At 42.3% G+C, this 288,358-nt stretch overlaps 1 protein-coding gene across 1 annotated transcript; it reads right to left on the reverse strand.

Annotated features, from left to right (window-relative positions):
• Nucleotides 1-55,146: 55,146 nt before the first annotated feature.
• LOC118387543 (BMP/retinoic acid-inducible neural-specific protein 1) lies at nucleotides 55,147-223,907 on the reverse strand. The gene is made up of 8 exons (XM_035776005.2): nucleotides 223,442-223,907; nucleotides 187,790-188,057; nucleotides 148,535-148,725; nucleotides 144,085-144,254; nucleotides 128,540-128,645; nucleotides 76,892-77,128; nucleotides 70,329-70,551; nucleotides 55,147-58,492 (listed from the first exon to the last, which is right to left on the reverse strand). Exons 2-8 carry the CDS (start codon nucleotides 188,005-188,007, stop codon nucleotides 57,352-57,354), a joined length of 2,286 nt encoding a protein of 761 aa, XP_035631898.1. The 5' UTR covers nucleotides 188,008-188,057; nucleotides 223,442-223,907; the 3' UTR covers nucleotides 55,147-57,351.
• Nucleotides 223,908-288,358: the final 64,451 nt, after the last annotated feature.

A 288,358-nucleotide genomic window follows, 5' to 3' on the forward strand; every position in this document is an offset into this window, starting at 1 on the left:
AACCAACTACACCAACAAAAATGATGAAAGACAATTTAAAACAGCTTTAATCAAAAGGGGAGTTTGATTAACATAACCCCATGCTGTATGTTAAAACAAATTGCTTTGCTGCACCATTATTGTCTGTGGGTTTACGTAACCAATGTGCAGGTTGGTCATATGCTATTGAAGATTTACTTGCTCTCAAAAGAATTGTACCCCGAACACAATGAGTAACTCACAAGGATCTTACTATTACTTTAGAACTAATATAAAGTACTGTGTAGAGTAGACGGTTCCTCATGTAAAGCGTTCTATAAAAGTAAAGTAATTAGAGCTGACAGTAAAGTGGGTTGAGTGAGGGTTGACCATTCCCTTCATGTACTATAACAGGGATGAAAAGGAAAGATGGGCCAGTTTTTTGGGAACCACAGTCAACTTGTGTGTTCCAGACCAAGACACATGCACACACTTACAGTACGCACAAGCACACGCACACCTTCTGTAAACACCCACGCACTTGGCATCTCCAACCAACTATCACACCTCCACAAGACACCTTCGCCTTCATTCCCTGACACACTCTCTGGTGTGAATGTGTTGAAAGCTCTTGTTTTTCTTTGATGAAGAACTGTGTACATTCATTCTTTGGATGATTTTCTGTTTTTGAATTAGTTTGTCTTTAATGATGATTTTTATAATGTATTGCCATCCCATAAGAAACAAAACTACTGCGACAATTCGATAGCAACCACATCAACTGACATAATGCAGTGGAATTAATAAGGAATAATGTTGACATGAAACAATTGTTTGCTTTACATAAAATGTGCTGAAATTGTCGGGCTGTGGTACAGAGACGCTGGAAATCATATTATGCATAGCTCACAAAGGCAGAAGAGTAAAGTCATTTCACTGAAAAGCAAAACAAATATACTATCATTCCTCCAGAGACGAGAGGCCTAATGCAAAGTTCTGGTGGAAGTAGATGAAAGAGTGAGCGGATAAAAGAGTCCTGGCATTTAAACTTTGACTGGATATGGCACAATCAATGGAGTGTGAGAAAATCAGTCTCTTGGTCTGTAAAACCCTCTTTCATCTCAACTATCAGACCTGAGATGATACATACATAATATGCCATAGCAGTGAACACAGTGGGTTGACTGTCTACATTTTACTTACAGCACAGTATGTGTACTGGAGCCTCTTTGTTTTGTTCCATAATGAGCTGGGCTATACATATGTGGGATATATTTTTATTTATTTTATTTCACCTTTATTTAACCAGGTAGGCCAGTTGAGAACAAGTTCTCATTTACAACTGCAACCTGGCCAAAATAAAGCATAGCAGTGTGAACAGACAACACGGAGTTACACATGGAGTAAACAATTAACAAGTCAATAACACAGTAGAAAAAAAATAGTCTATATACATTGTGTGCAAAAGCCATGAGGAGGTAGGCGAATAATTACAATTTTGCAGATTAACACTGGAGTGATAAATGATCAGATGGTCATGTACAGGTAGAGATACTGGTGTGCAAAAGAGCAGAAAAGTAAATAAATATAAACAGTATGGGGATGAGGTAGGTAAATTGGGTGGGCTATTTACCGATAGACTATGTACAGCTGCAGCGATCGGTTAACTGCTCAGATAGCAGATGTTTGAAGTTGGTGAGGGAGATAAAAGTCTCCAACTTCAGCGATTTTTGCAATTCGTTCCAGTCACAGGCAGCAGAGAACTGGAACGAAAGGCGGCCAAATGAGGTGTTGGCTTTAGGGATGATCAGTGAGATACACCTGCTGGAGTGCGTGCTACGGCTGGGTGTTGCCATCGTGACCAGTGAACTGAGATAAGGCGGAGCTTTACCTTGCATGGACTTGTAGATGACCTGGAGCCAGTGGGTCTGGCGACGAATATGTAGTGAGGGCCAGCCGACTAGAGCATACAGGTCACAGTGGTGGGTGGTATAAGGTGCTTTAGTAACAAAACGGATGGCACTGTGATAAACTGCATCCAGTTTGCTGAGTAGGGTATCGGAAGCTATTTTGTAGATGACATCGCCGAAGTCGAGGATCGGTAGGATAGTCAGTTTTACTAGGGTAAGTTTGGCGACGTGAGTGAATGAGGCTTTGTTGCGGAATAGAAAGCCGACTCTAGATTTGATTTTAGAATGGAGATGTTTGATATGAGTCTGGTAGGAGAGTTTACAGTCTAGCCAGACACCTAGGTACTTACAGATGTCCACATATTCTAGGTCGGAACCATCCAGGGAGGTGATGCTAGTCGGGCGTGCGGGTGCAGGCTGCGAACGGTTGAAAAGCATGCATTTGGTTTTACTAGCGTTTGAGAGCAGTTGGAGGCCACGGAAGGAGTGTTGTATGGCGTTGAAGCTCGTTTGGAGGTTAGATAGCACAGTGTCCAAGAAACACTACCGTTCAAACGTTTGGGGTCACTTAGAAATGTCCTTGTTTTTGAAAGAAAAGCTACTTTTTTTGTCCATTAAAATTACATAAAATTGTTCAGAAATACACTATAGACATTGTTAATGTTGTAAATGACTATTGTAGCTTGAAACGACAGATTTTATTTGGAATATCTACATAGGCGTAAAGAGGCCCATTATCAGCAACCATCACTCCTGTGTTCCAATGGCACGGTGTTAGCTAATCCAAGTTTAGCATTTTAAAAGGCTAATTGATCATTAGAAAACCCTTTTGCAATTATGTTAGCACAGCTGAAAATGGTTGTGCTGTGGAGTGATAAATAATAATAATAATAATATATGCCATTTAGCAGACGCTTTTATCCAAAGCGGTCCCGGGAATCGAACCCACTACCCTGGCGTTACAAGCACCATGCTCTACCAACTGAGCTACAGAAGGACCACAAATAAATAAATAAATTAAATTAAGATTCCACATCTGTATGTGTACGTCTCGTGCATGTCTTGCATCTTCCGGCGCCGACTGAGATGGCCGCCTCGCTTCGCGTTCCTAGGAAACTATGCAGCTTTTTGTTTTTTTACGTATTATTTCTTACATTAGTACCCCAGGTCATCTTAGGTTTCATTACATACAGTCGAGAAGAACTACTGAATATAAGATCAGCGTCAACTCACCATCAGTACGACCAAGAATATGTTTTCCGCGACGGATCCTGTGTTCTGCCTTACAAACAGGACAACGGAATGGATCGCTTGCAGCGACCCAAGGAAACGACTACGAAAAGAGGGAAACGCGGCGGTGTTCTGGTCAGACTCCGAAAAAGGGCACATCGCGCACCACTTCCCAGTATTCTTCTTGCCAATGTCCAGTCTCTCGACAACAAGGTTGATGAAATCCGAGCAAGGGTGGCATTCAGAGGACATCAGAGACTGTAACGTTCTTTGCTTTACGGAAACATGGCTTACTGGGAAGACGCTATCCAGGGCGGTGCAGCCAACGGGTTTCTCCACGCATCGCGCGGACAGAAACAAACATCTCTCTGGTAAGAAGAGTGGCGGGGGCGTATGCCTCATGACTAACGGGACATGGTGTGATGAAGGAAACATACAGGAACTCAAATCCTTCTGTTCACCTGATTTAGAATTCCTCACAATCAAATGTAGACCGCATTATCTTCCAAGAGAATTCTCTTCGATTATAATCACAGCCGTATATATCCCCCAAGCAGACACATCGATGGCTCTGAACGAACTTTATTTAACTCTTTGCAAACTGGAAAACATTTATCCGGAGGCTGCATTCATTGTAGCTGGGGATTTTAACAAAGCCAATCTGAAAACAAGACTCCCTAAATTTTATCAGCATATCGATTGCGCAACCAGGGGTGGTAAAACCTTGGATCATTGTTACTCTAACTTCCGCGACGCATATAAGGCCCTGCCCCGCCCCCTTTCGGAAAAGCTGACCACGACTCCATTTTGCTGATCCCTGCCTACAGGCAGAAATTAAAACAAGAGGCTCCCACGCTGAGGTCTGTCCAACGCTGGTCAGACCAAGCTGACTCTACACTCCAAGACTGCTTCCATCACGTGGACTGGGACATGTTTCGTATTGCGTCAGATGGGAATATTGACGAATACGCTGATTCGGTGTGCGAGTTCATTAGAACGTGCGTCGAAGATGTCGTTCCCATAGCAACGATAAAAACATTCCCTAACCAGAAACCGTGGATTGATGGCAGCATTCGCGTGAAACTGAAAGCGCGAACCACTGCTTTTAATCAGGGCAAGGTGTCTGGCAACATGACTGAATATAAACAGTGCAGCTATTCCCTCCGCAAGGCTATTAAACAAGCTAAGCGTCAGTACAGGGACAAAGTGGAATCTCAATTCAACGGCTCAGACACAAGAGGCATGTGGCAGGGTCTACAGTCAATCACGGACTACAAGATGAAATCCAGCCCAGTCACGGACCAGGATGTCTTGCTCCCAGGCAGACTAAATAACTTTTTTGCCCGCTTTGAGGACAATACAGTGCCACTGACACGGCCTGCAACGGAAACATGCGGTCTCTCCTTCACTGCAGCCGAGGTGAGTAAGACATTTAAACGTGTTAACCCTCGCAAGGCTGCAGGCCCAGACGGCATCCCCAGCCGCGCCCTCAGAGCATGCGCAGACCAGCTGGCCGGTGTGTTTACGGACATATTCAATCAATCCCTATACCAGTCTGCTGTTCCCACATGCTTCAAGAGGGCCACCATTGTTCCTGTTCCCAAGAAAGCTAAGGTAACTGAGCTAAACGACTACCGCCCGTAGCACTCACTTCCGTCATCATGAAGTGCTTTGAGAGACTAGTCAAGGACCATATCACCTCCACCCTACCTGACACCCTAGACCCACTCCAATTTGCTTACCGCCCAAATAGGTCCACAGACGATGCAATCTCAACCACACTGCACACTGCCCTAACCCACCTGGACAAGAGGAATACCTATGTGAGAATGCTGTTCATCGACTACAGCTCGGCATTCAACACCATAGTACCCTCCAAGCTCGTCATCAAGCTCGAGACCCTGGGTCTCGACCCACCGCCCTGTGCAACTGGGTACTGGACTTCCTGACGGGCCGCCCCCAGGTGGTGAGGGTAGGCAACAACATCTCCTCCCCGCTGATCCTCAACACGGGGGCCCCACAAGGGTGCGTTCTGAGCCCTCTCCTGTACTCCCTGTTCACCCACGACTGCGTGGCCACGCACGCCTCCAACTCAATCATCAAGTTTGCGGACGACACAACAGTGGTAGGCTTGATTACCAACAACGACGAGACGGCCTACAGGGAGGAGGTGAGGGCCCTCGGAGTGTGGTGTCAGGAAAATAACCTCACACTCAACGTCAACAAAACTAAGGAGATGATTGTGGACTTCAGGAAACAGCAGAGGGAACACCCCCTATCCACATCGATGGAACAGTAGTGGAGAGGGTAGCTAGTTTAAGTTCCTCGGCATACACATCACAGACAAACTGAATTGGTCCACTCACACTGACAGCGTCGTGAAGAAGGCGCAGCAGCGCCTATTCAACCTCAGGAGGCTGAAGAAATTCGGCTTGTCACCAAAAGCACTCACAAACTTCTACAGATGCACAATCGAGCATCCTGGCGGGCTGTATCACCGCCTGGTACGGCAACTGCTCCGCCCTCAACCGTAAGGCTCTCAGAGGGTAGTGAGGACTGCACAACGCATCACCGGGGGCAAACTACCTGCCCTCCAGGACACCTACACCACCCGTTGTTACAGGAAGGCCATAAAGATCATCAAGGACATCAACCACCCGAACCACTGCCTGTTCACCCCGCTATCATCCAGAAGGCGAGGTCAGTACAGGTGCATCAAAGCTGGGACCGAGAGACTGAAAAACAGCTTCTATCTCAAGGCCATCAGACTGTTAAACAGCCACCACTAACAGTGAGTGGCTGCTGCCAACACACTGTCATTGACACTGACCCAACTCCAGCCATTTTAATAATGGGAATTGATGGGAATTATGTAAATATATCACTAGCCACTTTAAACAATGCTACCTTATATAATGTTACTTACCCTACATTATTCATCTCATATGCATATGTATATACTGTACTCTACATCATCGACTGCATCCTTATGTAACACATGTATCACTAGCCACTTTAACTATGCCACTTTGTTTACTTTGTCTACACACTCATCTCATATGTATATACTGTACTCGATACCATCTACTGTATGCTGCTCTGTACCATCACTCATTCATATATCCTTATGTACATGTTCCTTATCCCCTTACACTGTGTATAAGACAGTAGTTTTGGAATTGTTAGTTAGATTACTTGTTGGTTATCACTGCATTGTCGGAACTAGAAGCACAAGCATTTCGCTACACTCGCATTTAACATCTGCTAACCATGTGTATGTGACAAATAAAATTTGATTTGATTTGATTTGATTTTGTTTTGTTTTCCAAAATTAAAAAGGCCCCAAACTGTCAGATTAAAACATTCAGAGTACATCTAGAGAAATGTAAATGATTTATGTTTTTAATGATGCTCTAATATGAATTTCGATCTTGCTGCAATGGATAATTGTACCATGAATGTGCTGTGACTCTTTTGCTGACATGACAAAATCACAGTATAGGAAAGAACTGTATTAAGATGCTGTGATTGAAATCTATTTCAATGAAAACTAATAAAACACCAGGGATAATTTAAAATTAATTAATCTCATGCATGATCCCTCTTCACTGGTGAGATCCCATCTTTTACTTTACAATACTTTTGAATAAGGAAATTGACTTTCCCCTCACCAAGAATACTTGTTGAATTAACAGAAGAGAAGAAATTCCTCAGTATGGCACATTGATCACATGTAATGTAATATTTATCCTTAAAAGAGTATCCTAAATGCCAAGAACCAGCTGGATAGGCTGGTAACGACTGTAATTAGAGACCAAAACCAGATAAAACCATGTAAAGGGTCTTTCTCAATTTTGCTGTGTTTGAAAAGAGATGGAAAATTGCTGAGGCAGTCTTTGCTTTGAAGGTTGGCTTTGAAGATGATATCTTTGGCTTTGCCTTCAATCACTGAATCATTATGGACCTTTCACAAGATGCATTAACTTCATAGACCGCAGATGTACGCTGCTCTCCTTCAAAGAGAATGGGATTAACAGATAACTATGAGTTACCTTTTTCTTCGAACATTTGTTTGGCACAGGTAGCTAGATAATGTGTTGGTTGAGGATTGCCGTACATACAGCGGCGATCGACGTCACCGGCTTTCTAGCCATCGCCGCTCCATTTTTCATATGTCTATTTGTTTTGTCTTGTTTCCATACATACCTGGTTTTCATTATCTAATCACACTGCATGTATTTTGTCCTCTGTTCCCCTCCATGTCTTGTGTGTAATTGTTTATTGTTATGTGGGTATGTTCATGCGCTAGACTTTTGTACATGTTCCGTGTTTTGTGCACTTTGATGTCATTTTGTGGAACAAAAGTGCGCCTGTTAACTCTACTCTGCTCTCCTGCACCTGACTTTGCCTCCCGTACACATCTGTAACATAAAGTTACATTGAAATGTAGTAGTAACATTTCTGATAGATGTTTTGGCATTCAAAATCTGCACAGTAAAAATGTTTCTCTGTTAAATAAGTACTGTAGCCCTACTCTTAATCGCGAGTGCATATCATTGAAAGCATGCTGTAATAGTACACAGAAAACATATTTGAAAATAAACGATTAAAGTTGCCTATTTTATGAAGGTCTTGCATGAACACTTGAAAGCCATGTCTGAGCTATCTATCAGAATTCGGACTGTTAATTTTGTTTTGGACCCTAGTAATAATTTGACATTTCTGAGCTACACCCTCTCCAGGTCTGACACCCCTTCTTTGTTACCTTTCATTTCAAAGCCTCCTGAATCCAGTCCATTGACATAGCTTAGGGATTTAGGAAAGGATTAGCTTGAGGGAAGAGTGCAAGGAACTCTCTGCTTAACATTGAAATGGGAGCCATGTTAGAAATGGCTTTGGGGCTCTGCTGCAAAGCCCCTTTTCCTCAATTAGATTGATTCTGGGGCCTCAGACTCGCCTCTGCTTAAAAACCATTTGTTTCAAATAGATTTTGAATGTCCAAGGCAGTGGAACAAGGTGTGATGGATGTGTGGTCATGCAGACCCTCATCCCCCCCAAGCCTAGTGGGAGATGTGGACATAGGGAGACATACAACCATGAATTTCTACCCAGTAAAAGAAGTCTGTTACCAGGAGAAACCAGATAGGACACAATAAATCCTAGACTTAAGTGTTTTTGACACTATTAGGCTGATTTATTTTGTGAGACTCCACAGTGTCCTCCGTGCTCCTTTCTGTGTGTGGCAGTCAGAGGATTTGTCTGCTGGATGTCAGGCCGTTTAGTTATTACCAAGTGGGGGACTCATATTGCCCTCCACAATGCCTGTAAATATGACAGAAAAATAGGTTTGGACAGTGTTCAGATAGGACAGTGAAAATTCCTTGATCAAGACTCCTAGATGAGTGCAGCAAGTTTCCTGGATGGGTGCAGCAAGTTTCCTGGATGGGTGCAGCAAGTTTCCTGGATGGGTGCAGCAAGTTTCCTGGATGGGTGCAGCAAGTTTCCTGGACGGGTGCAGCATAATTTCTCGATGAGTGCAGCTAGTCTGCTCCTGGAATTTCACATGATTACTGATGCTGCTGTGATGTAGAGTGTTGTGGCTGTATCACCAGATGCTATTGTTTGACTGAGGTATGTATAACTGACTTAATAATGAAGTCAATCTAATTCCAATAATATAATACATGATTAGATCAAAGTTGAAAGACTAGATTGGTGATTGTTTGAGTCATATGATGAATATCCATCATCACCGTTTGGTGTCATTCCCCTGTGTTTCAGATGCCATTTCACAGGCCTCTTTCCTCAAAGAGTTATTTCAAGCTGCCACTGTTCAGTGCCGGAACAAACTGGTGGCTGGATGAGCTCACAAAGCCCTGAACAACTTTGAGTGGATTACATATCTATGACCCTCTGCCCCCCAGGCTATGCTCCACATCCCCACCATATTGGCCCCCCTACTTCCTGTTTTAGACAGGTGCACCCTGAGAGCTCTCTCTGCTGATGTAGGTTGTTTCTACTGCTGCCAACGAAACAGATTGGGTTGTTCTTGGCCCTGACCAATTGGACGAGAGCCCCTGACTTCACACCATTATTGGACTGCTGGCTTCCTGTTTTCAAACCAAAGCCGATTTACCCAACTCATTTTTCTGTCTGGGTGATTTGTTCAAAATGTATTATCTCGGCAATCAGTTTCCTGCACGTCTGGTGGTGTTTTTCAATATTTTTCAGGAGTACCACTTCTGTATCTCTCTTTGTCTCTGATTCTACTGCTAGTATTACAATTACCACTGTGAAAATGACCACTGCGATGGTAGTTGTGTCCTCTATGCTAATAAAATCCCTGTCATTTGCATGAAGAAAAATAAAGAAATGCGGGGGGCGCGGATCAGGGTGCCTTGTGTGATAATTCGTCGGCAAGTGGGTAACCCGCCTTTACCCTCCGTTCTATTGGCCAATGTGCAATCACTGGAAAATAAACTGGATGAGCTCCATTCGAGACTATCCTACCAACGGGACCTTAAAAACGGTAATATCTTGTGTTTCACCGGGTCGTAGCTGAAGGACGACATGGATAATATACAGTTGGCTGGGTTTTCCGTGCATCGGCAAGACAGAACAGCTACGTCTGGTAAAATGAGGGGTGGGGTGTATGTCTATTTGTCAATAACAGCTGGTGTGTGATGTCTAATATTAAGGTAGTCTCAAGGTATTGCTCGCCTGAGGTAGAGTACCTCATGATAAGCTGTAGACCACACTATCTACCAAGAGAGTTTTAATCTATATTCTTCGTAGCTGTCTATTTACCACCACAAACCGATGCTAGCACTAAGACCGCACTGAAAGAGCTGTATAAGGCCATAAGCAAACAAGAAAACGCTCACCCAGAAGCAGCACTCCTAGTGGCCGGGGACATTAATGCAGGGAAACTTAAATCTGTTTTACCTCATTCTATCAGTGTGTCACATGTGCAACCAGAGGATGTGGCAGGGCTGGCAAACTAATACGGACTACAAAGGGAAACACATCCGCAAGCTGCCCAGTGACGCAAGCATACCACACGGGCTAAAAGGCTTTTGAAGCATGCATGAGAGCACCAGCTGATCCAGACGACTGTGTGATCACACTCTCCGTAGCCAATGTGAGCAAGACCTTTAAATAGACCTCTTAAAACTGCATTGCTGGTTAAGGGCTTGTAAGTAAGCATTTCACGGTAGGGTCTACACCTGTTGTATTCGCCACATGTGACAAATAAATTGATATTTTATTTGATTTAACAGACTTTATACTCTCACACACACACACACACACACACACACACACACACACACACACACACACACACACACACACACACACACACACACACACACACACACACACACACACACACACACACACACACACACACACACACGCAAGAACACACACAGACACTTACACATACACACAAACATACACCCCCACACTTCTGATATACGGAGCACAGCAAATACATTTCAGATCCATCACTAGCAGACAACACACCATACCACCCAGCCCTGAATGAATCCCTTTCCCTTGTGGTCAACTCCCAGACTGAAAGAAATGCACTCAAATCCCTAGTTTCTGTCTGATAAATGCCAAGCCTTATTCTACAGAGTGTCTGAGTGATGTGTGTCAGTATAGCATTAGACACCTGTAGATAACAACAATTCCATGTCTGGGCTAGATGAGAAATTATACCATAATGGGGGGAAAATGGGATTATAGACAGATTCCTTTAAAGATTCAGCTATTAAGTCTGGTGTTTGACTGGTAAATACATCATAACATGTTCCTAAATGTACAACATTTCATAAACCTTCCACTTTGGTTGGAATATGTAATATAGTTATAGTCATACTGATTTCCTTACACTGTAGTTGTGCTGAAATCAATGTACATTTCAGTGATATTGAGTCAACCAACATTTTGTTGTAAGATATGATGAGGAGAAAATAGTATCAGTGGTGACTCCTTGTACATTATTCTGCGATGATAATAATCTACTAATGATGCACAATAAGGACAAGTGAATTAGCAGGAACAAAGCTACAGTACCATATAGTTGTTGAATTATAGCCCATTAGTTTCACAGTAAACCTTATTCAATAAAACAATTTCACTTACTACAGATGTTAGGGAATCTTAAATGACATTTTCAGGAATGTTTTGCACTGTACAAAGCAACTACTGGGAAGTATTGAGGAAATCACCTGTACAGGTTTGAGTCTGAACTGCAAACCTAAGCAAGGTGTTTGACATCCCAGCACTGAAGGAAAATTGAGGAGTCTTCCTGCCACGTTAAGTAATGTAAGAAAGTGGATTATTGTCCAAGCACTAGAGGAGAAAATCCCATTTACTCCCATATCTGTTTATAGATCATGGCAGCTGAGGAGATAGGGGGAGATTCACTTTGATGTCAAAGTCAAACTGAGTATGGTCAATTTAAAAAGAGAATCATGCGTTTTAATGCAAAATAGTCACACTAGAGATGATTAGAAACAATTACCCTTACAAAGGCTTACTTTGCCCTTTTGAAAGGAACAGCTGCTCATGTACCCTATTCAAACAAAACCGTTTTGCATTTTCTGGGATTAGACTGATCAATTTTTAAGACTGGATTTTCTGAGAAAGCATTTTTACAAACATTTTGATTGAATTTTGCTCCATAAACTGTGAATAACTGTATTGATTAAATTAATTATAATGTGCACTTGACCAATTAGCATTTCAAGAACACTCGAGTGTTTATGCCAAAGTACAATGGACATATTATTTGACATACATTATTCTACTCCCTCTTGAGCTTTGTCATTCCATGCAAAAGTGACTACTTTAGACCGTATGGTCATCAAAGTATTACAAAGTTATATTCATTAATAAGTGATCAATTTTGCATTACAACCTCACACATTTTCATGTGGGCCATTTTGTAAAAAACTAAAGTTGAGGAGAACAAAAGCAAGGTAGTCATGTATTTATCTGACTGCTGCCTATGCTTTTCACAATCCAGTCGCTATTCTGATGCTGTTTCTTCAGCATGATTACTACCTATTGACATCGTTTAGTCCTTATACTTTACTGATGCTGGCTGAAATCAATCAAAGGGTCACTCAATACTACCCAGCAGAAGAGCATGTGACCTTTAATAGAAATGGTCCATCTACAAGGGTGACCTCTCATTTCTTCTGTCTGTCTCTCTCTCTGGTCTATATATTCACTGTCACGGTGATGAGGTCAACATATGGAATAGGTTTAAATCATGTTTAAATCATGTCTGTATGAATATGCTTTACTCCTACAAGCACACATGTTTTACACACCCAGTGTTCCCCATGCCTGACTTACATAATGCCTTTGAAAGGGATAATCTGTCTTTTGATGACATCATCAACTTTTAATTCCATCACATCAATTATTTGATGATCACTGATAAGAAATCTCTTACTTTTATGTTTTCACGCTATCCCATGCCATAGAATATTACTACTCAGCTGGGATGGGAATAGCCAACTCAATGCTCTCCATATTCATATTATTTCTCTGTCTTGCATCCAAATGCTCTCTGCCAGGTGCAATAAATCGATGCTCAAGAGAGAGGAATACAATTAGGATGACAAATAGGGCTGCTGGGCTTGGTGAGTACCAGACAAACCACTACCCTACGACCTAAGACTCTCTGGATATGGAACATGTTACCCGCAGATATGACGTCAGCAGAATGAATGGCATCAACAGAATACAAACTGCTGCAAGTGAACATGCAATAATGCAAAAATTGCTGATCTCGTTGGGTCTCTTTCAGTCTTGCAATATCACGTGAACAGTAAGCAGATACATAAATGCGAATGACTGAATAAATAAATAAATGGAAGTCAAATTACAGTAAGGGAGAAAACAACATCAATGCAGTTCTGTGTGTGTTGCCTAAAGGGAAATCAGCAGGGTGTGATACGAATGCCGGGGGGGTTACAGGCTTCAATATCCATGTATATTACCTACCACCGTTGTGCCCTTGAGCAAGTGCTCCAGGGTTGCTGGTCTGTTGCAGCCCCTTGCTCCCAGCCTGTGATGTGTGTGTTGTATGCTAGGTTGGGTACTGTCAGAGCAAAAAATGCAGAATATCGACGCAAATGGACCAATAAAGCAAGTATTGTGTTGCAATGGCTCAATTTTTTCACCTTCCATCCTTACTTCTGGATATGTTTGTGCGGAGCTGAATTTGTAATGTAATCCCATCTGTACAAGGAGGACAAGAAGAAGAAGAAGCAACAATTAAAACAGGTCATTAATTAAAGGTAATTAAAGCTAAATGACTTTGTGATCCTCCTACTAGTCATCATTTTCAAGTAATCATTTCTTGCATTTCTCCCTCATTAAATACCCATCTTCATTTCAAAACACCATAAATTCACACTGACAGTGGTAAAGTGGCCCTTTTGGCCCTGAGTCTGATCTTCATGCACTGACAGGTGGGTTTGCCTTCATAAGAACAATCAGATGCCAAGTCACCAGATTTTACTCCCCCGCATGAACCATTATGGCCATATGGATGATCCTTGGGCTGGAGCTGCCAAAAGGAGGCTCTCTGTCAGTTGCTTCCTCCTCACCACTGTTGGCCGCTGTCACTTCACTGCCACATGCACGGTGTGGTTTTTAAATAGCAAATTAATTAATCCACTCTTCGTGCGTATTTACTGTGCTATATTTGAGTTGCGATATAACGTGTAAACTCAGAGTAGAGGATTCCACAATGAGTTGTGAAGCTGAATTGGCTGTGACCCAGGGTTTGACCACAGAGGAATGGGCTGTGTTTGGGTATGTCTGTTCAGTTCATGAAAACAAGATGGAAAGTACTTATATCACAAAGAAGAGCAGATGTGATTTGGTCTATTGAATGGCTCAATGCTTCACTGTCACTGTCCATAGTATTTGTACATTGAAGTTATCTTTCAAACTTACACAGATAAAATTTTGTAGTAATTAACATAGATATTGGAAACCACATCACCTTTGTTACTGTGATGTTTACTTCAAAGACAATTCAAATAATCCACAAAATAACTCCTCCATGTGATCTTTCCATGTTATTGCCACACGACGTAGTATTTCAGATGATAATGAAGAATAATCAACAGATCTTAACCCTAAAATATTCACATTACTGAATGTAATGATGCATCTGCTGCATAGTTGATTAACCAAATGAGATAATATAGTGTGAAGGATATTTCTCAATATTACTCAGCCCTGATTTTTATTTTCAACATGTCTACATTATGGTCAAACAGAGCCATTCATTGGTAATTCATTGTAATCCATTCTTTAGGACATGTTATATTATACCCTCAAGGATGCATTATTTGGCCATTCGGCTCTAACCTTGCAATACACTTGTGCATTTATGGATATGCATCATTAAGTACTCCTGTTGAAGTGGATGAAGAGATTGTTTGTACATACCATGCTTATTAGCTGCCTTGTTTGGCAACATAGATTCATTTTTAATCTCCATTACCATCATTTTGCATGTGCATGCTTGGTATGCCCTCCATGATATGAACGATTTGTTTGGGTGGAACATTTACTTATGACTTTGTCCTGTAATTTGTCTGAACCCTCACCGGGATATTAATTGGTTAATTTTACAGAAACACAGGATCCAGCCAAAGCCTCAGGCCTGAGGGTCATGAGTTGCATCTATAATGATAATTTAATACTCATATACTTACAAGCTCTGCCTGTACAGATGGCCAGTATTTGGTGCCTCAAAACAAAAACAAGTAACTTGCTTTATGTAGAATATCCATTATCAATGTTATTGATGTTCTGTGATTGAATTGAGAAAATTATTATTGCATTCCGTTTGGAAAGATTTGAGGCAACAGATTTCACAGAAAAGCTCCAGCAGTCATCAAATACTGTTTTAATAACACTTATCCTACAGATTGGGGTCCTTTTGTAGTTTATTCAATTCTTAAAATGTTTAATGACTTTGTCAAATCAACTTGTTCCTAATAAATCAAACTCATTGTTTAGTGTTTCTGTATCAATATGGAATTCAAATTGAAGTTCTTTGGTGACATTTTGACCCCAGACAAACACATTTACATTACATTTAAGTCATTTAGCAGACGCTCTTATCCAGAGCGACTTACAAATTGGTGCATTCACCTTATGACATCCAGTGGAACAGCCACTTTACAATAGTGCATCTAAATCTTTTAAGGGGGGTGAGAAGGATTACTTTATCCTATCCTAGGTATTCCTTAAAGAGGTGGGGTTTCAGGTGTCTCCGGAAGGTGGTGATTGACTCCAACTAATTAATCCAACTAAACACAACTAATTCTGCCTATAGTACATTGATAAATATGACCTTTCAAATTATCCATACCACCAGAGGGTGGATGGGAACCTGTATAAGTGATTTTAACCAGATAGACAGATCATCTGCACAGATATAGCTCCCCATGTATTTTCCTAAGATTTAATTTTTCTAGACCACATAACATATGACTGTATACAAAACCAAAATTACCATGTTTTTGTTCATTTAAAAATATTCCAATGGTATGTATACAAAGTCTGCCAATTGTATAAATACTTAATATAACTGCAATACTTAACTCAGATACACTCTGAGTCTACAAAGAGAGTTGTATTGGTATGTATTCTCAGAAAGGTAGCTATTCTAGGGCAGATCTAAAAAAGTTTTATTTGAATCCAGATTTCTCTGGAGACATATTATTAAGTTACACATACATTAAATGTTGGGTTGGATCAGTGATTTTGACCAGAAAGCCAGATCACGTAAAGCAGGGCTCTCCAACCCTGTTCCTGGAGAGCTACTCTCCTGTAGATGTTCACTTCAACACCAGTTGTAACTAACCTGATTCTGTTTATCAACCAGCTAAATTAATATAATCAGGTGTGCTAGATTAGGGTTGGAGTGAAAACCAACAGGATGGTAGCTCTCCAGGAACAGGGTTAGAGAGCCCTGACCTAAAGAGACAGAGCACCTTACAGTATGTACTTATATGGTTGCAACTGGTTATAACTAGGTATGACTGTACACACAATCAAAATGACCTTACATATATGCTTCATTTCTGTCAAAACAGCTCATAAAAGTCTGTCAGTAGGATGCATACTTGGTTGAACTGTAATACAGAAACCAGATGCCCTCTGAATGTACATGTAGTGCTGTAAATATATATGTGTATTCTTATAACATCCTCCAATACTCCATGCTTGGGTTGCTATAATATTTGATTAGTATATTTGATGACTTTGAGGATTTGGGTGTTCTTTTTGAAGCATCCTGCCCAAGGCCCTACCACTCCCATTGTTTCACTGGCAGCGATGTTAATGCTGGCTTTTGGGTAAGTATATGGTCATTGTCTCTCATGATCAATGGATGAATCACTTTCTAGTAATACAATTAATTATGATTAAAATATACCACATAAATATAAATATCACGTTTCAGGAGAAGACCCAGATGCAGACAGTGTTGAAGTAACAAAAGTTAGAACAGGGGGCAGGAAAAACAACAGGTCAAGGGCAGGCAGAGGTCAGTAAGCCAGATCAGAGTCCATAAGGTACAGAACGGCAGGCAGTCTTGAGGTCAGGGAAGGCAGAGGTCAATAATTCAGGGTGGTGTGACAAGGTACAGAACAGCAGGCAGACTCAGAGTCAGGGCAGACAGAAAAGGTCAAAACTGGGAAAACTAGAAAAAGACAGGAGCAAGGGGAAAAACGCTGGTAGGCTTGATGAACAAAACGAGCTGGCAACAGACAAACAGAGAACACAGGTATAAATACACTGAGGATAATGGGAAAATGGGCGACACCTGGAGGGGGGTGGAGACAAGCACAAAGACAGGTGAAACAGATCAGGGTGTGACAATGACAAAATAAAATAAAACATCTCAAAATTCTATAAACAAAATGATACTACAATAAAATGATGGTAAATCAGCTTTCTATTTTTCATGTGGATTGCACTTTGGAGAAAAAAAGCATTATTTAAGAGAACATTTCTATTTTTATTTGACAGAAGGCGCTAATTTACTGCAACTTTGCTGAAATAACAGTCTGTTTTTTTCAGATAACTATATTTACATGTCTAATGATGTTTTGCTAAGAATGAAGTTGATATTTAAGTGATAATGCCTGAGCAGCCAGTGTTTGGAGGATATATTGGCACATATGTTGTTAAGCCCGAGACGAAGTCAAGTGCGTCAAACCGTGTCAATATATCCTCCAAACACTGGCTTCTCTTGCATTATCACTTAAATATCCACTTCATTCTTAGCAAAACATCACGAGTTCGAGGGCATTATTGACATAATTCCAATTAAAGCTTTATTTTGATGAATTTATTCATACTATTTCATCCTTCCATAGTTGCTACCCATTTCATCCTTCCATAGGGTTGCTACCCAAGCCGGCTGCTCGTTCCTTCTATCGGTTCAGTTGTCGGAGACGCGACCCAGTTTTTAAGTCTTCCAGTTGTTTCGTTCTAAATGTTCTATTGTTATACTGGCTGGCAAAGTTCTTATCCATTGCTTGCTAGCTAGCCAACTACGGCTAACTTACAATCACGTCAAGCAGTGCAGCCAGAATAACAGCAAAATAGCCACATTTGCGTTTGTTTAAGCTGTTTTCTAGTGGCTTTTATTTGGATACATTCATAAGAATGAGCTAATGATGCGTGATTTCACCTGAAAATATGCTATCTCGTCAGGCCACTGTTGTTCAGAAGAGCTAGCCAACAACACATTGAACACAATCACTTTAAACTGAAGCTGGAAAGACTGCAAACTAGCTGCATTTCATTAGTTTGAACTGTTTTCTATTGACATTTATTTGTTTATATCCATATTCATTAATATGGGACAGCTGGAGATTGAATTTCAATATTGAAACAATGTTGCAAATATCAGAGAGACAGATAGCAAGGTTTATACAAATCTCCGTTATTGAAAACCTGTTGCTAGACTAAAAGAAAATGGGAGATAATGTTTAGATGCTTTTTACAGTGGAGATCAAGTTTATAAATTGTCTGGCTGGGCTGATGAGACAGTGGATTGCGCAGTGAGATGGAACAGAGTAAAAAGGCATTTCAACGTCATAGCTTTAGCCGGTGGTAAATTGTGGAATAGACACCGGCTGGAATGCAGTTCTAACTAATCTGCATCCAGGATTAGACCCACACATTGTGTAATTTGCAATTATTGACCCCAAATGACCCCAGTTTGTATCCAGGGTATGTAAAATATGTTGGTGGTATAAGAGTTAAGTGCATGTTATACCCAATAATATTGATTTTCTCATACCCTGAAATTTGATCCACATTTCTTGGATACATTAATTTACCATTCATAGCTTTTTGGGATGGCAATCCATTGACCGAAGTTGACTACACTGAGTACAATAGTATTAAATGGAGGATGCATTGTGTAATTGATATACAGTATGGAAATGATGTCTATCTCCGATAAGCTACCCATGAAAGGGCTGAAAATAGCCCATATTAATATACTGTATGTAGACTTAGAAATAAGGTTAACGAAATCAATAACTTGCTAACATAAAATAACATTCATATATTAGCCATTTCTGAGACTCATTTAGATAATTCCTTTGAAGATACAGCAGTAGCAATACAAGGATATAACTTGTCAAATGTTATTGAAGTGTTGTGGTTGCAGGTTCACCTGGCAAATCTAAAGCCTTTTCTTTTTGGGTGCTAACAGTCAGTATTAAACTAGTATGTGTGAAATGCTTGATCGTGTACAGTATGTGAATTAAACAGAGAGGTGTACTTTCTTGGGGACCTGAATATTGACTGGTTTTCATCAAGCTGTGTACTCAAGAGGAAGCTTCTCACAGTGCCTGTAATCTGGTTCAGGTTATTAATCAACCTACCAGGGTGTTTACAAACACCACAGGTACAAGATAATCGACATGTATCAATCACATGTTTACCTATACTGTATAACATTGTTTTAAAGCTGTATCTGTACCCATTGGATGCAGTGATCACAATATAGTGGCTATATCCAGGAAAGCCAAAATTCCAAAAGCTGGGCCTAAAATAGTGTATAAGAGATCATACAAAAGATTTTGTTGTAACACTTATGTGGATGATATAAAACATATTTGCTCTTCTGATGTGATAACTAAGGAGCATCCAGATGCTGCACTTGGTGAATTTATGAAATTGCTTCTTCCAATTATTGAACATGCAGCTGTTACGAAACTGACTATTAGAACTGTTAAAGCTTAATGGATTGATGAGGATTTGAAAAACTATCATTGAAAGAGATGGGGCAAAAGGAGCGGATAATACATTTGGCTGCACATCTGACTGGCTGACTTACTGCAAATTGACAAATGATGTGACTAAACTCAAAAAAAGAAGATGAAACTGTATTATGAAGCCAAGATCAATGATTTTTAGAATGATGGAAAACAACTTTTGGGTACTTTAAATGAAACTATGGGCAAAAAGACAAATTCAATTTGATCTTTCATCGAATCAGATGGCTTATTCATCACAAAACCATTTGATGTTGCCAATTATTTTAGTTATTACTTCATTGGCAAGGTGGGCGAAATTTAGGCAGGAAATGCCAACAACAAACAGTGAGCCATCGTACTCATGTATAAAAAAAACTAATCATGAAAGAAAAGCAATGTAAGCTTTAATGTTGTAAAGTTAGCGTGGGAGAGATCAAAAAAGTATTGTATATTGATCAATAATGGCAAACATCCCGGCATTGGCGACTTAGTTGGAAAGCTACTGAGGATGGTGGCTGAATCCATATCCACTCCAATCTGTCATATCTTTAATCTGAGCCTAGAGGAAAGTCTTTGTCTTCAGGTCTGGAGGGAACCCAAAGTCATTTCGCTACCCAAGAGTTGAAAAGTGGGCTTTGTTGCTTCTAACAGCAGATCTATCAGCTTGCTGCTAACTGTTGGAAAAAATTGTGTTTCACAAAATACAATGCTATTTCTCTGTAAACAAATTAGCAACTGACTTGAGAAGGGCACTCAATATGTACACATACCATTCAAAGGTTTGGGGTCACTTAGAAATGCCCTTGTTTTTGAAAGAAAAGCAAAACATTTTCCCATTAAAAATACATCAAATTGATCAGAAATACAGTGTAGACATTGTTAATGCCGTAGATGGCTATTGTAGCTGGAAATGGCAGATTTTTCTATGGTATATCTACATAGGCGTACAGAGGCCCATTATCAGCAACCATCACATCTGTGTTCCAATGACACGTTGTGTTAACTAATCCAAGTTTATCATTTTAAAAGGATAATTGATCATTAGAAAACCATTTTGCAATTATGTTAGTACAGCTGAAAACTGTTGTGCTCATTAAAGAAGCTATGAAACTGGCCTTCTAAGACTAGTTGAATATCTGGACTATCAGCATTTGTGGGTTTGATTACAGGCCAGAAATAAAGAACTTTCTTCTGAAAGTCGTCAGTCTATTCTTGTTCTGAGAAAGGAAGGCTATTCCATGCGAGAAATTGCCAAGAATCTGAAGATCTCATACAACGCTGTGTACTACTCCCTTCACAGCACAGCGCAAAAGGGCTCTAACCGGAATAAAAAGAGGAGTGGGAGGCCCGGTGCACAATTGAGCAAGAGGACAAGTTCATTAGAGTGTTTAGTTTGAGAAAAAGACGCCTCACAAGTCCTCAACTGGCACCCTACATTAAATAGTACCCGCAAAACACTAGTCTCAACATCAACAGTGAAGAGGAGACTCCGGGATGCTGGCCTTCTAGGTAGAGTTACAAAGAAAAAGCCATTTCTCAGACTGGTCAATAAAAATAAAAGATTAAGATGGGCAAAAGAATACAGACGAGGAAGATTGGAAAAAAGTGTTATGGACAGACAAATCTAAGTTTGAGGTGTTTGGACCACAAAGAAGAACATCCCTTGTTGATGTCACCTGTGAAATCCACTTCAACCAGTGTAAATGGGCAAGACAAAAGATTTAAGTGACTTTGAACAGGGAATGGTAGTAGGAGCCATGTGCACTGGTTTGAGTGTGTAAAGAACTGCAACGCTGCTGGATTTTCAAGCTCAACAGTTTCCTGAGTGTTTGAAGAATGGACATCCAGCCAACTTGACACAACTGTGGGAAGCATTGGAGTCAACATAGGCCAGCATCCCTATGGAATGCTTTCGTCTCCTTGTAGAGTCCATACCTCGACGAATTAAGCCTGTTCTGAGGGTGTTCCTAGTGGTTTGTGAACTCATTGTATAACACCATATACTTCCAAATGATATTACTGACATTCGTTTGCACTGTTGTGCGTTTAGAAATGAGGTTATCCATATAGCATAATTATTTGCCACAATACCTTAATAAGCAATTGGCACGTCATTATACCGTCTTGCACTTATGCCACACGTCTCCTTCCATTGCATTTATCCCATGCTGCATATGACTGAACATATGACAGGTAGCAGAATAATGCTAACAGAAGTGGCTCATTAAACTGGGATATTGTCCTCACTACAATGAGTTTTGTCCAAACAGATGGGCTAGGTGAACTGGACTGGCCAGGAAGGTCACTGACCACTGGTGTTGAACAAATGTGTACCCCTCCATGCACAGATCAGCTATTTTGTTCACCATAGAGGTTGGGCTTGATATATGTACCTCTCTGTGCCTTGGGCAGCAGTCTGATAGGGTACATGATTCCACTGTAGATGGTTATGTTACTTTCAGTTAAAAGTTATCCGGTGCAGAGTGTGATATAATATTTGATCCATTTATTTAGTATTTTATATGTAATTTTCCCCCTTAAAATACTGGCTAAAATACTTATGGCAACAACCTATCAAAACCTTTCATAGTTCTCCAGCCACAATTTGCGGAGATGGCATTAACGGTAAACACTGCATATTTCGGCTATATCGGACATTACCTTTACTCTAAATTTTCTACAAAGCACAAATGGATTGAAACTGATCGCCTTTTAAAGGTAATGTTTCCACTTACGCGGAGACCACTTTCACCGTAAGCTCTGCATATGTCGGAAGTGACCTTTAAATGTCAATCATGCTGTTAGGTGGATCAGAATGAATCCGAGCCAACGTATTCAAGTTCCACTGGAAATCTTTATTTTGTCATTTTCAGTTGGCAATGTCCATCGTTCCAATCCAAAACCAAAAACAGTAAATAAAAGTAATGACTATTGTGTCCAGGAGGATGAACTGTGGTTTTCCTCCATTGTGTGAGGTTAGCCAGAATATCTTCTGCTCAATTTATATTGCGCTGGACATGTTGTAATCTATGTGCAGATAGCGAGGCAATGCAGGAATATCTATTGCCACAGATATGATGACTTTGGAAAACCGTGTGTAGTTTTTCAGCAGAGGAACTGTTTAATGACATTTTTTATATGGCAGGGTGACAATTGGAAGACAGGGGGGGAAAATGCCTCAAGGACAAAGGCATTATGCATGCTTGGCTGTGTGATGGCTTCAGATAGGAACTTTTGGATATCTTTTATTGCTATTATTTTTGCTCGTGTCCTTGGGTTATTCATGGTGCCCTGGACAGAAGAATAAGCACATTATGGGAACAGACAATACGTTTACCTTGCAAGGCTTTCCAGAATGACCATGGCTACTAATGTGATGATGCAAACACTTGACTTGAACCCCCCCCCCCCTACTATACAGTAATAACACTGTTGCAATCTGGCTCAGTTGGTAACGTCAGGATAATGGGTTTGATTCCCGAGACCACCCAAGCATAAAATGTATGTGACTATAAGTCGCTTTGGATCAATGCGTATGATGAGTGTTGTGTATATGATGCCCTGCCAGCTAGTAAGCATATGAGCACTGATGTAACACTGATTCATGCTATAAACTGTTATCTATGTCAGCTGTGCATACCACTAGCCAAACCACGCATGACTGTGTAAAGTAAGTTGCTAGGTTAAAACATCAACCTGATTGAAGACAACTATAAAGTAATTATATAACCCAATGAAGTTAGTATTTCAGACTACATTTGGAAATAATAAAGTAGGTAGTGTGACACTACTTGACATGACTGACATGACACCACTGTAGCCAATACAGCATGGCCTTCTACACTATGTGCTAGTGTCAGGACTCCCCAGTTATTTCCCTCCAAAGCCCCATTCATAGCTGGAGTCAGATCACTCTCGATGACAGTAATGGTCCTTTAAAAGGCTGGCAGAGGAGAATTCCCTTCGCTGTCTGACAATGTAGAACAGCACAGGCAGGCAGCATGCCCCAATCCTTCAAGCTTCACCATCCCTCCCTCTCTCTGGATCCATCGACACTACACGAGTACCGTGTGGGCTGCGAGTGTGTTCAGATTCCTAAAGATGATTTGCTCCAAAATTCAGAGAACTTGTACAGTCTGGTTGTATTAAGACTCCCCCTCAAGACACGTAGTGGGAGGTTGGGACATTTTTACCCCCTTCTTTGCTCTGTTGAGGCCTCTGAGATTGGCAGTTCTCTCGATGGAGAAAACGTGCCAAGGAGGATTAAACGACAGGCCACAAAACCCCCATTCACCACCAGGTGGCTCATTTAAATCAGTGGAATTAATCCACTCCATCGTTTGGCTCATTCAAGGCATCTAAGGCTGGTTATATGTGCTTTACTGTTTGACGCTCTGGTGCAGACTAAAAAGGTTGAACAATTTTGGTCATAAATTGCATTAAAAGTATGCTACATTATGACGATGGACAGACAGTAAGCAAAGCCTTTACGGACAATACACTTAGGCACGACTCAAATCTTCACAGTGCATTAATCATGAAGTCAAGATTACGTACTGGAGACTCCAGTGAATTCTAGTTGGAATTCTACTGTAAACAAGTGTCACATCTTTTACTCCACATTCACGGCTTCTGTTTAGGAACATACTGAACTTGCTTCGATATTTAATAAACACAATACTAAGCACAGGGCTTTTTGTAGGCACAAACAAAGCAACAAATGAGTTACCTTGAGTATTGTAAGGCTGATAAAGTGGACTTAATTGGTGCTGGTCCTTCTGGGTCCAGGCTCAGTCAAACGGGTTGACCTCGACCCCAAAGGTCTGGCTGCACTCCCCGCCATGTTCACCCAGTAGCCCCATACATCACCAGCAACAGACTGGAAATTAATGCGGCTGAGATCCAGAGCGTGCCAATGTCCTTGGCCAGACTCATCAGAAATGTGCAATTAAGAGTAAGGTCTCCACTAAATAGCAGGGAGCATAGTATGTCTGTCATGTGGATCAGTAAATCAACACAAAATCATTCGTTTTTTATTTTTGTATTTTATGGCAAGATTTTCTCTAAAAGATGGTGACACATATTATATACAGTATAATAGCAAACATGACAGATCCTATATCCCTCAAAACAGAAACTACTTCAATTACCAAGTTAATTTAACTTTTCCAAAAGGACAGTGAATAGTGTGAGGGGGGGGTCTGGAGACCGCTTTGAACAAACTGTTTTGCTATTACATTTTAAGCTAACATGACTCAGGATATGACCTCGATGCAGATACAGGAGACGGAAGGTTCAATGCACAGAGTCGTTTATTCATCCACAGGAGGCAGGCAAAGGGAAGGTCGAGGACAGGCAGAGGTTCGCAACCAAGTTTGACAGGTACAGGGCGGCAGGCAGTCTCAGGGTCAGAGCAGGCAGAAGTTCGTAACCAGATCAGTCAGATAGGTACAGGACGGCAGGCAGGCAGGCTCGGGGGCAAGGCAAAAAAGGTTGGAACTGGGAAGACTGGAAAACAGGAACTAGAGAAATAGGAGTACGGAACAACACACTGGTAGGCTTGACAAGACAAGACAAACTGGCAACAGACAAACAGAAATCGCAGGTATAAATGCACAAGGGATAATGGGGAGAATGAGAGACACCTGGAGGGGGGTGGAGACAAGCACAAGACAGGTGAAACAGGTCAGGGTGTGACAGTAAGCTATCATAACAGTAGCTAAATATGAGGTTTGCCCTTGACCGTGGCCTCCTACTGAGGGTCTAAGCAAGGGCCCACTAGCATACTAAAGACAAGCTTGTAATTCCTTGCTTGAGTGAAAGTCATCATTAGATTTCATTATGCCATCAAGTTCTTTAGTTTTTAAATATGGCTAGCTTGTTGACTAGATAGGTCATCATGCAATACATTACACCTAACATTCTGATTTAATTAAGTGCTGAAGCAGTTTGACCTCACTTTTTTGGGCCCATCCTTCAAGCAACCACTTCCCATGTTGGCACCATTCTGTAGGTAAGGCAGCAAAGGTTACCTAAGGGGCTCATGGAAGAATGGTAAATAAGTCCACAGGTAAGTCTGTGCTTACAAAACAAAGTTGCACCAAATAACAGACATTCTGTTCAATCCTGTGTTGGTTGCTGAATCAATCGTTAAGTGCTCCAGGTACCAGAAATGAATTGAGGAGTGTTACTAGTCAGTAATTGCTTGTATGCCTTCTGCATTGATCATTTCATACATATCCTTCATGAAAACAATCCTTGGAAAGTTACTGACTTATCTCCAGCCTTGAGATTATAGCAACTCCACTGATCAGGGAGATAGATTATAACTACAAGTACATCATCAGATGAATGTTATTCGGGGGAGCGAGGAGAGAACATTTGGAAATACTGTATTGGAAGGCAGTAGACCAAAAGCGATGGATATGTTTACGATACACAACTGAACCCTATTTCGCCATGACCCATGATTCTTCATTTGCCATTCTGAGACAGAGCGGGAGAAGAGCAGGCTACACTCCAGCATGCAGTAACCTTGATGAGACCCTTCATTACTTCGTACTGTCTGACGACCTGACAGAGGCACTCGGCACCAGATGGAGAGGAGGGATGCGGCACCACTCCCACTCCCTCATCTTTTAGAGCGGCCAGGAGAACTGGGCTGGGGGGCGTGGGGCATTTTGGACCGGGAGAATATCCAGGCGGCTCTGCAAAGCTGTCCTTGTGAAGGTGCTTTGACAGCAGGCGTCCTCGGCCCTGCAACTGACCTTGCCATGCCATTTACCGTGTCCTGCACTCGTGAGGTAATGGGCCTTTGGCCCGACCTCTGCAGACCCCTGCCATACCTCTGTAACCCCCCAGGATAGGAACACCAGCAGCCACCATCATCAAGTGAGAACGCCAGAGCAGAGTGTAAAAGTTCCATGACCTGGAAGAGATACCCAGGTCATGTGCAGGGAACTCTTGGCCGTGTCAGTACTCAATGCTACCTGATTTTAGGTGTTATCTGGAGTTATCTAGAGAGTGATTCTGACTTCCTGATATATTTTTACTTCAAGTTGAGCAGTGTAGTTCTCATCTCTTACATAGATTAATTCCTTAGAAACTACATACAAAATAACATGTGCTAATACCCAGGGATTGTACATGAGGCAATTTAGCATACTCACTGTCTGTCATTGATTGTGAGTGGATCAGGGTGTGCTTTGATTGTTCATATTTTTCAGTAGCATATCATATAATATGATTCAACTAAAAACAAGATGTCTGACAGACTTGATGATATGAGGCCTACACAGTGTCAAATGTGGTGTTACTATCAGGAACCTTTAAACACATTGGCAGTTGGCGCAGCTCGGGTTGCCGGCCCCTTTGTCTTCCTGGCAGGCTTTGATGAAAGCCTCTTGGGTGAATCGCTCTTACTTAAAGAAGTGCACACAGCTGTTAGGATTTTGATCAAAACAGATTGAGAGGGGTTGAGATGGAGGGAAAGGAAGAAATATAAAGAGAGAGGTAAAGAGGGGGGCAGAGAGAGATACAAAAATAGAAGGGGGTATAAGGAATTATAATTTTCTCACCTTCAAGTGAAGTTGGAAAATCACCCATATTTAACATAGCTATTTAAAAACCCCACATTGCCAGGAACTAAGCTCTCATGATACAAGTTCTTGTGAGAAATGTTACACATTGATGGGCTGATTCAAAGTTGTAAGGGGTGTGACTAAAATTAAATGGTCAGGGATTTCAAAAGATCTGTGACTAGCATCACTTTCTCATCAGCACGCACGGACAAACAACTCATGAAACAGTTTTTTGGTTGTATATAATTTATCACAATCTGGAGTCATCTGTCTTATCATGAAAGTCTCAACATAAGACAGCGATGGTCATCTTCTTCTGTTTATGAACTATGACCCCTGAGTCTATTATGATTCAGAAAGACAGCATGACGTTATTCTTAAGCACTCAAGAAACTACCGTCTCCATGACATCTTAATCTAAACATTCATTATTGTCTGATAATGAATGTTTAGACTAAGTGACACACAATGATTCATGTTGGTTGTGTTTTACTTTGCTAGGTCAAGACATTGTAAGTTCATTGACTGTTGTTTATGATAAACTGTCATGAACGGTTAAGGTACTATATATTGAAAATTATTAATCTGTCATGAACGGTTAAGATACTATATAATGAAAAGTATTAATCTGTCATGAACAGTTAAGGTACTATATAATGAAAAGTATTAATCTGTCATGAACAGTTAAGGTACTATATAATGAAAAGTATTAATCTGTCATTAACGGTTAACATACTATATAATGAAAAGTATTAATCTTATAGTTTCTATTGTTTGAATTGCAACCACATAGTTGCATCATTGACGTCTAAAGGCATCATCAACAAGCAGCCGGATTCTGACAAGAAAATTATATTTAGTGATGATTGGTACAATATCCAAACCTCATGATTTTCTGTCGGAGAGGAATAACGGCAGCTGACAATTTTTTTAAATAATGTTGTTCATCCAACGTGAAAAATGTAATTTAACCGAAAACCAATTGTTTTCATATCGTGGTCTAATTAGCTGCCCTACAATTGAGCAATTTGCTTTGGCTTCGTATCGACCGCAGTCACATATTCAACAAGGCCAAAGGTAAACCCATTGATTAGTGTCACATGAACTCTGCACCCAACAATAAAGTTGGCCTGGTGCCCCATTATTTATTCAATTATATTATCCATTTGGGAACCATTTAATAATTTCTGAAAATGTTCCTGGGCCATGAGGGTTAATTGGGCGTTTGGCTCTCGAGAAAAACCCATGAACACCCAGGAGGGGCACGTCCCTAAAAACAGCTCTGAGTTTGTCTCAGTGAAAGTAGCCTAGTGACCCTCCCTTGGAGTGCACCTGGTTTCCTGATGTCCCTGTTCTCCTGACCGACCTCACCCATGCTGCATGGTGCAGACAGATGGAGAGGGTGTTGTTGGGTTTATTGTGGCTCCCTGTGTCCACTCAGAGCCCTCATCCACAGACAAGGCTGGTTCCCCTGGAGGATGGAAGAGGGGGGTTATGCTGTCAGCTGGAGAAGGTGTGGCACACTTACTGTATTTTGGTTGCTGTGGTTGTAGTAGATTGTGTGTGTGTGTGTGTGTGTGTGTGTGTGTGTGTGTGTGTGTGTGTGTGTGTGTGTGTGTGTGTGTGTGTGTGTGTGTGTGTGTGTGTGTGTGTGTGTGTGTGTGTGTGTGTTCGTGCGTGCGTGCGTGCGTGCGTGCGTGCGTGTGTGTGTGTGTGAGTGAGTGAGTGTGTGCACCCTATGTGCGTGTGTATGTTTCTGCGTCCCCCTGACAGAGACAGATGGAGTGAGCCACCATATTTACCAGAGGAAGCAGTTTATAGAACGTTGTCAGGGGGAAATAGGCAGAGTTACTGAAATACAGGCCTGAAGTCACAGCAATCAATCTCTACAGTGCCAGCCTGGATCAGACAACAGGGAGAGCTAGTTTTTTAGTGTTCACAGAACATCAAATATGAATGTGTTACGTCTCTATGGCACACTATTTTGGTGGTCTCTTAGAAAGGCAAGGGCAAGCTGTTTGCTCTCTTCGATCCATATGTCTTTGCAAAGATGAAAGGTTAGTCTGTGGCCGTCAATATGTAAATACTTTGTTCCATTCTGTCAATCGGCCCACATAAAAAAATACTACAGTTTACTGAAGTGATAATGCCAGAGAAGCCGGTGTTTGGAGGATATATTGGCACGGGTGTAAACTGTATATCCTCCAAACACCGGCTTCAAGAGCACTGTCACTTTTATACAATGGGTTACCAACATATTCAAATAATGAAAATATTCTTACTATTTCATCCTTCCATGAGATATCGTCCCGACATAAATCTAGGGTTGCTACCCAAGCCGGCTGGTCATTCGTTCTATCAGTTTGGTTGCCAGAGATCCGTCCCAGTCATTAAGTCTTTGTGTTCTAAATCTTTGGACGTGACCCAGTCGTTTGTTCTAAATTTTCTGTTTCCACGATAGCTGGCAAAGTTCTTATCCCTTGCTTACTAGCTAGCCAAATTTGGCTAACACATTCACGTCAAACACTGCAGAATAACAGCAAAGTAGCTGCATTTCCAAGTTGTTTCATGTTCCAGTGTCCAGAAGAGATAGTCAACTACACAACTAACACAATCAATTCAAACTGAAGCTGGAATGACAGCAAACTAGCTGCATTTCGTGTTTTTCTATTGACATTTCGTTATATATATCTATAAAATTATGTTGATTCATGATTTCGACTGACTGGTAAAGCTGCCAGCCTGTCTGTATTGTCCCAACTCCCAACATGTTCATTACCATAGGACAGCTGAAGATCGAATTTCAATTTTAAAACAATGTCGCAAATGTTGTAGAGAGACAGCAAAGTTATCACAAATCTTTGCTTTTGCAAACTCTAAAAGAATGGGAGATAATGTGTAGATGTGTAGATCTAATATATAAACTGCCTGGCTTAGCTGATGAGACAGCGGATTGCGCATTCAGATGGACGAGAGAAAGTAAATAGGCATTTCAACGTCATAGATTTAGTCGGTGATAATTTGTGGATTGAAACCGGCTGGAATTAAGTTTTAACCAATCAGCATCCAGGATTAGACCCTCTCGTTGTATAATATAGAATACTGTAGTACTAAATATAGAATTCTGTAGTAAACCGTAGTCAACTGTAGTATACTGTAGAATCCTATACTCAAACTAGTGTCCATCAATCTTGTCGTGCTTGCTATAGACTTTTGTAGTATTATGTAGAATAATATACTACACTGTGGTATCCCATCGATTTGTAATGCTTACTATTGAATTTTATAGTATACTGGAGAATGATATACTACACACTGTAGTATCCCTTGATCGTTTAGTGCTTACTATAATATTTTGTAGTATACTATAGAATGCTACATTACATACAATACTTACTAAATAGCCTTTTCACATTTGAAGTCTGATTTTCAAGCACTGCACCTCTGTCTATCTTTCTTTGTACTCTCTTAAGTATTATTTGATCACATTGACCTCATCTCCACAGCAGAATAACGGCATTTCATAGTGGACATATTGTAACTCTTCGGCTCCAAATAAATATATAAATACATGAATGAAGACAGTTGCACATAGAGAATACGAACGAGCGGCAACACAATTATTCCTGGCCGCTGTGATTTATGAAGCTTCCTTGCTGAGGTGAAGATACATTTTTAAAGGTGACTGGCTGCTTGTGAATTCACAGGTGTCGATGAATACATTTGGTCGACGGGAAGCCCATTAATTCCCCACATGGGATGTGTTAAACATATGGGGAAGTTAGTTAATAGGGAGTTGGTTATTGGGTTGAATCGAGAGGATAAAGTTCCCCTTGTGATCTTTGAACGGGGTGTCTTGTACATCTACACTGAACAAAAATATAAACGCAACATGCAACAATTTCAAAGATTTTACTGAGTCACAGTTCATATAAGAAAATCAGATAAATGAAATAAATTCATTAGGCCCTAAGCTATGGATTTCAGATGACTGAGGGGGTGTGTTTGGATCATAATAGTTCATTGGTGATGTGGACACCAAGGAACGTGAAACTCTCGACCCGCTCCACTACAGCCCCGTTGATGTTAATGGGGGCTTGTTCGGCCCGCCTTTTCATGTAGTCCACGATCAGCTCCTTTGTCTTTCTCAAATTGAGGGAGAGGTTGTTGTCCTGGCACCACACTGCCAGTTCTCTGACCTCCTCCCTATAGGCTGTCTCATCATTGTCGGTGATCAGGCCTACCACTGTTGTGTCATTAACAAACTTAATGATGGTGTTTGAGTTGTGTTTGCCCACACAGTCGTGGGTGAACAGGGAGTACAGGAAGGGACTAAGTACACACCAATGAGGGGCCCCAGTATAGTGGCAGACGCGTTGTTACCTACCCGTAACACCTGGGGGCGGCCCGTCAGGAAGTCCAGGATCCAGTTGCAGAGGGAGGTGTTTAGTCCCAGGGTCCTTTAGCATAGTGATAAGCTTTGTGGGCACTATGATGTTGAACGCTGAGCTTTAGTAAATTAACAGCATTCTCACATAGGTGTTCCTTTAGTCCAGGTGGGAAAGGGCAGTGTGGAGTGTGATTGAGATTGTGTCATCTGTGGATCTGTTGGGGCGGTACGTGAATTGGAGTGGGTCTAGGGTATCCGGGAGGATGCTGTTGATGTGAGCCGTGACCAGCCTTTTAAAGCACTTCATGGCTATATAGCCTTTGTGCAAGTTATTGCTACTTAATAATGAAATACTTATCCTCATCTCTTGCATCAATACTGCCTAGTCAGTCCATTCAGCTAGTGAGAGCAGGCTGGTCAGTGTGACAGCTGCATGGGTCAAGGCATAGTCAGTAAGTATGAACTTTTGGCACTGCAGCAAAAGAAAATGGAGGACTCCATGTAGTGGCTCATTCCCTCTATTTGTGATTACATTTTTGGGTGTTCTGACTTGTGTGAAAATATCTAATCTAAACCTGTGACAGCATTATCTGTTGACTGCAAATACTTTCCATTTCTCAGTTAGACTCACCCATAAACATGCATTGATTATCAATGCAGTCACAGTCGCAGCTGTGAACGTGTTCAGTAAGGAATTGTAAAAAATGTGCTCTTCCTGTTTAGTCACTATCTTACAAGTGTATCTTCCCCCACCAAACACCTCTCTTGCCACCTGACAATCACACTTAATCTACCTCATACTGTGTCGTATTGTCAAAGAGCTATTGTGGATACCACAATGCAGGTTCGATTCAACTGAGCCAATAGACTCTCAGGAATAAGCCCATGATGGAGATGAAAGAGCCACTATTGGAAAGAATGATTTGGGAGGGCGGTAGGTACCTTTCCAGAGTGACCTCTGAAGTGGTTGCAGAATAATCCTATTAGACAAGGTCAGTGCGATGCGCTCCAATTACTTTCTGTCACAGCAGCGCCTTCCAGCTTTTTAGATGTCACAGGTGACTTGGGACAGGGCACAGACAGAGTGCATGATGTACACCAAATACACAAAGAACAAGATCCAAAGGATGTTTCTCACACATCAAAGGTTAGCTATGTTTGGGGTGGTTCTCTATGGCTCCTTGAGTTACAAGGGAATTGTTTGAACTCATCCTCAGATCAGGCACTGTGTGAACTGTATTATCATGAAATGTGCGCAAATCTGTATTCAATACCTGTCACTGTAAACTTCACATTTCTAAAGCATATCAAACTACACCACAAATGGGATGATTAGAATCTCACATGGTGCCGGAGGAGATGGCCGCCGTTTTACGGTCTCCTAACCAATTGTGCTATTATGTGGGGGTTTTTCGCAATATTTGTAAATGATTTTGTACACAATGCTTCTGCAACCGTATCTTACGGCAGAAAAGAGCTTCTGGATATCAGGACAGCGATCACTCACCTTGGATTAGACAAAGATTTCTTCAACAACAACAACAGCAAGCAGGACTCACACAATATTCTTCAAACAACCCACAGGGCAGACATTCCAATTATTCGCAAGAGGAAGCGACGCAGAGGACGAAGAGCCAGATGCCTCGTCCGGACCCACAGAAGACAACTAGGAAAGCTGCCGTTACTGTCAATATTACTTGCCAACGTGCAATCATTGGACAATAAACTAGATGAGGTAAGATCACGAATATCCTACCAAAGGGACTTTTAAAACTGTAATATCCTATGCTTCACGGAATCGTGGCTGAATGAGGACATGGATATTCAGCTAGCGGGATACATGCTGCACCGGCAGGTTAGAACAGCACACTCCGGTAAGACTGGGGGGGGGTCTGTGCATATTTGTAAACAACAGCTGGTGCACGAAATCTAAGGAAGTCTCTAGATTTTGCTGGCTGTTTATTTACCACCACAGACAGATGCTGGCACTAAGACCACACTCAGTCAGCTGTATAAGGAAATATGCAAACAGGAAACCACTCACCCAGAGGCGGCGCTCCTAGTGGCTGGAGATTTTAATGCAGGGAAACTTAAATCAGTTCTACCAAATCTCTACCAACATGTTAAATGTGCAACCAGAGGGGGAAAAATCTAGATCACCTGTACTCCACACACAGAGACGCGTACAAAGCTCTTCCTCGCCCTCCATTTGGTAAATACGACCCCAAATCTATCTGCATGATTCCAGCTTACAAGCAAAAATTAAAGCAGGAAGCACCAGTGACTCGGTCTATGAAAAATGGTCAGATGAGGCAGATGCTGAACTACAGGACTGCTTTGCTATCACATACTGGAACATGTTTCGGGATTCTTCCGATGACATTGAGGAATACACCACATCATTCACTGGCTTTATCAATGAGTTTATTGAGGACGTCGTCCCCACAGTGACTGTACGTACATACCCCAACCAGAAGCCATGGATTACAGGCAACATTCACGCAACATTTACACATTCACACTGCCACTTTCAAGGTGCGGGACTTACAACCCGGAAGCTTACAATAAATGCTGCTATGCACTGCGCCAAACCATCAAACAGGCAAAGCGTCAATACAGGGTTAAGATTGAATCATAATACACGGTCTCCGACCCTCGTCGGATGTGGCAGGGCTTGCAAACTATTACAGACTACAAAGGGAAGCACAGCCGCGAGCTGCCCAGTGACACGAGCCTACCAGATGAGCTAAATCACTTCTATGCTCGCTTCGAGGCAAACAACAATGAGGCATGCACGAGAGCATTAGCTTACCAGGACGTGTGCTCCGGGCATGTGCTGACCAACTGGCAGGTGTCTTCACTGACATTTTCAACATGTTCCTGATTGAGTCTGTAATACCAACATGCTTCAAGCAGACCACCATAGTAACTGTATCCAAGAACACGAAGGCAACCTGCCTAAATGACTACAGACCCGTAGCATTCACGTCCGTAGCCATGAAGTGCTTTGAAAGGCTGGTAATGGCTCACATCAACACCATTATCCCAGAAACCCTAGACCCACTCCAATTTGCACACTGCCCAAACAGATTCACAGATGACGCAATCTCTATTGCACTCCACACTGCCGTTTCCCACCTGGACAAAAGGAATACCTATGTGAGAATGCTGTTCATTGACTACAGCTCAGCGTTCAACACCATAGTACCCTCAAAGCTCATCACCAAGCTAAGGATCCTGGGACTAAACACCTCCCTCTGCAACTGGATCCTAGACTTCCTGACAGGCGGCCCCCAGGTGGTGAGGGTAGGTAGCAACACACCTGCCACGCTGGTCCTCAACACTTGATCTCCCCAGGGGTGCGTGCTCCGTCCCTTCCTGTACTCCCTATTCACCCACGACTGCATGGCCAGGCATGACTCCAACACCATCATTAAGTTTGCTGATGACACAACAGTGATACGCCTGATCACCGACAACAACGAGAGAGCCTATAGGGAGGAGGTCAGAGACCTGGCCGGGTGGTGCCAGAATAAGAACCTATTCCTCAATGTAACCAAGACTAAGGAGATGATTGTGGACTACAGGAAAAGGAGCACCGAATTCGTCCCCATTCGTATCGACGAGGCTGTAGTAGAGCAGGTTGAGATCTTCAAATACCTTGGTGTCCACATCAAAAACAAACTAGATTGATCAAACACACCAAGCCAGTCGTGAAGAGGGCACGACAAAGCCTATTCCCACTCAGGAAACTAAAAAGATTTGGCATGGGTCCTGATATGCTCGGCCTTCGACCTCAAGGGACTTCATAGGGTAGTGCGTTAGGCCCAGTACATCACTGGGGCAAAGCTGCCTGCCATCCAGGACCTCTACACCAGGTGGTGACAGAGGAAGGCCCTAAAAATTGTCAAAAACCCCAGCCACCCCAGTCATAGACTGTTCTCTCTACTACCGCATGGCAAGCGGTACCGGAGTGCCAAGTCCAGTACAAAAGGGCTACTCAACAATGCCATAAGACTCCTGAACAGGTAACCAATGTTTACCCAGACTTTTTGCATTGTGTGCCTCCCCAACCCCTCTTTTACACTATTGCTACTCTCTGTTTATCTTATATGCTTAGTCACTTTAAATAAACATTCATGTACATACAACCTAAATTGGCCAGACCATCATATATGCACAAGTCACTTTAACGATACCTACATGTACATACTACCTCAATAAGCCTGACTAACAGGTGTCTGTATATAGCCTTGCTACTCTTTTTTCAAATGTCTTTCTACTTTTGTTTTATTTCTTTACTTACCTACACACACACACACACACACATACTTTTTTTCTGGCACCATTGGTTAGGGCCTGTAAGTAAGCATTTCACTGTAAGGTTTACACCTGTTGTATTCGGCGCACGGGACAAATAAACGTTGATTTGATTTAGAACTACAGTTGTTATGGTCAGAAACAAATTGTGAGTAAGCATTCAAATCACGGAACAGAACATTTGCCAAGGAACTTTGGCTCTGCATGTACAGTGCATGTACCTATTCAGGACACTGTCCCATGGAGAATTCACATGACAATGCTTGCATTTGTAACTTCTGATGCCATGGAACAGGATTAGTGGATTTAAGCTCATTGAAGCTATTTCCCCAGAGCGGTCAGGAGTCAAACGGCATCTAATCAGCCGTTCCTTAATCCTACGAATCCTTTGCATCAAAACAATGCCGCTACAGTGACCAATGAGCCTTTAATGCCTCCCACTGAGCATTCAATGCTGGCACATATGATATCTGGTTTACATAACTGTTAAACAAGAACAAAACAATGCATAGGGCAGGAATTATTGTGTCCTTTTTCAGGTAAAAGACATCATCCTGTCCATACATTTGAGGCAAGATGAACATGACAATGTTATGGTGTCTCAGTGACATTATTTGACCTAATCTCATTGCCCAATCATCTCTATGACATCTCTATGTGGATCCCTTGTTTGAGTTGTGTTGAAGTAATTACTCTTGACTACATTCACTTCACATGGTGTGCTCAGAGTACAGTTCGTTTTTCAGTTTTGCTTAATTAACAAAGTCCCGTGTTCCTGTTCTTCCCCCCCCCCAATGGACAGACACTAACTAATGCAATAAATAGGAACCTATCTTAATTGAAGCTGTGTCTGAGCAAATTCAGGGCTTTATAGGAATCTGGTCCATTTTGCTGATCCTAACATTAGGTTTTTTAGGTTTTGGCCAGAGACTAAACCATATTGGAGATGAACTAAAATGTTGAAAGAAATGTTTTTGATGTCCCATTTGCAGGACAATTATATCTCAACAGAGCGCACTTACCCTACTTTACTGTTTTAGTTATTTTCATGTCCCTCCGCAACCCTTTTGAGAACCACATTTTCATCAACAACCCCCCCCTCCCCCACTCAATGTGTTAGAGTAAGATTTTTGTGGATTTTGGAGATGTAATTCATTTCAAATACTGTGTTTGTTAGCTAGAGAAGGACAACAAAAGACGGAGAAAAAGCCTGTGTACCTCAGATGGAGTCCACACATGAAGCTTATTACATGGCATATACTGTACATTACTATGTATCACATCAGTGTATTCGCATGACTTTGATGGCAGAGCAATGTTTGAAATGCGTTGGCGGAACGTGGGAGGAGTAAGGACAATAGTGCTGTGTCTGAAGTACTGTCGCAGTGTAAAGTCAATTAGTAGTAATTACTACACCGCTGAATGATCCTCTGCCAAGGAACACCTAAAATGCCAATACAGGAAAGATCCACACTATTGATCCTATTCTGAGAGAACCGAGGAGCACCTAAAGGTGGAACTGAATTAGCATATGTTGATGTTGTCCTTTTTGTGTTGCGGGTTTTTCAATGTGTTTGATAATTGTGTTTTTGGAGCATTTTGCAAACACTTGCTAATCAAAGTGTTTTGCCAGAGTAAAGTATCTAAAATCAGCATTTCTTTCCGATAGTAGCAAATTATTTCAGGGTCCTTACACCTGAAGATAAAGTATCTCTCTTGTAAAATAGAGCTGTAATCTCAATGAGACCAACCTGGTAAAATAAAGGTAAAATACATGTCTTTCATGTCCTGTTTGATATCATCATTGTATATCAAACACTCAGATCTTCACTTAATAGCCCAGTTTTGGCAGAATAGAATGATGCAGCAACATGCAATATAGAGGTAACTGCCAAAGTAAAGGAAACATCAACATGAAATGTCTTAATAGAGCATTGGGCCACCATGAGCCAGAACAGCTCCAATGTACATTGGCATAGATTCTACAAGTGTCTGGAACTCTATTGGAAGGATGAGACTTTGAATTTAATTTCATTGGGGCTAAAGACATATACAACAATATGTACAATATTGTATGTGCAAATATGTACAATGTGTTCCCAGAAAATAGCACTTAAAAGTACTATTTGAAAAAAAAACTAATTCCAAAGTGGTCCTCGATGGTAAAAACATTCTTCCATGACAAATTCCATCAATTGGTGTTTTATTGATGTTGGTGGAAAACGCTATCTCAGGCGGTGCTCCAGAGTCTCCCATAAGTGTTCAATTTGGTTAAGATCTGGTGACTGAGACTGTCATGGCATATCATTTACATGGTTTTCATGCGCATCAAACCATTAAGTGATCACTCATGCCCTGTGGATGGAAGCGTTGTCATTTTAAGGGGGCATAGACATGGTAGCCAAAATAATTGCCTGCCTAGCATTTTTATAAGCATGATGATTGGATGTTGTTGCTTAATTAACTTAGGAACCACACCTGTGTGGAAGCACCTTTCAATACAATAAAAAGCTTTTTTCCATCTACGTAACATTGCAAAAATCAGAAACTTTCTGTCCAAAAATGATGCAGAAAAATTAATCCATGCTTTTGTCACTTCTAGGTTAGACTACTGCAATGCTCTATTTTCCGGCTACCCGGATAAAGCACTAAATAAACTTCAGTTAGTGCTAAATACGGCTGCTAGAATCCTGACTAGAACCAAAAAATTTGATCATATTACTCCAGTGCTAGCCTCTCTACACTGGCTTCCTGTCAAAGCAAGGGCTGATTTCAAGGTTTTACTGCTAACCTACAAAGCATTACATGGGCTTGCTCCTACCTACCTCTCTGATTTGGTCCTGCCGTACATACCTACACGTACGCTACGGTCACAAGACGCAGGCCTCCTAATTGTCCCTAGAATTTCTAAGCAAACAGCTGGAGGCAGGGCTTTCTCCTATAGAGCTCCATTTTTATGGAACGGTCTGCCTACCCATGTCAGAGACGCAAACTCGGTCTCAACCTTTAAGTCTTTACTGAAGACTCATCTCTTCAGTGGGTCATATGATTGAGTGTAGTCTGGCCCAGGAGTGGGAAGGTGAACGGAAAGGCTCTGGAGCAACGAACCGCCCTTGCTGTCTCTGCCTGGCCGGTTCCCCTCTTTCCACTGGGATTCTCTGCCTCTAACCCTGTTACGGGGCTGAGTCACTGGCTTGCTGGGGCTCTCTCGTGCCGTCCTGGGGGGGTGCGTCACCTGGAGTGGGTTGATTCACTGTTGTGGTCGGCCTGTCTGGGTTGCCCCCCTTGGGTTGTACCGTGGCGGAGATCTTTGTGGGCTATACTCGGCCTTGTCTCAGGATGGTAAGTTGGTGGTTGAAGATATCCCTCTAGTGGTGTGGGGGCTGTGCTTTGGCAAAGTGGGTGGGGTTATATCCTTCCTGTTTGGCCCTGTCCGGGGTGTCCTCGGATGGGGCCACAGTGTCTCCTGACCCCTCCTGTCTCAGCCTCCAGTATTTATGCTGCAGTAGTTTATGTGTCGGGGGGCTAGGGTCAGTTTGTTATATCTGGAGTACTTCTCCTGTCCTATTCGGTGTCCTGTGTGAATCTAAGTGTGCGTTCTCTAATTCTCTCCTTCTCTCTTTCTTTCTCTCTCTCGGAGGACCTGAGCCCTAGGACCATGCCCCAGGACTACCTGACATGATGACTCCTTGCTGTCCCCAGTCCACCTGGCCATGCTGCTGCTCAGTTTCAACTGGCCTGGGCCCTAGGACCATGTCCCAGGACTACCTGACATGAGGACTCCTTGCTGTCCCCAGTCCACCTGGCCATGCTCCTGCTCAGTTTCAACTGTTCTGCCTTACTATTCATTCAACCATGCTGGACCTGAGCCCTAGGACAGTGCCCCAGGACTACCTGACATGATGGCTCCTTGCTGTCCCCATTCCACCTGACTGCTGCTGCTCAGTTTCAACTGTTCTGCCTTATTATTATTCGACCATGCTGGTCATTTATGAACATTTGAACATCTTGGTCATGTTCTGTTATAATCTCTACCCGGCACAGCCAGAAGAGGACTGGCCACCCCACATAGCCCGGTTCCTCTCTAGGTTTCTTCCTAGGTTTTGGCCTTTCTAGGGAGTTTTCCTAGCCACCGTGCTTTTACACTTTGGGGTTTTAGGCTGGGTTTCTGTACAGCACTTTGAGATATCAGCTGATGTACGAAGGGCTATATAAATAAATTTGATTTGATTTGATTTGAATACACTTTGTATCCCTCATTTACTCAAGTGTTTACATTATTTTGGAAGTTACCTGTATATTCTACTTGAAATGCAGATTGCATGTGAAGGAATTGCATAATAGGGTTTGTGAAGACACATATGGGAGGGAGTCTCCAGACCCATCAGTGGCCAGCTGTGTTGGTGCTGTGATTCTGATCACGTTCTAGTTGGGCTGGTTGATCACTCAAAAGCAACACCACAATGTTGTCTTTGAGAAATGGGTCTCCGGTTACAGTAATAACTCTATTTGTCATGATTGACGATGCCCAAGGATGACGGAAATTCCAGTCTCTATTGTTTTCTGTAGCCTCCTGGTATATTCTCACACAATTTCCGAGCAAAGACACAGTTATTTATGAAGAGTTATGCCCTTTAATGAATGTGGTGTCTTTGAGAAAATGTTGTAGTTATTTTTATTAACTTGCCTCAGCTCATCATAAGTTGTATAAATCAAAAGCAGACAGCCGCGAGGCAGATTGTGTATGGTTGGGTTTCTCTTCAGGGGCTATGAGGTGCATAGGGTAGGGTGATTAATATCCTGAAAAGATCATTGAAAGGTGCATTACTTTGCCCAAGGGATTGGTTGGGCATGTGGTTGAATTACAGAAAATAGCACATTCTTAAATTGCAGACAGCTAGCCATCAGCAGTTATCTATTGATGTACTTCCCCAGCTAATAACTCTGGCTGAACTGCCTAGGCATTTGAAAGCCTAAAATGAAATGAGGGACAATGGGAGAAAATTAAAGTTACAACACATTTGATGGACAGTTTTGTTGGTTTGTTTGTTTGTTTGTGGAGGATATGAGTGTAAATATTAATAAATATCAGGCATGTGCGCAATTTCTATCTAGTTTGAAATAATACAATGTTTGTCGTGCAAAATTGAGTACACTTCTCATATTCGACATGCAGATGAATAAAAATATCCTATCAGTTCAGCTAGGAAAGAACACATTTTGAGCTAGGAAAGAACACATTTTTGTCAGATGAGCCCTTGATTATGTGATTCAAAGAGGCCACATGGTTTCTATTTGGACTCAATGCCGTTTAAGATAAGGGAAGACAATAAAAAAAAAAAAGAGCATTGCCTTATTTCTATTAAAGCATATTTGATAACTGTCATTCATATTCCATTCACCCAAATCAATTTAACATCGATAGGTTTCGACTACTGTCACGATATTAGCTAGCATCATGATCAACATAGCCTCTAGAACTAACGCTTTACAGTAGTAACCCCGCTACAATCATGCAGTGCAGTGTATAGTCAGCAAATCTAACTAGCTCTCCCTCGCACGCTTTCTCTTGCTTATCCTTCAATTTTGAAGGAACTCATTTTTCAAAACTGTTCATCTATTATCTTTCTCTCTCTTTGAGTCAACTACTCACCACATGTCATGCACTGCAGTGCTGGCTAACTGTAGCTTGTGCTTTCAGCACTAGATTCATTCTCTGATCCTTTGATTGGGTGGACAACATGTCTGTTCATGCTGCAAGAGCTCTGATAGGTTGGAGGACATCCTCTGGAAGTTGGAAGTGGGTGAGTACCATGAGCCTCTTAGGTTTTGTATTGAAATCAGTGTACCCAGAGGAGGACTGAAACTAGATGTCCTCCATGCTACCCCACAGAGTGCTGTTGAGGCTACTGTAGACCTTCATTGCAAAACAGTGTGTTTTAATAACTTATTTGGTGACGTGAATATAATAGTATGGTTTCATCAAAAAGGATAACTTTTATTTGCATTTTACAGAAATTCACTGAGAAGGATGGTGCTCTTTTCCCAAACCAACTCAATTGGGTCAGGTGATTGTGGAGTCCAGGTCATCTGATGCAGTGCTCCACCACTCTCCTTCTTGGTCAAATAGCCCTTACACAGCCTGGAGGTGTGTTCTGGGTCATTGTCCTGTTGAAATGCAAATGATAGTCCCTCTAAGCGTAAACCAGATGGGATGACATATCGCCGCAGAACGCTGTGGTAGCCAAGCTGGTTAAGTGTGCCTTGAATTTTAAATAAATCACTGACAGTTTCACCAGCAAAGCACCCCCACACCATCACACCTCCTCCTCCATGCTTCACAGTGGGAACCATACATGCAGAGATCATCCATTCACCTACTCTGCGTCTCACAAAGAAACAGTGGTTGGAACAAAAAATCTCAAATTTGGACCAAAAGACAGATTTCCACCAGTCTAATGTCCATTGTTTGTGTTTCTTGGCCCAAACAGGTCTCTTCCTATTATTAGGGTCCTTTAGTAGTGGTTTCTTTGCAGAAATTCAACCATGAAGTCCTGATTCACGCAGTCTCCTCTGAACAGTTGATGTTGAGATGTGTCTGTTACTTGAACTCTGTGAAGCATTTATTTGGGCTGCAATATGAGGTGCAGGTAATTGCCGATTTCTGAGGATGGTAACTCTAATGAACTTATCCTATGCAGCAGAGGTAACTTTGGGTGTTCCTTTCCTGTGGTGGTCCTCATGAGAGCCAGGTTCATCATAGCGCTTGATGGTTTTTGCGACAGCACTTCAAGAAACGTTTAAAGTTCTTGAAATGTTCCGGATTGACTGACCTTCATGTCTTAAAGTAATGATGGACTGTCGTTTCTCTTTGCTTATTTGAGCTGTTCTTGCCATAATATGGACTTGGTCTTTTACCAAATAGTGTTATCTTCTGTATACCACCCCTACCTTGTCACAACATAACTGATTGGCTCAAATGCATTAAGAAGGATAGAAATTCTGTAACGGTTTTCTTGAGGTGAAGGAGAGGCGGACCAAAATGCAGCGTGGTGGTTATTCATGGTTCTTTAATATAGATGAATAAATGAATACATGAATAAACTAACAAAACAAGAAATGTGAAAAAAACAAAACAGCCCTATCTGGTGCAAACACAGAGACAGGAACAATCACCCACAAAACCCAACACCAAACAGGCTACCTAAATATGGTTCCCAATCAGAGACAATGACTAACACCTGCCTCTGATTGAGAACCATATCAGGCCAAACATAGAAATAGACAAACTAGATATGTAACATAGAATGCCCACTCAGATCACACCCTGACCAAACAAAACATAGAACCATACAAAGCAAACTATGGTCAGGGTGTGACAAATTCCACAAATGTACAATTAAGAAGGCACACCTGTAAATTTAAATGCATTCCAGGTGACTACCTCATGAAGCTGATTGAGAGAATGCCAATAGTGTGAAAAGATGTCATCAAGGCAAAGGGTGGCTACTTTGAATAATCTCCAATCTAAAATATATTTTGATTTGTTAAACACTTTTTTGGTTACTACATTATTCCATATGTATTATTTCATAGTTTTGATGTCTTCACTATTATTCTACCTTGCAGAAACTAGTAAAATGACTGAGTAGGTGCATCCAAACTTTGTTCTGGTACTGTATATATCCACTTCAATCAGTGTAAATTAACCCTCCTGTTGTCTTCGTTTCATGTTCATTTATTCTGTGTTCCCGGTCAAAAATGACCACCCCATTATAGCTGATTATAAATCCATTATAATCCATATATTATCACCTACTGTTGTGTTAGATCTTTTTATCAACTTAAGTTATTGTGAACATTACAAGTTTTGAACATCTATTTGCATTTATGGCTTGTAGGCCTCATTGACCTTAGCTCATACAACTCGTTTTTGAGTAAAATAAAGTATAATGTATGGATTATTTTGACTATAACAAATACTCAGATGAAACACATTGTGCTATTTATCACAGACTACTTTGTGTCAAAGTTTAACAAGGACTCTCTCTCCTCGTTACCATTGTCATGATCAAAGATATGATCAAGAGCCTCACATACAGTATATTGTTTGGTCATTGTGCTGCCACAGAATTAATTTTGAGCAAGGCCTCAAAAAAGTTTTATGTACCAGAGCTGTGAGAAAAGTTCTACATATTATTGAAACATTGCTGCGATTGCTTGTGAAAATGCCAACAGGTCTGCTTCCCGTGGGGGAAAGGTTCTATTGGGGAAAGGCTCCCGTGGAGGTGCCATGGAAGCCAAGAAGGGGTGTGTGTGTGTGTGTGTGTGTGTGTGTGTGTGTGTGTGTGTGTGTGTGTGTGTGTGTGTGTGTGTGTGTGTGTGTGTGTGTGTGTGTGTGTGTGTGTGTGTGTGTGTGTGTGTGTGTGTGTGTGTGTGTGTGTGTGTGTGTGCTCAAACACACATGCATGTGGGGTTCTGGGAAAGGAAGTGTGTCCATCTGATGATTGGGCATGTGCCTGACATCAATTTTACACATTGTAGTCTCACCTATTCATTTATTTTTTTATTTTTGACTGGGAACACCACAGGTGTACAAAAGTTAAATAAAACACCCAAAATGTAATGAAAATGATCCAAATGTATTTTGTGTGTCCTGATGCCCTGTGTGGAAGTCATGGAACCTTATGACAATCAGATTAAATTAACAACATTTTTCAGACAGAAAACCTGTAAATCGGTCCAATTTGACCGGAAACCAGCAGGAGGGTTAAGGGGAGGAGACTAACTAACATAAGGATTTTCAAGCTTTGAGACAACTGAGACATGGATTGTGTATGTGTGCCATTCAGAGGGTGAATGGGGCAAAACTAAATATTTAAGTGCCTTTGAACGCGGTATTGTAGTAGGTGCCAGGCTCACCGGTTTGGGTCAAGAACTGCAATGCTGCTGAGTTTTTCATGCTCAACAGTTTCCCATGTGTCTAAAGAATGGTCCACCACCCAAAGGACATCCAGCCAACTTGACACAACTGTGGGAAGCATTAGAGTCAACACGGGCCCACATCCCTGAAACCCTCATGAATTGAGGCTATTCTGAGGACAAAAGGGGGGGATGCAACTCAATATTAGGAAGGTTTTCGTTATGTTTTTGTACAGTCAGTGTAGAACCCTTCAACAGAACACAATGCATGTGTTTTCACAATTAAAGAATGCAAAACCTTCTTTAGAAATCTCAGGGCACTCTCCTCTAGATGTTTATGCATCCATGGATGCATAATCATCTGTATTTTTAGCTACTAAAAAAAACTGGCTGCAAAGCAAATGCACTTAGAGTTCATTGTCACTTTATGTTATCTGCCTATTCTTTCCAACAGCTTTCTACTGAAAGCTCAGAGCATCTTTAAGCACAAACCTCTGTGTTTTTTTGTCATTCGCAGCTGTCTGCGAGATGCTGGAATAGCAACAGCCTCAAGGCGTTCACGGCTGCGTCTTAACTGTCTGGAGAGCTACCTGCCAGCTTGGTTTTAATTCCTTGCAAGGTGAGAGTGTACTCTAACAAGTGTGTTTATTCCTGTCAGCTGTTTGTCTGCCCGGAGGAAACACAAAGCTAACAGTTTGCCACAAATGTGCTTTCCATTCATATGCCTGTAACGTATTGTATTCCTCCTGATCCGTTTAACTATGGATTTTTACCCTCTGTGTCTCATTCCTCTTGTTGCTTTGTTTCTGTCTTTGTTTGCATTACCTTTGTCTCAGAAGCGTTGAGAAGACAAACTCTCTCTATTTCATTCTCTGACACTAAAAAGGGGGAGGGGGTTGCCTGATTTGTAAATGGGGTCAAGAGAGAGAAACGCTTAAATAAAATACATAAAATCATGCTTGGTTCATAGAACCGGGGTTACGTCAGTAAACTCCAGTAGGCGCTAGATGTGGTTGTAATAAACTTGTCTGTTTCCTTCCTACAACTGTGACTCTTCTTATGAATCTTATCTTGAATCTTATGAACCGTTTAAGCTACAAAATATTTTGGCCCCATCACTGAAAGATACGGAATACATATGTGTCTTTGTTTTCCTCTACAATGCCCACAATGCATGCAGGACTCATTAGAGCAGAGTGGACAAGAGCAGAAACTAAATCAGACCGGAGGGAAAAGAACATCATCAAGAATAAGGTTCTTCTCTACACAGAAGATCATTCAAAATTAATGTCCGATGATTTTCTGAACTTCTCAATACCTTTCTGATATATTTTAGTCACTTCAAACAAGTTCCTTTAGATTGAAAAGCACTGTCAGACTGATTTGTAATCGACTGTCATAGTACCAATTAAAAAAGTAAACATTGGGAACCCATGATGTAGGGTATGCATTCCTGCTTATGTAAGAATAAGGCTGATAGGATGGTTCTATTATAAAGCAATAAAATACTTCCACACCATGTTATGTTGCACTTATATAGCCATACGTTGGCATTGACATGTAAATGGACTAAATATGAAAAAATTGACAATATAATGTATATTCACTATGTCCAGGTGTTTAGACTATATATATCTGAGGATAATAAGGGTATTTGGTAAGGGTACCATTGATATTGTTGTATTTGGTAAGGGTACCGTTTATATCGTAGCGCTCTGAACCTAAAAGTTAGTGACCTCGTCAAGAGTTTCGGACCTGTTACGACTCCCGCCGAAGTTGGTCCCTCTCCTTGTTCAGGTGGCGTTCGGCGGTCGAAGTCACTGGCCTTCTGGCCATCACTGATCCTCTTTTCATTTTTCTTTGGTTTTGTCTTGTCTTCCATCACACCTGGTTCCAATCCCATCAACTACATTTTGTGTATTTAACCCTCTGTTCCTCCTCATGTCCTTGTCGGTGATTGTTTGTTGTAAGTGCTTGTCTTCCATCACACCTGTTTCCAATCCCAGGTGTGATGTAAGTGCTTGTGCACGTCTGTCCTGGTGTGCGTTGGGTTATGTTACCCATTTATTTTATTATTCTGTTTTCCGGTGGGTTTTGTTAATCAATATGAACAATTATTTCTCTCCTGCGTCTGACTTCTCTGCCGCCAGTTCGCACCCCTCACAGGACCTCTTGGCATAACGATTAAGGTGTTGGCATGACAGTGGGTCTGAGTCCCAGTCAGCGCTATAATATAGTTTGTTTGAAGCCAGCCAGAATAAGAGTGAGGGCCAACACGTCATTACATTAACTAAGCATTACTTTCCCCAAAGTATTTAAACAAGTAAATTGCCTATTACTGAGGGTGGAATCCTCCCTATCAATCGCTTCCGCATCTTAGCCATTCGCTTACGATACATTAAACCCAAATCAGTGTGATTTATTAGAATGCTGTAAGTCTGATCATTACTGCACACCCTCTACCATCTCCCTTCCCAGTACTTTGGCAGGGTGGGTCGGGTGTGGGCTGTGTGGTGAGAACGCTGAAACACAAAGACCCACTTGCCTCATGCATTAATCAGCATTTGGTGTGTAGCACAGTCCTGCGGTGACGCCCGTTATGAGGTTTCAAACAGCTTATTAACCACACAGAGATGATAACCATAGGTACCATTTGTGTGTAGAAAGGGCACAGGGCAGTGGAGATGTGACCTTGAAGTACAGATGCAGTCAAATATATTGGCACCCTTGCACAATCAAGTGCAAAGGAGAATAATGATCTGTTTTTTCTTTTAAAAACTGTTTGAATAGCTATTTTAACCCTGTAGGCACCTTCAACTTACCACAGTTGAGATAAATTACATAGTAAACGAGAATCATTGCCTCCAACCAAATTAATTAGAATTGTGAACAATATTTAGTACAATTTTTAAATGTTTTTATTTCAGTTAATATGTTTTTCTTTTCTTTGTCCTGTCTAGTTCTAAATCAAACAAATACATGTGTAAACACCAAAAGTTTTTTTCAATTTCAACTTATTTTAGAAGAAATAGTGTCATGCATGTAAGCTTTTGTGTAGAAATGGGAAAGCAAAAGCTGTTCTGTCGGCTATTCCTAATTTATAGGATTGTACCTGCCAATATTTATAGCTGTATTCGTAAGCTTCTCTGGTAGGCCTCTCTCATCTTGTCCTTGATTTGCAAGCTTGACAATTTGGTGGAGATAGAATTAGTGACGAAGAAATGTTTTCTGTGAACAACAACAATAAACTCAAGAGCTACTCAATGTGGTCGTAAATTGATGGATGAAACCAGCAGGGTTTCTTGTTTTATGCAAACAGAGTGCAGAGGTAAGCAGGATTGGTATGAAAAGTGCTTACTGACTAACAGTAAAAGTGCTTTATGTAAAATCACTCAAATCCACAGAGACATGAAACTGCTTGACTAGAGACAGTTTGGATCTAGTGCAATCAGGGTACATCAGGTACAATTCCACCATTGTGAATTTATATTTGAATCCTTTGTTCAATGTTTTATTGCAATTGAGTTTAATTGTGTAAAAGCTTCCCTGCTTCTTAAAAATTGTTCCCCTCTGTTCTTTATCTTAAACAGGGATGATGCATTAGAGCTGGCTTCAGTGAAACTCTATTGCAGAAGCTTCACAGGCACTTGTAGAAATGACTCATGGCCATCAAATACAACATTATCTCTTGAAAAGATTATGCTCTTTTTCTCATTTGAGCTCTTAATATATTCTCAAGTCTTACTCATACACTACATGACTAAAAGTATGTGGACACCTGCTCGTTGAACATTTCCTTCCAGAATCATGGGCATTAATATGGAGTTGGTCTCCCCTTTGCTGTTATAACAGCATCCACTCTTCTGGGAAGGCTTTCCATTAGATGTAGGAACATTGCTGCGGGGACTTAGTAAGTGAGCATTAGTAAGGTCGGGCACTGATGTTGGGTGATTAGGCCTGGCTCGCATTCCAATTCATCCCAAAGTTGGTCGATGGGGTTGAGGTCAGGGCTTTGTGGAGGCCAATTAAGTTCTTCCAAACCGATCTCGACAAACCATTTCTGTATGGACCATGCTTTATGCATGGGGACATTGTCATGCTGGAACAGGAAAGGGCCTTCCCCAAACTGTTGCCACAAAGTTAGTAGCACAGACTTGTCAAGAATGTCATTGTATGTTGTAGCGTTAAGATCCTCACTGGAACTAAGGGGCCTAGCCCGAACCCTTAAAAACAGCCCCAGACCATTATTCCTCCTCCACCAACTTTACAGTTGGCACCATGCATTCTGGCAGGTAGCATTCTGGCAGTTAGCATTCTCCTGGCATCCGCCAAACCCAGATTAGTCCATCAGAATGCCAGATGGGGAACCGTGATTCATCACTCCAGAGAAAGCGTTTCCCCTACTCTAGAGTGAAATGGTGGTGAGCTTTACACCACTCCGGCCGATGGTTGGCATTGAACATGGTAATCTTAGGCTTATGTGTGTCTGCTCAGCCAAGGAAACCCATTTCATGAAGCACCTGACGAACAGTTCTTGTGCTGGCGTTGCTTCCAGAGACCATTTGGAACTAGGTAGTGATTATTGCAACCGAGGACAACAGTTTTACGCACTACGCGCTTCAGCTCTCGGCAGTCCCGTTTTGTGAGCTTGTGTGGCCAACCACTTCGTGGCTGAGCCGTTGTTGCTCCTAGACGTTTCCACTTCACAATAACAACACTTACAGTTGACTGGGACAGGTCTTGCAGGGAAGAAATTTGACGAACTGACTTGTTGGAAAGGTGGCATCCTATGACGGTCCCACGTTGAAAGTTACTGAGCTCTTCAGTAAGGCCATTCTACTGCAAATGTTTGCTGATTGAGATTGCATGGCTTTGTGCTTGATTTTTATACACCTGTCCACAATGTGTGTCTGAAATCTCTATAAACACTCATTTGAAGGGGTCTCCACATACCGTTGTATGCCAGGGCCTTTAAGTGCATATTTGGAGGAAATTTGGATAATCTGACAAGAATAAACCTTGTGACATTGTTCACAGCCCATACAGCGTCAACTCCTCTGGTACTTTGCTAAAATGGGACAAGTTGTCACCAGGGCATCACATTCGTCCAGTGATCCAGGGTTCTGCGACAGCTGTCAGCCCGTGGCGTGAGAGTACCATGGTAGTCATCAGGAAAAGCATATTGACAGACACAGAGGACATGACCATTTTGTTCTGCTCCGGTGCTGGTGTAAGCACCCATTTTGGCCATGGGAGGGCTGCAAAGATATATGAACAGTAAGACATTTTAGAGTTTCTCACAGTCCCCTGCAATTAATGTATGGGTGACGTGTGTGTGGTTTGTACTGTAGAGATGACTCATAAGCTGATTTGATAAATGCTGTACAAGCACAAATACTGACCGCTACCTACGGTGAGGTGAGTGACTGAAGAGCTGGCGGTTTTCCAACCTTTAGGATACATACCAAAGGGAAATGTAATGTTTAGGAGAGGCATTTCACAAAACAGTGATAAGGATTATTGTACTGTACAGCATATCTCACTGGAACATACACTGCTCAAAAAAATAAAGGGAACACAATGTAACTCCAAGTCAATCACACTTCTGTGAAATCAAAAGAATATGTACATACAGATATATGAATGAGTGATGGTACAGAGCGGCATAGGCAAGATGCAGTAGATGGTATCGAGTACAGTATATACATATGGGATGAGTATGTAAACAAAGTGGCATAGTTTAAAGTGGCTAGTGATACATGTATTACATAAAGATGCAGTAGATCATATAGAGTACAGTATATACGTATACATATGAGATGAATAATGTAGGGTATGTAAATATTATATTAAGTAGCATTGTTTAAAGTGGCTAGTGAAACATGTATTACATAAAGATGCAGTAGATTATATAGAGTACAGTATATACGTATACATATGAGATGAATAATGTAGGGTATGTAAATAGTATATTAAGTAGCATTGTTTAAAGTGGCTAGTGATATATTTTACATCAATTCCCATCAATTCCCATTATTAAAGTGGCTGGAGTTGAGTCAGTGTGTTGGCAGCAGCCACTCAATGTTAGTTAGTTTAACAGTCTCATGGCCTTGAGATAGAAGCTGTCCCAGCTTTGATGCACCTGTACTGACCCCGCCTTCTTGTGTTGTCCTTGATGATCTTTATGGTCTTCCTGTGACATCGGGTGGTGTAGGTGTCCTGGAGGGCAGGTAGTTTGCCCCCGGTGATGCGTTGTGCAGACCTCACTACCCTCTGGAGAGCCTTACGGTTGTGGGAGGAGCAGTTGCCGTACCAGGCGGTGATACAGCCCGACAGGATGCTCTCGATTGTGCATCTGTAGAAGTTTGTGAGTGCTTTTGGTGACAAGCCAAATTTCTTCAGCCTCCTGAGGTTGAAGAGGCGCTGCTGCGCCTTCTTCACGATGCTGTCTGTGTGGGTGGACCAATTCAGTTTGTCTGTGATGTGTACGCCGAGGAACTTAAAACTTACTACCCTCTCCACTACTGTCCCATCGATGTGGATAGGGGGGTGTTCCCTCAAGTCCACAATCATCTCCTTAGTTTTGTTGACGTTGAGTGTGTGGTTATCTTCCTGACACCACACTCCGAGGGCCCTCACCTCCTCCCTGTAGGCCGTCTCGTCGTTGTTGGTCATCAAGCCTACCACTGTTGTGTCATCCGCAAACTTGATGATTGAGTTGGGTTGGATTGAGTTGTGGGTGAACAGGGAGTACAGGAGAGGGCTCAGAATGCACCCTTGTGGAGCCCTGGTGTTGAGGATCAGCGGGGTGGCGATGTTGTTACCTACCCTCACCACCTGGGGGGCGGCCCGTCAGGAAGTCCAGTACCCAGTTGCACAGGGTGGGGTCGAGATCCAGGGTCTCGAGCTTGATGACGAGTTTGAAGGGCACTATGGTGTTAAATGCTGAGCTGTAGTCGATGAACAGCATCCTCACATAGGTATTCCTCTTGTCCAGATGGGTTAGGGCAGTGTGCAGTGTGGTTGAGATTGCATCGTCTGTGGACCTATTTGGGCGGTAAGCAAATTGGAGTGGGTCTAGGGTGTCAGGTAGGGTGGAGGTGATATGGTCCTTGACGAGTCTCTCAAAGCACTTCATGATGACGGAAGTGAGTGCTACAGGGCGGTAGTCGTTTAGCTAAGTTACCATAGCTTTCTTGGGAACAGGAACAATGGTGGCCCTCTTGAAGCATGTGGGAACAGCAGACTGGGATAAGGATTGATTGAATATGTCCGTAAACACACCAGCCAGCTGGTCTGCGCATGCTCTGAGGGCGCGGCTGGGGATGCCGTCTGGGCCTGCAGCCTTGCGAGGGTTAACACGTTTAAATGTTTTACTCACCTCGGCTGCAGTGAAGGAGAGTCCGCATGTTTTGGTTGTGGGCCGTGTCAGTGGCACTGCATTGTTCTCAAAGCGGGCAAAAAAGTTATTTAGTCTGCCTTGGAGCAAGACATCCTGGTCCGTGACTGGGCTGGTTTTCTTTTTGTAATCCGTGATTGACTGTAGACCCTGCCACATACCTCTTGTGTCTGAGCCATTGAATTGCGATTCTACTTTGTCTCTATACTAACGCTTAGCTTGTTTGATTGCCTTGCGGAGGGAAAAGCTACACTGTTTGTATTCGGTCATGTTTCCGGTCACCTTGCCCTGATTAAAAGCAGTGGTTCAAGCTTTCAGTTTCACGCGAATGCTGCCATCAATCCACGGTTTCTGGTTTGGGAATGTTTTAATCGTTGCTATCGGAACGACATCTTCAACGCACGTTCTAATGAACTCGCTCACCGAATCAGCGTATTCGTCAATGTTGTTGTTTGACGCAATACAAAACATATCCCAGTCCACGTGATGGAAGCAGTCTTGGAGCGTGGAATCAGATTGGTCGGACCAGCGTTGAACAGACCTCAGCGCGGGAGCTTCTTGTTTTAGCTTCTGTCTGTAGGCAGGGACAAAATGGAGTCGTGGTCAGCTTTTCCGAAAGGAGGGCGGGGGAGGGCTTTATATGCGTCGCGGAAGTTAGAATAGCAATGATCCAAGGTTTTACCATCCCTGGTTGCGCAATCGATATGCTGATACAATTTAGGGAGTCTTGTTTTCAGATTAGCCTTGTTAAAATCCCCAGCTACAATGAATGCAGCCTCAGGATATGTGGATTCCAGTTTGCAAAGAGTAAAATAAAGTTTGTTCAGAGCCATCGATGCGTCTGCTTGTGGGGCAATATATACGGCTGTGATTATAATCAAAGAGAATTCCCTTGGTAGATAATGCGGTCGATATTTAATTGTGAGGAATTATAAATCAGGTGAACAGAAGGACTTGAGTTCCTATATGTTGTTCTGACCAAACCACGTCTCGTTAACCATAAAGCATACGCCCCCGCCCCTCTTCTTACCAGAAAGATGTTCTGTCGGCGCGATGCGTGGAGAAACCAGCTGGCTGCACCTCAGACCACTCCGATAGCATCTCTCGAGTGAGCCATGTTTCAGTGAAGCAAAGAACGTTACAGTCTCTGATGTCCCTCTGGAATGCTACTCTTGCTTGGAGTTCATCAACCTTGTTGTCAAGAGACTGGACATTGGCGAGAAGTATGCTAGGGAGTGATGTGCGATGTGCCCGTCTCCGGAGTCTGACCAGAAGACCGCTTCGCTTCCCTCTTTTACGAAGTCGTTTTTTTGGGTCGCCGGCTGGGATCCATTCCGTTGTCCTCGGTGAAAGGCAGAACACAGGATCCGCATCGCGAAAGTCATATTCTTGGTCGTACTGATGGTGAGTTGACGCTGCTCTTATATTCAGTAGTTCTTCTCGACTGTATGTAATGAAACCTAAGATGACCTGGGGTACCAATGTAAGAAATAACACATAAAAAAAACAAAAAACTGCATAGTTTCCTAGGAACGCGAAGTGAGGCGGCCATCTCTGTCGGCGCCGGAAGTTAATCCTGCTGCTGTGTCTGTCAGCGTAGTGTCCAGAGCATGGAGGTGCTACCAGGAGACAGGCCAGTACATCAGGAGACGTGGAGGAGGCCGTAGCAGGGCAACAACCCAGCAGCAGGACCGCTACCTCCGCATTTGTGCAAGGAGGAGCAGGAGGAGCACTGCCAGAGCCCTGTAAAATGACCTCCAGCAGGCCACAAATGTGCATGTGTCTGCTCAAACCGTCCGAAACACACTCCATGAGGGTGGTATGAGGGCCCGACGTCCACAGGTGGGGGTTGTGCTTACAGCCCAACACTGTGCAGGAAGTTTGGCATTTGCCAGAGAACACCAAGATTGGCAAATTCGCCACTGGCGCCCTGTGCTCTTCACAGATGAAAGCAGCTTCACACTGAGCACATGTGACAGACGTGAAAGAGTCTGGAGACGCCGTGGAGAACGTTCTGCTGCCTGCAACATCCTCCAGCATGACCGGTTTGGCGGTGGGTCAGTCATGGTGTGGGGTGGCATTTCTTTGGGGGGCCTCCATGTGCTCGCCAGAGGTAGCCTGACTGCCATTAGGTACCGAGATGAGCTCCTCAGACCCCTTGTGAGGCCATATGCTGGTGCGGTTGGCCCTGGGTTCCTCCTAATGCAAGACAATGCTAGACCTCATGTGGCTGGAGTGTGTCAGCAGTTCCTGCAAGAGGAAGGCATTGATGCTGTGGACTGGCCCACCCGTTCCCCAGACCTGAATCCAATTGAGCACATCTGGGACATCATGTCTCGCTCCATCCATCAACGCCACGTTGCACTACAGACTGTCCAGGATTTGGCGGATGCTTTATTCCAGGTCTGGGAGGAGATCCCTCAGGAGACCATCCGCCACCTTATAAGGAGCATGCTCAGGCATTGTAGGGAGGTCACACAGGCATGTGGAGGCCACACACACTACTGAGCCTCATTTTGACTTGTTTTAAGGACATTACATCAAAGTTGGATCAGCCTGTAGTGTGGTTTTCCACTTTTATTTTGAGTGTGACTCCAAATCCAGACGTCCATGGGTTGATACATTTGATTTCCATTGATAATTTGTGTGTGATTTTATTGTCAGCACTTTCAACTATGTAAATATTTAATTCATTCAGATCTAGGATGTGTTATTTTAGTGTTCCCTTTATTTTTTTGAGCAGTGTATTTTAGTAATCATCCACTGATCCCATCAAAATGTAACCTTCAAACGCTAAATTACAGTTACATCACAACAAGCAGTACAACAAGGGTTTAATGTGGTGCTGTGTGGGTGTTGTTGTGAGAACTAAACAGGACGTTTTGAATAAAGAAATAAATGCTAATCCACCCTGCTGCTGTTGTCTCTCAGTTTAAATGAACATTTACTTTTTAGGGTTGGTCTGGGCCTCATTGAAAGCAAAACGCATGGCATTTTTCTATGTAAACAAAGCAATGTCCAATGACAGAAATTACAACCTTGACTATATCCCATCTATTGTGACTACTGTCTAGTGTTGCGGTAAAGACAAACATTGCTCTTCTTATTAAATATAGCCTTTTAATGAGAAATAGATTATTATATGAAACATTCATTTGAAATAAGCTGATATAATGATTTCAACATAACAGCAAAAATTACATATGCAAGGTATTAGGAGCTGTATCTTCAAATGTATCCATGGAACATTGCAGTGATGTTATGCTGATAGAGCTAATGTGTGCTTGTTTCATGTATGCAGTGGTCAAAACTAACTAATTTCATATTGTATATTTCATATACTTTGATCAAAACAGTCAAAAATTACCATCCCTCTCTGAGATTCATAATGAAGTACATAACTTGAGAATGGAGTGTAATTGTAATTTGTGCAAGGTACACCAACAGTAATTGTGGTTATTCTCAGTAATAATGGCCTCTTTTGTTCTCTTGAAATTACTATAATTCATGTTGTCTTTGATGTTATAACTATTACAACACAACGTTTCTATTTACAGGTATAATGTACATAGGAGAGACAGTGTCAGGAAATTGAGACTTCAATCTCTTACTGATGGTTAATTTTCCCACATGCACAAACCAGCCGGCCTTTAGGTAGAAAACATGTATCTCAGGATGAGATGAGCAACAGATCTGCATTGATGTGGTCTGAGTTGCTAAATTCCTTTGAATGTCTATCTTGTATTTTAATGTTCGTACTGTAACTAAACTAAGAGCAATTTCCCTCCTCTAAGTATTTGAAAGGGATAGGTAACAGGCACTTAATAATAATATAGGTAGTGTTCTTTGATACTTCTGAGATAGTATGACGTTTGACATTATGTTAAATTCTGTAGCTATATATAGCTATAAACATATTTCATGCCGGTGCTTTCAATAAAGTATGACTAGAAATATTAAACAACCTTGTTTCTGAGGGTTAAAATCTGTTTTGCATGGTCATTAGAAAGTTAAGATCCAACGTGGCATTAAGAAAATAAAGATTAAAATCAACAGAAGTATTTGAAGCTTTTATATTTCTCATCTGTTTCTCATCTGGGTTCACTCTATTTAACAGAAATCCAATGACCTTACAATGTCATCCCATAATTCCACAGAATATACTCTCTTTGTCCACTGTGCTGTCCTCCATTTTAAATTAATTGGGGGTGGGGATAACAACTACATAAAAAACACAAATAGGACATTTTTCATGTTTTTAAAAAATGTATGGGGTGCTTTTCCATGTCTTATGTGTACTCAGGGAAATGTATGGCTTTTATGGTGTCTGTTGCAGATGTACGTGAATGATCCATGTGCCGTAAAGCTTGACACATCAGCAGTCACAAGGTGTACATTTTGCAAAGCTGTACGAAGTAGCATTGATTGTTCATCTTCAGACCACAATATATACTCAGGCACCAGAAGAAACCACCTCATGGGAAATGCAGGTAGAATTTCAAACATGGGAGGTAAGTGCCTAAAGACAAGTTTTTAGCTTTGTCTGGATTCACTCGCTCTCAAATGACACATTCAATTAACGAACATCAATAAGCATCAGGCGAAATAAAGGTATACACATACAGTATATAAACAGCTGGCTTCCGTTATTTGACATGAAATGACTATCCGCTGCCTTATACCTTACTACACAAAGAACGGTATGCAGACTTGTCATGGATTATCCATTTTTCAAAGAGAATATATAGCTAACGCTTACAGCTTACAGTTTGCTAGGTTATTTAACCCTTAAAATGTATAAATGCCTTCATACTGTATTAAACTGTCATGTTACATATTTGTAATATTTTGTTTGTTGATAAAGCATATTCACTGAAATAAAATGATGATATCTGGTCTGCCCTAATGTAACTAAAAATGTTTAACTTAGTAAAGAATGGCAGTTTCAGATATAACCTTTGTTCCCTTAGAGTAAAATAAAGGCCTCTTTGTCACCAGAAGATGGATACATGTTTTTCTTATTCTCTTTTTATGCTATTTTAGGAAATGAGAGACATGCTGGGACAAATATGGTACAGTCTTTAAAGTGGTTTCTATGAATCTTCTTCTTTATCCAACTAAAAGGCTTCATCAATGTTTTGGATTTCTCTTTAACAATTACACTTACAAAGTTGTTAATAGTACATCAAAAGGCAGAACAAAAAGGTCCAACAAGAAAAAAAAGAGATAAGTAAATAAAAAGGAATATTCCCAAACAGTTATATTTTTAGTATCTGTTTGATCTTCTTTTTGTTTGTTTGTTTACTGTATCTCAGCAGAGTTTGGTAGTCAGGTGATCTGATTGTTTCAGTATCTCTGTGTTGTACATGTCCAAGGCATGGTTGACCCGGATCATCTCGCTGTTGTTCAGCTTGAGCCTGTGCTTCAGCATACATGAAAACAGGTCCAGCTGGGGTTTCCCGGGCGCCACTGGAGGGGCCAGGCGGTTAATCCGCTCCCTAATGTCCAGTAGCAAGAGCATGACAGAGGAGGAGGAGTAAAACTGAGTCCCCTGTGTGTACGACTGGTTCACCTGCTGCACGGCGCTACGGAGCAGGTCAGCGTTGAAGCGCAAGCTGTAGCCAAACACCTGGATGTCAGAGATCTTGATGTAGATCTGGCGCTTGTTAGGATCGGACAAGTCGACGGGACCGTGGCCCGTATCGTTGCGCAGCCCGGTGGGCACCTTGGCTCGGCTTCGTAGGTAGATGTGTACTGTCTCAAAGAACGTCTTCCACCGGTTGCCTAGCAGCAGGGTCCAGTTGAAGCACTGGGAGTTCCCCAGCCTTGTTTTCTCCCAGCGCGGGTAGCCGTGCTCGCCAAAGGGCATGCTCCAACCCTCCGAGTGGCTGCCGCTGAACGGGTTAACGTAAACAAAGAACATGGGGTCAATGCTGCTGTTGCGCATCTGGCAGATCTTCATGGACAGTCCGTTGATCATGTGGAGGTAGTCCATCCGGTTCTTGTTGCTCTTCAGGGTCAGGGACATGCGCTTGCGCCACCGTGGGTCGAAGAATGTCTCCAGGCGGATCTCGTTGCTTATGAAGGTGGTGTGGATGTAGAGACGCGAGTCCATCTTCTGGAGCAAGTACTTGAGCTCCAGGTCCTGGAAGTCCAGGTCGGTCTCGAAGCTGATGAACTGCTCGCTGCGCTCAGAGTCCACATTCTGGGGCTCACAGCGACCTCTGTACAGCTTGTAGCCCTTATTGCAGGAGCCGCACTGCGAGATGTTGGCCAGGCTGCACATGGCACAGCTGTTGTTGCCCCCGATGATACATGGGATGGGTCTCTGGCATAGGGTGACACCCGTGTGGCACACGCACGTCCTCTGGCTCTCCAGGAAGGTCCCCCAGAAACCATTCTCATTGCAGTAGAGGAAGGACTGGACCCTGTTTAGCCACTGCATCACAGACCTGGAGAATGGATAGAGAGAAAGATAATGGAAGTAAGTGAAAAGAAAGAAAGAAAGAAAGAAAGAAAGAAAGAAAGAAAGAAAGAAAGAAAGAAAGAAAGAAAGAAAGAAAGAAAGAAAGAGAGAGAGAAAAGAAAGGAGCAGAAGAAGAAAGGAGGAGAAGAAGAAACAGAGTGTCAGAGCCAGAGTGACCGACAGGGAAAATACAACAATGGGAGGGGAGATACAGGGATAAAACAAATGCACCATTATTAATGACTGTTTAGCAAGCACAAACTCGGTGTTAAAGTCTGAGGATTAAATTCCACTGTCACTGCCACAGCCTGGTACTGTTTGTATAGGTGTAGTCATTGGAGGGGATAATGTATTCATCAAAGACGGAGTTCCTTTATTTCCTTCATGTGGGATGGCAGCATTATTTCCTATGCAAAACGCGTCTCTTATTCTCCCTCAGGCATCCCTTTCTGTCAACTTGACAGTACTGAAACGCTCTACTGGGAGACTGTGAGATGAGGGTGAATCCAGAATCCTGATTTCTAGGAGAGGATTGAGAGGATGAGCTAAAGGTTAGCCTGATATGCTAATGAACCGGCATGGTAACAACGACGGATGACCTGGTGCTTGAAAGGCCAGGGAGCCCCAAGCCATCCCAAAATGAACCATGGGTAGGGCATGGGAAGGGGAGAGAGGAAACACTCTTCAGACTCAAACTACTTTTTCACCTCTGGGATGTGAAATAGGTTGAAGGATATGAGGATTTGAGGATTAATGTACAATTATAATGAGACATATTCCAAAAGGTGAAAACTGCTTTAGCTGTATGGATACATGATTGGAAAGTTTTACTTTGAGTTAGCACTGATTCTGAACAAATTAAGTTCAGATCTGAGAAAATATATTTGAATCCATTTAACATTTTCATCTTTGCAGTGTCTTTACTAAGCAATTATTGCATCAACCTGAATCCATTACTTTGTGAACACTGATTAAACTGACAAAAAGCAGATGTACTTATAAGGCAGTCTTCATAATGTCTGCACATATTTTCAGTCCTACCCAGATAAAAGTCCCTATCTCTTTGTGTTCCCCTTAACTGAGGAGTATCCAAGGATAAGAGTAACATTATGAAATAACAAAGACAAGACTGAATGCATGTCCCGCAACATTGACCCTACTATGCACTTTGAGAAAATAATGCTATTGTTGACGGCCACAAATTCATCCCGCTCTTATCTCTACAGGACATAAAGACAAAGCCAATGGCCATTGTGTTGGACTGTAAAATAGGTTCCAGTGTTCATGTAAGAGCATCTTGAATCTTGAGAGGAATCTTGAATGTTTCACAGAGGAGATTGATAAATGTACCATGACTAAACAAACAAAGTTGACAGACAAAACTTATAGACAGGTTTTCAATTATGTTTGTAGCAAGGATAAACTGTACAGAACACCATTTTGACAAACTTGTCTCAAAAGCTTCAGAAAACACAATACACTAAGAAAAAAAGGTTATATTGAGATACTAAAAGGGTTATTCGACTGTCCCCATAGGAGAACCCTTTGAAGAACCATTTTTGGTTGAGTTTTGTGTGTGTGTGGTCGGTGCCGTTTAAGAATACGGAGGAGGTTTTTTGGGGGGGAGCATGGCCTTTTTTCTATTACAGCATATTGGACGACTCTCATTCATATTCCATTCACCCAGCTCAATGTAACATCGATATGTTTCTGCTACTACACGATTCTCACATTTTCCCTATACCCATCATGAGGTTGCTACAACTTAGGCTACGAATTAAAGTTTACAATGTAGGTGAATAGGTCGAGAGAAAATTTGAGAAATCAAAGTGACCGACAGTGACACATTCAATACCACATTGTACACTCCTGCCTGCATCTACTAGCTGATCTAGGGTGTATTCATTAGTCCAGTTGCAAACAAGAGTTTCTATTGGACTAATTTGTATATCCTTGTTTCATTCCATTTAATTTCCTTTAAGAAATGTTTTTCAACAGAATTTGTCGTAATGAATACACCCTGATAGCCCACACACAGTTCACTTTCATAGCAGCCACAAACAAACAGCATGATCACTTTTCTCGTTGAATGATTCCTTCTCGCATCTACGCGCTGTCCTCCTCTCACCTTTTCCCTTCGCTTGTGAAGTTCAGTGCACAACACAACAGCTGTCTTTGACCAGGCGAAAAAACCTTTCCAAGCCAAGCCTTCATATCATAACCACTAAATGCTATACACATCCTACATTGTTGTCACCACATTAGCTAACTCAGAGTCAACATAGCTACTAGATACAATTTTGCAGTATAGTGTACAGCCAGTTACACCGTCAGGCCCCAGTGACAATAAATTAAAACAACCAAAAGATAAAAAAAATACAATTAAAATAAATTAAAATAAAGCAGAGCCCTCACTGCTGCTCGATCATCCTATTTTTCCAACTTAATTGAGGAAAAACAGAACAATCCTAAATTAATTTTTGATACTGTCTCACAGAAAACTAAAAAGCAGCATTCCCCAAGTGAGGATGGCTTTCACTTCAGCAGTAATAAATTCATGAACATCTTTGAGGAAAAGATCATGATCATTAGAAAGCAAATTAGGGACTCCTCTTTAAATCTGCATATTCCTCCAAAGCTCAGTTGTCCTGAGTCTGCACAACTCTGACAGGACCTAGATTCAAGAGAGACACTCAAGTGTTTTAGCACTTAATCACTTGACACATTGATGAAAATAATCATGGCCTCTAAACCTTCAAGCTGCATACTGGACCCTATTCCAACTAAACTACTGAAGGAGCTGCTTCCTGTGCTTGGCCCTCCTATGTTGAACATAATAAACGGCTCTCTATCCACCGGGTGTGTACCAAACTCACTAAAAGTGGCAGTAATAAAGCCTCTCTTGAAAGAGCCAAACCTTGACTCACAAAATATAAAAAACTATCGGCCTATATCGAATTAGAAAAAGATGTTGCGCAGCAACTCACTGCTTTCCTGTAGACAAACAATGTATACGAAATGCTTCAGTCTGGTTTTAGACACCATCATAGCACTGAGACTGCACTTGTGAAGGTGGTAAATGACATTTTAATGGCATCAGACCAAGGCTCTGCATCTGTCCTTGTGCTCCTAGACCTTAGTGCTGCTTTTGATACCATCGATCACCACATTCTTTTGGAGAGATTGGAAACCCAAATTGGTCTTCACGGACAAGTTCTGGCCTGGTTTATCTGTCGAAAAGATATCCGTTTGTCTCTGTGAATGATTTGACCTCTGACAAATCAACTGTAAATTTCGGTGTTCCTCAAGGTTCCATTTTAGGACCACTATTGTTTTCACTATATATTTTACCTCTTGGGGATGTCATTCGAAAACATAATGTTAACTTTCACTGCTATGCGGATGACACACAGCTGAACATTTCAATGAAACATGGTGAAGCCCCAACATTGCCCTCGCTAGAAGCCTGTGTTTCAGACATAAGGAAGTGGATGGCTGCAAACTTTCTACTTTTAAACTCGGACAAAACAGAGATGCTAGTTCTAGGTCCCAAGAAACAAAGAGATCTTCTGTTGAATTTGTCAATTAATCTTGATGGTTGTACAATCGTCTCAAATAAAACTGTGAAGGACCTCGGCATTACTCTGGACCCTGATCTCTCTTTTGACAAACATATCGAGACTGTTTCAAGGACAGCTTTTTTCCATCTACGTAACATTGCAAAAATCAGAAACATTCTGTCCAAAAATGATGCAGAAAAATGTATCCATGCTTTTGTTACTTCTAGGTTAGACTACTGCAATGCTCTACTTTCCGTCTACCCAGATAAAGCACTAAGTAAACTTCAGTTAGTGCTAAATACGGCTGTTAGAATCCTGACTAGAACAAATAAAGGTGATCATATTACTCCAGTGCTAGCCTCCCTACACTGGCTTCCCGTTAAGGCAAGGGCTGATTTCAAGGTTTTACTGCTAACCTACAAAGCATTAAATGGGCTTGCTCCTACCTATCTCTCTGATTTGGTCCTGCCGTACATACCTACACGTATGCTATGGTCACAAGACGCAGGCCTCCTAATTACATTTACATTTAAGTCATTTAGCAGACGCTCTTATCCAGAGCGACTTACAAATTGGTGCATACACCTTATGACAACCAGTGGAACAGCCACTTGCATCTAAATCTTGTTGGGGGGAGAAGGGGGTGAGAAGGATTACTTACCCTTACTTACCCTATCCTAGGTATTCCTTGAAGAGGTGGGGTTTCAGGTGTCTCCGGAAGGTGGTGATTGACTCCGCTGTCCTGGCGTCGTGAGGGAGTTTGTTCCACCATTGGGGGCCAGAGCAGCGAACAGTTTTGACTGGGCTGAGCGGGAACTGTACTTCCTCAGTGGTAGGGAGGCGAGCAGGCCAGAGGTGGATGAACGCAGTGCCCTTGTTTGGGTGTAGGGCCTGATCAGAGCCTGGAGGTACTGAGGTGCCGTTCCCTCACAGCTCCGTAGGCGAGCACCATGGTCTTGTAGCGGATGCGAGCTTCAACTGGAAGCCAGTGGAGAGAGCGGAGGAGCGGGGTGACGTGAGAGAACTTGGGAAGGTTGAACACCAGACGGGCTGCGGCGTTCTGGATGAGTTGTAGGGGTTTAATGGCACAGGCAGGGAGCCCAGCCAACAGCGAGTTGCAGTAATCAAGACGGGGAGATGACAAGTGCCTGGATTAGGACCTGCGCCGCTTCCTGTGTGAGGCAGGGTCGTACTCTGCGGATGTTGTAGAGCATGAACCTACAGGAACGGGACACCGCCTTGATGTTAGTTGAGAACGTCAGGGTGTTGTCCAGGATCACGCCAAGGTTCTTAGCGCTCTGGGAGGAGGACACAATGGAGTTGTCAACCGTGATGGCGAGATCATTATTGTCCCTAGAATTTCTAAGCAAACAGCTGGAGGCAGGGCTTTCTCCTATAGAGCTCCATTTTTATGGAATGGTCTGCCTACCCATGTGAGAGACGCAGACTAGGTTTCAACCTTTAAGTCTTTACTGATGACTCATCTCTTTAGTGGTTCCTATGATTGAGTGTAGACTGGCCCAGGAGTGTGAAGGTGAATGGAAAGGCTCTGGAGCAACGAACCGCCCTTGCTGTTCCCCTCTCTCCACTGGGATTCTCTGTCTCTAACCCTATTACAGGGGCTGAGTCACTGGCTTACTGGTGCTCTTTCATGCCGTCCCTAGGAGGGGTGCATCACTTGAGTAGGTTGAGTCACTGACGAGGGTCAGTTTGTTATATCTGGAGTACGTCTCGGCTGGAGTGATGTAAAGCTCACCGCCATTGGACTCTGGAGCAGTGGAAACTCGTTCTCTGGAGTGATGAATCAAGCTTCACCATCTTGCAATCTGATGAACGAATCTGGGTTTGGCGGATCTCAGGAGAACGCTACCTGCTCAATTTAAGTATGCTTTCTCTCTTTCTTTCTCTCTCTCGGAGGACCTGAGCCCTAGGACCATGCCTCAGGACTACCTGGCATGATGACTCCTTGCTGTCCCCAGTCCACCTGGTCGTGCTGCTGCTCCAGTTTCAACTGTTCTGCCTGTGGCTATGGAACCCTGACCCGTTCACCGGATTTGCTACCTGTCCCAGACCTGCTGTTTTCAACTCTCTAGAGACATCATGAGCGGTAGAGATGCTCTTAATAATGATCGGCTATAAAAAGCCAACTGACATTTACTCCTGAGGTGCTGACTTGCTGCAACCTCGACAACTACTGTGATTAGTATTATTTGACCATACTGGTCATTTATGAACATTTTAACATCTTGGCCATGTTCTGTTATAATCTCCACCTGGCACAGCCAGAAGAGGACTGGCCACCCCTCATAGCCTGGTTCCTATCTACGTTTCTTCCTAGGTTTCTGACTTTTTCCTAGCCACTGTGCTTCTACACCTGCATTGCTTGCTGTTTGGGGTTTTAGGCTGGGTTTCTGTACAGCACTTTGAGATATCAGCTGATGTAAGAAGGGCTATGTAAATACATTTGATTTGATTTGTTTACCTTGACATGGAAAAGTTCCAGTTTTGGATAGCCTTAGCCAGCTAGCTAACTTACCATCCCTCTCTGTTTGAGGCAGGTGTTTGAGTAGGCTAAACTAGCTAGCTGCATTCACTAGTTAAGTAGGTGAAAGTGAAACAAATGCAACAAAATACATCTCTCTCTCTTGCTTCTCCTTTATTTTTGAAGAAATTAATTTGTTCAAAACTGTTCAATTATTGTCTTTCTCTCTCTTTGAGTCAACTACTAACCACATTTCATGTACTGCAGTGCTAGCTAACTGTAGCTTATGCTTTCAGTACTAGATTCATTCTCTGATACTTTGATTGGGTGGACAACATGTCAGTTCATGCTGCAATAGCTCTGATAGGTTGGAAAACATCCTGCGGAACTCGTCATAATTACTGTGTAATTATATGGAAGGGGGCGAGAACCATGAGCCTCATAGGTTTTGTATAGAAATCAATATACCCAGAGGAGGACGGAAACTAGCTGTCCTCTGGCTACACCATTGTGCTACTCTACAGAGTGCTGTTGAGTCTACTGCAGACCTTCATTGCAAAACAGTTTGTTTTAATCAATTATTTGGTGATGTGAATATATTAGTATATTATATAGTATATTTTTATGTTAAAAAGTTTACTTTTGAATGTTTCACTATTTTTATTTTTATGAAATTCACTGGGAGGATGATCCTCCCCTTCCTCCTCTGAGAAGCCTCCACTGTCTGAAAAATGGGGGTAAAATATGTTCCATCAAATAACTGCTTTCCACAATATGCAGTTTGAGCGCATCATGCTGGTAGTTGTATTTTTCCTTATTCATTTCCCTCCAAAACAAGTGACTGGGTTGAGTTTTCCACAGGGGATGAGTTGGAAATTAGTGGGAATGAATGCTGTTTGTTTTGCGAATCACAGCACAATCTCAGTGTTTGTAACGGGGCATCAGACAGCTCACAAGTCCCCTTCTGTGTAGGGGAATGAGTGAAGAAGAAAGAGAGAAGGATAAAATGAGAGAAATACAAGAGAGAGGGAGGCACAGCATACAGAGAGAAAGAGAGATACAGAGAAGGATATATATTTGACGATACTGATGATTTAATGACATAATTTTCCTATTGGTGCATTACATTGGAGGACAAAAATAGCCTGTGATTTCATTACTGATAGAAGTTCTTATGTAAGGGAGTTATTATGTACCAGACATGCACTACATATGCAAAAGTATATGGACACCCCTTCAAATGAGCGGATTTAGCTTTCTGGTTTCTAGTTATGTGTTGCCGAGCAGCCGCACACAGGCCTAAAATCACCATGCGCAATGCCAAGCGTCGGCTGGAGTGATGTAAAGCTCACCGCCATTGGACTCTGTAGCAGTGGAAACGCGTTCTCTGGAGTGATGAATCAAGCTTCACCATCTTGCAATCTGATGAACGAATCTGGGTTTGGCGGATCTCAGGAGAACGCTACCTGCTCAAATTCATAGTGCCAACTGTACATTTTGGAGGAGGAGGAATAATGGTCTGGGGCTGTTTTTCATGGTTCGGGCTAGGCCACTTAGTTCCTATGAGGGGAAATCTTAACGCTACAGCATACAATGACATTCTAGACGATTTTGTGGAAAGCCCTTTCCTGTTTCAGCATAACAACGCCCCCATGCACAAAGTGAGGTCCATACAGAAATGGTTTGTCAAGATTGGTGTGGAAGAACTTGACTGGCCTGCACAGAGCCCTGACCTCACCCCATCGAATACCTTTGGGATGAATTGGAACACCAACTGTGAGCCAGGCCTAATCGCCCAACATCAGTGTCCGACCTCACTTATGTTCTTGTGGCTGAATGGAAGCAAGTCCCTTCAGCAATGTTCCAACATCTAGTGGAAAGCCTTCCCAGAAGAGTGGAGGCTGTTGTAAGAGCATAGGAGGACCAACTCCATATTAATGCCCATGATTTTGGAAGTAGATTTTCTACGAGCAGGTGTCCACATTCTTTTGGTCATGTAGTGTATCTTAACATCCATAACCCTGTCAAAGTCGGTAAACATGCTAAAGTCTGTCTAAGGATAATTACTTTGATACATAGATACAGTTGCTGATTATTTGGTCGGGAGTTATGCTATTTGATATTACCGTTAAAAACATATTGTTTTTACCTCGTAACACATCTCATGTTTTTCTAATGTGAGCTCATTCCACCTCCAGGCTAACAGCTCCAGGCTGATGAGGTACAGTGTGGCTCAGTTGGTAGAAACTGCCGCTTATGGTACCAGCATTGTGGGTTTGATTCCCACAGTGGCCCAGTATGGAAATGCATGCACTCAATATTGTAAGTTGCTTTTGATAAGAGCTTCTGCTGAATGACTTAAATGACAAATGACTGCAATTAGACCTAGCCATCACTGAGGGACAGAGACTTATCTGAGGCCTTTCATATGTGGAGACGGACGCCACGCTTTGGTTGCTCATTTAATTACAGTCGGTTCTTTGATAGAATAACACATTTATCTTAGAGATATGGCGTATGTGTCCATGAAATGGCAACCAGGCTTAAATAAGCAAACACCATCCTTCACTGTAGCTCAAGCTTAAGCCTATGAAAATATGACTTACGCACATGGTTCATGGTTGTGTAGTCATTTGTTTATGCAGAGGGCCAGGAGTATTTCTTGACCATGAGATCTGACCAGGAAAAATGTAGTGGCTCACAGTAAAACACAAAATCTCATGATCCTAGTTCTGCAGTACATCCAGTACCACAGCATGCTAAAATGAAACCGACGATGAAGCTCTACTCTGTGCTGCTTTGAATATTCCACTCATTATCCCTGCAAAAACACCATCAATGTTTAAAAGGGTACGGTCCAGCTATGCGTGTAGATTGCCTGTGGATTGTGTAACAGTGAGATTTAAAACCTCTACAGGATCGGTGTCCCCTCCACAGGACGGTTGAGCTAACATAGGCTAATAAGAAGTAACAATAACATTTCCCAGGATATAGACATATCTGATTTGGGCAGAAAGCTTAAATTCTTGTTAATTTAACTTCACTGTCCAAATTACAGTAGCTATTACAGTGAACGAATACCATGTTATTCTTTGAGGAGAGTGCACAGTTATGAACTTGAAAATGTATTAATAAACCAGTTAGGCACATTTGGGCAGTCTTTATACAACATTTCGAATAGAAATGCAATGGTTCATTGGATTAGTCTAAAGCTTTGCACATACATTGTTGCCATCTAGTGGCCAAAATCTAAATTCCGCGTAGATTCCTAAGTCATATATTGGCCTTTCTCTTGCATTTCAAAGATGCATTTTTTTTCCTTTACATTATCTTTTACCAGTTGTAATGTGCTATATTCCCCTACATTAATTTCACATTTCCACAAATGTCAAAGTGTCCTTTCAAATGCTATCAAAAATATGCATATCCTTGCTTCAGGTCCTGAGCTACAGGCAGTTAGATTTGGGTATGTCATTTTAGGCGAATATTTTAAAAAGGGTCAGATCCTTAAGATTATCAATTAGACTATAGGGAGCAGACAGAGGTCAAGCCACAACAATCAAAAGTCCTCCCTGGGTTTCCCCCTGCAGGTCTGGAGCCAAGTAGCCTTCCACAGTAGGGTCACACTGTGGAGAAACCTCCTCCAAACCTGGAGAGACTGGACTAATATTGTTAATATTGTTACTGCAGTTGTCCAAGGCTCTCCACTACCGGAGTTCGAGGGGGACTACAGCAGCCTTGCTCCCTATTATTATAGACTTGTGTCCCGTCAGCGGGCAGTAGATCAGTAGAAGGGCTTGCTTGGTTGTAACAGGCAGTCTTTTCTCTCTCCAACTCGGCTCTTCAGGGCAAAGGCCATGCCACCAGAGAGGCTGGGCCCTCAGTTCAATTCTGAGCAGCAGGACAACAAGGTCTACTGCTGCCTCTACCAGTACTGGATGTACTGGTGCTGGTGTGGATTTGTGTGCTTTTTAAATAGAGTTGCATTGCACTATATTGCATACAGATTTAGATGAAATTCAGAACAAGATTTCACCTTAACTTATCCTAAAAGCTGTGGGAGTGCACAGCCTACCTGCTAATATGTGTGCTTGAATATAAAAACAAATTGTTAAACCAGTTATTTATGTATATGAACTAAGCCCAACAGCAAGGGACTAATTCATCATATCAGCCCTGTGTATTGTATGTCTCCAGAGAAAACATGATACAAACAGTAGTATCACTATGTCTAGTTTATGCTGTATTGGTGGTATCAAAGAGAAACATGGATGTGGCTACTGGTCTGAAGGAAATTATGCCTATTGACACAGTGCATCTCTTACTTCCACGGATGCATGCGCACACGCAAACATACACGCACAGGCACACAATCATTCACTCACACACACATACATGCACACACCGACACACAATAATTCACAGGCACGCACGCACACACACACACACACACACACACACACACACACACACACACACACACACACACACACACACACACACACACACACACACACACACACACACACACACACACACACACACACACACACACACACACACACACACACACACACACACAGTACAGAAACAAATAAACAAACAGTTTCTCTTCACAGTGCCATCAGGCATCCTTGATGTGTGCTCTGCCGAGCACGGAGTATGTACTGCTTTGATAAACCCTTCGAACAAACCCTTTGCCAAAGCATGCATCCGAGCGTGGGTGTGTTCCTTCTACCTGAGTGACAGTTGACAGCTGCTTGTTCCTTAACCACAAAAACATACATTTTGTGGATTTTCTCTTTCTATTTGTATATTGACATTCATCCAAGCTCACATTTTGGGATATTTTAACGTCAAGCATTTAGTGTGTTATTTCAGCCCATGTTGTCTGGTATATTTTGGGGTTGTCACGACTCCTACCAAAGATGGATCCCCTTTTCGTTCGGGTGGCGCTCGGCGGTCGTCGTCACCGGCCTACTAGCTGCCACTGACCTTTCCCTCCCCCTCCTTGTCTGTTTATTAGTTACGCCTGTTGTTAATTAGGTTTATTAGTTGGGCTTTATTAGCCAGCCGGCCCGCCTGCTGGGTGTGCGGGATTGTTTTATGTGTACTCATTATATACGCCTGTAAGTCACAGTTGTTTGTGTACGTGTGTTTTTTTTTGGGACTGTTTAGTTCCACTGTGTTTTTGGGGCATTTGTTTTGAGTGGCGTCTGCTTTCACCTGGTTGGTGAAAAAAGTAGTAGCGCTACTCTGAACTCTCTGTCTCCTGCGTCTGACTCCTTCCTCCACTACACCCCAGGCATTATAGGGGTGGAATGAATGACTCCATTTCAGACAGCATAGCACAGTGCCATGTCTGCAGCAACACGTGCTGTCTGTAGTCACAGTAGGTGATGGCACATTGTGCACTGACCTGTCCAGAGATCTCCCACCGTTAGATAATCTTTCATCCTAAATAGTGAAATACTAGGTAGGACTGGGGTTCATTGGGTGTTTACATGATTTTATGGACAGAAAACTATAGCAGCCAGCAAATTCAAAGTCAAAATGCATCACATACAGTATTCACATACAGTACTTCAACAGGCAGCACTGAAATAAAATACTGAAACTCCTCTACCTCTACCTATGTTGCAGTGTATCTCTGACTATATGTGAAAACACCCTTGAGTGGTACCGTGTTCCACAACATCAGCATCAAAATGCTATATTATCCAAAACAATGCAGCATTATAAGGGTTACATAATGCCTTTTTACTGCTTCTGAGACCCACCTCTCCCTAGGCATCTGGTGGTTGGGGTTGTGGTGGCAGCGGATGCTGAGGCCAAAGAGCTTGCGGGCAGTGCGCTGGATCTTGAGCCTCTGGGTCTCCAGGGAGCTCTGGAGCAGGCGGTAGCGGGCCTGCAGGTCCCAGTCACTGCCCCAGAGGAGGTGGACACTGCTGACCGGCAGGAAGTGGGTGGAGGGCAGCCTCTTCAGGAACGACTTAAACTCGTCTGGAGGAGGGAGAGAGAGGGAGGGTGAGTGAGAGAGAGATATTGAGGGAAACAAACAAAGACTGTCTGTTGTCAGTGCAACTTTGGGTCAGTCATCTTTTCTTACAGTTCTCATGGGTTTCAACTGAAGCTTAAGTGGAAACATGATGCATTACATGCCTTGAATTAAGCTCTCAAAATACCATTGGCATTTATCATGTTGATAACATCTGCTCAAACTAAAATACTCTCGATGAATATGAATCCACCGTTTTCTACCCTTGTTTTAAAAATGTCTAGGCACTTCATCTTAGAAATCTCTTCAGTGAATTCATTGCAGCCAATGAATGACCTTGAGCGACTCAAACTCATTTTGTGTGTCCTCTATAATATATAAATATATATATATATATATATATATATATATATATATATATATGTATAGCTGTCAGGTTTTATTTGGCTCCTTTTATTACTTGTTAATAATATATAAGTACGAACCCTGTCAGGTGGATCCTGAGCGATTCCCTTTGGGAGTAACCAGCCTTCTCTGTACTTCACTATTCTGACTTGATCAGTAGGGGATGAGACAGGGGATGCTTGGTGATGTGACTGAGTGTTTGGCCAGAAATAACTGTCAGCAATGTGGGTCATTTGCTAGGCATTTGGAATATGGTGGTTTGTTGATAGGGTTTCTCCAACTGAAACAATGCAGATAGCGTTTTGATTGTAACTGTTTTATAATGATGACATCTGTTTTGAAGGGCACATGTTCAATTTTGCAAGCTGTATCAACAGAAGTTATCGTTTCAACCTGTGCTGATTGCATAGTGTGTGGCTTCCCTATCTGACTGAATGACAATATCCTCACACCCATTTAGCCTGTGGCGTGCTTAGTGAAACCTGGCTGAGGTGGTAGAGAGAATTGACTGTTTACGATTAACTCCTGGAGACTTTTTCTAAAACAGAAGATGTTCCAATGGGCCCTTGAATTATTCATCCCCACTTTATTGCAGATTGGCTTCAAGAAGTTATCGTAGAAGGTGTAGAAGGTGACTCGCGTAAAATGCAGACACACCCGATAAAAACCAGCTGACAGTATGAATTTAGAGCTTACTGTTAGTGGAAATACCATTATACCACTGTTTTCTGTGGATATTAGATGCTGTAAAGACCTGCTTCTGTTCTACTGAATGACAGATCGGCCATTAATGCCTAGCTGAGGTCTATATGCAAACGTACAGTCATAACTGGCCTCTCCAGAGACGGAAACCAGTGACGGAAGCCAAGAAAGGAGCTAAATCATGGGATATCCTCATAATTTGCATCCCTCTTTATTGCTTTCTTAGGCCTAGATTCAATCAGATCAAGCCTTAACCGGCCATAGCATACACCTGCATAGCAGATGTTTTGGCGGTGTCAGAGGGGGAACTGTGTTGGAGCTGTCAAATCGGTGAGCAGCTGCTCTTGCGATCACTACCAAGAAGCCAAGCCCGCCCCACTCGTGTTAGAAGTTCAGCGAGAGAAAGTGTTAGGCAAAAATTTTACCTTTTTTTCTGCTTTTACTTTAGGAATAACCACCTAAATGAGGAACTCAATTTAACCTTGCGTAATACCCTAGATGCAGTCGCAGTCCTAAAAACAAAAAAACATTTGTCATAAGAAACTAGCTCCCTGGTACACAGAAAATACCCGAGCTCTGAAGCAAGCTTCTAGAAAATTGGAACTGAAATGCTGCCACACCAAACTGGAAGTCTTCCGACCAGCTTGGAAAGACAGTACCGTGCAGTATCAAAGAACCCTCTATCATCCTATTTTTCCAAATGAATTGAGAAAAATAAGAACAATCCAAAATGTATTTTTGATACTATCGCAAAGCTAAATAAAGAAAACAGCATTCCCCAAGAGAGGATGGCTTTCACTTCAGCAGTGATAAATTCATGAACTTCTTTGACGAAAAGATCATCATCATTAGAAAGCAAGTGACACTCCTCTTTAAATCTGCGTACTCCTCCAAGGCTCAGTTGCCCTGAGTCTGCACAACTCTGCCAGGACTTAGGATCAAGGGAGACACTCAAGTTTTTTAATAATAAACCCAGCACAAAAAGAAATGTCCTCTCACTGTTAACTGTGTTAATTTTCAACTAACTTATAATTTGTAAATATTTGTATGAACATAACAAGATTCAACAACTGAGACAAAAACTGAACATGTTCCACAGACATGTGACTAACATAAATTAAATTATGTGTCCCTGAACAAAGGGGGGGAGTCAAAATCAAAAGTAACAGTCAGTATCTGGTGTGGCCACCAGCTGCATTAAGGACTCCAGTGCATCTCCTCCTCAAGGACAGCATCTGATTTGCCAGTTCTTGTTGTGAGATGTTACCCCACTCTTCCACCAAGGCACCTGCGAGTTCCTGGACATTTCTGGGGGGAATGGCCCTTACCCTCACCCTCCGATCCAATAGGTCCCAGACGTGCTCAATGGGATTGAGATCCGGGCTCTTCGCTGGCCATGGCAGAACACTGACATACCTGTCTTGCAGGAAATCAGGCACAGAATGACCAGTATGGCTGGTGGAATTGTCATGCTGGAGGGTCATGTCAGAATGAGCCTGCAGAAAGGGTACCACATGAGGGAGGAGGATGTCTTCCCTGTAACGCACAGCATTGAGATTGCCTGCCATGACAACAAGCTCAGTCTGATGATGCTGTGACACACAGCCCCAGACCATAATGGACCCTCAACCTCCAAATCAATCCCACTCCAGAGTACAGGCCTCGGTGTAATACCCATTCCTTTGACAATAAACGTTAATCCGACCATCACCCCGGGTGAGACAAAATCGTGACTCGTCAGTGAAGAACACTTTTTGCCAGTCCTGTCTGGTCCAGCGACGGTGGGTTTGTGCCCATAGGTGACGTTGTTGCTGGGGATGTCTGGTGAGGACCTGCCTTACAACAGGCCTACAAGGCCTCAGTCCTGCCTCTCTCAGCCTATTGCGAACAGTCTGATCACTGATGGAGGGATTGTGCGTTCCCGGTGTAACTCGGGCAGTTGTTGTTGCCATCCTGTACCTGTCCCGCAGGTGTGATGTTCGGATGTACCGATCCTGTGCAGGTGTTGTTACATGTGGTCTGCCACTGCGAGGACAATCAGCTGTCCGTCCTGTCTCCCTGTAACTCTGTCTTAGGCGTCTCACAGTACAGACATTGCAATTTATTGCCCTGGCCACATCTGCAGTCCTCATGCCTTCTTGCAGCATGCCTAAGGCACCTTCACGCAGAGGAGCAGGGACCCTCAGCATCTTTCTTTTGGTGTTTTTCAGAGTCAGTAGAAAGGCCTCTTTAGTGTCCTAAGTTTTCATAACTGTGACCTTAACTGCCTACAGTCTGTAAGCTGTTAGCGTCTTAACGACCGTTCCACAGGTGCATGTTCATTAATTGTTTATGGTTCATTGAACAAGCATGGGAAACAGTGTTTAAACCCTTTGCAATGAAGATTTGTGAAGTTATTTGAATTATTACGCATTATCTTTGAAAGACAGGGTCCTGAAAAAGGGATGTTTCTTCTTTTTTGCTGAATTTATATCTCTTGACACATTTATGAAAATAATCATGGCCTCTAAACCTTCAAGCCGCATACTGGACCGTACTCCTCTGAAAAATCAACTGTAAATTCCGGTGTTCCTCAAAGCTCCGTTTTAGGACCACTATTGTTTTCACTATATATTTTACCTCTTGAAGATGTCATTCAGAAACATAATGTTAACTTTCACTGCTATGCGGACAACACACAGCTGTACATTTCGATCAAACATGGTGAAGCCCCAAAATTAGCCTGCCTGGAAGCCTGTATGTCACACCCTGACCATAGTTTGCTTTGTATGTTTCTATGTTTTGTTTGGTCAGGGTGTGATCTGAGTGGGCATTCTATGTTGTGTGTCTAGTTTGTCTGTTTCTGTGTTTGGCCTGATATGGTTCTCAATCAGAGGCAGGTGTTAGTCATTGTCTCTGATTGGGAACCATATTTAGGTAGCCTGTTTGGTGTTGGGTTTTGTGGGTGATTGTTCCTGTCTCTGTGTTTGCATCAGATAGGGCTGTTTTGGTTTTTCACATTTCTTGGTTTTGTTAGTCTATTAATGTATAGTTTCTTTATTAAAGAACCATGAATAATAACCACACTGTGTTTTGTTCCGCCTCTCCTTCGACACAAGAAAACCGTTACACTGTATTTCAGACATAAGGAAGTGGATGGCGGAAAATGTTCTACTTATTAAAGTCGGGCAAAATAGAGATGCTAGTTCTTGGTCCCAAGAAACAAAGGGATATTCTGTTGAATCTGACAATTAATCTTGATGGTTGTACAGTCGTCTCAAATAAATTGTGGACCTTGGCGTTACTCTGGATCATGATCTCTCTGTTGATGAACATATCAAGACTGTTTCAAGGAGAACTTTTTTTCATCTACCTATCTAGAAATCAGAAACTTTCTGTCCAAAAGTGTGGGAGAAAAATGAATCCATGCTTTTGTCACTTCTAGGTTAGACTACTGCAACGAACCACCCTGGGATTCTCTACCTCAAACCCTATTACAGGGACTGAGTCACTGGCTTATTGGTGATTATTGGTGCTCTTCCATGCCATGCCTACGAAGCATTGATTAGGTTGAGTCACTGATGTGAGCTTCCTTTCCGGGATGGCGCCCCCCTTGGTTTCGTGCCGTGGGGGAGATCTTCGTGGGCATGGCATGAGTGCGTCACTTGAGTAGGTTGAGTCACTGATGTGAGCTTCCTTTCCGGGTTGGCGCCCCCCTTGGTTTCGTGCCGTCGGGGAGATCTTCGTGGGCTATACTCGGCCTTGTCTCAGGATAGTAAGTTGGTGGTTGAAGATATCCCTCTAGTGGTGTGGGAGCAGTGCTTTTGCAAAGTGGGTGGGGTTAAGCTCTCTGGGATATGTGGAACGGTCGCCAACAGCCTGTGAAAGTGCAGGGCGCCAAATTCAAAACGACAAAAATGTCATAATTAAAATTCCTCAAGCATGCAAGTATTTTACACTATTTTAAAGATACAATTCTCGTTAATCCAGCCACAGTGTCTGATTTAAAAAATGCTTTACATCAAAAGCACCACAAATGATTATGTTAGGTCACCACCAAATCACAGAAAAAAACATTTTTTCCAGCCAAAGAGAGGAGTCACAAAAAGCACAAATAGAGGTAAAATTAATCAATAACCTTTGATGATCTTCATCAGATGACACTCATAAGACTCGTGTTACACAATACATGTATGTTTTGCTCGATAAAGTGCATATTTATATAAAAAAATCTAATTTTACATTGGCGCATTACGTTCAGTAGTTCTAAAACATGCGGTGATTGTGCAGAGAGCCACATCAATTCAGAGAAATACTCATCATAAATGTTGATGAAAATACAAGTGTTATACATGGAATTAGAGATATACTTCTCCCTAATGCAACCACTGTGTCAGATTTTAAAAAATCTTTACGGAAGAAGCAAACCATGCAATAATCTGAGTACAGCGTTCAGACAACAAAGCAGCCAAAAAAGATATCCGCCATATTGTCTAGTCAACATTAGTAAGAAATTGAATTATAAATAATCACTTACCTTTGATGATCTTCATCAGAAGGCACTCCCAGGAATCCCAGTTCCACAATAAATGTTTGATTTGTTCGAAAAGTTAATCATTCATGTCCAAATAGCTTATTTTGTTAATCCAAACGCACGTTCAGGACATTTACTCCTGAGGTGCTGACCTGTTGCACCCTCTACAACCACTGTGATTATTATTATTTGACCCTACTGGTCATCTATGAACATTTGAACATATTGGTCATGTTCTGTTATAATCTCCACCAGGCACAGCCAGAAGAGGACTGGCCACCACTCATAGCCTTGTTCCTCTCTAGGTTTCTTCCTAGGTTCCGGACTTTCTAGGAAGTTTTTCCTAACCACTGTGCTTCTACACCTGCATTGCTTGCTGTTTGGGGTTTTAGGCTGGGTTTCTGTACAGCACTTTGTGACATCAGCTGATGTAAGAAGGGCTTTATGAATAAAGTTGATTTAAATTTCATTGAATATAGTTTTTAATTAATTTATTTTTATTTAAACTTTATTTAACTTTATAGTTTAAGGGGGTAAAATAACAAAATAATTAAGCATAATGTTAATTAATGTGTTACAGGTACTCAACAGCAACTTCGATTACCACACCCCTATTGTTTGTGGACGAAGACACATGGCCGAACAAAATTATAGTAGATTGTACAGTAGACTAACAAGACTTACAGTAATCTAGAATTTGCTATCAAATATCATTCCCTGCTTACCTGAGTTCTCAAAGTCCTTGTAGGAGGTTGCCCATGACTCCGCCTGTCCCAGCAGGGTGTTCTCCATGATCTGGATGTCGGTGATGGGACAGTTGCATTGTGGGTACTCGTCAGAACACATGCAGATACACTGGCTATTCCGGCAGACGTACTCCCCCTCCCCGTTACACATGATGTAGCTCAGAGCTGACTGGACAAACTTCTCCTGGAGGTACTCTGGAAAGATGACCTGGAGACCTGGAACACAAAGGGAAATGGTTCATAAGAAACATGTCTAAAACACAGTTATGCTGTTTTGAAAAGGGAGGTTAGTATGAAATTGCATTTGAACTGAAAGTTTAACCTGTACATCTGTGTCAGTGTGGGAATGTTGAGATACAGGTTCAAAATCTATATTCAGTAGCAGTCAAAAGATTGGACACTGTGCTGCCATCCTGTTAGAAGATAACAGATTATTTTATTACAATGGTTAAATTGGATTTTCATTGTGTTCAATGGTGTTATTTGCCCCCTAGTGGCGCTTTCTGGTACTTAGAAAGTCAACGCAAACGGGAAGTTCAGAATTTGTTTTGCACGCATAGAAGCAGCTACAAACAACGCTACGGTGCAGGTCTTTCAATGTAGTTATTTCTTGTCACGCTTCAGCCTTGGAAAAATATTTGTTTGTAAGTTCGATTCAAGCATTTAGCTAATGATGATAATCTTGTTATTGATAGTTTCTTACATATCAATGTTGGTTGCATTTACTCACAAATTGCAATGCCTTTTGTGTATGTCGTTAGCTGTATTACTTTGCTCATGCGTCATGCAAACGAATTGTAAAATATACAATACTGTAGTTTTGTTACTGTTTTTAGTGTAATATGCTTTGTTATTCTACATAGATGGTTATACATTATTAGAGTAATGAAAGGAGCAATTACCATATGGTTAACAATTAGCTATATGGTTTGGCATCATGCCAGATGCATGGTACCTTAGCGCGTGCTTTGTATTCATGCAACTTCAAATGTTTAATGTACATCTACAGTATGTCGGTGTGAATTGAACACTAAAGTATATTCTTTTCTGTATTTTGCAGTTTCACAACATAAACGTTTCAATATATTCATTCAAGAAAAGTCACGCCTTGGGAGTTTTATTGAAGACTTAGTTGTTAGCTATCTGTCTAGTTTTGCATGGGAACGCAACTCAAGGGCAGAATAGACACACCTACTCATTCAAGGGTCTTTCTTTATTTGAACTTTTCTACATTGTAGAATAATAGTGAAGACATAAAAGCTAGGAAATAACACATATAGAATCACGTAGTAACCAAAAAAAGTGTTAAATAAATCAAAATATATTTGAGATTTGAGATTCTTCAAAGTAGCCACCCGTTGCCTTGATGACAACTTTGCACAGTCTTGCCATTCTCTCAACCAGCTTCAGAAGGAAAGATTTTCCAACAGTTTTGAAGGAGTTCCCACGTATGCTGAGCACTTGTTGGCTGCTTTTCCTTCACTCTATGGTCCAACTCATCCCAAACCATCTTAATTGGGTTGAGGTCTGATGATTGTGGAGGCCAGGTCATCTGAAGAAGCACTCCATCGCTCTCCTTCTTGGTCAAACAGCCAATACACATCCTGGAGGTTTGTTGGGTCATTGTCCTGTTGAAAACAAATGATAGCACAAACCAGGTGGGATGATGTATCGCTGCAGAATGCTGCGGTAGCCATGCTGGTTAAGTCTGCCTTTAATTATAAATCAATCACAGACAGTGTCACCAGCAAAGCACCACCACACCATCACACCCCCTACTCCATGCTTCACGGTGGGAACCACACAAATCAAATCAAAGTTTATTTGTCACGTGCGCCGAATACAACAGGTTACAGTGAAACCTTACAGTGAAATGCTTACTTACAGGCTCTAACCAGTAGTGCAAAAAAGGTATTCGGTGAACAATAGGTAAGTATAGAAAAACAAACAACAGAAAAAAGACAGTGAAAAATAACAGTAGCGAGGCTATATACAGTTGCGAGGCTATAAAAGTATTGAGGCTACATACAGATACCGGTTAGTCAGGCTGATTGAGGTAGTATGTACATGTAGATATGGTTAAAGTGACTATGCATATATGATAAACAGAGAGTAGCAGTAGCGTAAAAGAGGGGTTGGGGGGGGCACACAATGCAAATAGTCAGGGTAGCCATTTGTTTACCTGTTAAGGAGTCTTATGGCTTGGGGGTAAAAACTGTTTGTCCTAGACTTGGCACTCCGGTACCGCTTGCCATGCGGTAGTAGAGAGAAGTCTAAGACTGGAGCGGCTGGGATTTTTGACAATTTTTAGGGCTTTTCTCTGACACTGCCTGGTGTAGAGGTCCTGGATGGCAGGCAGCTTTGCCCCAGTGATGTACTGGTCCGTACGCACTACCCTCTGTAGTGCCTTGCGGTCGGAGGCAGAGCAATTGCTGTACCAGGCAGTGATGTAGCCAGTGCTCTCGATGTTGCAGCTGTAGAACCTTTTGAGAATCTGAGGACCCATGCCAAATATTTTTAGTTTCCTGACGGGGAATAGGCTTTGTTGTGCTCTCTTCACGACTGTCTTGGTGTGTTTGAACCATTCTAGTTTGTTGGTGATGTGGACACCAAGGAACTTGACGCTCTCAACCTGCTCCACTAGAGCCCCGTCGATGAGAATGGGGGCGTGCTCGGTCCTCCTCTTCCTGTCGTCCACAATCATCTCCTTAGTCTTGGTTATGTTGAGGGATAGGTTTTTATTCTGGCACCACCCGGCCAGGTCTCTGACCTCCTCCCTATATATAGGCTGTCTCATCGTTATCGGTGACCAGACCTACCACCGTTGTGTCGTCTGCAAACTTAATGATGGTGTTGGAGTCGTGCCTGGCCGGGGAGATCACATGTGGAGATCATCCGTTCACATACTCTTTGTTTTACGAAGACACAACAAATTTGGACTCATCAGACCAAAGGACAGATTTCCACTGGTCTAATGTCCCAAGCAAGTCTCTTCTTCTTGTTGGTGTCCTTTAGTAGTGGTGTCTTGGCAACAATTCAACCATGAAGGCCTGATTCACGCAGTCTCCTCTGAACAGTTGATGTTGAGATGTGTCTGTTACTTGAACTCTGTGAAGCATTTATTTGGGCTGCAAAATGAGGGGCAGTTAATTGCCGCTTTCAGAGGCTGGTAACTAATGAACGTATCCTCTGCAGCAGAGGTAACTCTGGGTCTTCCTTTCCTGCGAAGGTCCTCAAGAGAGCCAGTTTCATCATAGCACTTGATGGTTTTTGCGAAACTTTTAAAGTTCTTGAAATGTTCTTTAAATAATGGACTGTCGTTTCTCTTTGCTTATTTGAGCTGTTCTTGCCATAATATGTTTCAGGAAACTGGGTGTATGTCGCGGGTCACTACTTCACAGGAGAACCGCTTGAACCTTAACTTTTTTTTCCTCATCAAAATGTTGTTATTTTTGGCAGAAATGCCTTCTTGAACTTTCATGTACCTTATCATACTTTTTTGTGTATCTATACCTTTAAACCAATACAGTATGCCTCAATGTCACTGATGGGGTTTTCAGGCTGCAGTTTGTCTTGACAGATTCTGTACATGAACGCATATTGATGAAGTTGGTTTAAAAGTTTGCCCTTGTTTGACTTTGAGCTGACTTTCTCTGGAGGGCTATTCATGATGTGACAAAATGGAACAGTGATTGATGCCTGCTGTCCTGTTGTGTCTTGGTTTATTTAACACAGCAGTCATGTATTACTTGCTCCTTGTGTGTGTGTGTGTGTGTGTGTGTGTGTGTGTGTGTGTGTGTGTGTGTGTGTGTGTGTGTGTGTGTGTGTGTGTGTGTGTGTGTGTGTGTGTGTGTGTGTGTGTGTGTGTGTGTGTGTGTGTGTGTGTGTGTGTGTGTGTGTGTGTGTAAACAGTTTGGCAACACACTGAAAGGATAATTGCCTCTCTTATGTTAGCAGTGACCTAGCCTTGGTAATCTGGAGATGGTTGGACGGAAAGTACCTCTTCACACAGAAAATACAAGCCAATGTAACTTTTTCTTCCTCAAATAAAACTGCATCTTGTCAAGGTAATATATTCGCTTCCGGGTTGGAGCGAGCGGTCGCATCCGCACTTCGGTCCGCAGGTAGTATAACTTTTCATTACATTTCATTACATTTCATTATAGTACAACGGTTTGATTTGTCTAATCTTAGCAATTTCTTCTTAGCTAGCTACATAGCCGTCTTTGTATCAAAGATAATTGCGTAATTATCGTATTTCGTCGTCCTAACGTAGTCTACACTGCTATCTGCCCAGCAGCTAGCCAGCTAGCAAACGTCCACCGTCTACCGAATAGCAGCACTGTAGAAACTATTACACTCAACTGAACGACTTGATTAGTGTAGTGTTAGCTAGCTACATAGTTGTCTTTGCTGTCTTCGTTTCCAAGATAATTGTGTAGTTTAGAGTGTGTAGTCTTAGAGTGATTATCTTAATTTACCGAGGTTAGCCAGCCAGCTATTTGTCGTCCTTAACGTAGGAGACACTGCTAGCTAGCCAACGTCTACCGAATAGAACTTCCGCACTCAACAACCCGGTCGCATTCCGCTTCGCTCCACAGGTAGTATCACATTTTCATTTCATTTCATTACAGCACAACGGTTTGATTTGTTTGATCGTAGCTAGCTACATAGCTAGCTACATAGCCGCCTTTGTATCAAAGATAATTGTGTAGTCTAGAGCGATTTTCTAGGTTAGCTAGCCAGCTATTGTCGTTCTTTTAACGCAACGTAACGTAATCAACACTGCTAGCTAGCCAGCTAGCCCCCGAATATCAGCACTGTAGAAACTATTACACTCAACGGAACGACTTGATTAGTGTAGTGTCAACAACGCAGCCACTGCCAGCTAGCCGACAAAGTCAACAACGCAGCCACTGCCAGCTACTTAAGAACTTAAGGATAGGAATGATGATGGTGTCTAAGAATCGTTGACAGACATGTTCTCCACTTGGTTCTGGAGCTGGTCTCCACCTTCAGCAGTACTGTATCATTTTAATCATTTTAGTCAATAAGATTCTTGCTACGTAAGCTTAACTTTCTGAACATTCGAGACGTGTAGTCCACTTGTCATTCCAATCTCCTTGCATTAGCGTAGCCTCTTCTGTAGCCTGTCAACTATGTGTCTGTCTATCCCTGTTCTCTCCTCTCTGCACAGACCATACAAACGCTCCTCACCGCGTGGCCGCGGCCACCTAATCTGGTGGTCCCAGCGCGCACGACCCACGTGGAGTTCCAGGTCTCCGGTAGCCTCTGGAACTGCCGATCTGCGGCCAACAAGGCAGAGTTCATCTCAGCCTATGCCTCCCTCCAGTCCCTCGACTTCTTGGCACTGACGGAAACATGGATCACCACAGATAACACTGCTACTCCTACTGCTCTCTCTTCGTCCGCCCACGTGTTCTCGCACACCCCGAGAGCTTCTGGTCAGCGGGGTGGTGGCACCGGGATCCTCATCTCTCCCAAGTGGTCATTCTCTCTTTCTCCCCTTACCCATCTGTCTATCGCCTCCTTTGAATTCCATGCTGTCACAGTTACCAGCCCTTTCAAGCTTAACATCCTTATCATTTATCGCCCTCCAGGTCCCCTCAGAGAGTTCATCAATGAGCTTGATGCCTTGATAAGCTCCTTTCCTGAGGACGGCTCACCTCTCACAGTTCTGGGCGACTTTAACCTCCCCACGTCTACCTTTGACTCATTCCTCTCTGCCTCCTTCTTTCCACTCCTCTCCTCTTTTGACCTCACCCTCTCACCTTCCCCCCCTACTCACAAGGCAGGCAATACGCTCGACCTCATCTTTACTAGATGCTGTTCTTCCACTAACCTCATTGCAACTCCCCTCCAAATCTCCGACCACTACCTTGTATCCTTTTCCCTCTCGCTCTCATCCAACACTTCCCACACTGCCCCTACTCGGATGGTATCGCGCCGTCCCAACCTTCGCTCTCTCTCCCCCGCTACTCTCTCCTCTTCCATCCTATCATCTCTTCCCTCTGCTCAAACCTTCTCCAACCTATCTCCTGATTCTGCCTCCTCAACCCTCCTCTCCTCCCTTTCTGCATCCTTTGACTCTCTATGTCCCCTATCCTCCAGGCCGGCTCGGTCCTCCCCTCCCGCTCCGTGGCTCGACGACTCATTGCGAGCTCACAGAACAGGGCTCCGGGCAGCCGAGCGGAAATGGAGGAAAACTCGCCTCCCTGCGGACCTGGCATCCTTTCATTCCCTCCTCTCTACATTTTCCTCCTCTGTCTCTGCTGCTAAAGCCACTTTCTACCACTCTAAATTCCAAGCATCTGCCTCTAACCCTAGGAAGCTCTTTGTCACCTTCTCCTCCCTCCTGAATCCTCCTCCCCCTCCCCCCTCCTCCCTCTCTGCAGATGACTTCGTCAACCATTTTGAAAAGAAGGTCGACGACATCCGATCCTCGTTTGCTAAGTCAAACGACACCGCTGGTTCTGCTCACACTGCCCTACCCTGTGCTCTGACCTCTTTCTCCCCTCTCTCTCCAGATGAAATCTCGCGTCTTGTGACGGCCGGCCGCCCAACAACCTGCCCGCTTGACCCTATCCCCTCCTCTCTTCTCCAGACCATTTCCGGAGACCTTATCCCTTACCTCGCCTCGCTCATCAACTCATCCCTGACCGATGGCTACGTCCCTTCCGTCTTCAAGAGAGCGAGAGTTGCACCCCTTCTGAAAAAACCTACACTCGATCCCTCCGATGTCAACAACTACAGACCAGTATCCCTTCTTTCTTTTCTCTCCAAAACTCTTGAACGTGCCGTCCTTGGCCAGCTCTCCCGCTATCTCTCTCAGAATGACCTTCTTGATCCAAATCAGTCAGGTTTCAAGACTAGTCATTCAACTGAGACTGCTCTTCTCTGTATCACAGAGGCGCTCCGCACTGCTAAAGCTAACTCTCTCTCCTCTGCTCTCATCCTTCTAGACCTATCGCCTGCCTTCGATACTGTGAACCATCAGATCCTCCTCTCCACCCTCTCCGAGTTGGGCATCTCCGGCGCGGCCCACGCTTGGATTGCGTCCTACCTGACAGGTCGCTCCTTCCAGGTGGCGTGGCGAGAATCTGTCTCCTCACCACGTGCTCTCACCACTGGTGTCCCCCAGGGCTCTGTTCTAGGCCCTCTCCTATTCTCGCTATACACCAAGTCACTTGGCTCTGTCATAACCTCACATGGTCTCTCCTATCATTGCTATGCAGACGACACACAATTAATCTTCTCCTTTCCCCCTTCTGATGACCAGGTTTCGAATCGCATCTCTGCATGTCTGGCAGACATATCAGTGTGGATGACGGATCACCACCTCAAGCTGAACCTCGGCAAGACGGAGCTGCTCTTCCTCCCGGGGAAGGACTGCCCGTTCCATGATCTCGCCATCACGGTTGACAACTCCATTGTGTCCTCCTCCCAGAGCGCTAAGAACCTTGGCGTGATCCTGGACAACACCCTGTCGTTCTCAACTAACATCAAGGCGGTGGCCCGTTCCTGTAGGTTCATGCTCTACAACATCCGTAGAGTACCAACCTCCCTCACACAGGAAGCGGCGCAGGTCCTAATCCAGGCACTTGTCATCTCCCGTCTGGATTACTGCAACTCGCTGTTGGCTGGGCTCCCTGCCTGTGCCATTAAACCCCTACAACTCATCCAGAACGCCGCAGCCCGTCTGGTGTTCAACCTTCCCAAGTTCTCTCACGTCACCCCGCTCCTCCGCTCTCTCCACTGGCTTCCAGTTGAAGCTCGCATCCACTACAAGACCATGGTGCTTGCCTACGGAGCTGTGAGGGGAACGGCACCTCAGTACCTCCAGGCTCTGATCAGGCCCTACACCCAAACAAGGGCACTGCGTTCATCCACCTCTGGCCTGCTCGCCTCCCTACCACTGAGGAAGTACAGTTCCCGCTCAGCCCAGTCAAAACTGTTCGCTGCTCTGGCCCCCCAATGGTGGAACAAACTCCCTCACGACGCCAGGACAGCGGAGTCAATCACCACCTTCCGGAGACACCTGAAACCCCACCTCTTTAAGGAATACCTAGGATAGGATAAAGTAATCCTTCTCACCCCCTCCCCCCTTAAAAGATTTAGATGCACTATTGTAAAGTGGCTGTTCCACTGGATGTCATAAGGTGAATGCACCAATTTGTAAGTCGCTCTGGATAAGAGCGTCTGATAAATGACTTAAATGTAAATGTAAATAGCTTTTACTTTAGTGAAAACAGCACCTCTGAAAAAAAAATTGATGTTAATGTGCTATTGAGTGATTGAACTAATTATGTTTCCATACTTGGATTATACTTCACCTTGAGAGCTTCAAGTTCCTTGGTGTCCACATCACCAGCAAACTATCACGGTCCACACACTAAGAAAGTCTTGAAGAGGGCAGGACAAAGTCTATTCTCCATCAGGAGACTGAAAAGATTTGGCATGGGTTCTCAGATCCTCAAAATGTTCTACAGCTGCTCCATCGAAAGCATCCTGACTGGTTGCATCACTGCATGGATGGCAACTGCTCGGTCTCCGGCCGCAAGGCACTACAGACGGTAGTGCGTACAGCCCAGTACATCACTGGGGCCAATCTTCCTGCCATCCAGGACCTCTATACCAGGAAGGCCCTAAAAATTGTCTAAGACTCCAGCCATCCTAGTCATAGACTGTTATCTCTTCTAATGCACGGCAAGCGATACCGGAGTGCCAAGTCCAAAAGGCTTGTTAACAGCTTCTACCCCCAAGCCATAAGACTCCTGAACAGCAAATCAAAGGGCTACCCAGACCCCTCTTTTACGCTGCTGCTACTCTCTGTATATTATCTATGCATTGTCACTTTAACTCTACCTACATGTACATATTACCTCAATTACCTTGACTAACCGGTGCCCCCGCACATTGACTCTGTACAGGTACCCCGTGTATATAGCCTCGCTATTAGTATTTTACTGCTGCTGTTGAATTATTTGTTACTTTTATCAATTTTTTTACATAGCACTTTTTCTCTTAAAGCTTCTTAAAGCATTGTTGGTTAAGGGCATGTAAGTAAACATTTCACTGTACGGTCTAAACCTGTCGTATTCGGCGCATGTGACAAATAACATGTTTTTGTGCGACCTGCGGTAACGCGGTATTGTCCGAGATGGCATAGCAGTTCAGACGTCTTTTGTCCTCGTCTTGTCGTGTCCTGTATATATATATATATATATATATATATATATATATATATATATATATATATATATATATATATATATATATATATATATTTACAACTTTTTTCACATACATTTTATTTTTATTATCCATCAATCATCTTCAAAACACTCTCCTGCAACCCGCCTCACCAATTTATATTTAGAAATAAGTATTATTTACCTCAAATCTGCAATCCTCCAAGAAGCTAGCCAGAAGCTAGCCAGAAACTCCAAGAAGCTAGCCAGAAACTAGCCAGAAGCTTGCCAGGAGCTAGCCAGAAGCTAGCCAGGAGCTAGCCAGAAGCTAGCCCAGAAGCTAATCCAGAAGCTAATCAGAAGCTAGTTCAGAAGCTAGTTAGCTTCTTTACTGGCAAATCGTTAGTATTCAGCTAACCACGGTTTGTGGTCATCAGCTATCCTTTAGCTCAAAAATCTATCGGCAGTTTTGTACGGCGCAGCGCGGCTCGGAACGGAACATACCGGACCAATTTTTCTCTCCATGTCCCTGGATTTCAACTGCTCTCTGGACATTCATACCCGGATCTCACAGCTAGCTAGCTGCTATCCGTGTGACTATCTGCTTTCACCGATTCCGGAGCAAACATCAATTACTCCGGAGCTAGCCAGCTCCGTCAATCACTCCTGAGCTCCGTCAATCACTCCTGGGCTGCAGTCACCTATCCGGACCCGTTTTACTGCCTATGCGGAGCCCCACCGGGCCTTCACAACTGGACTGCCGACGTTATCTACCCGAAGGAGATCCGGCTGGCTCCTCCGTCGCGACGTTACCTGAACGCCCATCTGCGGCCTGCTAAACGTTAGCTGTCTTACCGGCTGCTCTCAGAATAGACAATCGGACAATTTATTTATCTTTATTATTATTATTATGTTTCTTCTTGGGCCTCTATAACTATATCTATTGTTTTTATTTTTATTTTGTTGTGTGATTTGGATTAATCCCCTCTACCACACGGAACCCCACCAATCTACTGACGGAACGCAAGAGCTGGCTAACAACAGACCTCCATCCTATGCTAGCTTGCTACCGATGGCCTGGCTAGCTGTCTAAATCGCCGTGACCCCCAACCAACCTCTCCACTCACTGGACCCTTTTGATCACTCGACTAAGGATGCCTCTCCTTAATGTCAATATGTCTTGTCCATTGCTGTTCTGGTTAGTGTTTATTGGCTTATTTCACTGTAGAGCCTCTAGTCCTGCTCACTATACCTTATCCAACTTATTAGTTCCACCACCCACACATGCAATGACATCTCCTGGTTTCAATGATGTCTCTAGAGACAATATCTCTCTCTTCATCACTCAATACCTAGGTTTACCTCCACTGTATTCACATCCTACCATACCTTTGTCTGTACATTATACCTTGATGCTATTTTATCGCCCCCAGAAACCTCCTTTTACTCTCTGTTCCAGACGTTCCAGACGACCAATTCTTATTGCTTTTAGCCGCACCCTTATTCTTCTCCTCCTATGTTCCTCTGGCGATGTAGAGGTGAATCCAGGCCCTGCAGTACCTAGCTCCACTCCTATTCCCCAGGCGCTCTCTTTTGATGAATTCTGTAACCGTAATAGCCTTGGTTTCATGCATGTTAACATTAGAAGCCTCCTCCCTAAGTTTGTTCTATTCACTGCTTTAGCACACTCTGCCAACCCAGATGTTCTAGCTGTGTTTGAATTAATGGCTTAGGAAGACCACCAAAAATTCAGAAATTTTAATTCCAAACTACAACATTTTCAGACAAGATAGAACTGGCAAAGGGGGCGGTGTTGCAATCTACTGCAAATATCGCCTGCAGAGTTCTGTCCTACCATCCAGGTCTGTACCCAAACAATTTGAACTTCTACTTTTAAAAATCCACCTCTCTAAAAACAAGTCTCTCACCGTTGCCGCCTGCTATAGACCACCCTCTGCCCCCAGCTGTGCTCTGGACACCATATGTGAACTGATTGCCCCCCATCTATCTTCAGAGCTCATGCTGCTAGGCGACCTAAACTGGAACATGCTTAACACCCCAGCCATCCTACAATCTAAACTTGATGCCCCCAATCTCACACAAATTATCAATGAACCTACCAGGTACCCCCCCAAAGCCTTAAACACGGGCACCCTCATATATATCATCCGAACCAACTTCCCCTCTAAATACACCTCTGCTGTCTTCAACCAAGATCTCAGCGATCACTGCCTCATTGCCTGCATCCGTAATGGGTCAGCGGTCAAACGACCTCCACTCATCACTGTAAAACGCTCCCTGAAACACTTCAGCGAGCAGGCCTTTCTAATCGACCTGGCCGGGGTATCCTGGAAGGATATTGATCTCATCCCGTCAGTAGAGGATGCCTGGATATTTTTTAAAAATGGCTTCCTAACCATCTTAAATAAACATGCCCCATTCAAAAAATGTTGAACCAGGAACAGCTATAGCCCTTGGTTCTCCCCAGACCTGACTGCCCTTAACCAACACAAAAACATCCTATGGCGTTCTGCATTAGCATCGAACAGCCCCCGTGATATGCAACTGTTCAGGGAAGCTCGAAACCGTTATACACAGGCAGTTAGAAAAGCCAAGGCTAGCTTTTTCAAGCAGAAATTTGCTTCCTGCAACACTAACTCAAAAAAGTTCTGGGACACTGTAAAGTCCATGGAGAATAAGAACACCTCCTCCCAGCTGCCCACTGCACTGAAGATAGAAAACACTGTCACCACTGATAAATCTACCATAATTGAGAATTTCAATAAGCATTTTTCTACGGCTGGCCATGCTTTCCAACAGCACTGCACCCCCAACAGCAACTCGCCCAAGCCTTCCCCATTTCTCCTTCTCCCAAATCCATTCAGCTGATGTTCTGAAAGAGCTGAAAAATCTGGACCCCTACAAATCAGCCGGGTTAGACAATCTGGACAATTTCTTTCTAAAATTATCTGCCGAAATTGTTGCCACCCCTATTACTAGCCTGTTCAACCTCTCTTTCGTGTCGTCTGAGATTCCCAAAGATTGGAAAGCAGCTGCGGTCATCCCCCTCTTCAAAGGGGGGGACACTCTTGACCCAAACTGCTACAGACCTATATCTATCCTACTATGCCTTTCTAAGGTCTTCGAAAGCCAAGTCAACAAACAGATTACCGACCATTTCGAATCTCACCATACCTTCTCTGCTATGCAATCTGGTTTCAGAGCTGGTCATGGGTGCACCTCAGCCACTCTCAAGGTCCTAAACGATATCTTAACCGCCATCGATAAGAAACATTACTGTGCAGCCGTATTCATTGATCTGGCCAAGGCTTTCGACTCTGTCAATCACCACATCCTCGTCGGCAGACTCGACAGCCTTGGTTTCTCAAATGATTGCCTCGCCTGGTTCACCAACTACTTCTCTGATAGAGTTCAGTGTGTCAAATCGGAGGGTCTGCTGTCCGGACCTCTGGCAGTCTCTATGGGGTGCCACAGGGTTCAATTCTTGGACCGACTCTCTTCTCTGTATACATCAATGAGGTCGCTCTTGCTGCTGGTGAGTCTCTGATCCACCTCTACGCAGACGACACCATTCTGTATACTTCCGGCCCTTCTTTGGACACTGTGTTAACAACCCTCCAGGCAAGCTTCAATGCCATACAACTCTCCTTCCGTGGCCTCCAATTGCTCTTAAATACAAGTAAAACTAAATGCATGCTCTTCAACCGATCGCTACCTGCACCTACCCACCTGTCCAACATCACTACTCTGGACGGCTCTGACTTAGAATACGTGGACAACTACAAATACTTAGGTGTCTGGTTAGACTGTAAACCCTCCTTCCAGACCCATATCAAACATCTCCAATCCAAAGTTAAATCTAGAATTGGCTTCCTATTTCGCAACAAAGCATCCTTCACTCATGCTGCCAAACATACCCTTGTAAAACTGACCATCCTACCAATCCTCGACTTTGGCGATGTCATTTACAAAATAGCCTCCAATACCCTACTCACCAAATTGGATGCAGTCTATCACAGTGCAATCCGTTTTGTCACCAAAGCCCCATATACTACCCACCATTGCGACCTGTACGCTCTCGTTGACTGGCCCTCGCTTCATACTCGTCGCCAAACCCACTGGCTCCATGTCATCTACAAGACCCTGCTAGGTAAAGTCCCCCCTTATCTCAGCTCGCTGGTCACCATAGCATCTCCCACCTGTAGCACACGCTCCAGCAGGTATATCTCTCTAGTCACCCCCAAAACCAATTCTTTCTTTGGCCGCCTCTCCTTCCAGTTCTCTGCTGCCAATGACTGGAACGAACTACAAAAATCTCTGAAACTGGAAACACGTATCTCCCTCACTAGCTTTAAGCACCAACTGTCAGAGCATCTTACAGATTACTGCACCTGTACATAGCCCATCTATAATTTAGCCCAAACAACTACCTCTTTCCCAACTGTATTTAATTAATTTATTTATTTTGCTCCTTTGCACCCCATTATTTTTATTTCTACTTTGCACATTCTTCCATTGCAAAACTACCATTCCAGTGTTTTACTTGCTATATTGTATTTACTTTGCCACCATGGCCTTTTTTGCCTTTACCTCCCTTCTCACCTCATTTGCTCACATTGTATATAGACTTGTTTATACTTTATTATTGACTGCATGTTTGTTTTACTCCATGTGTAACTCTGTGTCGTTGTATCTGTCGAACTGCTTTGCTTTATCTTGGCCAGGTCTCAATTGTAAATGAGAACTTGTTCTCAACTTGCCTACCTGGTTAAATAAAGGTGAAATAAAAAAATAAAAACAATAAAAAACGGCTGCAAATCTGTGTACGCGACCAATAAACTTTGATTTGATTGATATACTTGCGTTTTATCCAAATATGAAAACTGGGCTTTATAATCAGCAAAAAGACACGGTATGAAAAAAAATGCTAATATGTTTTTTATTTTGCTCAGTGCAGCCATCTATTTTTATACATTCTTGTATCTAACAAAATCTTAACAGCAAATAAACAGTTGGAGAATCAATATGAGTATGCCGTTCATTAAATCCACTAAATAAAAGCTCAACTGAAAACTGGTGGGTGGCTTCAAAGTAAATGAAGCTTCGTTCAAAATACATTAAGCTTAATCACACAGTGCCATTTATCAAAGTTCATCATTTGCTAATAAAAATATTGTAAAGAATTAAACCTACCTGTGGTTAGCTTTCCTTATAATACAAAGTAATACCTTTACTTTCGTGTAACTTGACAAATAAATGAAACCATGTCCATCTATAGGTAAGGTTAAAACAGTACAATGCAACCTTCCTCTATGAGAGAAAAGAAAGATCGATAAATGCACACCGTAGTTTTATTGAGTGCAACGTTTCGACCCGAGGTCTATGTCAGTAGGGTATAGGCATACACAGATTTCTATGAGTTCATGTTGTATCTTGCTACTCCGCTCTGTGTCTCAGTATTCTCACGACATTTAATCCCACCGTGTAACTTTGCTTTGTATTCACTCTGTGACAGAATACTCCATTCACAACTGTCGTCCTCATCAGTCCCAGTGCCGAACAGGGGTGGATGAGAAAGGAAGAGAGGGATGGATGGATGGATCATATCTGACCACAAAGAGTTGGATTGCAAAGGGCTCTTTTACCATCAGGCCTGTCTGCGGCCCCCGGAGCCAATATTCATTTAGCTTGATGTATTCCTGGGCTCTAAAATTTAATGTGATTTGTGGGGGAATCCAGATGGCGAGTTCACGGATCGACGCCGCTCGCTGACAGAGGCAGTGCCAGCGGCCGAGTGCAAAATAACACAGAGTTTTTCAACCCCCTTATTCTCCCTCCTAGCACCAGGGCCACTCATTCTCCCCTTTAGATATTACAGAATCACTGCCCAGACCGCAGGACTCACACAGACACTGCTCAGCCAGTCAGAGGACTCTCTCTCCTTCTGCCTCTCTTCATTATTTTCTCTGTCTCTCTCTCTGACTCACTCTCACTGCCTCATTCTCTCTAGCAAACCACCCTCTCTGTCCCACATCCATTTTTCTCTCTCTCTGCAAACTTCTTATTCCCCATCTCTCACTCTTATTCAGTCATAATCGCCCCATCTTATGGTCTCCTCTACCACAAATCAAAATGAAAACAATCTGTGTAATAAAATGAGTCTATAAAAATGTCTTGCACTTTAGGTAAAACAACTTATTTTTATGCTAAAATGATGCCACCCTGAAACACTTAGTCTCCTTCCAGTGTAATAGCTAAATGAGTCCTGGATATTGTTTTGGTAGCACAGCAAACCATCAGAAGCCAGAGAGGCAGCACATCAAGGAGTTTAACTAAAGATTTACTTAATAAAATGGAGGCAAATATCAGAATTATTTTGCCACTGTTTGATAACCTCTAACTTCATGCTCCGTCAGTGCACATAATTCACAGTAAGCCCTCTGACTCACTCTGCCACTAAATAAATAGGACCTTGAATACCAGCTAATCTGATTGCATCATAGGCTAAGGTATTTCCCTCACGTATAACATACATACACTGTGGCAGGACTCAGGCTTCCATGAATGCTAAAAAGTGGCCCATGAATGCAGAAAAGTGTCCTGTGTGAGTGTGACTTTGCTGTCTCGCTCTTTCTCCCAGAGTTTTTGGTATGTTGATGGATGAGCTAGTGCGGGCGGCGGCCAAGCGTTCACGACTCCTCGCTAACACTCGCCGCTCGTTGTGATGCCCCGCTTCGCCTCATAAGATACAGTTTCATCAAAGATTAATAGACCATTGTGTAGCCACAAATTCACAAAATAATCATTATTTAATCCACTGGTGCAATAAAGTGCATTACATTGAATGGGGCATTAAATTACCCCCGGCTCATTTTAGTACCGCATAAAACATGAAAACCCCTAAACTGGAAATCCACCTCTTTTTACTCATCGTAGGCTCGCCCATGTCCCTTGTAATAAAAGGGGCCGCATGGTTGTGTTAAGACCGTAACTGTTAATCTTCTGCTTTGTGCTCCAGCTTTGTTCAGATCAACCTATGACTCCTCTACAGTGTAGCTAATGTTGCTAGTCATCTCCATTTTTTCATATACAGTTTTTTACGTTCTGTCTAGCTTAGTGTGTCTGTTCAAACTATGCCTTGACAGAAAACTGTATTGATTGTAAAAATCCAAATTCTTAAAATGCAGCTTTTTATGGCTCTGGCTGTGCCTTACTTAGAATTGGTTTTATGTCTGTTCTGGGCAAATTATCCACAGTGTTGTCAAACAGGACTGCTGGTGCAGTAGATTATTTTGTAGGAGACCGACAAGCTCATTTAAAAATTAATAAATAGGAATAATGTTCTACATATTGCCCTTGATATCTCCCAACACTTAAATTTAATCACTGGTTTCATTTTGAGAAAATCACACAAATGCATGATGTATTACCTACCTCATCTCTCAAGTAGACAACTGGATTTCATAACATTTTTATGAATACTGGAACACATTATGCAAATACCTAGACTAGTAAAAAGAAATAGAGCACTTCCGGAGCGTATCTGGAGAAATGCATCAATACAACTGTAGTTTACGTTGAATGCACCCCACAATAATGGTTGGGTTGCATGTAGTAACAGGATAATATTCAGTGAAGCAACAACATCGCTCTATATACTGTACAAGTATATACAGAGGAACCTAATAATTATTCTGTTTCCTCAAAGAATAATGAGAGGCTATCGTAATTTCTGTAAAAACAGGAAATTACATATATAAATTGCCCTGGCATTCAGGCCGACTACCGCCTTCTCATAAAAGGCAAGGCAGAAATTGCACGTTGCAGCATTTGGTTGATTGAACCAGGTGGGGAGTACAAGATGAGCTGTCCATGGTGTTGAAATATTGCCAATGGTGCTGAACACTGGACACAGAGACACAGAGAGATGGGTCAGGGCAATACTAAACCGGTGATAACTTGTTTTCTTCTACAGTTCCAACACAGCATCACAACCACAGCGGAGACAATAATGTTATTGATTTATTAACAGTAGAACTTTTACACAATTTTGTAATAGCAGTGCCTGCAGACAGTTGCAAAAATATAGTGCTTTTTGTATTGCTGTTAGCAAATTAATGTCCTTACACAATCTGTAACTATCTGATAGTAATCTCTCAGAGCTCTAGTCATTAACTGTGCAAAGATATGTTTTCACACAGTGAAATTGGAAATGTTTGTTTTTTGTACACTCTTAGAAAAAAGGGTTCCAAAAGGGCTCTGTGGTTGTCCCAATAGGAGAACACTTTTTGGATCCAGGTAGAACCCTATTTGGATCCAGGTAGAACCCTTTTTGGTTGCATGTAGAACCTTCTGTAAAAATAGTTCTACATGGAACCCAAAATGGTTCTACCAGGATCCAAAAAGGGTTCTACCTGGAACCTAAAAGGCTTCTAGAAAGCTCCTTTATTTCTAAGACTGTATTGTGAGAGAGCACAAGCTGCTCAGTCACGTGCACCAGTATAATTTAACACCTTCAGCCATGTGTTCCTGTGCACAGAAGCGCTAGCAGGAACTCGGCTGGTGGGATCTTCCGCTGATATCACACACACACTTTATGGGTTTAGCCACAAAGCACATGTTCGACATGAATCCTGGAGGGGCCTAGACAGAAAGGTGTGACACTGATTTGTGCAAGCTTTAACATTTCCATCTTGGCTGAAAACAGATACAACTACTTGCTATATAAAATCCAATGTCACATGGAAGAAGGGCGATTGAAAGAGAAAGATTTTGATCAAAATTATTAGTATACACTATACTATATATATATATATATATATATATATATATATATATATATATATATGAGAGAGAGAGAGAAATATATATATATATATATACAGTATATATATATATATATATATATATATATATATATATATATATATATATATATATATATATATATATATATATATAGTTGAAGTCGCAAGTTTGCATACTCCTTAGCCAAATACATTTAAACTCAGTTTTTCACAATTCCTGACATTTAATCATAGTAAAAATTCCCTGTTTTAGGTCAGTTGGGATCACCACTTTATTTTAAGAATGTGAAATGTCAGAATAATAGAAGTGAAATTATTTATTTAATTGTTTATTTATTTTATCACAATGCCAGTGGGTCAGAAGTTTACATATACTCAATTAGTATTTGATAGCATTGCCTTTAAATTGTTTAACTTGGGTCAAACGTTTCAGGTAGCCTTCCACAACCTTCCCACAATAAGTCGGGTGAATTTTGGCCCATTTCTAAAAAATCCAGACTACAGTTTGCAAATGCACATGGGGACAAAGATCGTACTTTCTGGAGTTATGTCATTTGGTCTGATGAAACAAAATTCTAACTGTTTTGCCATAATGACCATTGTTATGTTTGGAGGAAAAAGGGCGAAGCTTGCAAGCCGAAGAACACCATCCCAACCATGAAGCATGGGGGTGGCAGCGTCATGTTGTGGGGGTGCTTTGCTGCAGGAGGGAATGGTGCACTTCACAAAATACATGGCATCATGAGGCAGGACAATTATGTGGATATATTGAAGCAACATTTCAAGACATCAGTCAGGAAGTTAAAGCTTGATCGCAAATGGGTCTTCCAAATGGACATGACCCCAAGCATACTTCCAAAGTTGTGGAAAAATGGGTTAAGGACATCAAAGTCAAGGTAGCCATCACAAAGCCCTGACCTCAATAATATAGTAGATGTGTGGGCAGAAATGAAAAAGCGTGTGCGAGCAAGGAGGCCTACAATCCTGACTCAGTTACACCTGCTCTGTCAGGAGGAATGAGCCAATATTCACCCAACTTATTGTGGGAAGGTTGTGGAAGAAAAGTTTGACCCAAGTTAAACAAATTAAAGGCAATGCTACCAAATACTAATTGAGTGTATGTAAACTTGTGAACCACTGGGAATGTGATGAAAGAAATAAACGATGAAATAAATTATCCTCACTTCTATTATTCAGACATTTCACATTCTTAAAGTGGTGATCCTAACTGACATAAGACAGGGAATTTTTACTCGGATTAAATGTCAGGAATTGTGAAAAACTGATTTTAAATGTATTTGCCTTAGGTGTATGTAAACTACTGACTTCAACTGTATATATATAACTCTCTCTCTACTTTATATATATATAAAGTATGTAAACACCACTTCAAATGAGTGGATTTGGCTATTCCAGCCACACCCGTTGCTGACAGGTGTATAAAATCGAGCACACAGCAATGCAATCTCCATAGACAAACATTGGCAGTACAATGGCCTTACTGAAGAACTCAGTGACTTTCAACATGGCACCATCATGGATGCCACCTTTCCACCATGTCAGTTTGTCAAATTTCTGCACTGCTTGAGCTGCTCCAGTCAACTGTAAGTATTGTTATTGTGAAGTGGAAACGTCTAGGAGCAACAACGGCTCAGCCGCAAAGGGGTAGGCCACACAAGCTCACAGAATGTGACTGCCAAATGCTGAAGCACGTAGCACGTAAAAATTGTCTGTCCTCGGATGCAAGAATCCCTACCGAGTTCCAAACTGCCTCTGGAAGCAATGTCAGCACAAATCTGTTCGCCTGGAGCTTCATGAAATGGGTTTCCTTTGCCAAACAGCCTCACACGAGCTTAAGACCACCATGCGCAATGCCATAGGTCGACTGGAGTGGTGTAAAGCTCGTCATCTTTGGACTTTGGAGCAGTGGAAACGTGTTCTCTGGAGTGATGAATCACACTTCACCATCTGGCAGTCCGTCAGATAAATCTGGGTTTGGCGGATGCCAGGAGGACACTATCTACCACAATACATAGCGTCCACTGTAAAGTTTGGTGGATGATGAATACTGTTCTGGGGTTGTTTTCATGGTTCAGGCTAGGCCCCTTAGTTCCAGTGAAGGGAAATATTAATGCTACAGCATACAATGACATTCTAGACGATTCTGTGCTTCCAACTTTGTGGAAACAGTTTAGGGAAAGCACTTTCCTGATTCAGCATGACAATGCCCCGTGCACAAAGCGACGTCTATACAGAAATGTTTTGTCGAGATCGGTTGAAGAACTTGACTGGCCTGCATAGAGCGCCGACCTCAACCCCATTGAATACCTTTAAGATGAATTGGAACTACGACTGCGAGCTTGGCCTAATCGCCCAACATCAGTGCCTAACCTTACTAATGCTCTTGCTGCTGAATGGAAGCAATCCCTCACAGTAATGTTCCAACATCTAGTAGAAAGCCTTCCAAGAAGAGTGGAGGCTGATAAAGCAGCAAAGGCGGGACCAACTAAATGTCCATGATTTTGGAATGAGATATTTGACGAGCAGGTGTTAAGTGTATTAACCTCCTGCTTCTTTCATTCAGGTAATTTATGCACTTTTTCTTATTATACACATAAACGATGCAGTTGCCAAAACCAACATACTATTTAAAATCCAAACATAAATACATGGCAGGGTTTCAAAGCTCAAATCAATACACAATCTAGAGCTATGTTGAGGCTGCTTGTGCTGCAGAAAGACATAAACATCAACCCTTTTTAGAGGCACTTAAAACTCCATGGAGGACAAAGTGGCCATAAAAAGGTGAGGCCTAGGTAATATTAAGCTGTCAAAAATGAGAACCCTTAAATCTGAAAAACTAAATCCCAATCGATGGGAGACCAGAATGTGTGAGTCCACGGCTGGGAGGAGAAAGGAGCAGTTAGAATGGCAGCCCAACTGATCCATGGGTCCTGCTGCCTGCTGACACAGATGGGCCTAAAGCTGCCTAAGAGAAAAGAAATAGCTGATTTATGGTCCTGCCGGCCCAAGTGGAAACTCACTCTTGAATGACCACCTCCAATTGAGAGTTGACCAAGAGGTCAGTGTGGAGAGATTTCATCAGGTAGCAGGGCTCTATGGGGCTCCATGGCGGTGTAGATATGTGGAATAAAGGGAGCAGCTATCCATCTTCAAAATTATCCAATATTATTGGTTATCTGGGCCGAGCAAGTGTACTTTTATAAAGAAAATAATTCCTCAGGTCAAGATGCATCTGCAATAATAAGAGGCAGCTCAATATGGTGCAGTATTAACCATCAGTATGATGGACTGCATCCTCTCAAAATTGTATTACGATATTATCAGTTGCACGATTGTCTTATTATCTTGTGTGTGTGTACATGTGTGTGCATGTGTGGAAATATATAGATAAAAGAGATACAGAAAGGGAGAAAAGAGAAAGAAGGGCCGAGAGATTAAAGAGAAAAGGCGAAAAGGAGAGAATGTGTGCATGTGTGTATTTCGATGCCTATCACATGCACAGGTCCAACATTTATTCCTTTTTCTATTTTCACCAATGATTTCATAAAATAAAATATCATTGCTAACTTAATTTAGCGTCCTAATCAATCTGACAAGTCTGTCATCAAACACGTTTTAATTGGTTGGTATGTTTGTTTGTTTGTTTCCTAAATGTTTACAACTGCTTCAAAAAAGGACAGGAATCAAGCGGCACAACGATGAGCATCTAATCCATCACTCTCCAGATTAATCGCCTCCAGGCCTGTTTAATTGATTTTCACTTCCCCGCTTTGAAAACTGTTGGCTCAGGCTATTCTAACATATTCATAAATCTTCCCAGATGGGCTCCATGGCTCCTGGAAGGAGGAGAGAAAAAAAAGCAAATTACTTTGTTTGCAGCTCATTTATGGCGCCCATACCGGGGGTGATGTGGTCTGGGAGATGGTTCGGGGAGTGAGTAGGAGGCAGGAACCCTCTGTAGTCCTCAACCAGCTCTGCATGCACCAAGATCCATGGGATATGCAGGCATATCCCATGATTAAATGGCAAAAGACTGGCCAGTTTAACTACAACTTGTTACAGTGGAACTGACACTGTTTTAACTTTGCAAATATTAAACAAACAGACAATCCTAATATGCTGAATAAATCACAGCTCGTACATTGTTTGCTGCCTGAAGCCATTAGGGTGATGCACTCTTTTAGTTTCACTCACTCAATATTTTTGACAAATAAGGGCGAAGGTAAGGCTGCCATCTGAACACAATCAAAGCAGCATGGACATTGATCATAAGTCATAATGTGGTTAGACTATCTATTTATGTATTTATTTAGTGTTTTTTATCTAAAAACACGGAACCTTGTTGTTGCTAGCTGCTTGGAGGATATAAGTCATCGATTGGACGACTGTGTAAGTGGCAGACTTTTTCCCCCAAAACGTTTTTATCAGCTTTAGTGGCTACAGCTAAGTTTCCAGAGTCATTTGGTTAGCTAGCTAACAAGAAACACACTTCTGAATTTGAACGACTGTTATCCACAGTTAGCATATACCTTAGCATCAATGGCAGGCATGCAAGCAAGCTGGTACATCCCATTCAGTTGTCAAAAATGGGACATACAGTAAGCAGCAGTTATTGGAAGAGGGTCTGCAACAAGATGAGCGAGCTGGTTACGATACCCCATCGGCTCAGTGCAACTACACGTTTACAGAGTTTACCCAAAAATATGTTTTTTCCCTTTTGTCTGTGGTTTATCCCTCACTAGATTTTAGCTCATCTGGCAATGCCTAAAATCATACTGTTGCAGCTACCTGTAAACACACAGCTGTATCACAACCGGCCGTGATCGGGAGTCTCATAGGGCGGCGCACAATTGGCCCAGCATCGTCCGGGTTTGGCCGGTGTAGGCCGTCATTTTAAATAAGAATTTGTTCTTAAATTTAAATGACTTGCTTAGTTAAATAAAGGTTACACAGTGAATGGCATATCCTCGTATGGCAATAGCTTATTTGCATACAGTGGGGCAAAAAAGTATTTAGTCAGCCACCAATTGTGCAAGTTCTCCCACTTAAAAAGACGAGAGAGGCCTGTAATTTTCATCATAGGTACACTTCAACTATGACAGACAAAATGAGAAAAAAAAACTGAAAATCACATTGTATGATTTTTTATGAATTTATTTGCACATTATGGTGGAAAATAAGTATTTGGTCACCTACAAACAAGCAAGATTTCTGGCTCTCACAGACCTGTAACTTCTTCTTTAAGAGGCTCCTCTGTCCTCCACTCGTTACCTGTATTAATGGCACCTGTTTGAACTTGTTATCAGTATAAAAGCGTGAGCGTGCCGTCCTTGGCCAGCTCTACAGCTATCTCTCTCAGAATGACCTTCTTGATCCAAATCAGTCAGGTTTCAAGACTAGTCATTCAACTGAGACTGCTCTTCTCTGTATCACGGAGGCGCTCCGCACTGCACTAACTTCTAGACCTATCGGCTGCCTTCGATACTGTGAACCATCAGATCCTCCTCTCCACCCTCTCCGAGTTGGGCATCTCCGGCGCGGCCCACGCTTGGACCCTGACAGGTCGCTCCTACCAGGTGGCGTGGCGAGAATCTGTCTCCTCACCACGCGCTCTCACCACTGGTGTCCCCAGGGCTCTGTTCTAGGCCCTCTCTTATTCTCGCTATACACCAAGTCACTTGGCTCTGTCATAACCTCACATGGTCTCTCCTATCATTGCTATGCAGACGACACACAATTAATCTTCTCCTTTCCCCTTCTGATGACCAGGTGGCGAATCGCATCTCTGCATGTCTGGCAGACATATCAGTGTGGATGACGGATCACCACCTCAAGCTGAACCTCAGCAAGACGGAACTCCTCTTCCTCCCGGGGAAGGACTGCCCGTTCCATGATCTCGCCATCACGGTTGACAACTCCATTGCTCTTTCCCCTTCTGATGACCAGGTTCTGCATGTCTGGCAGACATATCTCCTCCCAAGCTATTGGCGTGATCAGACGTTCTCAACTAACATCAAGGCGGTGTCCCGTTCCTGTAGGTTCATGCTCTACAACAAAGTACGACCCTGCCTCACACAGAAAATCCAGGCACTTGTCATCTCCCGTATTACTGCAACTTGTTGGCTGGGCTCCCTGCCTGTGCCATTAAACCCCTACAACTCATCCAGAACGCCGCAGCCCGTCTGGTGTTCAACCTTCCCAAGTTCTCTCACGTGCTCCTCCGCTCTCTCCACTGGCTTCCAGTTGAAGCTCGCATCCGCTACAAGACCATGGTGCTTGCCTGGTGTGAGGGGAACACCTCAGTACCTCCAGGCTCTGAAGGCCCTAACCCAAACAAGGGCACTGCGTTCATCCACCTCTGGCCTGCTCGCCTCCCTACCACTGAGGAAGTACAGTTCCCGCTCAGCCCAGTCAAAACTGTTCGCTGCTCTGGCCCCCAATGGTGGAACAAACTCCTCACGACGCCAGGACAGCGGAGTCAATCACCACCTTCCGGAGACACCTGAAACCCCACCTCTTCAAGGAATACCTAGGATAGGGTAAGTAATCCTTCTCACCCCCCAAAAAAAAAGATTTAGATGCAAAAGAGCGTCAAATGACTTAAATGTAAATGTAAAAGACACCTGTCCACAACCTCAAACAGTCACGCTCCAAACTCCACTATGGCCAAGACCAATGAGCTGTCAAAGGACATAAGAAACAAAATGGTAAGACCTGCACCAGGCTGGGAAGACTGCATCTGCAATAGGTAAGCAGCTTGGTTTGAAGAAATCAACTGTGGGAGCAAATATTAGGAAATGGAAGACATACAAGACCACTGATAATCTCCCTCGATCTGGGGCTCCACGCAAGATCTCACCCCGTGGGGTCAAAATTATCACAAGAACGGTGAGCAAAAATCCAAGAACCACACGGGGGGACCTAGTGAATGACCTGCAGAGAGCTGGGACCAAAGTAACAAAGCCTACCATCAGTAACACACTACGCCGCCAGGGACTCAAATCCTGCAGTGCCAGACGTGTCCCCCTGCTTAAGCCAGTACATGTCCAGGCCCATCTGAAGTTTGCTAGAGAGCATTTGGATGATCCAGAAGAAGATTTGGATAATGTCATATGGTCAGATGAAATCAAAACATAACTTTTCGGTAAAAACTCAACTCGTCGTGTTTGGAGGACAAAGAATGCTGAGTTGCATCCAAAGAACACCATACCTACTGTGAAGCATGGGGGTGCAAACATCATGCTTTGGGGCTGTTTTTCTGCAAAGGGACCAGGACGACTGATCCGTGTAAAGGAAAGAATGAATGGGGCCATGTATCGTGAGATTTTGAGTGAAAACCTCCTTCCATCAGCAAGGGCATTGAAGATGAAACGTGGCTGGGTATTTCAGTATGACAATGATCCCAAACAAACCGCCTGGGCAACGAAGGAGTGGCTTCGTAAGAAGCATTTTCTCATTTTGTCTGTCATAGTTGAAGTGTACCGATGATGAACATTACAGGCCTTTCTCATCTTTTTAAGTGGGAGAACTTGCACAATTGGTGGCTGACTAAATACTTTTTTGCCCCACTGTATATAGTGCAGCCAAATATATTGACACCCTTGCAGTTGTCTTAAATAATGTTTTAGTTATCCTAAAATAAGTTGAAATAAAAAATAAGTGTTTGTTTCTCCACAAATTATAGCATTTTCATCATTTGCAGAACCAATTTTAGTTTTGTGAACTTAACTGTACAATTTTACATTAGAAAATAAAGACAAGTGGAATGGACAAAAGTATTGGCACCCTGGAGCTAGTACTTCATTGCCCAGCCTTTGGGCCAAAAAACGGCCCAAAAAATGTTTATTGTAGCCATCAATGAGCTTGCTGCACTGTTTTACTGAAAACTTGGCCCACTCTTCAGCAGCAAACTGCTCTAATTCTTCAATGTTTGAAGGATGCCCACTACCAACTGTTGTTTTCTGTCGTCACTCCAGAACAGTCCAGTTTTTCCTCCTGTAACCTTTCCAGGGTGCTTTTGATGTGTGTTTGGGTTTTTGTTCTTCTGGAAGATCCACAACCTTCAAAAGAGACATAGATTTTGTTATAGGCCCCTGGGTACCAGAGGCAGCAAAGCAACCCCACAGCATTATCATACCTCCCCCATATTTGATTGTAGGGAGGAGGTTCTCTTCTTTGAATGCTTAATTTGGTAATTGGTAAACATAGGAATACCCCACCCATTGCTGAAGGAGACACAAGAAAGCCTGAATTAATTTCTCAAACACACCCACCTAAACAAAGCAAATCCTTGGGAAAATGTTCTCTGAAGCAATGAAACAAAATTAGAAGTATTTGGCAATACAGATCAGCCCTATGTTTACTGATGACCAAATAAAGCATCCAATGAAAATAATACCCTCCCTAAAATATATTATGGCAGAGGTTTGGTAATGCTGTAGGGTTGCTTTTCTGCCTCTGGTACTAGGGGCCTTGAACGTACGCAAGGTATCATGAAATCAACAGATTATAAGGTGTTTTGAAGTCCAATGTTCAACCCAAAACCTGGTTCTCCGTTGAAGGTTGTGGGTCTTCCAACAGGAAAATCACCACAATCACACAAAAAAAGCACCCCAGAGTGGTTCAAGAAGAGACGCTGAAATCTTTGAATCACATCCAAAATCTGTAGCGAAAGCTGGAAACAGCTGTTTCCTCCTCAAACATTGAAGAATTAGAGCAGTTTGCTGCTGAAAAGTGGGCCAAATTGCCAGTAGAAAGGTGCAGCAAGCTAATTGATGACTACTTGAAGCATTTGTCTGCAGTTATTTTGCCAAAGAATGTGTAACCAAGTACTAGCTCCAGGGTGCCAATAATTTTGTCCATTTGTATTTCTTTTCTAAATTATAGTTCCCCAAAGTAGTGTGTCGGCAAACAAACCAATATCCGGGGTTTCTCGGGTTGGTGCGTTAAAGAAAAGACAAAAATACATTTATGAGGATTGAAAGGAAAGTGTGTTTACTCACTAATTCTAAAAGATCTTTACAATAAAAAGTTAGTGTGCTATGGAAGTGGCAGACCAGACTGGATAAAGAGTATACTCTATTTAACCAGTGCCTGGGCTTACCTCCGCTGTACCTGCACCCCACCATACCCCTGTCTGCACATTATGCCCTGAATATATTCTGCCACGCCCATAAATCTGCTCCTTTTATTCCTTGTCCCCAACGCTCTCGGCGACCAGTTTTGATAGCCTTTCGCCGCACCCTCATCCTACTCCTTCTCTGTTCCTCGGGTGATGTGGAGGTAAACCCAGGCCCTGCATGTCCCCAGGCACCCTCATTTGTTGACTTCTGTGATCGAAAAGGCCTTGGTTTCATGCATGTCAACATCAGAAGCCTCCTCCCTAAGCTTGTTTTACTCACTGCTTTAGCACACACTGCCAACCCTGATGTCCTTGCCGTATCTGAATCCTGGCTTAGGAAGGCAACCAAAAATTCTGAGATTTCCATACCCAACTATAACACTTTCCGCCAAGATAGAACTGCCAAAGGGGGAGGAGTTGCAATCTACTGTAGAGATAGCCTGCAAAGTTCTGTCATACTTTCCAGGTCTATGCCCAAACAGTTCGAACTTCAAATTAAAAAAATTAATATCTCCAGAAATAAGTCTCTCACTGTTGCCGCCTGCAACCGACCCCCCTCAGCTCCCAGCTGTGCCCTGGACACCATCTGTGAATTGATCCACCCCCATCTAGCTTCAGAGTTTGTTCTATTAGTTGACCTAAACTGGGATATGCTTAACACCCTGGCAGTCCTACAATCTAAGCTAGATGCCCTCAATCTCACACAAGTCATCAAGGAACCCACCAGGTAAGACCCTAAATCTGTAAACATGGCCACCCTAATAGACATTATCCTGACCAACTTGCCCTCCAAATGCACCTCTGCTGTCATCAACCAGGATCTCAGCGATCACTGCCTCATTGCCTGTATCCGCTATGGGTTCGCGGTCAAACGACCACCCCTCATCACTGTCAAACGCTCCCTAAAACACTTCTGCGAGCAGGCATTTCTTATCGACCCGGCCCGGGTATCCTTGGAAGGATATTAACCTCATCCCATCAATTAAGGATGACTGGTCATTCTTTAAAAGTAACTTCCTCACCATCTTAGACAAGCATGCTCCGTTCAAAAAATGCAGAACTAAGAACAGATATAGCCCTTGGTTCACTCCAGACCTGACTGCCCTCGACCAGCACAAAAACATCCTGTGGCGGACTGCAATAGCATTGAATAGTCCCCGCGATATGCAACTGTTCAGGGAAGTCAGGGACCAATACACGCAGTCAGTCAGGAAAGCAAAGGCCAGCTTTTTCAAGCATAAATTTGCATCCTGTAGCTCTAACTCCAAAAAGTTCTGGGACACTGTAAAGTCCATGGAGAACAAGAGCACCTCCTCCCAGCTGCCCACTGCACTGAAGCTAGGTAACACGGTCACCACCGATAAATCCGTGATAATCGAAAACTTCAACAAGCATTTACTCAACGGCTGGCCATGCCTTCATCCTGGCTACTCCAACCTCGGCCAACAGCTCCGCCCCCCCCGCAGCTAATCGACCAAGCCTCCCTAGCTTCTCCTTTACCCTAATCCAGATAGTAGATGTTCTGAAAGAGCTGCAAAACCTGGACCCATACAAATCAGCTGGACTTGACGATCTGGACCCTCCGCCGCCATTGTCGCAACCCCTTATTACCAGCCTATTCAACCTCTCCTTCGTATTATCTGAGATCCCCAAGGATTGGAAAGCTGCCGCGGTCATCCTCCTCTTCAAAGGGGGAGACACCCTGGACCCAAACTGTTACAGACCTATATCTATCCTGCCCTGCCTATCTAAGGTCTTCAAAAGCCAAGTCAACAAACAGATAACTGACCATCTCGAATCCCACCGTACCTTCTCCGCTATGGAATCCGGTTTCCGAGCCGGTCACGGCTGCACCTCACCACAGGGTTCAATTCTCGGGCCGACTCTTTTCTCTGTATATTGCTCTCGCTGCGGGCGATTCCCTGATCCACCTCTATGCAGACGACACCATTCTGCATACTTCTGGCCCTTCCTCGGACACTGTGCTATCTAACCTCCAAACGAGCTTTAATGCCATACAACACTCCTTCCGTGGCCTCCACCTGCTCTTAAACGCTAGTAAAACCAAATGCATGCTTTTCAACCGTTCGCTGCCTGCACCCGCACACCCGACGAGCATCACCACCCTGGATGGTTCCGACCTAGAATATGTGAACATCTATAAGTACCTAGGTGTCTGGCTAGACTGTAAACTCTCCTTCCAGACTCATATCAAACATATCAAATCTAGAGTCGGCTTTCTATTTCGCAACAAAGCCTCCTTCACTCACGCTGCCAAACTTACCCTGGTAAAACTGACTATGCTACCGATCCTCGACTTCGGCGATGTCATCTACAAAATAGCTTCCAATACTCTACTCAGCAAACTGGATGCAGTTTATCACAGTGCCATCCGTTTTGTTACTAAAGCACCTTAGACCAACCACCACTGCGACCTGTATGCTCTAGTCGGCTGGCCCTCACTAGATGTTCGTCGCCAGACCCACTGGCTCCAGGTCATCTACAAGCCTGTGCTAGGTAAAGCTCCGCCTTATCTCAGTTCACTGGTCACGATGGCAACACCCACCCGTAGCACACGCTCCAGCAGGTGTATCTCACTGATCATCCCTAAAGCCAAAACCTCATTTGGCCGCCTTTCCTTCCAGTTCTCTGCTGCCTGCGACTGGAACGAATTGCAAAAATCTCTGAAGTTGGACACTTATCTCCCTCACCAACTTTAAACATCTGCTATCTGAGCAGCTAACCGATCGCTGCAGCTGTACATAGTCCATCGTTATATAGCCCACCCAATTTACCTACCTCATCCCCATACTGTTTTTATTTTATTTAATTTTCTTCTCTTTTGCACACCAGTATCTCTACCTGTTCATCTGATCATTTATCACTCCAGTGTTAATCTGTTAAATTGTAATTATTCACTCCTATGGCCTATTTATTGCCTACCTCCTCATGCCTTTTGCACACAATGTATATAGATATATTTTTTTCTACTATGTTATTGACTAGTTTATTGTTTATTGTTTACTCCATGTGTAACTCTGTGTTGTTGTCTGTTAACACTGCTATTCTTTATCTTGGTCAGGTCGCAGTTGCAAATGAGAACGTGTTCTCAACTAGCCTACCTGGGTGAAGGTGAAATAAAAAAAAATTAAATAAAAAGTTAGATTAGGCACAATAAAAAGGGAAAGTGTTGGGCATAATCACAGCTCGTACATTACTTTGAAATAAAGACATGAGGTTGGATTGAAGTAAGGATAATTAGTCATGATACCATTGAGTTGACCTCAAACAGATTTTTTTTTTTTACATGTAATGAAGTATGCATGAATATGTTCTATAAACGTATAGGCCACAATACTAAATCTACGTATAATAAATATTGTGCAATGCCTCATTATTCTACGACAGACAATACAGGTATTTACATCATTAGGCGCTGGGCTGAGATAATATTGCTGTTAGGATCCCTAGAGGATCCCAACAATCGACCCAAAAAATAGACATGCATATGTTCTCTGACCGTGATCAGTACTGACCTCCAGGGTGACCACAAACAGTGACCACAAATAACAATCTCAGATGACATTTTATGGTAAGATGGTCAATAATGATGCAAGCAAAGCTCCAAGATTCTCCTTAAGCACAGATCTAGGAACAGTTAACCTCAGCCCAACCCCTATAAGGAGAGGAAAAAAACTGATTTTAAATCAGGGTTTGGAGGCAACCTCCACTTTCACCAAGTCAAGTAGATTGATAACAATTTTCTTCAAATGCCATTGACCTGGGGCTTTGCATGGTCCAGCAAATCTTAAAGTCAGTCTCACAAGAGGTCTAATGCAAAAATCTTGAATTCTGAGTGTTGGGCGGGTGGGGGGATTGGGGGGAGAGAAGGCATCACTCAGTTTGCCTGTGGGTAAAGAAAAAAGGAGGTGTGTTGCTTTGATACGCAGCTCCCTTGATGTCAGATTTTTCCATCAAAATCTAAGTGGAAACAAAGGGAATATCCTAGCATTGTGAGCGAGCCGATTGTTATATCACCTGCAGGGTTGGGTAGTAATGTCATCAGTTAAGTGTAATCTTATTCCAAAAAAGTCACATGATCATTTATGTTACCAGCAAAAATGAGATGTTTTTAATTTTTTACCAGGCAAGTCAGTTAAGAACATATTCTTATTTTCAATGACGGCCTGGGAACAGTGGGTTAACTGCCTGTTCAGGGGCAGAACGACAGATTTGTACCTTGTCAGCTCAGGGGTTTGAACTCACAACCTTGCAGTTACTAGTCCAACACTCTAACCACTAGGCTACGCTAATTATTGGATTACTTTTAAATTCAGAGAGGATGTTTGCAGAAAAAATACATTATGACACATTTCTGTTTTCTTAATAAAATTAAATTCAGCATTGAAAAGAGGTTCAAGTTTAAGTGTATTCCACCTGAGCAGGTCTAACCACAAGTCAGAGCACACTATGATAACACACCAAATGCATTTAAAGGATCATTTTTTGTCTTCTTCTAATACCTTTAAATGAGAAAGTAATCCAAAACTAACTGAAAGTAATCAAATTACATTACTGATTTTGGGTAATCCAAAAGTTATGTTACTGATTACCAAGAGCAGGGCCAGAAAATATATTTATTTGAAAATGTTGTTATTTAGGTGTTCAGTCAAATGTTAAAGGTGAAAATGTCCAGGACCAAGCTTACTGTTCCTCCCACATTCCCCTCATATATTTTTAAATGCATTGATGGTTAGGGTCTCGTAAGTAAGCATTTCCCTGTTGTATTCCACACATGTGACTAATAAAATGTGATTTGATTTGACATTGGTAGCAGTACTTGCTGTACAATGCGTTGAGTATCATGGCTAGTTTAAATAATTTCTGTCTAATTCCACTAAAGTTCTTTCCATAATGTCTCGGTGTGTTCTGGTCCAAAAAGGAAGTAAAAAAATTGGTAGTTATAAAGTGTGTACTTGGTATAAGTTCCCAAATGTGATTCAATCTAAACAGAGATCATTGAAAATGGTTCATTCTTTCTGTGTTGGTTTTGTATACCTTTAGGTAGATATCGTGCTGGGGCTAGAGGACACAAAGTAGACTAGATAGAAAATAAAAGTGATAAAAAGGTAAAAGTTAAATTAAAAGGAAGGAAATGGAGTGGGTTTGCCATTACTGCATCTTGTCCTCGCAAATGTAGCCATGAATACTAATATAGAGAGGCTGAATTCTTAGTCCGAATTGTAGCTCAGTTGGTAGAGCAATGGCGTTTGTAACGCCAGGGTAGTGGGTTCGATCCCTGGCACCACCCATACGTAGAATGTATGCACACATGACTGTAAGTCACTTTGGATAAAAGCGTCTGCTAAATGGCATATATATATATTGTTAAAATGAATTAAAGGGTTGGGCTTGAAAAAAAGGCCAAAAGACATGTGTAACTGACTGGTATCAAACAATGGTTGTCATCACTCCACACTACAGTCAGCTGAAGATACTGCTAGATAATGTAGTTTGTTACACTGGGACTAAAGATCACATAGTTAATTTCTTAACCCTATCAGCAGGGATGGGGAGTAACTGATTACATTAATTAAATCCGTTACAAGTAAGCGATTACAATAAAACGGTAACTGTAATCCGTTATGTTACCAGCAAAAATATTTAAATGAGATTACAGATACTTTTGAAAAACTAGATGATTACTTCGAGGATTACCTTCAAATTCAGAAAGGATGTTTGTGAAAGAAACTGACACTGTTTCTCAATGACATTCCAATCAGCATTGTAAAAAGGTGCAAGTTTAAGTTTGTTCCACCATCTATTCCACCTCACTCAACGTCAACAAAACAAAGGAGATGATCGTGGACTTAAGGAAACAGCAGAGGGAGCACCCCCCTATTCACATCGACGGGACAGCAGTGGAGAAGGTGGAAGGTTTTAAGTTCCTTGGCGTACGTGTCACTGACAAACTAAAATGGTCCACCCACAAAGACAGTGTGGTGTAGACGGCGCAACAGCGCATCCTCAACCTCAAGGAGGCTAAAGAAATTTTGCTTGTCACCTAAAACCCTCACAAACTTTTACAGATGCACAAGTGAGAGCATCCTGTCGGGCTGTATCAGCGCCTAGTATGGCAACTGCACCACACAAAACCACAGGGCTCTCCAGAGGGTGGTACAGTCTGCACAAGGCATCACCGGGGCAAACTACCTGCCCTCCCGGACACCTACACCACCCGATGTCACAGGAAGGCCAAAAAGATCATCAAGGACAACTACCAGAGCCACTGCCTGTTCACCCCACTATCATCCAGAAGGCAAGGTCAGTACAGGTGCATCAAAGCTGGGACCGAGAGACTGAAAAATAGCTTCTATCTCAAGGCCATCAGACTGTTAAATAGCCATCACTAGCACAGAGAGGCTGCTGCCAACATACACAGACTTGAAATCATTTGCCACTTTAATACATGGAACACTAGTCACTTTTTTAATGTCACTTTAATAATGCTTACATATCTTGCATTACTCATCTCATATGTATATACTGTATTCTATACTATCTACTGTATCTTAAATTATGCCACTCTGACATTGCTCAGACATTTCTCATCCTAATGGTAGCCTAGTGGTAAGAGCATTGGACTAGTAACTGGAAGGTTGCAAGTTCAAATCCCTGAGCTGACAAGGTACAAATCTGTCGTTCTGCATCTGACCAGGCAGTTAACCCACTGTTCCTAGGCTGTCATTGAAAATAAGAATTTGTTCTTAACTGACTTGCCTAGTAAAATAAAGGTAAAATATATATTCTTAATTCCAATCCTTTACTTAGATTTGTGTGTATTAGGTATTTGTTGTGAAATTTTTAGATATTACTTGTTAGATATTGCCGCACTGACAGAACTAGAAGCACAAGCATTTCGCTACACCCGCAATAACGTCTGCTAATCACGTGTGTGACCAATAACATTTGATTTGGACATTAGACCAGTGGACATCTGTCCTTTGGTCTGATGAGTCCAAATTTGAGATTTTTGGTTACAACCACCGTCTCTTTGTGAGACGCAGAGTAGGTGAACGGATGATCTCCGCATGTGTAGTTCCCACCATGAAGCATGGAGGAGGAGGTGTGATGGTGTGGGGCGCTTTGCTGGTGACTGTCACGATTTATTTCAAATTCAAGGCACACTTAATTAACCAACATTCTGCAGTGATACGCCATCCCATCTGGTTTGTTCTTAGTTGGACTATCATTTGTTTTTCAACACACACCTCCAGGCTGTGTAAGGGCTATTTGGCCAAGAAGGAGAGAGATCGAGAGCTGCATCAGATGACCTGGCCTCCACAATCACCCGCTAAGAATGTGCAAAGCTGTCATCAAGGCTAAATGTTTTTTTTGGTTACTACATGATTCCATATGTGTTATTTCATAGTTTGGATGTCTTCACTATTATTCAATAATGTAGAAAATAGTAAAAAATAAAACCTTGAATGAGTAGGTGTCCAAACATTTGGCTGGTATGGTATATATAATATATAGATAGACCTGAGGCATACAATATATTAGTATAGTCGGTGTATTATTGCCCATTGATCCACATCTCATTATAGTGTTATGTTACCCATACTCTATATAATATATATGTTTATAGATGTGTTGTGTATTTAATGTATTGATGCAGTGCTCACCTCCTGCTAAAATAAAAGTTAAATAAAATAAGTAATTGTAAACTTGAGTCCTAGCAGATTTAAAAAAAAATCCTCAATAGTGGTAGAGAGTAAGATGACCTGTGGGAGCCAACTTGGAAGACACCACATTCAAGTCCTCCATCCTCCACTCAATCAAATGTAGGAACTGGCTTCTCCAGTCTGACCCTTCTGCTGTCTCAGGCTAGACACCCACACCCGCTCGGCCATCTAGAGGTTTGAAGGTTAATACCTTTTAATGATCCATCAGGTGCAATATTCCTGGGAGTGTGTAAACTTAATTTTTTTTATTAACAGAGCATTTTTGTATATTCTCTATAGTTATGTACTTGGTAAAGTATCAACTGACCAATTCTGCCACTTTTGTGCATCCCTTTTAGGGACACCTGCCAGACTTGATACAAAATATTATGAAGAGCTCTCATTCTTGAATGTTTCAGTTGGAAACTTTGCACACACACCGCTGCCCTCTTGTGGGCAACATCTAAATTGCACCCAGCTTCCTAGGTAAATGTATGGCCTTTCTTTTGCATTTCAAAGATGACGCCTCCCCCCATATCTAATGTGTTAAATTCTCCTACAATAATAATAATTTCACATTTCCAAAAACTTAAAAGTGTTTCCTTTCCAATGGTATCAAGAATATGTTTATCCTTGCTTCAGGTCCTGAGCTACAGGCAGTTAGATAAAAAAATAAATGAAGGGCCTGATCTTTACGAGGTGTTAAGTGCCTCAATGGTTTGTAAAGGAAATCACACTACAAACTATAACCCTCAAGCACTTAATGAGATCACAAATATCATGGATACATTAGAACCAGTAGATATATGGAGGCATAAAAACCCTGACTTGGTAGGATATAAATGGAGGAGGATTAATCAAGCTAGCCATCTTGATTACTTCCTGGTCTCATTGTTGCTGGCATCAAAAGTAAAAAAGTATTAATAGGAGAATGCAATCGAACCACCATCTAATTGGCCCCCCATTTAACTCTTACAGAATGTCCATGTGGACGGGATATTGGACATTTTATCAAAACCTGTTGGATGACATGTTGTTCTTAACTAAGACATAATAATTAATAACTGACATTTTTTCTGCACAACATACAGTATGTACAGCACATCCCCCTTATTGTATGGGACACTTTTAAATGTACTTTTAAAGGCCATTCAATACAATACTCATCATTAAAACCAAAGCAGTTTAGGTCTAAAGAGATTAGACTAATAAAGGAAATTAAGGAAGTAAGAGCGCAAGTAGATGGTAATGGAAACTGTACTATAGAGGCACAAAATAGGTTAGAGGAAAAACAAAAATAATTGGAGGTACTTTTTCAAGAACGATCAAGAGTAATGTATTATAAAAAGAAAGGGAATTGGATGGAAAATTGATAAACACGCATAACATTTTTCTTGAATCTTCAACATAGAAATGCTACCAAAAAATAAATTACAAAAACTTGTTACAAGTGGAGTCATCCATGGTACACCAAATTATATTTTGAAAGAGGAAGCACAATATTTTAAGTATATGTTTTTTCAGTCTCCTCCATTTCCAATGAATGATGTTAAATGCAAGGATTTCTTTCCTAATAATACACATTTAAAATTAACAAATGTACAGACAGACCTGTGTGAAGACCAGCTTACAAAGGAGGAACTTTTTAAATATTTTCAGTCTGGAATAAGGTACAGGTATACCAGTAGAGGTATATCAGAGCTTTTTTTATGATCTCAAAGATCCATTATTAGAATGTTTTATTTACTCCTATAAAAATTGTAGACTTTCAGGTACTTAACAAGGTCTGATTTCATTACTACTAAAACAGGACCCAGATGGTAAGTGACACGTTTCAGGAAACTCGGCGTGTCGCGGGTCACTAATTCACAGGAGAGCAGCTGGAACGTGAACTTTTTTAAATCAAAATGCGTTTTTTGCAGAAATGCCTTCTCGAACATGTGACCTTTCATGTGCCTCAATAACAAACTAGTATGCTATCTGTAAATACAAATACATTTTTAAAATTCCGAGCCTAGTTGGTTTAGCCACAGAATAAGACAGCAACCTTCCAGATAATGAGTGGGCTGGACATGCCGAGAGATAAGTTTGGATTGGTCTGCCATATAGCATGCTTCTGTCTATTTGACTGTTCAGTATATGTTGGTAATCCTGTCTAATGCAGCTTTTTTTTAAATGTATTGCATAGTAAAACTGCCTAAGGGTTTCTCTCCACTTTCTGGAGTACCGAGTTCAGTGGAATTTGAGTATGAGAGCTAAGGAGATAGAGAAAACACCTGTCTCCGGATTACATCTCCAAACTAAGTGCAACCATGGCATCCGTGGTAGGAGACGTGGTCATCTTTACTCCTATTTCAGAGCACTCTAGTCTGAGTGTGCCAGAACGCAGAAAGACTGTTGAATTTACGAACGCTCAACACCAGTTGAATATGGCCGGTGTCAGTAAACGTGAGCAAAACAGGTAGTTAAATTGTTGCCACCTGCACAGTTACAGTCACAAACGCTCTGTATAACATGAAAACAGCCTAACCAGCTCTGCCAGGGTGAGTAAAATGGTCAGAGTGGGGTGTTCTCTCATTATGTCTGGAAGTAGTTAGCAAGCTAGCCAATGTTAGACAGTTAGCTTTCGTGCTTAACTGCTGTTGTGAGGTCAGAATGTTTGGATCAACCCTACTCATCGGCCAAAGCACCCTCTGAACACTCAGAACGGACAATCTGTTGCAGTCACAAATGCTCTGGATAACATAACAGCCTAACTAGTTATGCTAGGGCGTTTAATGATCAGTGAGCTGTTCTCTCATTTGTGTCTGGAAGTAGCTAGCAAGTTAGCTTGGGTGCTTGACTGCTATTTTTTTTGTTATGAACAAAACACATACAAAAATAAAAATATACAAACAAGAGTACATAAACCTAACAGAGGGTAACAGGGTATTACATATGGAGAAAAATGTTCAATTTGTCAAAACATTTTATGGTACGTATTGCTTTTACACTTACTGATAATTTCAAAATAATATTTAAATGTGAAGAGGGGTTTGTTCTCTGTCCACTTCATTTGATGGATAAAGAATCTGCCATGAAAAATAAACAAATTAATAAATAAAGTTAAATCAGGGTCCATATAATTTGGATCAAAACAAAACATAATATCAGTCTTTCAAATTAACATTAATATTAGTTTCTTTTAAAATAAAATCGAACTTACTTTACAGGAGTGCTTGACTGCTGTGGTTCGTACAGAACGCTTGGATTAACCCTTAAAGAGATGGGTGGGCGTAAAGCTTAAGAGGGTGTGAATGATGCTGAATGGGTGTAGACAAAGAAGGGCTTTCCAGCATTAGTACCAAAACATTCAGAGGCCATTTTCTCAAAAGTGAGGTTATCAACTTTCAATGCAAAATTGCTTTCCCATTGTTCCTCAAATGCAGTGTATGATATACCATTTTGTAGCTCTGAGTCTACTTTTATCCAATATAAAAAACACAATTTCAAATTTTGCTACATAAGACTGATTTGAGCCAGCTGGTCACGTATTGGAGATAATATATGACAATTACTTGAAACAATTGAACATGATGAAAAATCAAAGATACCTTTGAAAATCTGCTGTGAAGACCAGGCCTGGTGTTTAATAAAGTATGACTAGAATTTATATATAAATGTCTGGATTACTTTAATTTCGGTGAATTTCTCATACAATGGGTTAAAGTTATGTATAGCAACCCCAGATGTAAAAGAGTAAATAATGGTTGTTTCTCAGAAAGTATTGAGCTTTAAAGAGCAATAAAACATGTCCGTTGTCTACGTATCTATTTATTATGGCAGTTGAAATGCTAGATCCAATAAGAACAGCAAAGGGTTAGAAAACCAGGGGATAAAAACAAAAGTATCAATGTATGCCGATGACTCAAGTTTTTATTTAGTCCGCAATCTGGATCCATACAAGATCTTAATCACTTTGCTAGTCTCTCTGGACAAAAACCGAATTATGACAAGTGTACCATATTATGTATTGGATCGTTAAAAGACAGTGTTTACACTACCTTGTAGTTTACCAATAAAATGGGTATATGGTGAAGTAGACATACTTGGTATTCACATCTCAAAAATACAAATTAACTTACCACAGTCAATTTCAATAGAAAGTTTGCAAAAACAGATAAGATTCTGCAACCATGGAGAGGTAAATACTTGTCTATATATGGAAAAAAATCACATTGATTAACTCTTTGGTCCTATCACAGTTTACTTACTAACGGCGCTACCTACTTTAGACAACTTGTTTTTTAAATCATGAGCAAAACATATTTAATTTGATTTGGAACACTAAGCTAGACTAAATTAAACATGCCTAATTACATATTGAATATGAGTTTGTGGGTCTAAAACTATTCAATATTAAAGCTTTGAACCTCTCACTAAAAGCTTAATTCATACTTAAGTTATACTTAAACCCAAGATGTTTCTCCATTAGATTTATTAAGTAAGGCTCATCGTTTGTTCATAAATTGCCTTTATACAAATGACAACTTCTCATTTCCGACTAATTGAAAATTAAATGTTGGTTAAAAACCTCTTTGGGCTAGGGGCAGTATTTTCACGTCCAGATGAAAAGCGTGCCAAAGTAAACTGCCGGCTACTCAGGCCCAGATGCTAGGATATGCATATTATTAGTAGATTTGGATAGAAAACACTGGAGTTTCTAAAACTGTTTGAATGTCTGTGAGTATAACAGAACTGATTTGGCAGGCGAAACCCCGAACACAATCCATCCAGGGAATTTCTTTTTGAGGTCAATGTGTTTTCCATTAGGTTTCTATGGTAAGCCCTTTTAAATAGGAATCTGCTTGCAGTTCCTATGGCTTCCACTAGATGTCAACAGTCTTTAGAATTTGGTTGATGTTTTTCTTTTGAGAAATGAAGAAGTGGTCTTATTCTTTCCATGTGTCACTCAGATGGACTCAAGTCTTTTGGTGCTTCACTTTGTTTTTGTCCGGTTTTGAACACAGTATATCCCGTCTTAAATTGTATCGATTATTTACGTTTTAGGATACCTAAGGTTGGATTAGGAATGTTGTTTGAAATGTTTGGACCAAGTTTAGAGGTAAATTATTAGATACTTTGTAGTCATGTTGGGTGAGTTGGAACCGGTCTATTTTCTGAATCAAACACGCCAAATGAATGGACATTTTGAGGATAGAAAGAAGGAATGAATTTATCGAACAAAAGGACCATTTGTGATGTTTCTGGGACATTTTGGAGTGCCAACAGAACTTTTGTGTCGCACTTTTGCCAACTTTTGTGTCGCACCTGGCTTGTTGAAATATGATTGTCATGTGTTTGTATGATGGGGTGCTGTCCTCAGATAATCGCATGGTCTGCTTTCGCCGTAAAGCCTTTTTGAAATCTGACACTGCGGCTGGATTAACAAGAAGTTAGGCTTTATTTTGATGTATTATATGTATGTTTTGTGAGTTGTTATTATGAGTATTTTTGTTTTTGATTCTGGCGCGCTGCAATTTCACTGGATGTTGTCAAATCAATCAAGTTACCAGGATTCGATCTGGAATGGGGGTGAAGGGATCCCTAACAGGTTAAGACATGAAGGTCAGTCAATCTAGAAAATTTCAAGAACTTTTAAAGTTTCTCCAAGTGCAGTCGCAAAAACCATCAAGTGCTATGATGAAACTGACTCTCATGTGGAACGCCACAGGAAAGGAAGACCCAGAGTTGCCTCAGAAACTGCAGCCCAAATAGAGTTAAAGTAACAGACACATCACAACATCAACTGTTCAGTGGAGACTGCGTGAATCAATCCTTCATGGTTGAATTGCTGAAAAGAAACCACTATTAAAGAACACCAATAAGAAGAAGAGAATTGCTTGGGCCAAGAAACATGAGCAATGGACATTAGACCGGTGGAAATCTGTCCTTTGGTCTGATGAATGTTGTGGAAATTCTACTCAATAAAGAGGAGAGACAACGTCCGTCACCAATCAGGATATTACTTTATTCAAAACTTATTAATAACATAGATTCATTATTGCAATAATGAAGCTTGTCGACGAACCATCTGTAGGTGATTCGTTGAGATGCAAAGTCCATACTCCTGGATGTTCATGACAAAAACAGATGTATGGAATGGGTCACAAGGTTAAGATTTGTATGAAAGAAACTTAGAATTCACAGCAGACAGTATCTGCTGTAAAAACAGTTCTCATTGTGTAGAGACCATGGACTGGACCTGGAGTCATCTCTCCCTGGTACCTTATAGTACAGAAACATTTACTCATGCTATGGAATGTTGTCTTTATCACCAATCGATCGTAAATCCACTGTCAGTATTACATCTCCCAGAGGACCACTTTCAGTCCACACACACAGATGAGAGTGTTCTAAAATAACTATTCTGTTGCATAAATCAACAATTTCTTGCAATAACAGTATGTTAACATAATCTTCTCACTTCTGTTTTGACATGAGTCCAAATTTGAGATTTTTTGTTCCAACCGCCGTGTCTTGGTGAGACACAGAGTAGGTGAACAGATGATCTCTGCATGTGTGGTTCCCACCGTGAAGCATGGAGCGGGAGGTGTGATGGTGTGGGAGTACTTTGCTGGTGACACTGTCAATGATTTATTTAGAAGTCAAGGCACACTTAACCAGCATGGCTACCACAGCCTTCTGCGGCAATACGCCATCCCATCTTGTGGGACTATGATTTGTTTTCAACAGGATAATGACCAAAACACACCTCCAGGCTGTGTAAGGGCAATTTGACCAAGAAGAAGAGTGATGGAATGCTCCATCAGATGACCTGACCTCCACAATCACCCGACCTCAACCCAGTTGATATGGTTTGGGGTGAGTTGGACCACAGAGTGAAGAAAAAACAGCCGCTAAGTGCTCAGCATATGTGGGAACTCAATCTAGACGGTTCCAGGTGAAGCTGGTTGAGAGAATTCCAAGGCAATTCCAAGGCAATGTTACGCTCCTCGTTTGGAGAATGACCGGACCAAGGTGCAGCGTGTTAGGCGTACATTTTCTTTATTAATGTTCCACCAAAAAAAACAATAAACAATACAACGAACGTAAAGCTTTGTAGTGAAAAACATGCAACAAACAAAGACAAGATCCCGCAACTGAAGGTGGGAAAAAGGGCTGCCTAAGTATGATCCCCAATCAGAGACAACGATAGACAGCTGCCTCTGATTGGGAACCATACCCGGCCAACAAAGAAATATACAAACTAGAATGCCCGCCCAAATCACACCCTGACCTAACCAAATAGAGAAATAAAAAGGCTCTCTAAGGTCAGGGGGTGACATGCAAAGGGTGGCTACTCTGATGATCTAAATCTAAAATGTATTTTGATTTGTTTCTCACTTTTTTGTTTACTACATGATTCCATATGTGTTATTTCATAGTTTTGATGCCTTCATTATTATTCTACAAAGTTGAACATAGTACAAATAAAGAAAAACCCTTGAATGAGTAGGCGTGTCCAAACTTTTGACTGGTACTGTATGGCAGGCAAACACGTTCCCTACCTTCTCCCTTTTCCACTTCCCTCTTCCATTTTTGTGGTAATGCTGCAATCAATTGTTTATAAATTTAGATTGAGCAGAAATTCCCATATATTTTTGATAGCTGCATATATGACATAACTCCATGGTTTCTATTCTTAATATTATTAAGAAATATAATACACATTTGACACATTTTTTTACATAAATAATGTTTTTCTATTAATCAGTATATTTGAGTTAAACCACAACATTTGTTATATTTGTTCTATCTTTTCTGGAGGATAAAACTGAAAGTGGAACCTGCTTTGTAAGGTTTGTTTAAGAAAGGGCTATAGTTTAAAGTAATGATGGACTGTTGTTTCTCTTTGCTTATTTGAGGCATTCTTGCCATAATATGGACTTGGTCTTTTACCAAATTGAGCTCTCTTTTGTATATCACCCCTACAAATGATTGGCATAAATACATTAAGAATGAAAGAAATTCCACAAATGAACTTTCAACAATGCACACCTGTTAATTGGGATGCATTCCAGGTGACTACCTCATTAAGCTGGTTGGGAGAATGCCAAGAGTGTGCAAAGCTGTCATCAAGGCAAATGGTGGCCACTTTGAAGAATCTCAAATATAAAATATATTTTGTTTAACACTTCTTTGGTTACCTCCTGATTCCACATGTGTTTTTTCATGGTTTGATGTCTTTTGACTGGTACTGTGTATTAAAGATACAAATCGGCTGAAAGGAATTGGCATAAATAGATAAATAAACCAGTTTAATTTGTGGACAAAAATGTTGACAGCTGTGCCATACCGTTTGCAAAATAAATGGGAAGAGATGTTCAATGTACCGATTCCATGGCACATGGTTCATGAACTGGTGCAAAAAACAACACTTGATCCAATACTGAGTTTTTCAATTTAAATTATTATACAACATTTTTGCCACCAACAGAATGCTATATTTTTGGGTAATACAACAATCTCAGGTCTGTAGATTTTGCTGCAAAGAGACAGAATCACTAGATAATTTATTCTAGTATTGCCTCTACTTAGCTTGTTTCTGGTCACAGGTTCAGGAATGGTAAAAAATAAATCCCAACATTCACTTAAAATTAACCTTACAAATAGCACTGTGGGCCGATTAGGAAAGCCACAGTCAGTCAATAAATAATATAATTAATACTCATCTTGAGCTCACAATCTGTGGATAATGTACGATTAGAAATGTTCAAAATGTATGTAAAACATCACAGCACAATTGAAAAATATATGGCACATGGAAACCAAAATGAGGGTGGTCTATGGTGATAGGTGGGATGGGCTGAGGGGTGGGATTAAAGAGTTTATGATTGGTAATCTATCACTGTTACGTGATTGCTTTATAAAAAAGCACCATATATGCAAAATGTGTATGCAAAATGTGTATGCAAAATGTGCATGTAAACTACTATTTAAAAGTGTGGGATCACATAGAAACGTCGTTGTTTTTGAAAGAAAAGCACATTTTTTGTCCATTAAAATAACATCAAATTGATCAGAAATACAGTGTAGGCATTGTTAAAATGTTGTAAATGACTATTGTAGCTGGAAACGTCAGATTTTTAATATCTACATAGGTGTACAGAGGCATATTATCAGCAACCATCACTCCTGTGTTCCAATGGCATATTTTGTTAGCTAATCCAAGTTTATAATTTAAAAAAGGCTAATTGATCTTTAGAAAACGCTTTTGCAATTATGTTAGCACAGCTGAAAACTGTTGTTCCAGTTAAAGAAGCAATACAACTGGCCATCTTTAGACTAGTTGAATATCTGGAGCATCAGCATTTGTGGGTTCAAATATAGGCTCAAAATGGCCAGAAACAAATAACTTTCTTCTGAAACACGTCAGTCTATTCTTATTTTGAGAAATGAAGGCTATTCCACACGAGAAATTGCCAAGAAACTGAAGATTTCATACAACCCTGTGTACTACTCCCTTCACAACTGGCTCTAACCAGATAAACTTGGATTAGCTAACACAACCTGCTATTGGAACACAGGAGTGATAATGGGCCTCTGAACGCCTATGTAGATATTCCATAAAAAGTAATTTATAGCATTAACAATGTCTACACTGTACATCTGATCAATTTGATGTTATTCTTATTAATGGGAAAAACATTTACTGTTCTTTCAAAACAAAAATGTTTAAGTGACTGTAAACCTTTGAACGGTTGTGTATATGTAAAGAAAAAAACGGTACAAAAAAAAGATAGGTGTCCTCCGAAGTGGACGGTGATGGATGGGTTAATAAAAAAATCCCCAAATAAAAAAGGGTTTTCATAACTTTGTGCTAGCTGGGAGGCCCACTCGGCATGGCTCATCTCCTCCCTTCTGACCCCCATCGCTGGGCCTGAACAATGATCCGTTCTTTCACCCTAACTCTCAGTTAAGCCCCTGCAGTGTGCAGGGACTGGGCTCCTGCAGGGCCTTCCCCTGAGATAACACAATTGTAGGATTTAGCAGAAGGCCTCTCCACACCTCTCCCCTACTCCACTGCGTAGGTAATGATCTCTTCTGCCCTAGCCTTTACCTCTGGTCCTGACTTGAGGGGATGCTGAGGCCCAGCCTACAAAGCCCGGGCCAAGGGCCCTGGTCTAGCTATAGTGCTTCTGTCTCAACCAGCAAGGCCTGGCTGACAGCTGATGGATCTCCATCTGAAATCTCTCCACATGAACTGTGTCAACAGCAAACTAGTGTACAGTAGTGAGTATGTGACTATGACCAACTGTTTTTCCTGACTGTAAGACCTGGTTAGGGAAAAGGCTCTATACACTATAGGCTACATTTCCTAGTCAACTGACCTGGTCATGATAAACTGTACATTACACATTGTATAAAATATATGAAGCTATACCAGCTAACACATTTGGTTCCCTGGAAGTTGTGGAAACACATGTTTTTGGTTTCCCATTGGTTCTGGGAATTGAAGTCATACGTTTTCAAAGCGGAAGTGAACATTTTGCCTTTTCTGGGAATGTACATTTTTCGGTTGCAGGGAGGTACTGAGAACGTTTTACTATGTTTCCCTAAAAGGTTGCCTGGGTGGTTTTATTAGCGTTCTGAGAATGGAAATTCTAGGTTATTTGAAGGTGTGGCCAATTAGTGGGTGCAGCCAACACACTTAATAAGAGAGTATGCTGAGAATAGAATGTATATGTTTTTAAATAAAACATTTATTGTGGTTTTTACATTCTTTTAAAGGTTCTCGGAACAATTATTGAAAACTTTAGTAATGTTCAAAAGAAAACTTTAGTAATGTTCAAATAATGTTATTTAAAAACAAATAATTTTACATTGGGAATGTTCTCAAATAGTTCAAGAATGTTAAGAAGCAAAGTTCTTCTGTGGGAATTTTGGTACTTCAGCATAACGTTTCCTACAGGTTTGCTCATAGTTCTATTTAAAGTCATGTTCTCAAATTATTATTGTCACGACTTCCACTGAAGTCGGCTCCTCTCCTTGTTCGGGCGGCGTTCGGCGGTCGACATCACCGGCCTTCTAGCCATCGCCGTTCCATTTGTTTTGTCTAGTTCCCCGCACATCTGGTTTACATTCCCTAATCACATTGTATATATATATTCCTCTGTTCCCCCACAATGTCCTTGTGTGGAATTGTTTTGTTTCATGTTCAGTGTGACGCTCCAGGCTGGTTATTACCCCCTGGGTATTCTTGTTTAACCCATAGGAGGTTTGATTATTAACGTTAGTTTTGTGACTGTATTTTGCCCATTTCTCTTCTTGCATTTCGGCTGGAGGTTTGACGCAGTTGCGTCCGTTTGTTGTGCTTCTGCCCTAATAAAGAGTGTGCCTGATCACAACTCTCTGCTCCCCTGCACCTGACTTCAACACCAGTAGTGCATACGCTGACAATTATTGCTAGAACATGACCAACATTGAAATAAAAATGTAATTATGGAATGAAATACCAGGAAAATGTAAAAAATGTGTAAAGTTCCTGAAATGTTCGTAGAATGTTCCAAAGCCAAGCAACTATCCTGCACCATTCCCAGAAAGTTGTGGGAAGGTTCTGTGAAAAATAACCATAGGACAACCACACTCTCACCAAGCTCCAAAAACATATGGTTCTCAGAACTTTGTACTCGCTGAGTATATAACCTAATATCAAAATATAATTCATTTACATGATCATTCAAAAGCAGGACACCTAGCATACTGTATATGACCTTTAAAAGCTAGTTTAGTTAAGACTGTGGGTGATCTCATACTTTGGCCAGATGTGATCTCTTCACATTTTAACTGCCAGCACTTTTGTTCTTTCTATAATTGTCTAAAAAGGTCAATGGGCATTTGAGAGACACATGGAAGGTGTTCATTAAATGTACCAAGAACATTGACTGTCTTTTTAATATATCCACCCAACTCTTTTCACCATCAGGAACAGTTTGATACAGATCCCTAGTGCTCTAACAGACAGTAGATATTGCTATTGTGGACATTTTCTCTGGATCTTCCCAATATTAAATCCATTAGGGCATTAAATCAATAGCAAGCCGTTGTGCAAGCTACAGTTGGCCATCAGAGTTGCTTTTTTGGAGAGAATTCTGAGAATTGGCCAAATCATTTTTTAAACAAATTGGATGAGGAGAATTAATTGTATTTTCCAAACTGATGAACCCAGGTCCGATTGGCTGGCTCTTATCCTAACATCATGCAGTCGGCATCCTGCTCTGCAGAACTATATTTTTCTGAGTGCCCCTGGTTGAAAATAACGTACTGTAATTGAAATGAGTGTCCTGGTAATTCTTCATCCCTCCCTTTATTTATGTATTTTCTAATCATATAATTGTTGTTCTATTTTCCCTACAGCATTTTTTCCCTTCATCAATTTTTATTGCCTGCAGTGTGCTCTATGGAACAGAGGGAGAAATTGGAAGTCAATTTTATTAATGGCAAACAACAATTACGTCAACTCCCTCAAAGTTACCTTTTGTAATTCACTTGTAAATAAAGTCAATGTCGTCTGGCTGGAATGTTGCTACCGTCCCTTTCTGTGAGATTGAAACCATCTCTATCATTTCACTGGCGTCATTGGTATCTAAGCACTCTGAAACACACTTAAGCTACACCCATGCACGCACATGTACACACACGCACACACGCACACACCACAACCACAAAATGACTGCTTCAAAGTGCAAAATGTAATCTCCTCCCTTATATGCTGAGAGTAGTAAACCCTTTTGAGAACAGGCTGTCGATGTCTTATTGTCATCTGCATTTGGGCCTTGACATACACAGAGGGCATATTGCCTCTCGGCTTCAGCTCCATCTTTTATGATACCAAGAGGGGATGTGTGGAGAGGAGGTACACCAGCAGAGAGAGATGACAAATTACTCTATAGTGCAGTTTATAGGACCTGTGGGTCAAATGGCACAAATAACCAGCATTGGTTTAATTAGTAGAATTTGACACTTCAAACAATGAAAGGAAAGTTTGGAAGTAATGTCATGTCAACTACTGTAGCGTACTGTACATATCCAAAGCCTCTGCTTTTGGCATACAGTGGCTTCAAAGTTCCCACATAAGTGCAATGCTAACAAGAATATACTGTAATAGCAATGTTTTCGATGCTCATCCATCATTTTCACATGGAAATACTGATCTTTCACAACCATTTATACCACCAGCTGGATAAAATGATAATTCAATCTTAATACTCTAAAGAGACTCTCAAAGACTAAAGAGGTGTCACCAGCTCAGGAATGACATTGAAGTGTTTTCACTTTTGAAGAGTTTGTGATAGTTGGCACATAATAATACCAATCTTATGACAAAAGCTCTCTAATGAACTCTTAACTCGGAGATGATAATTGCTCTTGGAGGATAGATTTCAGTTGTAGTACACTTTAAAATAATCAGCCACTTTGAAATAATGTGAAAACAATAGCTTTAAAAACACACCATGAAATAGCAGCATTTGAAAAGTCATCTCTTTCTCCTCAAATCATATCATCCTGAAAGATACAGGCTGTTCATCTGCCTGTCACACATCAGTTGGATGACAAAACGTTAGTCTTCCAAGCAACAGAGGCCAATACAGAGGTTGCATGGGAATTAAGCCCTTTTGAAACCTATTGATTCCCTTTGAGCGAATGGCAGGGGGAACTTTAAAGCGTTTGTGACAGACAGAGTAATTCTCTGTATTCAAACAGCATTTAATGATCCCTTCAGGGAGGGATGCAGTGGTGTGGTTAAAAAAGAGCTCCGAATTGCTGATGCAATTTTATACTGGAGGTAAACTACATACATTAAAAAGGGATAGCTTGTCTCAGAAACTTGACCCTCTTACAGTGGCTTTCATCACTGTCCCAATGGGAGCTGTGGCATATCTAAGGCACGGTTGATGATGGTTATTCATAGGAGGAAAGTAAGAGATGATAATTGTTGACACAAATGATTCCTTCAAAAGCAATCAGCTAATTTCTACGTTTGTCTACTTTTCTATCTTTGCGACCTAATTTTGTTGTCACTCAAAGCTGATAATTGCATAGCATTTACTGTCACTATTTTCATCTTTAATACAGTGTGTGAACAAAGTATACCCAAGCCAAAGAATATACTTCTGTAATTTAGTTAATCGAATCAGCAGATACGTAGTACCAGTTAAAATGTGGTCCTTCTGTGGCAGTTGGTAGAGCATGGCGCTTGTAACGCCAGGGTAGTGGGTTCGATTCCCGGGACCACCCATACGTAGAATGTATGCACACATGACTGTAAGTCGCTTTGGATAAAAGCGTCAGCTAAATGGCATATATTATTATATTATTATTATTATTATTATTAAAAGTTTGGACACGGTTTCTTTATGTTCTATTCTACATTGTAGAATAATAGTGAAGACATCAAAACTATGAAATAACACACATGGAATCATGTAGAAACCAAAAAAAGTGTTAAACAATTGAAAATATATTGTATATTTCAGATTCTTTCAATAGCCACTCTTTGCCTTGATGACAACTTTGCACACTCTTGGCATTCTCTCAACAAGCTTCATGAGGTAGTCACCTGGAATGCTTTTCCAAACCATCTCAATTGGGTTGAGGTCAGATGATTGTGGAGGCCAGGTCATCTGATGCAGCACTCCATCACTCTCCTTCTTGGTAAAATAGCCCTTACACAGCCTGGAGGTTTGTTTTGGATCATTGCCCTGTTGAAAAACAAATTATAGTCCCACTAAGCACAAACCAGATGGGATTGCGTATCGCTGCAGAATGCTGTGGTAGCCAAGCTGGTTAAGTGTGCCTTGAATTCTAAATAAATCACAGACAGTGTCAGCAGCAAAGCACCCCTACACCATCACACCTCCTCCTCCATGCTTTACGGTGGGAACCACACATGCAGAGATCATCCGTTCACCTACTCTGAGTCTCACAAAGAGACGGCGGTTGGAACCAAAAATCTCAAATTTGGACTCATCAGACCATGGACAGATTTCCACCCGTCTAATATCCATTGCTCATGTTTCTTGGCCCAAGCAAATCTCTTCTTATTATTGGTGTCCTTTAGTTGTGGTTTCTTTGCAGCAATTCGACCATGAAAGCCTCATTCACGCAGTCTCCTCTGAACAGTTGATGTTGAGATGTTGTGAAGTATTTATTTGGGCTGCAATTTCTGAGGCTGGTAACTCTAATGAACTTATCCTCTGCAGCAGAGAACTCTGGGTCTTCCTTCCCTGTGGTGGTCCTCATGAGAGCCAGTTTCATCATAGCGCTTGATGGTTTTTGTAACGGCACTTGAAGAACCTTTCATAGTTCTTGAAATGTTCCGGATTGACTGACCTTCATGTTGCATTTTAACAATGGAATGATGTCTCTTTGCTTACTTGAGCTGTTACCATAATATGGACTTGGTATTTTACCAAATAGGGCTATCTTCTGTATACCACCTCTACCTTGTCACAACACAACTCATTGGCTCAAACGCATTAAGAAGGAAAGAAATTCCACAAAGGCACATCTATTAATTGAAATTAAATCCAGGTGACTACCTCATGAAGCTTGTTGAGAGAATGCCAAGAGAGTGCAAAGCTGTCATCAAGGCAAAGGGTGGCTATTTGAAGAATCTCAAATATACAATATATTGAAGTGTTTAACACTTTTTGGGGTTTCTACATGATTCCATATGTGTTATTTAATAGTTTTGATGTCTTCACTATTATTCTACGATGTAGAAAATAGTAAAAACAAAGAAAAACTCTGGGATCAGTAGGTGTGTCCAAACTTTTGACTGGTACTATATATATATAGTATATACTATATAGTATATATAGTATATATATATAGTACCAGTCAAAAGTTTGGACTATATATATAGTCTAAAATGGAAAATTCTAAGATGTCTGTTGTATCTTCTTAGCCAAAGTTATTCATACCAAGTCCTGAAAGGCCACAGAGCGGTAGCATACTTCTTTCCTTGCCTAGCACTGTCACATTAACAAATCAACACCTGTATTAGCTAAATTAGGTGTGCTACTGCTGGTCTGGAACAAAAGTCCACACATACTGCAGCCCTCCACCACCAGGAGTGAAGAACACTGTTCTATATAATGTATAAATGGAGTGCTAACATTATATATCATAACTCCATACAGAGTGCCAGTAATAGAGTCTGAGCACCAATACATACTTGAGCTTAAACCTTTCGTGCTATTAGTCAGCATGCAAGCCTTCGCTTCGATCAACACAAGTCAGATCTTCCCTACTGTTTGAGAGGACCAGGATGAATTGTGTGGGTAAGTTAAAATATAATGATGCTTACTGGGTTTGAACAACACTAGCAACATCAGTCTTGTGGGTTTGATTATTTCATGGGCCACACACGCTACAGATAAAAGTCTCTGGTAACCTGTATGGCCATATTATTATCATTAGGACAAGAGACCCAAGACCAAAGTAACGGAAGAGGATCACTGAGAGCGGAATTGTGGATTAAATTCGATTCCATCTCTGTTTTATTAGTCAAAATAGATTCAAATTAATTTTACAAATCGTGCAAAACTCCATAAGAGGTGTTTTTCCTAAATGGACTGGAGACTGGACTGACCCCAACCTTAACCCCCCCAGCCAATGTAGCCTCCCATAGTGAAAGTACGGTAAGAGATACAGTTGGGTATGTTTACCTTGCAGATGGAGCTTGCTCTCTGGGCTCTGCAGGAGGACGGAGCTCACTGAGTCCAGATTATCATAGCTGCTGCATCCCAGCGGGCCTGTGCGAGTCTCTGTCACCTGCAAGAGAATCAGGACAAAGATTTCAGGAACAGTAAGGGCGAGAGACACTGCGGTGTGTGCGGATGTGAGTGTTGGGATGGGGGGTGATCATAGAGAAAATTGTTTTCGTTACGATTTAACTAGACTCTGAGTAGAGATTTACACATGTAAATCATCAAGCACGCATTGATTTCATTGAATGATTGGAACGAATGTTTGTATCATGCCTTTGTATGTCAAGCATTATTATATTTTTAAAAAACAAAATTGTACCTACACACTGAAGAAGGATGCAAAGCCGAAACGTCAGTGTACGCTATCCCTGATGCAGTGAAAATAATAAAATAATAAAAAAAATTGAGGTCAACTTTAAGCAACATCTTTTAGAGTGCGGACCCATTATACCTTGTTTGTCTGAATTTGCAGGTTTAATGAACCAGCCAAGGTACAGTACCAGTCAAAAGTCGGACACATCTACTCATTCAAGGGTATTTCTTCATTGTTACTATTTTCTACATTATAGAATAATAGTGAAGACAGCAAAACTATGAAATAACACATATGGATTCACAAAGTAACCAAATAATGTGAAACAAATGTTTAAGATTCTTCAAAGTAGCCATCCTTTGCCTTGAAGACAGCTTTGCACACTCTTGGCATTCTCTCAACCAGCTTCAACCATGTGAGCAGCTCATAAATATCTTAACTTCACCTGTGTCACGCAGGCACATACATGTTCTGCGGCGCTGAGCTAAGTAAGCTGTAATTGGGTGAGAGCACATCAGGCCTTTCTAAGCAGCACTTTTATAAGTACCTCCTTTTTATATCCATCTGTGACGTGTACCATGACCGGCTTATTAGACACATTTTCTTTTAAGGAACTTTAAAGGCTTTGTTTCCTTTCAAAAGAGGTGAGACGTTAATGGACTTTTTTCAAACTGTGCCTGCGCCCCACTTTCTGCTAGAGAATAACACTTCCCTTATAAAAGTCGCAGTAGTGGCCACTCTCCCAGCCCAAACTTCAATCTATGGCATAATTAGGGTAGTCAAATGTGAGGGTGCTTTTAGTTCCGACTACACGTCTGACTTTAAGATTCTTTTAAAGAGAGTGCTCTTGAAAAGGTATCTTTTCTTCCCATTATGAGATGACCGGCAGTGTTCAGTAGTACTTTCACATGATTCCAAGAAGCCAGATGAGATGCTACTAAGCAAAGGAGATTAAGAGAAAAAAAACTCTTGGCATTAACCTCAAACGAATTTCACTCAGTCTTTGGCTTGGTTAGAAAACTCTAAGCTTGAAGGTGGGGGGTTACGTTAGCAGCTTGCATGAAGTCCAATCTCATGTGAATAGGGGATATCGAAGATGTGGGAAGAGTTAAATACTTCATGGTGAGCAAAGAGCTACAGATACTGATACAATTACATTGACATAGAATGCAGTGATGGGTAAATCGAATCATCAAATCACCAAGTAAAATGTGTTTAGAGTCCTTAAACCTCCTCTTTACCACTTCCTGTTCAGCCAACACTACAACACTTTGCGATTGACAATGTGACAACATTTTCCTGTCTTTAATGTTGATTCAGTGCCAGATGACAGGTTGACAAGCAGGAAATGGAACAGATGTACTGTATATCCTGGCGTCACTCTCTTATGGGGTAAAACTTGAAACCAGGGGGGAAACAAAGTGACAGGCTCCTAAAAACCGACTGGGCATAGACATCTATTCCACATTGGTTCAACGTAATTTCATTGAAATGACCTGGAAACAACATTGATTCAACCATTGTGTGCTCTGCAATAACAGAGAATGCAATTGAATAGTATGCTTAACATTGAATAGTATGCCCCTTCCTGTCAAAGGGTAGATATGCTATGTTCTGCAAAACTATGACTGAATCAGAGCACAACGGACAACATCATTTTTTTTATCTTTTCAAAATGTAACTGTATGTAAAGGTAGGTATGCTTGCAAGCAGCCATACCACTGCAACTCTCCACCACTCCAAATTCTAAAATGTCACAAAGCTACAGTAGAGTTATTGACAGAAAAGCCCAAACAATACATTTTACAAGCTCTCTGCAGCCTTGCATAACGTTTCAAAGTAGATTGATTATTGTGCTTGCCTAGCCTATCAAACAGTGGCATCTTGATGGGTGCTGACAGGGTGCTTTTCTCCCTTTTGTTGTTGCTTATCATAGAATAAATGACTTTCTGGTTGTATTGCACACACATACACAGACACACGCACACACACATGAGAATGCAGAAAATACAATAGACATTTTACCTCGATCAATGTGTGCTATAGTGGATCACATCCAAGAATCACATTGTCAAAAGGTGGAAAGACCTATTCAGGAAAAACAGATTACCATCCTTGATCATCTGAATGCCCAGTAGGATATCAGGCAGTTTCTCTCCACACAGACACACTATCTCTGAAACACACATACGTACAATATTGAAAGAAAATGTCATACAACATAATAAAAATACAAGGAGCAATCAAAGACCTGAAATAGGCCAAAGAGGACTTAGAAGGTCTGGATTGTTAAGCAGAACACAACTCAGAACCCCAGGGGGACCATGCTGTTTCGTAGTCCTAACTACCATGGCCCTAGAACACACTCTTTGTCTCTTCTCTGATCTCCAAAATCCAGGATACCTAGAATCACAAGCATATTTGGATTATAATGACAGGACGATAACATTGTTCCTATGTTCGTTCATTTTTCAATTTATTTTCAATGCATACTCAATTTCTATTCAGAGTAGGATAATTGATTTGTGGGGTGCATTACATCCTATCCACCTCTTCTCATTTAGATGGATCCCACTAACGGTTAGAGCATATTTCCTGTCAATTATGTGCATAATAGATTTCTAAGAGTACGTCACACTGGAGACCTTAGGAGCATTGACATTTCAATATGTTATGTAATGGGGATGAGTGACAACATTATGTTCAATACCCATTTTGTTGAATGACATCACCATCTATTTTTAATTAACACCAATTGTTACAATTTAGAGCTCCAGCAAACTTTATGCACTGTTGCAGTCCTATTCCAAATTTGCAATTGTACATTTTTCCCTCAAGCACCAATTGTGACAGAAAAATCCAATAAGACTGGCTTTAGGAGTTGTTGCAAGCTTGCTGAAGTTCAGGAAATTGCTCGTCCACGCAGTTCATATCAAATTTGATTTATCATGAGCCGAAATGAGACGAAATGTTTTCTTAAGAGCCCTTCCCAACAATGCAGAGAAAGTAAAAATGTTAACTACTACATTGACACTCACACAAAACCCACACAACACAAACATACACACAGATACGAAACCAATACAACACAAACATACAGTGCCTTGCGAAAGTATTCGGATATTTCAAACTTTTTTAACAAATCAAAAACTGAGGGCGTGCAAAATTATTCATCCCCTTTACTTTCAGTGCAGCAAACTCTCTCCAGAACTTCAATGAGGATCTCTGAATGATCCAATGTTGACCTAAATGACTAATGATGATAAATACAATCCACCTGTGTGTAATCAAGTCTCCGTATAAATGCACATGCACTGTGATAGTCTCAGAGGTCTGTTAAAAGCGCAGAGAGCATCATGAAGAACAAGGAACACACCAGGCAGGTCCGAGATACTGTTGTGAAGAAGTTTAAAGCCGGATTTGGATACAAAAAGATTTCCCAAGCTTTAAACATCCCAAGGAGAACTGTGCAAGCGATAATATTGAAATGGAAGGAGTATCAGACCACTGCAAATCTACCAAGACCTGGCCGTCCCTCTAAACTTTCAGCTCATACAAGGAGAAGACTGATCAGAGATGCAGCCAAGAGGCCGATGATCACTCTGGATGAACTGCAGAGATCTACAGCTGAGGTGGGAGACTCTGTCCATAGGACAACAATCAGTCGTATATTGCACAAATCTGTCCATTATGGAAGAGTGGCAAGAAGAAAGCCATTTCTTAAAGATATCCATAAAAAGTGTTGTTTAAAGTTTGCCACAAGCCACCTGGGAGACACACCAAACATGTGGAAGAAGGTGCTCTGGTCAGATGAAACCAAAATTGAACTTTTTGGCAACAATGCAAAACGTTATGTTTGGCGTAAAAGCAACACAGCTCATCACCCTGAACACACCATCCCCACTGTCAAACATGGTGGTGGCAGCATCATGGTTTGGGCCTGCTTTTCTTCAGCAAGGACAGGGAAGATGGTTAAAATTGATGGGAAGATGGATGGGGCCAAATACAGGACCATTCTGGAAGAAAACCTGATGGAGTCTGCAAAAGACCTGAGACTGGGACGGAGATTTGTCTTCCAACAAGACAATGATCCAAAACATAAAGCAAAATCTACAATGGAATGGTTCAAAAATAAACATATCCAGGTGTTAGAATGGCCAAGTCAAAGTCCAGACCTGAATCCAATCGAGAATCTGTGGAAAGAACTGAAAACTGCTGTTCACAAATGCTCTCCATCCAACCTCACTGAGCTCGAGCTGTTTTGCAAGGAGGAATGGGAAAACATTTCAGTCTCTCGACGTGCAAAACTGATAGAGACATACCCCAAGCGACTTACAGCTGTAATCGCAGCAAAAGGTGGCGCTACAAAGTATTAATTTAAGGGGGCTGAATAATTTTGCAAGCCCAATTTTTCAGTTTTTGATTTGTTAAAAAAGTTTGAAATATCCAATAAATGTCGTTCCACTTCATGATTGTGTCCCACTTGTTGTTGATTCTTCACAAAAAAATACAGTTTTATATCTTTATGTTTGAAGCCTGAAATGTGGCAAAAGGTCGCAAAAGGGGGGCGAATACTTTCGCAAGGCACTGTACACACAGATACACTTTCACACTTATCACATGCTGTTGCTAATCTTCTTATTCTTACTCTTACTATTATCCATTCTGATGCCTGGTCACTTTTCCCTGCCTTCAGCCTATGATGTGTGTGCATGTGTGCGTGTGTGCGTGTGCGTGTGCGTGTGTGTATGTGTTGTATGTGTTGGTATGCATGCGTGTGAGTGTCAATGTAATGTTTGTGAGTGTGTATCAGAGGAGGCTTGTGGGAAGAGCTATAGGAGGATGGACTCACTGTAATGTCTGTAATGGTGTGTTTATAGTGTGTATATACTGTATAGTCTTGTGAGTGTGCGTAGAGTAGGTGCAAGATAGGGTCAATGCAAATAGTCTGTGTAACCACTTAACTATTTAGCAGTCTTACGGCTTTTTAGCAGTCTGATGGCTTGGGGTTTGAAGCTGTCTCGGAGCAAGTTGGTCTGAGAGATGATTCTCTGGTACCGTTTGTCAGATGGTAGCAGAGTGAACTGTCTATGGCTTGGATGGCTGAAGTATTTGGCAATATAAAGCAAAATCAACTAATCATTCCTTCTTCCTCCATAACTCTTTCTTTCTGAGAAATATGTAATTAACTACTAGCGGTTAAGGGCATTCGGGCCAGTAACCGAAAGGTTGCAGGTTAGAATCCCTGAGCTGACTAGGTGAAAAATCTGTCGACGTGTCCTTGAGCAAGGCACTTAACCGCAATTGCTCCTGTAAGTTGCTCTGGATAATAAATTACTAAAATGTAAATGTAAAATTATATACATGTACATGTACTGTATATTGCCAGGTCACAATGTTCTTGTAATGTCAAGAGGAAGTAACTTGCCTCCTTCACCAACAATGAGCCCACCTATAGCACGCATGGCAGCCATTTTGTGCTGCACACCTACACATCAGTTGTTGCAGTGCAGAGGTGAGGAGGTTTACTACTGACAACACAGCCCTTTGTGGTATAGCTACAGTAAGATAATCAAGGCACAGTTATGAGCATCATTTATTCTCAAAGTCCTGAAGACATCTAGCGCTGTCCTTTAACCATATTTGCTGTTGCACAACTCTACCGACTGCGGGCAGGATTAAAATGATGGTAGCCTGAGAGAAGGAGGGAATAGATTGGGGCTTGAGGGAGGGATATATCCAGTATGATGTAGTGTCTTCATCAGGGGACTGCTGCCACTGCAGAGCTTTCTTAATCTGCCCATCACCTGCCACTCGCCTAATGACTTTCTATTTCTGGAAACATTGAAATTAAGGGACATGCTCACCAGTAACTCTCTGTGGCTGGACACATCTCTGAAGGGACATTCTCCCCAGTAACTCTCTGTGTCTGGACACCTATCTGAAGGGACATGCTCACCAGTAACTCTCTGTGGCTGGACACATCTCTGAAGGGACATTCTCCCCAGTAACTCTCTGTGTCTGGACACCTATCTGAAGGGACATGCTCCCCAGTAACTCTCTGTGGCTGGACACATCTCTGAAGGGACATGCTCCCCAGTAACTCTCTGTGGCTGGACACATCTCTGAAGGGACATGCTCCCCAGTAACTCTATGTGGCTGGACACATCTCTGAAGGGACATGCTCACCAGTAACTCTATGTGGCTGGACACCTATCTGAAGGGACATGCTCCCCAGTAACTCTCTGTGGCTGGACACCTATCTGAAGGGACATGCTCACCAGTAACTCTATGTGGCTGGACACATCTCTGAAGGGACATGCTCCCCATTAACTCTCTGTGGCTGGACACCTATCTGAAGGGACATTCTCCCCAGTAACTCTCTGTGTCTGGACACCTATCTGAAGGGACATGCTCCCCAGTAACTCTCTGTGGCTGGACACATCTCTGAAGGGACATGCTCACCAGTAACTCTCTGTGGCTGGACACCTATCTGAAGGGACATGCTCCCCAGTAACTCTCTGTGTCTGGACACCTATCTGAAGGGACATGCTCCCCAGTAACTCTCTGTGGCTGGACACATCTCTGAAGGGACATGCTCACCAGTAACTCTCTGTGTCTGGACACCTATCTGAAGGGACATGCTCCCCAGTAACTCTCTGTGGCTGGACACCTATCTGAAGGGACATGCTCCCCAGTAACTCTCTGTGTCTGGACATATCTCTGAAGGGACATGCTCCCCAGTAACTCTCTGTGGCTGGACACCTATCTGAAGGGACATGCTCCCCAGTAACTCTCTGTGTCTGGACATATCTCTGAAGGGACATGCTCCCCAGTAACTCTCTGTGTCTGGACACCTATCTGAAGGGACATGCTCACCAGTAACTCTATGTGGCTGGACACATCTCTGAAGGGACATTCTCCCCAGTAACTCTCTGTGTCTGGACACCTATCTGAAGGGACATTCTCCCCAGTAACTCTCTGTGTCTGGACACCTATCTGAAGGGACATGCTCCCCAGTAACTCTCTGTGGCTGGACACCTATCTGAAGGGACATGCTCCCCAGTAACTCTCTGTGGCTGGACACCTATCTGAAGGGACATGCTCCCCAGTAACTCTCTGTGGCTGGACACCTATCTGAAGGGACATGCTCCCCAGTAACTCTCTGTGTCTGGACATATCTCTGAAGGGACATGCTCCCCAGTAACTCTCTGTGGCTGGACACCTATCTGAAGGGACATTCTCCCCAGTAACTCTCTGTGTCTGGACATATCTCTGAAGGGACATGCTCCCCAGTAACTCTCTGTGGCTGGACACCTATCTGAAGGGACATGCTCCCCAGTAACTCTCTGTGTCTGGACACCTATCTGAAGGGACATGCTCCCCAGTAACTCTCTGTGTCTGGACATATCTCTGAAGGGACATGCTCCCCAGTAACTCTCTGTGGCTGGACACCTATCTGAAGGGACATTCTCCCCAGTAACTCTCTGTGTCTGGACATATCTCTGAAGGGACATGCTCCCCAGTAACTCTCTGTGGCTGGACACCTATCTGAAGGGACATGCTCCCCAGTAACTCTCTGTGGCTGGACACCTATCTGAAGGGACATGCTCCCCAGTAACTCTCTGTGTCTGGACATATCTCTGAAGGGACATGCTCCCCAGTAACTCTCTGTGGCTGGACACCTATCTGAAGGGACATTCTCCCCAGTAACTCTCTGTGTCTGGACATATCTCTGAAGGGACATGCTCCCCAGTAACTCTCTGTGGCTGGACACCTATCTGAAGGGACATGCTCCCCAGTAACTCTATGTGGCTGGACATATCTCTGAAGGGACATGCTCCCCAGTAACTCTCTGTGTCTGGACACCTATCTGAAGGGACATGCTCCCCAGTAACTCTCTGTGGCTGGACACCTATCTGAAGGGACATGCTCCCCAGTAACTCTCTGTGGCTGGACACATCTCTGAAGGGACATGCTCCCCAGTAACTCTCTGTGTCTGGACACCTATCTGAAGGGACATGCTCCCCAGTAACTCTCTGTGTCTGGACACCTATCTGAAGGGACATGCTCCCCAGTAACTCTCTGTGGTTGGACACATCTCTGAAGGGACATGCTCCCCAGTAACTCTCTGTGTCTGGACACCTATCTGAAGGGACATGCTCCCCAGTAACTCTCTGTGGCTGGACACATCTCTGAAGGGACATGCTCCCCAGTAACTCTCTGTGGCTGGACACATCTCTGAAGGGACATGCTCCCCAGTAACTCTTTGTGGCTGGACACATCTCTGAAGGGACATGCTCCCCAGTAACTCTCTGTGTCTGGACATATCTCTGAAGTGACATGCTCCCCAGTAACTCTCTGTGGCTGGACACATCTCTGAAGGGACATGCTCCCCAGTAACTCTCTGTGGCTGGACACATCTCTGAAGGGACATGCTCCCCAGTAACTCTCTGTGGCTGGACACATCTCTGAAGGGACATGCTCCCCAGTAACTCTCTGTGGCTGGACATATCTCTGAAGTGACATGCTCCCCAGTAACTCTATGTGGCTGGACACATCTCTGAAGGGACATGCTCCCCGGTAACTCTCTGTGTCTGGACATATCTCTGAAGTGACATGCTCCCCAGTAACTCTATGTGGCTGGACACATCTCTGAAGGGACATGCTCCCCAGTAACTCTCTGTGGCTGGACACATCTCTGAAGGGACATGCTCCCCAGTAACTCTCTGTGGCTGGACATATCTCTGAAGTGACATGCTCCCCAGTAACTCTATGTGGCTGGACACATCTCTGAAGGGACATGCTCCCCGGTAACTCTCTGTGGCTGGACACATCTCTGAAGGGACATGCTCCCCAGTAACTCTCTGTGGCTGGACATATCTCTGAAGTGACATGCTCCCCAGTAACTCTATGTGGCTGGACACATCTCTGAAGGGACATGCTCCCCAGTAACTCTCTGTGGCTGGACATATCTCTGAAGTGACATGCTCCCCAGTAACTCTATGTGGCTGGACACATCTCTGAAGGGACATGCTCCCCGGTAACTCTCTGTGGCTGGACACATCTCTGAAGGGACATGCTCCCCAGTAACTCTCTGACAGTGGACACATCTCAGAGGAAGTATGCTTTTGGAATGTAAAGGGATTCCATGAAATTTAGTTAGAGGTAACTTCACTGTATCACATGGCCTAACAGCACAACTCATGAGATGTGAGGTGTTTTAATTGTGTTCCGAGCCTACATGGAAAGGTAACAATTGGTAACATTGGTAGTGCTTAAACTGAGTACCAAGATTGAATAATAATAAGGCTGCTTCAAAATTCAAATGCCTTCATTAGGCCACACCTTCCTCAACCAACCAATCAAAGCCTAGTCATATTCACACCAAAAAATCTGGGTTAAATAATAGGGCCTGTTAATTTTAACACCTCAGACACATTTTGCTCCACTCTACTCCAGAGCATTGGGGACCACAGAGGTGGCAATCACAAATTAGAAACAGGATCCTGCTGCATCATCAGTAAATCTGCATATTGAATCCTGGTGTAAATCAGGCCAGCAGAGTGACTCCTCAGGGAAGTGACCTTGTGGGAACACAAGCCAACGTCACACAGCAGCAACCATATTCCTCCCGCATAATTATCCTGGAGCTTGGTAACAGAAGAACTGCCTGCTCGTAAAATTGTAATCTTTCATTAAAACGCTTTACTGGGCATCTTATTTTCCTTCTTAAATTATCCAACCCTCATAGGTAGCTATTGGGTCCTGCTACACCAGGGATGCGGGCATCTGAATCATGAGGGGCCGCAGTGATTCGGGGGTTTGTGTACCCACATATGCAGTCATAGTCGGCCCTAGCCTTTTGGTGGTCATAAGCAAAATTTTGTTGGTGGGGCCAACCCGGGGGTGAGCAAAGCATGTGAAAGCATTGTGAGCAAAGCATTTTAGCTGCCACCCTCTTGACAGTGGAGAGAAACATTTGTAAAAATGTTAAATATATATACATTTTATTTTCATTTTTTTAATTAGGCCACCAATAGCCCATCCTTGCTGGGCTGTCAGGCGCCCATCCCAGTGCTACTCAGAAGCACATGACTCCTCCTTTTCATTTGTCACAGCAGGGTGTTAGTGCCATGCGCAGTTCTTCTTTGTGCTGTTTATCTCTGATTTGTGGTATTTTACAGGTTTAGCCAATATGCTGTGTCCCAATTATTTGTTTCTTTGCCCTGCTGAGGCATGGGTGGATGGAAAGCCAAATTAATGGGTAGCCAGGGTACCAAACACAATGAAAGGTAGTTGGCTGAGGGAATGGTGGGGGTAATGGATGGGTTGACCTATAGATAAATACTGTGGTCTGATGAATAGAAATATGGATGGATGGATATTGTTGTGTGTATTTAATTGCAAAAAGCAGTAGAATAAAGTGGATGCTCTTGGCAACTTTAGTTGTCATCTTCTCAATGTGTAGGAAGTGAAGAACTGTTCTACATTCCAGGAGACAAATGAAGTACAGGAATCCCCCCATATGATCACATCACTCAGTAACCTCAGGTCAGTCTGCCTGTAGCAGCTGTGTGTGTGTGTGTTCTCTTTCCCCTTAGATTTGTTCCATTTAAAAGCTGATGTTTAAAATTACTGAGCTCCCTTGTTCTCTTTTAGGGCTACTGAATTATAGTTATCATCGGGCCTGAAAATTTGAGCCCGTCTTACCCAAGTTTGGTGAGCTGAAGCCTGAGCCTAGGACCGGTCCAACATCACAGAAATGTAATGAGCCTGAACCTGAACAAAACCCCTTAAAACAGTATATTGATTTAAACTGGTGTTGAGAACAATGCAACAGCAGAGTGAGAAGACGAGGAAACAGCTCTTGTCTTAGAAAAGCACGGCGAGAGGAAAACTGGGCCCGTCCCGGCTCATAGGGTTCGGGCTGAGAATGAGAACTCTACACTGAATCAAGAGAAAGATGTCTCAGGAAGTATACACATTTCACTATGCACACATTTCACTTCACAACTTCACAGCCCCGACAAGAAACTGCCGGTTACAGAGACACTTTGGCCCAAAAACCTTGTTTGTTTGAAATGATGTTATTAAGCCACCCATAGGGCTGTGAACTTTTTAAAGCCAAAAGGAAAGGAGGTGATGGTTGAGGCTTCTAGGCTCCAAAAATCAATTGGTTTGGGCAGATAAATTCCTGTGTGGGGTCTTAGAAAAATAACAAGTCCACGGCTTGCCCTGGGCGTCACCGGGGCAGTGGAAATAAGTCTTCGTTTTGATTAACGTTGGCATGTTGCTGGAACCTCTTAAGCAGTGCTAAGGCTTGAGGAGACGGGGGGACGGGCCAGGGATGAGGGCTTGATAAATATAGCCAGGCTTGGCAGATCAGTGGATGCTCTCAGGCCATCCCAGCACACACTTATGCCTGTACACACATACACGCACGCACGCGCACACACACACACACACACACACACGCGCACGCACACACACATTTTCCTACTCTTCATTTTTCTCCTTCAGCCTCACCAAAACCTATTGAAGTGTCTGGGGCACGTCCCCCCTCCAGCAAGAGGTATCAGGACAGAAAGAGTGTCAAGGCCGGAAAGATCAGGGCTTACTCTAGACATATGACAACACAAACAGTATTGTGTGTGCATATATGTGCACTTGCCTGTGTTTGTATGCGAGATAACATGATAAGATGAGGATATGAAAAATTCTGAAAGGGAAATTAAAATACCACAACTTACCTGTATATACAATAGCAACTTCCAGGTCTTAAAACTCACATTACATTACTGCAAGCAAACCAACAAGTAAAACGGCACTGCAACCAAACTCAACACTGCAGTACTATACGGTAAATGTGCTTACTCGCCAGACAGGAAACATCTTAGATTTGGACTCTATTGATGTCTTTGTGCCTGTGTTTTCTCCATAGGACGCAGCATCTCACTGTGAAGTTGGACTCACAGCCATATTAAATCAATATTGGAAGTGCAGGGCCTTGTTCTTTGTGTTTATAGATCCAGGCTGTGCTTCAGACCCAGCTTCCTCTCCACGTACAGATCGTTGTCTGTCTGCTACGTGACTGCAGGATCAGTCGGTGACTTTACTCCTGCCGTTACCTCCTATTTATAGTGGGATAGATAGACCAACCAGTGATTTTGGATGGTAGTATTTCTGACAAAGCGTAGCAGTTTCAATAGTGTGTGTATCAGCCTTAATTTGTGCGGGCAGTAGCCTCAAACTCAGCAAAAAAAGAAACATTGCATGTCTTTCAAAAATCATTCGTTATAATCCAAATAACTTCACAGATCTTCATTGTAAAGGGTTTAAACACTGTTTCCACATGCTTGTTCAATGAAGCATAAACAATTAATGAACATGCACCTGTGGAACAGTCGTTAAGACACTAACAGCTTACAGACGGTAGGCAATTAAGGTCACAGTTATGAAAACTTAGGACACTAAAGAGGCCTTTCTACTGACTCTGAAAAACACCAAAAGAAAGATGCCCAGGGTCCCTGCTCCTCTGCGTGAACGTGCCTTGGCACGCTACAAGGAGGCATGATAACTGCAGATGTGGCCAGGGCAATAAATTGCAATGTCCATACTGTGAAATGCTTAAGACAGCGCAACAGGGAGACAGGAAGGACAGCTGATCGACCTCGCAGTGGCAGACCACGTGTAACAACACCTGCACAGGGTCGGAACATCTGAACATCACACCTGCGGGACAGGTATAGGATAGCAACAACAACTGCCCGAGTTACACCAGGAACGCACAATCCCTCCATCAGTGCTCAGACTGTTCGCAATAGGCTAAGAGAGGCAGGACTGAGGGCTTGTAGGCCTGTCGTACGGCATGTCTTCACCAGACATCACTTGCAACAACGTCGCCTATGGTCACAAACTCACCGTCGCTGGACCAGACAGGACTGGAAAAAAGTGCTCTTCACTGACGAGTCACGGTTTTGTCTTACCAGGGGTGATTGTCTAAATAAATAAATAAATGGTCTGATTGACGTGTTTCAAGGAATGAGCGTTAGTAACAGTCAGTATCTACACCGAGGCCTGTATTCTGGAGCGGGATCGATTTGGAGGTGGAGAGTCCGTCATGGTCTGGGGCGGTGTGTCACAGCATCATCGGACTGAGCTTGTTGTTGCAGGCAATCTCAATGTTACGTGTTACAGGGAAGACATCCTCCCCCCTCATGTGGTACCCTTCCTGCAGGCTCATCCTGACATGACCCTCCACCTTGACAATGTCACCAGCCATACTGCTCGTTCTGAGCATGATTTCCTGCAAGACAGAAATGTCAGTGTTCTGCCATGGCCAGCGAAGAGCCCGGATCTCAATCACATTGAGCACGTCTGGCACCTGTTGGATCGGTGGGTGAGGGCTTGGGCCATTCCCCCCAGAAATGTCCAGGAACTTGCAGGTGCCTTGGTGGAAGAGTGAGGTAACATCTCACAACAAAAACTGGCAAATCTGGTGCAGTCCATGAGGAGGAGATCCACTGGAGTACTTAATGCAGCTGGTGGCCACACCTGATACTGACTGTTACTTTTGATATGACCCCCCTTTGTTCAGGGACACATTGTTCAATTTCTGTTAGGAACATGTTCAGTTTATGTCTCAGTTGTTGAATCTTGTTATTTTCATACAAATATTTACACACGTTAAGTTTGCAGAAAATAAATGCAGTTGACAGTGAGAGGACATTTCTTTTTTGCTGATTTTATATATTTTTTGTCAAAACTGATTTTTTATTTTGTCACGGTTTACTTTTGGGAATCAATGCAAATGGATTTCTGTGATCCTGTTGTCCTCTTAAATTCTAAATTCGGTCTGTTTTTGTCACGACCGTTGTTGGAATGAGACCAAGGTGCAGTTTGGTGAGCGTACATTTTCCTTTTTATGTTATTAATGTCACCAACAAAACAAGAAACAAAAAAAACAAATCTGAAGCTGACTAGGGCTATACAGGCCCCTAACACAGACAACTACCCACAAAATACAAAAGGCTACCTAAGTATCATTCCCAATCAGAGACAACGATAGACATCCCAGACCATACCCGGCCAAAACATAGAAATACAAAACATAGCATGCCCACCCCACATCACACCCTGACCTCACCAAATAGAGAAATAAAAATGGCTCTCTAAGGTCAGGGCGTGACAGTTATTCTCTTTCTTTTAATACACTCTTTTTGTTATTTTCTATTGTCTTCATGTGGTTTACTTTATATATAATATGGAGTGTTTCTTATCAAATGCCTGAAGGACCAATTGTTCCTTCCACTTAAATAGAAAATAATATCAACATATTGTTGTAATATATTTGATAAAATGAATGTGATGAAGTGTTTCTTGATTTGATAACTTTTCTGCCTCACTAAATAAGCTATATTTGCACTCAGTTGACACAGTCCAATCATGATATATGGTGAATATAATTGTAGGGTGAGACAGATTAAATGATTAATCAACACTACTTGGCTTTGAGTGGGCACATTCTTTGGTGTCTGATAATTGAGGACAGACACATTCAGACGCACGCGCACGCACGCGCCCATGCACACAAGCACACGCACACATACGGACGGACACACACACACATTTCCTAATATTCCAATATATCCCACATACTCAGTCCAACATCAGTACCACTAAGAGATAGTGCAGGTTTGTCAGTCAAGAAGACAGTCAGGACAGGTCTTCTCTGGCTCCACACAGTGTGGCTGGTTACAGGGGCTATACTTATTCCGTTGAGAATGTGCTGTGTGTGCTTCTTCCCTCATCGACTCCTCGCCCGGCCCTGACTCAGCAGCCATTGTCAATTCTGTTTAATTTTGTCATGCTTGACTTCCTGCTACCCAGAGTCCTGTCTGCCAGAACCTCTTCATCCGCCTGTCACTTAGGACAACAAAAAGATGACAAGACACTCTCTCCAGGGGGCTAGGAGGAGGCTGGAGGAGGCCAGAGGTGTGTGTGTGTACCTGAATAAGATCATGTTGGTCTTGTTAAAAAACCTTGTTAATAAAGATCACTTGTGGGAGCTGCAAAATGGTGTTGCTGACATTATCCCACTTTTTAAACACATTCCTGTTATATCCATATCCTGTGGGAAACATTTGAACATATTTAAATACAGTTTTTTTGTGTATAGATGGCATACCTTGATGGCATTGGTGGAGATCTGGATCTCATGGAGTTTCCGCATGGTGCCATCTCGGTCGATGAAGTATGAGGATGCCAGCTGGTGCAGGGCCTCCACATTCTGAGTGGCGTTGACCAGCTTTCTGTCCAGCTTGTTCTTGGCCATGTACATGGTCAACGCCTCCTCTCCTACAAGGAAGACAGGAAGTGGGACTTGTATTATGATACAGTAAAATATGATACCATTGTTGACTTACTCTTTTCCTTGGTATCATCATTCACTCATGTACAGGGGCTTGCGAAAGTATTCATTCCCCCTTTCCTATTTTATTACTTTACAACCTGGAATTAAAATAGATTTTTTGGGGATTTGTATCCTTTGATTTACACAGCATGCCAACCATTTTGAAGATGCAAAATATGTTTTATTGTGAAACAAACAAGAAATAAGACAAAAAATGAAAACTTGAGCATGCTTAACTATTCACCCCCCCAAAGTCAACACTTTGTAGAGCCACCTTTTGCAGCAATTACAGCTGCAAGCCTCTTGGGGTATGTCTCTATAAGCTTGGCACATCTAGCCACTGAGATTGTTGCCCATTCTTCAAGGCAAATCTTCTCAAGCTCCTTCAAGTTGGACAGGTTCCGCTGGTGTACAGCAATCTTAAAGTCATACCACAGATTCTCAATAGGATTGAGGTCTGGGCTTTGACTAGGCCATTCTAAGACATTTAAATGTTTCCCCTTAAACCACTCAAGTGTTGCTTTAGCAGTATGCTTAGGGCCATTGTCCTGCTGGAATGTGAACCTCCGCCCTAGTCTCAAATCTCCGGAAGACTGAAACAGGTTTCCCTCAAGAAAATCCTATATTTAGCGCCATCCATCATTCATTCCATTCTGACCAGTTTCCCAGTCCCTGCCGATGAAAAACATCCCCACAGGGATGGTGTTCTCTGGGTGACGAGAGGCGATGTGTTTGCACCAGACATAGCGTTTTCCTTGACAGCCAAAAAATTCAATTTTAGTCTTATCTGCCCAGAGTACCTTCTTCCATATGTTTGGGGAGTCTCTCACATGCCTTTTAGCAAACACTAAACGTATCTTGTTTTTTCTTTCTTTAAGCAATGGCTATTTCTGGTCGCTGTTCCGTAAAGCCCAGCTCTGTGGAGTGTACGGCTTAAAGTGGTCCTATGGACAGATACTCCAATCTCCGCTGTGGAGCTTTTCAGCTCCTTCAGGGTTATCTTTGGTCTTTTTGTTGCCCTCTCTTGGCAGGTTTGTTGTGGTGCCATATTCTTTCCATTTTTTATAATGGATTTAATGGTGCTCTGTGGCATGTTCAAAACTTTGAAGAAAACTTTTGATATTTTTTTATAACCCAACCCTGATTTGTACTTCTCCACTACTTTGTCCCTGACCTGTTTGTAGAGCTCCTTGGTCTTCATGGTGCCGCTTGCTTGGTGGTGCCCCTTTGCTTGGCGGTGTTGCAGACACTGGGGCCATTCAGAACAGGTGTATATATATTGAGATCATGTGACAGATCATGTGACACTTAGATTGCACACAGGTGGACTTTATTTAAATAATTATGTGATTTCTGAAGGTAATTGACTGCACCAGATCTTATTAGAGGGTCCATAGTAAGGGGGTGAATGTACAGTATATGCATGCACAACTTTTCTGTTTTTTATTTTTTTAGAATTTTTTGAACCAAGTGATTTTTTTCATTTCACACCATCAATTTGGTCTATTTTGTGTTTGTCCATTACATGAAATCCAAATAAAAATCTATTTAAATTACAGGTTGTAATGCAACAAAATAGGAAAAACGCCAAGGGGGATGAATACTTTTGCAAGGCACTGTATGCACACTTTGTTGTCCATCAGTTGCACCAAGTATTGAAGTACTGAAGTTTCCAAGCCATCTCCATTAAATTCACTGTAATCATAATTCTACTTTGTTGAGGGAAATAGTACTTCCTGCGATTGTGATATGTTGATGTCCCACCTAACTATCTTAAGATGAATTAAGCAATGGCTATTTCTGGTCACTGTTCCGTAATGTCGCTCTGGATAAGAGTGTCTACAAAATGACTAAAATGTCAAATGTAAGTTTGTTCTAAAGTGACTATTACTGCCATTTATGCATCAACATTTCACTAAAAACAGTCTATGTTCCCTTTATAAATCCAGATGATGTGTTTATAAAGATTGAAATGGACACGGGCGTAAGTGAGTGGATTGTTTTCACACCGAGGGAATGACCTTTAGTAGTGAACATCCTGGCACCGCAGGGGAAGAAGTGAACACCCCAGCAGAAAGCCCTGAACCTTTACACCGCAACAAACAATGACTAACGCCTGCTAGTTAAAATGACATAAAGGTCATTTGAACAGCATAAACAGCAAATGTTTCCTATAAGCCAAGTTATCTGGAACTCATTCAAGAACATGTCACATATATTCACAACTCCCTGCATCATGATTGGTTATTTGGCCCTTGGCTATGCATTTGGATTGGTCACTTAGCTTGTGATGGCTTTGACCGGGGGCGGCATTCAGGCCCATGTCTCATGCCTGGTTGGACCAGCAGTACCATGGCGTGGGAATATGACAGACCCATTCTCTCCCTGTTCTTCCCCGGGGGAAGGCCTACTGCATAAGGATAATGATACTACATTAACTCTCTATCGCTATAGCTTTGCCCCTCTCCTGTTTATCCGAAAGTAGGTCTACTGTACATAAATATGTTATTTTACTGCTCTTGCCCCAGTGAAGTCAGGCCCAGCTAGATTGTATACTTGTGGGTGATTTTTTTTTAATAAGAAATACATTGTCTCACATTTTACTGGGGCAGCTCTTTGACGATGTGCCTCAATAATGACTAAATTGATTCAAACCTATGGCTGAGCCTTTAGCATTCTAAAGCTCTGTCTCAGTCTATGGTCAATGACGTTTTGCCATTTTTATGTATTTACAATATTGCCAAACAGGGGCACAATTTTATTGGCTACTGTAATGAAATAATACAAGATGATGGATATATAAAAGCGATACATGAGGGGAAGGTATCGATTTACCTGTATATCATTTAAGCACCAGTGCCTACTGGTGCTTAAAAGCAATGGAATTGCTTGATATAGGTACTCTACTGAGGAGTTAATGTTACCTGTGTGTGGGTTACTGTATATCTTACAGGATATATTACATTCTATTATTATGCTGCACAATGGCAACATGTGCACTTCCAATAGTGTCTGCATACAATTGAACCAAAACACATGCAGAGTAAAAGACAGATGTGCAAGCAAACATACACATGCTACATCCGCATACACTCATGGACACACACAGACATACACACTCCTTTTAGCTCATAAAGTGAGTCTGGCGAAGAGAACACTGTCTTTTCTGTATTCCTTTATCACTTTAGATGCTCTGGGCATTCAGGACAGCTTTCAGTACATTCCTGTAATCTGGGTTTATCAGATCACATAATGCTTGTCTTTATTAATATGCAACCCAGAGATTGAGATGAGTGACTTCTCGGCGATAACGCTCTGAAATGCCTTCAAGGTTAAAGATGATCTGGTGATAAAAGAGAGAGTGTGTGTGTGTGAGAGAGCAATAAATAAAGAGTAAGAGAGAGAAGAAACCGTAAGAGAGAGAGAAAGAAAACAGCGAACAGAGAAAAAATAATTGTAACCTGCAAATTTGCAATCAGTTCTGTGTCAATATTCCCCGAATCTATCATCAACCTTTAATCACATGTGCATTTGTGGCAGCAGTGAATCATCCTGCTGGGAATGGTTATATTTTGAACATATTAATACTTTACCTTAGTATCATATTTCGCTTCAATATCACATTGCAGAATTCCATAATTAGTGTGTTAGTGTGAATCACCTTGCAGACTTGTACTTGATATTGCAATTCTAAACCTCTGCCAATGAAATCCCCCACCCTTGCCTTAACTAAATTATTAAACAGACTGTTTGACATTCAAGTGAAGTCTCAGATTTATACAGAAAAGATAGCTTTCTATAGGATGAGCTCCTCAGTGACAGTTTGATATACCAATGTTTAATGAGATAAAACCACGTCGAATGAGATACAACTACGTCAAATGTTATCTTAACAGGACAGAACCATGAGAGGAAGTGCAGCTTTTAGAGGGGGTAGCCATTCAATTATGGCAAGCCAGGCATAAGCTCATTTGACAGTCAAAACCACCAATTTACCCATTGATATCTCATCTACATTTATTTCCCATCAATTCCCCATCAATAAGCCATCAACAAAGTGTCATGGACATTAACAGCACTTTGCCCAAATAAGGTCACAGGAAAACAATTTGGTTGAACTAATCACAATCAGGACCTGGCAGCCCGGAACCAAATGCATCCAAGCCATTGTTGTGGCTCACCAAGGGTGTCTTAATAAAGTAGAAGTAGATATATCCTTTCTTACCTCCCAAGGTGGCTGATATGAGGATGTGGGTTCCATACTTCTTGATGATGGTGTCAATGAACTGCTGAGTGGAGGGTCGTCGCCCTAGCAACCGGATACTGCGCTGGAAGTCCGGCATAAGTGGCACGGGGTTCCGGATCAGGTCCCTCCTCTCAATGGCTGTGTTCCTCACCTTCCAACGCGCAAACTCCCTACAAGGAAACCAACATAGGTCAATGCTTATGTCTTTAGATATTCATCAATGGTATTACGACAACCATTTATGCAACAGCAACAAACCGCACTGGGGACAAGATAAGTAGATGAGCAAAATTGAAGGTCATTTTACAATTGGCACCCGCTATAGCAAGCATCTTCCCTGTTGACATAATATCATCAATGCCATACTTGACTAATGTCTAAAATGGCAGTTACTGTTTACAATAGCTACTGGCAATTTTAAGACAAGAGTGTAAGTCAATTGTGATCAGATTCTTATTGAAAGGGAAGATGTATCGCCATCACTAAGTAAGATTTTTTTTAAATACTAGCAGCACATGGCACCATGTAATGCCAATTAATTTGCTTTTTTTTAATGTAACCTTTATTTAACTAGTCAAGTCAGTTAAGAACAAATTCTTATTTACAATGACAGCCTACCAGGGAACAGTGGGTTTTTACCTTGTCAGCTCGGGTATTTGATCCAGCAACCTTTTGGTTACTGGCCCAACACTCTAAACACTAGGCTACCTGCCGCCACAGCTGGCTACCAGTTTTCTGCTTGAACTTCCAGTGAACATCATCTCACGCCATTGAATCACCATGTTATCGAATCAAGGAAAACGCCAAGCATGGCTGTGGGCTATCTCTGATTCTCTGTAGGTCCTGATTGTGTGAATGATCAGCATTAAACCAAACTGCTTTTGCCACGGGCCAGATCTGGGTCCTGCAATCAGGCAAAACTCCTGATCTTTAATTGAATCACAATCACACTAAAATGTCTACTATAGACATCCAATTTCAAAACAAATCAATTCAGTCCCTATTGTGTAAATTGTGTGGTCCAATAACTGCAATGGGAATGCTGGTCCATCATTACCCCAAGGCATGGCTGGGGAAGCAACTGAAAGAGCTACGTGATTCCACAAACAAGAAAAGCATAGCATTCTACAACTATTACATTGCAAAGTAATCCAGGTGTTATTCAGAATTATTTCCCAGATATTCATTTTAACAACAGCATAGCTATTCCATAATCAGCCTTTGCCATATGTGTTTTACGCAGTAGGATTAGGGGCATCTCAAATATAAATATCCATCCAGCTATAATTCTTTGATTAGTATTCTTTGTCTGAAATAACCCCCCTGGCAGACCAGTTGTCCTTTTAATTTCCATGAGACAGCTTACAGTTTGCATGTTTAGCAACACAGCATGTTTAGCAACACAGGCCCGCCAAGCAATTGTTACACTTTGAATGGCGGGGAAGAAGGACAATGTTAAAATAAAGATGTCACTTGGCAGCTTGAAGAGGTAGGCTAGGTACAGTATCCACTTATAATTTTGACATGTTGGTATTCAGACAGGTTCGTAAATCTCATTCAACAGTTTAGATCCTTCGGCAATGTCAAAGGATTTTATAAGAGATTGCATTAGTTTGGGAGACACCACTGCCCCTTTATTCAATGGTGAAGCAGGGATTTTTGTCCCATATACCCTATCACTCATGCAAACACGCACACACACCTGCACGAATGCACACACAGACAAAGTAGCTGCCAAAGTAGCTGCCAAGCAAACAAGAAAATGTCCATCCAGAGGCGGTGCTCTCAGCGGATGGTAATTTTAATACAGGGAAACTAAAATCTGTCTTGCCTAATTTCCACTAGCATGTCATCTGTGGAACTAGAGAAGAAATAAAAAACCCTAGATAACCTTTACTCCACACACAGAAACGCATAGCAAGCTCTCCCTCTAACCTGAACTCTATCCTCATGAATCCTGCTTACACACAAAGAACTCAAACAGGAAGTACCAGTGACGCTGGTACTCAATACGGAAGTGGTCCAAAAAAGAGGATGATGCTAAGCTACAGGACTGTGTCGATAGCACAGACTGGATTATGGAGACTCATCCGATGACATTAAGGAGTTTACCACATTGTTAACCGACTTCCTTAACAAGTGCATCGACGAGGTCGTCCCCACAGTGACCGTACTTACATATCCCAACCAGAAACCATGGATTACAGGCAACATTTGCACTGAGCTAAAGGCTCGAGCTTCCGCTTTCAAGGATAGGGGACACTAATCTGGACACCTATAAGAAATCCCGCTACAACCTCCGGCGAGTCATCAAACAGGCAAATCAGCAATACAGGACTAAGATTGAATTCTACTACGCAGGCAAAGATGTGGCAGGGCTTGCAAACTATCGTGGATTACAAAGGGAAACACAGCTGTGAGCTGTCCAGTGATGAAAGCCTACCAGACAAGCTGAATGCCTTTTATGCATGCTTCGAGGCAAGCAACACTGAAGCATGCATGAGAGCAACAGCTGTTCCGGACAACTATGTGATCGCTCTCTCCATAGCCGATGTAAATAAGACCTTTAAACAGGTTACAATTCACAATAGATTACCAGATCATCTACTCAGAGCATGCACTGACCAGCTGGCAAGTGTCTTCGATTACATTTTCAACCTTTCCCTGACCCAGTCTGTAATACCTACCTGTTTCAAGCAGACCACCATAGTCCCTGTTGTGCCCAAGAATACCAAGGTAACCTGTCTAAATTACTATCGCCCCGTAGCATTCACATATGTAGCCATGAAATGCTTTGAAAGGCTGGTCATGGCTCACATCAACACCATAATCCCAGACACCCTGGACCCACTCCAAATTGTATCCACCCAAACAAATCCACAGAAAGAAATTCACGCAATCTCTATTGCACTCCACCTTGCCATCTCCCACTTGGACAAGAGGAACACCTATGTGAGAATGCTGTACATTTACTACAGTTCAGCGTTAACATCATAGTGCCCTTCATAACTAAGCTAAGGACCATGGGACTAGGGCTGTTACAGGGACTGTATTAGAACCACAAAGGCAGTCATGAGTCATAACTGCAATCAAATTCCATCTGAACATTTATTCATGATAACTACAGTAGGCTTCTCCAAGCTCTGATGATACTGATGGGCATTAGTAGGCTACCAAACTTGCTAACTGCTGGTATTCAGCACTCTATTGTCCCTCTAATCACTCTGACATCAATGCAAATGTAATCATAATTCAAATCAAACACTTCATGAGAGCCCATGAGCTCAAGTTGTGCAACATCTCTATAGGCTATGCAATTGCATGAGAAAACAGAGTTTTGAAGGCCTCTATTAAAAAGAAGAAGATCCCATCAGCTAGACCTACTATATGCATTTTTCAACTGTCTTAATATTAAGCACATTGCTTCGCTTTATAACAGGAGTATAATATAAATTAACCAAGGGAAAATTGTTGTCCATTCGCTATTTAAGTGCATAGCTGACATTTATTTTTTTTCTCCTGATCCTGTTCTGAGACAGGTGCATGATAATTGTCCATTCTAAATCTAAACTAATTTCACACATATCTTCTTTAGGTTATGTAAAGACAAGATTAAATTAAGAATAGTCTGATAACATTAGCCTGTCACTTGTGAATGATGTATTATCACTTGTGAATGATGCCCAGCGTGTGCATTACAGTGCATGCAGCTTTTTCAAATCATAGTCACACAGCTCATGCAGCCTTGCCCATAGGCCTATATGTTTTGACAAGTTATGTAATCACAACAAAAGTTGCCAAATAATTTCTTAGAATGAAGTACATTAAATCTGCTTTACAACTTGTGTTGATTCTAACTGGCATACATAGGCAGCGTGTGAGTTTGGAGAAGTTCATTTTCACCATAAAAATGCATTACATGCATTACATGCATAATCACATTTGCAGTCACTTTTGAGAACATGGGATTTCCTGCTAATTGATTTGCATTTTGGAACATTTGTGCTTATAGTTTACTTCTGTGTGCTCATTGCTGTGCTTATAATGTGAAGAAATATATCCATTTTAAATAGTTGATCAGAATATTTTTATTTCATTTTTTAAGCTAAACTTGTTATCTAAAGCATTGTGAACAGACAACACAGAGTTACAGCCTCACAGTAGAAAAAATGGGCAGTCTATATACAATGTGTGCAAAAGGCATGAGGTAGGCGAATAATACAATTTTGCAGATTAACACTGGAATAAATGATCAGATGGAAGGTAGAGATATTGGTGTGCAAAAGAGCAGAAAAGTAAATAAATAAAAACAGTATAAAAACAGTATGGGAATGAGGTAGGTGAAAAAGGGTGAGCTATTTACCTAAGACTATGTACAACTGCAGCGATCGGTTAGCTGCTCGGATAGCTGATGTTTGAAGTTGGTGAGGGAGATAAAATGATTTTTGCAATTCGTTTTTATTGGAACATTGAACACTATAATTGGAACAAAAATAACAAAAATAACAAAGAGAATAACCAAAACCGACCAGTCCTGTAAGGTGCAAAACACTAAACAGAAATTAACTACCCACAAAAACCATGTGGGAAAAAGCTACCTAAGTATGGTTCCCAAACAGAGACAACAATAGACAGCTGTCCCTGATTGAGAACCATACCTGGCCAAAACAAAGAAATACAAAAACATAGAAAAAAGAACATAGAATGCCCACCCAAGTCACACACTGACCAAACCAAAATAGAGACGTAAAAAGCTCTAAGGTCAGGGCATGACACACTGATTTAAAAATAATAATAATAATGCCGGTGGTTGTATTCATTTGGGGTCTACTATTGTAAAGTGGCTGTTCCACTGGATGTCATAAGGTACCAATACCAATTTGTAAGTCGCTCTGGATAAGAGCGTCTGCTAAATGACTTAAATGTAATGTTAAATGTACGGCATCCCACAACTTCCCGAGTATGTTTAGAATATTTAATTATCGCACAGAAGGACAATTTGACCAATAGAATAGGTCAACTATTGTACTATGGGGGATAATAGATTGACATAGGCTAGTATTTTTTCTGTTCGTTAGGCCTACTCATCTTGTTGGCTGAAGAAAAGTAAATGTGTACAGTTCTTCAATATGCGCCTTGGAATTCTATAAGAAGGACGTGTGCAGTTGCGTTCCCTTTGCATTACTTCATCAAATTGTCAAAGACTCCCTCGCTCCTGTTCTCTGTGCTATAGCCTGGCAGGAGGTACCGATGTACCAAGTGTGGAACCAACAGGAACAGCTTCTAGCCCCAAGCTATAATACGGCTAAATAGTTAGTAAGTAGTTACCCGGACTGTCTGCATTGACCCTTATTGCACAAACTCATCACATACGCTGCTGCTACCGTTTATTATCTATTCTAATGCCTAGTCACTTTATTCCACGCTACGCCAATCTACCTCCATTACCTCATACCCCTGCACATCGACTCAGTACTGGTAACCCGTGTATAGATCCAAGTTATCGTTACTCATTGTGTATTTATTATTACGTCTTATTACTTTTCTTTTATTTCTCAATTTTCTTTCTCTTTGCATTGTTGTAAAGGGCCCGCATGTAAGCATTTAACTGTTAGTCTACACCTGTTGTTTACAAATACAATGAGACAAATACAATTTGATTTGATTTGATTTTAAACACACACAGGCATACACACACTGTCCTTGATGGAGGTGCGGTGTCTCTGTGACAAGGGAATCTCTCTCTCTCTCAGACTTTTGAAAAGCGCTTTCTAATTACTGCTCTTCAAGGGGATGGGAACAAATGAATGCAAATTGCATTGTGGCTGGTTTTGCATCAACAAATCTCAAGGTAGAGTAGGGAAGATAATGAGGCATATTAGGTCTCCACATGAAATCACTCACAAGGTAGGTAGCACACTTGCGTGGGTGTGGCTGTGTGTGTGCGTGCATTATGTGTATGGATGTGTAATTGTATATTTCTATATGTGAGCGTCTGTATATGAAACTCTACTTGTGTGTGTGTATCTGTGTCTCTGTGTATCAGTGTGCAATTGTCTCAGCACGAGTGAGGGAGAGATGGTGATAAAGAGAGAGAGAAAGACAAAGAGGAAGGGAGAAATGAAGAAAGCTACAATCTGGTCCAATTTGTGCTTATCTCTCCACTGGGTTTGGCTCATGTTCGAGAAAAAGGCAGCAGCCCTATTCAGATTTCTCATTTGCTGCAACCTCGTCCTTTGGATTCATGTCAATGAGGACTTCAATGTGTTCGTTGTAGTCCATTGTAGTTAAAGGACCCTGTGGTTTAGCTTTGGACTCTATCCTCTATAATCTCTTCACACAATAAAACAGATGCAGGCTAAATACAGGTTAACACAGGGCCCAGGTAAAATAGCACTACTCATTATTAAGACAAATCCAAACCAATCAAGTCTGACTCAATTACCTAGTTTATCATTCATTACATGATCTGCTGACATATTTGGCATGTGTGCAACAGCACACACAATATGGGTTGTACTGTAAATGTAAAGCAGGAAATGAAATGACTCATGCTGTTATCTAGGCAATATGTTCTAGTGATAATGTGTCAATTCAACGTTGTCTGACAGAAAATTATAATTCCATTGCACATGTTGATTGCGCATTGCAAACAGTAATGCTGCTGTACTATAACAGCACCGAAAGCGTACTTTGTCTCAGGTACACCACCAAGGCCCCGTTTTCCTCTCCTAGACTCACCAACCCTCAATTGTTCCCCACCATGATTAAGCTGTGAGTAGGTCCTTGGGCCCTTCAAATTGACCTATTACTTAGTTCCAATTCTCAGAGAGTCGATCAGCTGGGTTCAATTTCCCCGTGCATTGCTCGGTGGTAACAACTTTCATTGGCCGTGTTCAGCATGCTATTACCATCAGACTCCCTTTGGCCTGTACTCCTGTATTTGGATTGTGTCCAAAGTCACATGCATTAATCAGAATATACACCTACCTTTTTCAGGCAATAGCGAGATTTGCCAGCAGTCTTGATAGTGTGATGGTATGGCCTGATAAATGTGACATGTAAATGAATGGTCTCTGTCAACGTCTCTGGTAAAATAACAGGTAATAAAATGGCAATAAAGGGTTAACGCAATTATATTCACATGAAGACAGCAGGTGGTGTGAATACAAAGGCGATGAGTAATATGTTTTTATCGTAACTCTAAACAGCCTCTCAAAATAACTGTTCTGAAAGCATATGTTACTCAAATGTAATTACCTCTATCTGATTAGTTGGTTATGTTATTTCATCAGCTAAAGGGGGATGGTAGACTGCATCTATGAGTAACAAGCCTTTCGCTCATCAACTTTTCCCCAACATGAGCACAAAATAATATGCCAGTTTCATATTTTCCTCCATTGTATTCCCATAATTCATCCACCATTTTGTTCATATCAGATATCCAATAGACTTTTCTTGGGGTGAAAACAAAAACATCACAATTCTTCAATGTCAAAAAGACAAGTAATTTTCTAGAGCACAATGCTCGGTGGTGTGTGTTGGTGTATGCTGATTAATCCGGGCTACTCTTCAGAGATCAGTTGCTGTGTGTGTGTGTGATGGACACACACACATCTAAATGGAATGATAAGTCAACAGACATAATAATAATCATTCCAAGAGAACTGAGAGATTATCAGATTTACCTAAGTCTCCCTCGTGCTCCCTTCATCTCTCTCTCTCTCTCTGTTATGTATCAATTCATTTTAAGTACATCCCTCTTCACGGCTCAGGACGATTAGCACGGAAGCATATGTGGCGGCCATATGTATTTGGGTCCGTATGCCCAGATTAGGCAGGCCAGCAGATGGGACCTGTGATATGATTCACTGCTTCATTTTTCAACTCAAAGCCTAGTTTAATGACCCCTCAAAGAAACATGTGAGAAGATAAATACCAGTGCCACTGCAAACTAAGACTAAGTGGAAGAAAGCATTATTATCACTTCAGTCAGGCATAGAGATTGTGTGAGGTGGGGAGTGTGTTTTATTTTTCCTTTATTTAACTAGGTAAGCCTGTTAACAGCAAAATCTTATTTACAATGACAGCCTAGCAGGGAACAGTGCCTTGTTCTGGGGCAGAATGACATTTTACCTTGTCAGCTCAGGGACTCGATCCAGCAACCTTTCGGTTACTGACCCATAGCTCTAACCACAAGGCTACCTGCCGGGCAAATGCCAGATGGGCTGGTCCATTTTTAGCCTAGTGAGCCTAACTAGTTTTATTTTGTGCAAAATTATCATTATCTGGCAAAAAAAATGGGGTCTCAAGGAATACAATGGTCCGGTGTAGGAGCCACGAGGGAAAAAATGGTCCGGTGTGGGAGCCTCGAGGAAAAAATTGCCCGTTGTGGGGGCGTGCTTGCTGAGATCTGTGACATACACTACCAGTCAAATGATTTAGAACATCTACTCATTCAAGGTTTTTTTTTTACGGTTTTCTACATTGTAGAATAATAGTGAAGATAATAAAACTATGAAACACATGGAATAATGTAGTAACCAAAAAAATGTTAAACAAATCTAAATATATTTTATATTTGAGATTCTTCAAATAGCCACCCTTTGCCTTGATGAACTATGCACACTCTTGGCATTCTCTCAGCCAGCTTCACCTGGAATGCTTTTCCAACAGTCTTGAAGGAGTTCCCAAATATGCTGAGCATTTGTTAGCTGCTTTTCCTTCACTCTGCAGTCTGACTCATCCCAAACCATCTCAATTTGGTTGAGGTCAGGGGATTGTGGAGGCCAGGTCCTCTGATGCAGCACTCCATCACTCTCCTTCTTGGTCAAACAGCCCTTACACAGCCTGGAGGGGTGTTGGGTCATTGTCCTGTTGAAAAACAAATGATAGTCCCACTAAGCACAAACCAGATGGGATGGCATATCGCTGCAGAATGCTGTCGAAGCCATGCTGGTTAAGTGTGCCTTGAATTATTTTTAAAAATCACCAGAAAAGCACCCCCACACCATAACACCTCCTCCTCTATGCTTTACGGTGGGAAATACACATGCAGAGATCATCCGTTCACCCACACCGCATCTCACAAAGACATGGCAGTTGGAACCAAAAATCTCCAATTTGGACTCCAGACCAAAGGACACATTTCCACCGGTCGAATGTCCATTGCTCATGTTTCCTGGCCCAAGCAAGTCTCTTTTTCTTATTGTTGTCCTTTAGGAGTGTTTTCTTTGCAGCAATTTGACCATGAAGGCCTGATTCACCTCTCCTCTGAACAGTTGATGTTGAAATGTGTCTGTTTCTTGAACTCGGTGAAGAATTTATTTGGGCTGCAATTTCTGAGGCTGGTAACCCTAATGAACTTATCCTCTGCAGCAGAGGTAACTCTTCCATTCCTGCGGCAGTCCTCGTTAGAGCCAGTTTCATCATAGCACTTGATGATTTTTGCGACTGTACTTGAAGAAACTTTCAAAGTTCTTGAAATGTTCCCTATTGACTGACCTTCAAGTCTCAAAGTAATGATGGCCTGTCATTTCTCTTTGCTTATTTGAGTTGTTCTTGCCATAATATGGAATTGGTCTTTAACCAAAAAGGGCTATCTTCTGTATACCCCCCCTACCTTGTCACAACACAACTGATTGACTCAAACACATTGAAAAGGAAAGACATTTCACAAATGAACTTTTAAGGAGGCACACCTGTTAATTGAACTGAATTCCAGGTGACTACCTCATGAAGCTGGTTGAGAGAATGCCAAGAGCTGTCATCAAGGCAAAGGATGGCTACTTTGAAAGAATCTCAAATATATAATATATTTGTATTTATTTAACACTTTTTTGGTTACTACATGATTCCATATGTGTTATTTCATAGTTTTAATATCATTCTGTGGCACGTTATCTAATTGTCAGGCATTTTTTCTGTTCGTGCTAGTTTGACCACCAGATGGCATCTTTGTGAAGGATTTGATAGTCTTCCATATTGGCATTACCAGCTAATTTTAAAAAAGAAGTTTGGCTTAATTAATTTGATTAATATTATATTTCTATTCCGAGAATAACGAAAAACGAAACACTCAGGATTTCCGTTAGGATGGAATGGAAAATATGGCGCGGTACAATGTGATGGTCGGGAGTAGGCAGCATAAAAGGATTGGAGGATTCTAAATTGTTTGCCTTCATTAAACAACTTTGTTCCAATATTTCTGTAAATCAATTATATTTATTCCCATAGAAATTCATTATGGTCCATAACTAAATAAACATCAGCATTTTGAAAGTGTATTTTTATCTTTTTTTTTATTAACGAAAGCATAAATATGTGATGAAGAAATACAGTACTGTACAGTATATGCTTTAACATTTGGATAATAAAGCATTTAAAGCATTTTGAAGATAAGCCACCTGTATTTGTTTATTTTGCTATTGTGCAGTCTGACAAGTAAACATAGCCTACAGTACATACTGTAGTAAACATGGGAAAATGCCTAATTCCTTACATAAGGGAGACCAGGCCATGTCCAGACTTTCTCGGTGACCTCAAGTACTCATTAATTCTGTATTTAATACTTTTTCGGGTTGCATCAGTCATGAACAGAAACTTCTGAGACACAATATTAATGATGAACACCCGGATGTTCACTGTTAAGCCACATTTGCCTAGGGATCCATCCCAGTTTGTATTCTGTGCCCACTCATGGTATCTCTCTTCAGTTACACATCCTTGGAATAGCAGAACAGCATGATGGTGTGGGCGACCCACTGCCTGGTGAGCAGTTGGCCAAGTTCTGTTGTCAGAAGAGGAATGGAAATGTCAGGGTGAACCGACAACCTGACGAACCCGCCACGTATGTTGACTTTGCCTGTCGGAGGTGGAGTTGCAGAGCTCACAGGTGTGCCTGGCATGGATTGTGACTCCATCTCGTTCCTCTCCCTTTTCAACGCGTCTGCCTGACTCTCCACAAATGCCACCTGACTCTCCGCTAAATGAGGAGTGACTCTCCGCCAATACCGCTTGGCTCTGGACTATTGCATCAGCTGTTGCCCGTATCGCTGCCCTCAGAGAATGTTTCTTTTTCTGATGGTCTGCCTTCAATATCTCAATCTCGGTCTACAAAGTTTGAATCTCATCCATGTGCACCTTCATCAGTTAGAAATGTAACACTTCAGAGTACTTAAGCATCAAATACATTGCAAGTGGGGGGTTTTCACAACAGCAGCCGGGCTATAAAAAGTATATTGTCCTGCTAATAGGAAACATTTGCATGATGGGCTACACCTGCAACAGTACAACAGTACACTTGTGAAAAACAAGTGTTTGAAAACCTGTGTTCAAAATGCCTCCAGTTGTCCATCACTACTGTAAATAAAAACACAGCATCTTGTTTACATCTTGTTACATGCTTTATTGTAACCACAATGTCACACATAATTTGTATCTACCTGTATCTAACTTTTAGAGTTTGGGATTTACAAATGTGCGCTTTCATTATTAGTTACATTGTTTAAGCTCAAACGTACAGATCTTTTTTTCTTTAAATGGTTGTTTTATGTAGGATGCTACATTTTTGACCAGTTTCAATTGTAATTAAGTCTCACACAAAAAATCCTACTTCATTTAGGCTGTTAAGTCTCACTTAACCTCAGCCAGTTAAGTTATTTTATATAGGTCTAGGCTCAGAAAAACTAGACTCCAATTAAGCCCTCTTGTTGTTTGTAAAGTCAAAATAAAATGAATATTATTGTTGAAATGAATTGCTCGACTGGTGTAGGTTTTTTCCATCTGTTGGTGTGCCACACTTGCACAACAAGTTAGCTATATTTTCAGCACCAGCCACTGTTCACCTCCTATTGATTGCGCTGTGGTTGCTGCCAGTGTTTTTTTAAATGTAACCTTTATTTAACTAGGCAAGTCAGGTGAGAACAAATTCTTATTTACACTGACGGCCTACCCCAGCCAAACCCGGATGACGCTGGGCCAATTGGCACTCCCAATCACGGTTGGATGTTATACAGCCTGTATTTGAACCAGGGACTGTAGTAAATCCTCTTGCACTGAGATGCAGGGCCTGAGACCGCTGCGCCACTCAGGAGCACTGACCAATGTATACTGTATATGTTTTTTTTCTTCAGAGCATTAACCGTGTGTAGGTAGATGTGGAAAGGTAGATACAAATGATCTGTTGCAAGTTGGGGAGGGAGAGGGGGGTTCACATCTAGCTCGGCTATTAGACAATTCTTTAGTAATGGTTGAATGGTCTATTGTTCAGCTAATAGCCCATCCTTCTACGCTTGTGAAAAACGAATAATAATATTTTGTCCCCTTTCAACGTGTTAATTGATAAAGTGTTTTTAGCCACAATTGGCCCCAATCCCAATTAATACATTTGGGCACGGTCGATAGCTTGCTGGACTTCGGGCTAGAATGTTGAGGGTTCGAAACCTGCTCCCTGCTTGTTTCATGACATTATTATGCCGGTCTCAGAGCAAATAGCCTGGATTGTTACTCCCATCTCGTTCCTCACCCTCTTCCACACGTCATTCTCTGCCTGAGTGGCTCGCTTGTGGGCGTGCTGGCAGGAAATGCCAGAATCTTCGCTTGTGCGTCAAGAATTCAGCATAGCAAGTGTGTATGAAGGTCTGGTTATTCACAGGCAAATAGTAATATGCTCTAAACTGTTCTGATGAAAAACAAACTTTGCTGCCCTGTTTTCAATCATCCACATGGTTGGGAGAACCTCCTCAGATTAATGCAGAAGAAGGGAGTTAGATATGCATAGGAAGTGTAGTGTACTGTTGTCTTTCTGTATATGAAATACAATCATGTTTCTAGTTACAATGTGTAATCATTGATGTCCCAGGAGCAGGAGTGGTAAAACACTGTTGAAGTGTAGAATTGTAATACATACATGCAGACACAGCAATAATCACCAATAATATCAGCCGATATTGGCCTTTTACCGATAAATCGGTTTCAGACGATAATTCCACCGATAACGGATATTCAATAAATAGGATGAATAAAGGAAATCTCATGCTGATCTGATCACTTAAGGCTATTCACATGATGTGTCATTATTGTCACAATGTAAAAAAAATCAACATTTGAAGCATATTTCATGGAGAATTGCTCTTTAGGGTGACCATTTATGAGAAGTCAGTGTGGAAATGTTTTACTTTATAATTTCCCCACTGTAAAACAGTATATTGGAAGATACTGTATATTGGCAACTACGTTTTGTCTCACAATAAATCGGAGTCGATATCAGACCCAAAAACATGACACAAGTTGCAGATATCTTAATTCACAAACCTCTGCCAATGCTTCAATTTACTCTCTTGTTATTGTTTTTATACTTCAACTAAGAAACAGGTCTTGTTTTATAGCTAGCAGGGAGAAATATTCTAATACCCTCCAAACAGAATATTTTCCACTACTGCCAACTGATCTTTTCAAGTATTTACCTATTTCGCATCCCCCTGGCCAGTGCTTATGAGAAGTCACACTACATTACAAAATATTACAGAATTATGTTATCTTCTATCAAATATAAAACCACATCAAAAATAATATGCCTGTATCTTATTCAACTTTCTCCAAAATGCAAATGCAAGATGATTCATATGCTTTCCACCTGGGGAAGACTTTTGAAAGGCATTTCAACTTATTGTGTTTGATGCCAGGAGGAACATTGAGGAAGAGCTATCCATCTTCCACTAATTCCCCTGCGAACTTGTTTAGAGGGAACATTTAATTTAATTCCTGCACAACCATTTCTCGCATCCCCTCCGTGTTTTTATTTCTGTTTACTCGTCTTCCCAGACATTAGAGCAATCAAAGTGACATGCTCCCCCTGGTTTCTATGCGTGGTGAATGGGGACATATCTCAACAGGGAATGCTACCACTAATGAGTGTACTGGTGGCTTTGGTCATCTCTGCTTCCATTTCAGACATGAACAACTTAAAGGCCTGAAGAAAAGGAACGTCCACAGTGCACGGTCCATAATTAAGCATAATCTTTTGCACATTGAGCTATCACACTCAATCTGCCTCTTATTAAGCAGGGAGCACTACAGGAGATGAATATGAAAATGTGTACATGGGAGGGAAAAAGAAGAAGAATACAAATGCAGCCAAGCAAGCCACTATCTTCTCCATCAAAGTCGACGTCCTCAGGATTGAGAGACAATTAGTCAGTTGATAAGATCATTTGAATAATGACTCTTCATCGTTAAATAACCCATATGACGCTCTATGAAAACAGTAAGATATACTGTATTTTCTATTCAAGTAAGCAGACATAGCTCTGATGTCATGGGAGACATTTATGTTACCGGGATGTACAATCTTAACAGATACCACAGATCTGACAGACAGCTTTAACCTTTTTCCATGGGATCAGGAGAAACTCACCATTTAACAAACCTGCAGCTGTCATCCTACATGCATCTAATCACTTTCTACATAGCGATAAAGAGCAATATCTGCCAGGCCTCTACTCTGAATGCAATCCCACAGCCAGATTCAATCCCCCATTAGAAATGGGTGACATTAAAATAGGGTGTTCAGATAATCCATTGCGGATAAATGGGCTTGAACCCCACTGTTTTCTGACAGCTATATGTCTCTGACAGAGACATTTACAAATGCCAGTTTCACAAAGCCGTGAAAACCTAAATGTGTCCTTATTCAGCTTTCTAGTAGGGATTCAGTATTCTACACTACTCCAGGACTATATTTTTGTCTCTGGTGGAGTTACAGAAGCTTTGATGTTCAGATGAGGCTGTTTTATGCGGATGTATGTGCAGAAAAAGATGGCATGCTGCTTGTTGCTTGGGATCGATTCTGATCCAGTTATTATAATTCCCCAAAGAATGTCATGGTAAATGATGTGTCATTGAACACTGGTCACTTTAATAATGTTTACATACTGTTTTACCCACTTTATATGTACATACTGTATTCTAGTCATGGTTCATCCTATATAACTACTGCTGTAGACACCTTTTCTATTCATATACTGTATATACATTATATGAATATATATATATATATATTTATATTTATCTCTCACATTGCTTGTTCTGATATTTCTTAATTTCTTAATCCTGAAAAAGTATGTGTGTATTTTTATTGCTTGGTATTACTGCACTGTTGGAACTAGAAACACAAGCTTTTCACTGCACCTGTGATATCTGCAAATCTGTGTAAAAATACACTTTTATTTAGAAAATGTATGCATTTCCACGATGTAATGACTTATTTATTCCATTCCTCACAAGCTAGGCTCCATCTTAAATCAAACTGACAATGCTAAGTGATTTGAGAATGTGCCATATCTTCTTTGTCTTTAGTGTACGTGTCAGGCTTTTCCCTAAGTGTCCATTCTATATCTCACCTCCCCCTCCAAGGTATTGTGTGGTTTAAATTAGAATACTCTCATTATCCTGTGTCTGTTCAACCAACCCACATCTTTTGGAGGAAATCCTATTTAAATTAGATGAATATCCATACAAAGTCCTATTCATACCACAGTTAACCAATCATGACTCAGGTATTATTGTTCTATGACACAGCAGATGGCAGACTTATACATACTAACATAAGTGGATTAATACCTAATTGAAACAAATGACCTCCACATGCTGAGATCTGGGTTGTTAGGCTTTAGCCTGAAGTGTTTAAGTCCCTTGGTGTGTAATCTCCTATTATTCCATAGTGGGGACCACCAGTGTGATGGTGGTGGGGGGGGGGATCTTAATGGATTGTTTTTTAAAGAATACATCTTAATGGCTTTCTTCCTACACAGGGCCATGTGGAAATCGATGGGGGATTTATTTTGGTTTTCACAGGTGCTGCTTTGCTGCTTTCAGTACCGATGTGGGCTGTATCTGTAAACACAGCAGGTGACATTGAGGCCAGAAATGGTTACATTAAATCCAGAGCTATTTTAATGTACAGTGTGATTCAGCCCTGCTACAGGCGATAATGGAGCTCAAACAGCACAGAGGCTATATTTGTTTATATTAAGGTGCAGGAGCTCCACAATACTTTTGAGATAATATTATATGAGAAGAACAGGAGCTCAAGCAGTAGAAAATTTGAGGTCCTAGTACTCAGCTCCGGTGAGCTGTCAAGCGGCTGTGCTGGAGAGATATACTATATATACAAAAGTATGCGGATACCCCTTCAAATTTGTGGATTCGGCTATTTCAGCCACACCCATTGTATACAGGTGTATAAATTCGAACACACAGCCATGTAATCTCAATAGAAAAACATTTCCAGTAGAATGGCCTTATTGAAGATCTCAGTAACTTTCAACGTGGCACAGTTATAAGATGCCACCTTCCAAACAAGTCAGTTTGTCAAATTTCTGCCCTGCTAGAGCTGCCCCGGTCAACTGTAAGTGCTGTTATTGTGAAGTGGAAACATCTAGGAGCAACAACGGATTAGCCACGAAGTGATAGGCCACACAAGCTCACAGAACGATACCGCTGAGTGCAGAAGCGCCTAGTGCATAAAAATCGTATGTCCTCAGTTGCAACACTCACTACCGAGTTCCAAACTGCCTCTTGAAGTAACGTCAGCACAATAACTTTTCGTTGGGAGCTTAATGAAATGGGTTTCCATGGCCGAACAGCCGCACACAAGCCTAAAATCACCATGCGCAAATGCAAGCGTAGGCTGGAGTGGTGTAAAGCTTGCCACCATTGGACTCTGGAGCAGTGGATACATGTTCTCTGCAGTGATGGTTTGGGGATGCTTTGCTGCCTCAGGACCTGGACGATTTGCCTTAATAGAAGGAACCATGAATTCCTTTGGCTCTGTATCAGAGAATTCTACAGGAAAATGTAAGGTCCTCCGTCTGTGAGCTGAAGCTCAGCTGGATCATGCGGCAAGACAATGATCCACACAAGTCTACATAAAAAAATGTTAAAAAGCAACAAATTAGAAGTTTTGGAATGGCCTAGTCAAAGTTCAGACCTAATAAAATCAAATCAAACGTTATTTGTCACATGCGCCGAATACAACAAGTGTAGCCCTTACCGTGAAATGCTTACTTGCAAGCTATTAACCAACAATGCAGTTCAAAAAGAGTTAAAATATTTACCAAATAAACTAAAGTTAATAAAAATCTAAAAAGTAACACAATAAAATAATGTTGGGGGTACCGGTACCGAGTCAGTGTGCGGGGGTAATTTGGTCAGTGTACAGGTAATTTGTACATTTAAGTAGGGGTGAAGTGACTACGCAAAGATAATAAAAATTGAGTAACAGCAGTGTACAAAAACAAATTTGGCCATTTGGCCATTTGATCCCAATTGAGATATTGTGGCAGGACTTGAAACGAGAAGTTCATGCTTGAAAACCCACAAATGTTTCTGAGTTAAAGCAGTTCTGCCTGAACGAATGGGCCAAAACTCTGCCACAGCGATGTGAGAGACTGATCAACAACTACAGGATGTGTTGGTCACAGTCGTTGTAGCTAAAAGGTGGCACAACCAGTTATTGAGGGTAAGGGGTAATTACTTTTTCACACAGGGGAATTTGATTTTGCATAACTTCGTTAATATGATGTTATTGACAGAGGTTTGGAACTCTCTTATTGGTCTATTAACTAATTTTCTGCTTGGTGATGTCACCAGGTTGGCCAAAACTCTATCCCACAAAAACAGGCAGACATTTCAGGTGGTCTTTTCAAACAGTTCTTACATTTAAAAGGACATTATCATCATTGTCACAATTTCATAGTGTGAAAATATATATAAAACACATTAACATTTTGACTGCACTGGGCCTTTAGTAACTTCAATCCACAAAAAGTGGATTTCTTCTCTAACCTGTGGTAATAGCGGTCAAAATATCATCATGACGAGAGAGGGAGAATTAGAGAGGGGACAAAGCCTGGGCCGAATTCAGGCTACGTTGAAAAAACAGAAGGTATTCTGAGATTAATAATAATTTTTATGTATTATTGCTACATGCAGTGTTTCTTTTGTAAGAGGCTTTTGTGAGACTCTACAGCTCGGTCATTGTTTCTTACATTCTGACTCCAGACAGATCATGGGCATGGCACTGCCCACGTGACCCCAGAAAGCCTCAACCATCCTCGTCGAAATTCAGAACACAAAAATTGCCAAATTAATTTGATGCTTCCCTTAAAAAGCCTTTCAGATGTAAAGCACTTATATTCACAGTAAATATTCACATCAACTATAGTTCCAATTTGTTTTTGAACCGCTTCTAATTTGTAGTCACTATAATCTTAAACTTTGAAAGTGTTGACTCCAAAACAATTAGAGGTTGAAAAACCTTTCAGTGACCGTGAATGATACAGGATGCAAGGTTGCTAAAAAAATAAGTCAATAGCATGTATCTCTGATGTCAAAACGACAGACCAGTATCCCTTCTTACTTTTCTTTCCAAAACACTTGAGCATGCTGTCTCTGACCAACTTTCTCGCTATCGCTCGCAGAACAATATTCTTGTCACAGACGTTAAAAGAAGAGGATCAAGGTGCAGCGTTGTGAGCGTACATTTTCTCTTTATTAGAAAAGTGACGCCGAACAAAACAAACAACACTACAAAAACAAACTGTGAAGCTAAAGGATATGTGCCCGAAACAAAGTCAACTTCCCACATAGAAACGAGGGAATAAGGGCTACCTAAGTATGGTTCCCAATCAGAGACAACGATAGACAGCTGTCCCTGATTGAGAAACATACCCGGCCAAAACATAGAAATATAAAATCATAGATAACAAAACATAGAATGCCCACCCCAAATCACACCCTGACCAAACCAAATAGATACATTAAAAGGCTCTCTAAGGTCAGGGCGTGACACTTCTTGACTCTAAATAGCCATTCTTCGAAACGGGTCACTTAACCAACACTGCTCTTCTCTGTGTCACAGAGGCTCTCCGCAATGCCAAAGCTGACTCTCTGCTCTGTTCTCATCCTCTTAGATCTATCTGCTGCCTTCGTCACCATGAACCATCAGAATCCTCCTCTCCACCCTCTCAGGGCTGGGTGTCTCAGGCTCTGCACACTCTTGGATTGCATCCTACCTGGCAGTCCACTCCTACCAGGTGATGTGGAGATGATCTGTGTCTGCACCACATACTCTCACTACTGGTGTCACCCAGGCCTCGGTTCTAGGCCTTCTCCTCTTCTCTCTATACACCAAGTCACTCAGCTCCGTCATATCCTCACATGGTCTCTCCTATCATTGCTATGCAGAAGACACTCAACTACTTTTCTCCTTCCCCCCTTCTGACACCCAGGTGGCGACACGCATCTCTGTGTGCCTGGCAGATATGTCAAATTGGATGTTGGCCCACCACCTTAAGCTCAACCTCGACAATTTGGAGCTGCTCTTCCTCCCGGGAAGGCCTGCTCGCTCTCTCCATCACCTCTCCATCACATTTAACAACTCCACAGTGTCCCGCTCTCAAAGTGCAAAGAACATCTGGAGTTACCCTGGAGAACAACCTGTTGTTCTCTGCAAACATAAAAATAGTTACTCGCTCCTGCAGGTTCGTGTTATACAACATCCGTAGAGTACGACCCTACCTCACACAGGAAGTGGAGCAGGTCCTAATCCAGGCGTTTGGCATCTGCCATCTGGCCTACTGCAACTCACTGTTGGCTGGGCTTCCCGCTTGTGCCATCAAACCCCTGCCGTTATCCAGAACGCTGTAGCTCGCCTGGTGTTAAACCTTCCCAAGTTATCCCATGTCACCCCTGTCCTCCACACACTCCACTGGCTTCCAGTACATGCCTACAGAGCAGCATGATGAACTGCCCCTCCCTACCTTCAGGTTATACTCAAACCCTACAGCTCAACACGAGCACTCTGTTCTAACACCTGTGGTCTCTTGGACCTCCCAATCCCGCTCAGCCCAGTCCAAGCTCTGCTCTTCAGAGTCTCTGCCCATCTTCAGAAAACATCTTAAACCCTACCTCTTCAAAGAGTATTTTAAATAACCCCACAGCACCCCACCCCCCTCGCACCACCTCCTCACCCCTCCCCCTAAACATCATAATTTTGTGAACTAACACTTGCACTTGACCCCCCCTACTTTATCGAGGAAAAATGTACTGACTATGACTGTGATATGTGGTTGTCACACCTAGCAATCTTAAAACGAATGCACTAGCTGTAAATTTATCTGGATAAGAGCATCTGCTAAATGACAAAAATGGAAATGGAAAAAACAAATCACCACTCTCCCGGATGTCCTGACAAATACAGTATACACTGCTGTGGCAATATTTAAATATATTGAATTTCATGGCTAGGCTAATAGCTTCGTCAGCACATTGAGGTTGCTGCGCCATGAGCCCTAAAATGGATCTAATCACGACAATCTCTTAATACACTTTAATCTAGAGGTTTACGCAGGACATGATGCTGGAATCAGATCTGCGGGTGACTGACCTAGCTGCTTGTTCAGATCTAATTAACAGTGTAATAGAAGAACTCCTGCTGATGAACACATCTGAGAGAGAGGTATAGTCTTGCATTTAAACTCATTTACGCCTATATTATATACTGCAAATTAGATAGAGAAAACATTAACAAGGATAACATTGCGAGTTTTATTACACTCAACTGTGCTTCAAGAAGAATGCAAACTTATCAAATCTGAAAAGGCATCAGCAGCAAGGAATCATTAATTTAGGTATACTCTGACAGATATGTGAAAAAATGTTAAGCATCGCTAATGACCCAAAAAAGCTGCTATGAATGGGATATGGTTCCCTCTAAAACAAATGCATTGGACCTACTATTGCAATATTATCATCTGCCAATAGAAAACTGGCTTTGTAGGTAACTTTTCTGTTGACTGATGAAACACTAGCTTTGGTTCTTTGCAGCATCACAGTTGCAAATCTCATTCAAAACAACAATGCTTAGAGACTTTGCATACGAGTGGTATCAAGGTCAAACCAAACATGCAGTATAATGAAACAAATGTTACTGCCAATGCTCCAGCTGCCATGTATTGTGTCTCATCCATCTGCTGCTGTCCTGAATTCTCTATGGAATAACTTCCACTGATGCCCTAAATAGAATATGAATATGGATAGATCCACATGGAATCTATGACATCTGCAAAGCAGATATTTGGACAGTGCCTTCGGAAAGAATTCAGACCACTTTACTTTTTCCAAAATTAGAGCCTTATTTTAAAATTGGTTTAAAAAAAATCTTCAGCAATCTACACACAAAACCTGATAATGACAAAGCAAAAAAAGTTTTTTAGAAACTTTTGCAAATGTATTAAACATAAAAAAACTGTAATACCTTGTTTACATAAGCATTCAGACACTTCGCTATGAGACTCGAATGTCACGCCCTGACCATAGAGAGCTGTTTATTCTCTATGTTGGTTGTGGCGTGACAGTGACTAAGTGGTTTATCTAGGTGAATTATATATCTATGTTGGCCTGGTATGGTTCCCAATCAGAGGCAACTGTTTATCATTGTCTCTGATTTGGGATCATATTTAGGTAGCCATTTCCCCATTGTGCTTTGAGGGATCTTGTCTATGTATACTTGTTTGCGAGCACTACCTGAGCTTCACAGTCCGTTTTGCGTTTTCTTGTTTTCTTTGAGTTTCACTACCTAATAAAGAGGATGGAACATAACGATCCTTATAACGATCGTGACATCAAAATTGCTGCATCCTGTTTCCATTGATTATCCTTGAGATGTTCCTACAACTTGATTGGAGTCCACCTGCGGCAAATTAATTTGATTGGACATGATTTGGAAAGGTACACCAGTCTATATAAGGTCCCACATTTGACAGTGTATGTCAGAGCAAAACCCAAGCAATGAGGTTGAAGGAATTGTCCATAGAGTGACAAGACAGGATTGCGTCGAGGCGCAGATCTGGGGAAGGGTACCAAAACATTTTGGCAGCATCGAAGGTCCCCAAGAACACAGTGGCCTCCATAATTCTTACATGGGAGATGTTTGTAACCACCAAGACTCTTCCTTGAGCTGGCCAGCCAGTCAAACTGAACAACCTGGGGGAGAAAGGCCTTGGTCAGGGAGTTGACCGAGAACCTCATGGTCACTCTGACAGTGCTCTAAAGTTTCTGTGGAGATGGGAGAACCTTCCAGAAGGAAATCCATCTCTGCAGCACTCCACCAATCAGGTATATTAAGTAGGGTGGCCAGACGGAAGCCACTCCTCAGTAAAAGGCACATGACAGTTCACTATGAGTTCACTATGAGTTTGCCAAGAGGCAATTATAAGACTCTCAGGCCATGACTAACAAGATACTCTGGTCTGATGAAACCAAGATTGAATTATTTGGCTTGAATTCCAAGCTTCACATCTGGAGGAAACCTGGCACCATCCCTACATTGAAGCATGGTGGTGGCAGCATCATGCTGTGGGGATGTTTTCAGTGGCAGGGACTGGGAGATTTGTCAGGATCGAGGGAAAGATATACAAAGTACAGAAAGAACCTTGTTGGAAACCTGGTCCAGAGTGCTCTGAACCTCAGAGCCTAAGATTCCATGTGGATGTGTACAATAGATGACATACTATATTTCTGACGATACAGAATATTCAGACAGGTTAAAGGAGTTTTAAGCCTAGTGACAACTGATACATCTATTTATTTAAAAAAAAGTTTGTGTGCCTTTCAGATGGTGAATTGGCAAGACAAACGGATTGGTGGGACCCCTCTGGACAGTTGAGCTAACGTAGGCTAATGCGATTAGCATGAGGTTGTAAGTAACAAAAACATTTCCCAGGACATAGATATATCTGATATTGGCAGAAAGCTTAACATTCTTGTTAATCTAACTGCACTGTCCAAATTGCAGTAGGTATTACAGTGAAAGAATACCATGCTATTGTTTAAGGAGAGTGCACATCTATGAACTTAGTTATTAATAAACCAATTAGGCACATTTGGGCAGTCTTGATAAAATATTTTGAACAGAAATACAATGGTTCATCGGATCAGTCTAAAACTGTGTACATACACTGATGCCATCCAGTGGCCAACATCTACATTGCTCCTGTGCTGGAATAATACATTATGGCCTTTCTCTTGCATTTCAAAGATGACGGTACAAAAAAAATACAAAAGAACGCTTGTTTTTTTCTTTTACCAGATCTAATGTGTTATATTCTGCTACATTAATTTCACATTTACACAAACTTCAAAGTGTTACCTTTCAAATGGTATCAAGAATATGCATATCCTTGCTACAGGCAGTAAGATTTGGGTAAGTCATTTTAGGCGAAAATTGAAAAAAAGGGTCCGATCCTTAAGAGGTTTTAAGTGCCTATGAGTGGGATATGGTAGTAGGTGCCAGGTGCACCAGTTTGAGTGTGTAAAGAACTGAAATGCTGCTGGGATTTTCACGCTCAACAGTTTCCTGTGTGTATCAAGATTGGTCCACCACAGAAAAAATATCCATCCAACTTGTGGGAAGCATTGGAGTCAGCATGGGCCAGCATACCTGTGGAACACGCTTTCGAAACCTTGAAGGGTCCATGGGGGGGTGCAGTATATCTTCGGAAGCAGCTAAATCTATTAAATCTGACTACAATTAGCTGTATTCATCAACTGGCTAACACGTTTGGAATCTAAATCTTCTAATGGTACACATAGCAATTCCATGGTGCAGAATCTATGGCACTCATCCTCTCCTAAAGTCTTCCTCCCTCGGGGGAGGAGGGGGGGGGTGAGTCTCAGGGGACTGCGGCATCCAGCCAGACAACGTCACACACAGTGAATTAGTCAGTACTTGACCCCGACACTTCCTCTAGCTCCGTTCCTCCATGTAATTACCATCTCTCCCCGCCAGTAATTAACTAAATCTACAGCGGGGCTGATTATCGGAGGTTTGAGGAGGGAAGTGACAAGAAAACTCCCTCTCTAGATCAGCCTTGTTGATTCTCTAACTTACAGCTGAGACTCTCTTACTTGACTGACTGGCTAACTCAGTTTTGTGGTGTGATTATAATTGGGGAGGCTGTTCCGAGGGGAAATGTTTTTTTTTTATACCCGCACAATAAAAATGTCTCACAAAATTTGTGGTGATGGTGATCACGCAGTAGAACGATAGTAAACCTTGCCTTGGAAGAATAAATCTTTGAATCATGGAAATAAAAGGGTAAGTGACCACAGATGGTTGCTGGGATAGAGACTTCCTGTGAGTGCTGAAAGGAGAGCTGGAGAGGAGGGGGCATTGGAGGAGCTATGGTGTCGTAAGCGAGCCCCTGATTATTTCCAACCTTGGCTCTGACCTTTCTGTCAGCTTGTCTCTCCGTCTGTCTGCTGTACCCCCCCTCTCTGACACAGATCCACTGGTTTCCTTTGCCTCTGTATCTCTATCTCCATCCCTCATACACAAAAACCTGCCCTCTTCCTTGACCCCTAATGCACTCTCTCTATATATACAGTGCATTCAGAAAGTATTCAGACCACTTGACTTTTTCCACATTTTGTTACATTACAGCCTTATTCTAAAACGGATTACAATATTTTAAAATGATCATTTATCGACACACAATACCCTATAATGATAAATCAAAAAAAGGTTTTTAGACATTTTTGCAAAATGTAAAAAATAAATAACAGAAATATCACATTTACATAAGTATTCAGACTCTTTACTTAGTACTTTGTTGAAGCACCTTTGGTAGCGATTACAGCCTCGAGTCTTCTTGGGTATGACGCTACAAGCTTGGCACACATGTATTTGGGGAATTTCTCCCATTCTTCTCTGCAGATCCTCTCAAGCTCTTTCAGATTTGGATGGGGAGTGTTGCTGCATAACTATTTTCAGGTCCCTCCAGAGATGTTCGATCGGGTTCAAGTCCGAACTTTCGTTGGGCCACTGAAGGAAATTCAGAGACTTGTCCCAAAGCCACTCTTGCATTGTCTTGGCTGTGTGCTTAGGGTCATTGTCCTGTTGGAAGGTAAACCTTCAAATCATGTCCAATCAACAGGTGGACTCCAATCAAGCGCAGAAACAAAAAGTTCAATGGAAACAGGATGCACCTGAGCTCAATTTCGAGTCTCATAGCAAAGGGTCTGAATATCAAATCAAATTTGATTTGTCAGATGCGCCGAATACAACAGGTGTAGTTCTTACAGTGAAATGCTTACTTACAAGCCCTTAACAATGCAGTTAAAAAAGTAACAAATTATTAAAGAGTAGCAGTAACATACTTAATGTAAATAAGGTTTTGCTCTGTTAATTTTTTTCTAATTTTGCGAACATTTCTAAAAACCTGTTTTCGCATTGTCATTATGGGTTATTATGTGTAGATTTATGAGGATTATTTTTTAATTAATCAATTTTAGAATAAAGCTTAAACATAACAAAATGTGGAAAAAGTCAAGGGGTTTGAATACTGTCCGAATGCACCTCTCTCTCTCTCTCTCTCTCTCTCTCTCTCTCTCTCTCTCTCTCTCTCTCTCTCTCTCTCTCTCTCTCTCTCAGTCTCTCTCTCTGTCTCCGTCTCTCTCTGTCTCTCTCTGTCTCTGTCTCTCTCTGTCTCTGTCTCTCTCTGTCTCTGTCTCTGTCTCTCTCTGTCTCTCTCTGTCTCTCTCTGTCTCTCTCTGTCTCCGTCTCTCTCTGTCTCCGTCTCTCTCTCTCTCTCTCTCAGTCTCTCTCAGTCTCTCTCTCTCTCTCTCTCTCTCTCTCTCTCTCTCTCAGTCTCCGTCTCTCTCTCTCTCTCTGTCTCCGTCTCTCTCTCTCTCTGTCTCTGTCTCTCTCTGTCTCCGTCTCTCTCTGTCTCTCTCTGTCTCCGTCTCTCTCGTGTAATATGGCTACCCCCTCAATTAAACATTCCCCTCGCCTCGCCGCAGATCTGCAGACTGCATCTAAATGATCCACCCCTGCTCTATCTAATTACTGACAGATAATCCAGACTCATTCAACTCAGCCTGAATGGGAAAAAAGATTTGTCTCCTCCCGGTGCTTAAAACAAAGGGCCACAACAACACCCTCCAGACAGACGATTCACAATTAAACCCATGAAGGAGTTTGGCTCCTTTCAATGCTGCTCGTTTGGCCCTTATCAGATCAATAGGCAGACGTTATTTGTAGCATATTGTATCACAGCAGTGCAAAATGCTGTATGTCTTACCAATGAAAGGCCAACGTAAAGCATCAAAGGGATGGAGACAATAAGGTGAAAAACAAAGAAAATGAATTGAATAAAAGGTGTAGATTGAGTTAAAACTAGGGCTATATGTGTTTGATGAACAGTTTAAAGCTAGGTTAACAAGGACATACTATTTGCACATGCAAATGGAAAGCTGGTGATCAGTGGTGAATGTATAATAATATTTTAAGGCTGATCATGTGATCTCTGATGAGAGTCTGTCTAATTCAACTGATGAGGAAATGTTCAATTATAGAAGTGCATAATCTCCATGCATTACACAAATCACAGTATAATTGGCTGGAAAATGATTGAGCATGTCCTGTCTCTCAAACCTACCCACCAAACATGGTTGACGTGCTGTGCTTTGGGTGAGTGTGAGGATATAGGCAGATGTGTGCTTCCATAATGCTAATGTAAAGATAGAATATTCAAATTTGATACTACCTTCTGACTATTGACAGGTTTATAGCAGTATAACACGAACTAAGTGAATGGCAAGTCTGTGACACGTCAACATATTGATATGTGTGCTGCAATGTTGAGGAGAGCTTACAAGTAAGCATCGCACTGTGTCTTTTACACCTGCAGTATCCTGTGCTCGTGACGAATAAACTTTTATTTGATGTCTCAACTTATGTAAAAAAAAAATTAAAAAAAACATGAGAAAAACTGCATTTGAGATAACTTCTGCCCTAAATGTGAGGTCCAGCTGAACAAATAGGACAAATTGATATGATGGATTAAGATCTAAACATTTGCTGATGTCATCAGAACCATTCATAACATGTTTTCATATTAAAACTGTAAGAGGATACAGATTCTAATGTCGTTGGCTAAACACAAAAAGATGCCTAGTCAAAACACATTAAAAGATTGCATCAAATGGAATAAAGTGGATTAAGCGGAGTTAGTGAAATGGAGGAGAAATCCCAAACATGAGTTAACTATGTTAATTCGCAACATATGCTGACTACATACGCTATGTGTGTGTGTGTGTGTGTGTGTGTGTGTGTGTGTGTGTGTGTGTGTGTGTGTGTGTGTGTGTGTGTGTGTGTGTGTGTGTGTGTGTGTGTGTGTGTGTGTGTGTGTGTGTGTGTGTGTGTGTGTGTGTGTGTGTGTGTGTGTGTGTGTGTGTGTGTGTGTGTGTGTGTAGGTGCGTATGTGAGAGGGAGAGATCGTGACAGTTTTGCAAAAATTAAGTTTGTGCTGAAAATTACTGAGCACCAAGTTGTTGAATTTGGTGCTCCTGAGGCCCTCTGAGAAAATGCCATTTGTTGAAAAATAGGTCCAAGTCTGTAATTTGTCAAATACAGCCTCACAACTCTTGACCTTGTGTCACGTCCGTTGAAATGAGCGGACCTCTGTGCAGCGTGGTAGGGGTACATTTTTATTTAATTTAAATGACACACACAAAAAAAATTGTTTAAATAACATAAAGCTACATGCAGTGCAGAAAGCATCTACATACAAAAAAGATCCCACAATCTAAGGTGGGAAAAAGGGCTGCCTAAGTATGATCCCCAATCAGAGACAATGATAAACAGCTGCCTCTGATTGGGAACCATACTAGGTCAACAAAGAAATAGAAACATAGAGTTGCCCACCCAAGTCACACCCTGACCTAACCAAATAGAGAATAAAAAAGGGTCTCTAAGGTCAGGGCGTGACACTTTGATGGCAGTTTAGGTGACGCCATCAGTACTGTACAAAGAAAGAAAATAATCTATGCCGAAAAACAATCTGTGCAAGGTGCATTTTATCTGTAATTACATTGATGACGGATAATGAGAAGTGGTCAGTTGGGAGCCACATTGTTGTGCACCCTAAATCAAATACAGTTTTATTTGTCACATGCTTCGCAAATAACAGGTGTAAACTACCAGTAACATGCTTACTTAAGGTCCTTCCCAACAATGCAAAGAGAAAAAAAGAGAAATGGAAGAGTTGTAAAGAAAAAGCCATATCTCAGACTGGCTAACAAAAAGAAAAGATTAAGATGGGCAAAAGAACACAGACACTGGACAGAGGAACTCTGCCAAGAAGGCCAGCATCCCGGAGTCGCCTCTCCACTGTTGACGTTGAGACTTGTGTTTTGTGGGTACTGTTTAATGAAGCTACCAGTTGAGGACTTGTGAGGCGTCTGTTTCTCAAACTAGGCACTCCAACGTACTTGTCCTCTTGCTCAGTTGTGCACTGGGGCCTCCCACTCCTCTTTCTATTCTGGTCACTTTAACGATACCTACATGTACATACTTCCTCAATTAGCCCAACTAACCGGTGCCTGTATACAACTTCGCTACTGTTATTTTTCACTGTATTTTTACTGTTGTTTTTTTATTTCTTGACTTATCTATTGTTCACTTAATACCTATTTTTCACATACAAATTGCAGTGTTGGTTAGGGCCTTTAAGTAAGCATTTCCCAGTAAGGTGGTTACACCTATTGTATTCGGTGCACGTTACAAAGAATGTTGATTTGATTTGTTACAGACAGTTTGCGCTGTTCTGTGAAGGTAGTAGTAGTACATAGCGTTGTACGAGATCTTCAGTTTCTTGACAATTTCTCACATGGAAAAGCCTTAATTTCACAGAAAAAGAATAGACTGACAAGTTTCAGAAGAAAGGTCTTTGTTTCTGGACATTTTGAGCCTGTAATCGAACCGACAAATGCTGATGCTCCAGATACTCTACTAGTCTAAAGAAAGACAGTTTTATTGCATCTTTAATGAGCACAGCCGTTTTCAGCTGTGCTAATATAATTGCAAAAGGCTTTTCTAATGATCAATTAACCTTTAAAAATAATGAACTTGGATTAGCTAACAGAACGTTCCATTGGAACACAGGGGAAATGGTTGCTGATAATGGTCCTCTGTATGCCTATGTAGATATTCCATTTAAAAAATCTGCAGGTTCCAGCTACAATAGTAATTTACAACATTAACAATGTCTACACTGTATTTCTGATCAATTTGATGTAATTTTTATGGACAAAAAATGTGCTTTTCTTTAAAACTTCTTGTAACTCTCAAACCCGGATCCGGGAGCGCAATCATCGCCTGACACGAATTAGCATAACGCAACGGACATAAATCTTCCTAGAAAATATTCCTATTCATGAAAATCACAAGTGAAATATATTGGAACACAGCTTAGCCTTTTGTTAATCACCCTGTCATCTCAGATTTTCAAAATATGCTTTACAGCCAACGCTAGACAAGCATTTGTGTAAGTTTATCATAGCCTAGCATAGCATTATGCCTTGCTAGCAGCAGGCAACCTTGTCACGGAAATCAGAAAAGCAATCAAATTAAATCGTTTAGCTTTGATGAACTTCGGATGTTTTCACTCACGAGACTCCCAGATAAACAGCCAAAGTTCATTTTTTCCCAAAATATTATTTTTGTAGGCGAAATAGCTCCGTTTGTTCTTCACGTTTGGCTGAGAAATCACCCGGAAATTGCGGTCACCACAACGCCGACAAATATTCAAAAATAGCTCCATAATATCGACAGAAACATGGCAAACGTTGTTTATAATCAACCCTCAAGGTGTTTTTCTAATATCTATTCGATAATATATCCGTCGGGACAATTAGTTTTTCAGGAGGACCGACTGGGACGATGGTGTTGATGTGAGCCATGACCAGTAATGGCTACCTCTGTATTTTACACGAGAATCTCTCTCGGAGCCACCATGTGACCACTTACGCAATGTGGCCGCCTACGGCTATTCTTCAACAGAAATGCGTAACACTAAGTCACGATGCTGTAGACACCTTGGGGAATACGTAGAAAGCGTAAGCTCGTTGATGGTACATTCACAGCTGAATAGGGAGTCATTAGAACGCAGCGCTTTCAAAACATGGGGCACTTTCGGATTGGATTTTTCTCAGGCTTTCGCTTGCAACATCAGTTCTGTTATACTCACAGACAATATATTTGCAGTTTTGGAAACGCTTGAGTGTTTTCTATCCAAAGCTGTCAATTATATGCATATTCTAGCATCTTTTCCTGACAAAATATCCCGTTTGAAACGGGAACGTTTTTTTTCTCCAAAAATGAAAATACTGCCCCCTAGCACAAAAAAAGCATAAAAAACAAGGACATTTCTAAGTGACCCCAAACTTTTGAACAGTAGTATATGGTATGTGTAGGTAAGGATAAAGTGACAAAGCAGCAGGATAGTTAACAAACAGTAACCGCAGTGTATGTGATGAAAAGATTTAGTGCATAAAGAGATCAGTGCAGATAGCCCGGGTAGCTATTTGGTTAACTATTTAACTAAATATTTAGCAGTCTTATGGCTTGGTGGTAGAAGCTGTTCAGTGTCCAGTTGGTTCCAGACTTAGTGCATCGGTAGCGATTCCTTTGCAGTAGCAGAGAGAACAGTTGATGACTAGGCTGGCTGGAGTCTTTGACAATCTTTAGGGCCTTTCTCTGACACCGACTGATGTACTGGGCCGTTCTGTAACACCTTGCGTTCAGATGCCAAGCAGTTGCTAGAATGTTTTGAGGATCTGAGGGCCCATGCCAAATCTTTTCAACCCCCTGAGGAGGAAGAGGCATTGTCATTCCTTCTTCGTGACTGTTTAGGTGTGGGTGGACCATGATAATTCCTGAGGGATGTGGACACCGAGGAACTTGAAGCTCGGCCACCCATTTCCTGTAGTTCAGGATCAGCTCCTTTGCTGACGTTTATTGGAGAGGTTTGTTTCCTGGCACCACACTGCCAGGTCACTGACAACCTCCCTATAGGCTGTCTCATCATCGTCGGTGATCAGGCAGACCACCGTTGTGTCATCAGCAAACTTAATGAGGGTATTGGAGTGGTGCGCGGCCACGCAGTTGAGGGTGAACAGGGAGTAGAGGAGGGGACTAAGCACGTACCCCTGAGGGACCCCCATGTTGAGGGTCAGCCTGGTGGATGTGTTGTTGCCTACCCTCACCACCTGGGGTCAGCCTGTCACGAAGTCCAGGATCCAGCTGCAGAGGGAGGTGTTCAGTACCAGGGTCCTTAGCTTAGTGATGAGCTTGCAGGGCACTATGGTGTTGAACGCTGAGCTTTAGTCAATGAACAGCATTCTCATGTAGATGTTCCTCTTGTCCAGGTGGGAGAAGGCAGTGTGGCGTGCAATAGAGATTGCATTTTCTGTGGATCTATTGGGGAGGTATGCGAATTGGAGAGGGTCCAGAGTGTCTGGGACGATGGTGTTGATGTGAGCCATGACCAGTATTTGAAAGTATTTCATGGTTATGGGGCAATCGTCATTTAGACAGGTTATCTTGGCGTTCTTAGGCACAGGGATTATGGTGGTCTGCTTGAAACATGTAGGTAATACAGACGAGGTCAGGGAGTGGTTGAAGATATCACTGAAGACACTTGCCAGCTTCCCAGCGCATGCTCTGAGTACGCGTCGTTGGTAATCCGTCTGGCCCCGCTGCCTTGTGAATATTAACCTGTTTAACCTCTTGCTCCTACCTGACACGCAGGCGTCCCATCTAGACATCTGGAAATGCAAATGCGCTACGCTAAATGCTAATAGTACTAGTTAAAACTCAAACGTTCATTAAAATACACATGCAGGGTATTGAATTAAAGCTACACTCGTTGTGAATCCAGGCAACAAGTCAGATTTTTAAAATGCTTTTCAGCGAAAGCATGAGAAGCTATTATCTGATAGCATGTAACACCCCAAAAGACCCGCAGGAGACGTAAACAAAATAATTAGCATAGTCGTCGCTACACAAACCGCACAAATAAAATATAAAACATTCATTACCTTTGACCATCTTCTTTGTTGGCACTCCTAGATGTCCCATAATCACTATTGGGTCTTTTTTTTCGATTAAATCGGTCCATATATAGCCTTGATATCGATCTATGAAGACTGTGTGATAAACGGAAAAAAATAGCGTCTTATAACGTAACGTCATTTTTTAAAATTAAAAAAGTCGACGATAAACTTTCACAAAACACTTCGAAATACTTTTGTAATGCAACTTTAGGTATTAGTAAACATTAATAAGCGACCGGAAGAAATGCGCTGCCTTGCGTCTGTTTGACCAAGAAACAAATAGTAGGCAAATGACAAGACTCTAGACAACGTGTGGAAGCTATAGGTATTGCAACCTCAGCCCCATTAAATGTGGATCACCTTTATCAATGGGTTCAAGTCGCGCATGGATATATTTTTCCATTTTCAGTGATCAGATTTTCCTGCACTTTTCGATGAAACGCACGTTCTGTTATAGTCACAGCCGTGATTTAACCAGTTTTATAAACGTCTGAGTGTTTTCTATCCACACATACTAATCATATGCATATACTATATTCCTGGCATGAGCAGCAGGGCGCTGAAATGTTGCGCGATTTTTAACAGAATGTTCAAAAAAGTCGGGGGTAGGAGTAACAGGTTAAAGGTCTTACTCACATCGGCTACAGTGGTGCTCTCATGCATGGTTCAGTGTTGTTTGCATGGTCTTCAGCTTATCATGAGGTATTCTAACTCAGGCAAACACAACCTCAAGACTTCCTTATCATTAGAGAGTGCACACCAGCTGTTGTTAACAAAGAGACATACACCTCCCCCTTAACCTTACTCGAAGCTGCTGTTCGGTCTTGATGATGCATAGAAAAAACAGCTGTAGCTAACCCTACATTATCCATATATTCCAAATGCCTCTATTGCAAATTTCAAGTTCATTTATCTTTTTTTTTCAAAAGTGTTTGTCCACTTGTTCTCATTTAGTATTTTTTGTCTTGTCTCCTTTGCTTCTTCTGTACTGTGTCAGAAATCTGTACATAGTAAGAAGATGCTCATGTTTCCGCCCTAACCATGGGTGCCTTTGTCCCAAAGGTGGAAAGGCAGGCGACAAACTTAGAAACGCATTGGGCTTTGGGCTTTATTTTGGACAGATATTGGTGAGTGAAACCTCTCGCTTCGCCTCTTCCTCTCTGGCTGTGTGCACCTTAGAATTTACACACACACTAAGCCCCTTCCCCTGTCACTCACAACAACAAAGATGAGATATCACTTGTTATTCTCTAACAAACGGTTTCAACTCCACATTTGCATTTGAGGTTTGGTACAACAGAATCAGTCATATGGACTGATTCTAAGATTTATTTTACTGTAATACAGCAGAAGTTACCCTTTCCAACAATACCCTTTTTATATTGTGCACAGAGCAGACACTACTAAAATGGGAGTTGGAAAATAATGCTCAGTTTGTCGTGCGAGGAATTGCAGTACCACATACTGCTAGCAGCATTTTAGCCAATTCCTTATAGCTATCTAGTCTGTGTTTTATAAATGTGCAATAAAAATAAAACACAATTAGATAAGGAATTGGCAACTCATTCTCATTCTGAGAAATTAGGCAGGCCACTTGATTTTAACATCTGAACAAAGTGGACAGGCCAGCATGCTGTTCAAACAGTTGGAGATGGACAGAAGAGTGTGTTCATAACAATTAAACTGTTCTACCTTGTTAGCTGACACATAGATCCAAGTTGGTTCAATTTGAAATATAAAGATTAGCTGGCTACTCACTAGCACCTGGGCTTGTGATTGAGAGATTGTTTATGAGACCTGTGCTAATTTTCTATAATGTCTGCTACAAGAAGTTAGTCATTATTAGTGAATGTGCTTTATGCATGGTTCTGGTTACATTTGGTTACAAAATAAGGGAATTGTCATAGACAGACTTGAATGCCAGATCTGTGATTATTGCAAAAAGGCAGGTTAAAGTACTTGATAAAATAATGTAATAATTAGTGGGTCTTATGGTTTTGGAAGGCTTATATTTAGCCTAGGTATAATTTCACAAGCCCGGAATTCATTAGATTATTTCTGACTGTTTGAAATGCAGTGTATTTGACCTTTAACTGAACAACAAAGCTTATTTAGATAAAACGTAAAAGAATGTAGATGTGAATCAACCATAAGTTTGAAAAAATAAATATATGATTTATAGGCCATATCGCCCAGCCATAATTATATCTATCTTACCTTTATGTAACCAGGAAAGTCAGTTTAGAACAAATTCTTATTTTCAATGAAAGCCTAGGAACAGTGGGTTAACTGCTTGTTCAGGGCCAGAATGACAGTTTTGTACCTTGTCAGCTTGGGGGTTTGAACTCACAACCATGCGGTTACTAGTCCAAAGCTCTAACCACTAGGCTACCCTGCCACCCCATAAGAAGTGGAAAGTGTCCCATGTGCACTTCACCAAGTCACCACCCATACTAACACCCCTGTCAATTAAAAACATAGAACTACAAAAGGTTGAGGTTATCAAGATCCTAGGAATCTACATTCAAGGAAAGCTAAGATGGTCAACCCAGGTAGAGCACATTTGTGAAAAGGCCAGCCGACATCTGTTCCCCCTCCGACGCCTGATGGACTTCCACATACCTAAGGAGGACCAAGTAATGGTATTCACCACCTACATCCGACCAGCGGTGGAACATGTTGCCCCAATGTGGCACGCGGGGCTAACCAAGAGACAATCTGATAGAATCAAGAGTCCAGAGAATAGCAGTTTGTATCATCATGGCCACAGACTACACCTCCTACTCAGATGCATGCACCAATCTGGGCGTATCATCACTCCACACTCGCAGGGAAAGTCTCTCAAGATCCTTCGCAAGATCACTTCTCAAATCCGAACCCTACCACCATATGTTCCCACCCCAATGATCCTCTGTGACCTAAACCAGACCCGCTCCTCAACTAAACTGGAACTGTTCCACTGCAGGATTGAGCATTTCTGATGCCATCCCGCCCATGGTTCGCCTGCATAATAGTTGATGATGAACATAGTTTTTTGCCTATATCTGTTGTTTATTGTATTTTAGTTATTATTCAAATGTAGTACTCACAATTCAGCATGTTGTTGCCACTTGTACAATGTTCTGTTGAAAAGCAGAAAACATCTCTCTCTCTCCCACAAATCACAAGTTATCATTTTATCAATGGGAAAATTGTGAAACAAAATATTCAAAATAGGACCAATTCTAACAGAGCTGCTGGAGTGGACATCTGAGTAATGCCTCTGGGTATTTTATCTGTAGATCATTGTGGAGGCTATTAACGATTCAAACTCTGGATAAACTTTCAGTTGGTAATGAATCTCGGTCCAATGACAGTGTGAGGCAAGCCTCCTCTTCGCACACCGCAAACCCCACATCCAAGATCAATGAGCACCATCATGCCATTTTCATAAACATTATCCTTCTTAATAACAACCTCCATCTCTCTTCTTTGATTACAGTACAATGATGATTCCCAACCTTTTAAAATGCATTAACAGACAGAGATTTGCATTTATATTGGATTTCTCTGGTAGACAAGGACTTGAGATAGAGCCTGTGAACAATGACCACAGCAACATCTAAAAACTATTGATGGAGAAAAAAATTGATACAGTTACATATGAGGATATTATTTTTGATATTATATTATATTGTACAATTTTGACAATATCGCAATATTATTTGCACTAGTTAGCTGTACCTGCACCAAAATGCCATAATTTTTCCTCATAGCTTGATGTTCATTCAAAAAGCAGTGCAGCTTGGCGGGATCGTGTTTCGGAAAAGGATGCACGGCTCTCGATTTTTGCCTCTCCCAAGTCCGTGCGCGAGTTGCAGCGATGGGACTATACCTACCAATTGGATATCAAGAAATTGGGGAGAAAAAGGGGTAACCAGATAATATCGTAACGTGTGGTCCCTGGCAATTCCCAGCCCTCCTAAAAACACAGTTGAGTACATACGCCACAGAGAGAGGAAGACAGGGCCAGGTGAAAGCAGCCCATTCTACAACTCAAGCATGGATTGATACCCAGTCAACACCGATTCAATCTACAAAACTGCAACACTCTGCAACAGAGAAAGTGTCTATCTGGCGTAGGATGTACTCGGTACAGGAGGTGGCGTACATGCTCATGTAAAGAGAAAAAGAGCCCTTTGATTTAGAGATTGCAATCGATAGCACTACCACATCGCAGCCGATTACTTAACCAATGGATTGCAATTATTCCTAGGGAAGGAAGAAACACACCTCTGGAGGTGGGGTAATTGTAGCCCTGCAGTGTAGTGTGTTTTTGCTCCAAGTGATGGTGACCTTTCCAAGGTGCCAAACGATCACAAGCGATCCTAAATCTATGTGTTTGGCCTGCAGAACGAGGCACAGTGCTCACATTAATAAAGACTAGGGAGATTTGTTTGTTTCTGATCAGATTGACATTGTCCTGCGAATCGCCTTTGGGTAATCTTTCTTGATAACGGATACTTTATCTCCCTGCAAATTTGATTCAACTACTTTCTAACTAGTAAATTGCAAAGACAGTGGAAGCCTTGGGGAAATTTACAAAGCTATTCACTCCTCATTGCCAGTTAGCATCTGCTGCAGGTTCCATATTTATTTCTTGACTCAGTTGCTTCATATGGGAGCCAAGAAGTGGTGGAAAAGGTGGCATTTTGTAACTGCTAGCACTGTGTTTGTAGCTAAGATGTTTGGGAACCTTAGGGTGACCGAGTAGGAGAACGAAGAGCGCTTTGGCAGTTTGACCTTTTATCATGGATTATTCCAATCCAACTGTGGTAATCGATGTTATTGGGAGCATGTATGCCAATTCCAGTTGGATACTTTTCATAGATAATTGGATAGTTTTCACAACACGTCTTACATTTTTGCAAAAGCTAATTTCATATTACCGCCACTGGATTGGATGATGTGCAAACAGGGTGAATCATAATATTAGGGTTCGGTTTTGTATTGGCACTAGACTGGCAGTATATATTTATGTACTATATTACCCGGTGCATGTACATAAAAGGCTCAGCCAAGTAATTTCCACAGTCATTCACGTATTCCAAATGTTGTATTCTACATTTGCATATTCTAGGAAAACACATTGAGTTTGATGGAGGATCTGGAGGGCATGGTTGCCCTTTGTCAAAAGCAGCCCACTCTTCATCAAAATGAAGGATATGTATATCACTCTTCCAACAAACGGAGACTAAAGTGAAAGTTTTTCACCACATCCTTGCATCCAGTTGACAGATGACTCAGACTGGTTTGTCTGACAGTGGCCCAGATGTCTGACAGATGTGATTGCAGATTTCCACAGTACATTTTTAATGAGAAGTGCACTAGATTCCGCTCCGTATTGATGCAAGATGCAATTGTCTTGTCACAAGTAAAACGATACCTTGCATTGACAACTGAATTTGATGCCTCCTACTGTTTTATAAAAAGAATAGACGAAAGGAGGTAGTCAAGCTAGTCGAGGTAGTCGAGCTAGCCTGCTTGCGCAACATTTGTCTTGCAATGCCAAAGACTCCGTTCCCCAGGCGAACACATAATGCCTATGCCGCCTCCGCTGGCTCTTTTATGAATCGAACAAACATCATAAGCAACACACGTCAGCAGCACGGGGCCCATGGATGGCTGTTCATCTGAGATTCCTGCGTATGTGTGCTATCCAGGCTGTCAAGCTACATATTATGCAAATGATCTGTTTACAAGTGACAATATAAAGACAGCAAAGCCTGTGGGGACCAGAGGCTGCTGCGGCAATCTATGAAACAAGGAGAGTAGAGAAGGAAGAGAGAGACCCTATTTAACTGTATCGCTAAATGAATGTTACATGTTGATGATGAGTCTCTCTTTCTGTGTCTCTGTCTTGGTCTCCTTATGTCTCTCACTCTTCCTCTCTCTCGCCTTTCTCTCTCCAGGATTCTGGACTGCAGAGTAGGAAAACCAAAGCACACTCGTCTGAAAGGGAAGGGAAGCTCCTAGGTATCTATTTTCTGTACCTTGTCAGGCAATTCTAAGGGTATTTACAATGCAAAGAGAGAGGGAAAATAAAAGGATGCTATTTGGAATCCAACTCTGGCAGATCATGTATTTAACAACACGTAACGTAGCAGGGAGGAAAGAATACGACATGAAAGCTGATGCCTGTCAAGAGAATGGCAACCATGTCCCATTAGAAAAATGCTAGCTAGAATCCTTGACAACTATACCATGCTTCTGGAATAGAAGACAGTATTTGTCAATATCATGTTGCCAATTATTCTTTCCCTTAAGACAAAAATATAACCAAACATGGAGAAGAGTAATTATAAAATGATTGGATCATACACTGACCTCCCTGCCTCTAGCCAGGCTTAATATTTAACTTGTCATTTTTGGGTCGTTATTATCAAACAAACCCAGTAGCCCTGAATAGATCACTACCTCATGACTACGAGAAATGTGCATAATTATAATCTGAGAACTTAAAAAGTGAACTGAAATATACAGCAAGTAATATCGATGCAGTACTTAGCTGTTTTGTTTCCTCCAGACTGCCAAGCCATGCAGCTTTTGTATCTTGTCTTAATATAGCCACTTTTTTATACACAGCCATTCAGTAGAGTCTGAGAGGCTAATCAGAGAGGATGGCTCTGGCTCCATCTCCCTCACATAACTATGTAATTGGGGAATGATTATCTGAGCCACAATGTGTTAGGAAAATAAGTGCAATGGCTGGTGATTGCATAACCTATTTATAACACACTTAAGCCCCTGCCTCTAAGCAGACACACAGCCTAACACACAGCACATCCACTCCATCCCCTTAACAAAGCTAGCCTGCTGATTGGGCCATAATACCATAACACAGACCACAGCCAAACAGTGAGATGAGTACTATTGGTGCCTTGTTTCTTGGTGGGACACACAATAGAACAGGATAAGAAAGCATGGTCTGTCTACCAATCTGTGAAAGTTAGAAATAGATTACGAAAACTTCCTTGAAAAAAAAAACAGTTATCCCATCAACTTTATCTTAGGACACTCCTTCCCCAACTATCCTGTGTGTGGTGGGGAAGTACACTAACTCTGTAAAAAGGGTCCACTTTCACACAAAACTTTTACACAGTACACTTTTGCAAGGTCCCTTCCAAAGAAACCAACAATCTGGACTCAAAATAGAAAAAACATTTAGTCAGAGAGTGTCTTTAAAACCTCTACAACATCAGCACCACCAAAACGCACAAATGAAAGTGAACTCACCTATAAATTTTATATCTGGTTGTAAATCCTTGGCGGAATCTTTCCACAAAGGAGAGGTAGCTCCGAGAGTGGTGGAAAGGTCCGCGGTCGGAGATGAGCCAATCAAACTGCTTGGTAACATGTTGCTCGGCGGCGGACGGGTCCTGGCGGGAAGACTGAACTGTTATATGGTCCCATATAAACAGGAAGCAGATGACCTCAATAAACCTCCAGTTCATGCTTTTCTTTCAGCCGCTCTCTGTTCATTCTCGCTCCATTCTGTGAAGACCTGTGGAAAGACAGATAGAGAGAAAGAGGGGGAAGAGAAAGAAGGGGAGATATTATTACATGATGAGTATAATTATTTTTAAATCCTGGGGTGTCAGCGAAGGTGAAACAGATTTAAAGTAATTAGTCTAATCGGCGTTGACGGAAAACTAGCAAGACATTGTCACTGAAAGGCTGTTTTCAATGTGATATGATTTGTGTATTAATTTCTGTTTTCCTTTTTTTTTCAATCTCAGGCCCCTCGTATCCTCCTCCCCGAATTGTCAGGCCCCAGATTGCAGCTCTCCATACTAACGAGGAATGTTGCCCTTTCAGCAGATGAAAATGAATTACATCCCTGGATGTGTGGCCTTCTCTTTCTCCAAACTAATTGGTGCCAGACAAGGTTAAGAGGCTGCTTTATGATATGATGTAGCATGGAGCAGGTTTACATGGGGAAGCACTGTCTGCCGTTCTCTTGGGTATAAATTACTAGGGAAAACTTTGCCTATTGACAAGTGATTTCCTGGATCGTTTAAACACCTGAGCAGTGCTGTATTCAATATGGCGAGATTGGTGTGATATCCTTAAATGATCATTCCCTTGAGATACATTCATTATCTGAAGATATATTGGTTAGATTCATCTGGAAAATTATGGCCCAAAGTGTATCAAAATGACTTTCTGTAGCTTTGAATGCTAACCTCTGTCCAATCAATACTGTAAAGCCACTGGATCAGAGGAATTAGACACATTGGCAATACATGGATGAGACCAGCCTGCAAGGTTCTCTGTAGGCAAACCTCATTAAAGCTAACAAAGATTTATAATGATATGGATTGGCACTGCTCTCGAGGTCAAATGACACTGGTTGTGAGAAGGTCTCAATAATCAAAATATCTCACTCAAAAAGTCTGTTTGACAGATCTCAGGTCAGAGTGGACAAGTCTGGGCTTGTTTTCAGCTCATACTCTGATGACCATACATAACTTGTTATATCTACCCAGTCTTAGACAACTGGCACACAAATTAAGAGACAGGGCTAGGGTTGCAAATGGAAGGTATATTACTGGAAACTATCAAAGTTTACCAGTAAACTACCAGAATGTTGGTAACATTCAAGGAATATATGGAATTTTATCAGATGACATCTAGTGGCCTTTTTGTGTACTTCAGATTATTACAGGTGTATGTATTTATCTATGGCCCTCTGTGTGACCTTATCACATAAAATATATTAATATATTTAAAATACAATAAGATGATTTTAAAATAAAACACAGAATGAAAAAGCTGCAAAACATTATCCTAAATTTAAACCATCAACTTAGTGAATACCATTGGTGAATGATATGAGAGTTTCAGCACAAAATATTCTATTTGTTACACACTTTTACTTATTTTACAATGTGTACACTGCTCAAATAAATAAAGGGAACACTAAAATAACACATCCTAGATCTAAATTAATTAAATACTTTTTTCTTTACATAGTTGAATGTGCTGACAACAAAATCACACAAAAATGATCAATGGAAATCAAATTTATCAACCCATGGAGGTCTGGATTTGGAGTCACACTCAAAATTAAAGTGGAAAACCACACTACAGGCTGATCCAACTTTGATGTAATGTCCTTAAAACAAGTCCAAATGAGGCTCAGTACTGTGTGTGGCCTCCACGTGCCTGTATGACCTCCCTACAACGCCTGGGCATGATCTTGATGAGGTGGCGGATGGTCTCCTCAGGGATCTCCTCCCAGACCTGGACTAAAGCATCAACTCCTGGACAGTCTGTGGTGCAATGTGGCGTTGGTGGATGGAGCGAGACATGATGTCCCAGATGTGCTCAATTGGATTCAGGTCTGGGGAACGGGCGGGCCAGTCCATTGCATCAATGCCTTCCTCTTGCAGTAACTACTGACACACTCCAGCCACATGAGGTGCATTAAGAGGAACCCAGGGCCAACCGCACCAGCATATGGTCTCACAAGGGGTCTGAGGATCTCATCTCGGTACCTAATGGCAGTCAGGCTACCTCTGGCGAGCACATGGAAGGCTGTGCGGCCCCCCAAAGAAATGCCACCCCACACCATGACTGACCCAACGCCAAACCGGTCATGCTGGAGGATGTTGCAGGCAGCAGAATGTTCTCCACGGCTTCTCCAGACTCTGTCACGTCTGTCACATGTGCTCAGTGTGAACCAGCTTTCATCTGTGAAGAGCACAGGGCGCCAGTGGCGAATTTGCCAATCTTGGTGTTCTCTGGCAAATGCCAAACGACCTGCACGGTGTTGGGCTGTAAGCACAACCCCCACCTGTGGACGTCGGGCCCTCATACCACCCTCATGGATTCTGTTTCTGACCGTTTGAGCAGACACATGCACATTTGTGGCCTGCTGGAGGTCATTTCGCAGGACTCTGGCAGTGCTCCTCCTGCTCCTCCTTGCACAAAGGCGGAGGTAGCGGTCCTGCTGCTGAGTTGTTGTCCTCCTACGGCCTCCTCCACGTCTCCTGATGTACTGGCCTGTCTCCTGGTAGCGCCTCCATGCTCTGGACACTACGCTGACAGACACAGCAAACCTTCTTGCCACAGCTCGCATTGATGTGCCATTCAGGATGAGCTGCACTACCTGAGCCACTTGTGTGGGGTGTAGACTCGGTCTCATGCTACCACTAGAGTGAAAGCACTGCCAGCATTCAAAAGTGACCAAAACATCAGCCAGGAAGCATAGGAACTGAGAAGTGGTCTGTGGTCACCACCTGCAGAACCACTCCTTTATTGGGGGTGTCTTGCTAATTGCCTATAATTTCCACCTGCTGCCTATTCCATTTGCACAACAGCATGTGAAATGTATTGTCAATCAGTGTTGCTTCCTAAGTGGACAGTTTGATTTCACAGAAGTGTGATTGACTTGGAGTTACATTGTGTTGTTTAAGTGTTTATTTTTTATTTTTCCTTTTTCCTTTTTCCTTTTCCTTTTTTTTCCTTTATTTTTTTGAGCAGTGTATTTGTTGTAAATGTTTTGGGGACACACTAGTGGCAGTTAAAAGAAAAAGACAATAATAATTGAAAATAATACCATTGTTGATAAGAAGCTTTTTCAGTAATTAGTCTATTTTCTTTAACCATTTGGTCTCTCCATGAGAAAATCTCCAAAATAAATATAAAAAAGGATTAATATGGTCTCCCGAGTGGCTTAGCGGTCTAAGGCACTGCATCGCAGTGCTAAAGGTATCACTACAGACCGGTATTGATTCCGGGCGATATCACAACCGACGTGAATATATGGATGAGCGATGGCCGAACGGCATAGGTAAGAGTACAGTATATACATATGAGATGACTAATGGATGATAGCGTGGTGAACAGGCAGTGGCTTGGGTGGTTGTTGTACTTGATGATCATTTTGGCCTTCCTGTGACATCGGGTGATGTAGGTGTCCTGGAGGGCAGGTAGTTTGCCCCCGGTGATGCGTCTTGCAGACCTCACTACCCTCTGGAGAAGCTAACGGTTATGGGCGGAGGAGCAGTTGCCATACGAGGCAGTGATACAGCCCAAAAGAAGGCTCTCGAATGTGCATCTGTAAAAGAGTGAATTTGGTGACAAGCCAATTTTCTTAAGCCTCCTGAGGTTGAAGAGGAGCTGTTGCACCTTCTTCACCACGCTGGCTGTGTGGGTGGACCATTTCAGTTTGTCCGTGATGTGTATGCCGAGGAACTTTCCACCTTCTCCACTACTGTCCCATCAATGTGGATAGGGGGGTGCTTTATATGGGATGTGGATAGGGGGGTGCAACCTCTGCTGTTTCCTGAAGTCCCCGATCATCTTCTTTGTTTTGTTGACGTTGAGTGGGAGGTTATTTTCCTGACACCACACTCCGAGGGCCCTCACCTCCTCCCTGTAGGCCGTCTCGTTGTTGTTGGTAATCAAGCCAACCATGGTAGGGTAAACAAGGAGTACAGGAGAGGACTGAGAACGCACCCTTGTGGGGCTCGGGGTGGAGATGTTGTTTCCTATGCTCACCACCTGGGGGAGGCCTGTCAAAAAGTCCAGGACCCAGTTGCACAGGACGGGATGAGACCTAGGGTCTCAAGCTTAATGACGAGTTTGGAGGGTGCTATGGTGTTAAATGCTGAGCTGTAATCGATGAACAGCCTTCTTACATAGGTATTCCTCTTGTCCAGATGGGTTAGGGCAGTGTGCAGTCTGATTGCGATTGCGTCGTCTGTGGACCTATTGGGGCGGTAAGCAAATGGGAGTGGGTCTAGGGTGTCAGGGAGGGTGGAGATGATGTGATCATTGACTAGTCTCTCAAAGCACTTCATGATGACAGAAGTGAGTGCTACTTCTAGTTTAGCTCAGTTACATTTGCTTTCTTGGGAACAGGAACAATGGTGGCCCTCTTGAAGCATGTGGGAACAGCAGACTGGGATAGGGTTGATTGAATAGGTCTGTAAACACACCAGCCAGCTGGTCTGCGCATGCTCTGGGGAGGGTTAACACGTTTAAATGTTTTACTCACATTGGCTGCGGTGAAGGAGAGCCCATAGGTTTTGGTAGTGGGCTATGTCAGTGTCACTGTATTGTCCTCAGAGCGAGCAAAGTAGTTGTTTAGTTTGTCTGGGAGCATGGCATCGGTGGTGGCTTTCGTAGGTTTTGGTAGTGGGCTGTGTCAGTGGCACTGTATGTGGCACTGTTTTGGTAGTGGGCTGTGTCAGTGGCACTGTATGTGGCACTGTATTGTCCTCAGAGCGAGCAAAGAAGTTGTTTAGTTTGTCTGGGAGCATGACATCGGTGGTGCTGGCTTTCTTTTTGTGATTGACTGTAGATCCTGCCACATACGTCACGTGTCTGAGCCGTTGAATTGCAACTCTACTTTGTCTCTATACTGATGCTTAGCTTCTTTGATTGCCTTGTGGAGGAAATAACTACACTCTTTGTATTCTGTCATGTTTTCCAGTCGCCTTGCCATGATTAAAAGCAGTGGTTCGCGCTTTCAGTTTTGTGCGATTGCTGCCATCAATCCACGGTTTCTGGTTGGGGAAGGTTTTAATAGTCACCGTGGGTACAACATTACCGATGCACGTGCTACTAACCTCGCTCACGAATCAGTGCATACATCAATGTTGTTGTCTGAGGCTATCCGGAACAAATACCAGTCCATGTGATCGAAGCAATCTTGAAAAGTATAATCAGATTGGTCGGACCAGCATTGAACAGATCTGAGCACGGGCGCTTCCTGTTTTAATATCTGTCTATAGGCTGGGAGCAACCAAATGGAGTCGTGGTCAGATTTGCCAAAAGGAGGGCGAGGGAGGGCTTTGTATGCGTCGCGGAAGTTAGAGTAGCAATGATCCAGCCTGGGTCGCGCATTCGATATGCTGATAAAATTTAGGGAGCCTTGTTTTCAGATAAGCCTTGTTAATATCCCCTGCGACAATAAATGCAGCGTGGTTTCCAGTTTACATAGAGTCCAAGAAAGTTATTTCAGGGCCGTTGAGGTGTCTGCTTGGGAGGGGATATACACGGCTGTAATTATAATCAAAGTGAATGCTCTTGTTAGATAATGCGGTCGGCATTTGATTGTAAGGAATTCTGGGTCAGGTGAACAAAAGGACTTGAGTTCCTGTATGTTGTTATGATCACACCACGACTCGTTAATCATAAGGCATACACCTCCACCCTTCTTTTTACCAGAGAGATGTTTGTTTCTGTCGGCGCGATGTGTGAAGAAACCGGGTGGCTGTACTGACTCTGATAATGTATCCCGAGTGAGCCATGTTTCCATGAAACAGAGGATGTTACAATCTCTGATGTCTCTCTGGAAGGCAACCCTTGCTCAAATTTTGTCTACCTTGTTGTCAAGAGCCTGGACATTGGCGAGTAGTATACTCGGGAGTGGTGCGCAATGTGCCTATCTACGGAGACTGACCAGAAGACCGCTCTGTCTGCCCCTTCTATGGCGCCATTGTTTTGGGTCGCCTACTGGGATCCGATCCATTGTCCTGGATGGTAGTCCAAACAGAGGATCCGCTTCGGGAAAGTCGTATTCCAAGTCGTAATGTTGGTAAGTTGACGTTGCTCTTATATCCAATAGTTTTTCTAGGCTGTATGTGAAAAGACTTAAGATTTCCTGGGGTAACATTGTAAGAAATAACACATAAAAAAAACAAAATACTGCATAGTTTCCTAGGAACGTGAAGCGAGGCGACCATCTCCGTCGGTGCCATCTGTTGTACAACTGACTTGGTATTCCGTTTCCCTTTCCCTTTCATGATTCCTATAATGAAAGTGTCTGCCCTGCCCCTGTGCCTGTGCCTGTGCCTTCGCTGTGGCATGCTGCTGTGATGGGCGAGCCACTCTCCTCTTCCCCGACTCGCCCTGCCCCTGTGCCTTTGCCTTCGCTGTGGCATGCTGCTGTGATGGGCGAGCCACTCTCCTCTGCCCTGACTCGCTCAAGAGAAAAATGCTTTCTGATCATACATTTCAAAATGCAATTGCGGGAAAAACACAGCTTTGGAACCATTGTCCCTGTCGAAGAAAGTGGGGGTCTCAGCTTTCTGTAGGTGTATTTTCTGTAGGTGTATTTTAATTTCTCCTCTCAATATTTACAACCAAGATACTATATGATATGGCTTTGACATATGGCGGTGTGATGTGATGTGGGCTGGTGTAGATAAAATGCCAAGGCCGAATATCTGTCCCAGACTGCCCCTGCCGATAATAATTCCAGACAGAATTTAAACCATTTCTGACAGAGCATTATTAAAATGATACATTTAGTTATTGTACAATGTCACCACACATTATTATCCCACTTGCCAGTGGAGTCATGTCTTTAGTTACTGATAAGAAAACCATTTTCATCTATAATTGCATTTAAGAATTTAGGCCCCTGGCTGTAGAGCACCAACAGTATGCTATCAAATTAGTGCTACTGTATGCAGAAATTCTTCCCCTTTCACATTTTATTAGACAATAACAAGTCGTAAAAGAGCAGACAACATTTAATGGGTCTAATATTTTACTGTGAAATGGGGGGAAGAATTGTTTGCTTACAAAAGTTACTGTACAGTAATGTCAGCTATATGTACAGTATGTACTGGCAGATGTGTATTTGGTTTTCCTTTTACAGTATACCATCAAATCAATGATTATATCTGCCAAAGCATTCACCTGTGATGATTCTGTAGGATTTGTGGATCAGTTCAGTCTCTGACACATCCAAATTCCAGTTTTGTCTATCTGCATCCATATAAGCTAGGCTATATACCCATGACTACCAGAGTACCCATGCTCATTCGGTTTACTCTATGCTATGTTCCCCATTGTGATGTTGCATACAATAGCATTCGGTCAAAATAAATCAATAACAACACTGACTACAGCCACTGAGTGTTTTCTGCTATGGTTGCAGAACTGATACTGGAACAAACGGGTGGCGGTGACTTAGGTTGTTTTGCCACTAACCTGAAATGCTATGGCAATGACAAATCCAAGGCAGGTAATTTAATGAGGCCTGCTTTAAGCTAATTAGTTTAGACTAATTTGAGTGTTGGCTGTCAGAACGTAACAATACATCATATAATTGAGAGGGGAGATAGGAAGGAGGGGATTCATAAATGATTTTGCCCCGCGTGCTGGGAAACAGAATGCATCACGTCCAACTTTGTGTGTTTAGAGTGTGTGTGCAATGTGTCGTGTGTTTGTGCCTGTGTGTGTGTACGTGTGTGTATGTGTGTGTTGGGGATTAACATGTGTGAGGCTGGCCCAGTATATGAGAGTCTGCGTGCATGCACATGTGTCACCATAATACTAACAAATAGCCACTTACCAAATTAATGTTGTATTATTAAAAACGTTAATGGAGAACAAACCAAAGGGTACTCTAAAGTGCTCTCTCCAATATGGATGAGAATGTGGTTGGCAAACTAGGGCTTTTTATACCACAGCATTGTTGAATACTTGTCCCTGAGGCATTCGAGAATGGTCATTAAAACAGATAACGGGACAGTTGGAAAAGATATCGGGACACCTTGCAATCATAACGCAAATAAGAACCTACAGATGCAGACCATATTTGCTACAAAGTTACATAAGGCTAAACCAACGAACACACAAACCGAAATTGGATACATTGTGAACGCAGGTCCAACAAGGAAAAAACGTAGCTAGCTAGCTAGCATTGATTTGTTTTTGCAGAGACATTTCTTGGAGCATCTGATGACCTAACGTGGAGAGTGATGAACATGAATTTCTCTGGTCCCAACTGTTACAGTCATGACGTGAGTGGCGCTAAGCTGTCAAATCCTCACATATATCCTACACTGAACAAAAATATAAACATGCAACATGCAACAGTTCATATAAGGAAATCAGTCAATTTAAATAAATAAATTAGGCTCTATCCTATGGATTTCACATGACTGGGCAGGGCTGCTGCCATGGGTGGTCCTTGGAGGGCATAGGCCAACCCACCCAAGCTGGGCCCACCCTACACATGATCTGTGGTTGTGAGGCCAGTTGGACGTACTACCAAATTCTCTAAAACAACGACATAGGCAGCTTATGGTAGAGAAATGAACATTCAATTCTCTATCAACAGCTCTGGTGGACCTACCTGCAGTCAGCATGCCAATTGCATTCTCCCTCAAAACTTGAGACATCTGTGGCATTGTGTTGTGTGACAAAACTGCACATTTTAGAGTGAACTTTTCTTGTCCCCAGCACACGGTTCACCTGTGTAATGATCATGCTGTTTAATTAGCTTTTTGATTTGCCACACCTGTCAGGTGGATGGATTATCTTGGTAAAGGATAAATGCTCACTAAAAGGGATGCGTTTTTATGTTTGTTCAGTGTAGTTTGACCAGCTGTATTCAGCAACTGATATTTTTGAATGGTTGTCATAATGGCAGGTTTACTAGCAACAAAATATTTAGCTAGCTTCAAGCCTAGTGTTTGAAATGCAATGTGCTCTCCTTGAAATGAACAGTGTTGAGTGTCCTGGCGAGAAGGCAAACTTTTCTAGCTATGCCAGGCAAAACCGGCCATTATCAGCTTATTGTTATGGATGTGTCCAAATGAATGTCAATAGAAAACATATACTTTGCTGTTTTTCTGTCTGCTGAGGTCGTGACTGTGTTAGCCGAAGCTAGCTGGCTAGCTAGCAAGCAAGGGATAAGAACATTGCCAGCGAACATAAAAAACGAACGACTGGGGCACGTCCATAAATATCAAACCAATCGAACAAACGACTGGGTTTTCAACCAAAATATGAGAAAGTATGAATTTGCTTATATAAATTCAAATATCAACAAATCATTTTTCTTTCTATCATTAAATGTGTGCTTCTAGTATTGTTTTCTCTGGCAACTGTGGTATAAGTGGGATAAACAGCATAAACAAACGCAACAGAATACACTTTGCTGTTATTCTGGCTGCAGATGTCGTGACTGTGTAGCCGTAGCTAGATGGCGAGCTAGCAGCAAGCAAGGGATAAGGACATTGCCATTGAGCATGGCAACAGAACATAAAGGATGAATGGGGGTCACGTCCATAAATATTGAACAAATTAAACAAGCGATTGGGTCACGTCTCCAGCAACCAAAAAGTAAGAAAGTATGAATTTGCTTATAAAAATGTGAATATCAATGAATTATTTGTATTTCTACAGGTAAATGTGTGCTTTCATATTGTTTTCTTTGGCAACTGTGGTATAACCGGGATAAACTCTCCCCTTCTGTACATTACCTTAGGAAAATGAACTACGCAAATGGAGGAGGAAGACCGTCCATTATTTCCAAGATAATGTACAGAATATCGCCGTTTATCCCTTACATATACCACAGCATTTTTTTAATGCTTGTTTCTGATTGTCTAGAATGGGCATTACATTTGAGTTGTCTGTCACCGTCTGACCACTGGTTATTTTTTTAAGGAAACTAAATATGCTTCTCTGCATCTTTGCCAAAATCTGGATAGAGGATTGAAAAAAATATGTATTTTATTCAGTATATTTAGTTATTGCTTCCTTTTCAGTCTACCAACTCTGCCAGAAGGCATGCTAGCTAAGACAGTTAAACAAGCTAGCTACTCTAACTTGATAGGCTGAAATGGCTTCTTGGTAGCTAGTTATGAGGTTGGAAGATTGGGAACCCATCTGGGCTAGCTAACTTCATAAAATTGCTTGGTGGCTAGTAATATTTAAACCTTGAGTCAATTTCCAGGTCCATGCAGAAATCTAATTAGCACAAGAAAAACATTCCCATAAAAATCAGTATGTTTCAGCTATAGATATCTGTTTTTTGCATAGGCTGCATCTCAGTCCACCGCATCCGCCGATGTTGGCCTTCTGCATCTGTGGTGAAAGGTGGCAGAGCTAGAGAGGTGTTTGTCAGACCATGAGACATCCAGAAAATCGGTCTTCTCATAAAAACGTCTGTAGCGTCCGAACGGTTTGGCCTGCAAACTATTATGACACCTTTATGGATAGCCTCACAGATAGCCCAGTACCAGTTTTTAAAAAATGAATGGAAGTATATATGGTAGCAGTAAGGCCAAATTCAATGTTTCATCATGTATTATAAATATATTTTTATACCTAATATTTCAAAATCAAATATCTAAATGATCGTTGGTATGACCATCTTAAAGAAATTCCATATGTTAGTGTAGTAGAACACCCCCCTCCCAATCAGCCCAGGAAAATGTAAATATTATTGAAATGTATTCTCACTCAGCTTTGCCTCACAGGTAATACAACAACTGATATATTACAGGTCTGATCATATCCACCCTTACTGTACCTCAAATTCTGAAATATATTTTTAAATGGTACGAACAACAATGCATTGGAACATAAGCCAACATGCGGTGATAATGTAAATCAAAATCAAATCAAATTTTATTGGTCACATACACATGTTTAGCAGATGTTAATAATGCAAGTATAGCAAAATGCTTGTGCTTCTAGATCCGACAATGCAGTAATATCTAACAGGTAATCTAACCTAAGAATTTCACAACAACTACCTTATACACACAAGTGTAAAGGAATGAATAAGGATATGTACATAAAAATATATGAATGAGCGATGGCTGAACGGCATAGGTAAGATGCAGTAGATGGTATAGAGTACAGTATATACATATAAAATGAGTAATGTAGGGTATGTAAACATTATATAAAGTGGCATTGTTTAAAGTGGCTACTGATACATCTATTACATCAATTTTTTCATTATTAAAGTGGCTAGAGGTGAGTCAGTATGTTGGCAGCTGCCACTCAATGTTAGTGATGGCTGTTTAACAGTCTGATGGCCTTGAGAAAGAAGTTGTTTTCAGTCTCTCCGTCCCCGCTTTAATGCACCTGCACTGACCTCGCCTTCTGGATGATAACGTGGTGAACAGGAAGTGGCTCGGGTGGTTGTGGTACTTGACAATCTTTTTGGGCTTCCTGTGACATCGGGTGGTGTAGGTGTCCTGGAGGGCAGGTAGTTTGCCCCCGGTGATGTGTTGTGCAGACCTCACTACCCTCTGGAGAGCCTTACGTTTGTGGGCGGAGCAGTTGAAGTACCAGGTGGTGATACAGCCCAACAGGATGCTCTCGATTGTGCATCTGTAAAAGTATGTGAGTGTTTTTGGTGACAAGCCAAATTTCTTCAGCCTCCTGAGGTTGAAGAGGCGCTGCTGCGCCTTCTTCACCACGCTCTATGTGTGGGTGGACCATTTCAGTTTGTCCGTGATGTGTACGCCGAGGAACTTAAAACTTAAAACTTTCCACCCTCTCAACTACTGTCCCGTCAATGTGGATAGGGGGCTGCTCCCTCTGCTGTTTCCTGAAGTCCATCATCCCCTTTGTTTTTTTGACATTGAGTGTGAGGTTATTTTACTGACACCACACTCCGACGGCCCTCACCTCCTCTCGTTGTTGTTGGTAATCAACCCTACCACTGTAGTGTCAACTGCAAACTTGATGATTGAGTTGGAGGCGTGCATGGCCATGCAGTCATGGGTGAACAGGGAGTACAGGAGAGGGATGAGAACTCCCCCTTGTGGGGCCCCAGAGTTGAGGATCAGTGGGGTGGAGATGTTGTTATCTACCCTCACCACCTGGGGGCAGCCCGTCAGGAAGTCCAGGACCCAGTTGCAGAGGGCGGGGTAGAGACCCAGGGTCTCGAGCTTAATGATGAGTTTGGAGGGTACTATGGTATTTATACTGAGCTGTAGTCGATGAAGAGCATTCTTACATAGGTTGTCCTCTTGTCCATATGGGTTAGGGCAGTGTGCAGTGGGATTGCGATTGCGTCGTCTGTGGACCTATTGGGCCGGCAGCTTTGCGAGGGTTAACACGTTTAAATGTTTTACTCACGTTGGCTGCAGTGAAGGAGAGCCCGCAGGTTTTGGTAGCAGGCCATGTCAGTGGCACTGTGTTGTCCTCAAAGTGAGCAAAGAAGTTGTTGAGTTTGTCCGGGAGCAAGACATTGTGGTACATGACGGGGCTGGTTTTACTTTTGTAGTCTGTGATTGACTGTAGACCCTGCCACATACTTCTTGTGTCTGAGCCATTGAATTGTGACTCTACTTTGTCTCTATACTGACGCGTAGCTTGTTTGACTGCCTTGCTGAGGGAATAGCTACACTGTTTGTATTTGGTCATGTTTCCGGGCACCTTGCCCTGATTAAAAGCCGTGCTTCGCACTTTCAGTTTTGCGCGAATGCTGCCATCAATCCACGGTTTCTGGTTGGGGAATGTTTTAATAGACGCTGTGGGTACAACATCACTGATGCACTTGCTAATAAACTCGCTCACCGAATCAGCGTATTCATCAATGTTGTTGTCCGATGCTATATGGAACATATCCCAGTCCACGTGATCGAAGCAATCTTGAAGCGTGGAATCCAATTGGTCGGACCAGCGTTGAACAGACCTGAGCACTGGCGCTTCCTGTTTTAGTTTTTGTCTATAGGCTGGGAGCAACAAAATGGAGTCGTGGTCAGATTTTCCGAAAGGAGGGTGGGCGAGGGCTTTATATGCATCGAGGAAGTTAGAATAACAATGATCCAGGGTTTGCCAGCCCGGGTTGCGCATTCGATATGCTGATAAAATTTAAGGAGCCTTGTTTTCAGATTAGTCTTGTCAATATCCACAGCTACAATAAATGCAGCCTCAGGATATGTGGTTTCCAGTGTACATACAGCCAAATGAAGTTCTTTCTGGGCCGTCGATGTGTCTGATTGGGGCGGGATATACACGGCTGTGATTATGATCGAAGAGAATTCTCTTGTTAGATAATGCGGTCGGCATTTGATTGTAAGGAATTCTAGGTCAGGTGAACAAAAGGACTTGAATTCCTGTATGTTGTTATGACAGTTCTGGGCGACTTTAACCTCCCCACGTCTACCTTTGACTCATTCCTCTCTGCCTCCTTCTTTCCACTCCTCTCCTCTTTTGACCTCACCATCTCACCTTCCCCCCCTACTCACAAGGCAGGCAATACGCTTGACCTCATCTTTACTAGATGCTGTTCTTCCACTAACCTCATTGCAACTCCCCTCCAAGTCTCCGACCACTACCTTGTATCCTTTTCCCTCTCGCTCTCATCCAACACTTCCCACACTGCCCCTACTCGGATGGTATCGCACCGTCCCAACCTTCGCTCTCTCTCCCCCGCTACTCTCTCCTCTTCCATCCTATCATCTCTTCCCTCTGCTCAAACTTTCTCCAACCTATCTCCTGATTCTGCCTCCTCAACCCTCCTCTCCTCCCTTACTGCATCCTTTGACTCTCTATGTCCCCTATCCTCCAGGCCAGCTCGGTCCTCCCCTCCCGCTCCGTGGCTCGACGACTCATTGCGAGCTCACAGAACAGGGCTCCGGGCAGCCGAGTGGAAATGGAGGAAAACTCGCCTCCCTGCGGACCTGGCATCCTTTCACTCCCTCCTCTCTACATTTTCCTCCTCTGTCTCTGCTGCTAAAGCCACTTTCTACCATTCTAAATTCCAAGCATCTGCCTCTAACCCTAGGAAGCTCTTTGCCACCTTCTCCTCCCTCCTGAATCCCCCCCCCTCCTCCCTCTCTGCAGATGACTTCGTCAACCATTTTGAAAAGAAGGTCGACGACATCCGATCCTCGTTTGCTAAGTCAAACGACACCGCTGGTTCTGCTCACACTGCCCTACCCTATGCTCTGACCTCTTTCTCCCCTCTCTCTCCAGATGAAATCTCGCGTCTTGTGACGGCCGGCCGCCCAACAACCTGCCCGCTTGACCCTATCCCCTCCTCTCTTCTCCAGACCATTTCCGGAGACCTTCTCCCTTACCTCACCTCGCTCATCAACTCATCCCTGACCGCTGGCTACGTCCCTCCCGTCTTCAAGAGAGCGAGAGTTGCACCCCTTCTGAAAAAACCTACACTCGATCCCTCCGATGTCAACAACTACAGACCAGTATCCCTTCTCTCTTTTCTCTCCAAAACTCTTGAGCGTGCCGTCCTTGGCCAGCTCTACCGCTATCTCTCTCAGAATGACCTTCTTGATCCTAATCAGTCAGGTTTCAAGACTAGTCATTCAACTGAGACTGCTCTTCTCTGTATCACGGAGGCGCTCCGCACTGCTAAAGCTAACTCTCTCTCCTCTGCTCTCATCCTTCTAGACCTATCGGCTGCCTTCGATACTGTGAACCATCAGATCCTCCTCTCCACCCTCTCCGAGTTGGGCATCTCCGGCGCGGCCCACGCTTGGATTGCGTCCTACCTGACAGGTCGCTCCTACCAGGTGGCGTGGCGAGAATCTGTCTCCTCACCACGCGCTCTCACCACTGGTGTCCCCCAGGGCTCTGTTCTAGGCCCTCTCTTATTCTCGCTATACACCAAGTCACTTGGCTCTGTCATAACCTCACATGGTCTCTCCTATCATTGCTATGCAGACGACACACAATTAATCTTCTCCTTTCCCCCTTCTGATGACCAGGTGGCGAATCGCATCTCTGCATGTCTGGCAGACATATCAGTCTGGATGACGGATCACCACCTCAAGCTGAACCTCAGCAAGACGGAGCTCCTCTTCCTCCCGGGGAAGGACTGCCCGTTCCATGATCTCGCCATCACGGTTGACAACTCCATTGTGTCCTCCTCCCAGAGCGCTAAGAACCTTGGCGTGATCCTGGACAACACCCTGACGTTCTCAACTAACATCAAGGCGGTGTCCCGTTCCTGTAGGTTCATGCTCTACAACATCCGCAGAGTACGACCCTGCCTCACACAGGAAGCGGCGCAGGTCCTAATCCAGGCACTTGTCATCTCCCGTCTTGATTACTGCAACTCGCTGTTGGCTGGGCTCCCTGCCTGTGCCATTAAACCCTACAACTCATCCAGAACGCCGCAGCCCGTCTGGTGTTCAACCTTCCCAAGTTCTCTCACGTCACCCCGCTCCTCCGCTCTCTCCACTGGCTTCCAGTTGAAGCTCGCATCCGCTACAAGACCATGGTGCTTGCCTACGGAGCTGTGAGGGGAACGGCACCTCAGTACCTCCAGGCTCTGATCAGGCCCTACACCCAAACAAGGGCACTGCGTTCATCCACCTCTGGCCTGCTCGCCTCCCTACCACTGAGGAAGTACAGTTCCCGCTCAGCCCAGTCAAAACTGTTCGCTGCTCTGGCCCCCAATGGTGGAACAAACTCCCTCACGACGCCAGGACAGCGGAGTCAATCACCACCTTCCGGAGACACCTGAAACCCCACCTCTTCAAGGAATACCTAGGATAGGGTAAGTAAGGGTAAGTAATCCTTCTCACCCCCCTTCTCCCCCAAAAAAAAGATTTAGATGCAAGTGGCTGTTCCACTGGATGTCATAAGGTGTATGCACCAATTTGTAAGTCGCTCTGGATAAGAGCGTCTGCTAAATGACTTAAATGTAATGTAAATGTAATGATCACACCACGTCTCTTTAATCATAACACATTCGCCTGATGGGATCCGATCCATTGTCCTGGGTGGTGGACCAAGCAGAGGAACCGCTTCTGGAAAGTAGTATTCCAAGTCGTATTGTTGGTAAGTTGATGTTGCTCTTATATCCAATAGTTCTTCCCGACTGTATGTAATAAAACCTCATATTTCCTGGGGTAACAATGTAAGAAATAACACATAAAAAAACAAAATACTGCATAGTTTTCTAGGAACACGAAGCGAGGCGGCCATCTCTGTCGGCACTGGATTTTATTTAATTTTTTGTATTTTTTTTTGTTTTGGGCCTATAGCTTCTCCACAAACCTCCTTGCTACACTACAGTACTGTTTTTAATAGGTTAATGTTGCACAGACTTATGTTTTTCAAGTAATGTTTTAAAAAAAAAAGCTGAGCAGTAGATCTCATCTTCCATTTTGACACAGAAAGTGATCTTGACTCAGAAAAGGTTGGCGACGACTGCTGTAGAGGGTTTAATCAGGACACATCTGAGGGGGGCACGTGCCACTGTGCCCCCTATGGACATGATGCCTCTGACTGTAATGAACAGTGTCCTGTCGAGAGACATGTTCTATACCAGGCGAAATTGAGCATCATCAGCTCATTGTTATGAATGTATCCAAATCACTAGAAAACAGCTTAAACAAATGCAATTGCAGCTACTTTGCTGTTATTTTGTCTGCAATGTTTGACACGACTGTGTTACCAGTAGTTGGCTAGCTACTGTAGCAAGCAAAGGGATAAGAACGTTGCCAGCCAGCAATGAACGACTGGGTCTTGTCCATATACTGTATATAGAACAAAAAGAATAAACAACTGGGTGGGAGAATGAAAAAGTATGAATTTACTTAGAAATATAAAAATATCAATGCAAATATGTAACTTCTACAGGTAAATGTGTGCTTTAGTATTGTTTTATTTATCAACTGTGGTAAAAGCGGAATAAACACCTCTGTTCTGTACATTTCCTTGCAACTATTTCAAAGATATTGTACAGAACATCTGCGTTTATCCCTTACTTACTGTATATTGGATATTAGGTTTTTTAATTATGCCATTATCATTTCTAATTCTGACAGAACCAAACAATTATTATACTGGTATTACAGACAGCATGATGTAATGTACTGTATATGACCCCCAAAATAGGGCAAAGCATACACGAACACACTATTCATCGTGTCCACCAAGCCTTTGTCAGTTGGATACAGTATTTCTCTCTTTCCCTCCCTCAGACAGACAAAAGTGAGACAGCAGGACAGATGAAGGCAACAGGATTTGAACAGGCCCTGTAAGTGTCAGCCAAATCACCCCTGTTTGTTTCTGCCTACTGAGATCAAAGGCTGCACAGATGCCATGACAAAGCAGCCAGAGACCCTGGCACAGCCACCAAGTCATCGCCACACAGACCCCCGGCATTAACATACAGGGATGAACACACAAACAGACACGCATGCATGAACACACAAAAACACACACACACACAGATGCACTCACTCTGTCACTCACAACTACACCTAACTCCTTTCAGTCACACGTATAGCACTTTACAATCCCTTACAATTGTGATTTTAACCACCCCTAATAGACTAGATGCTGACCCTAGCCACCCCTAGCGACAGACTCATCAGGCCAGTCACATGCACGCTTTTGCTATTTTACACTGAATGAGACTGGTACAGTTCTGATTGCTGGCCCAGGGGTATTGAGACACCATTCAGACCAGCAGCACTCTTTTGCTCTCTGAGTGCACACCACTCTAACTGCCATGCTGGTATCCAAACATACAGTACTCTACGGCCTCTGAAATTGCTCAGATCTGGGTTGTCTGGCAGGCAGGATTTGTGTGGATAATTCCTTCCCTTACCAGTTTGTTTCTCCCATATCTCTTGTTATTGTGGCCCGGAGCTTCCTCATACCACCTGGGGTATATAGCATCACTGTCTGTCTGAGCTGCAGTACACTAACCCCTGTGGAGGATTCATCTACATCCAAATGGACTAACGATGATAGGAAATTGTACCAGACGAGCTTCAGCCCGCATTGCAAAACCCACCCCACAAAAATTGGGGTGAGATCACATCATATCTCTGAAACCAAGGGGAGGATTTGCACCATAATTATCCATCTTTACAGACTAGACCGCTTGTAATTTGAGAATAAAGAGTGTACGGCACAGTAGCTTGATTTCATGACAGGCAAGCTAGGCAGTTTTATTTGCATGCAGGCAACGTTCTTATGGACAGACACCTCCCGGAGGCGATTCAACATCAGATGTTTTATCCCTCTCTCTCTTTCTCCATCCATCCGCGGTCTGGTTGTCTCCTGTTGTGTAAGAAGAACCACACTGTTTGCAAATCTCCCTCGATTTTCACACGGTGGCCTCAGGGTGTCTGGAATATGTATTTTGAATGTTGATGTGATGTGTTTACTGAGGCAGAGCGAAGGAAAGTGAGAGAGGGAGGGAGAGAGAGGTAGAGGGAGAGGTCACGTGAGTCCCTGAATAACCGGATAAAGAGAGGAGGTAGTCTGCCTCAGCAAATAACTGAGAAACAATAAAGGAGCGTTGTTTGTACGAGCCCCCTTTAAACGGTCATATTCACACAGCAACTCCCGCATCCACTCGCCCCTGCTGGCTCATTGAGGAAATCATTCTCCATGCGTGTCTCGTAGCCTCCAACCACCCACTGATCGATGCCTTCCTCAATCTCTTTGTTCCACAAAGTTCACAGAAACTGGAGGCTTGTCCAGCATTTGTATTCTGGATCCCAGGGAGGTAGGGAGAACAGGGGAGAATTAAGCCTGCTGCTTTGTGGCCGCTTATCTAACAGACATGGGGCAGGGTGGACCAGTCTCTAGGGGGGTTCAAGTATATTCAATCCATCCTGTGCTTTATCCAGACATAGGTTATGACATCAGTTCAAGGCAGCCTTGATGCTAAGCTCCCTGTTGCCAGATCTATTTTTGACAGGCACAGATGTGGTCTGCTCTGCACTGCTGTCAGGCGTCCTGTTTTAGAATGTATTTGGTCAAAGTGGTTTGAGGTAACACAAGCAGTAATGTCAGAAGTAACATAAGCTATGGATGGATGTCATTCCAACATGGCAGGTTTGACTCCTCTGGGAATATGTTACCTTATGTATTAATGCATTCGAGGGGGACAGAGGGTTGGAATGGAGTGATGGTGGAGAGTGATGGAGAGGAAGGGAGAAAAAGAGGGGGAGGGTTTTGCCAACACAGGGAGATTTCAGAATAATGAGAATTATTATAACCCAGCCTGCAGCGATGTCTGGACAGGCGTGGTAATGGCCTGCCACTTGCAATTGCAGGGAAGTAACAGAAATGGGCCGAACAGGCTCACTCCATTGGATTTGTCCCTTCCTCACTTCCCTCCTTTTGTTGCTTTATTTAGGACTGCAGTGGCACTCTGACCTGCAGAAGGCATGGCTCAGCAGGCCCCCCCCTCAATAATTAAATGCCTGGGTCGTTTGCAACCAATCAACTCATTCCCGGCATCAATGGCCGATTTTAAAAACAAACTAATTCACTAATGGTCTGAGTTATTGTTCCAATTTACCTGGCTGCTGAACTATTGTCTTCCAGTCTATTCCAGGAGGGGATGATTCAATGGGGGCCGACGAGAGGGCGGAGGGCAGACGGGGCAGTGGACGGGGATGCCGGGCGGGTGGGTTTTATGCATCCTTCTAAAGCTAAACTGACTCTGTAAAGCCAAGTAATTAGCAAGGTCTGAAGCATGTGGAAGGAAGACCAACAGCTTGGCTGGTCAAGGTGTCGCAGTATATGATCCAGATAAATTAGCTACAGTGGCTACCCTAACCGGGAATTAAATTAAACAAAATATAATTCACTATTATTGTAGAAAATTATAAGGCAACGGTTTTAATTATTTTTCATTAGATTTCATGACTACAGTCACTCTATCCAACTTGACTATTCCATTTTCTCCATGAATGGGAGGTCTAGCTGAATCAATTATTCCACAGTTTGATAAACTGTCACACATGTATGGATTTCAATATTTTCTGTGATTGTCTTTCTCTCTTATCAAAAAAAAAAAAAAAATTTTAAAAGGACAAAAAGGACAAAAATAACACCCGGCATCCTAAAGAAGCAAGGGCACCATAGTAGATAGGCTAATCATTCATGTCCTGTCTCTGTCAGCAAAACACAGACTACAGTAAGCTACAGTACTTTCAATTTCACATTAGCTGTTGTTCGTCCCTCACTGCCGTGAAGTAGTGACTGAATTGGGGAGAACAAATTCTCATTCCGTGAGGAGAAGTCCATGATGCTAGCTGTCGAACAAAATTACCTTGCTAGTGCAAGCATAGCAGAATCATTCTGATTTCTCGGTCGGCGCTAGACACTTCTACCACGTCTCTGAAAAGCTAGCAAAGGCAGGCTATGGAATTTCGCATCTGTCACTAAATCTACCACCGCAGGTGTGTGTGTTATAGATGAAGATTAATCATTTGTCAAACTGCAAATTGGCTTTCAAGCGCTCTAGCTAATTTGCTCTGTGGTCTGCTGATGAGAATTCTCTTCCGCTGCTTTCCCCTCGTTCAAATTGTATGTCCCCACTTGTTAGACATTTTTTCCGCTACACCTATCATTTAAAAGTAGAAAAAAAAGAAGACGAGTGCTGCTTCAACCACCCTAATAGGTATTTCATGCAGCTAGCCTGTTGTAATGCTCCAGTGAAATGATATAAGATGAAAGGTGGAAGCACTGAAGCCCCACTTTCATTCCCTGAGCTGGTCACACTCCATGTGTACCCAGAGGACCCCTGACATGAATCAGACCCCGAACTGGGCTGCGGAGAAAATGTAAATGACATTACTCCCCACTTGCGGTTCTTCTGTGCTCACACATGTAAATGTCAAGTGATGTTATCGTGACTGGCCTTTTCTACCATCTCAAACAAAAATGAGTGTAACAATGGAAGCACCAGATACTGGGAAAAACATTAGTATGTGTCTCTGAGGAAGTGTGTTGGAGGACTGCATGCGTGTTTCTTGTCTCGGAGTGTAGGAAGTGTCAGTCTGTGTGTGTGTGTGTGTGTGTGTGTGTGTGTGTGTGTGTGTGTGTGTGTGTGTGTGTGTGTGTGTGTGTGTGTGTGTGTGTGTGTGTGTGTGTGTGTGTGTGTGCGTGCGTGCGTGCGTGCGTGCGTGCGTGCGTGCGTGCGTGCGTGCGTGCGTGCGTGTGTGTGTGTATTTCTCTCAAAGTGTGTGAAGTATGTTTGTGTGTTGTAAACCATTGCTTGTAGAACAACAAAACAGGCTACACATACACAGTGAGTCTGAGCCGCAGCACTTTTGATAATTCTCTAATTACCTGTGGAATTAAACAGTGGTGCATGCCTCCTGCTACCCCCTACTGTGACAGATCCATCATAATGTGTATCTGTACAAGAGCATTTAAATCTTCCCATCGGTGCTGGATTGGGCTGGAGGGGGTGACGCAATGTTGTTGTCAGGCAGCTGAGAATCGCAAGGCTCAAATTGAACCACAGGGACAGCTTTTTATCTCAGAGAAATATGTGTGGAAATGTTCCCACTTCATCAGAGTGGAAAGATGGATGACTCGCCTCGCTCTATTTCAGTATCAGAGGCAGGAGTGTGCTGAGGATAAAAAACATTGCTGTTGTCCTCCTCATCCCTGTCACACACTGGGACCATTCACAAGGTGATGCTCAAAGAGAAGCGAGTCAGCAGTTGACCTTCATACCTCAGCAAACCCTATGGAAATTTGCCACACATCACATTTTCCATACAAACCCCTGAAATAACAAATAAACTGTTGTTTCCAGCACATCCTCGTTCGCACAACGCCTAACGCTAACCTTTCGCTGAAGAGTTTCCAAAGGAGGGCTTGTTTGCAGTCAGTTCTTGTTTTCCTGTCTCTCCTGACAAAAATATGGAACAGCTGCTCCCCTCTTCAGGGACCGGACCCCTGGTGCTATGCGGAGCGAGGTTCCGTCCCTGCTGCAGTGCGTTATTTCCGTCTGGGCCTCCGATCCGCTCTCCCCCTCAGCCCACCTCCGTCCCAGTAGCATGCCTGAATTTACTGACCTAATTTCCATCCCCAGTACAATGTTTATCCCCATTTCACTTCTTGACACATACTGTACAGTGCCTCCCGAGCTATCTGGAAGGAGACTCTCTCTACTCCGGGCTGCTATTCAACCGTCGCCTCACTCTGAGGAGACCAGTATTAGTAGTTTTAAAGGGGACGATCAATGGTTCCATTGTTCTTAATTCAATGTCATAAATTGGTGAAATGGAGGGAAAGCAGAGGGAGCATAGAGGGTGCTACCCATATATCAGAATGAATCCACTGAGGCACTAGCAGATTGGGGGGGGACAAGCCTCACACTCCCATCTCAATTCCTACTTCATGAAACAGCTCAGCAGCATCCAAAGCCTGCCACACATCTGAGCTAGCAGATGCAGGAATATCAATATTGTGAAGTTTTGTTTTTTTTCAGTTCCAAAGACTGAGGCCCCCCCTTACGCTGAATGATCAATATTGAGTGAGGTCCGACATCAATCATAGTTTTAATTCTGGTACTTTAGTGTATGATTATGTTATAGGAAACTGAGCATGTTTGATGGAGTATGTATATATCTGAGGACACACGTAAACAGACAGACATACTGTACTTAAACACATACACACCAACACGAGTTTGAAACTACAGTACATCTCTGTTTCTCTTTGTGTAGTTGAAAAGAGGTTGGGTGGTCTCTCTGAGAGTAGCAGCACTGCTCTGTTCACCAGCCAGTGTGCTGTTTTAATGACGGCCCTCACAGTCTCAGCTGTTTACTATCTTCTAGCCACCAGTAGAATTGGCCGCCTCTGCCTGATAGACCTGGATGCATTTCAGTGCAGTGATTACCCTAGTGTCAAGGGCTCCCTTGGCAATGATAATCATCCCTGACTCGAATGGGGACGAAAATAATTATAATTTGGACAGGAACTATTGAGACAGTTTGGCACTGTCTCACAACAGATGCAAACAGGAGCTGCCAATGAATTAAAACAGAAAAAAATATTAGTATGGTATCTCTCTGTTCTGACGATGTCAAGGCCTCCAATGATACAGTCATAAACAGAAGCGCCACGGCAGCTGTAACTGGACGATTGCCTCTACAAACAAATGGAGGTCACGACTTTGCCTTGCTGTTTTCCGATGATTATTAAATGCTGTGTTTTTGCACTGAGGTGGGGAAAGGTTTGACATTGTGTGTTTGATAGAATTCATGGGAGTTCTGTAACTGCCACCCAAGGCTTTTTAGATGGTGTTAAGCGGTAGAAAGCAGTTGGAAAGTGGTTTGAATGTGTTCAGACATGGAAGCAGAGCAAATAAGTAGTACTTTGCTCTATCCATGGTGATAGCTTAGCGAGGAGAGGTAGTGAAAGGTGGTGTTAGTGGTGAAGATATGTGCTATATGGCTCTTTTTAAATGTGTGCACATACACAAACAGACACACTTCAAACACACACACAGACACACACACATAGACACACACCCACACACACACTCCATATGCAGAGGCATCCAGGGTAGAGGTTTCAGGGCTGATATGACTAAAAGGATTGTGCATTTCTGCTGAGGGAATATCTTTAGTTTCTCTTCTTTCTTCCCTGGTTCACGGTGCAAGGTTATCATCGGTAAAAATATGCCCTTAATATTGGTTCTACCACCCAAATTTGACCAACCCCTATTTTAAGCTTGAAAATAGAGTGCTCTTGACCCGTTGCCTTTGAATTCCCTCTGCCGCTCATCTTCCCCTGAGTTGTCCTCTTTCTGAAGCTCCCAGTTCATACCCACGGGGCTAATGTGTTCATTTACCATGCCAAGGCAATATTTCAATATGTAAGTAAACATATCGTAGTGCTGTCCATGTGTATTATATCCCTACACAGTGAGATTCATCTACCAACACAATTGCTGATCGAATATATGGTCCATGTCACTGAAAGGAGATGTCGTCTACTCTAAATAATTCAAGGACCAGATTTTCCAAACTTGCTCTCAGTGCCATAACAGAACTGGGTGATGTTGTAAGCACTCTGTGAATGTAGGTTATTCCATAACCAGAGCCGGTGTTAGTTTCTCTCTATTGAGGAAGGTGTCGGTATTCATGCAGATCACCCCTCATATCCATAGAGACCAGTGGTTATGAAAGTTATGGATCGAATCAAACATAAAGAGGACTACTCCAAAAAGCTAAATAACTGGTCAATGTTAGTGGTCAGAAAAATCAATCATACAATGAGTGGGTCTAATCCTGGATGCTGATTGGTTAAAACCACATTCCAGCCAGTGTCTATTCTACAAGTTACCACCGGCTAACTCTATGCCGTTGAAATGCCTATTTAATCTGTTCCATCTCACTGTGCAATCCACTGTCTCATCAGCCCAGCCAGACAATTTATAAACTTGATCTCCACGATAAAAAGCATCTAGACATTATCTCCCATTTCTTTTCAACTAAAAATTGGTTTTCAATAGTGGAGATTTGTATAAACCTTGCTGTCTATCTCTCTGAAATATGCAACATTGTTTCAGTATTGAAATTCGATCTCCAGGGCCTCCCGAGTGGCGCAATGTTCTAAGGCATTGTTACTACAGACCCGGATTCATTCCTGAGCTGTGCCGTAGCTGGGAGTCACATAGGATGGCGCATAATTGGCCCAGCACTGTCCGGTTTAGGGGAGAGTTTGGCCGGGGGGCTTTACTTTGTTCATCACGCTCTAGCGACTCCTTAAGACAGGCCGGGTGCCTGTAGGCTGACCTCAGTCCCCAGTTGAACAGTGTTTCCTCTGACACATTGGTGCGGCTGGCTTCCGGGTTAAGTTGGCGGGTGTTAAAGAGCTCAGTTAGATGGGTCATGTTTCAGAGGACGCATGACTCCACCTTCACCTCTCCCGAGCCCATTGGGGAGTTTCAGCGATGAGACAAGATCGAAAAAGTGGGGTGAAATAAAACAAAAATAAATATTTTATTGCCAGTATGGTATTTAGAACAAATGACTGGGCCGTATCCATAGATACAGAACAAAAAGACTTAAACTGGGTCGCATCCATAGATACAGAACAAAAAGACTGAATGACTGGGTTGCATCCATAGATACAGAACAAAAAGACTGAATGACTGGGTTGCATCCATAGATACAGAACAAAAAGACTTAACGACTGGGTCGCATCCATAGCTACAGAACAAAAATACTTAACGACTAGATTGCATCTCTTGCAACCGAACCAATAGAACGAACGATCAGCCGGCTTGAGTAGTAACCCTAGATTTGCTACCCAGGTGGTAAGGGTAGGCAACAACATGTCTGCCACGCTAATCCTCAATACTGTGGCCCCTCGGGTGTGTACATAGTTCCCTCATGTACTCCTTGTTCACCCAAGACTGTGTGGCGAAACCCGACTCCAACACCATCATTAAGTTTGCTACTGACACAATGGTGGTAGGCCTGATCACCGACAATGATGAGACAGCCTATAGGGAGAAGGTCAGAGACCTGGCAGTGCGGTGCCAGGACAACAACCTGTCCCTCAATGAGAGCGAGACAAAGGAGCTGCTGATCGTGGACTACAGGAAAAGGCGGGCCGAACAGGCCACCATTAACATTGACGGGGCTGTAGTGGATCACTAACGAACTATCACTAACGAACTATCATGGTCTTAACACACCAAGACAGTTGTGAAGAGAGCACGACAACACCTTTTCCCCCTCAGGAGACTGAAAGACTTGGCATGGCTGCCCAGATCCTCGAAAAGTTCTACAGCTGCTCCACCGAAAGCATCCTGACCAGTTGCATGACCGCCTGGTATGACAACTGCCCGGCATCTGTAAGGCGCTACAGAGCAGCAACATTACTCACTGGGGCCAAGCTTCCTGCCATCGAGGACCTATATACCAGGCGGTGCCAGAAGAAATCCCAAAAAATTGTCAGAGACTCCAGTTACCCAAGTCATAGACTTTTTTCTCTGCTACTGCATGGCAAGCGGTACCGGAACACCAAGTCTAGGACCAAAAGGCTCATTAACAGCTTCCACCCACAAGGCATAAGACTGCTGAACAATTAATTAAATAGCCACCGGACTATTTACATTGAGATACCCCCATCGCTCAATTTGTTTTGTACACTGCTGCTACTCAATGTTTATTATTTATACATAGTCACTTCACCCCTACCTCCATGTACAAATTACCTGTACCCCCACACACTGACTCAGTATCGCCTGTATATAGCCTCATAATTGGTATTTTATTGTGTTGCTTTTTATTATTTTTACTTTAGTAAAATAACTCTTTCTTGACCTGCACTGTTGGTTAAGGGCTTGTAAGTAAGCATTTCACAGTAAGGTCTACACTTGGTGTATTCGGCGCATGTGACAAATAACGTTTGATTTGAAAGAGTAACCATAAATTAATCAAAATAAAGTTTTTAATGACAATATGTAAAATCATTATTTGAATATGTTGGTAAGTGTTGTATAAAAGTGATAATGCCCTCGAAGTCGATGTTTGGTGCCTAACCACACCTACGCTAATATATCCTCCAAATACAAATATCACTTAAATATCACAGCACTCACATTTTTTATGTGTTCCGTTCAAAAGTTATCAAAACACAACCCTTCTTTTTGCAGGAGAGACAGTTCAGTATGGCTTCCATTGCACATTTTTCTGCTCACTATAGCGACTTCTACACGCCATGGCCTATGCTCTGCCCTACATTGTTGATGTGCTGACTGTGCGTAAAGCCTGGAGAGGATACTGTACCTGCTTCAGCTAGCTTTACCTACACTGGCCTCTCCATCATTAAAACTAACAGCACTACCTCCATCAGCAGGACAACACGCTCTGTGGTGATGTGTGTGTGTGTGTGTGTGTGTGTGTGTGTGTGTGTGTGTGTGTGTGTGTGTGTGTGTGTGTGTGTGTGTGTGTGTGTGTGTGTGTGTGTGTGTGTGTGTGTGTGTGTGTGTGTGTGTGTGTGTGTGTGTGTGTGTGTGTGCATGTGTGTCTGTGTGTCTGCATGTGTATGTGTGTGTCTGCATGTGTATATGTCTATGTGTTTGTGTGTACATTCGTGTGTACATGTCTGACAGATTATTTGATTCCTGCCTATTTGAGTATGTGTTTGTCCCTACATGCCCCCTACATGTCTCTGTGGATCAAATGAGCATCACTCCTTGCTTGTCAAAAACAGCAGCAGCACATACTGTACATGTCAGTGGTGGTATGTGTGCAGTCAGTGTCCTGCAAAACATGGTACAGTACTGCATAACACAGTGGTATTCAAAGTCAGGGTCATGACCCCTAGTGGGGTGTAATCACAGTGGAATTGCAGCCAAATAAAATACAAATTTAAAAAATGATTGAGTACAGATTATTGTATGGGACAATAATCAACGTTTTGAAAAATATAATTTGAAAAATAAAATGTAAGTGAGTAAATGCATTTATTGCTTCTCTTAATTTTTACAAGATAGATGAAAACATTTACCTATGTTAAGGTTATGTCATTAGATTTGTGTTGGGATCAGTAGAAATTCTGGCCCAGAATAATGGAGTCTGCAGAAATTTTGGCAAAAAATAAATGCTGTTTTTGCTGAAAAAGTACCACTGGTGTTACACAACAACACCAACAGTGATCATAGGCCACCAATTAGTATGGGTCACATTATAAACCCCTGCACTGTTTGAAATAAATCAGTAACAAGCAATAGGCTGATTAAATCATACATGAGATATTGTGTGTGTCTGTAACTCCCTGTATCTCACTCTGTCAGCAGTTTGACAACATCAAACATGACTCATTTCCGTCTCAGTGCCTGGGACCCATGTGTGTTCTGGGGGTTTTTCAAGAGGAAAGGCATCACGTAGTAACAAATAGGCCCACTGTGAATGACTGCATCACATTCATATTTCAAACGCACTGAGGCTTTGACGAACGTCTCGATTAATGATTGGAGGGATTTGTCTGTTGTGTAAAGTGTAAAGTAAGCGTAAATAGAAGCCAAATCTGGGAAACAACCGATAACACTGATTTCAATAATGCATGGGCAGTGTTCTGGTGGCTAGGGATTTCATGTGACTTCAAATTAGGGAACACTCGAATGTAGAAAACAGTTGATGGAGTTCGGTTTTCCAAGCCTATGTCATTAAATCATCCTCCACTTGGGCACACAACGTATTACAAATTACAGTCGGTCTACTCAATCCACATTTTACCAATTTCTCTATGGCTCAAAATAGTTGCAACTGTTTCATCCATTGAAGTGAATAGGCATCGATAGAAATGGGCTGAGTTCAGATATGGACATGTCCATCAATGCAGTGCATGTAAAAGCTCTCAAATTAGAATTCAGCCTTGAGTCAATGCCAAACAAACAGAGAGAGTGGGGAGAGTGGGACGGAGGATTTGGAAAGTCTGGAACATGGTTCTATTTGGCCTGCAGCAACAGAGGACTATATGAGCTTCCACAGTAACAGACTTTTTTAATGATGCAAAAGGTACCACTGACAATGAGGTTGTTTCACTGAAGTCTATAAACTCAGTTGGCTGTTAGAAGCAGCCAAATGACTGTGTAGCATTGGCTTAAGATAAAATAAGACCTTAAAACTATCAATCGTCTGATACTATTGTATAAACTATCAATCACACTCAGGCGCAATATCATGATCATCAACCATTGCTGATACTGTCATTACTAAGGGAACCAAGGTAGCCACATCACCAGAAGCACTCACCCTTACCACAGAGGGGCCATTTTCTGAACTCTAGAAATGGTCTCACGGTAGGAAAAGGAAATTACTTCACACTCCTAGAGCAAGATTTCCCTTTCTTTCATATGAAGGGGAAAAAACCATACTGATGTATTCCCCTAGTTCAAATTTCAAAGTCATTGCCTTGGAAATGTCTCCAGAGTTTATAAAGCAGTTTCCACAGTCTCCTGAACACCTCGACCTCCATCTCCCCTCTCCCCCCATCCTCCCCCTCACCATCACCCCAAGCTCACCAACAAGAATCATGGGAGAAGCCCCCTGCAATTAGCCTCATCTCTAATAGGCATGTACTCCCCATTACGTGATCATGAGGTGACAGGACTACTGGCTTCCAGTGGCAGAGAAGGGAGACAGAGGAAATAGCACTATATAATTACTGTTAAATCAAGCAGACTGCCTGCCTCCTGATCCTCTTTTTCCTCCTGCTCCTCCCTCTACACCTGGCCACAAGTCATTGTGAGGGGCCGGACAAGTGATGTCGAAAACCGCCTGCACCAGGCCATTTCCCCCCACAGCTGATACTGCAGATTAGTTGGGTAGATTCAGGACTGCCTGACTGACTTGTTTTTTTTTTGGCCCACAGTCCCTTCTTTCAAGTCTGGCTCTCTGTAAAAGGCTGAACTCTGAGCTGAACAATGGCACCAGATCAAGAGCTTATAGCCAATACCAAGGCAGCTGGGAAATCTGAACTTCTCAGTGGCAATAAAGAATTGATGAAGATAAGCAATGGATGAAGACATTTTACTGAAATGACTTCATGAGTTACTTTAGTGTTGCAGGCAGTCAGTGAGGATGATGATGGTTTGGGTGGTGAAGAAGTCAAATCTCATACCATTGCAGATGTTCCAAATGTTATATCTCAGTAACTTTCATATAGCTCATAACCATTCGTCATTGAGCCAAAGACATTCTCATGAATCACCAATACGTATTTTCACATTTCTAACTGGGTGAGCAGGCAAAGTCAGAACATTTAGAGTTTTAGGGATTGCCACGTAAGAGATGCTACCCCGTAGCAAATTTGAATCAACAACTTGAGTCATCGTAAATCCCTCCATTTCTACATAGTGGACAAATTACAACTTACCAGACATTAGGGCTTCAATTGCACATGGAAGCATATTGCGGGTGTAGCAGTTTGCTGCACCCACAATAACATCTGCTAAATATGTGTATGTGACCACTACAATTTGATTTTGACAGACCACCATCCTGAATTCACAACTCAGTTCATGGTAAGAATCTACCTTTATTAAAGAGAAAACAGATCTTCAAAACAGATATTTATTTGATCTCAAGGAAAAAACAAAGGGCCTGGCTGTTTTTTCTCCTTTCTCCTATTAGAAAACATGAAGGAGAAAGTGGGTTTAAACAGCGGCGTTTCAAATGGGGGATTAGCATCAAGACAACGCTAATTCCCTAATTTGCCAGAGATGGGAGACAACCGACCAAGGCAGAGAGAGAGAGAGAGAGAGAGAGAGAGAGAGAGAGAGAGAGAGAGAGAGAGAGAGAGAGAGAGAGAGAGAGAGAGAGAGAGAGAGAGAGAGAGAGGCACACATGGAATTTCTAACTGAGCTTATAATTTTTCTGGCAGCCAGCTCCCACACTGTACTGCACTGACTGGGGACTGACTTGTACCAGTGGTGAGGATGAGCAGCCAGCTGGCTGGAAGGAACCCCCCTCCCCTCCAGGTTGCCATTGTTAATCCCAGCAGCCTCCGCAAGCTACGGTAAGAGGGCGCTCCAGCTGGTGAGTCCCACCATGGATGCCCAATATTACCCGTAGGGGAGTCTCTTCTCTCTCTTCTTTCCAGCCTGTCATGAGGTGAACAGGAGTCTAGAGTCCAATCCAACATGCAAGCAACCAAGGTACTGAGCTTCTGCTGCTCTGGATATTTCCTCATCATTCAAGGATCGTAATTGTATAATTGTATGAATTATAGAGGTTAATTAAGCCCAAATGGCAGCCCAAATTGAGGCTTTGTTATTTATAGAGGTGTAATGTGGCTCAATGGATATCCAGGCAAAGCCATAGATAGATACTGTACATTACTTTAACTGTAAGGATTCTTAATGTTACTATGACTGGTGCCAAGCATGACGCATAGCCTAAATGCAAGAGTCATGATGATAACAATGTTTTATCTTAAAACAATGTTTTAGTCACATTATGCATATTGAGCAACAAGTGTCCAGTTAACGGGACACCGATCCATAAGAAGTTTTAATGTGAACATTTATACCTGCATGAATAGGGCCGCCCATCAACATACCATGAGACAACAATTGCACATGTTTTTAGGAGTGGCAATGTGTTTGTGATTGGGAAGCCATAAAGTCTTCATTCATGTCTAATAGCTTTGACAGTGGTGGCATAAAACCAACCTGTTGATAGAATCAAGTCATCAGCAAAATGTCAAACACTAATCTATAGTTATACAACCTGTCTCTGTCCATCAGTGAGCCATTCAAATGCATACCAAGAACAACCCTTATTGCACGGTAGTCCTAGATTTGACCAAATTAATATTTGGATCTTGACAGCGAAACATTTAGCAATAAAATAGTAATACATCCATTATTCTAAACACGTATGCTGCTGTCTAATATGTTGTCTAAACACAGAAAATGCAGGCTGTAAGATTTTTTAAATTCTACAAAACAAATATAAATCTGAGACCAGATACAGTAAACAATGTAGGCTCAGAGGCTGTAAGATTTCCTTTTCATAATTATATTTCAATTGCAGTCTCTCTCCTGAGGCTAATACCGTTTATATTCAATAATGGCTACAGCAATATTACAGCCTAAAAGTAGGAAAATCAAATTAGCTTAATTTGCAAAACTGTTTAAGGTGCAACAAAGTTGCCAAATCCATTAATTACATTCAACAATTAATTGTCTATCTAATCCATCAGAAGCGCAACAATAACTATCAAATTATAAAAGATGAGTAAAAAACAATTCCCAAACAAAATCTTGCACTAAATTGGATTGATTCAAGTCAAGGTTATCTTCACACGTTTCTGCAGCCTACTATGTCTATCCACATAAACTTCTCTGGTCAATCAATGTCCCTCAGGCTATGTTCCTCACTCTCCACAAATAAATGCACATTTTCCTTGGTCTATCGTTTGGGTACATTTTGGGATTACATTTGTGAATTTATCTATATATGGATTTGTTTAATCCATAAAATGATCAGTATGTAGGTAGGTGGACATGCACCTGAGTCAACCTATTTTATACTGACCACACAATGGATTTTCTTAAGGTAAACATGTTTTTGGCCTGGTCTGGTCGATGACTCGGCTGACGACAGGTTTTGGCTGAAATTGATTTACTGTTTTCATCTTTGTTGAATGTCAGTAAAGACTGTATGTATCTTGATTCAGGGTGAATCATTACGAGCTCTGTTTGTGTGCGTCAAATAAATCTACATTTTACACATTGCCATACAACTCCATCCACATGCAGGTTATAAAAAAATTGATATTTCACAACCACAAAGATGTGTCTTCTACAGTGGTTCAAGATAATACGTCTGTTAATCTTCAAGTTCTCCACCAGTGTCTAACATAGACACGGTTCTCTCCCTGATGAAGGTGCAAATATACACTGAGTGTACAAAACATTATGAACACCTTGTCATGTCATGGACTGACCAGGTGAATCCAGGTGAAAGCAATGATCCCTTGTTGAAGGCAATTGTTAAATACACTTCAATCGGTGTAGATGAAGGGGAGGAGACAGGTTAAAGAATGTTTTTTAAGCTTTGAGACAATTTGTTATCCAATAACACTGTGTGGTTTGGGGTAATAGTCAAACAATCCCACAATAACCTCATGTCAACTAACACATCCTGCCCCAGTGGAGAATTGCAGGCCAGGGATTTGGAATGAAGTTCACCATCTGTTTTGTGTTGCTCTGACATGGCATGATTTGACCCCTGTTGTTTTTCTTCCCATCAAAACAGGTTTTCTATTCCCCCTGGGAGGAAGCCTTCCGGGGCACTCCAGCTGGAAACAGCACCCACTGCTAGTCCTGCCAATAGTGAAGATGCTTGATGCCTCTTGGCAATCAATGTAAGACAGTTAGCTCTTCTAGCTCCAGCACCGAGAGACCTTGTATTTGATATTCTTGTCCATACTCAAGGAGAATGGACCACTGCCTACCTCCCAGTTTATCTATTAAGGGAGACTGTGCTACTATGCTCTCAAAACCATTAGTGTGTGTGTGTGTGTGTGTGTGTGTGTGTGTGTGTGTGTGTGTGTGTGTGTGTGTGTGTGTGTGTGTGTGTGTGTGTGTGTGTGTGTGTGTGTGTGTGTGTGTGTGTGTGTGTGTGTGTGTGTGTGTGTGTGTGTGTGTGTGTGTGTGTGTGTGTGTGTGTAGGTGTTGTGCACACCCTTGTGTGTAGTCCTTTTTTTGCCTTTGTGAATCATGGCAACATGAGGTTGCAATCAATCCATCATTGGAGTGCACAGCACGCGTCACAAAAACATTACGCTGCAGCATGTACCCCCAGTCTTTGAATGGTTAGTCAACACAGGGTCACCAAGCATGGGATATAGCTGTAGCCTCAAGCTACTGCTGGCATTTTCTTTTTGGCATTTGTGATTGTGAGCTGTTTCTCTTTGAAAATAATTACATGTTGCCAGCATGTAGGCAATATAAAGTCCATCAGATTGAATTAGCCATTTGAAATAAAACAGCCTTTGTTCTGTGGCTCTAGAGGGGACTTGATGAGAGCTATATCGATTGACAACTTACTTTCAACTTTGTGTTGATCACAGGACAGGCCACATGGTAGCATGGATATGATGTCAATATTGATATTGACAATGACAATGACAGTAAATCTGTTGAAATTGCTACTGTAGCCCACTTCTATCTTGGTAGATTCCCAGCTATATGACATTATTATGATTTGAATAATATTAAGATGTCAACAGATAATTGATCTTAGATGTCAGTTTGAAATGACTTCTGTCTGATGTAGGAGAGTAAACAGAGTCCATGATTGATCTGCCACTGGGAGGGGGATCTGAACAGAGGGCTGAACAGTAAGTTACTGAGAATCGCATGGCCATTTAAAAATACAATATTGATACATATATACTGTAAATGGACAGAGTAAAAAAGTAATTCAAAGTATGAAACTCATTGAGAAGAAGCATAAGAAGAAGAACACAGTCATTAGTTGTTAAAACGATGTGCACACCGAAAGAGTAGTTGCATTTCTAATTTTGTATCCATCGACATCAGTCAATTATCCTGCCTGTAGCGGATTACGTGACACATGGCGCAAAAGAGCGCGAGCTCCCCCCGCAGTTAGTGAACAGTAGCGCACTCATACAACTTCCATTGAAGGAACGGAGGGAGAGGCAACTTTGGATCATTGGTGCTACCTCAAAAAATGACATATCTTTCCTGATTATAATTGTTCTGATCTGTTTAATCGATATCAATTAGCCATTAACATCAGCATCATTGAATTATTGATTGAGCAGCTCTCCAACACAGCTATATCTGTGTTGAGAATGTAATGAGGCAAATCATATTGTCGCATATACCGGTATGCCATATTTATACATATTTTTACACACACACACACACACACACACACACACACACACACACACACACACAACACACACACACACACACACACACACACACACACACACACCACGCACACACGCACACACGCACACACACACACACACACACACACACACACACACACACACACACACACACACACACACACACACACACACACACACACACACGACCTGTCCAATCTGTTTGAAATTATTCACGGATAAGATCAAATAAGTGACACACAATTTCCCGCCTCGTAATAACAGAGAGACTGAGGCTAAACAGTAATGCATTTCTCCGTTGCAATACAGAATGGTCAATATACATGTCGTATGAAATATTGTAAGATGAACTGATATGGACTCCCATTGCACAATCAACTGCAGTAATGTTGATATAAACCAACAGGGCAATGTGAATCAACGTTTGAGCTGCAAAGCGGGTGTTCTAGAACAAGATAGACAAGAATAGACAAGCATATTAAGATGCTATGCCGTCGAACTTCATAGGGCCCTGGATTGAATCAGACGGGCCATTCATTGAGGCGAGGGGCAATGTGAAAGAAAGTGTGCGTGGACTGAAAACTGATTCTTAGTGGTCTCTCCCCCACTCCAATCCTCTCTTTCATTCTCTCGACTTCATCTGCAGCCTCCTCCCAATACATTGCCAACACTCCGTCTCCAGTCAGTCATATGTTTTAAAAAAAATGCAACCTATAGGTTCTAGTATCTAACGTTGTTCAGCTCCACAGTAATGGACATGTAGTAACTTTTACTTTAGATAAATAACACCGACGTAGTTTGGACACATGAAAACCCACATAGGCTACATATAAGACGCAAAACCTGGCAATGATAAAGCAGAAAAATGCATCGTCCAAAAAGGACAGTATCATGCTGATCATGCAACATCGCCATAACTGTCCAGAGGCTACAGCATAACCTCCAGCTACTGTAATAACGGGTAGAGTATTTATAGAAAATAACACGAAACTTATCTAGGCTTACCTAAAACTGATTTACCCACTTGTTCGGGAATCTGTGGTCCAATGTGCTTTAGTTTTCTGGCCGAAAACTTCTGCTGGAGCATATGTATCCAGTGTGCATGCTGGTAGCTCAATCTTAGACGTTGGATTGCGGATGAGATGGTGTTCCTTCTCATGCTCAAGAGAGAGAAATCCTTCGGCTCGGCGAGGTCGTATACATTGATACACGGAGAGACACAGTGACCAAATCGACCTGAGGGGAAATGGGTGAGCTCAACTGATCGGAAGAAATATCCCGATGTGTTCTAGCGAGGCTCTGGCTAGCTCGGATCCGTGAAAGCTGTACGCAGGTGGAGAGGTGGTAGGGTGGATGTCAATGAAGGTAGTCAGAGATGCACAGACTGAGCGAGTGCAAAAGCAAGCGAAACTAGGGGGAGGTACTGAGAATACCGTTTTGTATTGTAGAGGACGGTAATGCCAGACAGTATGGGGTGGGACTGGAACACATGAGTCCAACGGGGGAGAGAGGGGGGAACGAAGGATGGAGGAGGAACGAGAGACCGTGTCGTGACTTTCTGTGTTGATAAACAACAATTATAAAGATTCAACTGTGTGTGTGCGTGTGTGGGGGGCGACGACGACAAAGGAGACAGTGTGACAGACGGTAAAGCAACCCCGAGTCGGACTATATGCAAACGGAGAAAAGTGTAGGGAGAAAAGTGTAGGGTCTAGGTTTGAAAATCAGACGGGCCATTCATTGAGGCAGATTCCGGGATAAAATCCAAGATAGACTCATACGGGATGCATGACGAGCACTACACTACATTGTGCGCTTTTACATAATTGTGTGTCTACTTCAATGGAAACCTGATCAACTAAAACAGTCAGGAATAAAACCCATCTACGCAGGTCTCTCTCTCTCTCTCCCACACACATACAACACACACACACGCACAATCTATCAAATGAGGAATAATAGCTGTACACTGTGCCCAGTGAATGAATAACCAGTGACCTTGTGGGATTTGTTTGCACCCTGCAAGCTGAGAAACGCTGTGGAGGTGCTGTACAGTGTCCTCAAAATGCTCCAGAATGGAGGGCTATGCATTTTGTCTGTCCATGGTCCTGAAAACGTTCCAGAGAAGCGATTAATTTGGCTTGTCACTGTCCATGGTCCTGAAAATGGTCAAAAGGCCTATGCAATGCAGTTTGCTTTCCAGTGTTTCAGAGCCTATGCATTTCGGATGGCATTTACAATGGCCTTTAGTTCGGCTTTGAGAAGTGCATGGTTCATATCATTCACAGGTGGATGACTCCACATAATTACTTTGATGGGGTTGATAAGATGACATACTGTACCTTGCTAGGAATTAAGATGACATACCTTGTTGGGAATTATCAAAAATGTGCACAACAGACAAGTTGTCATGGAAATATTGTCTTTGGAGTTGAAGCTCATATTTTCCCTCTGATATTAGGGGTTTATTCACAGTTGAAAACAACCAGAGCATCCATTGATCAGCGTTACATTTACCTCTAACGTGGCATATAGACCACCCACGACAGTTGTAGGAGCTCTGTACATGAATATCGACTGACACTTGCTTATGGTTTCAAATATAGTACATGCATACATTCATGTACTCAAGCACTAAACCACACACACACACACACACACACACACACACACACACACACACACACACACACACACACACACACACACACACACACACACACACACACACACACACACACACACACACACACACACACACACACACACAACAAATAGTATTGCACACTCTACACTCAAAACTCAAACAGCAACATCTATAGTTGCCTATGCCATATTTGTTATAGTTGGTTGCTGAAAATCTAATATTTGTTCTGCACTTTTGAGTTCATCATCTCAGTAGTTTTGCCACTCACCAAACCCCAGGCCCATATCACCTAAATAGTTCTAACTTTAGCCAGACAGAAATGATCCCATGCCCCCCTATTAGAAGTGAGGAGCTGACTTGTCCTGCCTGGAAAGCTGCTGGGGTGTTTGCTAGACTGACAACCTACTAATGGCAGATCTCTGAGGGTAGCAGGGAGACGTGTTGGAGATAATTCTCCATCTCCCGTGCTATTCCACACTGGCCATGGTCCTGTCATACAGCCTGGGCTCTCTGGCTGAGCTGTGAGAGAGAAGACAGATGTCCAAATACCCAGCAGCTCCGTCCGTCATTATATTTCCATGATGATTTTCTCAATTCCTACAAGTAGAGGGCATGGGGATGGAGACAGATCAGTCATAGAGAAAGAGTGAGGAGAGAGAGAGAGAGAGAGAGAGAGAGAAGCAGACAGAGAGAGAGACAAGAGAGAGAATGGGGGAGGGAAAGAGAAAGAGTGAGAGAGAGATAGAGAGGGGAGAGAGAGAGAGGAGAGGGAGAGAGAGGAGGGGGAGAGAGAGGATAGAGAGAGATAGAGAGGAATGAGAGAAAGAGAGACAGCAAGAGAGAGAAGGAATTGAGGGGTTACCACCCTGGCCTTCTCCTTACTCTAATGAGAAACAATCTCATCTGCTAAAGGTTACCTGGGCAGTCAGCAGTCAGCCCAGCACCACATGCTACACCATCTTCCTCCTTCTCCTCCTCCTCCTCCTCTTATAGACCACCTCATCAAACCTCAATTCAATTCTCATAAGGCCATTCCTCTGACAGCAAATGCCAGTTTAATTGTCCTACACTTAGGCCCAGGATGGTGCAATCCACTGGTGCCTGTGTAAATGTGACAAATGCAATGGTGCTGACAAAAATGCACTATAAGTAAGTTAAAGGTCGATGATTCCAAATAAAAAAAAATATGGATAAACTGTGAAATATATACAGTATATATTTTTTGGGTAATGCACAAGGGGAGGCAGGTATTTCATAATGTTCTGATTTCTCCGTACAAGTGATATTCTTGTCTAGGCCTGATGTGATTTGGATTATTCCTAAGTGCTATATTTTGCTTATACCTCACCAGTTTACTCTACTAATCGACAGACAAGTTACAGTAATAGAATCTGAGCTTGGCTTGACTTAAGGTTCACTCAGGACCTGATATTGATATTCAATTCAACAAACTCCAATAATTCAGTCAACACTGATGGCAGGGTTTATAACAGAAACCGTAAAACAGGAGAGGAAAATAAGAGTTCACACTCTCTGAAGTTAACAGGATTCCAAAGGAGCGACCTGAAAGTATTTAACGAGGTGCAAGGTTCTCATACTGTCATCGGGTTAATATGAAGAAGCCATGACTGATGCTGGGGCGTGAGCATGGTTTACTGCGCTGACAAATGACTTGGGTAATATTACTTTACAGGGCCTGTATTCATAGATCCTCTCAGAGTAGGAGTGCTGATCTAAGATCAGGTCAATTTTGTCCATGTAATGTTATTCATTATGATTTAAAAGGCAACATTGATCCTAGATGAGCACTCCAACCCTAACCCTAACCAGATCTTAGTGGATATGTGGGAGGGAAATGCTCTGAACATTTACATTGTACTTTCCAGAAGGCTTCCCGTCTTGACTTCTTCATAACACCAGGCAAGCTATGCATAACATACAAATTATGGTATACTCTACAGATTTGAAGACTTTGAGCTTTTATATAATTGACATTTTAAGTAGCACCGCCTCCACTCTTACAGCTAGTATAATCTCCAGCCATCCTAGTATAATCTCCAGCCATCCTAGTTTAATCTCCAGCCATCCTAGTTTAATCTCCAGCCATCCTAGTTTAATCTCCAGGCATCCTAGTTTAATCTCCAGCCACCCTAGTTTAATCTCCAGCCATCCTAGTTTAATCTCCAGCCATCCTAGTTTAATCTCCAGCCATCCTAGTTTAATCTCCAGCCATCCTAGTTTAATCTCCAGCCATCCTAGTTGAATCTCCAGCCATCCTAGTTGAATCTCCAGCCATCCTAGTTGAATCTCCAGCCATCCTAGTTTAATCTCCAGCCATCCTAGTTGAATCTCCAGCCATCCTAGTTGAATCTCCAGCCATCCTAGTTGAATCTCCAGCCATCCTAGTTTAATCTCCAGCCATCCTAGTTGAATCTCCGGCCATCCTAGTTTAATCTCCAACCATCCTATTTGAATCTCCAGCTATTTGCATATACTGTATCTTTTGACTGTTGCAGTATGTTCTTTACAGAGTAGCCTACATTGTCTTCAAAAGGTATTCACACCCATTGACTTTTCCCAAATTTTGTTGTATAGCAGCTTGAACTTTAGATTTCGTGCCACTGATCTACACACAATACATATATATTTCTTGAAAGTTTTACAAATTAATAAAACATTTTTAGGCTGAAATGTCTTGAGTCAATAGGTATTCAACCCCTTTCTTATGTCAAGCGTAAATACGTTCAGTAGTAAAGATTTGCTTAGTCCGTCACATAATATATTTCAGGGAATCACTCTGTGTGCAATACTAGTTAGTGGTTAATATGATTTTTGACTTATTAACCCATATCTGCACCCCACACATACAATTATCTGTCAGGTCCCACAGTCGAGTAGTGAATTTCAAGCACATATTCAACCACAAAGACCAGGGCACTTTTTCAATGTCTCGCAAAGAAGGGCACCTATTGGTAGATGGGTAACAATGGGGAAAAAAGCAGACACTGAATATCCCTTTGAGCATGGTGAAGTTACTACTTTGTTACGCTTTGGATGGTGTATCAATTAGGGTTGTACCATTATACCATTAGCTAGAAGTTGGCTGCTAGCTAGCTCACTAACTTTAGCTATTATCTTTGTCTCTGTCACACTAGACCTGAATCAAACAATGAAACCAGTGTCCAAATGAGTGAAGACCGATATTCGGACGTTTTTCCTGCGTAATGTGAGTTTTTCTTAGTTACTATAGCAATGTAACATTGTCGACCTGTCAGTTTCCCTAGCTAATTCCTTACTTTTCACACTGGCACGATATTAACAGCTCTACAGGCTTTACTGTCATGGTGCACAGTCGGTACACAACACTATGCTCATCATGTCTTAGCAGGATCAGATGGTGACAGGTGTCCCTGCAGTGTCAGACAGCCAGGGAAGACCAGTCTATGGAGCTCAGTTTAATTTTGCAGCATATTATAACAATCAGTGAATGGATACAAAGTTCCATCTTGAGTTGATGGGTAGGCTACAGTCTGGGATCTGGGAATAATGGTCATTTCAATTATTGAACCATTGATTCTATTCTTGGATAATATCATGTATAAATGTACAACAAGGGTATTTCTTTGTCATGCCTCATCTGAGCAGGATCAGATGGTGACACAGGGGTCTCATCAGGGTCAGGCAGCCAGGGAAGACCAGTCTGTGACAGATACAACACTTTATTCTCTCTGTGCAGCAAACACTGGAAAACTAAGAAGCTTCAAATATTGATACTATTTTAAGTCAGTCTGACAAACCTCTATAGTTGTTTTTTTCCTTCAATGACATAAAATGTTAGGAAGACCTGGGAGACGATATTGACAATGATGATGATGAATGGATACAGATATGTTAGCATGCCCCGTCATGATCATATATTGTCAGACAGAAATTACTGCAGTTTTAAGACCATCCATAGAACATACTATATGCCAGTTAAACTGAATATCATGTACTCATCAATGTCATTATTCTGCTGGAGGTGTAAAACACAAAACGGGACATATTAGGTATTTCCAGGTGTGGAAAGCTCTTAAAGACTGACCCAGAAAGTCTCACGGCTGTAATCGTTGCCAAAGGTGATTCAAACATGTATTGACTCAGGGGGTAGAATACTTACATGCAATTACCGGTGCACGTAGGCCAATGGATTCATCTTAATAATACTGACTGTATTGATGTGCCACTGATGTGGTTTTGCATCTCTAAATGCCCAATCAAGTATCTAATGCCTCAATCTGCATCATCACGTCTTCTCTCCAGCAGGAAAATTGCTGGAGCTGAACAGGTCTCTAGCCATTTCAAAAACAGCAGCAAGCAGCAGCCAATCTAACAGCAGCACTCTCTTTTTTCCCTCACTGCTCTCGGCGAACTATGTCATTTTAAAGAGAATGTAGGGTTTGTTTGTTTCTCTCTCTTGTCGAGAGGAACATAAAAACATTTGCGGGTACAATGGGAAAGGAAAACAGAGACAAGCCTTGAGACACTGTTGTTCTGTGTAAATCATTAAGCAGTGATTAGGATGTGGCTGAGGGCTTTTTGATGAGCTTCTCGGTGGGATGCTGGGATGTTGTGCGGAGCCGCTCGCCTATGTAGCATCCCACAGTGGTGCAGCCCTCCCCTTGTAGCTTGACAGCTACTCCCACTGCAGTCCTTGAACACTCTCTTTACCTCTCTCGTTCTGCTGTCTCGCTCAATCACTTCTGTCTCTCACCTTCTCTGTCTCTTTCTTTCTCTAGTACTTTATATCTCCTTGCACTCTCTTTCTTTCTCTCGTTCTTTATATCTCCTTGCACTCTCTTTCCTTCTCTCGTTTATTATATCTCCTTGCACTCTCTCTCTCTCTCTCTCTCTCTCTCTCTCTCTCTCTCTTATAAACTCCAGGTTGTGGCTGTAATTCTTGTGTGGGTCAGTGGCTGGGTCTGCAAAGAGACCTGATTTATTATTTTTTCCAAGCAGATTACATTGATGACATTTTGCTTGACATTTCATTCCAGCCCTTCTCCCCATTCATCTGCTTTGGCGCAGCAGAGCGTCTTTGTTCATGTGCTTCCCGGGCCACCCCTGGCGAAATCACCAGGTTTTGCTAATGAACTATTTGCACTGAGATGAAATTGTAATCACCCCCAGCAGGAGAGTGAGTGAGTGGGCGTCTGGGCTTTAAGGCTGTGTACATTACTGGAGCTTCCCCCATAAGTGCTGTCCATGGTGCTGAAACTGGCTTCCTCCACAAGAGCTGTCCACGGTGCTGAAGCGGAACCGTACTGTGACAAAACAGAGTCGTCCTCCAATATTGAAGGAAAGTTAAGCCCAGTAAGCAACTCTGACAGTACAGTCGCAAGAACAGTAAATCTTACTTAATCTTGCAAAACGAAGAGGCATCTAATTTGTTTTATATATGGATGCACTATATGCAGGCTGTTGAAACAACATGGGTGTCTATATGCTTTAAGTGTGAATACATTTTTGGTATGAATAACATCACCGTTATTTCTTGGCACTATGTATCAAACCAATGTTAGATTTTCAAGAAGTGACTTATTGAAGCTAAACACATGTTTCCAAGGTCATGCATTATACTGTACACGATAAGTTTAAAAAACATGACATAAATAAGATGTGAAATTACACCTCTGTGTCACATTCCACAGAAAACAGCACCAGTTTTGAAGATCTTATGAGTCATCTGCGTCTTTGTTGTGCATTTGTAGTCCAATCTGAGACAGTAATAGATTACTTAACAAAGACAAACGATTCTACAGAGATTTACTGGGAAATGCAATAATGGTTACGACTAAAGAACTAATTATTTTCCCTGGATACATATTTTACCCTCATTACCATGGTGTGAGTGTGTCATCGTAAGTAAGTAGCAAGTAGTATGATGAAGTCTGGAAAATGGTGACGATGACTTCACATGCCAGCCCGCTGCATGTCTGAAAAGTCTCATTGTGACAGTTCCCTCCTCTGAAGTTCCGCTACACACACTAAACAAACGTATTTTTGTCAACAGAAGACGTAGAGTCGTGTTTGAATGCGGTACTGTCAAAGCGAACCGAAGGTCTCTTTTCTAGGGAAATGCTGCGGATGTGACAGGCACAAAGAGATGCCAAATACTGTAGGGGACCTGTTAGAGCTGCCTGAGCAGATGGTGTGTAATGCTAGTGGAATGCCATTCACATTCCCATGATAATGAAGATACAGTACGTGCCACAGTACAGAATGTTCCCAGGTTAAAAAAATACCTGGAAGAAGGACCAAGTTGGAGCATTGACTAAAATAGTTTTCTAATGTATGATCTTGTGATGCCTCTACTGTAAAGTGTACTGTATGTGTATACACTGTGTGTATATATACATTCAAATCCATCATTTGTATCGTTATCGAAGATGTTTTTCTTTATTATGTTCTAAATAAGATTAGGTCTACCTTCACAGGTGATGAGGTCATAGGAGTGATTAAGACTGCTTATAATATCTCTCTGGACACTTGGAGAAGGAATACAACCTAATGTATCTGGGTAGTATTTCCTCTCCAGCAGTGTTATGGTCTGAAATGTTCCTTCATTGCATTACTATGATTAGATGGTCATTACAGTATGGGGGGCCAGGTTGGGAATGACCCATTCAGGGGCTATAAATTATGGGTACAAACCAAACTTCATCCAGTGTCCAGAAAATCGATTCGCGAGATATGGAAATATGCACATATTTAATGAGATATCACTGCATTTGTATATTTTAATACAATATTTAAATAAAGGAAATACTAAAAACTATTATATTTGTGTGTACAATTAACTGGTAAATGTTGTGATATGATTAAGGGAAGATATATTACCCCATGAGGGTGTGGTGCCTGATCTTAAATGAGCATCAGTATTACATTGGTCGGGGATCTGTGGCGTGGAAGTCTCTGTCATTGAGATAGCAGCCGCAAATTGGATCAGTCAGGTCCCCTGGAGCTGTGTGAAGCTAGAACACACACACACGGTACAAACACATTCGCAGACGCACACACACAGACGTGCATACACGTTCATGCACTCACTCACTCACACTCACTCACTCACTCACTCACTCACTCACTCACTCACTCACTCACTCACTCACTCACTCACTCACTCACACACACACACACACACACACACACACACACACACACACACACACACACACACACACACACACACACACACACACACACACACACACACACACACACACACACACACACACACACACACACACACACACAGAGATGCATACACGTTCATGCACTCACTCACTCACTCACTCACTCACTCACTCACTCACTCACTCACACACACACACACACAAATCTAGTGCATCAGCCACTCACAAAGTAGAGACCAACAATCACTGTCCATGGTTCTGAATTTGTGATGTCTATGCGCCTGCCTATCGATAGACTATCAGATTATGTGGTGCTATTGCTTGTAGTAGCCTATAGCTTTGCTTTAATGGATACATGTTTGTTTTTATTTGGTCGTCATTTCTCATGTCAAGCCTAACGTTTATGTTTCATGAAGCTATAGGCGTATCGTGTCGCAATGCTGCTATTTAGATACTGGCTGTTGGCAATACTGTATTTACTTGTTCAGTGTCACACTAGCTTTCGCTTTGGCTCCCCCTCCCGTCCAGCTCAGACTTTCAGTGACGCCGGCCTTCTAGCTGATGCCGAACCTACTGCTGGCAAACGCCCTTCACTCATCAAAACCAGACTTGTCTCGTCATCATTACACACACACCTGGTTCCAATCCCAACTCTTTCACTCTATACTCCCTATGCCATTTGTCTTTGTCGGTCATTATAGATGTTACTTGTTTTCCTGAGAGGAATCTCTCCTACTATTTCCTGAGTACTTTATATGTTGCACTTTGGGTTCACCCTATGCCTTTTTGTTTATGAAGATATACTGTGAGCACCTCAGCGTTTGGGTTTCATTCCACTTTGTTTTATAGTGCATAAATTAATTCAGTAGTTCTAAACCTGCGACTACACCTCTCTACGTCAGTGACGTTCAGTAATTCAAGTGGGAAATTCAAACATTGCAGATTGCAAAATGAATTTCGACATAACAGCACACTAATCAAATCAAATCAAATGTATTTGTCACATGCGCCGAATACAACAGGTTTAAACCTTACAGTGAAATGCTTACTTACAAGCCCTTAACCAACAATGCAGTTTTAAGAAAATACGCCCAAAAACGTAAGAGATAAGTAGAAAAAATAATTAAAGAGCAGCAGCACATAACAATAGCGGGGCTATATACAGGGGGTACCAGTGCAGAGCCAATGTGCGGGAGGCACCGGTGTCAAGGTAATTGAGGCATTTATATACATGTAGGCAGAGTTATTAAAGTGGCTATGCATAGATAATAACAGAGTAGCAGCAGTGTAGAAGGGGGAGGGGCAATGAAAATAGTCTGGTTAGCCATTTGATTAGCTGTTCAGGAGTTTAGAAGCTGTTTAGAAGCCTCTTGGACCTAGACTTGGCGCTCCGATACAGATTTCCGTGCGGTAGCAGAGAGAACAGTCTATGATTAGGGTGGCTGGAGTCTTTGACAATTTTTAGGGTCTTCCTCTGACACCGCCTGGTATAGAGGTCCTGGATGGCAGGAAGCTTGGCCCCGGTGATGTGCCGGGCCGTACGCACTACCCTCTGTAGTGCCTTGAAGTCGGAGGCCGAGCAGTGATCAGTCATCAGAAACAAATTTATAGTATTTTTAGTGTATGCAACTGTCCTGTTGGCCAATAGCCTTACTTAGCAGTCCTCACGTTTTCTCGCAGCTTGGAGAGAAAATGTGTGCTGCGTAAAACCAGTCTGCCCTATTTATTGTCAAATAATATTAATCAGTCCACTTTCAAAACAATAGCTTACTAGGGATTGTTTCATTATGCAGACAATGTAGTATAGACTACTAGCCTATCTGTAGCTACAGTATATACAGTATTAGCTGGTAGCCTATTTATATTACACATTAGAAATCTGACACCACGCTGTCAGGGCTATCCGTCTCATCACTCGTAGGCTTACCAGACAGAGGGTGGCTGTCATGAGCGCTGCTGGGCATCTGGCAGTCATCAGCTTGGTTTTCTGGGAGAAGAGGAGGAGGAGAAGGACGGCAGCACTCTCAATAGAGGAACTGTCACTATTCTCAAGGGGAGGACGAAGAGGCGGAGCAAGGCTACTGTCATTGCCGGCCAAGGCAGTGAGGACTCTGTCTGGACTGGGAGGCTGCTAGTACTAGCTGCTGCATAGGTAGGCCTACCAGCTTCCACTTGTAGTGGTGTTTTGTCAGTCTAGGGCGAGGTGGTAACTTTGCTGATGTATTAGGTAGATTTGGCAAGAGCTTGATCAGATAAAGATTTTTTGCAGCATTTTTGTGCACCACTTGGTCTTGCCTTTTATTTATCCATCTTGAATAACGCAGAGTTTGTGGGCCCCCCACCTTGCAGGGTTTCTGATACGCCCATGGTGAAAGTGAAGACGTTTTTCTTTATTATGTTCTAAATAAGATTAGGTCTACCTTCACAGGTGATGAGGTCATAGGAGTGATTAAGACTGCTTATAATATCTCTCTGGACACTTGGAGAAGGAATACAACCTAATGTATCTGGGTAGTATTTCCTCTCCAGCAGTGTTATGGTCTGAAATGTTCCTTCATTGCATTACTATGATTAGATGGTCATTACAGTATGGGGGGCCAGTTTGGGAATGGCCCGTTCAGGGGCTATAAAGTATGGGTACAAACCAAAGTGCCAACTGCAACATTGCTTCAACTTCCATTGGTGCTTTTCCTCTCTCTCAGCCCGGTCAGGGCCCATGTTGTGGACTCAGCATTCTTAACCCACGTCACACCAACTGACGCCCACACCAGCCCCTCTCCCCTTGACAGTTAGGGTCTGTAATAGAGACAGGAGGGATAGGGGTCTTAAATGTGAGTGATGGCCGAATGACAGCTCAATCTCATAAACAACCAACAGCAGGCCTGAATGTTATTGGTGAAGGGCTGCCCAGCCGTGTGTGACCAAATCACTCGATCACACGGACCAATCTCCCCCTGCTCTAATGTGATTAGTGTGGATCTCCTCTGCCTGCTTCTTTGTTGTTGACTAAGTGTAATTAAATTAAATGAGCATCAGTACCGCACTGGTCATGGATCTGTGGGGTAGAAATCTCTGTCATTGAGAGAGTGGCTGCAAATGGGATCAAGCCAGACCACACACACTTACACCAATGTACGGACAAACACACACATCCACAAGTTCATACACTCACACACACAACAAGTGAAAGTGCTCTAACCTTTTCTCAAACTCGCAGAGACGATGACCGAATATACACTTCATGTGTAATCTCTTAAGTAAATCTTAATTAAGCCACACAGATGAACTGTAAGACTGTGTAAGCAATTTAGAAGGAGAGCCCACTGTCCTTGGTAGCTGGTCGCACTGTTTGTATTCAACCATATTCCCAGTTACCTTGCCATGGTTAAATACGGTGGATCGCGACTTTCAATTTAGCCCGAATGCTGCCATCTATCCACGGTTTCTGGTTTGGGTAGGTTTTAATAGTCACAGTAGGAACAATATCCCCTATACACTTCCTGATGAACTCAGTCACTGTGTCCGTACATACATCAATGTTATTCTCAGAGGCTACCTGGAACACATTAGTCCGCGTGATCAAAACAATCTTGAAGCATGGATTCTGATTGGTCAGACCAGCGCTGAATAGACCTTAGCACGGGTACTTCCTTTTTGATTTTCTGCCTATTGGAAGGGAGGAGCTGTGATCTGATTTGCTTTGAAACACAGTCTACTATTAGAAAATGTAAGATGAATCAGAGAAGAAAATAACCTATCACTTTTCACAAGAGCATCCACCTGAGACACTTAATGTTGGTGTAAAGTTGTTCCTAGCAGCTGAAGATGTATAGCAACAGAGGAGTGATTACTTGCCATACATGGGTGGCATACCTGGTTGACCCCACCATATTTCCCCCAACAAAATATAACAGTGTGTCTCTTTCCATGGACAATTGTAAAATATGCAAAGAGTGTGATTCATAAGGTCACAGTCTGTTTGGATTTGCATATTGAAACTGTTTTGGAAACGCAGCAGAACAACAGAGAATAAACAATCAGCTTATTGTTATCAGCAGATCTGTCCTCTTGAATAATGCAATGCAATACTGTGATGATAAACCTGAAGAGCAATTGAACATGCATAAAAACTTTTTCATGGGCGCACGCTTTAATGCATTACTGCAAAGTAAACAATGAACTGGAATGGACTTCTTCAAGTGGGCAGTACATCGATTGTGTGATTTTTGATGCAACCTGCCTACTTTCTTAAGTGTTTTTACTCAACAAAGTAAACTGCAGCTTCTCTCTGCCCTCGAAGTCGGGACAACCACATCAATCAATGTCTTTGATTGTGGGACACAATGTAAAAGCCGAGAAGTTATTAGCAGGCAAAGTCTACAGAATACACTTTCAACTTTTCAGAGGAAGTGTTTTAGATGTGTAAAAGCACTGTCAGTAAACAATGACCTTGACTATGGAAGAACAACTCCAAGAAGGACTCCGTTTAGTATGAGAGAGAGAGATCGGCTCATATGTAGACGTGCTCTATTACCATATCCCTTCCACTTCCAAGTCAATGAGAGTTCTGGTCACCAAGTGGAAGCTTGTGGTGGTGTTCACTCATACTGCATTATGTGTTATTTACACTGATTGATAACTACATTGTAATGCTATATAGTAAATCATGCAATGCTAAGTAAGTGTTCAGTTTAAAGCTAGCCAGATCAAATGTGTGGACAAGTATCATCATATGTCGATGTCAGATATAGATATTGATCCATATTAACTAGTATGGCCTTCAGAAGAAAACTGTATGTGTTGGTTGAGCAATTTGACATCATGGCTGCGTTTACACAGGCATCCTAAATCTGATCCTTTTTCCACTAATTGGTCTTTTGACCAATCACATCAGATATTTTCACACCAGCTCTCTTTCAGAGCTGATCTGATTGGTCAAAATTACTGAAAAAAGATCAGAATTAGGCTGCCTGTGTAAACACAGCCCGATATACACAGAGGGAAACCCTTGCAAAAGAGTCCTATATGAATCTTGTAGGAATTTAGCATAGGCTTCAGACATCAATACCAACAGAACCCAAAATATGTCAGGGATCCCACCAGTGGTTCTTCCACAATTCACATTCTCCTTTGAGCCATCACCACATTGGAAACAGACAGCAGTGGCAGTCTTGTCAGATTGTAATTTTTATAAGCAGGAAGTCATCCCGCTGTGTATGATGATGTCATATTGCTGAGTCTATCTTTAGTAGCAGAACCAACCCCCAAAAGTATAGTCTACATTATCTTCCGTAATTCACATTTGGGCATAGTAATATTACATATAATATATGTTGTTTATCAGACGTTCTTTCCAAAGCGACTTACAGTCATACGTGCACACATTTTACCTATAGGTGGTCCTGGGAATCCTGGCATTGCAAGCACCATGCTCTACCAACTGAGCCACAAATGACCACGAGAAAATCAAACTACTCATGGTGATGTCTCCTGGGAGCAAACATGATTAAATCCAGATTAATTCATCATTGGATGACATTGGACCAGCTGTTAAGTCAAGTGGAACTTTGATTGTTAAAACTGTCCAGCAACAAAGAGCTTGCCAGCTGCATGGTTAAATGTGTCTGCTCACTCACTCCACCAGCAAGGTTTCAGGTAAACCGAAATCGATAGCTAAACTCAAAATGATCCCTATGTAAGATAGTACATTAATTATAACTCCTCAGACACTGATAGGCTACATTAAGCTGGTGAAAAGAGCTTAATCCTCAACTATTCCACAAGCAGCTGTGCGTGATTAGCATATTTAAGATCTCCACGTTATTATTGTTTGGGCAGCCCCCCTTGTGGATAACCTGATTTAAATCTATGTTCATGCTGGGCGAAGCAGAGGAGCACTAAGCTGCTAAGAAGATTGGCAGCACTTCGGAATTTGATGAGGACACTTGGTTAAGCAACCAACCTGTCCCCGCCCAATGACAGAACTGTTTTCTTCAAAAGCCAATTTAGGATTTTTACTTTGAAGTAAACACGTGTTTCAAGTGAAGCCCTCAGGGGTATTGCACACAATTTACACCACTAAAAAGCACCACGTTACACTAGAGACTAGGAACTGCTTTGCTTTCTATGGTTTACCCACTTTGCAAGACTGAATGAACAGAATTGCTCAAACATTTTGCTCAACCATTTTGCATGCTGCAAGGTAACCCCCAAGGAAACTGTGACTATCTGGCATACTGTAGCTGTGCTCGATGGTGTTACTGTATACACATCTGATCTCAGACCAGTCCCGTACCAAGGTTACTAAGGAAATCCCTGTGTCCCTGACCCAAGGACCTCCCTTTAGTGACTCCATAATCAGTTTTTTTTATCTCTTATAAAATAAGAGAAAGAAAGTGAGGCCATTGCGGTTCCAACGGGATCCGCTGTCATGGCCTGGTGAGTTTGATCTGGTGCCCAATGTTGCAGTGCAGGCAGCGAGTATATTCTCAAAAGAATCTTAGCATTTTTAGAAAGACATGCAGCATGTACATTTTCAGTGGAAATATAGTGCTGTATATTTGTGTTAATAATACCTCCTCTTCACTACTAATCACTACTAACAGTGATAAGGAACCGATGTATTCATGGCCAGGCCGTTTTTCCAACTTATTTCAAAGACTTTCTAAGAACAGTTTAATATAATGTGTAATATAATGGACAGTTGGTTCTTCAATGAACTTTGTGAAGGAGGAAAAGTTCCCTCTGCACGCCACTTGAATAGTTAGAACAGATGCTGATATGGTTTTGCTCAGGGTATTGGGAGACTATTTGTGAGGTGTTGCATAAGCCATTATGTAATCAAATGGTTTGTTTGTTTGTTTGTTTGCTTGTTTGTTTATAGCTGTCGCTTTTTTCTAAGCCAATGACTAAGGCATACAAACAGAGCAGCACTACCTGCATTATTCTACCCACAATGATTCTGCGGCTGCTGTATTAATTTGTGTAACTGCTCAATTAAAACCTCTGAACCCTCTGTCCTCTGTGTTATATTTGGATCCCGCCCAAACAGACGCCTTTGTTTGGAGAGAAGAATAAATAAAAAGGCAGATCGAGCAAATAGTCTCCAACTCAGAGAATTGGGAATCCAGAGTAAACTCATCTGGCAAATACAGCTTCAGCGGAACTCTGAATTAGTTAGCTAGAAACAGACGTGTGTCTACAAGATGGCTGAGTTTGTCGAAACGCGAGCAGGCAAGGAGCCAGAAATACCCTCTTGTGTTCTTTCTTTTCAAGTGGTGCAGAGGGTCGGGAAAATGTATGTTGACGGCGGAGGGAGCATTGGAATTCCAAGCGGGAAGTCTTCCAACCGATGCTGAGAGCTCAGCAGCCAACCAATGCACAGTGATGCATTTCCAGGAGAAGCATCTGTCATAGTGATACATCTCACTGTGACCCCAACCGGTGAACAACAGCCACGTTACGCCATGATCCACCATCTCCCCATCTCCATCCCCCTCCTCCTCTGTCCGTCACTCCTCCCTCGCTCATCCCCCTTCCAATCACAGTCAAGCCCATGGCCGGAAGAGACTTCATGAGACCGGTATTGTAGGCATCCATCTCGGAGACGGACAAAAGGGGATAGGCCGGGTCAGATGTCTGTTTTCAGTAACAAACAGTGCATTCGGAAAGTATTCAGACCCCTTCACTTTTTCACTTTACAGCCCATTCTAAAATGGATTAAATAGTTTTTTTCCTCCTCATCAATCTACACACAATAACCCATAATAATGAAGAAAAAACAGTTTTTTATAAATTTTAGCAAATGTATACAAAATTTAAAACGGAAATATCAAATTTACATAAGTATTCAGACCCTTTACTAAGTACTTTGTTGAAGGACCTTGGCAACAATTAAACACTACAAGCTTGGCACACCTGTATTTGGGGGGTTTCTCCCATTCTTCTCTACAGATCCTCTCAAGCTCTGTCAGGTTGGATGGTAAGTGTAGCTGCACAGTTATTTTCAGGTCTCTCCAGAAATGTTAGATTTTGTTCAACTCCAGGCTCTGGCTGGGCCATTCAAGGACTTTCAGAGACGTGTCCCAATGCCACTCCTGCGTTGTCTTAGCTGGGTGCTCAGGGTCGTTGTATTGTTGAAAGGTGAAACCTTCACCCTAGTCTGAGGTCCTGAGTGCTCTGGAGCAGGATTTCATTAAGGACTAGTCTCCCAGTCCCTGCCGCTGAAAACAATCCTCACAGCATGATGCTGCCAACACCATGCTTCACCGTAGGGATGGAGCCAGGTGTCCTCCAGAGGTGACACTCGGATTCATCAGACCAGAGAATCTTGTTTCTCGTGGTCTGAGTCCTTTAGGTTCCTTTTGGCAAACACCAAGCGGGCTCTCATGTGCCTTTTACTGAGGAGTGGCTTCCGTCTGGCCACTCTATGATAAAGGCCTGATTGGTGGAGATCTGCAGAGATGGTTGTCCTTTTAGAAGGTTCTCCCATCTCCACAGAGGAACTCTGGAGCTCTTTCAGAGTGACCTTTGGGTTCTTGATCACCTCCCTGACCATGGCCCTTCTCCCCCGATTACTTAGTTTGGCTGGGTGGCCAGGTCTAGGAGAGATCTTGGTGGTTCCAAACTTCTTCCATTTCAGAATGATGGAGGCCGCTGTGTTCTTGGGGACCTTCAATGCTGCAGAAATGTTTCGGTACCCTTCCCCAGAACTGTGCCTCGACACAATCCTGTTTCAGATCTCTACTGACAATTCCTTCCACCTCAGGGCTTGGTTTTTGCTCTGACATGCATTATCATCTGTGGAACCTTATATAGACAGGTGTGTGCCTTTCCAAATCATGTCCAATCAATTGAATTTACCACAAGTGGACTCCAATCAAGTTGTAGAAACATTTCAATAATGATCAATGGAAACAGGATGCACCTGAGCTCAATAGCGAGTCTCATAGTAAAGGGTCTGAATACTTATGTAAATAAGGTATATATTTATATATTTATTTTATTTATTTTATAAATTTGCAAACATTTCTAATAAACCTGTTTTTGTTTTTTCATTATAGGGTATTGTGTGCAGGTTGATGAGTGAAAAAATGAATATAATCAAATTTAGAATAAGGCTGTAACGTAACAAAATGTGGAAAAAGTGAAGGGGTCTGAATACTTTACGAATGCCCTGTATTGACTCTGTAGCAGATCTACAGTGCAGAACCTACAACCAATAACATGATGAGTCACCTTGGTGGTGCTGTGCTGCCATGTTTGGGTAATGGGTCTCTGCATCCGAGAATTGATTGAAAACCCAAAAGTAGTTCAAGTCAGTATGGATCCGTCATTACTTACTGCGCTGCCTGAAGGACAACACATTGAGTTCAAATGGGTTGAAGTCTCAGTGTGCAGTGACATTGTCCCTACTGTTTTTCTGGTCTTGGGGATGTCACTCCCTGACCTTAGAGAGCTTTTTATGTCTCTATTTTGGTTTGGTCAGGGTGTGATTTGTGTGGGCATTCTATGTTCCTTTTTCTATGTTTTGTATTTCTTTGTTTTGGCCAGGTATGGTTCTTAATCAGGGACAGCTGACTATCGTTGTCTCTGATTGTGAACCATACTTAGGTAGCGTTTTCCCACATGGTTTTTGTGGGTAGTTGTTTTCTTGTTTAGTGTTTTGCACCTGACAGAACTTCCCACCACCAAAGGACCAAGCAGAGCGGTAAAGAGGACTCCTGGACATGGGAGGAGATCCTGGATGGTAAGGGACGCTGGAGGCAGGCTGGGGAGTATCGCAGTCTACGGGAGGAACTGGAGGCAGCTAAGGCAGAGCGGCAACATTATAAGGGAACACAGCTGGCAAGGAAGCCCGAGAGGCAGCCCCAAAACATTTTGGGGGGGGACACACGGGGAGTGTGGCTGAGTCAGGTTGGAGACCTGAGCCAACTCCCCGTGTTTACCGTGGCGAGCATGTGACTGGTCAGGCCACGTGCTATGGGGTGATGCGCACTGTGTCGAGGCATCCAGCCAGAACGGGTGGTGCCAGCTCGCGAGGCCGCCAGTGCGCCTCCATGGCCCAGTGTATCCGGTGCCTCGGCCAAGGAAGAGGCCTCCTGTATGTCCCCCAGCCTGGTGAGTCCTGGGCCTGCGCCCAGCCCAGAGCCTCCAGAAACGGCATCCAGTCCGGATCCTACAGCGACGCTCCCTCCGGTCCGGAGCCTCCAATGTCCCCCTCCAGTCCAGAGCCTCCAGAGACGACGCCCTCCAGTCCGGAGCCTCCAGAGACGACGGCCTCCAGACCGGAGCCTCCAGCGACGACGGTCGCCAGTCCGGGACCCGTAACGAGGGTGCCCAATCCGGGGCCTGTAACGAGGGTGCCCAGTCCGGCGCCCGCAACGAGGGTGCCCAGTCTGGGACCCGCAACGAGGGTGCCCAGTCCGGGGCCCGCTACGAGGGTCCCCAGTCTGAGGCGAGGGTCCCCGCACCAGAGATGCCACCAAAGTGGGGTGAGCCAGCGGTGGAGCGGGGTCTGCGTTCCGCACCTGAGCCGCCGCCACGGATAGATGCCCACCCAGACCCTCCCCTATAGGTTTAGGTTTTGCGGCCAGAGTCCGCACCTTTGGGGGGGGAGTACTCTCACGCCCTGACCTTAGAGATCCTTTTTATGTCTCTATTTTGGTTTGGTCAGGGTGTGAGTTGGGGTGGGCATTCTATGTTTTGTGTTTCTATGATTTTCTATTTCTGTGTTTTGGCTGGGTATGGGTCTCAATCAGGGACAGCTGTCTATCGTTGTCTCTGATTGGGAACCATACTTAGGTACCCTTTTTCCCACCTGTATTTGTGGGAAGTTTAACTTTGTTTGATGGCACATAGCCTTGAACTCCACGGTTTGTTTTATATGGTTTATTGTTTGTTGTCGGCGTCATTCATAAATAAAGTCAAATGTACGCTCACCATGCTGCACCTTGGTCCTCATCCTTCAACAACCGTGACTAAGGGTCTTTCATAAGGTAACTAAGAAAGTACCCAAACATGCACAGTACACAAAATTAATACAGATTCTATTTACATAATTGCTAAGAAAACCGTGTAGTCTCTGAACAGACTCCCTCTCTTTGCCCTGCAGTCTTACCCATCAACAAGGGTATCCTTAAGCAGGTAAGGGGTTCGGCAAAGCATACCTTGCTGAAATGATTGCATAAGACAGATACAAATTACAGAACAATTCGAAAATGTTAATCATCCCTTCCTCTTTTAATTGCCAATGAGAACCATCAGTGAAATTACTATGTGTAATATTATGCACTTCAGTCACTTTTTAATTGAAATGAAAACTACAGTTAAATTAACAATTGACCAAAAGAAAATTTGTTTTATTGATTTGCTTACCAGGGCAAATGTCACTCTCTGCATATGTAGCTACGCCTCTGAAAAAGCTATCCTCTGAGAGAAGGAATAGAAAGCCTAACAGTCATTATGTTTCTAAGTGTATGGTTGTGAATAGCTTTTTGAGAGAGCAAGGTAAACAGGAAACAGTCAGGGGTTCAAATGGGGTTCAAATGGATTCTACAAGGCTGGATAATGGGTGTATTCCACTTAAAGTTATTATTATTTTAGATTGTAACAATTATTATTGTATACCATATATTATTTTGCATACATTGCCAGATGCACTAGGTGTCACTTTTGTACATTATAACTTGGAATACCCACTATTTGTGTGACTGTATTGCCCTCAAGGCATAGGCAGTACTGTATATGCTCCGGAGGACAGAAAGTGTCCCTGTGAAAGGCGTTCTGAGCAGTAAATCAGTACAACAATATATTGCAACCAACTGTAGCCTATAATTTCAGTTGGGCTGCAACAGCTTGCAAAGTGGCAAATGCCAGCAACAGAAATGCTACCTGCTTTTATTGCTTTTCCACTCTGTACCAAGCACATCACAGGATAAATGGTTGATTCCAATGCCCCTACATATTAGTGAAGCGGGTGGGTGGGCAAGGTTTATCAGGGATCTCCACCATGCAAACAGGCGTGGGTGGGAGAGCACAGCTGGAGTATGAGATCTCTGCCAGCACAGGAGCTCATAAACACACAATAGCCACAATACACACAAACATATACACAAACATACTGGCTGCGCAAATACACATGCACACAAATGTACAACACAGAGACTCGGTCAAACATGCACATGCATACACGTAATCACAGCAATAGAGTTATAAATGAACAGTACTGTGTACTGTGTACTGTGTACAGTACTGTGTACTGTTCATACACACTCTCACTGAGTAGAAAACATATTTATTTCTCTCTCTCTCTACACACACACACACACACACACACACACACACACACACACACACACACACACACACACACACACACACACACACACACACACACACACACACACTGCCTAGCTCGCGTCTGTGGGCTCCCAGCCGTGGGTAAGTGGGCAGGAGATCTCGCTCACCCTGCCACGTCTCCTCATTAGAGCCAAAATTAGCTCACCCTCCCGTGTCCTCAAACATGCCCTTTACCTCCTTCTTCTCCCCCTCTCCCTCTCTCCTTCTCCCAGCACCCCTCTTTGATCATTGCCACAGAGGGTCTTTGATTGGGTACACACGGTAGCAGTGGTTAGGGCAACGGACTGGGTGAGTTCAGGGGGTTGCCCGGGCGAGCCCCAGAGTGAGGTGCCCTGGCTGAACTCCCTTCTCCAGTCCAGCTCCCTCAATGATTTATAACCCTGGCCTGTATTTTATGACATTAACGGATTGTGAGTGTTTCATGGACCATGCAGGACGTGGAGATGAAGTGAAAGCCCAGGGGAGAACAGAACAGAGTGAAAGAGTTTCCTATCAATGCTAAGCCAGAATATAGCTTTTTTTCTGGGGGATGAATGCTGGGCAGCAGCTAGCTATGCTCCCAGTGACTGCAAAAGAGATAGAAAGAGCCTTTCCCTTTCTGCTTAGGCTTAGGTTCATAGAAATAAGGTTGAAAGCATGAGTGTGTGTGTGCGTGTGTGTGTGTGTGTGTGTGTACGTGTGTGTGCTTGTGTGTGTGCTTGTGCATGCGCGCGTGTGTGTGTGTGTGTGTGTGTGTGTGTGTGTGTGTGTGTGTGTGTGTGTGTGTGTGTGTGTGTGTGTGTGTGTGTGTGTGTGCTTGCTTGCGCTTGTGTTTGTGAGTATGTGTGTGTGCACATCTGTGCTTAGCCATTCATCATGGTTTTATTTCACAGCTTCCGTGAATAATATGCCTGTGCATGCATCTGTTTGCTGTCACTGTATCACGACTCCACTCTTTCTGTAGGGATTGTATTGTTTGTAAATCAGAACTGATCAATTTACTGTGACCACTGATATGTACACTTGCTCTCAATATGCACATGTACTAATACAACCAAATTACCCAGCAGTACCACACAGGACTCTAAATTAACTATTTTCATTGTTAGCACTTGTGATCCACAATTAAAAAATTGAGGAGGACAATAAAACATTTACGAACACCAGAAAAGAGGATTCTTTAAATTGATTGATATGTAGCCTATTAAGTATATTGGTCCTATATGAATTTGAGTTACAGTATATAAGCAAATGTTGTACCCTAAAAACCAAATAGGTAACCCTGTAAATACATTTGTTTATTATGTAAATCAAAAAAGTTGATACAAATACCTGTCACGTTCTGACCATAGTTCTTGTGTGTTTTCCTTGTTTTAGTGTTGGTCAGGACGTGAGCTGGGTGGGCATTCTATGTTGTGTGTCTAGTTTGTCTGTTTCTGTGTTTGACCTGATATGATTCTCAATCAGAGGCAGGTGTTAGTCATTGTTTCTGATTGGGAACCATATTAAGGTAGCCTGTTTTGTGTTGGTGTCACGCTCTTCCTCCTCTTCATCGGAAGAGGAGAGGCGAGAAGGATCAGAGGACCAATATGCGGCGTGGTATGTGTTCATAGTGAATTTTAATAAAGATAACACAGAACACTGCAACACTATACAAAAGAATAACAAAAACAATAAACCAATGACGACCGTGAAGCTACAAATGAGACCTGTGCTGACACAAGCCACTAACATAGACAATCACCCACAAACAAACAGTGCAACCCAGGCTACCTAAGTATGATTCTCAATCAGAGACAACTAATGACACCTGCCTCTGATTGAGAACCATACTAGGCCGAAACATCGAAATCCTAAATCATAGAAAATCAAACATTGACTGCCCACCCCAACTCACGCCCTGACCATACAAAATAAATACAAAACAAAGGAAATAAAGGTCAGAACGTGACAGTTGGGTTTTTGTGGGTGATTATTTCCGTGTCTGTGTTTGTTTCACCACACTAACCACGCTGCGTTTTGGTCCGCCTCTCCTTCCCAGGAAGAAAGCCGTTACAGAATCACCCATCAACCAAGGACCAAGCGGCGTGGTAAACAGAGGCAGTATCAAAAACAGCAGGAGGAGAAGCAGCAGGAGAAGCAGCAGGAGCACAGCAGCAGCAAAAGCAGCAGCAGGAGAAGCAACAGAGGCAGCAGCAGCAGCAGCAGTAGTGGGAGAGGCTGCACTATTTGGAAAAATGGACTTGGGAGGAGATCCTAGACGGGGGAAAGGACTCCGCACCAGGCTGTCTCTCCGTCCCATCAATACAAGTGCTCCCGCCTGTCCGGCGCTACCAGAGTTTCCGCAACCTCAGTCCAGAGGCGCCAGAGCCCCTCAGTCCAGAGGCGCCAGCGCCCCTCAATTCAGAGGCGCCAGAGCCCCTCATTCCAGAGGCGCCAGAGCTTCTGTCCAGCGCTGCCAGAGCCTTCCTCCTCTCCAGCGCAGCCGAAGTCTCCCGCCTGTCCGACGCTGTCAGAGCTTCCGCCCCTCAGTCCAGAGGCGCCAGAGCTCCTCTGTTCAGCGCTGCCAGAGCCTTCCTCCTCTCCAGCGTTGCCGGAGTCTCCAGTCTGCCCAGCGCCGCATGAGCTGCCCGTCTGCTCCGTGCCGCCTGAGCTGCCCGTCTGCCCAGCGTCGCCTGAGCTGCCCGTCTGCCCAGCGCCGCTAGAGTCTCCCGTCTGCCCAGAGCCGCTAGAGTCTCCCGTCTGTCAAGTCAGCCAGGATCTGCCAGAGCCGCCAGTCAGGCAGGATATGCCAGAGCCGCCAGTCAGGCAGGATATGCCAGAGCCGCCAGTCAGGCAGGATATGCCAGAGCCGCCAGTCAGACAGGATCTGCCAGAGCCGCCAGTCAGGCAGGATCTGCCAGAGCCGCCAGTCAGGCAGGATCTTCCAGAGCCGCCAGTCAGGCAGGATCTGCCAGAGCCGCCAGTCAGGCAGGATCTGCCAGAGCCACCAGTCAGGCAGGATCTGCCAGAGCAGCCAGTCAGGCAGGATCTGCCAGAGCCGCCATTCAGCCAGGATCTGCCAGAGCTGCCATTCAGCCAGGATCTGCCAGAGCCGCCAGTCAGCCAGGAGCTGCCAGAGCCGTCAGTCAGTCAGGAGCTGCCAGAGCCATCAACCAGCTTGAGCTACCTCTCAGTCCTGAGCTACCTCTCTGTCCCGAGCTACCCTTCAGTCCTGAGCTACCCTTCAGTCCTGAGCTAGCCTTCAGTCCTGAGCTACCCCTCAGTCCTGAGCTACCTCAGTCCCGAGCTGCCCCTCAGTCCGGAGCTGCCCCTCAGTCCAGTGGGGCCCTTTGTTAGGGTTCCTAGGCCAAGGTTGGCGGTGAGGGTCTCCACTCAAAGGACGCTAAGGAGGTGGAATAAGACAATTATGGAGTGGGGTACACATCCAGCGCCAGAGCCGCCACCGCGGACAGATGCCCACCCAGACGCTCCCCTATAGGTTTAGGTTGTGCGGTCGGAGTCCGCACCTTGAGGTGGGGGTACTGTCACGTTCTGACCACAGTTCTTGTGTGTTTTCCTTGTTTTATTGTTGGTCAGGACGTGAGCTGGGTGGGCATTCTATGTTTGTCTGTTTCTGTGTTTGGCCTGATATGGTTCTCAATCAGAGGCAGGTGTTTGTCATAGTCTCTGATTGGGAACCATATTTAGTTAGCCTGTTTTGTGTTGGGTTTTTGTGGGTGATTATTTCCGTGTCTATGTTTGTTTCACCACACAGGACTTTTTTCGGTTTTCACATTTATTGTTTTGTATATTTGTAGTGTTTTCTCTGTATTCGTCTTAATTAAAGATGTTTAACCATTACCACGCTGCGTTTTGGTCCGCCTCTCCTTCCCAGGTAGAAAGCCGTTACAATACCGATCATTGAAATTTCAAAGTAAGTTGTGGAATATTAGGTTTCTACATAGTCAGTGCCCTACAATTTTTTTTCTCTTTGTCTAACTCGATTGTGTTTTGTCCCTATAGGCTGCGACAACGACAACGATGAGACAGTTAATGGAGAGGAGGTCAGACACCTGGCAAAGTGGTGCCAGAACAACAACCCCAACATCACTGGGGCCAAGCTTCCTGACATCCAGGACCTATATACTAGGCGTGTCAGAGGAAGGCGCAGTGATGACTGACTCACCCAAGTCATAGACTGGCCTCTCTGTTACCGTGTGGCAAGCGGTACCGGAGCACCAAGTCTAGGACCAAAAGGCTCCTTAACAGCTTCTACCCCCAAGTCATAAGACTGCTGAAAAACTAATCAAATGGCCACCTGGACTATTTACATTGCATTGTCCCCCCGCCCCCCGTTTTCTGTAAGTCTTCACAAGGTTTTCACACACTGTTGCTGGTATTTTGGCCCATTCCTCCATGCAGATCTCCTCTAGAGCAGTGATTTTGGGGCTGTTGCTGGGCAACACGGACTTTCAACTCCCTCCAAAGATTTTCTATGGGGGTTGAGATCTGGAGACTGGCTAGGCCACTCCAGGACCTTGAAATGCTTCTTACGAAGCCACTCCTTCGTTGCCCGGGCGGTGTGTTTGGGATTATTGTCATGCTGAAAGACCCAGCCACGTTTCATCTTCAATGCCCTTGCTGATGGAAGGAGGTTTTCACTCAATCTCACGATAAATGGCCCCATTCTTTCCTTTACACGGATCAGTCGTCCTGGTCCCTTTGCAGAAAAACAGCCCAAAAGCATGATGTTTCCACCCCCATGCTTCACAGTAGGTATTGTGTTCTTTGGATGCAACTCAGCATTCTTTGTCCTCCAAACACGACGAGTCTGGCACTGCAGGATTTGAGTCCCTGGCGGCGTAGTGTGTTACTGATGGTAGGCTTTGTTACTTTGGTCCCAGCTCTCTGCAGGTCATTCACTAGATCCCCCTGTGTGGTTCTGGGATTTTTGCTCACCGTTCTTGTGATCATTTTGACCCCACGGGGTGAGATCTTGCGTGGAGCCCCAGATCGAGGGAGATTATCAGTGTTCTTGTATGTCTTCCATTTCCTAATAATTGCTCCCACAGTTGAGTTCTTCAAACCAAGCTGCTTACCTATTACAGATTCAGTCTTCCCAGCCTGGTGCAGGTCTACAATTTTGTTTCTGGTGTCCTTTGACAGCTCTTTGGTCTTGGCCATAGTGGAGTTTGGAGTATGACTGTTTGAGGTTGTGGACAGGTGTCTTTTATACTGATAACAAGTTCAAACAGGTGCCATTAATACAGCTAACGAGTGGATGACAGAGGCGCCTCTTAAAGAAGAAGTTACAGGTCTGTGAGAGCCAGAAATCTTGCTTGTTTGTAGGTGACCAAGTACTTATTTTCCGCAAAAATGTTCAAATAAATTCATAAAAAATCCTACAATGTGATTTTCTGGATTTATTTTCTCCACATTTTGTCTGTCATAGTTGAAGTGTACCTATGATGAAAATTACAGGCCTCTCACATCTTTTTAAGTGGGAGAACTTGCACTATTGGTGGCTGACTAAATACTTTTTTGCCCCACTGTATTTGTGACGCTTGATGCGTAGAACGTCTCCCATCTCCTCGTTGGTTTTATGAGCATATACCCACGTTGGTGATTGAAAGATGAACTGAGGTCCACACTCCAGTCCAGTTGGTGGTGGTAATGCATCTTGAAGTTGGTTGCTAACCGCCATATAAAGTCCGAAGAAGATGCCTGAATGAGAAGAGATTACTATAAACTAACACTCTTTACCCTTTTATCTGTGGATTCACTGTCGGATTAGAGGACCTTGTGCATTTCAGGTTAAATAATAACACAATGTTTATATCCCTGGACAAATTAGCTATCAAGAGCAAGCTAGCTAGCAACATGTCCATGGATGTTTAATGCTTTTTAACCTGTCCCCAAGTTAATATTTTTGGTTCAGAGTTCATTTTGATATTTCAACCCGTGTCCTGATCGCGTCTGGTGTGGGTGGACAAAATCAATATGCGCGCGATGGCGCACGCGGAAGCACGTGAGTAAGTGGTGGGGTCAGCATGTGAGAGTGTCTTATCAGGGCCAAAGAGAGCAAACTCAAAATCTCATGATGACACCCATCCAAGGCTTTTCCTAGGTAATAAGAGTATTTTGCAGATGGAGATACAAAAGTCACTGGGCTCAAATCACTTCCCCCTGCCTGTTGTTTGAATTTAGCCCATTTTTTCACAGAGACAATCAGTCTACCCAGCACAATGATAAACAACGTGTTATTGCATGGCTGTGGTTAGCTAGCATTATCACTCAGCTTTTTCCCTCCGCTATGACAGCAAAATTAGTACTGTGTCCAAACCAATAGTTAATTTTCACTTAACTTTTCTTTGTGTGTGTGTGTACTTCCTTAATGCGCATCTGCTCATCTTTTGTGATAAGAAAGTAAAGACCACTAGGGCATTGAGTCTGGAGCGTCAGTCTCTGTTGAACTGTCCTTCAGTTTTACTGAGGTATTTTTTTCAATATACTGTCACGTGCTGTATCCATGAAAAGGAACCAGATAGATGCCTGAGATTGGCACCATTATTAAATGCAATCCACTCCATACTGCATTCTGGTCGTGTCACTCATATTTCTCAGGGTGTGACCATAAAAAAGAGATGAGAAGTGAAAGGAAATAACATCTTGGGGAAAGTGAGCGGTTATTAACATCTGGTCACGTAATGTCCCTAATGACGATAGCTTATGTGGCTTGTCTGTGTCCACAACACATTCAAATTGAACAATATATTTTTGTCCAGTAAAATTCTATTTGTTCAATGACCTTGAACATACTGATATCTATCTGCAATATGGTAATATATTATGACAGAATGAACTGATCGCAAATACAATTACAGTGAAGACTATCTGCTCTCAAAGCAGAAACTAATTGAATAGAGCCAAAGATAATTACACCAAAGATTAGGCTAGTTTTATCCATTTTATTTTGTCCTTGCTAGATTAACGTGCAATCTTGGGTGTGCACCACTGTGCTTTCCACTTCAGCAAGATAATTTCTTGTTTAATGGTAATTACATCAATTAACATGTCTTAAAGAGACATCAGCCTACTGAGTGCCAGGTTGAATTAAAAGACAGCCTCGGCCAAGTCACATCCTAATCAATTACCCAATCAATAAAAATGTTTGATTCATTTGCGATGCAGCATGCAGCGCCAGCGGCTTGGCTCTGCTTCCTGTTTTCTTCCTGCTTTTCCTTTTTCCTTTGTTGTCCAACAATTGATTACCTGATCAGTCTGCACCAGGAATCAGCCATTGCCAGTACATTTTTGTCATAATGCTAGAAATGAGCTTTAATAAGACAACATCATTTGTTTATTCCAAGGGTGAATCTGGGGAAAATCAGGTAAAATGACTCTAAAATAATAATAGTGTCTCGAGCACAGGTGTCATGTGGGGCACATGCCCCTTAGAAGAATGAAGTGGCAATATTTCAAGAATAAACTCCAAATGTAATTTATTTAGAGAATAAAGTAAAAATAAATGTTTGTGAATAAGTGGCAATATTCTACTTCTGCTTAACCCTCCCATTGTCCTCATATTCTTTATACACCCCGTGTGCTCCGGGTCAAACTGACCTGCCTTGACTAAACCCCCAATGAGCACATGTGTGACAGTATGCATTTGCACAGTCTTTGCAGATATATTTCTTACACCTGCAGCACACAGTATTTGTTTAGCGTCCTTCTCTGGGGGGCAGATCTGACACCTCTTCCTCTTACTTTCCCCAGCTGGGGTAGTGGCTGGGGCAGTGGCTAGTGGCTCCTCAGGTTGATCATGAGATGCGTCTGTGCAGGGGAGACGCTCCCTTCTTTTGATGAATGGAGTTACAAGTGCCTTTCCCATCTGCTCCAGGAACACCCTCCTCTTGTTGCGCTTACGAGGCATCCATATACTACCTCTGAATGGAACCAGTTGCTCATCCACTGTCATGTCAGGCCCTGGTTATAGAGGACTGGCAGCCGCTCCACCCACTTGTCCCAGACCTCTGTTATGGCTGCCAGTTTGTCTGTCGCACATCTTGCTGGTCTTGACTCACGGTCATCAAATCGTAGCAGTCTTGAGTAAGTGTGAAAGAGTTTGAGTGGCATGGCGGCACGGAAAATTTCCCTTCCACTCTCTGCATCCCATAGACTAACTGCAGCCTCACCTCGGGACCTGTTTACACCTGCTAAGATTAGCAGCCCTATGTAGGCATGCAGGTCAGTCTCATCAATCGCAGCTGTCTCCATATTTTAGAAAACCCTCCATATTTGTCATTTCCAGGATGATGTTTTCTATTGCCGGGATGATGAACAGGTAGAATGTTGAGGCCATGTCATGGGCATGGGAAACGACATACGTTGTGGGTCCTGGGGTCATCTCCGGGCCCTTATGCTCTGCTATCCTGCCCTGGTTGTGATATGCTACTGAGGATTTTGCCGTTTTTTGACAGGAAAGTCTCTCTTTCAGCTTGAGGGATTTCTTCTTCTTCGTCTGAAGATGATGCATCGTGCTCTGAGTTGTATTCCTCCCCATCTTCATCTTCTGACACATCCTCCACTTCCTCTTCAGAATCAGTCGTCTTGCTGGACATTTAAAAAAATAGGTTCTAGAACCTATTCAGCAGTGAAACGCATAGTCATGGCTTCAGCACCTTGGACAAGACCACATGCCTGGACATGTACGGACTTGTCTGGACATGTATGGACATGTGCCAATGACAATATTAGTATCTGTTGTTTCCTACAGCTTACATGGATACATGAATAAAGGCAATATTTCACTTTTGTAATATTGGGGTCAGTCTAGGACAAGTCATCAAATGTCAAGTTGCATAATATCATGGAGGTGATTGTTATCACTGCTCCACATGTCTGGACATGTACCTATTCACTTTTGTACTACTGGGGTCAGTCTAGGGCAAGTCATCAAATTTCAAGTTGCATAATATCATGGAGGTGATTGTTTTCACTGCTGTAGTGGAGACAGCGGGAGGGTCAACACTGTGTCGGGTCAAAATGACCCCAAGGACAACGGGAGGGACTCTGTTGGATAAAACAGCCTCGGCTGGATAAAACAACCTCGTTTGGATAAAACGGCCTTGGCTGAATAAAACTGCCTTGGCTGGATAAAATGGCCTCCATGTAAGGACATGTACCCATTCACATTTGTACTACATTTACATTACATTTACAGGGTCAGTCTAGGACAGGTCAGCACATTCCAAGTTGAATAATATCCTAGAGGGGATTGTTTTCACTGCTCCACATGTCTGGACATGTACCCATTCAATTTTGTCCTACTGGGGTCAGTCTAGAACAAGTCATCAATTTTCAAGTTGCATAATATCATGGAGGTGATTGTTTTCACTGCTGTAGTGTCGGGGTCAAAATGACCCGAGGACAGCGGGAGGTTAACCCATTTTGACCCAACCCGACACTGTGTTGTCCTCGGGTCATTTTGACCTCACACAGTGTTGACCCTCTCGCTGTCCTTGGGTCATTTTGACCCGACACTGTGACCCGGTACTGTGTTGATTAATTGTGTGTCTCCCTGGCTCCTTGTTGCTGTGTTCGCCACTGTTAATATTCCTGAGTTAGATGACCTGGTGAAACTATACTTTAGGATTGGCTTTAGTAACAAGGAAATCCTTGCTCTTTTAGCACATAACTATATTATTATAAGTATTAGGACCAGGAAGAGGTTGTGCCACAAAATATTTTCAGAAGGAGGAACTGTGGTTAGGCCTTCATAGGTAGAGATGTGCGGGTTGTGTGTGTATGCAGGTGTGTGTGTGTGTGTGTGTGAGGTAAAAAAAATAGTGGCAAAACATACCAATGGCCATCAAACTAATGATCTAATACACTTGTTCAAACTGCCATCACTGCGCACTCACACTTATCAATTTAATGATTTAATATCGCACACGCACACACACACCAAGTTTCCACCTGGCAATTTCAGAATACAGGCATACACTCTTCTAACAGCTATAAGGAGTGCAAACAAAAAACTTTCTTGGCATTGTCTCTGAATGCAAAAACAACTGGGGTTGGTTGAGTCTGTCCAGCAGTGGGGACCAAGGGCTATGCGTGTTTATGTGTCTCATGTCAAGCTACTCTCCAAATTCGCTGCAACACCGCTATTTTGCAGCCCATTATAAACCTATTGCGGCCCACTAGATTGAGTACGCTAACTTGTTGGATAATCGTACATTACAGTGGGCAAGTGAAAGTAAATTATAGGCCTATTCAATGGCTGCGGGAGGAATAAACAATGAAGCAGAGGTTTTACGCAAACGTGTATGTGGGACAAGAGGCAACTCAAGGACCTCCCTTGCAAGCGCAAAGCAGCTACTCTGAGGTGCTGTTCGAATATATTAATGGATGGATTCTCCCTTTCTTGAAATAATAATTGATTCTAAATATAGGCCTATTAGATATGATAGGCTATACAGCCTAAGTCAACACCTTGCATAGTATAAACAGCCAAAAACACCTAGCCACTAGGCTCTATCTATAAGGTGAACAAGTGGTAGCCTAAATTTTAGAGCGGTATAGCTGAGACAAATAGACAATAAAGGAGATGATGCCCCTTTTTTTGGGATAACCTATGCATACTTCATTCTTCCCATCCTGACATGAAGACATCACAGATATATGGACAGTGAATGGAGATATTACTGTAGGCTACAAATCAAGTCATGTCAGTCAGATAAGTGATTATTTATTCATAGTCTAGGGGAGACTGGGGATGGTTCTAACACTTTTCACCTTTTCGTCGGTTTGTTGGAGATTGTTTATGGTAGTGTATTCAATAATTGATACAAACAACCTACATATGTCCTTCATAAATTGGTGTGGTTATTACTGTATATATGTTAATCAACCTGCAAATGCATGGTGCGGTCTTAAATACAAGGAGTGAAGTGTTACAATTTACCCCATGGTGTGAGTTAGTTGTAATAGCGCTTGGGGGAGTTGTAACAGAATGAAAAAGTGCATGAATCATGACATGCAACTAAATATTTGGCACCTTTATTGAAATCATGAGAGCAACATTGCCATGTTCAACTTTTCAATTGCCAGAAAAATGATAAATATAAATAATAAAATGTTTATTATTTAAGCTCCACTAAATGGTCCTTCTCAACCAAACAACAAACAGGCTAAACAAAACACCTGTGTGTGTGTGTGTGTGTGTGTGTGTGTGTGTGTGTGTGTGTGTGTGTGTGTGTGTGTGTGTGTGTGTGTGTGTGTGTGTGTGTGTGTGTGTGTGTGTGTGTGTGTGTGACAATGTTGGACATGCTCACTTAATCAGAGTCACAGTTGTGACAGTGGTATGGCTGTCCTGGGATACAGACTTGGTGGGCCCATAGTTTGCATCCCCAGCACTGCACCCAGACCTCCTTGGACTTGGAATTGTTAAAGTGCTCCGTGCACACAATGCAGATGTTTTCATCATTGGAGGAATTTGAATCTTCTGGTTCAGCGTACTTTGTTTTGGCTTTTTTCTTAGGCAGGACAGTTTTTGTTGTTGCTCAGTATGGTTTGCCTTGGCTTGCTTCTTTACATCTGTTTTTTTAGGCACCACAATTTTTATTTTTGCCTTCTGAGTGATTTACGCTCTTCAGTGGTTACAGTGGCCTGAGTGGTGGCTGAAGAGATTACCTGGGATGCAGCTGGCAAGGCCAGTGTGTCAGCTGGAGCAGGACAATCAGTGACAAGTGAGAGTGTAAAGTCACATTCCTGAAATATATCAGGGTTGTATGGCCAAATGACGGTGCACCTGAACCCAGCCTGTGCATTGGTGTGTGTTGTGGCTCCTGGAAGTGCTGTTTTGACAAGGTCTGGAATGTCATATATGGTCATGGTCTTTCTGGGATTCTTACTCTTCCAGGCATCACTGGCAGAGTTCACAATTTTCTTCAATGGCCAGTGCACACTCCTGTCCAGAGACTAGAACATGTATGAACAGTGTGGGGGGAAATACAGCAAGACTATGCCAAAGCGCCTACAGAAATCAATGGTCCTAATAGACAGGTGTGAGCTTTGGTTGTCAAGGAGAATGATCACCTTTCCAGGCTGACCATGGAATGTTTGGTGAAGTGTTCAAGGAAAATGAGGAAGTCATCCACCTGCATACAGCCAGATCTATTTCCACTTACAAAATTGGTCCATCCAATACAAAGTGGTCGTGGTATCTTTTGCGTGGGAAAACAAAAGTTGTGTGGATTGTGTTTCCTTTTGCATTTATAGCACATGCCGTTGACACTAGTGTACCCTTTTGTTTTGAGGTGATTGCTCCATCCTGTTTGGTGCCAACTTTCACGACCATTTATATCAGGTGTTTGTACTGTGGTTATTCCTGTCTCGTCAACATTCTATAAGTCATTGCCATCAAAGCTGTCTTTATTTATCACCTCTCCTAGTTTGCTGAAAAACTCTGCCACATTTGTTCTGTTGAAACTTGTGGCCCACGACAGACTAGTTGCTTCAGCACTCCTAATGGAGAGAGTAGGGTGTTGCTTTGGGTAGGACAAGAACCAGTCTCCTCCTGCAGAGAGGTCTCATCCCATGACTGAGGATGCTAGCAACCATATTGTATAGTGAGTTGGTAGGAAAATTTCCTGACATGTACCAATGGAATAAAATATGTTCAATAGTTCTCCCAATTAATAATTTACATTAGTACCCCCTCCATTGACCTTAATTGTCACCAACACCAACATTAACTGATAACTTTGCCCTGACTTACTCCTCACTAATTCCCTTCAAGTGCTTACCTCACAGGGAGACAATCCACAATATAAATGTGTCTCTTTTCAGGAAACTAGACATAGGTTGCGCGTCATTAGTTCACAGGAGAAGCATTTGAATGTAAACTTGTTTTTAAAAATCAAAATGTGTTTTGTGGCAGAAATGCTTTCTGGAACACGTGAACTTTCATGTGCCTTAATAACAAACTTGTATGCCATCTGTAAATATGAATAAAATTTTTAGATTACGAGCCTAGTTGGTTAAGCCACAGAAAAAGTGAGGAAACTTCCCGCTAGCCATGATTGGCTGAGAGAATGGATGGGCTGGACATGCCGAGAGATGAGTTCGGATGGGTCTGCCATGCAGCATGCTTTGAAAGATATCACATAGTAGAACTGCAAAAGTGTTGCTCTCCACTTTCTGGAGGATAGAGTTTTGAAATCAGTGGATTGCCCAGTGGAATTAGAGAATGATAGCTAAGTAGATGGAGAAAATTCTGGCGTTGGATTGCAAATATGTAGAGGAAGTCGGAAAGAGAACACACAGAAGGCTACTGTATTAAAACACCTGTCTCCGGATTACATCTGTAAATTGACTCTCTAGCTAACATTACATGTATGATCTGTGTAGTAATATTATTTGTATCTCAGAGCAATTTGCATCCTATTGCCTAATGTTAGCTAGCTAGCTAACATTCAACCTGGTTGGTTAACTACCTGTGAATTCATGCAGGGTGGTAACGTTATGAGTTGGGATTGTGGTTCATTGTGAAGCTAGCTACATGTCTAAACAAATGTCTCCACTATGCAAGTAACAATTTCACTACACTTTCTGTATCCTGTGCAGGTGACAAATAAACTTTGAATTTATAGTATGTTTTTACCAGAGACGGTAATATGACGAACATGACCTGCAACAAAGTCAAATTAGGATATAACGTTAGGCCAACATGTCCAAGTCCTAAAATCATCTGGTAGAATGCCTTGCTTTTATTTTGTCAGACTTACAACTGTAAGTTATTTTCTGTAATTGGCTCGCCATGAACTTGTAAATAATGATCATGTTGTGAGTTTATTTTCCTGTAATAATGACAACACATTAGTAAAGTGAAGACGTTGTCAGCTATATGATTTGGTCATTATTTGATCTGGGTAGCCAGCTAACTTAACATTAGCTAGCAAGCTAACAAGCTAGAGATGAACCAAAACATTGTTTATAAAGTTGCTTTCAGTTGCATGGTTAGCTAGATTGACATATATTGAATTCATTTTTAAACGGGTGGGTTTATTGGTGTTAAAATACACTAGTTATGCTGTTATGGACAACCAGGCTGCTGATGTCATGCAGCCTGTAGTCAGGACGAAAACAACAAGTTTCATGTCGGATGACAATATACTGACGATAGACGTAGTATAAACCAACCTTCAGTCTTGAAATCTTTGGTTGTTAACTACATGGCCTTGCATGTCAACCCTTAAAGAGATGGGTGAGGCAAAGACTTAAGAGGGTGTGAACAATGCTGAATGGGTGTAGACAAAGACGAGCTTTCCAGTAGGTTTACCAAAACATTCAAGGAACAGTTTCTCAAAAATGAGTTACAAGTTTTTTTTTACCTTTATTTAACTAGGCAAGTCAGTTAAGAACAAATTCTTATTTTCAATGACAGTCTAGGAACAGTGGGTTAACTGCCTTGTTCAGTGGCAGAACAACATATTTTTAACTTGTCAGCTCAGGGATTTGATCTTGCAACCGTTCGGTTACTAGTCCAACACTCTAACCTGCCGCCCGCTCAACTACAGTTGAGGAACACCGGGAAAGTAATTCTGCATTAGGCAATAATTAGCCAAACAAATGGCTCTGAGATACGAATAATAAGATCATACACGTAACGTTAGTTTGCGAGCCAGCAGCTAATGTTAGATGGCTAGCAAGCAGTACACTTTAACTTGAAATGAAAATACTTTATGTCAAAATGTGAAACGTTTAATATCTGAAAATGTAGCTAGCTAGACTATCTTACCCGTGGTCTGAAATTGGAGTAGATAGCCAGAGTGAATTTACAAGCTAGTACCTCTATCAACAGTTGTTTGCTATGACATTCTATTGAAATGGATACTTGCATAGTGGAGTTGTTTGTTAAGACATGTAGCTAGCTAGCTAAGTAAACAATGAACCATAATCCCAAGTCATGACATAACTACCCTGCATGAATCTGCAGGTAGCTAACCAACCAGGTTCAATGTTAGCTAGCTAACATTAGGCTATAACTAGCAAAGCAAATGGCTCTGAGATATGAATAATAAGATCATACACGTAACTTTAGCTAGCTAGTAAACGTTACTCTTTAACTTTAAATGGAACCACTTTCTGTCAAAGTTAGAAACGTTTAACATCTGAAAATCTTACCCGTTATACATCATGGATGGACGCGTCTCCTATCGGATGCCATGGTTGCCCTTAGTTTGAAGATGTCATCCGGAGACAGGTGTTTTCTCCATCTCCTTAGCTATCATACTCGAATTCCACTGATTTCAAAACTCGTTCCTCCAGAAAGTGGATAGCAACACTAACGCAGTTTCACTATGCGATAAAAAAATATCAAATCCGCGTTAGACAGGATTACCTAGACATGGTGACTAGCTCAAATAGACAGAAGCGTGCTATATGGAAGACCAATCCAAACGCATCTCTCGGCATGTCCAGCCCACTCATTATCTCAGCCAATCATTGCTAGTGGGAAGGTTGCTGACTTTTTCTGTGGCTAAATCAACTAGGCCCGTAATTTAACACTTTTATTTGTATTAACAGATGGCATAGCAGTTTGCTATTAAGGTACATGAAAGTTCACATGTTCGAGAAGGCATTTCTGTCAAAAAACGCAGTTTGAGTGTATGTTCAAATGGCTCTCCTCTGAAGTAGTGCCATACGCCTGGTTTTCTGAAAAGGGTCACATTTTTGCTACCGCTCAACCATGAAGGCCCTGTTTCTACCTTGGTAGCCTACATGAGGAAGCTCTCTCGGACCCTTCTCTAATAGCTTCTTTCGCTCTTTGCAGAATCTGTACAGCGTCACATGACATATACCATATAACTTTACTAGCAATCTGATTGACTTTCCCTGCTCTGCTACATAATTTGATGCTCTTTCTAAAGTGTGGAGAATACTCCCTTGTCTTTCTTTTCCATGATCTAGTCATGCTGAAAGTAAAATAAAACATGTACCAAAAACATGAAGTTTTACTCAGGGTTAGTTGTAACATTTTGGTTTAGACTTTCTTACCTCAAAATCTTATTTATGTCAATTGAATCTGCGGAGTTTATCACAGGGACTTTTTTGTCACATGACGGTTCAGGACTAAACTGAGTATGGGCACAGTGTTACAACTATCCCGTGTTACAAAATCCCGGTCTCCCCTACACAGGTAATTGAGAATAACATTGTAGTGAATTCGAAGGGCACAATGAGAGTGACTGATGCGCACAACTCCATGTCTCTTTGCAGTCTGACAACACACCATGGCCGTTAGAATGGTATTGCTTTGGGGATACCATGTGTGTGTGTGTGTGTGTGTGTGTGTGTGTGTGTGTGTGTGTGTGTGTGTGTGTGTGTGTGTGTGTGTGTGTGTGTGTGTGTGTGTGTGTGTGTGTGTGTGTGTGTGTGTGTGTGTGTGTGTGTTTGTGTGTGTGTGTGTGTTACGCCTGTTTGAAAGAGTGTGTTTTTTACTTTATTCTCTAAATCACATTTTGACTCTAATCTCAAAATATTGCCACTTTATTCTCGAAATACTGCCACTTTATTTTCAAAATATTGCCTCTTTTTTTTGTGAAGTACTATCTTGCTAAAATGTTGAATCCAAGTCCAAATACTCTTTTGTAAATTTCTATGAGCATTGGAAATATAAAAACAATCACATATGAAAGTGTAGAGACTCCGTTTTTTCTAGCCAGTTATATTCTTCGCTTTTGTTTCTCTATGTCAGAGTGAGGGTCTGAGGCAGTCGTTTCTTGTTACACGAAGGACTTAACTCAAGCAATGACCAACAGAGGCTACATTGAGATTAATTGGGCACAGGTCTTTGTTGTGCTTCCCTCACATTAAAGATAAGCTTGCTGTTCCGTGAGTTCCATGTATATGGACTTTGCACACAGATATGCACTTGCGCACACATATAAATGCACAAACACATATACACACATACTAGTGCTGAGCAGTAAGGGCTTTTTGATGTCAGTTCGGCTTCGGGTTGGTTATTTTAGATTTCGGTTTCAATAAAATAAAAGTAATATGAAATGTATTATGACATAATGACATGAAAATGATTGTAGAGCTTTTTAATGGCAATTCCAAAGCCAAAAATAATGAACATTCAATTGCTAAAAACTTTGAAAATATTCCATTGTCTCTGTCAGGTCCAAAAGTGTAGAGAACAATAGAAAAATATGAAATTTATATGAAATAATGCAATATTTCAGTTGTGTACATTACTTTGTTTTTATTCGATCACTTTATTATTATTATGTCATCAACTAATTTCTGTTCAGGCATTAGCAGCCAGCCAGCCAGACAGACAATTAACATTATCTCTGTGCTCCTCATACTGTACTATTTTAGCTAGGCTAGTAGCTAGTTAGCTGGTAGCTGCCTAAGTATGCTGCAGAATAGTCTGACAAAGTAATTGTACTATTTCTTCAAAGCACATAAGGCATACTTTCAAGACTGCTAATTACCAACTACAACAACTATCAATCGGGTTTAGCTAACTCTTGAAATGTCTCTATCCCTCGTGTCCCTTGTGTTGTGTACATTCCTCTCTCACGCAGTCTGTGTGTAGGCAATCCATCACTGTCCAAGAGGGAAGAACAGGCACAATGGACTATGGTCATTGTAGTTAATTACCACATTTCTGCGCTGAACTGGTTGAATATTTGCCTAATGAACACTACAACTCCCTCAAGCCCAGCATCATACATAGTTCTTGACTCAAGTTCTCTTGAGAATGATTTGATTTCTCTGTAAAGAAACAGCGTGTGGAGCTCACACAAAAAAACACTAAATGGAATTCAAGTCATTGGTAAATTAGTTGTCTACCAACTAGAAAGAATCACGACATTTTGGTTCATCGCTCAGCACACACAAAGATCTCCTGGCCCTTGTATAACGAAATCAATCAAATTCAATCAAATGTATTTATAAAGCCCTTTTTACATCAGCCGATGTCACAAAGTGCTGTACAGAAACTCAGCCTAAAACCCCAAACTGCAAGCAACGTAGATGTAGAAGCACGGTGGCTAGGAAAAACTCTCTAGAAAATCCAGAACCTAGTAAGAAACCTAGAGACGAACTAGGAGGGGTGGCCAGTCCTCTTCTGGCTGTGCCTGGTGGAGATTATAACAACACATGGCCAAGATGTTCAAACGTTCATAGATGACCTGCAGGGTCAGATAATAATAATCACAGTGGTTGTAGAGGGTGCAACAGGTCAGCAACTCAGGAGTAAATGTCAGTTGGCTTTTCATAGCCGATTGTTCATAGGTAGAGACAGCAGGTGCGGTAGAGAGAGGGTCCAAAACAGCAGGTCCGGGACAAGTTAGCACGTCCAGTGAACAGGTCAGGGAAATGTGTCACCGACTGCAATAGAAGCGATGTATGGGATTCTCTACCTTGAGAACAAAGGGGAGCCAGGCTTTGACAAAGCACGAGTTGCTGGAGTCGTTCCATTATAGCTTTTGAAACAGGGGCCCGTCACTCTCAGACAGGTCTTTACTCACTGTTTGTCGGAATCACCGTCTCCATTATCCATCTCTCTCTATCTCTCTTTCCCGCTGTCCCATGCCTTCCCACTGTACACTAACTTATGGTCCTCTGGGAAAAAGCATCCATTACTGGGCCAATGTAATTAAAGATGGCTGCCAAGGTAAGGTGAAGTCAAAGCATATAGTCAGAGCCTCCAAGACAGAGATCGATGGGGCTAATGACTAATAACATTGCAATTACAAATTTTCAATTTACTAAAGCCCATGGCCTTGGGTTATACTTTCCCTATTTTTCTAAACTGAGAAAAGCTGAAGACTAAGCAGGTTGGTCTCTCCATATTTCTCTCAACCGTGTGGTATTTTTATAGTTTCAAGAGTATTAACCAAATTTCATAACTCTTTAAAAGGTAGGTGTTACATCTCGGTAAGACACCGTTTGCTTGTGGGAGACTGTTGTTTCCTCTCTATTTGGCAATTTAAATTTAAATTGATGTAGCCTCTGAGTTCTCCCATGCTGCAAAGAGAAAGGTTCAGACTAAGGTTCTAACTGAGGAAAGATATTCTTCAGATAATGCAGTAAAATGTCCACTATACAGTGTATTTAGAAAGCACTCAGACCCCTTGACTTTTTTTTACATTTTGTTACGTTACAGCCTTATTATAAAATGTATTTAAGAACATTGATTCAAGGACATTCAGAGACTTGTCCCGAAGCCATTCCTGCATTGTCTTGGCTGTGTGCTTAATGTTGTTGTCCTGTTGGAAGGTGAACCTTCGCCCCAGTCTGAGCACTCTGGAGCAGGTTTTCATCATGGATATCTCTGTACTTTGCTCTGTTCATCTTTCCCCTATCCTGACTAGTCTCCCAATCCCTGCTGCTGAAAAACATCCCCAGAGCATTATTCTGCTACCACCATGCTTCACCGTAGGGATGGTGCTAGGTTTCCTCCAGAAGTGATGCTTGGCATTCAGGTCAAAGAGTTCAATTTTGGTTTCATCAGACCAGAGAATCTTTTTTCTCATGGTCTGAGAGTCCTTTAGGTGCATTTGGGCAAACTCCAAGGTGGCTGTCATGTGCTTTTTACTGAGGAGTGGCTTCCGTCTGTCCACTCTACCATAAAGGCCTGATCGGCCTGATCCTCATGCCTCTTGCACACAATGTATATAGACTATTTTTTTTCTACTGTGTTATTGACTTGTTTATTATTTACTCCATGTGTAACTCTGTGTTGTTGTTCTCAACGAGCCTACCTGGTTAAATAAAGGTGAAATAAAATAAATAAAAATAAAAAAATTGGTGGGGTGCTACGTAGATGGTTGTCCTTCTGGAAGGTTATCCCATCTCCACAGAGGAACTCTGGAGCTCTGTCAGAGTGACCATCTGGTTTTTGGTCACCTCCCTGACCAAGGCCCTTCTCCCCTGATTGCTCAGTTTGGCCGGGTGGCCAGCTCTAGGAAGAATCTTGGTGGTTCCAAACTTCTTCCATTTCAGAATGATGGAGGCCACTGTTTTCTTGAGGACCTTCAATGCTGCAGAAATATTTTGGTACCTTCCCCAGATCTGTGCCTCGACACAATCCTGTATCGGAGCTCATGGCTTGGTTTTCCTCTGACATGCACTGTTAACTTTTGGACCTTATATAGACAGGTGTGTGCCTTTCCAAATCATGTCCAATCAATTGAATTTACCACAAGTGGACTCCAATCAAGTTGTTTAAACATCTCAAGGATGATCAATGGATAAAGGTTGTATCTGAGCTCCATTTCGAGTCTCATAACAAAGGGTCTGAATACTTATGTAAATAAGGTATTTTAAAAATATTTATTTACAGTACCAGTCAAAAGTTTGGACACACCTACTCATACAACTTGATTAGTGTAGTGTTAGATAGCTACATGGTTGTCTTTGCTGTCTTCGTATCCAAGATAATTGTGTAGTTTAGAGTGTGTAGTCTTAGAGTGATTATCTTAATTTACCGAGGTTAGCTAGCCAGCTATTTGTCGTCCTTAACGTAGGAGACACTGCTAGCTAGCCAACAGCTAGCCAACGTCTACCGAATAGAACTTCCGCACTCAACAACCCGGTCGCATTCCGCTCGCTCCACAGGTAGTATCACATTTTCATTTCATTTCATTACAGCACAACGGTTTGATTTGTTTGATCGTAGCTAGCTACATAGCTAGCTACATAGCCGTCTGTGTATCAAAGATAATTGTGTAGTCTAGAGCGATTTTCTAGGTTAGCTAGCCAGCTATTGTTGTTCTTTTAACGCAACGTAACGTAATCAACACTGCTAGCTAGCCAGCTAGCCCCCGAATAGCAGCACTGTAGAAACTATTACACTCAACGGAACGACTTGATTAGTGTAGTGTCAACAACGCAGCCACTGCCAGCTAGCCTACAAAGTCAACAACGCAGCCACTGCCAGCTAGCCTACTTCAGCAGTACTGTATCATTTTAATCATTTTAGTCAATAAGATTCTTGCTACGTAAGCAACTTTCTGAACATTCGAGACGTGTAGTCCACTTGTAATTCCAATCTCCTTGCATTAGCGTAGCCTCTTCTGTAGCTTGTCAACTATGTGTCTGTCTATCCCTGTTCTCTCCTCTCTGCACAGACCATACAAACGCTCCACACCGCGTGGCCGCGGCCACCCTAATCTGGTGTTCCCAGCGCGCACGACCCACGTGGAGTTCCAGGTCTCCGGTAGCCTCTGGAACTGCCGATCTGCGGCCAACAAGGCAGAGTTCATCTCAGCCTATGCCTCCCTCCAGTCCCTCGACTTCTTGGCACTGACGGAAACATGGATCACCACAGATAACACTGCTACTCCTACTGCTCTCTCTTCTTCCGCCCACGTGTTCTCGCACACCCCGAGAGCTTCTGGTCAGCGGGGTGGTGGCACCGGGATCCTCATCTCTCCCAAGTGGTCATTCTCTCTTTCTCCCCTTACCCATCTGTCTATCGCCTCCTTTGAATTCCATGCTGTCACAGTTACCAGCCCTTTCAAGCTTAACATCCTTATCATTTATCGCCCTCCAGGTCCCCTCGGAGAGTTCATCAATGAGCTTGATGCCTTGATAAGCTCCTTTCCTGAGGACGGCTCACCTCTCGCAGTTCTGGGCGACTTTAACCTCCCCACGTCTACCTTTGACTGATTCCTCTCTGCCTCCTTCTTTCCACTCCTCTCCTCTTTGACCTCACCCTCTCACCTTCCCCCTACTCACAAGGCAGGCAATACGCCGACCTCATCTTTACTAGATGCTGTTCTTCCACTAACCTCATTGCAACTCCCCTCCAAGTCTCCGACCACTACCTTGTATCCTTTTCCCTCTCGCTCTCATCCAACACTTCCCACACTGCCCCTACTCGGATGGTATCGCGCCGTCCCAACCTTCGCTCTCTCTCCCCCGCTACTCTCTCCTCTTCCATCCTATCATCTCTTCCCTCTGCTCAAACCTTCTCCAACCTATCTCCTGATTCTGCCTCCTCAACCCTCCTCTCCTCCCTTTCTGCATCCTTTGACTCTCTATGTCCCCTATCCTCCAGGCCGGCTCGGTCCTCCCCTCCCGCTCCGTGGCTCGACGACTCATTGCGAGCTCACAGAACAGGGCTCCGGGCAGCCGAGCGGAAATGGAGGAAAACTCGCCTCCCTGCGGACCTGGCATCCTTTCACTCCCTCCTCTCTACATTTTCCTCCTCTGTCTCTGCTGCTAAAGCCACTTTCTACCACTCTAAATTCCAAGCATCTGCCTCTAACCCTAGGAAGCGCTTTGCCACCTTCTCCTCCCTCCTGAATCCTCCTCCCCCCGTCCGCCCTCTCTGCAGATGACTTCGTCAACCATTTTGAAAAGAAGGTCGACGACATCCGATCCTCGTTTGCTAAGTCAAACGACACCGCTGGTTCTGCTCACTTTGCCCTACCCTGTGCTCTGACCTCTTTCTCCCCTCTCTCTCCAGATGAAATCTCACGTCTTGTGACGGCCGGCCGCCCAACAACCTGCCCGCTTGACCCTATCCCCTCCTCTCTTCTCCAGACCATTTCCGGAGACCTTCTCCCTTACCTCACCTCGCTCATCAACTCATCCCTGACCGCTGGCTACGTCCCTTCCGTCTTCAAGAGAGCGAGAGTTGCACCCCTTCTGAAAAAACCTACACTCGATCCCTCCGATGTCAACAACTACAGACCAGTATCCCTTCTTTCTTTTCTCTCCAAAACTCTTGAACGTGCCGTCCTTGGCCAGCTCTCCCGCTATCTCTCTCAGAATGACCTTCTTGATCCAAATCAGTCAGGTTTCAAGACTAGTCATTCAACTGAGACTGCTCTTCTCTGTATCATGGAGGCGCTCCGCACTGCTAAAGCTAACTCTCTCTCCTCTGCTCTCATCCTTCTAGACCTATCGGCTGCCTTCGATACTGTGAACCATCAGATCCTCCTCTCCACCCTCTCCGAGTTGGGCATCTCCGGCGCGGCCCACGCTTGGATTGCGTCCTACCTGACAGGTCGCTCCTACCAGGTGGCGTGGCGAGAATCTGTCTCCTCACCACGCGCTCTCACCACTGGTGTCCCCCAGGGCTCTGTTCTAGGCCCTCTCCTATTCTCGCTACACACCAAGTCACTTGGCTCTGTCATAACCTCACATGGTCTCTCCTATCATTGCTATGCAGACGACACACAATTAATCTTCTCCTTTCCCCCTTCTGATGACCAGGTGGCGAATCGCATCTCTGCATGTCTGGCAGACATATCAGTGTGGATGACAGATCACCACCTCAAGCTGAACCTCGGCAAGACGGAGCTGCTCTTCCTCCCGGGGAAGGACTGCCCGTTCCATGATCTCGCCATCACGGTTGACAACTCCATTGTGTCCTCCTCCCAGAGCGCTAAGAACCTTGGCGTGATCCTGGACAACACCCTGTCGTTCTCAACTAACATCAAGGCGGTGGCCCGTTCCTGTAGGTTCATGCTCTACAACATCCGCAGAGTACGACCCTGCCTCACACAGGAAGCGGCGCAGGTCCTAATCCAGGCACTTGTCATCTCCCGTCTGGATTACTGCAACTCTCTGTTGGCTGGGCTCCCTGCCTGTGCCATTAAACCCCTACAACTCATCCAGTACGCCGCAGCCCGTCTGGTGTTCAACCTTCCCAAGTTCTCTCACGTCACCCCGCTCCTCCGCTCTCTCCACTGGCTTCCAGTTGAAGCTCGCATCCGCTACAATCCTCTACCATGGTGCTTGCCTACGGAGCTGTGAGGGGAACGGCACCTCAGTACCTCCAGGCTCTGATCAGGCCCTACACCCAAACAAGGGCACTGCGTTCATCCACCTCTGGCCTGCTCGCCTCCCTACCACTGAGGAAGTACAGTTCCCGCTCAGCCCAGTCAAAACTGTTCGCTGCTCTGGCCCCCCAATGGTGGAACAAACTCCCTCACGACGCCAGGACAGCGGAGTCAATCACCACCTTCCGGAGACACCTGAAACCCCACCTCTTTAAGGAATACCTAGGATAGGATAAAGTAATCCTTCTCACCCCCCTTAAAAGATTTAGATGCACTATTGTAAAGTGGCTGTTCCACTTACAAATTGGTGAATGTAATGTAATGTAAACAAGGGTTTTTCATTATTTTGGAATGTCCGATGAGCAGCTGTCCACATGCTCATGTAGTGTACATCAGTCTGTGAGACAACTGTGAGCTCTTTTTCATTTGATTAACAATATGGAATGTTTGGAACCTAGAAATCCCTGGTTTCTGTTGATACAGTAAGGAGTGTTGCATCAACTTCTCCGTCGGTTACAAGGGCCTTCGTTTTTTAACTGTTCAAAAGGTCTACTTTTTAACTGTCTGCTGAGTAAGTCAAAGAAGCATTTCTTATTCTTGAAACATTTAAGAGTGCTACTAAATCACCAAGCTCTAGCCTGTATAGTCAGAGAATGTGAGAGGCATGAGAAGCAGAATACCCTTCTACCATGTCTGACAATTTATGCACTGCTGCTGCCATTCTGTGCAATTACAATGATTCTGCAAAGTTCACTGTAGCCTATATACTTCACCGGGCTGGTGATGTATTTGAAAGGACAGTCACATTGTCGACTATATCTAAGCAGCTTTGGCTACTTACTAAGCATGTTTTTCCTATTAACCTTTGTTGTGCCATCTATAGTTATGCATGCCACATGTAAAGAGAACTGAAGGACTGAATCAAGTTGACTGACTCATAACATGGGCTTTTTGAGGTGGCACAGTGCCCGGGGCGTATTGACAGCACTGCCGTAGGGTTTGAGGCCAGAGCACCCGATAACTGATGGTTACTGCTGGCAGATATCAACTTCCCTTTTGAAGCTGACCCCCCTGTCTGTGTGTTATCTGTTCCTGTGATTACCATGTACTGACTGTTGACATATGTGACCGACCGGTTGAAATGGGTCCTATGTAGCAACATTTGAAATTGTGTTTTTAACATTGGATAAAAGAGAGACTAGAGATTTAGAGCTACAAAATGTTATATCATACACTACAGCTAAGGAACAATGGGAAAGTAATTCTGCTTTGAAAATTGATAAACTTTGATAGGTTCGGATTTCTAAACTTTGAAAATTATTAATCATTAGTTATAATAGAGACATGAGGGGTGCCATAGCCTAGGGTCTACACCAGACGCTAATGGTTATCTATAGGAGTAATGTATATGGTGGGTGCAATTAAGCTTGGAATGTGTTTAGTGCAGGGAAAACGATCACATGTTGGCAGGCACTGATAAGGGTGGGGAGCCGTGGATTAGTGAGGAAGGGGGCCGAGGTCAGGTCACGTTAAGGGAGAAGGAACAGTTTATTACCCGCGTCAATTAATTTCCTGCCTCGCAACAGAGATGTAGTTTTTAGAGAGAAGGAGGAGATTCCACCCAAAATTGGGGTATATATACAGTACTACTGCCTACTGAAGAGCTCTTCTTTGTCTACACCCATTCAGCATTGTTCACACCCTCTTAAGCTTTAGCCCCCCCATCTCTTTAAGGGTTGATCCGAAGGTTACGTACTAACAACAGCAGTCAAGCACCTAAGCTAACTTTCTAGCTACTTCCAGACAAAAATGAGAGAACAGCTCACTGAACATTATTCACCCTAGCAGAGTTGGTTCAGCTGTTATGTTATCCCGAGCATTGGTGACTGCAACTTTGGTGTCAGATTGTCAGTTCGTAAATTCAGAGCGTTTCGCTCTCTGAGTGTTCGCTCTCTGAGTGTTCATAGCTACTGGTCAATCTGTAGCTCAGTTGGTATGGCATGGCGCTTGTAACGCCAGGGTAGTGGGTTCGATTCCCGGGACCACCCATACGTAGAATGTATGCACACATGACTGTAAGTCGCTTTGGATAAAAGCGTCTGCTAAATGGCATATATTATTATTATTATATTACCCTATGCACTTTATGTATTTACAGTATACTGTATTATACTGCAGTCCGATATATCAGTAGTGCTATGTTACTCAGTAATTGTTAGCCAATGTTACAGTAATGTAATTTCATATTGAAAGAAAATTTATTATTTTAGCTGACTGTAATCAGTCATATCATATTTGGGGAACCTCTGCAGAACTGAGAGACGGCCAGGCCATAGTGAAGGACACCGGCTGTTCACACCACAACAGAAGACCGCTATTGTGAACACAGTGGTGGCAAACAATACCACTAGACTACGAGAAATTCAGAACCACATAATTACAGACAAACACAATATTCAATTACATTCACCAGGTGGGCTTGTCTACATTGGACAGTGTATTACCGCGCAACCGAATCTGGATGAAACAGGTCTATATACAGTATATTCACTATATTCCCCATTCTTAAACCCAAATGAAGAGTTTTTTTCAGCATGGAGATGGAAGGTGTATGACCGCCATCCCCTCGCACGCAGGCCTCTTCTCCAGGCAATGGGAGATGATGAGGTGAAATTTATGTAGGGGCTTTTGGCGGCTGGATCCGTCACTCCATTCTTGCCCCGCTGTTTAGCCAGGGAGAACATCTCTTGTGATGTAGAATGGGTGCTGTGGCCAGACAAATTAAAATAGTATTTTTTCTTACATTTTGCATGGGTTTGTCTTTTTGTGTTTTTGTACAAAAAAAACTTAATCTTAATGAATGTTTTTCCTAGTTTTCTCCTGTTGGGTATGGAAAGTGTTGCATACAAAACACAAGTGTTCATAAATACTACATTTTGGAAATAAATGACAATGTTTTTGTTACTGTATTGCATTTGTGTGTATGTATATTTGAGTACGTATTACTGTAACAATATTTTACAACCGGCTACAGTGTAACAGTGAAAATGTAAAAGGCATACACCTACTGATGGGATATTTGTCACGGCTGTCGAATGAAGCAGACCAAAGCGCAGCTTGGTGAGCATACATATTCCTTTTTATTAGGATGACGCCGACAAAAACAATAAACAATGCAAAAACAACTGTGAAGCTTAAGGGCAATGTGCCACAAAAAAAGTTAACTTCCCACACTGAAAGGAAGGAAAAGGGCTACCTAAGTATGGTTCCCAATCAGAGACAACGATAGACAGCTGTCCCTGATTGAGAACCATACCCGGCCAAAACATAGAAATACAAAATCACAGAAAACAAAAACAGAATGCCCACCCCAAATCACACCCTGACCAAATAAAATAGACATAAAAAGGCTCTCTAATGTCAAGGCATGACTATATTCATGGAAGTGTTGCGTGTTGAGCACATCCGTGTGTTGGTTGGTAGACAGATCTATTCATGACGTGTGTGTCATTTTGTTGCAAAAAAAGCATTTTGGAAAGAGAGAACAGTTTTGAATGCAGTGTTTGCTTTTGCTTGAGATTTGTAGAGTTTTGTGGTTTTGGGAAAATGGGCCAAGATTCAGCAAACGTGTGCATACAATTGTGGAAAACTGTAAACCACTTTCTGTCAAAATTAGAAACGTATAATATCTGAAAATGTATCTAGCTAGACTATTTTACCCCATCTACATTATCCATTGATGGACGCGTCTCCTGTCAGATGCCATGGTTGCCCTTAGTTTGAAGATGAAATCCAGAGGCAGGTGTTTTCTCCATCTCCTTAGCTTTCATACTTGAATTCCACTGATTTCAAAACTCGGTCCTCCAGAAAGTGGAGAGCGACACTTATGCAGTTTTACTACACAATACTTTTTTTTAAAGCCACGTTAGAAAGGATTACCTAGACATACTGACCAACTCAAAGAGACAGACGCGTGCTATATGGCAGACCAATCCAAACTCATGTCTCCGCATGTCCAGCCCACTCATTATCTCAGCCGGTCATCGCAAGTGGGAAGGTTGCTGACTTTTTCTGTGGCTAAACCAACTAGGCTCGTAATTGTACAATTTTATTTGCATTTGCAGATGAAAAAGTGAAAAATCCGCACTCACTGAAATATTCCTGAAGTCTAATTGTATTTTTTTGTAGAAGAGTTCAGCGCAAACGGACACGTTTCGGAGACAGGCTTCATCAGTGTTTGGAAAACAATAGGCATTCACCCATATTTATAAATGACGTCACATTGTAGTACTGCTTCTTTCTTTTTCAGCAATCATTATTTATATTCATTATGCAAATACATTATTAACATGTACCCCCTCAGCATTTCCTACCTACCCTCCCCTTAGGCAATTTCCCCTGTCATAAGTTTGTAAACTGTAATGCAATAATGAAGGGAGATTTCTTTCTTCACTCTCGTACGGGATGTATGTCGGGGGTAGAATATCTTGTATAACCACATTTGTGGTCTATTTACTGAAGTGTCCAGGTAATTATTATGTTGGAATGTCTAAGAGAATTTAACATTTGTATTAAAGCACAAGAGCAACATCAAAACTAGTGACGAGAAGTCCCCTGTAGCCAGACACTTTAGTCATTCCCTCCAGGATTCAGCAATCGCAATGATATTTTTTGCAAAATCAACAATTCCCCGCAAGTTATGCGAGGGCTTGCAAATGTCCAATCACTGCACTATTACAACATAAAACATTAAAATCATTGCAATATTATTGCATAAAACTGAATCCAAACAGTACAAAAAAAGGAATAGCAATTTCAACCAATCACTGCACATTTACCCCGTGAAAATGGTTCTATCAAGCCACACATCAAAAACCTTTATCCCTCATCAAGCATTTTTGCCTGCAAATATTACAAATAAATCTAGTGAAATCCTGGAGGGACTGTTAAAGGGAGTAAGATATGATGTGTGCTAACAGGTTCCAGGGCATGGAAGTTGTACAGCCACCAAAGAGAGGAGCTGATAGAGCACAATTGATGTTGCAGAGAGAGGCATATTATATCCATGTCCTACAAACAGAAAGTCAGAGTGGCCTGAATTGCTTCCTGTCAGCAACAGGTTTGCATTTCTTTGTTTTTTGTTTTTAATTTATATTTGGAAACTCTTGTGGAGAACAGTAGAAAAATGTATGTACAGTGCATTCGGAAGGTATTCAGACCCCTTGACTTTTTCCACATCTTGATACGTTACAGCCTTATTAAAAAATGTATGAAATACATTTTTTTCCTCATCAATATACACACAATACCCCATAATGACAAAGCAAAAAACAGGTTTTTTGAAACCAGGTTTTTGAAATATTCAGATTATCAGACTTGAAATTGAGCTCAGATGCATCCTGTTTCCATTGACCTTGAGATGTTTCTACAACTTGGTGAAATCAATTGATTGGACATGATTTGGAAAGGCACGCACCTGTCTATTTAAGTTCCCACAGTAGGCAGTGCATGTTAGAGCAAAAACCAAGCAATGAGGTTGAAGGCATTGTCCGTAGAGCTCCAAGACATGATTGTTTTCGAGGCACAAATCTAAGGAAGGGTACCAAACAAATTCTGCAGCATTGAAGGTCCCCAAGAACACAGTGGCATCCATCATTCTTAAATGGAAGAAGTATGGAACAGAGCAAAGTACAGAGAGAACCTGCTCTAGAGTGCTCAGGACCTCAGACTAGGGCGAAGGTTCACCTTCCAACAAGACAATGACCAATGACCTTAAGCACACAGCCAAGACAACACTGGAATGCCCTTGAGTGGCCCAGCTAGGGCCCAGACTTGAACCCGATTGAACATCTCTGGAGAGACCTGAAAAAAACTGTGCTGCAACGCTCCCCATCCTGACAGAGCTTGAGAGGATCTGCAGAGAAGAATGGGAGAAGCTACCCAAATACAGGTGTGCCAAGCTTGTAGCACCATACCCAAGAAGACTCGAGGCTGTGATCGCTGCCAAAGATGCCTCAACAAAGCACTGAGTAAAGCGTATGTATACTTACAGTACCAGTCAAAACTTTGGACACACCTAGTCATTTAAGGATATTTATTTATTTAGACTATTTTCTATATTGTAGAATAATAGTGAAGACATCAAAACTATGAAATAACACAAATCGAATAATGTAGTAACCAAAAAAGTGTTAAACAAATCAAAACATATTCTTTAAATTAGCCACCCTTTGCCTTGATGCCAGCATTGCAAAATCTTGGCATTCTCTCAACCAGCTTCATCTGGAATACGTTTCCAAAAGTCTCGAAGGAGTTCCCACATAAACTGAGCACTTGTTGGCTGCTTTTCCTTAACTCTGCGTTCCAAATCATCCCAAACCATCTCAAATGGGTTGAGGTCAGGTGATTGTGGAGGCCAGGTCATCTGATGCAGCACTCCAACACTCTCCTTCTTGGTCAAATAGCCCTTACACACCTGGAGGTCTGTTGGGTCATTGTCCTGTTGAAAAACAAATGATATTCCCACTAAGCGCAAACCAGATGAGACGGCGTATCACTGCAGAATGCTGTGGTAGCCATGCTGATTAACTATGCTTTGAATTCTAAATAGATCATTGACAGTGTCACCAGCAAAGCACCCACAGTCCATCACACCTCCTCCTCCATGCTTCATGGTGGGAACCACATATGCGAAAATTATCAGTTCAACTACTCTGCATCTCAAAAAGACAGGGTGGTTGGAACCAAAAATGTCAATTTTGGCCTCATCAGACCAAAGGACAGATTTCCACCGGTCTAATGTCAATTGTTCATGTTTCTTGGCCCAAGCAAGTCTTCTTCTTATTGGTGTCCTTTGGTAGTGGTTTCTTTGCATTAATTTGACCATGAAGGCCTGATTCACGTAGTCTCCTCTAAACAGTTGATGTTTCGATGTGTCTGTTACTTGAACTCTGTGAAGCATTTATTTGGGCTGCAATCTGAGACGCAGTTAACTCTAATGAACTTATCCTCTACAGCAGAGGTACCTCTGGGTCTTCTTTTCCTGTGGCAATCCTCATGAGAGCCAGTTTCATCATGGCATTTGATGGTTTTTGCGACTGCACATGATGAAACTTTCAAAGTTTTTGAAATTTTCAGATTGAGTAACCTTCATGTCTTAAAGTAATGATGGACTGTCATTTCTCTTTGCTGATGTGTTTTTTGGCAGAAATTTCTTCTTCAACATGTGAACTTTCATGTGCCTTAATAACAAACTTGTGTGCCATCTGTAAATACAGGATACAATTGTTAAATTCCAAGCCTAGTAGGTTTAGCCACGGAAAAAAATCAGTAACCTTCCCAATAGCCATGATTGATAGAGATAGTGAGCTGGCTGGAAGTGCTGAGAGATAAGTTTGGATTGGTCTGCCATATAGCCCGCTTTTGTCTATTTGACCTGTTCAGTGTGTCTAGGTAATCCTGTTTTAACCAGTTTAAAAATAATGTATTGTGTATCAAAAAATGTATTGTGTATCCACTTTCTGGAGGACCAAGTTTTGAAATCAGTGGAATTCGAACATGATAGCTAAAGAGATGGAGAAAACCCCTGTCTCCGGATTACATCTTCAGACTAAGGGCAACCATGGCATCCAACAGGATAAGCATTCATCAATGAATGATGTATACGGGTAAAATAGTCTAGCTAGCTACATTTTCAGATATTACACATTTCACATTTTTACAGAAATAGACATTTGCTTGGATAGCTATAGCCTAATGTTAGCTAGCTAACATTGAACCTAGTTTGTTACCGACCTGCAGATTCATGCAGGGTAGTAACGTGATGAGTTGTGATTATGGTTCAATGTTTACCTAGCTAGCTAATGTTAGCTGGCTGGCTCGCTAGCTAATTTTACGTGTATGAACGTATTATTCATATCTCAGAGCCATTTGCTTAGCTAGCTATAGCCTAATATTAAATAGTTAACACTGAACCTGGTTGGTTAATTTCCTGCAGATTTATTCAGGGTAGTAACGTCATGAGCTGTGATTATGGTTCATTGTTTATCTAGCTAGATAACTTTAGCTGGCTGGCTCGCTAGCTAACATTACGTGAATTACCTTATTATTCGTACCTCAGAGCCATTTGCTTAGTTAGCTACAGCCTAATTTTAGCAAGCTAACATTGAACCTGGTTGGTTAGCTACCTGCAGATTCATACAGGGTAGTAATGTCATGAGTTGGGATTATGGTTCATTGTTTACCTACCTAGCTAGCTAATGTTACATGTCTTAACAAAAGACTCCACCATGCAAGTAACCATTTCGGGTGCATTCGTAAATTCAGTCTAGCTATCTACTCTAATTTCAGAGCACTCTCTTCTGAGTGTGCCAGAGTGCAGAATAACTAATGAATTTAACAACGCTAAACACCTGTTGAATACAGCAAGTGTCAGTAAACGTCGACAGAAAGGTGTATTTAAATTGTTGCCAGCTGCACAGTTACAGTCACCAATGCTCTGGATAACATGAAAACAGCCTAGCCAGCACTGCTAGGGCAAGTAATATGGTCAGAGTGGTGTGTTCTTTGATTACGTGTCTGGAAATTGCTAGCAAGCTAACCAGTTAGCTTGGTGCTTGACTGCCGTTGTGAGGTAGTAGAACCCTTTGAATTTCCCTTTTTGGTTCCATGTAGGACCCTTTACACAGAGGATTTTACATGGAACCAAAAAGGGTTCTACGCAGAACCAAAAAGAGGTCTCCCCGGAACCAAAAAGGGTTCCCCTATGGGGACAGCCAAAGAAACCCTTTGGAATGTTTTTTTTCTAAGTGCACAGTTTGCCTTGCTCCTTTCTTTTTTACAATAATCACAAACTCCAGCACAGCAAACAGTTAGTTGTGCACTGTAGACATCCCACACCCATGTACTTTAAAAATCACCTTTGACTGAGAGAATTAAGTGAGTTTGCAGCCAAGTCTATAGATCTGTGGGAAATCGCTCAGGCATAGAGGATTTGCATACTCTTGCACCTAAATAACTTATTACTGGGGCCGGCTGCACTCACATTGCTGTCCTGATTTCAGGGTCCACTGCACATCTGAGCCTGACAAAAGGTGCCAGTTCTTGAATTGTGATGCAATTTAGGATACCACTGTCTCTCTGAAATAAATGAGGCATCCGAGGGAAAAACAGAATGAGAGGTGGTGAAGAGGAGGAGAGAGACATTGACATTGAGGCAATCTAAAAGTTACATAATTATAAAATAACTAAAATTAATGAAATATGTAAGGATTAATACATAGTGTGCAATTATTGTATCTTTCTAAAATATTAGTAAGCAACAGACAGTTTCTGCATACCAATCATACTGCTGCAAATTGCATGGACAGAAATAAATATGAAACAAATATTGTAAGGAGTTTCTACAGCAACCTTAAGCTGTCTGTGTCTGCCTGACAATTAGAAATGATTAGTCTTCATTCATTCTCAATTAGGTTTTCTTGTACGCGCTAATTAGTTAATCACATCGCATGTGATTAAGGTAATTTTGATGTGTTTCAAGTAGTTAGGAAATAAGTTATAATTTATTAGCATTATGACGGATACACTTTAAGGTATTGAATAAGTGGAGTGGTTCAATTGAGTTCGAGCATAGACAAATTCAAACTAAATCATGATGTGAAGTTTTTCATTAAGTAAATACAAATACTTTGTGTGCTATGACCTTTTGTAATAAGATTTTGTTTCCTGGAACCATTGAAAACCTGGCATTGTATTAATACTATACATCCTCTTATTTCCATTGAGGCAAACTGATTTTGAGAAACGTGTCAACTTTGCATGTTGGTGTTGTTCAACAGAGCCATCTTCCAATATTGGAAATATACAGTTCAAACATTGCTTTTGTGAGGTTGAATTTAAAGCTGGCATACTGTACATGGACCAGGTTGCAGTGTGACAGACGTCAATATTGCAGTCGGCCTAATAGCAATAGTGTGATGTAGAGAGAGAGAGATGGATCTTTACATTACATAACGATGTATCCCCCCCCCCCACATCACCAAACCCTGATTCCTCCACCTAACTATTGTTCTTTCTTTAGTTTCAAGTCAAGGACTTCCTGAGGGGATCAATGGGGTTGCGGTCAAGTGTTCATCACTGTGGGTCCTTGATGTGGCTGTCAGATCCCAGCTCCCTCCAACCCACCCTGCTCATGGCCACTGAGCAAGAGCAAGGCCCACAGCATGATCAATCATCTGCAAATCATTTCCTGAAAAATAACATGAAAACTGCTACATGCTGGTGATGAGGTTCAAGTCGAAGCACTGGGACAGGAGAGTCAGATCACTGTGCTTTACATTTTTGAGTTTTCTATTACTAGTGTGTTAAATATATATTTTTCTGATAAAATTATGCTCTGTAACTTTGTCAGGTTTTAGCAAAGGGTTCAAGTAAGTACTTGAGATGATTAATTTCTTCCTCATTGCTTTGGGACTTCTTGACATTGATGCCTCCTTGACACTGACACCTTGGGAAAATACTGCTAAAGTGACAGCTACTAACTCACCAAAGTTGGCTTCTCAGTCAGTTTAGCTTTGGATGAGAGGATCTTTAGCTCCATATATCGTGGCATGTTGACTTTTCTCATCTCCATGAGCATGCTATATCTCTTCTCCCAGAGGCATATTAATCAAACATAAACAGATCAAATGTAAATGTTTTTTTTCTACATATTCAAGGTGACAGACATTTCAAAGCAGCTGGTTTGCCATCAGAACATCGTGTAACTGTTTGATATTACAGCTAACTTTTCAAAAATGTTTACCGAAGAGAATGTTTAGTTGAAGCCAATCTTTAGTTTATTACAGCTCTCCACTCTCATAAAACATAAAACCCTATGGAATTATCATAATTACTATTCCTTCTAGCTACCAGATTTTGACCTAATGATGACAATATTTTATGCTAACAATTTTAGTGGGTCTTTTTTTAATTACCACAAAATAATTTTCTTCCAAATAATTAGAAATCTGTCAATCACTCAAAACGTTGACGTCTGTTTGGGTATATTTGCTTGTTATTGTTTGACAATAATTTGCTTCTTCACAATTTGAATTGATTCAAGTTGTTAATATATTGGCCAATTGTAAAATGTATTTTAAAGAACTCACATCGACATTGAACTCTAGATACACTAAAGAACATTTTAATTATACCCAAACCATTAATTAAGTTATTATACATTTTGGGGAATGGAAGCTATTAATTTACAAGACTAAATAAGTCATACTCTTTGGGAACAAATGGTCTATGTGCTGCATCTGTCTACCATGGATTAATTTACATTTTGATGTGAAGACATTTAATTGCATTCAACAGTGCACGTTTCTTCCCCGACAGTAAACCTTGTCAAAAGTAAATTATTTGGAGTATAATTAATCATCACTCAGGGAACATTAGAGGGAACAATGCCTTATTCTGTGAGTGCGGATTAAAACTGCCATCAGAATCGCCTTAACCAGATACACAACCACATTACAGTGCCACATACACAATAGGCCGATAACTGGTTTATCACGAAAATATGCCACTTATTATGTGATGAACCTGCCCTGATTCACAACCATGCCTGCAGGACTTATCCAGCGATTACAGGGTCAAAGAAATTAATTGGATTTTCATGCAGAGGAGGGATAGCAGAGATTTGCTTATTCAGGGAAACACACTAAAGGTATCGAGTAACTTAAACTTATTCTAATGTTTGCAAGTATGCCCCCCCCACACTGTCCTATTTTGTTGCAATGTCATTCTTGATTTGTGTGAAGGGTGAACAAATGACCTATTTTCTCATTGACACAATACAATCAGTATGTGTCTGGCCCCATCGGTTCTCTCAGGCAGAAGCTGCAAGGTGAAATATCATACGGGCTCTGCCTCTGTGTGAGTGTGAAGTCCTCTGCTTGGGATAAAACTTCTTCTTTTTTTAAATGTAACCTTTATTCAACTAGCAAGTCAGTTAAGAACAAATTCTTACTTACCATGACAGTCTACTGCGGAACAACAGGTTAACTGCCTTGTTCAGGGGCAGAACAACATATGTTTACCTTGTCAGCTCAGGGAATCAATTCAGCAACCTTTCGGTTACTGGCCCAATGCTCTAACTACTAGGTTACCTGCCTCGCCTGGATGAGAGCTACTTTTTTACTTAAATAATTTCAATTCTACATCTAAAACACTGATTTATGGGCTTCAGTCTGCCTAAGAGTGCTGTCAAGGAAAACAGATTAGAGGGTCACGTCTGGGATCATGGATTCATTAAATATTTTGAAGCATTTTTCATATAGTTTCCATTATAAGTTGGTCTTGCAGAACTCTCTTTCCAGAGTACAATTTCCAAAAATTGTGCTCAATAAGTTTTACAGAAGTGCACATGCTCATCAAACACTAGCCTTTATCTGCTCTGAGCATCTACAATGCTGAGTTTGTATCATATTAATCACAGCAAATAACTATGAAAACCAAGTATTTTGAAAACAATAGCCAACTGCTTCCCTAACTTTGTATGTGTTGTGTGAAATGGAAACAGAAAACAGGTTACAACAGTATCAAAGCTCATATCTCATTTTAGAATATTAATAAACCCAACCATAGCATTTTGAAATATGTTGTGCCCATGAACACACAAGGTGAGAATGTTATTGAAAGCTCAATTACAGATATTTCAAAAAGTGAAGGGCCAATTTTAGGCAAAATATACAGTCAATATGAGTGTTAAAGGTCAGTTATCCCATGGATTCAATTACTTCTAGAGATCCCGTGAAGTTATAATTCTATATGTGACAGTGTTGTGCAAATACAGTGGTGTGATCAGAATTGAGAAGGGCAAGAGCTAGCTCGAGAGAACATTATAAAAGACCACCCTTTCCCTCCCATTCTCAAAGTTTCTATTTAACGCCATCTCAGTAAATTGTGTTTTTAACCTTTTGGTTGCCCCAAGGGATAAGACTGTGAACTACAGTACATACAAGTACATAAATACATTTGTGTTTGAACTACTTGTAAGTTCATCAATCACATGTTGAATATTAGTGCTTAACGTGTTTGTCAAGCTCGTCTGAGAACCAAAGTGTCTTCCTTTATTATAGCTGACCTATACATGCGGTGCACACAGTAGTATAGTCATTTGCACAAGGTATATCTTACTTCCTTTCATACTTTGAGACTGTTCAGGGCTTTATACAAATGTATACAGTATTTTCTGTCAACGAGACATACAAATGTTCCGACAGTTGCTATTTCAATGAAAATGTAAACGGCAGAATAAATGGAAAATCATAAGAGCACACATTCCATTAAACTAAAGAAAGGAGGGCCAAAGATAACGTCAGTCCCTTCAGCTGTTATAAGACTTTTGTCAAAGCCATTTTCTTCCAGCGTAAAACAGGGGGGTTAAGGGGACTTGAGTGATGAGCAGGGTGTGTGTAGGTGTCTTTGCTAGCGACCTTGTCTGTAATAGAGTTTCACTTCTCAAAAATCTCAGGCCAAACAAGTCTCAGCCAGGCGTGAATGGACTCCAGTGGGTGCTTTTTAATTGCCTCTCCCCTTCATGGTTCACACAGGACTCACAGTACAAGGCACATACAGCCATTTAAGACTCCAGTACAAGGCACTAGCTTTAAGACTCACAGAGAAAGAGAAACACACAGCCATTTAAAATAGCCACAGCATTTAAGACTCAGAGAAACAGCCATTTATGTCTTTTAAGACTCACAGAAGTCAGCCATTTAAGACTGACAGGCAGGAGTTTAAGACTTACAAATGCATTTAAGACTCACAGTACAAGGCAAAGATTTAAGACTCAAGAACAGTGCACAGTACAAGGACTCAGCCATTTAAGACTACAAGGCACATACAGCCATTTAAGACTCACAGTACAAGGCACATACAGCCATTTAAGACTCACAGTACAAGGCACATACAGCCATTTAAGACTCACAGTACAAGGCACATACAGCCATTTAAGACTCACAGTACAAGGCACATACAGCCATTTAAGACTACAGCAGCCATTTAAGACTCACAGTACATTTTAAGACTCACAGTACAAGGCACATACAGCCATTTAAGACTCACAGTACAAGGCACATACAGCCATTTAAGACTCACAGTTCAAGGCACATACAGCCATTTAAGACTCACAGTACAAGGCACATACAGCCATTTAAGACTCACAGTACAAGGCACATACAGCCATTTAAGACTCACAGTACAAGGCACATACAGCCATTTAAGACTCACAGTACAAGGCACATACAGCCATTTAAGACTCACAGTACAAGGCACATACAGCCATTTAAGACTCACAGTACAAGGCACATACAGCCATTTAAGACTCACAGTACAAGGCACATACAGCCATTTAAGACTCACAGTACAAGGCACATACAGCCATTTAAGACTCACAGTACAAGGCACATACAGCCATTTAAGACTCACAGTACAAGGCACATACAGCCATTTAAGACTCACAGTACAAGGCACATACAGCCATTTAAGACTCACAGTTCAAGGCACTTCTGTCACAGCAAGCTGTAACTTTAATAAGTGTATTTCATTCAGGATTATTTTAGAGCTCTGGCACAAGTCGACGTATGAACCTAACAAGCAAGTCTAGGGCTTTCTAAGCTAGAACAAGTCAGTCTGTCTGTTTGAGAAGTGAACACAACATCATTTGTATTATTGCCAAGGCAAGCTACTGAAACACCTGACAGAAGTTAGACAGATGATAAGAGAAAAAAGAGGATCAGGCAAAACTTTATCCAAACAAAAGATTAAGTATGGCACACATTTTCCAAGAAAATAAGGCATATGAGATGTGAACTTGCATTGGAGACAATATGTAATTGATAAGTGGAATTAAGAGAGTAGGTTGACACATTTATCAATGGTTCTACAATGCTGTCTCTGAATTCCTGTCAACAATAGCATTTCTAAATGGCTTGCAACTTTCAAGACTTAATCGAGTAAAAACAATTACGAGGAAGAAAACAATATCTTGATAGATAAATGACAAACAAATTCCATCAGATGTAATAATGCTACAAGTCATATTTCCTGTATAACAACCCTTTAAAGGCATTATGATGGAACAATCTAAGGAAGTGATTGTGATAACTAATACACCCAAGCTGCAGTCATCTTGGAGATACACATCTGAAGAAAAGCTCATCAGGGAGAATGGTCATTATCTCTACATAAGGCTCAGTCATTCTATCTTTTCCTTTCATTATCATACAGAATTCCTGATCTAGTGCGGCATCAAGTCTCGTCGCCAATCACTGATGTTATCGTTTAGCGCTGCTGGAGGACAATACACAACAATCACAGATTACCACCTGATAAAAACCCCTCCAATGAATCAAGAGTTGAGTGGGAGAGACTTTTAATTCAATCTCCAAAAGAAGTATCCTTCATATACTCTACTCCACTATTTCAGAATTTAGGGATTTAAGGGATTGCGATGAGGATTTACAGAGGACAGTTATTGAGCGCACTTTTGTGCTTGGGATCGGGCAACGGTTTACAGTATCTGTTCTAGTGGCGACTATTGGGGAATTGTGCAACGCTGAATTACATCTCAGTGCTCTTTTACTGGAATGAAGTGGTCTGGGACCAACTTTGCTATCGATGGCAGTCACAGTTGGATGGACGAACAACTATGAACAATTGCAAGATAAAATGATTGTTCAAAATTATTCCATCCAGTATCATGTGTACATAAGACAGAGATATTCGGAATGCAAATATCGCTGTCGCAATCACCAATGGTAAATTATCCACGTTAATCACTGGATTCTCATGAAGCACGACATAGTTTTGCCCCATAAACATATCATACTTCAAAATAACGATGCCTACAGTACTGTCAAGCGTTGAATTACACAATTCTAACATGTGCATTATGTCTAATTAGGAATAACAACTATTAAAACAGGTAGATGTGAACGTCTAATGCGGCTGCCAATTTCACTGAATCACACTAAAAAGCATTCAATAACATATGGGCACAGTAAGTGTGACCTCTTTAGTGAACAAATGTGTTCTACTGTGAGCGAACAGAGATATTTGCATTTCTAATATCTGCATCCTATATTCCTGATACTGGTTTGAATAATTTCTAACAACCATTTTATCTTGCAATTGTTCCTAGTTATTAGTCCAGCCATCTGTGACAGCCATTGATAGCAAAGTGGGTCTCAGACCACTTCATTATTCGGGGGTTGTTTTTTCAAATAAACGGAAATTGAGCAAACAGAGTGAACTTTTAGCAACCAGAGAATGACAGTGATTTCCTCTAGATAACACAGCCACAAAGTCTGAACAGCTTTCACATTGTGACAACAGATTCCGCTCTGGCGGGTGAAATCAATAGGCGAATATCACAACTAATCACAACACTGGTGGGTAAGTAATGCTGTGAAACACTATCATTCCACTATTACTGCAGATATTATTATGGACATTTTCTGAAATTACTGTGCAAAAAAATCTAGAATATCCTTTGTATAGCACCTTTAATTATCTCTAATTGTCCCTAAATAACATAATGTTGGTAGCGTGCCAAACCCAATAACAGCAAACAGTCTAATTGTAGTCAGATGTGTGGCTGTTAAATGAATCCCTGCATTTATAGTCTACCACTAATTATTCCCCATTTGCTTTCAAGCTTGTTTATTCTTCGCAAGATACAAGGACATCTGATTTCATCGTTAACTTTGAAATGTCTTTGTGGGAGTATTTCTTAACTTAAAATATGAAAGCTCAAAATACAAATGCAGATTTATTTGCCATCGTCACAAATTCTGTTCACCATTTTTATTGAAATGCCAATGGAAATGTTATTCTCTATGTAAGACTGGGAGACTTGTTTTCTGCATTCCAATGAACCCATGTCATTACTTGAGGCTTACTTGATAAGAGAGACAGGGAACTAGGAGAGTTCTCCCACTCCTCTAAACATATTTTTTATGGTACAATCTCCTGGGATATACATGAAGTTTACTCAAAATGTCAGCTTCATACAGCGTGAAACAGATATAGCCTTAGGTCTCCATAGGGTAGAGCCGTAAATAAAAAAGTTTTTAGAGTGACAGTATCATGATGCTTGGTGTATATTTTACACCCATAGAGAATGTAATTGATGCCATCACTTTCAAAGGAGTTGATTCAAAATCCTCATAAGGCCAAAGAATTCCAAAGTGTTTGTTCTAGTGACAACAATGGTGTCAGTGCTTAGTGTGTGCAGTATTGGTATATACAGTGTGTGGAATATTGTTATATACAGTGTTTGCAGTATTGGTATATACAGTGTGTGTAATATTGGTATATATTCTACCCACAATTACATAGTACTTCTTGATATTATGCAGTCTTATGATCTCACTGAAAAGAGTGGCAAGATAATGTACACTTTAAAAAACTTTCTTTGGTTATGGCTCAAGGTATCTGTCTAATTTGAAAGCTATTCTCACCTCTCCAAAGTCTCAAAGCATACACTGATCCAGGTTCATCACATATGTATAAGCATAAGCATACACGTGTCGATCAAGCACTTGTGGCGATGATTATATCATTGGCATATCTATTTTCAGAAACACTGTCTTTGCACCATTCTTTCTTTGTGCTTCTCTCTTCAGAAGTGTTGTCAGGTGTTCCAGCTCCAGAATTACTATTGGAGGCATCTGGATATCCTTATAGATATAATCATAGCTTACAAGCATCAATGTCACATGCACGCAATTGAAAAGCAGAGTGGGAAGATGACATAGCTCATAATTAGAGGCTTTGCGGGTAAAGGAGACCTTGATGCCATGCCTCAGTGTTCCCCTGCAACAGCTCTAACGATCATCTCACAGCGGCTGACATACAGAATTGAACTCATAGGCGGGTTTGGGATATCTAATGTAAGCTGTCTTTATACTGTTACAATGTGACAAAAAATGTAATCACGTTCTGATTCAACCCACATTTAGACTATTCTGTCATTTCTCAAAATAAAACGATTTCAAGTAGTGTCATGCTGTTTTAGTCTTTTTTTCTGTGTAGCAACATAGAGAAGTATCTCAAAGAATAAAAATATATTATATATAGTTTTGGCATCCAACATATTTACACACTCATTGCTATGAAACGTTACACATTGAAAGGAAAAGGGGTTTCTGACCCGTTGCCATTCTCTCCTGGTAGAACCAAAAATAGCCACCCACTGGGCACAGACGTCAATTCAACATCTATTCCATGTTGGTTCAAAGTCATTTCATTGAAATGACTTGGAAACAATGTTGATTCAATTAGTATGTGCCCAGTGGGCAGGCATGCTCCAACAGAAGTACAGTGCGTGCAATTTTGTCATGAAAAAACTGTTGCACTGACATTATCCACCCCTAACGTCAGGTTTAGCAATTTACCTGTCTGACATCAGCTCGCTTGAAAGAGGGAGGAGGGGTGGACATATTTGAGGTGTGTCCTTAAAAATGTGTGCCAATATGCTCATTTCATTCAGCACAACTGCGGTAACTCAGTTGGTTATCTTTTTAAGGCTAGGGGTATTCGTAAGTTTGGATGACTGAGGTGACCAAAGTAAACTGCCTGTTACTCAGGCCCAGAAGCTAGGATATGCATATGCATGGCAGTATTGGATAGAAAACAGTATAAAGTTTCTAAAACTGTTAATATAATGTCTGTGAGTATAACAGAACTGAGTTGGCAGGCGAAAACCCGAAGACAATCCATCCAGAAAAATTATTATTTGAGGTCATTGGACATTTCAATGCTTTTCTATGAGAAAGTCTAATAATTAGGATCCAGATTGCAGTTCCTATGGCTTCCACTAGATGTCAACTGTCTTTAGAAATTGTTTCATGCTTGTTTTTTTTTAAATTAAGAAGTATTTGTATTCGCGCTCCTCTTTCTTTTTCTCAGGTATTGAACACAGTTTATTCCGTCTTAAATTTGATCGATTATTTACATATTAGGGGACCTGAGGTTTGATTAGAAACGTTGTTTGAATTGTTTGGACAAAGTTTACAGGTCACTTTTTAGATTCCTTTGTAGGCATGTTGGGTGAGTTGGAACAGGTGTATTTCTGAATCAAATGCGCCAAATAAACATACATTTTTGGGATATAAAGAAGGACTTTATGGAACAAAACAACCATTCACTGTGTAACTGGGACCATTTGGATTGCAAAAAGATGAAGATCTTCAAAGGTAAGTGATTCATTTTATCGCTATTTCTGACTTTCGTTATGCCTCTGCTTGGTTGGAAAATGTTTGTGGCGCGCTCCGGTGAGGGTGCGCACTTGGTTATTTATCTCCGGGAATGAACATACTATTTTCCGTCTTAAATTTGATCATTTATTTACATATTAGGGTACCTGAGAATGGATTAGGAACGTTTTTGACTTGTTTGGATGAAGTATATTGATAATGTTTGGGATTCCATTTTGTATGCATTTTGAACGAGGGGAAACCGGTGGATTATTGAATGAAGCTCCCCAACTAAACTTACTTTTTGGGGATATAAAGAAGGACTTTATCGAACAACACGACCATTCATTGTGTAACTGGAACCCTTTGGATTGCTAAAAGATGAAGATCTTCAAAGGTAAGTGACTTATTGTATCGCTATTTTTGAGTTTTGTGACACAGGTTATGAATTCATGTTAATGCAGGAAGTGGATGAGGCGCTGTCTTCAGGCAATCAAATGCTATGCTTTCGCCGTAAAGTCTACTGTAAATCGGATACAGCGGTTCGATTACCAAGATTCTAAGCAAAAGAATGGTGTATAACACTTGCATTTTTATGAATGTTTAATATTACTACTTTTTTTTTTTTTTTCTTCGCACTCTGCAATTTCAACCTGATGTTGTCGAGGTGCGGTGCTTGCGTCCCAATGATTCGAAAGAAGTTTCCTTTT

This window comes from Oncorhynchus keta, chromosome 9 (genome assembly GCF_023373465.1).
Source record: "Oncorhynchus keta strain PuntledgeMale-10-30-2019 chromosome 9, Oket_V2, whole genome shotgun sequence".
NCBI lineage: Eukaryota > Metazoa > Chordata > Actinopteri > Salmoniformes > Salmonidae > Oncorhynchus > Oncorhynchus keta.

Coding starts and splice junctions, on each gene's coding strand:
- LOC118387543 (XM_035776005.2), bottom strand. CDS start 188,007: ATGAACTGGAGGTTTATTGAGGTCATCTGCTTCCTGTTTATATGGGAC. Junction 148,726..187,789: donor ACCAGATATAAAATTTATAG/GTGAGTTCACTT, acceptor GTTTCCTTGTAG/GGAGTTTGCGCGTTGGAAGG. Junction 58,493..70,328: donor CACCAGATGCCTAGGGAGAG/GTGGGTCTCAGA, acceptor TCCATTCTCCAG/GTCTGTGATGCAGTGGCTAA.